This window comes from Lissotriton helveticus, chromosome 3_2 (assembly GCF_964261635.1).
Source record: "Lissotriton helveticus chromosome 3_2, aLisHel1.1, whole genome shotgun sequence".
Taxonomy (NCBI): Eukaryota; Metazoa; Chordata; class Amphibia; order Caudata; family Salamandridae; genus Lissotriton; species Lissotriton helveticus.
Window position 1 is genome coordinate 299,075,146 of NC_136062.1, and position 288,358 is coordinate 299,363,503.

The following is a 288,358-nucleotide window of genomic DNA, read 5'->3' on the forward strand; positions in this document are numbered from 1 at the left end:
AAAGGACTATAAGGCCTAACCACCCTACCATTGGTAAGAAGAAGCTTTATATAATAGAAGATCTCTGGGCTTTGTCAGCAGACTCCATACCTTAGTGCCTAGCTGGCATATCTACATCATAGGAACCACATGGCTCTTCCCCCTGGAAAGCTCCACCATTCCAAGTGTGTGTTACCTAAACATGCATCCCCATAAATTAAAGCACAAGTTTCTAGCAGCAGCTGTGTTAGCATGTTTTGTCTACTCTAGGTGCTAGGGACTGACCAGAACAGAATAACAAGGGGCATTGTTTATTGACCTTGCTTACAGTGTTCAGACTAAACTCCAGGAACAGGCAGAGAATGAACCAAGGAGATGGTTCTCATGTGAAAGGCATAAACTGAGTCTTGCAAAAAAAAGCCATGTAGTAACGTACGTAAAAGCAGCATCATGGTTGCTGGGCTCATGCTAACTTAGCGATATCGATAATGTCCCTATTGGCCAAGTGACAATCCTTTTGTGTCTAATGTCATGAAAAGTTTCAGGTGTCGGTGGGGGATCCCAATTCCTTCGAGTATGGCTGAAAGTTTTATCAGGGCTCTTGGACCATCAAGCCAATCAGAAATAACTGGGTAGCTCGGAACAGCCATTCTGCTTTGCGCTAATGATGGCATTTCCTTCTCACTTCAGCAGATAGTGTTTATTAATGTCACAACATGCTGATGCCAGATTGGCATGCAGAACACTTAATACAGACCCGTTAGCCATCTCTTTTTGTCCTGAATATCCTAATGTGAAGCTAACTGAACTTTATGCCGTTTGTTGAGCTTTATCAGGCTGATAATTCCATTCGTTTCTGTATATAGTCTTGTGTGGGACTTTAATAGAGTAATTATGTTTTTAATTACTAGCTGGACAATTATGACATATTGCTCAAGGAATTGTTAGGTATGCTCCCTATATATTGTTGCTTGATATTGTATAAACTATTTTCTAATATATTAAGGCTTTGGATTGTTTAGCCAGCCCTTGTCACTGGAGGGTGTTTCTTTTGTGTTTATTAGAAGGACTCTGTATTACCCTGTCCTACCAGGCTAGTGCTAGGTTATATGTGGTGGGATGCCTTATAATGTTGAGGAGGGTTTTAGGATTAGATGAATTGCTGACTACTAATAGGGTACCACACAGACCCATTTCCTTTCAGATTTTGGGGCTGACTCTCAAAGAGGGGCAATTACCTCCTATGAGTTTCTGCCTGGAGGTAGATTGGAAAATTTAAAAGCCCAACATTGATCAGTGGATAAAGCTTTATTTAAAAAAAGTTTTCCAGATGGCTAATTTGCTGCTTGCGAAGCTTTGAACAAGGATTATATTTGTCAGTGTCTTGACATAAATTCCTGATTTTCTACAACAACTAATGGAAAGACTGAGATTCCATTAAAGATAATGGGAAGAGTATTAACTCATTTGATGTGTGACAACAGGTGTGGAGGCGAGGTGGTATTCTTCAATTGGTGCTTTGAAGAGTGTGAGAAAAAGGGGTTTTGAATGAGTGGGGTATTATCCCATCTCAAGCAACGGCCACAATCCCTGTCAGGGTGAACCACTAAATTCACAAATTTTACCTGTACGAAGCCCTCGGGTAGAATGACACAAAACTAGTCAGGAATAACTTAGAGACAATGTCTAAAGTATGCAGCACCCATTCAGCAATAACGTGAAAACAACACACAAGAAAAATCCCATACCAATTTGGAAAAAATAGAGTACATTTTAATAAATTATTTGACATCAAAACAAAAACGTCCTATCAGTAGAGCCGGAGTTCTGAATTTTTAAAGTTTAAGGTAAAAACGAGTGCCTAATAGATCACAGTGCCAACTGTGGATATTTAGTAAAGCAAGACAGGGTTAGAGTAAAAAAATATGGTCGACCACGTTGGAAGTCGGACACAAAGAGTGGATTGGTCCCGGTCGGCGCCTACCTTCAGACTAGAAAAGAATTTCAACAGAAATGTTACTGAGGTAGAAGTTCATAAGGGCACAGCTGCAGGTGGTGTCTGAGGAGGAGGTGTCAATATCGACCAGCTGCTGGTGGAAGTCACGGTGATGATTTCCATGTTTCGGACTAAGTCTCTTTTTGGAAGATGAAACTCTCCATCTGGACCATTAGCGCTCCATGAAGCCGGATACCTCTTCTGCGAAGGAATGCAGAACAGTATTTGCTGCTGCGGAGAAGAACAAAGTAGGGGGCTGCTACAAAGTCAGGCCAACCTGCAATGCGCCTTGAGCTGATAAATGATCAGGTTCATACAGGCCTCTTCTTGGTTCTCAAAGAACTTGTTAGCCTGAATTTTTCTAAGTTCCACGTTTTAGATCTTGGCTATCTGGAACCTATAGCACCACTTCCAAAGGTTCAGGACTGGGGAGGCACCACTTGGAGGGTTAGAAGTCACTCAACCTTGGTTTAGGTGCAGGTTTAAGACGGTTGGAGCCTTTTCTGTCCCTGAGACTCTAATCAGGAGGATAGGCAGCTAGCCCTTGGAGTCAGACTGGTAGTCCTGGGTTCAAGAAGTGAAGCTGGACTCAAGCAGCAGGGCAGGCCTCTGAGGAGTCAAGGCAGGCTTCAGGCAGCAAAGCAGTCATTGTAAGTACAGCAAAGCAGTCCTCTGTAGTACATAGCAGGCCACAGCAGCAGGTAGTCCTCTGAGAGGAATTCTGCCGGTACATCAAATAAAAAGTGTGTCTGAGGCTCCTATTGTCGTACATTATGCCTTTTTAAAAATAGGAGTAGTTTCTAGAATTCCTTTTGAAGTGCTTGGAGTTTCCTGCCTCTCCTGACCTGGCGCCAGGCTGCCTGCATGAGCAATGCACTGGTCTTAAGTCCTTTGTTTGAAGGCAGGGCACATCCTATTGATTTTCAAGTGATGCCAGTGAAAGCCCACCTAATACTTTTATTGAGTGTCTGTCTGAGAAGAATAAACAAAGTCCAACTGCCAACTACAACCCAGTCAAGTGTCTCAGGAACAGGCTGCAGGTACCAAATATGGTAGGAAAATGACAACTTTCTGAAAGTGGCATTTTCTGAATTGAAATTTAAATTCTAATTTTGCCATGAAGGAGGATTTTAGATTAGAATTTTTCAGACACCATGCATTAGATCTTTACCTGTTCCCAACCAAACATTAGCACATATTAAATGTAATGAGGCAACCCAATGTTATCCTATAGGAAAAGTAGACCTCATAATAGTTGAAAACTAATTTGTGAGTTTTTACTACTGGGCAAACTAAAAAGTACATGTCCAATCTTTTAATTACAATGCACCCTGCACTTAGGACTACCTAGGGCCTACTTTAGAGGTGATGGTTATGTAAGAAATGGGGAGTTTAAGGTTGGCAAGGTGTTGTTTTTTTTACAAGTCTGATTGGCAGTTTAAAACTGCATTCAGTCTGCAATTGCAAACCTGGGACATGTTTTAAGGGGCTACATAAGATAGTGGCATAATAAGTTCTGCTGGCCCACTAGTAACATTTAATTTAAAAGACCTGGGTATATAGCATGCCACTTTACTAGGGACTCATAACTAAATGTCATATGCAAATCAGGTGTAGGCCAATTTAACCATGTTTTAGGGAGTGAGCACAAGCACTTTAGCACTGGTTAGCAGTGGTAAAGCGCAATAAGGCCAACAAAAGCTAATTCAGAATAAATAGTAGGCTGAAGACAAAAGGTTTAGGAGTGACCCTCCCGGTAGTGAGGACCAAGTCAGACAGAGTGGATACTGTTTTTTGGTTTTATCAGATAATGTGCTTTTTGTAGTTTATGTGAGCCCCATAGGGGTTTAGCAAAGTGTAGGTTACTGGGGCAGGCTGCGGGGCTAAATTGAATTGATGGCCACCAGAGTTTAAATAGTAATGGACTGGGCTTTTGGGCAGTCTGATAGTCTGGCATTGCCAGATGGGCGAGCTTAAAAGAGTCAGTGTGTTGGGCATTTTTTTGGTCCTGTGGACCGTGAGTGGACCAAAAAAACAGCACACATATTGGACATTTCAAGATGGCCTGGTTTTCAGTGCTGACTGCCATGCAGGTCAGTTTAACACCAGCTTCAAAAGGTTCTGTATCATTGGAAACTGAAGTGTGAATGATGTTTCCAGCACATTGGAGAGGATCTGCTGCAAAAGAGGAAGAGTTACATGTGAAAGTGATCGATAAGGGTTCTGCCGCTTAGTGATTGCCTGTACCGTCTAGTTTAGGTCTCGGTTTGGTTTACCTCAATCATTTGTAAGTTATGTAGACTTTTTAAAATGATTACTGCTATAGAAAGAGCCTTAAACATTGAGAAGCCTACTGCAAGCCTCTATATCCTAAAAAGAACTTCAACATTCAATTAAGTTAGAATCGAAACTGGTGATTACATTTTTGAATCTCTGACGGGTTAACTGTGGTGTGTTGGCAAGGGCATAGCTTGTTCGGTAGGATTGGGGGGGTGAACTTCAGATATTCCAACAATCACGCTGTCATGTAATATTATAATACTTTGTAGGTCAAGCAGGGTGTATGAGAGGGGCTAACGGGGCAGTGAAAAAGGAAGACAAATGTGTACTGGTAGGGGTACTAAGGTCAGAGAAAATATAATATTTTCTAAAATAAACATTTTTGAGGACCTTCAAAACAGAGGGAGAGAATGTGTGTGCGTTTATTGTCTGTATGTGTATAACAATTCCTGATTAAATCCAACAGACACCTCGCCATACCCCACTGAAAGCACCTGTACCCAACCACTTACCATAAAATACTTTTATTAGAGGGTTGTTATACCCCAAACATCGTCCCTAAGTGTTGGGTGGGATTTTCCAAAGTATAAGATGAGCCATGGTGTACACCGTAAACAGATAACATATTTGAGTAACAAACCAATGCCTTTGAAAAATATGACACATGAAAATAGAATATTTGATTTTGCTTAAATCATAACTATGTATTATTTGTTCTACAGATATAGGAAAATAACTATGAAGAGCACACCTCAATGGGACTACTATCAAGTTCAGCAAATGGTAAGGAGTCGGCTAGAGAGAGAATGGGAGCCGCCTGCAGCCCCATGTGTTACACCCATTATCGGGCTTTTGGAAAAACAAAATGGCATCCTTTCAACCTATTCTGAGAAATCATCCATTAGTGACGCGCCAAAAAAGTCTAAAGGAACTCAGCAGTTCAAGCTCTGTTATACTCACATTTGTCAACTGCCAGACATGGAACTATCAGAAACTGTTTCACAAACTAAGGTTACATTTTTCCCCAAATGGAATAAAATTTCAGGAAATTCCAGAAAGAAAACTATGCTTGTGCCCTTTGTTGGCCAAATGAATTTGCCAGAGTCCCAAGGAGTGTCAGTCATATTTCTGCATTATGATGGTCCCGAATATTGTCACAGAAGGATTCCAGCTGTTTTTCAGGAGGCCTCAACCTTGAAAGAACATACTAGGATTGGCATTAACCCAAACCTGATTCATGTTTTTGGGAAATCCACCTTCAACATAGAACTGCCAGAGCTCACCCTAAAGGTCGGAACATTGGCATCAGAGCAATACCTTCAGCATCACCTGCAAAAGAAAAGGGATATGTTTCCTGTTTGGAAGCCTTAAGACAATTGTGCTGTAGGTAGTTATATAGTAGGTACACTGTGAAATGTCATAGTTTGACATGTCAAACATTTTGGAAATGGGAGACGATAATTTTTGTAATTCTTGATATGCAAGAAAGCTAAAGCTAGAAAAGGCTCTATCTAACAATTAGAGAGGTTTTATTTAAGTCACATAAATCTCCTTAGTTGACAAGGAAAGATATTCTGGAGACTCTGCCTGCTGGAAGAAATATACCTTGAGATGTTTAAGTTTCAAGAAAGCATGCCACATTGGCACCCATTAATACTTGACGACCTTATACCTACGGAAATGATGTATTTTTCAGAACAAACCCCATACTCCATTTCATTAAGAACATTTATATATTTAACACACCATTTCTCTTATGTAGAAATCTGTCCAGGCTAAATAAACAGTTTCCTTGTTTATCCTTTTTTTCTCTACCTCATAACAACCCCTAGTCTGGGTATGCTTACAATATGCTCATTCACTACCACCAATATCAGCTTGACCTGCTGACCACACTTGGGTACATCACTATAGAAGGAGAAGAAGCGGGGTTTAACAGCATCCCCGTAAACCTCCAAAAATAATTATTAACAACACACAAGTATGTCATCCCTATTTTTATCAACATGCGAAGGCATGAATATTGTTCCTTGTTTATTTTTGAACTCATGAGTAGGGAGACAACATTGGTGAAATGATGTAGCCTAACGTCTAGAGCAGTCAACCTCAAATCTAGGGAACCGGTTTCGAGTCTCTGAAGTGATGCTCAGCATCTGGTCATTCTGGGCAAATCACGTAATGTCCCCGTGCCTAACAAAAATGAATGTAACACAACTGGTGCTCATGTAAAGTGCTCTGATACCTTCGGCTCAAGTTTGCGCTATATAAAACTTCGGAAAAAAACGTTAATGATTTGTTTGGTCCTCCCTCACACATTTTGAAGCTTTTTTTCCTCGACTGACCACATTTCTGGTAGTACTTAGGCTATCTGACTAGACAAAACTACTGATAGCAATGAATGGATGATGCACAGATATCCTGTTCTAAATGGAGAGCCAGTGGATGAAGTAATCCCCAATATGTACCTGAGCACACCCTGTCTATTTTGCGCATATGTATGTCCAGTTTCCTCTCTGTAAAATGCTCTGCCAACTTGATTGATGTGGTCCCTGCTATTCATAACTTAATAAAACACCCTGTTTTTTTCTTAAAACAGTACTCCAAATTTTAAAACATACAGCCACATCAGTAAGAAGGTAGTGATATGTTCATGCAGAGGTGCAGACCTCAGAGTCTATGTTTCCTGATAGAGGGGAGTATTTACTCTACTGTACTCAAACGAAAACATTAGTCTAAAAGAGGTCCAGTACTGTACTCCATCATGATATCAGACCAAGCACAAAGCCAACAGCTTCTTCAGGGGGTGGAATTTAATATATAGAACTCCTATTGTGCTGTTTGTTAATTTAAATAACAGTCCAGTTTTCCCTATTCAGTGCATGAAGCATCTAGTTGTTATCTTCTCAAGGTTAATACCTAGGCATTATTAGCTGCATAATTGGCCTGTAGATTCAAAGCCTGCTGCATACCCATGGGAACCTGGTCGCACATTCGCATGTCATCCAGAAAATAATCAAGAAGAAATCTTCGGGAAGAAGAAATAACCTTTCTCAGTTCTGCATGCAGGGCAGGTAAGTGTATTTTAAAGAGAAAAGGAACAAGTACAAAGCCATCCTAGACCCCTCCTCCATGACATCCACTGTATGTTCTGGCCAGTATGCTTCATTTTTTTTTTACACAGTTCACTGTCAGAAATTGGGTTATTAATTTGGGTGGAAATATCCTAAACAATTTAATAGGCACAGCCTAATTTGGTCAGAACAGATTTCGAAGAGAATAAAAACTCACCCCCTGCTAGCAGTGGCGCAAGCAGTAGTCAATTCACGGAGAAGTGCCTGTTTGGGTCAAACAGTGGCAAACAATGGTAAAGTCAAGAAAACAACACACTAAAATTCAAAAAACAATTTATATAACCAAGACACGTTTAATGAGAAAAATTATCAAATTCCAACGAGTGCACCCTCATTGTGGAAAACATAGCACATTCACCAGATCCTCCAAAAGTGGAAAGTCATGGTGCTACAAAAAGCGCTCCTAGTCACTCATGCAGCCCTCAGGACCTCAAGGGAGGTGCCGGGCCTCTTGTAGGGTTCAGTTCTTATGGGTTAGTTGGGACTTCTTGAAGTCGTGAGTCCTGCTTTTTGTATCCTTCTAACAGACATTGTAGGGCAACAGCTTGCTTCTGGTGAGCAGTTATAGTCCCTGGGTACCAGCAAGAGTCAGAGATCCTTGGATCTTTCAACACCCAGGCAGAGGCTTCTTTCTTCAAGATATTTCTTTCCAGGATTAGGTATGTTCTGAGGAGGTGGTAATAAGGTGCCAGTATTATCCTGTGCATAAGCAGCACCGACACTGGAAAATAAACGGCAGAGAACCAGGAATTTTCAAGTTGATAGGGCTGTGCATCTGGGTTGGTTACTGGCTCCACTCCTAATTATGTTGTATATTAATGCTATGCCTGCTTTTCTCTCTGCAAATTAGCATGATGTTCCAAAGATGGGTAACGCCAGTATCACTACACTATTTTTTGCTAATGATGCGATGCAATAGCTATTATTGGAAATATTTAACTGAGGATACTAAACTGCTTTAAAGCAATTATGGAAGAGAAGGGCTGCATATAAGGATAGCCAAATCTAAACTCAGGAAGTTGCCCTGAAAAAACCCCCAATAAAATAAGAAGTATGTTTTGGATTACAGATGTATTAAGAAAGTGATTACCTCGGGATACGATTCACAAAATCACTCCTGTCCTAGGTGGCATTACAAGAAAAACAGAATAATGGGGACATTTTCAGCATACAAAATGCGTCTCCTTTGTGTTGAATCGTGGCCAAGTTGCCAGCAAAAGAATGATATGGGAATGAGATTTGAAGATATTCTCAAGGTAAAGAGATTTTGATAACAGAAAACGCATTTCTAGTATACGTCAAAAAGGTGAGAACTATTTGCTTTGCTATTGTTTGTTTTATTTTCTGTGTGGATTAGTCACGTGAGAACGTAACTTCTACACACCACAAATGAAACGTTAAAATGCTCATAAATATTTGGTACCAGAAAAATGTGAATGATATACGCTTTGCTCAGCCTGTAAACAATCCGCAAATACGTTTGAGAAGATTTACTGAAATGTTTATGACATATTGCACAAAGGCACTGCTTTAAATTCTTATCCTTGAAATACGGGTACCTTTGTAATAACAATACGTTTTTTTGCTGTTGAATTATTTTTCGTTTTTTTATTCGTGTGTATTAGAGAAAATAGTACAGTAAATTTTAAAGAGATAGAACATGAATTCTGGATTTTTTAAATTCCAGTCGCCTGCAGCGGATATAGAAATGCAGAAACTGATCGATAAAAAATATATATTTCTATGCTGGATGTTTTCATTGAATTCCCAAGTTAAGTTACCGTTCTTCAGTGATGTTATTAATAAAATATACCTCAAGGGATCTACTTGTACAGTGAGCAGCTCTGATGTTTGTACAAACTACAATTTGCATGAAAAATCTCTGTTCTTTTTTTTATGATGCAGTGCACGTACTGCCGGGGATGCACCTTAGTGCACACCGGGACTTTCTGCCCTTATATTTGTAGTGCACTCTTTTGACACAAACATATACCGTTCCATGATTTTAATAAAAAATAAATGTTTCCTTTAGCACAGAAGATTGTGAGCTTTGAACAGTTGATATTTGTTGATCATTTTTTTCTATAAATTGCATACATTTCAGTAGCACTACAGCTGGGGTCTGCCCTGTACCAGTGAATAAAGCCATGAATCTTGGCTTTATGTTCGATAAAGATCTGGCTTGGGCTGCTCATATCAATCAGGTATCATCTGCTTGCTTTTTTATGTTGAAACACCTGAGAAAGATCCTCCCGTTCATTCCTCTCTCCTTGTGGAAAACAGTTATAATTGCCACGATTCTCTCTAGAATTGATTATGGCAATGCTCTGTATCTAGGAGCGGGTGCTTCACAATTGGCAAAACTGCAATCAATTCAGAATGCGGCAGCCAGAGTGTTGCTTAAACTACCAAAATATCATCCTACATCAAACGCTTTAAAACAACTTCATTGGCTCCCTGACCGGCGGCGCGTTGTGTTTAAATATCTCTGCCTGGTTCATAAAGTCTTGTTCGGTGGAGGCATTACACAATAGGGTTGACCCAATGGTACTGGGACCTGGGTAGTCAATGTTGCAAACTTTAAGTATTAAAAAGCTTTATACAAAAGACTAGAAATACAACTTAAATGAGTGATGTTGTTTATTCACATCCTCATATCTCCACATTTTATATAATTAATACTTTAAACAGATCGATGTTGTGCCCAAGGTGAGGCGAAAGAAGAAAGGGAAGGGAGTTGGTAAGTGCTTGGTGAGGGATAAAGTAGTGTAAAGTAGATTCAAAGTTCAGATGTGGTCACATATAACCATTTGTTGTTGACATCACATGGGCATATTTTTTAGCCCCGCACATTTCTAACAATAGTTGAGTTCTATCCCATACAAAAACCACAGTAGTAAAGATCTAGTCAATTGTGGGTAGAAGGCGTAAAAAACGGAGAGTCGACGTTTTGACCCCTTGTCAGTGTAGGTTGAATTGGACCTTACTTTGGGGTCTTCATCAGGACTTGGGTGTGGTGTGGGGGAGGGGCACCAGAAAGCCACCTTCAATGAGTGGCAGCCTTTGTGGCTAGGGGTTGGGCCCGTGGGCTCCTAAATCAACAGAGAGCGTGCTTTGTCCTCGTAACTCACTCAGGGGACGCAAAATGCTGAAGATCCTAATTCGTTATTCAGTTTTCAAACATCCGTATTGCACCGTGCATCAATCGCGGTGATCAAAGATGTGGTTTCTATTGCGGACGTCCGCGATAGAGAGACACATCTTTGACACATCTTTGATCACCGCGATTGATGCACGTTTAAAGTATTATACAAAACCAAAAGCACAAAGCAGTAGACCAAGGTTCAGCACATCAACTTATTCTGTTTCTCAAATTTGTCCGGTGCAACAACTCTCACCATCCACTGCCAGGGATGTCCGTCATAAACAAAGTTATTATAAGAAGTTTAAGAGGTGCACACAATGAAGTCAGAGATACCAAAAAGTTCAAAGATTTTCAAAATCCTCTGTTTTTTCCTTAATGGATTCTTTATTTTCTCTTTCGAGATATGCAGGCACAGCCAACGCGTTTCATTCCCTATTACTGCCTTGGGAATTTCATCAGGGCATTGGAATGGATCATCCAAATCCGATGGTCCAGGGTGTATTCACACTCTCTTTATCAGTGCTGGAATGGTGTTTTGTCAATAATATTGACCCTCGTTTTTCGTTGATAAGCAGTCCTTATTGTAAAGGAGATTTGGTATGGAGATTGGATGGCCTCTGTTGGTAATGTCCGTCCTCCCTGCCAAGGTGAGACAATCTCAAGATTGGAACCATTAATAAAACGGTCCAGTTGGTAAACGAAATTCGGTGTAAGGAAGGGGATGGTCTGTATCGGTTATCAGCCAGCATACATCAGCGTTGCCGTAATAAACTCGGAATACGGAGCCTGTGATAAGGTCTCCGCAGTCTTCTGCTCCTCCACTCGGATTAGTTGAAGCCAACTGGACCATTTTATTTATTTATTTAGAGGATTTTGAAAATCTTTGAACTTTTTGGTATCTCTGACTTCATTGTGTGCACCTCTTAAACTTCTTATAATAATGTTTAAAGTATTAATTATATAAAATGTGGAGATATGAGGATGTGAATAAACAACATCATTCATTTAAGTTGTATTTCTAGTCTTTTGTTCAGTGGAGGGGCAGAGGATGTGCAGTCCCTGTTTTCCCGCTACCTACCAACGTGTGCTTTGAGGTCTGCCACTCTTGGGCTAGTCAAACTTCCCAAGATAAAAAGAGTAAGATGGGGAGGAAAACGCTTTCCCTTCCTGGCAGCTAAGCTATGGAATTCAATTCCCGTTCATTTGAGAATGATATCCAACCGACTGCTGTTCAGGAGGGCAATTAAAACCTGGCTTTTTACTCGGCGTTAGACTTGTATGCATGGTGTTTGTTTACTTCTCTTTAGCGCCAAGACGCCTCGGCAGTAGTGTGCTCTATAAATACTTTCAGTCAGTCAGTCACTCCTGAGAGCGCTGACAGTTTGGTCGGCCCTCTGGGGTCCGCCCAAACCAGTCATGCGCACTCTGCCCTTTCTCCATGTAGGCTGCAATGTAGTCTACATGGAGAAAATGGCTTGCCCATAAGAGCCTGGGTGGGCACCGTCCCGACCAATCACAGCGCTGCCATGGCAGCGTTATGATTGGCTTAGGGGAGGGGAGGGAGGCTGCCAGCTACCTTTTTCTGCCGGAGGCAGGACAGCAGGAGAGCAGGTCAGGAGCAGGGGCGACGTGGAACACGGGAAGGTAAGTTTCTTTTATTTTTTTAATTAACCACACCCCCGCTTGACCCCCATCCGCGAGTCATGCCGGCTGTGACTGTGTAACTTAGGAGAAGTGTATAAAATTAGGGAGGAGTATCTGATTTGTTATTTCAACTCGACACCCACTGACATTTGGGAAAATGTGTTATATTGAAAGGGTGTCAGATTTACCACTCTGTCGTCCAGTCTCACTAACATTCTGGAAAGTGCATAAAATTTGGGGTGGAATCAGATTTACTATTTTCATTGTACAACCACTAACATTGGACAATGTGTATAAAATTGGAGATAGATTGGCAATGCCTAGGGATTGAGACCATTTGGAACAAGATTGGTGATACCCTCTCTCGAGTCGTGGGGAAAAATCACCCTCTAATACAAGATTGCTACACTAGAATCCTGGAGGACCTTGGGGACAGTCAGGGGAAGAGGAGATTGGCGGGGATGTCCACCTTAGTGGATGGAGGGACATAACATGCACCTGGGATAACCCGTAACCCCCTATTCTGACAGCACGGCGATGGAGAGTAGACTGGTGTGCACAACAAGAAGAGCCCATCTATGTAGCCAGGGGATGCTTGCATAAACACTCCAGCGCATGGGGCAAATGGTGGGAGTATTATGGACTGAGTCTTTCAACTGCAAATGTTTGAGGATGTGTTAATGAACTATCCACAGGACTGAACTGATTGTCTTGTGCTGTGTAGCTGTTATACTATGTTTGTGATGACTGTACAAAACCCAATAAAATTGATTACTAAATAAAATTGGAGATAGATTTACTATTCTAATCCAACACTTAGCAACATTGGGGAAGGTGTATAAAATTGGGGGAGGGTAGTCAGATTAACTATTTTAACTTTAGTCTCATTAACATGTAACATGCATGTAATTGGGGGTGCGGTACCCGATTTACTACTCTATTTCCAGTCACTCTAACACTATGTAACACTTGTGGCAAGCACATTAAATTGGGGAGACAATCCGATTTAATACTCTAACTAAATCTTCACTAACATTGAGAAAAGTGCATAAAAATGAAGGAAAGGCAAACATTTACTATTGAAAATATCCAGTTTCATTAACATTGGAGATGGCGCATACAATTGGGGAGGGGAAGATTTACTATTCTAGCTTCACAAAAATATTGGGGAAGTGTATAAAAATGGGGGGAGGATTCCTATTTACTATTCAGACTCCAGTTCTACTGACATTAGTTCACACTCATATAATAGGGGAGGTCAGATTTACTATTTCAACTCCACTCTCAATAACATTAGGGAATGTGAATACTATTAAAGGGATTAGATTTACTATTCTAACTCCTGTCCTACATGTATTTTTTTCTAATGCATGTATTTAAGGAATTAATGTATGACTGATGTAATTCCAACCCTACTAATGTTAGGGAATGTGTAATTATTTGTGGATACAATTGAATTACTTTTAAAACATTTTTTTAACATTTAAGTTGAATAATCTATTTCCAAATGGAATTTCCTACTTTGAAAATATTTTAGCCGTTATATATTTTTTCAACATTACATATTGGTTTTTTTCAGTAGTTTATAAATGAAAGTGTTTAATGTTTGTTTTACAATTTTTATACTAATATTAACTGTAAGTTTTTTATTACTTTGATATCTGTCTATCTATCAATCTATCTACACCATAATTATATGTAACAATAAGAATAATTAAAACAAGTAAATATATTTTTTTGTTTAAATGAAATATCATAAACAATTAAAGATATTTTCTCTGAAATACTACCCACCTTGTTCTCTCAATAACTCCTACAACTCTGGGAAACAATGTAATTCCATTAAACAATAATTAAATAATGAAAAATGTACTCAAATAAAGTTAAAACTAAAAATTATTTAGATTAAACCACTATCTACCCAATACCCAAATGAAACACATTTCACAATTGTCAATGTAAAAAAATCATAATTAATAATAATATGATGTTAACAAAATAAAACAGTAATAATCACACACAAATTGTTAATTTCTACAATATTAGAGTAATCACCATTTTTTATTTCAATATTATTGTAATAAAATGATATGCTTGCCCTCGATATTCCTTTCCTCAATATTTTGGTAGCCATGATATTTTAACCTTGATATTAAGGTCATACAGTATTCTGATGTCAATATTCAGGATCTGTACCTAAGGGAGTAGTTTGAGGGAGAGTGGTTAGCTGCCTGTTCAGCTTCCTCAGGTTAAAAAGGCTCAAGGCTACCCATCTCTGGTCTCTCCCCACTATCTTCCTTGTTTTATTCCATTATGGAAGTGGCTTTAGGGTGTTATGATAGAAATGTCCGGATTAAGAAGGACTGGAAAATCTGGAAATTGTTGATAAAAGGGAAGAATGTGTCTTAGATTTGGGACGACAGGCTAGCATTTCAAGGAAGGTAGTCCTGGAAGCGTGACCTTTACAACCAGGTCGTAATGTGTATATCAACATAAGACAGCATATAAAGCAGTCAAACCTTTCCTGATAATTGTGTGTTTGCCTAAGGTGTTTTGCACTACGGCTACACTTCTCTGCACAGCTTTCCCTTCCTACACGTATGTTTTGTTCTCCAGTTCCCTGCCTTCTGTTTATACCTACTCAGTTAGGCATGTTCTTGCTGTTACTACTGTTTGCTTCCTCCCGGTACAGTTATTGGTTTCCATATCTTTGACTTTTGACTGTATGTTAGCATCACAGATGGAAGTGAAGGTAAGAGGGACGCCAACTGTGAATTATTATGAATTTTACAATTATGTGGAGATTCTATTGATGTACTATTTCCCAGAAATTACGGTGTTGTTGCACCAGTATGCACTGCTAATTTTGATATGAGTCTGCATAAGGGAGGTCTTTGAGCACCTTGATAAGTCCTTACCTGATGAACAAACTGTACAGAGAAAGTGAGGTCTCTGTATACCATCCTCAGAAAAGACATAACAGCAGCTGTATTGTTTTCTTTCTCGCCCCCTCCTCATTCTCCCACTTACTGTCCACAGTCTTTTGTTGTTTATCTGCACCATTTAGGATGGCAAATGAGAGGGTCGGATCACATTTGATTCAGAGTTATCTTGTCCTTAAGACAGTGGGCTTCCTACGGTCCTGCAGGTTCCATCTGGAGGGTAAGCCTTACCGGCGCACCTGATTCTCTCGCCTGTGGCAGACAAAGTCTGGAATTTAATTTCAGATCCCATGTTTTCCATCATCTGATTTCTTTAAAAACATTGAATTCCCAAAATTTTAGTTTTGAAATATTTCAGTTGAAGCAGATGAACTAACACATCTGATACAAATATACCAGAAATGTGTTGTCTGAGAGGCATACAAAACAATGGACACCATATTTAAATGGCACAAAAGCACAGTTCAATTATAACCATCCAAGATGGTTTACATTTCCTGGGTGTGCAAAACAGTGCTACTACATTTATGGGACTTTAGAGACTTACTCCGACTAGGAGAACATTGGAGAATATTACGCCTACAAAGTATTTCACTCATTATGGAATGTAGAGCTCTGAGGTCCTCATTCAGAATTGAATTTAATAATTTTGGAATTCAATGAATTTGATAAATCTAAGCTTTTATTAATGCTGCTACTGGTGCAGGTGTCCAGTTCTTTTTAGGAAAATTCTATTGCAAAAATTATTCTTATTGTTTTTTTCAGCAAATAATTTTTAAAAATAATAATCTATAGTAGAAACACCATTTTTTCACCCCAAAATCAATTATTACATACTTGGTGTTTTGAAATTTAAAAGCAATGCTAATTCCAAGAACGCCCAAGAACCCCCACAACCTCCCTCTTTCTTCCAATGACATTTTATGTGCACATTTCCATAAAATGTAATTGTAAGAAATAGGGAATATTCGTCGAGGAGATTGAGCACCCACCTAAAGTAATAACAACAATCCTTGTTAGGGTCAATCCCTAAAGTCACTAAACTAAGAGTTCAACTCTCTGGTGGCTACGGCACAGAGCAGAAAGGCTTAACTTAGAGCAAACGCATAAAGTTTCTAACCAAAACAATAATAAAGTCAAAACACAACCCACGAAAAATCCCAAAGCAATTTAGAAAATTGTACGGCCTTATTATGACTTTGACGGTGTGGGAGCAGGGCCACCTAGATTCTGCCCGCTCCCACACCGCCAAAGCCAAAACACACCACCTGTCAGATTCCAACTCTTTAAGTCTCTGTCGGGCAGTCCTTTGCCGCTCACACAGCACTGCTTTTAAAATAGGCACCGCAATGGGAATGTCAGAGCATGTTCCGGCACAGGCTGAAATGTTCTGTGCAGGAACATGGGGGTGCATGCACGCCATCGCGCAAAGGTATCTGGGGCCCCTGTAGGGCCCACTTTGTTTCCTCACTGCCACACTTTTCATGGCAGTCCCACCACCATGGAAAAGTGTGGCAGTGAGGAAACTCATAATATGCTTGGTGCAGCAACCCCGCCAAGCATATTGTGGCCTCAAGCCCACTGTGCCTGGCGGTTGTGGTGGCCCCAGGGCAGCCCGACTGCCCTGGTCATAATAGGGCGGTAGGAAGACTACCACTGCCGTGCCCCGCAAGTGTGGCGGTCCGTGGACCGCCAGACTCGTAATAACCCCAATATAAATTTTTACATGAATACAATTACACCAAAATGATTTGGAAAAAATATTTTATTTCTTTGAAATCCTCAAAAAATATATTGTCCTCCTGACAAGTTGTCACAGTTCCAGCTTTCTATAAGGAGTCATATGCCAAAGCATTATCACACAAGTAATGTATTAATACTTGAGTGTTAGTTAGAACAAATGCATTTGCACTTTAAAACCATTTTTCTCTCATCTGAGAAAATATTTTCCCATGGATAAATACCTTACCTTGCTTCCCCTCCAATTTTTTGTCTGTTCCTTCTCAATTCTTACCCTAGGTACATATTTATTCAAACACTAAAGAAGCGTACATTTCTCACTCGCTCCTGGATGGAACTAATGGCCACATGCATCATTGTTGCCGTTTGCGATTTCTTAATTGCGAAAATTAAGGAATCGCAATTAAGAAATCGCAAAAGGCTATGCATTAAGAAATTGCAATTTTTTTTGCGATTTCTTAAAATTCCTTAATTGCGATTCACAATGTGCGAATCGCAAATAAGGAATCCCTTCCCATTCATTCCTATGGGCCTAGAGGCCCATAGGAATGAATGGGAAGTCATTTTCAATTTGCGATTAGCAATTTGCGAATCGCAAATTGAAAATGCAATTTCAAGGGTGCAGGGGGGTCCAAAGGACCCCCCTGCACCCCTGAAATATAACTTTAAGTGCATTTTTCACACACACATGCCCCAAGGGCATGTGTGTGTGTAAAATGAAACTTTCAAAAATGCACTTTTGTGCATTTTTGAAAGTTTTCGCAAATTACCATGAAGGTTGACTTCGTGGTAATTTACCTCTCCCTATTTGCGAATTCGCAAATTTAAAATGTTCATGCATTGCATTTAAGAAATCGCAAATTACGATTTCTTAAATGCAATCGCAATTTTAGAAATCGCAACATGATTGCGATTTTTAAATTTGCAAAAAACATGATGCATCCCAATTTTGTCAATTGCATTCGCAAACGGCCGAAAATTGCGATTCGCACCGTTTGCGAATGCAATTGACAATGATGCATGTGCCCGTTAGACTTATAAGGAGTCTCATAAACTTTCATGTTTATTGGTGGTTTTCCATACAAGATGTATCGCCTAGACCTTCAACTTCTCTGCCTCTGTGAGGAGATTGTCACATACATGAAAATAGCGATAAATGGTGTAAATGTAGGTAAATCGAGTTACAGGTGTAATTTCGATTTTGTGATTTCAAATTGATACTGGTAAAGCAGAACATTTGTGCCACCAAGTTAAACTCTTGTGTCAAATGGTTTTTTAGAATCGGGCCAAAGGGAGCAAATTGAGTTTGCTCCATTGTGCGTGTGTCGCCAACTTATATCCAATTTCATATTTGTAATTGTATCAGATCTAGATTGCTAACTCCCTGGTTGTACTAGTTCCCAAAATAGTGGATAATCGCTCTTTTACCTGATGCAAAATTCTAAGAATATTGTTCAGTTTAAATTATCTGCTGTGCAAGCACCGGAAATGGTATAAAGCGGCTTTGCTTCATTCTATGAAAACCTTATAATCCTAATGAATTTTGCCGGAATCCTTATTTTACTTTAGTCAGAAAAGTGTTCTCTAGGCAAACCACTTCACTCTGAACCATGTTCCAGAAGCCGGCATAGGATGTTTACAGAAATGTTTCTGGCTTCTTATTTTGATGTCTGCCATTGCCAAGACCTTTTGACTTTACTAAAATATCTGTATAATATACTTACTTAAAGAGACTTTTAGCCAGCTCTCTTCATCCATTGGTCTGTTGTTGTGTTATTCACATTTTTCTTTCACCTAGTACAGCATACTGCTTGGGGCAATGGGACTGCCTACTTGAGTCACTGGTAAACTTCACGTTTAGTGGATGCATTTTACTCTTTCACCATGAGCACATCCGCACATGAAAGTGACAGTGCTCCCTTAAGTGCCACTGTTTTGGTTTTTATGTATAATTACTTAGTGTTGCCTTTGTGTTTCCAGACTGAGGTGAAAGCAGGACCATCCTACCAGATGTTAGCACAGGTCACAATCCAAGCTTTATCAGTTCCTGTCTCCTAAAAATGCTGTTGTAAATTATTTTTGAAGTGTCCTATGTTTACCTGACTGCTGGTATTTAGCAGCAAAACAGACTGAAACTATTGAAACTGTTCTGCGTTAGGTTTTCCTTTTTTTACCAAGGCATGCAATACACAAACCAAAAGCTTCAATATTATACATGTCAATTCTTCAGAACACATTAACTCAGGACTCAATTTCAACGTATGGGTCTGTAATAATCTTTGTACAGGAAGAAAAACAGCCCTTATTATGTTCAATTTACACCGCTTGTCAAACTTTTCTTTATTTCCTTAGTTTTATTCCTCTTTTTTTCTTTTCTTGCTTTCTTTCACCCTTGCCTTTGTTCTTTCCTTCCTTATTTTTTATCTTCTTTCTTTTTCCTTCCTTTCTTGCTTTCTTTCGTTTATCCTTCCTTCTTTCCTTCTCTTTCTATTGTTTATTTCTTCCATTTCTTTTTCCTTCTCTCTCTTTCTTTCTTTCTTTCTCTCTCTCTTTCTTTCTTTCTTTCTTCCTTTCTTTCTTTTTTCTTTCCTTCTTTCATTCATTCTGTCTTTCCTACCTTCTTTCCATCTGTCTTCCTTTTTTGCCTTCTATCTTTCTTTCTGTTATTCCTTTCTTTTTACCTTCTTTCTTGCTTTTCTTTACTACGTTCTTTCCACCTTTCTGTCTTTCCTTCTTTCTTTCTTTCCTTTCTTCTTTCCTTTTTTCTTTCTTTCTTATTCTTTCTTTCCTCCCTTCTTCCATCTGTTCTTTTATCTTTCTGTATTGGTCTTAAGTTTAACTGAGTCCAAAAGTCCTCTAGCTTTAGACTATTGGTCTCAGTTAAACTTAAGACCAAAATTTAAGTTTAACTCAGACAAGAGTCTAACTTGCTACTCATAAATTCCCTTTGTGAATACCGAAAGTCGTAAAGTTAGACTTTTGTCTCAGTTTACCTTTGTGAAGTGGACCCAGAGTGCTTTAGACAGTTTAATTGATGCTGCATCAAGGAATTCATTTAACATTGGATGTGGTGGACACACACATAACTGATACACATCAAGGCCCCAGAACCTGCTTGGAATGAAGTGTAGATGTAGGTTTCGGGGTGAGAGGCTGTGATGAGGACATGAACAAGGTGAGTGGTGTGGCTACATAGAGTCAAATGAGGTTGGAGCTAGGCTGAGATGAGTGCTGTTGCAAACTGGCAATGTGAATTATATGACAAGATAACAATAGACTATGAGATAATGGATGATAGTGGAGTGGGGAGTTAGATAATTGATTGTACAATTGCTAAGAAAACCAGGCAGAAATCAAAGCCAGTGAGTGCATGCACTTGTACTATTGAAAAGAAGTTTACACTCAAATGGCAAGGTCTTGTGGTGTTGCAGAAAAGGTATGATGCTATTCCACAGGGGAGCATTTGTTAAAGGTCTCCTGGCATAATGTTGTTATGGAGAAGTCTCAATGTTGCAAACACTTTAAAGATGCAATGTCACTGCATGGGTTTTCCCAGTAGTTTGATTGCGACTACCATGTCCTCTAAATGACGAGGGAAAATTAACAGAATGCAGAATGGAATATCCACTTTTCATGGAAATGCCATTACTGCCTCTCTCTAAGCCAGGCATTTTGCCTTTTATTAACAATTAAGAAAACGGGACAGTTAAAAGGAGGACATGAGCAAAAACACATTCTGGGTTAAATCGATCAAATAAACGCTGTTATAGTGTTTATGTGATAAAGGGGTATAATAAAGATAACATTGGGTCCCAATGTTAAAGTTATCTTATGGAGAATGGTTCTGGCACTGTTTGCTAACTTCAGGAACTTTTAGGTCTCAATTATTTTACAATGGACTGTTCTAACAAATCTCAGTCAGTAGTCTGTGATTCCAGACAGACTGCCACACCGTTAAACACTTGCTATGAGGCATGAGCCTTTTGCCCTAGATTCTCAGACCTAGGTAAATGAAGTGAGTTTGAAGGCGATGTATGGGTCACAACTTCTCTGTTCCTTTTCCTTCAGCTAGTAAGTTGATTCATAACTTGTTTGGTCGAAGCCCAAGAAGAATCTACCAGGATATATTCGAAAAACCTTTTTAAAACATAGTGGAATGTCTGAAAAATAAACAATCAATAATAATAATGAAAAATAGGTATCTCAATAAATGTACACTCTTTGAATAGCTACCTCAAGCTTTAGCACAATACGCTCTCTTACGGAAAATGAGTTATAGCTTCTACTTGACATTTGTGGAACTGCAAAATAATAAGTACCATTAACATCCTGTTTTTCCCCACTATTAGCAGTTGCATGTTCACCCTAGAACTCTAATACTTTGTGCATGACATTCAGATATACATATGCAATAAAGTTCACTTCAAGTCCTTCATGTTACTTCAGAGGCAATCCAATCAGAATACAGAACTCCAGTCTTTAAGGGTTCAGGTAAACGACCAAAGTTCATTATCATCAACATACCTCTTTCAGGATACATCTCTGCAGTCCAAATGTTCACCAAAACAATCATTTAGGAAGCAACAAAGGAAGTCTGATATCCATGTAGAAAGGCCCTGGCTGCAGCAACATTGTAAAATTATTGCGTAGGAAAGGACACTGTAAACCACAATAAAATTAATCTTGAGAAACCATGTTTGAAGCTATCTCTCAAGAACATGTGTGAATTTGTGGCATGCTTCGAATTATAGTTCATTGATAGTATACTGCCTTTCAGTGCACCCCCTGCACGCACATACTGTGCTGCACTCTGTGACGACTGTCAGACTTTCCTTCACTCAAAGGAACCCAGGGCAAACGGGTTTGAAGTAATGCTTTCTCGTACAGGAACCACAATACGTGGTAAGCAGCACCTCATGTTCTGCTTCTTGGCATCCAGTCATTTCATGGATCATTGCTGGATAAGCTGCAGGATGCTGTTCTCAAGCTTGCGGGGGCAGAATAGCTATATATTTGGATATATATCTAGGTTCTTTTTACCCAAATGGACTTTGTACATGATGCCGAGAGTTTTACATTTGATTTTGAATGCCACTGGGTGTTTTCAGAGCTGGGTTAATGTGATCAGATTAATTTAAGTACAAGCACATTATGACTCATTGATTCTGCACTTTATTGGTCTGGGGATGATACCTTTATAGAGACAACTGCACATCATGATAGAATAGAACAAATAAGTCAAATCTAGTCGATTGTTAGTCGGGAGGAATGTAGGAATTTTGAATGTGAATATGTTGGCATCATTTACAAGGGGATTTATTTACAAGATGACGGAAATATTTGAATCGAAGAATATTCCTAGTTTTCTTGCTTGTTGTGTGGGTGATGGAGGAGAGCAGTTAGTAGGTAGCACATCAGGATTGCTCTCGCATCCCATTAGTTAGATACCTAAATCCATTTAAACAGAGGAATATTTGTTCATCCAATGGTGGATGAGGTTGTAGCAGTGGGTAATGAAAACCACTTTCTTTACGGTATTCTTCAGACTGATTTGATCCGGTAATCATTAGCATACCTTTGAAAATACATTTGATGCTGTAAGACTCTATTAGTCACAGAAAGCTTGCAAACGTTAAACAAGCATATGCAATGCAATCAGTCTCATCTTTGGGACCTTATATGTATTTAGCTATGCAGCACAGTAGCTTGAGGGCTGAAACATCTACTGTTCTTTTACATGAAAAGAAATTGTAAGCACCAAACTGCGTGTCACGCCAGGTATGGGAACACATGGAGAGAAATATTGCCTTTTAGTAGTAAATGGTATAGTCCAAAGCTCTATTTTTAATATAAAATTAGGGCCTTCGGTGGCCATATCACAGAAAATACAAGATTTAAAAAAAATATTATTGTCTACGGGTGCTCGTGATAGACAATTTCTATGGACCGGAATCTAGAGAATGCTAAAGTGATTCTGGTATTTTACTGACCTCTGCTGGTTATTTCCTATCAAGAAAGATAAATGGAGGCAGTTGCCAGAAAAATTAAAAAAAGAAAGTCCCTCAGCAGAAAGCAATTCTGGTATTTTACTGACCTCTACTGGTCGTTTTCTATCAAGACAGATAAACAGAGGCAGTTGACAGAAAAAAAAGTCCTTAAGCGGAAGCAGACAAGTCCTAGGGCTGATCTCCAGAGCCCACAAAGTACGGACACATATAAGTATATACTAAAGTATATGTAAGAGGTCTCGAATGTTTCACCTAAAAACAAGTGTGGGGAAGGGAGTCCCAGTGGTAGTTCATACTGCCGCTTGCTACAGATTTTTTGATTCTTATTATTTGGCTTTGATTGTAATGGTTGGTTCAACTGTAGGGCTAGTCAATTACTCTTCATAGTTCTTAATCGTATTTAGTGTGATGGTTTTGTAACACATATCTTATACTGATTACAGGCGAAGGAAAATCTATGCTAGTGGGTCGTAACCTCAATTGAGTTGATTCATGTTCGATTAATAAAAATCATTACATGCCTAGAAAGATAAAAAGAAACAAATATCCGTTGCAGTTACACATAACAAACAATGGGACAGTTTGTAGTGCGATCGTTTAGACAATAATGAAATATAAAAAAGCACTGGCAATAATGTTTCTTAAATTAGATCATATCACAGTGTGAGTGCAGATTAAAACTAAGGGCCTTATTGCGAGTTCCAACGTTCCTGGAGCAGGCAGCACGCTACCGCCCCACTCCAGGACCACCAAAACTCACTGCCGTCCGCAGAGTTGCAAGTCATTTTGTGCGCTGGTGGAGTGGCCGTGCAGTTTAAAGAACCTTAAACAGCACCACAGCGAGACCGCTAGTGCACGTTACTCCACAGGACGGAATACACCATGCCGTGTATTCCTTCCCGTGCAGGAACTGGGGGTGCATAATTCCAGGTCTGCACAACACGTGCCCCTCCTGTATGCACCCCCATGCACAGAGGCACAAGGGGGCTCTATGTTGCCTCATTGTCACCATTTTCATGGCGGTGCGACCGGCTTGTAAAGGGTGGCTGGGAGGCAACTCAAAATATGCTTGGCAGTGCAGCTGAAGTACTGCCAGCATATTTTGGCCTCACAACACTGCCAGACTGCTGCAGAATCCTTGATCCATGGCAGTAACTGCGGTTTAGTGGCGGTCCGACCTCCACACTTATAATACTGCGGGTGGTCTTGCAGTGTGGCGGTGGTCGGACCGCCCTCACAATTATGTCAGTCCCATAGTCTTATTAAGGCCCTTAGTCTTGGTTCTTAACCTGCGGGGCTGGTCTCCTGGGGATCCATGATGTCTGCCCAGGGGATCTGTGACTTCTTATAAAATAAAATAAAATAAGCAAACCGATAAAGTATATTTACATAAAAAAACAAAATGTAACATTTTAAAACATTCTGTTAATGTGTAGGATTTTGAAATTGGAGGCTAATAAGTAAATTGGTATGATTAACTTCTTTCATGGGAGTAGCACAAGTACAACAAAGTAATATAGATACACAGATACCAAGGCACACAAAGAGCAGTCCATAAAGTATGTAGGCCAATGACCATAGCAGTAATCAAAAGTAGTCCATTCCAAGTTTTCCTTTCTTTTTATTTTCTGATTTTCTTCTTATCTGTGTGATACAGCAAGCTGGCAGCCGACACGTGTTCTGTCCTATGGACTCTTTCAAGGTGAAAAAGAACGGAAGAATAACCAACGAGCCAGAAAATCATAGGCAGGAAGTCCTATCAAGTACTGGGCTCCATGTGTTAATGCTTACAGCAAATCTTGTGATAGAGATGTCTGTAACTGCATATGTTCCCAAAGTAAGCACCATATAATAACAAACCATGTGGAAGCCCTCACTATATATACGTCATGGGCAAACGTTTACCCGATAAAGATACACCGGGAAACAATCAGTAGACGGTCTATCAACCTGTGTTGCTCCTGCAATTGGCCGGACTCCTCCCAGCAGATTCTGGCTGGCAAATAAATGAAATTGTACAACTATACTACGTGAAAGTATGCTCGAGGGGGGAAAGGACAAAATGTCCAATGTCAATGCAATAGCAGCAGTCTATCCATGAACAGTTAATGGGGCGCAACCAACACAGTGGCCCTGATTAGCCTGAGTGTAGTTGTGGCGGAGCCAAAAAGTCCTTCTGTGGATTATGCTGATGGCTCACCAACAGAAAAAAATTGGAGGAATTCTGGGACACCTAACCCTCCCCTCTCCCCCTGGCACTACTTAACCAGCTCTTACCCAGCATTCCGCCTGAACTACCAAGCCACCAACAGGATGACCAGGTCGTCAGGGAGGGAGGGGCATAATGAATGGGACGAGGACAACGGGTCCAGGAGTAATGAAGATTACCGACAAGTATTAGGGCATTACCCCTATGTCCCATGATTTCTAGCGCCATTCATTACTTATGGAGCTTACCAATGCCAGATTCCTGGCCTTCTGAACCCCCAAAGAACACCCAGGACACCACACCAAAAAGCAGCGTCTCAAGTGAAGCAAATGGGAGAACCACAGGAAAAAACAGGCGGGAGCACAAAGCCCGCAACACTCCTAACCAACCCAAAGGGGGGCACCACCCAGCACAAGCAGCAGATGACCAAGGGGAATAAAAAACAGCAAGCTGACCGTACCATTACACAGAGCACAGCCAAACAAACACCGGCATCGCCCCCCAACCAACAACAGAGGAGGAGCACCCACCAAGGAATCACCGGAGACCGCCTGCAACATAAGGAAAACAAGGAGGCCACAGGTGGAAGAAAACCTAAAGCGTCCAGACGCACCAGCAAAGCCTGGGACAGAACAACAGGGACACAACCAAGGGTGGAAGAACCAGGACCCTGGAAAGGAGAAGGCACCTACGGCACCAAGGAGGCAGCCAACCACAGACAAAGGACAAGCAGGGCACCCAGGCTCCACCGACCCCAACCCCCAAAACCACAGAGTGCAAGGGAGCCAGCTACAAAGGCGACAAGTTAAGGACTAACAAAACCAAGCCCGGAAATGAGGCATACTACAGAAACTCCAAGGCCAAAGGCCATGCCCCAGAATGGAAATGGGGGCCGAAGCAACCACACCACCAGTAACAACTGGCAAAAGGAGGACAAGAACAGATACAGCACCCCACAGGGCACAAAAAGCCGGAAGGGCACCCACCCGGCCACAAGGCCGCCTCGACCAGCACCACCAAGCTGCTCCAAAGACCCATCAGAAGAACCGACAGAGTGCATGCCCAAGCAAACAATGGAAGGAACGCCCAACAATGCCGAAAAGACACAAAACCAAACCCAACAGAGAGCCGAGCGGAAGCAAGGGAAGACCCAAAAGCCCCCACCCCAACCAGGAAATGAAGAGTGACAGGGCCAACAACAGGACAAACCCTTACACCACTGGGGAGTGCCACAGCAGATCAGCTCAAAAAAGAGAAGAAGGCCAGCCAAGAGGCCCAATGCACAGACTCAGAGGACCAACCAAAGGCACGGCCACACATACCAAACCAGTAAGGGTGGAAGCACCGACCAAGAGCAACCACCACCAACCTGAATAACCCGGCCACCAGAGAGCCCAGAGACACCTCCATGTAAAACCCCCAGAGGAGAACCAGAACCCAGGGCAGGAATGTTAACCCCTTCCGTGCGGGGCTGTTTCCCCCGCTGTGCTGGGAGGCGGGGGGCACGTACAGCGCCGCGGTGCTCATGATGAGGTCAGCTCGTCGTGAGCTACGGCGCTCCGGTGCTCATGATGAGCTGAGCTCGTCATGACCACGCCCGTTCCAATGTAATGCTCAGCACAGCAGGGGAATCAGCCCAGCATGCGAGCGTTCCATGTAACGGGCGCGGTCATGACGATCTCAGCTCGTCATGAGCACCTGAGCGCCGTAGCTCATGATGAGCTGACCTCGTCATGATCACTCAAGGAGTTAAGCAGCAACCACCAGTGTCGACACAGTGCAACCGCCAAAGCACCCATCCCAGGAGAAGGAGTCGGAACTGGGGCACAGGGACAGACCAACAGGCCAAAACTGAGGCACCCACAAAGAACGCAGGAGACACTGAGACACAACCCCTAGAACCCAGCCCAACAAAGGCACCGCCACAGCCAGACGCGCACCCGAACACCAGCTACCCTTAGACCAACCAGTAGGACTAGGCAGCCAGATACACACACCCCACCTCGACAATAAAGGCTGGGTGAGACCCAGAGGCCAGAACCCAGCGATGACACATTACCCCACCAGGAACATGGCCAACAACAGGGCCCCACCCAAGGAAAACATAGGGGCGGACCCACCAGAACCCGAACTGGACCGTACTCTACCAGGGCACAGCAACCAGAGAGAAACCAAGAACGGGGCGAGGCAAACCCCCAAGGTCACCAAGACCTGGGAACCCAAAGACAAAACAGGCACAACAGGGTAGATCCCACCCCAAACAACATACACCAATGACGACACCCCAACCACAATATTGGGATGACCGAAGCTTGAAAAAAACAGCTCCGGAGAAGATCAAACCACTGGTCACCGGAGAGGAGCCATACACCAAACAACACAAACAAGGAGCAGCCACTGCATACCCCAGAACCAACAGATGAGATAAGGGCTACTTGACACTGAGGCACCCAGAAAACCACGAGGGAGGAAACCCCCAATCAAACAACCAGCCGACCAACTAGCCTGGAGGACAAAGGGCAACACCAAGGAACCACCCCAAGCGAGTTCCAACCCCAGTCGTAGAAGGGCAAAGAGAAAACCCCATGACTGCCCCAGAGCAGCTGGCATGCAGACAGCCACTGGCCCAGAGCACCAGGTAAAATATGACAGGAAAACAAGAACCATGCCAGGACCACAAGAACAGGAGAGAAAAACATGGCGGCCCACAGCCCAATCCCGCTGACGTTCCCACAGGCACCCGAGAAGACAGCCAACTGTACCACAGACCCGGCAGAAGAGACATGAGGCCACCAACCCGGCACCCTCACAGGCCCAGAAAGAGGGGCACATAGCCAGACAGCCACAATCAAGAAACCCTCCAATCAACGAGGGCAGAGAGAAAGCCACCAGAACCAGCCACAACGAGGCCCCAGAGGCAATAAAAAGTAGCCGGGTTGCCAGGACGGAAGCCATTCAGTCTGCATTAGATTGTCAACGTCATGGCCCATCCCGCCCTTTGGGATGGCATGGGCAGAATAGAGGCCAAAGGAAAGGTCAGGGTGGCCGGCCCGGTCCAAAACCATCCCAGGCACAAAACCACTCCACCACCTGGGGGCCCCGGAAGACCCACACCCAAGCAAGGCACCAAGAACAGAAAGAGAGGCCAGAAAGGTCCACAGGCAGACACCAAAAATGTGACTTCAAAGGCCCCAAAGCCAGTGCCGGACATCACCCGGAGGCAAGCTACCCCGAGCCAGGAAGCCACCTAACCAGGAGACATGGGCAGAGAACACACCGCCAACCCAACTGGCACAGGCCAGCTAGGGTCCAAAAGATGAACAGAGAGGCCACAAAAAACAAAGGCAGAAGCAAAGGCCCACACCAGACTGTAAGACCCGGAGCACCAACCACAACCCAAGTTAGAAGGAGCCCGGAGGATACACAGCCGCACAACTCACAAGAAGCAGAGGCCAGAAGAGGGACAGGCCAGAAACCGTATCCAGGCAGACACAGAAACAGCAGGGCAACCAAAAGCCCATGAAGAATAGGGACCAGAGACACCAGAGGCCCAAAACCCTGCCCCGGAGCCAAAACACTCTGCATGGGGAAACCAGCAGGAAAGTGGGCAGGAACCCCAATGGACCATGCCCTAACAGGAAGACAAGGCCCGAGGTGGAATGCGCCATGACCCAACCACCACCGCAGGGATACAAACCCGACCACAAGGACACCAGTGATACAGCAGGCGAAGACCATGCCTCTGAAAACAGAGGACCGAGCAATGGAAGCCAGGGACTCCATGTCACATCACACACCACATGCCTGGTCCCAAAAGCAGCACACTGGAAAAAAGAATGGTGAAGAAGACCGCCACGTGGTACACACTCGGGCCGGCAGTCTCCTGACTACAGTCCAGCAGCCCGCCCACACATGTTCCAATGCCAGAGCACCAGTACAACAGCCAAAATTGGCCTACCGGCAACTGCCACAAAAGGAGTACCCCAGCACAGCTGCCGAGCCGCCACCCACCCAAGGGCAGTCGCAATGCAAGGCCAGATAATAGGCCCATCTTGGTGAATGGGAAAATATAGGTCCCACAAGCATGTAGGAGACACACGAAAAGCAGAGGAAAATTGCTAAGCAGCACTCACCGTCAGGGCCAGCAGATGCCTAACCACACTGTCTGACACATCAGCACCCCCACCCCCCAGCTATCCCAGCCATGCACCAGTAGCCATAGCGCCTGGGCAGCAGGCAAATGACCACACCTGCAGCCAGGCACTCTAGGGGCAGAACCAGCACAACTCCGAGCCGCCATCCAGGGTCCACAGCATGTCTTCCACCCGGCCCTGCCACCCAAGGGCAGCAGCCACGCAAGGCCAGAGTGGAGGCACAGCATGGTGAAGGAATATACAGGGCCGACATATGCCATAAAAGCAATGACAAAAGTATAGGAAAACCCACTAGGCGGTACTCACCTCGGTGCCGGCAGACTCCTGATCATACTGTCTGCCCCAACAACACCTCAACCAGCCAGTCCAGCTGCACCCCACAAGTCACAGCGCCTGGGCAGCATGCAATCCATCTCACCGGCCACTAGGCACAACAGGGGCACCACCAGCACAGCCCCTGAGTCGCCATCCAACCTCCGCAGCGCGTCTTCCACCTGGCCTTGCCACTAGGAAGATGGGCCCAGCAACCGGTAACTGTTCGGGAAGACCGGTGCACCAGTTGCGAAGGGCCGGCCGGCAACATCTGCGCCGCCCGTCAAGCCCAGCAGGCAGGGAGGCACACAAGACCAACCCCATCCAACACAGCCCTGCATGCAGGCAGGGACAGCCGAAGACTGCAACACACTACCAGCGGGAGCAGCACCTCATCCCATACCTGTCGACAGACAAAAAAACAGAACAGACTGAATGCTGGGTAAGTAATGGTTAAGTACTCCCAGGGGAAGGGGGAGAGTTAGGGGTCCCACTATTCCTCTGTTTTTTTTTCTGTCGTGGAGATGGTTATTTCCATAAGTGATGAATGGGACGAGGACTGGGGGGACCTGGGGGTGATGCAAACCGAGCAAAAGGAAAGCCGGGTTATGAAAGACAGGATAATCTAGGCAGTTCCTTGTATTCAAGGAACTGCTGTTATACAGCTTGGACATCAGGGTGCCCGTGTAACAGAAGCCACGTTCTTGGTTGCCTCATGGGCTGATAATAATCCAGTCTATAAAAATGGAAGGTATGCTCATACAGGGAGATTTGGAAGCCAGATGAATCAACAGCTGGTTAATCAACAACTGGTATCAAATATGCTTTTTTAAACAGTGAACATAATTGGGTGCATATCATTTGAGATGAGAGTCAGCAAACAGTGTCAGATGTTGTCCTAAAAATAAGCCTCGGATCTTTGTTTGATTGCTCTTCATCATGCATTGTTTTTGGTCACATTTTATACCGTCCCTGTTCTAAATGTCAAAGAACACAGTGTCATTGAACTGCAGACACAATAATCCAGGTTTTAAGGCACGGAGATAACCGCAGACTCAAAATGAGCCCATTAAACTAAGATGTGCTGGCCATGGCAACTCCTACAATATTTGTTATGTCTTCAGAACAATTTCGTGTTCGATGAATGTTACGCGCCCATTTTTTTGGCACTTGATATTAAAATGTTTACACATTTCAAATTCAAATTCAACCTCAAATTAAATTAAGGATTGATGAATGTATGGCTATCTGGCAGAATGCTGATGGGAAAGAAAGAGAAAACAGTTAGTATTGATAAATCGCACAAGCAGTCGAAAAATTATAATACATGTATCAAAACCTTGGTTGTCTTTGGAAATGTTCTGACTATTTCCTATCAGTTTCTCCGCAATGATGCCTTCGGGTGACTGTTTATAAAGCTTTTCATTCATTCATTTATCCAAAATACATTTTACGCAGTTTAGGGCGGAAATAGTTCCATGTGTGCAATGACGCCTGTGCCAATTTATTTCTGGTTTCAGTCCTGAAAGGAAGATTACAATAGTAATCTTTTCAGTGTGTCTAACATACTAGGCATCTTCGCTGCTGTAAGTAGGAGAATAGCTAATGATGCAAGAATTTATTTTATTTTATTTTAAAGTTTTCTTGAGAAACTCATCAACATATTGATGTGCAATAAAAACATAACAATATCTCAATTAAGATAACATTGAATTCAAATATAGATCCTGATACCTAACATAAAAAGATAGGTGATACATTTCTAGATCTCTCTACGAAAGAAGTATCTAACAGCCAGATTCATCAATGTCCCGATTTGCGAGTCCTTAATAGCGATTATTAAGGAATCGCTATTAAAGACTCGCAAAACGGGATTCATGTAGAAATCGCAATATTATTTGCGATTTCTACAGCATCCTTATTTGCGATTAGTGATTTGCGATTCGAAAATAAGGAAGCGAATTCAAGGGTGCCAGGGATGTCCAAAGGACACCCTGTAGCACCCCTGAAATGTAAATGTAGACTGATGTTGCGCACACACATGTCCAAAGGACATGTGTGTGTGTAACATACAACTTAGAAAAATGCACTAAAGTGCATTTTTCTAAGTTTTCGCTATTTACCACGAAGTCAGACTTCGCGGTAAATAGCGGCCGAAAATAGCGATTTCGCAATTCAAAAATGGTTCATGAATTGCATTTAAGGAATCTCCAATAGAGATTCCTTAAATGCAATTCCTCGCAATTTAGCGATTTCGCAATTTGCAATTTTTGCATTTGGGGTGATGAATCCCAAATGCAAAAATTGCGCTCGCAAAGGGCCAGATTCTCAGAATCTGGCCCTTTGCGAGCCGATTTTCCGTTGATGAATTTGGCAGATAGTGCTTCCTCCACTGTGGTGGAGCCCGTCCTGGTTATTTGTAGACCAGGATGACACCCACTTATGCCACTGATGCGGTGAGTGAGGATTCTTTTCAAAACAAAAAGTGTGAGTTTGACCTTGTCATCTGTCAACACTCCACACCCAGGCCCAGATTTATCAAAAAATGGGGTTGTCCCAGCGTCACGTAGGGTGACTCAAAGACAACGCAATCCTTAAGTCAGATTTACCAAGCCACACAAGGCCACCTTTTGTGGCCCTGCATGGTTTTGTAAATCTGGAGTAAAAAGCAAGGCAGTGCAAGTCGTGGACTGACTAGCATTACTCTGCACCGGAAAGGCTTCAAATGGGTGGAAAGTGGGTGTTCCCATGCATTCACCCATATATTTAGCTGCATTCCCAGATTTACCAAGACAAATAACCTGGGAATGCATCAAAATTGTATGTCTTCTTGATAGAGGTACAACGTGGAGAAATATCTTCATTTCTTCTTGTTGTTTCCTCTTTGTAAGTGTGCGTCAGTGCTTTATTTAAGCTGGTGGTTGCCGGTGGTGTCCAGCAGCACTTATTTTTATGGCTGGTGCGGCCAACAGCATCTATTTTTCCTTATCAAACATCCCCTAGAGCAACAGAGGGGAAACCCCAGAAACAGGAGAGTAGAAGGAAGAGAATTTGGAAAAAGGTCAACAAAGGAGAAAGCTGGAGCCTGCAAGAGTGAGATAAAAGGACAGGGAGTGTCTGTAAATGGATTAAAGAGGCCTGAGATGGATTGTGGACTACATAGCTTTGGTATAAGGCCCGTGGACATTTAATAGCACCTGCTGCTGTCTTTTGAGTAGTGCTTTGCACACCTGCTCTCAATTATGTTGCAAATGATACACTGATTGTGCTTCATTCTGTAGCACATTTAGAAATAGGACAACACCACTAAGGGTTGTTGTTGTGCATAAAGGTGTCCCTTCCTGCACAAAATCAATTCTGCCTGCTACACAGGCACCCTTGCAGCATGGCGCGAGGGTGCCTGCGTTGGCGGTCCGCAGCACATAGTACACCAGACAGTGAGAAAGCAGGAATGTGCCATATCTAGGTAAATATGGCACATTCCTGCCCTCTCCATTTGACGCAGCACTACTGATTGTCTTGCTGTGTTGCGCTGCTTCAAACATTGATAAATCTGGTCTCAAGTCTGTACAGAATAGGTTTGGGATACCTTTGTGTTGTGTAAGTTAGCTGGGAGGTTGTCCACTGACAACTATGATCCCCCATCAAAGAAAGCCATACCATATTTCCAGGAAAGAGGCAATTTCCAAATAAAGCTGTCATCTTTCTGTATTAGGATCAAATAAATCACACAAACTTATAAATGTAATTTTACATGATACTGCTTTAACCTGCTCCATCCAAGAATTTAGGAGGAAACTGAATTTCACTGCTAAGTTGCCACTTGTCTGGAACATGCTCAGGACCCAATGCCTTAAAAGTGGCTTTGCTTCGACACATTCAATCTGAGATCATAATATCAATATCATATCAAGTTCCCCCTGCAGTGCTACTGTTTAACTGTTCTTTGTCCAAACCAACACTCCCATGCGAAGATGGAGTGTGAACAAAACATTCTGTTTGACTCAGATAGGCCTTTCTCGCTCCAAATCAATGCAGCCATTGCCCCAAATTAATATAGTCACCAACAGTGCTTTCCACCCGTCGGAGGTAAAATAGCATTTTCCACCTATTGACTGCTCACAAGTTTGCTTTGGTTCTATCAAAGGTTATCTACCTTTGACACGAGTTCTATGCCAATACAATGGTCTCGCAGCAAAGTCGTTTAGCAAACCTCAAATGGACCAGAACCATGTATTGTATGTATTTTTCAGACTTAAAAAGACTGATATCACCACCCTCATCTTTAAGTCTGTACAAAGGCTTTTCAATGAGTGAAATAGTGGAATTTTTTGTTGTTCACAAAGCCCTGGCCTCTATATCACCATAGTCCCAACTACCTAGGCAAGATTGTCTTACCCTGTCAGCCAAATTGATGCATAACATTGGCTTCTCACAACCTGCTTCTTCTTTGTTAAGTATAAAAGGGTTGGCAGAAGCTGGCGCAATATACTAAGCACAGCCCTCTTGCATCTCTTTTCCTTCTATTGTTGACTTCATCAACTTCTGGTGTCTGCTGGTACACTCCAGCCCATTCTGCAGCCGCTCAGTCGAACACTTCCTTTCAACCTTTCATTTCTTCACTTATTTCTGTTCTCTTTATTCTTTGCTTCGCTGCTTCGAAGCTCTTGCAAGTGAGTGTGGAGATGTCCAAAGGCCATATTAAATATTGAAAGTAAATAAATAGGTAATGTTGATCAATACTAATACTATACCATAAATAACCAGAAAAGAAAAATATTTTAGTTAACTCCAAATGGACATAAGCTGTTTACTCCATTTGAAGTGAAACTGGAAGGGAATTCTAACTTGTTGCAGTCGTTGTTAAGGATTTTTGAGTTTTTTCCTCTGATATTTTCAGGTTTTTGACAGATAAATAGAGGATTGCTTATGTATGATTGTAAGTTGAAAATTATTCCGTTGACATGAACATTATTCCGTTGACATGAACATTATTCCGTTGACATGAACATCTCATACCAACTTAGCTATCAAGCAGGCTTTATATTAAAGCACCAAATTTAGAAAAGGAAGCAAAATATTAGGTAGGCCAACCAACGCCGCATTTACAGAATCCATTGAAGATAACACCATGGCCCTCACCACTGCACAGGTTCCAGCCACAGCAACGGTTGACAGCAACCAGCAGAAACAGCTGTAAATGTACTGCCTTGACAGTGGCTTTCATGTGTGAATAAAACATTTTTATGTTATTTTGGGGTATTTTATAGACCTAGCTCTCCACTGTACAGGCAGTGGAGACCTGTGCAGAGTACTCTTATTGCAGCAGAAACATTTCATATGTTTTAAGGTCTATAAACTCAGATAACAAACCACACATTTGCCCAGTTCCTGACGGAGTTGACTTAATAGTCGTACTCCCACAAACAATGTCTTCCAACCACAGATGGTTTGAATAAATAACACTTTTGTTATGTTATGTTATGTTATATGTTATTTGGATTTATAACGTGCACAGCTACTCATGAGTGTTCCAGCGCAATGTCTTAAGGGGAGCAAGGTGACTAGCAGACAAAAAAAACATTTTAAGATTTTTCTTAAATGCTGACAGGTCTTCAATAAATATAAATATGCTGGATGAAGTTGTCCAACAATTACACTAGAGCCCTAGAGACTCTAAGGTCATTTTACTGATAGAGCGCTTCATTCCTTGCAGCGTTGTCGAGCACCCAAACATCTTATATGTGGCCCTAAGTGTTTGCACCAATTTTAAGACTAGCTATTTTTGGTCTTAAAAAACTGCCTCTATCTGGACTTAGAGGTAGTTTTTTCAGTTTTGCACCATACAAGGAATTCCTTGTAAATATTGATAAGTTTAGTTAGCAGCAGTTTTTTCACAGGAACGCCTACCTTGCATCTCATTTTCGTTAAGTTCAGCTAACAGAAGTGACAATCTTAAAAATTCACATTTACGCTGGAAAAGTGCCGCAGTTGGCGGCAACTTGTAAGTAAGGTGATAAAACAAAATGCTGCCATAACGTGACAAAATTGATGCTACAGTGGCGTTAAGCTTCTTGTAAATATGCCCCTGGGTCTCACGGAGTTCTAGAAGTGCTAAAGCTGTCTGTAGTGTATGGAAGAGGTGTGGCGCAGCGGGCAGGGTGCCTGACTCCGGACCACAGGGTTCACGGTTCGATCGCCGGCGGCAGGTCAGCCCAGCACCATCTGACTCTGGGCAATAGCTCGCTTAATCTTCCCGAGGGCCCCCAGTACCAGGAAACCACTTCGGAGGTAGCCGTGCGGTTTACAAATTCAAAGTTATTATTATTATTTGCTATATGTTGGTACATTACAATTTCACAATGTTGGGAGGATTCTCAGTTTGTGGGAATGTGGCAGCTGGAGCGGGGAAATGCACAGAGGTGGATGGATTTCCGTTTCTCTCCCTTGCATTGGCTGTTCATCTTTAATAAAGGAATATCTACACATTCTCCATCCAAGCTGTCATTGCAATTTGGCGATGCTTGTTTCCGGTCCATGGAAGACATGGCTTGGCAGTTCGGGCTGGACTGTTCCCATGAGGCACAGGGTCAGACTGATTTGCATATAGCCATGTCTGAAATGGGGTGGCTGAGTGGGCTAAAGAATGGTGATGGATTAAACCCAGATCAGTTGACTGGGGGTGAGTATTTGATTTGCTCAAACGCTCCGTCCATCATCCCCTTTTGTATCGCTTTGTTCGCCCTAAGTGTGGCAGGGTATGCTCAGACGTGAGTCCCTTGCTCACTTGGCCACTGGATTCAAAATAGCCTGGCTGATGAGGATTATGAATCCGAAACCGGTCCCAGGATGCTTGTTTCCGGTCCATGGAAGACATGGCTTGGCAGTTCGGGCTGGACTGTTCCCATGAGGCACAGGGTCAGACTGATTTGCATATAGCCATGTCTGAAATGGGGTGGCTGAGTGGGCTAAAGAATGGTGATGGATTAAACCCAGATCAGTTGACTGGGGGTGAGTGGTTGATTTGCTCAAACGCTCCATCCATCATCCCCTTTTGTATCGCTCTGTTCGCCCTAAGTGTGGCAGCGTATGCTCAGACCTGAGTCCCTTGCTCACTTGGCCACTGGATTCAAGATAGCCTGGCTGATGAGGATTATAAATCCGAAACCGACCCCAGGATGCTTGTTTCCGGTCCATGGAAGACATGGCTTAGTAGTTCGGGCTGGACTGTTCCCATGAGGCACAGGGTCAGACTGATTTGCATATAGCCATGTCTGAAATGGGGTGGCTGAGTGGGCTAAAGAATGGTGATGGATTAAACCCAGATCAGTTGACTGGGGGTGAGTATTTGATTTGCTCAAACGCTCCGTCCATCATCCCCTTTTGTATCGCTTTGTTCGCCCTAAGTGTGGCAGGGTATGCTCAGACGTGAGTCCCTTGCTCACTTGGCCACTGGATTCAAGATAGCCTGGCTGATGAGGATTATGAATCCGAAACCGGTCCCAGGATGCTTGTTTCCGGTCCATGGAAGACATGGCTTGGCAGTTCGGGCTGGACTGTTCCCATGAGGCACAGGGTCAGACTGATTTGCATATAGCCATGTCTGAAATGGGGTGGCTGAGTGGGCTAAAGAATGGTGATGGATTAAACCTAGATCAGTTGACTAGGGGTGAGTGTTTGATTTGCTCAAACGCTCCGTCCATCATCCCCTTTTGTATCGCTTTGTTCGCCCTAAGTGTGGCAGGGTATGCTCAGACGTGAGTCCCTTGCTCACTTGGCCACTGGATTCAAGATAGCCTGGCTGATGAGGATTATGAATCCGAAACCGGTCCCAGGATGCTTGTTTCCGGTCCATGGAAGACATGGCTTGGCAGTTCGGGCAGGACTGTTCCCATGAGGCACAGGGTCAGACTGATTTGCATATAGCCATGTCTGAAATGGGGTGGCTGAGTGGGCTAAAGAATGGTGATGGATTAAACCCAGATCAGTTGACTGGGGGTGAGTGTTTGATTTGCTCAAATGCTCCGTCCATCATCCCCTTTTGTATCAATTTGGCGATGGGCTCCTTCGAACAGCCAATATGACTGAACCCACAACATGCTTTTTTCATTCTTGGCTTTACCAGGTATGCACCAGGCACAGTGTGAGGCAAAGAGAATCAATGCAGCACAGAGAAAAGCTTCATTTTGTTATGTAGAATTTTGCAATTAACTTTCTACTTTACCTACTTCAACATACGGTCCTCCTCAATGCTCGCTCAATGACTTCCAGATGGCGCTCTTAGATTCCCATAGGATCCATCCTCACCTTTCCCTGCAGCGTGCCACTCCTTGGCAGCGCCTCTTGCCCCTCTGCTCAGCCGGGTGCACACCGCAGTGAGGTTTCAGGGTGGAGTGGGATTTTCGCTGGTGATTTCTATCTCCCCTGGTTTGGCAGTGTGAAGTGAAAACAGATCTACTAGAGAATGATTCGAGTGGGAGTGTAGCTTGACGACCAGTTAAACCAGCCCTAGTGCAAATTAGAAAGCATTGTCGTCTACTGTCTATCCTTGTTGTGTTGCTGGAGGCACAGGAGGGAGATGATGACCCGTAATAACTGAGAAATATAACTAGATCTCCTTTTAGAAGATGATTATTAGTTACAATTGTTCAAATTTCTACATATAATTCTGAAGAAAGCAACCCACAATAAATTGCAACTTTTTAAAAACATCTCTCCGTTTATTTCTGCTCAGATAGGTTCTTCAAAATTTTCCAATCAAATTAAAACCTATCCAAGATGTGTGGACCTGTAAACATCTCTGATTCATGTGACTGTTGGATGCAAAGCTCAGGCTGCTTTCTTTTTTTAGTTCAAAATGATTTTATTGACATTTTTTTCAGAGAAAAGACACAAAAAGACAAAACAGAAAAATATATGCCATATCAGTAATAGTACTAATAAGGAATCAGGAATTGTTACAAACAATAGTCATGAAAAAGATTCAATACAATATTTATTTATTTATTTATTTATTTATTTTAACACTTATAAAGCGCACTAATACCAACCAGTGTCCTGGCGCTGAAATAAGCAATAAGCAATCAAAGGAAAAAACTAAAATCAAGGGAGGAAAGAGGGAGGGGGAGGGAAGGGAGTAGAATATATCATAGCATAATGGATTTAAAACAAATTAGAGTTACCAGTAACATAGTAGAAATAATTATAGTAATACATAAGTGAACTTTATAACAATCAATAACATGAATCATAACAGTAAATATGAATCAATAGGTGACCAAAAAGATTGATAAGAAAAAGAATTATGATGAACTCCTTGCAACGACAATTGAGCACCTCTTCTTGTAAAGATGATCCATGACCACCAAGCATCAACTGAAAGAGAAGAAGCATCCTTCCAACAAAAGGTAATTGATTTTAACGCAGCTGAAACCAAAAAATAAAATAACTTTTCCTTCGCATCTTCAAGCGGGTAGGCTAAAACAATTGATTTGCAAATTAGTAATTTATAAGAAAGCATATCATTAATAGGTAAAATTTTCAATATTACATGCCAAACTTCGGACCAAAAGTTCTTAATAACAGGACAATCAAATAACATGTGACGCAAAGATCCAGGACTCAATTTACAATGCCAACAAAGATCAGATGGTAATAAACGAGCATGAAATAAACGTAATGGAGTCCATAGGGAGTTAAACAAAATGTATGCATTAGTTTGATAAAGTGGAACTGGTAACCAACCAGAAATACTATTGGTCCAGATTAATGACCAAGAGTCATCAGAAAGGGAAATGGAAAGTTCAGCATTGCAAAAAGTGGAAAGTACATTAATGTTGGAGCCCATGGACGAGGAAAGTGTTTTATAAAATACATAAACTGCTTTAGTAGACGCAGAAACAGTATTAAGGTAAATTATAAAATCAGCTGAAAAAGTAGAGGGAATACCATCTGGGAAGGAATCTAAAATAGAGTTACACAAATATTGGTATTTAAGCAAATCAGACTTTGGCAAGCTGAAGTGCAATTGGAGTCGACTAAAGGGAACAAAAGCGCCATCAGAAAAAACATCTTTGAGATAGAGAATACCTTTGGCAATCCACGAAGACCAAAAAGTGACATTTCTATTTAATTTTATTAGAGCACTGTGCCATAGTGATAAATGTACCGTAGAAAGTAAGGGCGAGGCAAAATTAGAATCCAAATCATTAAAAATTAATCGTGATGATTTGATTATGGACGAGTAATGAACAACCTTAGAGGAATTAAACATGGTTAACAGGGAGGGTAATGGAAAAGGTTTAACAAGTGATTGTTCAATAGCAAACCAGATAGGAGGCTCGATAAGAGGAGAGGTATTAAACCATAACGAACTTTGTTCTAAAATAAAGGCCTTATGGTACAAATAAAAATTAGGTAAGGCCAATCCTGCATGGCATTTAGGCAGTTTTAATTTTTTATAAGCAATACGAGGAGGCTTAATATTGAGTTGGAATCATAGCAAGAGAATAAAATATTTTGGGGGCAAGATTCATTTTAATAGATTCCATTCTCCCCCACCAGGAGAGATGAAGGGGAGACCATTTAGAAGTTTTCTGTTTGACATATTGATGTATAAAATCATAATTCAATTTTAATGTATCATGTAGGGAGGAGGAAAACAAAATGCCAAGGTACTTCAATTTGCTTTTTTGCCAAATAATATCAGGTGACGGTAACATATCGGGAGTACAAAGCACATTCAAAGGGAAAAATTCAGTTTTGGTAACATTTAATTTATACCCAGAGACAATTGAATATTTCGCAATAATATCAAGTAAAACAGGAACAGAAGAGATAGGATTATTGATAAATAGTAACACATCATCAGCATATGCTAACGTTTTAACAGTAACATCTTTTTTTTTTTTGCTGAGTTTTATATAGCGCGAACTAGAACCGAACCGAATCAGTTATCAGAGCGCTTTACATAGCACCAGTTACATTACATGAGGACACACTTTCATTTTTTAGGCACGGGGAGATTAAGCGATTTGCCCAGAATCACAGGGGGTTTTTGGTGTCGTTACCGAGACTCGAACCCAGATCCCCAGGTCCGAGGTCGAGCGTCTTAGCCGTTAGGCCAACCCCTCTCCCCTTTTACCATCTTTGATGGTAATCCCCTGAATATCGTCACACCTGCGTATGTAATTAAGAAAAGGCTCTATTCCTAATAAAAATAAAAGAGGGGAAAGTGGACATCCCTGTCGTGTGCCTCTAAAAATGGAAAATTGAGGAGAAATTTGACCATTAATAAACAATCGGGCAGTGGGAGCAAAATATAAAGCCGAAACCATACGAATAAAAGAGGGACCAAAATTGAAAGATAATAAAGTTTTAAATAAAAACTGCCAATGGATTTGATCAAAGGCCTTCTCTGCATCTAAAGCCATAACACCAGCAGGAACAAGGAGTGTAGACTCTGTTCAATAACATATAATAATGTTCTAGTGTTGTTAGCGGAGTATCTATTCATCATAAAACCAGATTGATCTGGGTGAATAATGGAATGGAGGATAGGAGCTAATCTAGAAGCAAGAATTTTGGCATACAGTTTGCAGTCTTGATTAATTAGAGAAATGGGACGGTAATTAGAGACCAGGGTGGGGTCTTTATCAGGTTTAGGGAGGACAATAATTAAGGTGTCCAAAAAAGAGCCTGAGACGGTGCCTGAGGAACCAAAATGTGAAAAAAGTTGGAATAAATGAGGTAACAAATGAGGTTGGAATTCTTTGTAAAATTCAGCAGGGATGCCATCAGGATCCGGAGATTTATTCTTTGGGAGCAATTTGATGGCATTCAGAATTTCATCTGTAGTAATAGGGGACTCTAACCCGAGTCTATCAGAAGGAGAGATGTGAGGTAAATGACATGTAGTTAAAAAAGAATCAAATAAGGAGGTATCACAAAAATCTGGTTTGCTATATAGGTTGGAATAAAAGTCTAAAAATTCCTGAACAATATCATTATGGTAGAGTGCAACTTTACCCTGAGGGCTCTGAATGGAAGTAATTTGTGTTTTATTTCTTTTAAAAGTTAAATAATTTGCGAGAAGTTTCCCAGACCTATTGGAATTAAAGCGGAACTTGGCATTGGATTTAGAGAGTTGTATCCCGGCCCTAGTACTAAGGATAGTGTTAAATTCATATCTAAGTTTTTGTAATTTAATTTTATATTGAGGGTCGTTGGAAGTGATAAATAAACGTTCAAATTTTGCTATTTGTTTCTCTAAAAGTGTAATGTTGGAGTTAAATTGTTTATTTTCATGAGCCATAATTGAAATGGTAGCGCCTCTAATGTAAGATTTAAACGCGTCCCATCTATTTACTGGGATGTAGAATCTTCAGGGTTGAACAAAAAGTAATCTTGAATCGCCTGTAATAATTTAGGTTTATGAGTATCATTAAGAACAATACCAGTATTCATACGCCATCTAGTTTGCTTGCTAAAGGTGGACGAGACATTCAAACCAAAAGAAATCATGGCATGGTCTGAAATGTCAATAGTACCAATAACAGGATTAATCGCAGATTGAATGAGAGAAGGGGAAAGCAAAAAATAATCAATTCTGCAATGGGAATTATGAGGGTTGGAGAAAAAAGAAAAATATTTATCAGTGGGAAAGTGTAATCTCCAAAGATCAGCTAATTTGGTGGTTTGAAGAAAAGCTTTAAAAGCATGGAAAACCCTGGATGGACGAAATCGGGAGGTAGATAGCCTATCTAACAATGGGTCAACAATAACATTAAAATCCCCTCCAACAATCAAGGGAACTTTCCCTAACTTCAAAACTTCGGTAGTAATAGTAGCCCAAAATACGGGATCATCAGCTGTAGGGCCGTAAATATTAAACAAACAGAAAATAGAGTCATGAATTTTGATTTTGACTATAAGATATCTCCCTTTAGAATCTGAAAATTTACTGAGAATTTGGCAATGTAGTTTCTTAGCAAAGAAAATAGCGACCCCATTCCTTTTACCTTTGGCAGGAGAGGAAACAATAGCATCTACCCATTTTTTATTCATGTACTGTAGAATCTTATCCTCAACATGAGTTTCTTGAATAAAACAAATATCAGCTTTAGAACTACCTAGATAATCTAGCATTTTCGTACGTTTTATTGGGTGTCTCAAACCCTTAACATTAAGAGAAACAATTTTAATATTATGAATATTAGCCATCAGGACTTAGAAGAAAGGAGAAAAAGGAATCAAGACAAGAAGATGGAAGAAATAGCCATGTGAAAAAAGTAACTCTATATAAAGGAGAAGAAAGGGGAGAACAGAAAAGAAGGAGAAAGGAACAAACAAGGAACATAAATAAGGACAAGGAAACGCACACCCGTTCCACAAGTATGGCCAGGAACCGTTGAAGCCCGTGAGCAAAAGAATATGCAAAGATGTGACAGGAAAGTCAGGCTAGTCGAACTCAGGTATTAGGATCATGAGTATCCATAGATGGAGGAGCTTGCTGATCAAGAAACAGTCGAAGGTCTTCAGGACGTTGAAAAGATTTGGAGATATTGTCTTTCCATACACGCATCGTTGAAGGATCAAAAAGACCATATTTAAATCCAAGGCTTCTCAGCTGCGGACGATAGGTAGAGAACTCTTTACGAATAGCAACAGTTTCTTTGGCAAAGTCCTGGTGAATAAAAATGTTGGTCCCATTCACCAATAATGAAGGAATTTCTCTCGCAGCCTTTCGAATGAGAACCAAATGATGATGACGCAGAACCTTGAATATCATTTGCCTGGGTTTAGTATGTCTAGGATTCCGATGGGAAGGGACTCTGTGGGCTTTATCGATCTCAAATTTTTCGGTGAATTTAATATTCAAAAGGCCCGGTAGAAGAGATTCAAGATATAAGCGACAGTTTGTCCCCTCAACTTCTTCAGGCAAATTAAAAATACGTAGGTTGTATTGCCTATTACGATTTTCCATGTCCAACAATTGAGTATGCATTGGAACTATTTTGGCCAATAAAGGCGTGAAAGTGTCAAGTTTATTTTTATTATCCTGAATTTTAATGGCATTGTCAGAAATTTTCATTGACATAGAGGCCATATCTTTGCGGATATTTTTGACTTCTGAAGCAATTGTGTCTGTATTTAAGCGCAATGCTTTAATTTCCTCCAAAATTAGAGCAAGAGAAGGGTCTGAAGACTCTACCATCTTAGACTTGGCTGGAGGAGGAGAAACCTGCTGCTTTCTTTTATTAGTAGTGCAATTCTTAGAATCCATTTTGAGGTGAAATAAAGTCTCAACAATATGTGAAGATTGATAAAGACAAGAAAACAGCCTCAATATGTGAGAAAAATGACGTAATTATCGAAGAAAACACCAACAAACTCTGTAAAACAGCAGGTGCAGCAGCTAAATTAGACTGTAGGCGTGGCTAGGCCCAAGCCAGGCTCTGTTATAAAAATTGCTCCGCCCCCAAGCACTTAGTCCCGGTGATACCTGCAGGAAAGACTGGAGTCCAGAACCATGGAGCCACAAATCACACTTCCGCCGAATTAATTCGACCCAAAATCACTCCATAGCTCGAAAACGACATAAGCAGGTAAGTGCCGGCATTTCCGCTGACTTTTTGACACAAAAATCGGCGTTTTTAAGAAAGTCGGGCTGAGGGGATTACGGAGCTCCGGTGGCGGCGGCCATTTGATTGACGCGCTCGCGTGTCTCCGCTCAGGCTGCTTTCTATCAGAAGATTATCAATTCTCTTCGACTTTTGGATACAAAATTGAGTGCAGTCATCTTTGTTAACTTCTGGCCTCGCCATGCCCCCAGAAGATAAATTCTGTTTGTTATGCTGTGCTGTATAGTTCAAGATAGCTTAATGTCTGAAACTATTCCCCTTGGGACTCTAGAGGTGTTTTCGCTATTATTATGTGTTTCAATAATGATTTAAGTCCTGTTCTAACCCGATAGTTCAATATACAACATGAGGCTTCACTTGTAAAGGTTTTAATTACCTACACAATTACTTTTTACTTACTTACAGTGACATCCTTCATACCACAATTGGAAGAGTAAGCTGATTAAAGGAATTAAGTATGAATTGGGAAGGAGTGTAACGAGGCAGAGGGTGGTCAGGACTGCAGAGCTGGGTTTTAGGTTACATTGGTCCTCAATTAGACAATACTTTGCTTCTTAATAGGTGGACATAGCGTTATAGATGCATGTATTGGTGATATTTCCTACTTTTTTAAATTGAAAAGTTTTAGATGGAATGGGGTAATAATCTTTGAACTTTGTTTGAATTCTGGTGCGGTGTAAGTCACATATTAGAATGTTTAAAGTTGGGGAATGGAAGCTTTGGAATAGATTGTGGAAGTTCGCACTATTTGGTAGCTGTGAAATGCCAGCTCGGAGTCCATATGTAAGAGAACCAAAAATGGCAGAGTGACTGCAGAGATACTGAGTTCTGAAAATCAGTGAATACTGTGAAACGTATGCAAGTGATAGCTTACTTGAGGTGCAGCGCAAAACTCCCCACTCTTTGCGCGTCACTATAACAGTAACGAGAATGATGTCTGACACACGAACCGAATGTGCACCATGTACTAGAATCTTATGTGACACAATGATTTTTGCAAACAGTTCCTCTGACAACTCTATTGTAGAGTGCTTTTACGAAAGAAATGTACCTAATATTTAACTTGGGAACCGTTCTAAATAAACATGCATCTGATATAACTGACCTAGAAAGAATCATTTGGTGTTGATTAATAAAGTGACTGATATGTAATAACCAAACATATAAGAATTCAGTAACTATCTTCATGTTATTAGGCTTTATTGCAACTAAAAGAACTCATGACTTATAAACGTGTGCTACATTGCAAGAATAAATGCCGGCAACTTGTAGACTTACTTTGAGACATCCTTTCCATGTTATTGTGCTTCACTACTGATACCTGATTCATGATCCCTAAGTGAGTGTTATATTGTTTGTGTAAGTTTGAGTGACATAGGGCCTGATTACTATATTGGCGGACATGGTTACTTTGACACAAATGTGGCGGATATCCCATCCACCATATTGCAAGTTCCATACGATATTATGGAATTGTAATTTGGTGTACGGGATTTCGGTCGCGTTTTTGATGCAGTAATCCAGTCCGCCAAGATCATTCATAATAAGGTCCATAGATATTAGCTCACAACCATCCTTATACGTGCAGAATATTATTATAGGGTAGACAATAGAAATCATGGAATGTATGCATTAATGTCACATGTAGGTACTTTTAAATGTAGTTTTTAGACATACTTACTGTTGAGAAAGTTGATTATTCATCGATGCTTATGCTAACAATATGAAGGAAATGATACTTGTTTATGTTTAAGTTGCGCACACGCGTATTAAATGTGCACCCTTGATTTAATACTGTCAGTTGACATTCACTCTAAAGGCCTGTATTTTACCATGCTGCTTTTAATAAAATCACTGTCTATTGTTTCTGCTAGTTCAACATTTGTTGCAGGTGTGCTCATGTGTTGCTGGTTTAGAACAAATACATTTCTTTTATTAGCAAAAGATACATAACCTAAGAAGAAGACCTTGGTGAAAGAGATGTGGTTTGAATGTCCAGTTTGGGATACTTCACCAATTTTGAAGTAGTCAACATGAGAAAGGGAACCAAACAATGGATATTTGATGACGAGGTGACCAAGTGGATGTCACCGTTGACTTATAACCTACCATTTGGCGGGCTTACTTCAGAAGAAACTGCCCAGAGACATCTTTGCAGATCTTTATTCAGAATTCTTGCAGACTTCTTTGCTGAGCCCCCGTTCTGCAGCCCCTGTGGAGAATTACCATTGGATCCCTTGCAGATGCCTACAATATTTCGCCACTACCTTTGAATGGACTTTGAGAGGTTTAGATCTCAATGATACCCTTGGACTTTACCTTAGGTGTAGCTTAGGTTGACACTTATTTCTGACCCCCTGAAGCCTCTTTACCGAGCTTCTGATATGCTAGTGCTTGTTCTTATATTTGGAGTGCCTTGCCCTTGAATCCTTTATAGGAGCTCTTTGATTTCTGAGACTTTTTAAATGACTGAATCATGCTTTCCTTGTGGACTGTGCTTGGGATATTGAGGTTACTAATGTACAGGCGAGACTACTGAAGATTGTTTTCGGAGCATCAGCTGAAACTGAGGTACTTGTCTTTTTAATTCTTATCTGCTTAATCTTCTTTAGGAGAATTGGTCTCCCTGTTATGATACTGTATGTCTGTAGCATGTTATTAAGTGACCTACTTGAATTTGACTGCTAATTTGTAATAAACCTTTTTAAACTTGGCTACCAATTTCAAATGGTTGCACTGTCTAATAGAGAGGTTCACTGCTAACTTCCATTACCCTTAGTGCACACAAGAGAGATTCATCCGAAGACCAAGAGTAAGTAAAGTGTGGGTCCAGAAAATGCTGAATCAAACCTGGTAGTACATTGGATGCTGTATCCACTGACGTGGGGATCTAGAGTGCCCTATTAAGAAATTGGCCAAGGGGCGTGGCTACGGCACCGAGGAATATGGCCGCAGATCCGGTGAGCTCCGTCGGACCGTGATGTGACGGGAGACGCTCCGGGTCTCTTGGGGAGTGTTCGGTCCTCACATCCGCAGATTCAGAAGGCGGAACATTAACGGCTTTGGGAAATCCCTTTCTGGAGCCGCAGAGTGAGCCACGCACGCGGTGCTGCTTCATTTTTTACTTTGGCGGATCACGTCTGAGGCGCGTCCGCCATTTTGAAGCCTGTGAACCTTCTGCTGCCTTCTTATATTATGCGCTTTCCTCCCCACGTCAAAATGCTTTAAAAATGTAGGTGCATTTCAGCATAGATATTTTAACCGACTTGGCAAGCTGTATAAGGAGTATTTGTGGCACTGCAGGTTGAAGGAACACCTGCATTAGATTTCTGAGGTAAATGCCATTTTCGAATCACCTCAGCTCTGTGTCATCACGCCGCTTTTCTTCTTCTTTTAAAGCAACGCCTTGCTCTGACAGATAATGTATGAGAAAAGGTCACTTTTTTTCTGGAATGTTTTGCTACTCTCAAACTTCATGCTTCTTTCTATGCCTGCCATAGTATGGAATAGCATATTTTTTTTCCACAAATGCTTTCAATATTGGCAGCGTGTTTTCTTTAACAATTTGAGGAAGAAGACTTTTCTCCATTTCTGTAGCCTTTCAATATTATATAACTGAAACATTATCTTTCTGGAGTATTCCACACACTAGTGACGTTCTGTTTTCTTCTCATCTCTTTATGATACTTTGATAGTCAGAACTTTTCAACGTCTCAATAAATTATTGCTGAGCCTTGTCGAGCTGTCCTCTTCAGTTTATCAAATTGCATCATTTCCTTCTGCTTTTCCAATCTCTCTATGGCGTCGTCACGCACTAACCGGACTGCCTCTCTGCAACGAACAGGAACCAACTTGCCTTTGGAAGACGTTAACCCTTTTAGTGTTCTACAGGACACCATGGATGATGCATCAAGTGCCGTGCCTAATGCAAAATGTACCTTCCCTCATTCTTCTCATTCAGCCTCAAAGCCCTCTTTCAAAGCACCATCTTCTTCTGTTCTTACACCAGGAAAGAGGGTCAAAACAAATTTTCCTTCTCCTACCAACAAGTCACCCTTCATTTCTATGGAATTGTTATTGGAGGAAATTCGCGCTCTTAAACCTTACATGACTAAAACAAACTCCTGTCTCCAGAACCTTGAAGTCAACTGGTCTAACACTGAGCAAAGGGTTGATACTCTTGAAAGAAAATTTGCTTCAGCTCAAACAGTCATAGATCAAGTTCCCTGTGTTCATAGAGAGATTGAAAACCTTAAACAGCAAGTTGAAAATTTGGGAAATCGAAATAGGCGTAATAATCTATGCATTTATGGACTTGCGGAAGGCCTTGAGGGATCGAATCCCATCTCTTTTTTTCAATCATTCCTGCCTACCCTTCTTGGTCTTCCTACATCACCTCCTTTAAACATTCAACAAGCACATCGTCTAGGCTCTATCTCTCGCTCATCTGCCTCATCATCTTCTTCAATAAAACCTAGAGTAGTTATCATGTACTTTTTGGAATACACAGATCTCCTTAACGTCCTTCATGCTGCCAAGCAGAAAGGGACAATCACCTGGAATGGTTCTAACCTTTTCTTTGCTCAAGATTACGCCAAAACCATTTCAGACTGCCGCAAGAAGTTTTTAGAGATGAGACCTGCTCTACGTTCCTTGAATGCTCGATATGGCTTGTTCCATCCTTGCCTCTTCAAAGTCACTTACAACAACAAGACAGCGAATTATGAAGATCCGGCGTTACTTCAACAATTTTTGGATTCTTCCAGACAAGATTCCATGGACATCCCTTCTTTATAAATAATGGGCGTTACTGTTCTACATATTAAAACGCTGTTCTATTAAGATGATTGTTTGTTCCTTTATCTTCCCTGTTGTACTATGTATTTCGTGCCTTGTTTTTGTTGTATCTTATGTTGTCAATAGTCTCTCTTTTTGAATTCTTTTTAGATGCGGTTTTGTGAGCCCTTGATTTTATGTGTCCTTTATGTTCTACCCGGAAGTCTGTATCCCTTCACCGCATTCTCATGGAGTCTCCGATCCGGTGTGCTGCCTTCCTTATGTGGAACCACCAACCCCAGTCTTATTGTTGGTTTGTGGTATGTCTTTTTGACATCTTTTTGTATTATCAATTGTTAGCTTTGTATTTTTTTTTCTTGTTTCTTGTCTCTTTCTTTCTCAACTATTTCCTCTCCCCTCTCTATTCCTCACGTTTCTCTCTTTTCCTTTCCTGTCTCTTTCCCCTCTCATTTTCTTTATCTATTCTCTCAATTTTTCTATATTTCACTGTACCTTTCTTTTTCTTCTTTTTTTCATCTTTCCACTCCTGAATTTCTCACATAAACTTTAATTCTCTATTTTCCTTTCATCATATATAAGGTTCCTGAATTTTTATACTGTTTGTATAACAATAGTTCTTCTTTTACTTGATAGATGCTTACTTTACTGTTTTTATAACAATTGCGTATGTTTGTTTTTATTGGTTCACCTTTAGAGTTGTAACCTGGGACGTTAAAGGAGTTAACATTCCTATAAAAAGACAATGCGTGTTAACCCATTTAGCTAGATTAAATACTGATATTGCTTTTCTTCAAGAAAGTCATCTATCAGAAACTGAGGCAGCCAAATTGAAAAGAGGTTGGGTCGGTCATGTTTTTTCTTCCCCTGCTTTACGAAAGAAAAATGGCTCCTCTATACTGTGCCATAAAAAACATCAGCCTTCACTAATACATCAGGAATACGACCCTGAAGGTCGTTGGGTAATTACTAAACTGCTTATTGATCATATTCCCTTAGTATTATTCAACGTTTATGCACCAGTTAATGTTGCTAATAAGTTTTGGTCTCAGATTTCTGACAACCTTCTTATGTTTGATGAAGAGTATGTTATTTTTGGAGGTGATTGTAATCAGATTCTGGTCCCTATTTTAGATCGACGTTCCTCTGTGAAATTCTCCAATACCAAGATGCACTCACAATTTACCTCTGCCATACGACGCAAAGCTTTAATTGACATTGGGAGGCTTTGTAACCCAGATCTACAGGACTATACCTTTTACTCTCCCCCCCATAACTCTCAATCCAGAATAGACTATGTTTTTCTCAGTAAGCCCTTTTCTCAACTTGTCTCGCCCGCTGAAATTGGTTCCATCCTCATATCAGATCATGCTCCAGTTTTTGTTGATTTTGATTTGCTACCTTTCTCACCCAATGCTGGTAGATGGCGTTTTAATAATAATCTACTATCAGATCCCAATTTCACAGGCCAATTCACCTCTTTTGCTTCTGAATTATTTTCTATTAATTCCACTCCAGAATCTTCCCCAGTAATGATTTGGGACTCTTTTAAGGCGGCAGCTAGGGGATTTATCATCAATTTTGTTTCACGAAAGAAGTTTTTTTAAGCCAAACATGCTCAGTTATTGGCTAAAATTAAAAAACTTGAATATGATTATTATCGCTCAACTTCTGAAACATCCTGATAGAGGCAAAAAAGTCATTTAACAAATCCTCTACAGAAGCTGCATCCTCTTACCTTTTAAAAAGCAGTGCCCGTTATTACGGAGGCCAGTATAAGATGGGCAAACTACTTGCAAATTACTTAAAAATTTGTCGGGAACAAACTAAAATTGAGTCCATTCGCAATAATGCTGGAGATTTGCTATTTAAGGATAACGATATTTTAAATAAATGTGTTTCTTTCTATAAAAATGTATACACGCCGGAGCAACAACAATCCTCTGTTGAACTCTCCTCTTTCTTGCAATCAATACATTCTCCTCCTACTCATGACACTGATTTTGCCCCACTAGGATTGGATATTACTTTGTCCGAAATTAAACATGCAGTGTCGGTTCTGAAAAGAGGCAAAGCACCTGGTCCGGATGGTTTTACCATTGAATTTTAATCTCATTTCGCGTCTCTACTACTTCCCTATCTCTTATTACTTTATAAATTTTTTATTACAGAAGGATCTTCCTCAGAATCTTTTCAAGATGCTGTAATCTGTTTGTTTCCCAAAGTGAATAAAGATCCTTCTTTTTGTAAAAATTACCATCCTATCTCCTGAGTTAATTTAGACTATAAGATTTTTGCAAAGATTCAAGCTCTTCGTATTGACCCCATTTTACCCAATATTATTGGCCCGGAACAATCGGGATTTGTCAAAGGTCGCTTATCTTCAGACAATGCCAGAGTTTTTTTTAATATCTTAAGTAAGGCTTCTTCCCTCGATTATCCCATAGCTGCGATAGATTTGGATGCTGAGAAAGCTTTTGACAGGATTGGGTGGGATTTTATGGTTCAGGCGCTTAAATGGATTGGGTTCCCTGCTAAATTAATTTCTCTTATTTCACTATTATATTCCGCTCCTAATGCCTCTATTTTTGTTAACGGGAAAACATCTGATTAATTTCCTCTTTTCAGAAGAGTCCATCAAGGCTGTCCCTTATGTCCTCTTTTATTTATTAATGCTTTAAAACCCTTTTTAACGAAAATTAGATTAGATGACAGGATTACTGGTTTTAAAATCGATACAACCCATGTTAAAATGTCTGTTTACGCTGATGACATCCTTCTATATTGTTCCAATCCCTCTATCTCTCTCCCAGCTTTTCTTTCTCAAGTTGCTACCTTCTCTCAATTATCTGGATATCATCTTAATTCGGATAAATGTGAAATTCTCCCTTTACATGTTCTTTGTTTGAAACAAGATTTTATCTCTACTGGTTTCTCTTGGAAATCCTCTAAGATTAAATATTTAGGATTATGGTTTTCCCCCACTATTCCAGAAACCTTAAAAGAAAACTTCGATGTTCTTTCCAAAACTCTCTCTGCATCTATTGACCGCTGGCATCCACTTTTCCTCTCCTGATGGGGTCCCCTAGATTCTATTAAAATGATGCTCTCCCCGCTCATTCTTTATCTCTTGTCTATGATCCGGGTGCATATTCGGGTTTTTATTTTTAAAAAAATGGATTCATATTAAACAAATTCTTTTGGAAGAATAAATCTCCTCGAATAGCTCTTAATGCCCTTAAAGCAGACAAAATCTCTGGTGGCCCCAAATTTTCTGATTTCAAATCGTATCATTATGCTTTTTCTCTGAGACAGTCCTCTCGATGGCTTTCTCCAGATCAATATGTTCACCCTCCTCTTTGGTTGAATATTGAAATACACTTTATAGCTCCATTTCATTTTAATGAAGTTCTTGCCTTTACTAATAATATCTCTTCTTTCCGTCCTCTAGTCCTTCTTCTATCTCGTTAGATCAACAACCTATCTGGCATAATCACTTACTACGCATCAAAGGTCGGACTATCTATTGGAAATCTTGGAGACTCAAGGGTTTACTCTGGATTTCACAACTGGTATTTAATAATACACCTTTACCCTTCTCAGATCTTCAACTAAAATTCTCTTTACCCTCTTCCTGTAAATCTCAGTATGACTCACTCCTTCCTCCTCTTTCTCAATATCTTCTTTCCTTATCACCTGAACCCAATATTCCTACCAGATGTTCTACTCTTTTCCCTTTATTATCTATTACTACATCTGCTTCTTCTCTTTATAGATCCTCGTTTTCTCCTCTGACAGGGTCAAGGTAAAGTCTGAATTGGCCTGGGAAAAGGATCTTTCTGAATGTTGGCCCACTCTTTTTGGGACAAATTGTGGTTAAAAATTCATAAAACGTCAAGAGCAGCTAATACTTCTCAGACTCTTAATTTTATTTACAAACGCCTCCTTTTCACCCCAAGGAAATTAGCCTCTTTTTCTACTGACTTTTCCTCTGCCTGCTGGTCCTGTAAAAGATCCCTCCGCTGATCTAAAACACATGCTTTTTGATTGCCCCTCTCTTTCTCTTTTTTGGCTATTAGTTTGGTCCCAAATTAATAAACTTTTTAACACCTAAATTCCTTTCTCCATTTCCAACATCTTTTTAGGCTTCCTATCACCTTCCTGGCCACACCCAACTCCTAACCCCTCATTAATTGACTTGTTGCTTGCAATTGCCCTTCATTTAATAACCTCAAATTGGAAACAAGCTGATAAAGTTACTTTCAAAGCTTGGTGGAATGCTGTTTGTTTCCATCATAGATTAGACACAAACAATGTTCCTCCTATATCTTTATCCATTAAAAGGGATCTTTTATGGCTCCCCTTATCTTCCTACCTAACAACTATTGCTTCGTCTTCGGCCATTTTACCTAATACCTCGGATGAAGTTTGAAAACCTACATAAACTCTTTGTTGTCTTTACATTTTTTATTTCCAGATTTTTTCCTTGTTCTTACTCCTTTTATCTTTTTAATTATTGCAATTTTGGAATTTATGCTTTACAGTTTGCTTACTATGGTTTCTTGTTGATATATTAAGGTTTGTGATTCAGGTACATTTCTTACCTGTTCTGTTTTATTAAGATATTCCCTCCCTCCCTTCTCCCTCTCTCGTCCCTCCCCCTTTAGTAATAATCAGATTGTATTTTTGTTCTTTAATGTAAATTATTATTCTTCATATGTAAGAAATTGGTCAAGCTCTGTCCAAACCCAATGGTTCAGTAGAAGAATTGATGGGATATCGCTGGTGTGGCGATGACTTGTAGCAGCAGAAGAGTGAGTAATATTATGGATATGCGTTGCAATTGCTTATGCTCAGATTGTGGTGTTTTGCAATGGCTGTGTGATGTCATGCGGATATGACTTAAGTTGATGCTTGAATGTGGCGTTTAATGCAGAGAAGATAAAGTGGTTATCAGGTCCGTCATAGCCCAAAATCTTAGGATAAAGAGATAAAAGACATAAAATCAATCAAGTTACAGTGTAGAAGACACTGGGTTTAGTTGTCTACTGTGTCATGGTGCATGTCGTGATACGTCGTTGACAGCATCTTTTGAGATAGGGATTTTACTTTGTGTGATTGTGAGCTTTGGTTGGTATAGTTGATCTCAGTGCATAGGGAATAAGGTATAATTCTGAGTGAAACCCTGCTGTTTGAGATTTTACTTGGAAAGAATGTTAGAATAGATCAGAAAGTATTTTTCCGAAATTACCTCTTGCATGAAAGCCATCTACACATTGTCCAGATCCTAAATGGGATGCAAAGCTTGGAGGACTGATATGATGGTGAGAGCTAGACTATATCCTGCATTGACCAGTGAAGCAGAAGGGAAGGGTAAATGTGAGCAAAAGAAAAAGGATAAAGAAACAGAAGAGACAGACGATAGAATTGAGGAAAGTAACAGCAAGCCAGATGAGCATTTTGTAACCAAATTATTACTGAACCGTCCACCTTCGTATAATGAGACGCGGACAGGTGGTTCGAGTAGTGCACAAATTGGTGGGACTTCTGATGTGCCTTCAGTACCATTCAATATGAATTCAAATTTAGTCTGTGAAAATGTGGTAATGACAGTTCCTTCTTCTTCGCCTGCTCTATATACCCCAGATGCATAGACAGTTCTGGTCACCATTTGTACAGTTGTGCCTTTGTGTCAGCCTGGATCAGGAGGAAAGGCTAAACATACTTTGTCTGTTACTACTGGGACAAATGCTGCAGCTTATAATTTAACAGGCTCAGTTGCAAAACAGATTTCTCCGACTCATACAGTTCCCGGGCAAGCGAATACTTCAGGTCTTTCAAGTGATAACACTACTGTGAATCAGACTAGGATTGACTGACACAGAAGGTTTCCTCAGAGACCGTCACCCTTTTTTCATGACCAACTTAACTGCACTACCTATAATGAGCTACAGTACCCTTAGGGCAGAAGTGCCTATGGGAACTCCAACCTCTGGCATGTCCCTTTTGCACTCTCCACCTGGTTTAAGTAGTGGTATTCATAGTAAAAAAAATAATTCTGAATACTCCAGCAGAACAACCAGGTCTTACTGCCTAAGAATTTGATGATTGGATCCAAGGCATAGACACCCCCGACAAATAGTGGGAATTGTTGAGCAAGTGGAGGAGCGACTGCTCAAGCTCCTGAAAGAGAAATGGTCATAGATGCGGGCAAATTGAAAATAGAATTGATAATTGGCACTCTTCGTCCATCTCAATTAGAGGCTTAACAGGATGATGAACTATTATTCCTGTTTTAATGAATATTATTCTGTTATAGTGTAAGGACAGTACTAGACGTGCAGGACAGGCACATGATAGACTTTCCGAATTATCTCAGGAACATGGGATTGATCTCCAGAAATCCAAAGCTCTAATGAGAAGCTACAGATTGAGCTTTAGCAACCAAGACATTTCAAGCATGTGCCGTACTGGAATGAAATTGTAAATTAGAGTTTTAATCCCATATGTATGGAAATGGAGTGAGCTGGATAAGTGGGAAGGTAGATGATGAAAGAAAAAAGAACCAAAGAAGGTTAGGTTACAAATGTCTCCATCTGGAACAGAGGAGGATGATGAAATGTACACATGCTTCCTATAAGAGAGGTGCCTGGTCAAGGGTATGTACTTATACTATGGAGCAGATCGGATCTTTTGTCTTTCACAAATGATATCCCTAAATTGAGAGAGAATCCAGTGGAATGGTACAGACAGGTTGAGGGAATTGTGAAAATATCTAAAGTTTATGGAAGGATCTAGATACTTTATTTCAAACTGTGATTCCAGGTGGTTTGTGGGTTGAATGCAAGGTTCCTGTGGATTTGCCCGAAGTGGAGCCGATGAGACATCCTGAATCACATGCTCAGTCCCCACTAGTGATGAAGAAATATAATCAGGTTATTACCTGTTCTCCTAAAGAGATTGATTGGGTCTAAATTGAAAGAAGGACCTAAGACTCCCAAGATCCAATACATGCTTACTATGAAAGATTGTTGCAGGCATTCAAACAGTTTAATGTGACAGAGACTATTGCATCACAGAAGATGGGGCCATTTTGTTTACAGATTCATGAATGCATTGAGATCTGAGGTTAGTTCTATGATTCAACAGCATTTCATTTGTTGGCAGAGTAAGCCCATTGACTCCCTGGCTCCCAGGCCTTGGAATTCACTCCCACTATCAGTCAGGAACTGTGACAGTCTATTAGGCTTCAGAAAGGCCTTGAAAACTTGGCTCTTTGGGCAGTCTTGCTAAATGGTCTTTCGCAGCAACTCTCGTATGATTAGCGCCATGAAACCTCTGGTGACCGTGCGCTTGATAAATTTATGTTAACATAACATAACATAACATAACATTGATGAAATGTTGAGATATGTATGGTAGCGATTAGTTGGAAATGAAGCACAAAAAGTGAAAAGAAATGTTGATGATTGCACGAATAAACGCTGCCCAAAGAGGTCAGTATAAACCTTTTATTGATAATACCGGTCCCGTGCAGGGATGATATCAGAAAATCCGAGTGATGCAAGATGTTAATGGGTTTCAACTGCAAGGGTTTCAGCTGCAGGGTAGACGATGAGGTGTTCTGATTGATCCTAGGATGGGTGTTGATGTACCGACTTGGAAAAAAGCGAACCCCTGCCACCTTTGTGGCAGGTTGGGGCATTGGAAACTTGAATGTTCATTTAATGTTGACAACACGGTCAATGTAAATCATGTTTAGAATGATGGATTTGTGCAGGTCTAAGGAAATAATATGGTTCAGACCCAACAGGTTCTGAACCCCAAGCCCATGTGATGCAAGTGCCACAAGCCCTGATGCCACAACAAGATACGAATGTCGCAAGTGTTCAGAGTTGTGAATCAGGCTCCCAATGTAAACCCTAATCCCTTTGTGGACCAGAATATGTCCCAATAATATTCCATGATCCAAACAGATAATTTCAGCTCAGTCCTATTGCAATGACAGGGCTTGATAGAGGAGGAGGTTTGTGTACTTGGCGAAACATTTGAGATAAACCAGAGCTGTCCATACGTGTATGGTGAGATAATTGCGAATCCTGCCTTATTTCTCATTGACACTGGTGCTACCCACTCTAGTGTAAGAACAGCAGAGGTTCCTAACCTACCCCTCTCGTGACAAAGAAGGCAAGTTGTAGGAGTTGCAAATAAACAAATGACTAGCCCGGTTTCAGAAGCGGTACATGTCAAAGTAGGGTCCTTTGAGGATCATCACCGATTTGTGGTGTGTAATTCCAGTCCTGTCAATTTGCTCGGACAAGACCTTTTATGTAAGCTGAATTATTCCATTTACTGTACCCCAAACGGTATTGAGTTTCATACTTATGATGAAGACATCATGCTTAAACTAGTCAGACAGAGATCAGACAATGCAATGTACCCTTTGCTAACCAAAGATGATTTGAACCTGGAATTGAGAGACACAGTGTTACCTGAAGTCTGGGGCTTCCCATGTAAAGACATAAGACTTATGAAAGGTGTTGAACCAGTCTGCATCACTGTGAAGCCAAATGCTGAGTTCCTGAGATTCCTACAATATAATTTAACCCCTAAAACCATTGCTGGGTTTACTCCTGTGATTGACTTAATGATTGAGCAAGGCATTCTGAAAGAGATTATGGGGAGTCCATGTAACTCACCCATCATGTATTTCTAGAAACCCAATTGCATTTACTGCATAGTTCAAGATTTGAGACTGGTAAACTCTGTTTTTGTCCCTTGTTAACCTGCAGTACTGAATCCAGCTGTAATTCTGTTTCAGATTCCATGTGAGACCAAGTGGTTCTTTTTCATTGACTTATGCCAAGCCTTCTTCTCTATGCAATTGCATGAGGATAGCCAGTTTCTCTTTGCATCCTATTTCTGCAGGCATCTTGGCATTGTGCTGAGTCCCACAAGGGTATATGGAGAGCCCTTCGATCTTTAACCAGATACTCAAGAAGAATCTGAAGTTCTTAGTGATGCCCAATCAATCTCTTCTAGTCCGGAACATAAGTGACCTGTTGGTGACGTCGATTACGCAGGAGGCTTGCAAACATGATACTATTGCATTGCTGAATCATTTAGCTGAGAATGCACATAATGTCACCCCAACCAAATTTCAGTTCTATAAGAAATAATTTCTGTATCTAGGACATCACATTGAGAAAGGATCAAGTAAGGTGTCTCAAGAAAGAATTTTCACAATTCTGAAAATGAATCTGCCAATGACACAGAAAAGTAGTCCGAATGTTATTGGGAATGGTGGGCTACTGTCAACAGTGGATTCCCAACTTTTCCCTGATGGCCAAGCCTCTCTTGAGGTTAGCACACAAAGATGTGTCAGATCCGGTACCTTGGGATTATAGGTGCATGCGTGTCTTCTCAGAGCTGTGAGAATGTCTCTCCCGTGTCCCAGCCTTGGGAATGCCTGATTACAATAAATGTTTTGTTTTGTTTTGCAGTGAGTGAGAGGGCTGCACTCATTCATTGCTTATTCAGATTCATTGCAATGCTCGCAGACTCGGGGATTATTTTTCTGCCACACTCAACCCTGTAGCTGCTGCACTACCTGATTGTCTTAAAGCTGTTGCCTCCACTAATGTGAGTCTTAAGCAGTGTGAGAAGATTGTTATGGGTCACCTCCTAACCGTTTTTGTACCCCACTCTGTTGAGGTGTTGCTAACAAGTATTCAGACACAACATCTTACCATTCGTCAGCTTACCAAGTAGGAGCAAGTCATCCTGGGTGCCAAGAATGTGTTACCCTCAGGCGGTGTACTGTCCTAAACCTCGCCACCTAGCTTCCTCTTGCTGGAAACGAGAGTGTGAGGAAGCAGACCATGACTGCTTTGGATGTTACTGAACTATGCAGAAAGCTGAGACTTAACATACAAGATGTTACGCCCGAAACAGATCATGTGCTGTTTGTTGATGGCTTCTGCTTACAAGATCATGATGGAAACCTGAAAGCTGCTTATGCAGTATGTACAGTCTCAGGTGTTGGTGAAGCCTCCTAGTTTCAAGGAGTCTTTTCAGCACTAGTGTCTGAATTGATTGCTCTCACTAGAGCATGCTGCATCTCAGACCAGCTGAAAGTGACAATTTTCACTGATAGTCATTATGGCTCTGGTGTCATTCATGACTTTGGGCAGTTATAGTAGGAATGCTGATTCCTCAGTCCCTACAATGGCCTGCCCAAATTGCAGTGGTGAAGTGTGCCGCTCAGAGACAGGGCACAGACTATGTGACAGTGGGCTACAGATATGCAAACAAGACTGCCCTGTATTGTGCCCTGAATTCTTATACCTTTAATTGGGAATATGCCAATGAATGTTCAGATATCACAGATTGCAATCTGTTGTTGTCTGCTGTTGATACTTGGGAGGAAGTTGAGAGATTGCAGGAAGATGTGCCAGAAGCAGAACAGCAAGGTTAAATCAGAGCAGGTTGTGTTAAAAGAGATGAGAATGAAGTTTAAGTTTCCACTGATGGAAGACCTGTTTGTTACCACCTATGACAAGACACTACCATGTTCCCGCACATGTGCGGAGAGACACAATGGTGCGCCTTTTCACTCAAACCTGGTATAATCCCAGATTCTTATTAATGGTTGAAAATTTGTGTCACAGATGTGTGGTGTGCTAACAGCAGGATACAGGCAGAAGAACACCTGTGACAATGAGTCATATAGGGAGAGCAGGAGGTCCTTTTAACAGGATGCAAATAGAATTTATAGAGATGCCTGTTTGCAACGGATTGAGATATGTCCTAGTGATAGTGTATATCTTTTCAAGGTGGGTTGAATCTTTCCTGACTAGGAGAAATTTTAGTCGCACTGTAGCCAAACTGTTGTTGTGGGAGTTAATACTGCATTTCGGTTTTCCAACTTCTGTGGAGTCAGGCTGAGTAACTCATTTTAACAATGAGGTCCTGAAGATGTTATGTGCAGCGCTAAAAGTAGACCAGAGACTACATTGCAGTTACCATCTGGCGGCTTCCAGTATTGTGGAGCAAGTTAATGGTACTATGAAATTTAGATTGGCTTAAGTGTGTTCCTTTACATCTCTGAAGTGGCCTGATGCATTGCCTCTTGCATTGATGAGTATGCGACGTACTCCAGATAGCAGGACAGGATTTTCGACCAATGAGATCATTATAGGGATCGCCATGAGACAGCCAGCTGTGCCTGCAAATGCGCTTGTAAACATTACGAATGACATGATTCTTGATTATTGCAAAGGACTGGCTGATGTGGTACATTCTGTGTCTTACCAGGTTGGAGAGGCTACAGCCTTGTCCCAACAGGAGCAGTACCATAACCTCAGTCCCGGAGACTGGGTTATGGTGAAGAAGTACAGGAGCAGATCATGCCTGGATCCTCAGTGGCGACAGCCATACCAGGTAATACTGGTTACCACAACTGTTGTAAAGTGTGGAGGTCTCCCTAATTGCGTACACGCTGCACATACTCACAGAGTCCTGTGTCCTCTTGATGATATAACTGCACTTGTTCCTGACGTGCTAGTGGTTACAATGAGATAGAGCGGCTAGGATATTCAAGCTGTTGAGGATTAGCAAGCAGCTAGGACAACACTTGTTTGGCCGGAGGGAGGTCTGAGAGAGTCAACTGTTGTTGGTACAGAAGGGTCCCACCAAGTAGCACTAACTATGCAAGATTCAGACCCTGGCGAAGGACCTAGTGCAATAGTAATGTAAGTTGTACCTTTAGACTGATGGCTCAGAAGACAAGAGAGAGGAAGACGCTTTCTGACTAAAGTGCATGTACCACATACCATCCAGAGGGTCCCTTTGAATCTGGCCTGAGTGACAGTGCAGAAGAATAGCCAAAAGTGAGGAGGTCAAAGAGAACAAGAGTACCCTGCCAGAGGTACTCCTTACATGAATGTACTTACTTGGCAATGATTGGGAGTGACCTTTTTACAATTTCCATCCACCTGTACTTCCTTGAATTAAACTTTATAGTTGAACTGAGTTTTGAAAATTGCATTGCCACTACACAGACTGATTCCACTTGTTCTCAAAGTGATTATCAGTGAATTTTAACACATTTAATAGGAGCTGAACTTCACAGCGTTAAAGAAGACATTTTAACTTTGCTGCCTGTGCAAGTGGAAACTAGCTGCAAATACCTGTGCTGCAATCTTCAAACAGCTAAACGGTCCGTCACTAGAGAATTCATGGAGCCTAATTCAGACACTCTTCGATGCAAACGCATATGTGCAGGAGTATTTGCTATTGAAACCATAGTGCTAGTTGCTTTGCCTATAATACTGGAGTGGAGTGGTGTGGCTCACTGGTTAGAGGCGGCAGACCCATAAGCAGAGAACGGCCCGGGACCAGGGTTCAATTCCCGACGTGGCAGGGTCGTGGACCAGGGTCAAAACAGACTCGATAATTCTCGCCTCGGTGCCTACTCTAACCAGGGAACACACTCGGCAACTCTGGGCATTAAGCTTGCCTCATCTCTACAACAGCCCCCCACAGACGCCGGGGATGCCTGGTTTCACCTTGGAGATACCCAGAAAGGGACCATCTCACAGGGAAAACCAGGACGGGTTCCCCAGTGGTCTTCAGCGCCAGGATACTCCATGGAGTCGCAGTGCGCTTTACAAATACACCCACACACACACACACATACTGAATTTGCCGCAACATTTTTATGATGAAGAGCTTAAGCATGGCCCTCAATGGCCCATTTCTACTAGTAATTGTTTACATGCATTAGATGAGAAAGACTTCTGTGTAGATGCTTCTAGAAGAGATTACTCATTGAATTTATATTCAAAGCTGCTTTATGAATATGTTAACACTATGAATGCTAGGGATTGCTACGTTTGTATGTAATTACCTGCATCAGTTGCTGAGGAAATTACATATCACAATCTTCTGTTGACATATGCAGCTTGTTGTAGCTTGCTGCTAAGCTTGTTTTGTGGGAAAGGTCCTTTCCAATATAATTACTCAAATCAAGACTTAGGGCCTGATTTAGATCTTGACAGACGGGTTGCTCTGTCACAACAATGATGGATATTACATCTGCTGAAATATAAATCCGTTTATATCCTATGGATTTTATATTTCAGCAGACAGACTTTCTGTCTCTGTTGTGACGGAGTAACCCATCGGCCAAGATCTAAATCAGGCCCTTGGTCTTTTCAGAAGTGCCTTTGCCTGAATAGACAAACTGATGCCACGAATTCCGAGATAGTGGGACATTTCTCTAGACCCACCATGACATTAGATACCACTTATGTGCATAGACATTATTTAACCTGTTTCTTGACATTTGTCAAAAAGAAATTCATTGATTCGGTAAAAGGCAGAAGAAGAGACATTTTAGCTAAAGCAACAAATCACACAAAAGTACCTCCCTTAGTGAAAACGGAAAGGGAAAATAGAAAAGTGGGAAACATGGCAGCATTATCTATATATCGGCAACATAAAGGGAGATTATGCATTTTCATTAGAAAATCAACCCTGACATAAATTTTGTAGTAACAACCAAATGTGACCATACATTTGAAATTCTTCCAAATCTGGGTTTATATGTGGGTGGAGGAGATCCTGTGTTCCCTGGTGTTTACTACATTTGTGGTAAACATGCATTTTACAGTTTAATTAAGGGATGGTATGGAACTTGTTGTCTAGGTGTGGGTTTTCCAACGATTTATCATGTGGGACAAATTGATGATTCGACAAAGGAACATAATGTTAGAACAAAGAGAGGAGCAAATGCCAGTGAAACAGTAGGTGACAATTTTGGTGTCTGTAGGAGATAACACAAAATAGGGAATCTTTTCTACTGTAGTTGACAAGTTGACTACTAGTACAGCTGGAGAATTTTTTGTTATAGATACAGAAATGGTTGCCATTAGATCAATGGTTTTGCAGAATCTACTTGCTTTATACGTCCATCTTGCAAAGGAGGGCGGAGTTTACTGGATGTTAAAAGTTCAACAATGTTGCACTCACATTACATTCGAGAGCAAAGACCTGAAGAAATACCTTAGCACCACTAATGGCCTAAAGAAATATTTGAAAGGATTAACAGCAGCAGGTGCTTGGGAAGCACTAGGGAAAGTATATTCTGCTATGGTTTTGGAAACTTAAGGAGTGGAATCGTCGGAAGCATCTTGAGACCTTTAGTGATAATTGCTCTTTGTGGATTGTTAATGTTTGTGATCATTAAGGTATACAGATTTGCACAAGTGAAAAGGGGAGTGAAGAGAAAGAGAGTAGATATGGAACTTGAGGATAGACAGAGTAAACTTTATGATGACATGAAGATTCTGGAGGATTCCAGGAGAAAAATGATAAAGATAACAAGATTGTAATCTTAACATCTGATAAGACATTGATGTGATGGCTTGATTTGCCATCAGAGGGAGGATTGCTGCAGTACAAAACTGCCCACTCTTTACATGTCGCTATATCTATAACAAGAATGATATCTGACACACGAAATGAACATGCACCTTGCAAAAGAATCTTATGTGTCAAAATGATTTTTGCAAACAGTTCCTCTGACAACTCTATTACAGAGTGCTTTTACTAAACAGTGTTTCTGATGGTGGAACCATTCTTACTAAATAGACATGCATCTACTATAACTGACCTAGAAAGAATCATTTGATGTTGATTAGTGGCTGACATGTAATATCCAAATGTATTGGAATCCAGTAACTATCTTCATGCTATTAGGCTTCATTGCAACTAAAATAACTCATGACTTATAAATATGTGCCACATTGCAAAGAATAAATGCCAATGTAGACTTACTCTGAAACATCCTTTCCACATCATTGTGCTTCACTACTGATACCTGATTAATGATCCCTAAGTGAGTGTTATATTTTCTGTGTAACTTTGAGTGACATAGTTATTAGCTCCAAACCACCCTTATATGTGCAGAATTTTATTATAGGTTAAACAATAGAAATCCTCCAATGTATGCATTAATGTCACATGTAGGTACGTTTAAATGTAGTTTTCAGTCATACTTGCCATTGAGAAACTTGATTATTCATTGTATGCTTATGCATTTTGAACTAAAGGTACTAAGGAAATTTTATTTGTTTATATTTAAGTTGTGCACACACATATTAAATGTGCACCCATGATATAATACTTTAAGTTCACATTCACTCTAAAGGCCTGTATTTCATCCTGCTGTTTTTCATAAAATCACTGTCTACTGTTTCTGCTAACTCAACATTTCTTGTAGGTATTCTCATGCATTGCTAGTTTAGAATAGATACATTTCTTGAATTAGAAAAAGATACATAACATGAGAAGAAGTTCTTGGCGGCAAGAACACAAGAACTGAATTGTTAATGGAAGGACGATTCATCCCTAACCTGGGTGTGTGAAAGAGATGTCATTCCCATGTCCAGTGTGGGATACTTCACCAATGTTGCAGTAAGCAACGTTAGAAAGGGAACCAAGCAATGGACACTTGATGATGCGGCGACCAAGTGGGTGTCACCTATGGACCTATGAATTATAACCTACTGTTTGCCCTGGGTGACTTCAGAAGGAACGGATTTCAGAACTGCCCCTGAGACACCTTTGCAGATCTCTCTGCAGAACTCTTGCAGACTTCTTTCCTGAACCCCCTTTCTGCAGCCCCTATGCGGAATTCCCCTTGGATCCCTTACAAATCCCTTCCATGATTCCCCACTACCTCTGAATGGACTTTGAGAGGTTTAGACCTCTATGATTCACTTGGCATTTACCTTAAGTGAGGCTTAGGCTGACACTTATTTCCGGTCCCTTGAAGACTCTAGCCCGAGCTTCTGAGATGCTAATGCTTGTTCTTCGATATTTGTTGTGCCGTGCCCTTGCTTCCTAACTCTTTGATTTCTGAGACTTTTTAAATAACTGAACTATGGTTCCCTTGTGGACTGTGCTTGGGATATTTAGATTACTAATGTATAGACATGACAACTTATGGTTGTTTTCGGAGCATCAGGTACTAGTGCTGTTGTTCTGTATAGCTGCCACTTAGCTACTCGTCGGTTGAATTCTGATCCACCTAAACTTCTTTAGGAGACTTGGTCTCCCTGTTGTAATACTGTATCTCTATGGCATAGTATTAAGAGTGATCTACTTGAATTTGATTACTAATTTGTATTAAATCTTGTCCTCATTGTGTAGCCAAATGGTTGCACTGTCTAATGAAGAGGTTCACTGCTAACTTCCTCTCCACTCAGTGTGCACAAGAAAGATTCATCGAAGGAACAAGAGAAAGTAAAGTGTGGCCCAGAAAACATTGAGTCACCTGCAATGTGATACTGAAAGTATGAAAGATTTTGAATTGAAAGAGTACATGTACCATCTCACTAGTGAACAATGCCTGAACACTAAAACAGATTGGATAGGAAATACTGCAACTCCCAGATTCCACAAAAAGTGATGGATAGATCGGTAGATATTGAGATTTCTGGATTGATCAAGAGATGGATGCTGGATAGTGAGAAGGATAAATAGAAAGAACAATTAATCGACGAAGAGAAGAAATAGGGTGATGTTGTGTTGTAGGAAGTGTAAAAAATGAAAATGCTGTAGAAGACATAAAATGTGAAAATATAGCACAACTTCAATCCAAAGAAGAAACCACACAGGTGTTTGTGGTTAAAAAACAGTTTAGGCCCAAAACCTGCACTGACAGGAACAAGGTGAAAAGTTCACTTAAGTATGTCATGGAATAGGAAACTTAAAAGGGTTTTCAGTTAGAGACCAACTCATGCTTAATAGACTTGAAGCATTCCAACATCGACACACTGGTCTACAAGCACGCAACCCTTGCCTCCACACAGATTGTGGCCTGATTAGAAAATAGGTTCATATAGTTGAGTTAGCCCAAAAAACCCAGGTGCTTGATTAAACAATGGGTGCAGGGATGTAATTAGGTTCTGAGCACAAGAAGGTTTTAGGCGCACAATGCTTCCAGCACACACTTCACATAAATTGCATTTAACAGTACACACAATCGCATCCATAGGCATAAGAATGCTCGGTCATTAATCTTTGTTGGGAGTACAATGAAGAATGTATAATGGATTAGTTCAGGAATTCAGGGTTATGAGGTCAAGTGTCTTTGAGTATGTCAACTATTATTTACTATGTGTAATAAAACATTGTGTTACTGTGTATAAAAAGGCCGGTCTGCACGCAAGCATGAGAGAAAAGCAGAAGAGACAGCCTGAGCAGGGCTCAGGTGTAGTCCATGTTGAATGCGGAAGAATTTTCTCCCTGTCGCACCACTTAGTAAATATTGTCATTGAATTGCCAAGAAGAGTCTGTGTGTTTATTCTGCTATTGGGAGTTTTTGTCACCCTGCAACAGCTGGCGAGCCAGATAGGAGATCCCTTTTTGCTCCTCATGACTGCTGGCACCAGAAGACCACTTATCCCCTGCTGTAGAGAGACCAGTGCACAACTTTTTTTACGAGGTAAGCAGATGCCGATTTTAAGCTGAAGTTCTGCCTATGCATGGGGTTGTGAACGATCCGGGGACTGCAGTCGTTTTAAGGTGAGGATCGATTGGACAACGATCCTTGTTTATGTATTGGCATATTCTTCTTGGCAATATTAAACAGATGTAATGTAAATATGATGTAAATATAAGATTTAAGGTAATAAGAGACATAAAGGTAACGCATGTTATTTATTGTATTGGTGGGTTGTTTATATGTGTTGCTCAATCAGCAAGGCGCCTACATAACTAGTTAACCTCTGATTCCCAACGATGAGTTGGAAGTGGCCTATGTGGGTAGTTTGAGATCGGAAGGTGCCAATATGTGTTCATTTGACACCGAGGGACACCTGAAAGACTGGTGTCACTAAACTTTACATCCAGTTAAAATCTGAACACACAAATTCCCAATCCTGGACCTATGATCCGGCAGTCACTCTGTGGTTTACAAAATGCAGAGCTTAAAAGGAATCTCTGCTGTGGCATGGAGGAAGGTAGCTAGGGTTGCTAGTTGTATTTGCCAGAAAGTTCAGTAGAGATGTGATCATGGCCCTAAAATAGAACTATGTTTTGTATTTTTCATGTGACTGAAGGTGAGCGCGTGCATAATTGAAGGAAATGTGGCCCCAGTATGATGGTATTGTGTAATAAAGGATAATGTGCAAACTGATGTTTCCAGTATACATTGCATGAAACAAAGAGTTTACATTATTATGTGCCCCAAATAATCGATGAAACAAAGTTTAAAAGTTGAATGTATATTGTAAAATGATGTTAGAAAAAAATAAGCACATTTTCCCACTGTATGATTTGTGCAAGTCTACTTTAAAATGTAAGTACTATTTGATCAGGATGGAAAAAAGGCTAAAGTTAAAATATTAAATACCTCTAATCATGGAGACCCCCTTATAGCATATGCAGAAGGTATTTCCCAGTGACAAGCAGCAACTACAAAAGTCTAGCCTGGAATGGTTAAAGTATCAGTATCCTTGGTTAAAAGAAGGTGTATTAAACAATAGGATAATTGAGCATGTTGTTACCTACCACAGAACTAAATATGCAGGAGGCAAATTAAAGAAAATGGAAGCCGCTATAGCGTTATGGAGAATATTTTGTGAAAAATCAAAAGACTCCTCGCAAGGAGATACCCCTAGTACTCAGGCTATTCCCCTGCCCTCATATGACCCTATGAGCTTTGCACCCACAGTACCTACTATCTTCACACTAGTGCAGCTACAAGAAGCCACAGTGGGGTTTGAGAATCCTGAAATTGGAGCCCCTCCACACTCCCCGACAACCACCCCCAAGGTCACCCCATGACTACCAAAGCCAAAAAAGGGAAATACTACTAGCAGCAACCAAGGTAGGGGAGCCCCAATTTGCAGGGCAATTAAAGGCGCAGTTTGCACTGCAACTAGATTCAGCCTTTCCCCAGCAGGATAAGAGCAAAGAACAGTGTTCAGAAGATAGTGATGACCAGTCACATATATCATCAGCAACGTTGCAGTTGCTACAGAAAAGGGGTACCATAGGAAGGGTAATTAGAAAACAAGTATCCACCCCACAGCAAAGGGACGTAGGGAATGCAGGCTAGAGTGACTTTGTACATATGACTGTATGTATGACATGACAGCCAACATCTCAAGCAAAACTACCCATAATGCCTTAGGATATAATAGGGCATGGCAGTCTAGAGGCCAACAACTCTAGTGTGCACGGCTGAGTGACTGGGGTAATTTTAACTCCTTCCATGCTCACGTCATAAGGCACGGTGCTCCGGTGCTCATGACGAGCGCAGCTCGTCATGAGCCGTGGAATGCTAACACGCGGGGATAATTCCCCTGCTGTGCTGAGCGTTCCACGGGAACGGGTGCAGCTTTGACGAGCTCAGCTCGTCATGAGCACCGGTGCCCGTGCCTCATGATGAGCTGAGCTCGTCATGAGCATGGGACCGCTGTGTGCGCCCCCCGCCCCCAGCACAGCGGGGGAAATACCCCCGCAGCAAAGGGGTTAAAAGCAGCCTTGACTTGCAGCAAAAGTAAGTTGACTGGAAACTCGACTTTGGTGGTAGGAGAACTTAAAACGTGAGAATCATCAATATGCTTGCATGTTCACCTAGGTGTCCCAGGGGTTGGTGGCCATGTAATCATGAGCCGGGTTCTTATTGTTTTATATGCCCTGGGGACAGAAAAATTGCACATTTCACCTCCCCCATTTTAGTAAAGTCGACTTTTGTGCTAGGAATACTGTGGAGTTAGGATCTGCACTATTTTTGCATATTCAGAATGCACAAGGTCCCCTTGGAGTCCCTGGGGTGGGTGGTCATGCATTATATAGGAAGCGCCCACATAAAAGATATTTCATATGCCCTGAAGATGGAGAAATTGCACATTTCAGTTCCCCATTGTAGGGGCCTAGCCCGTAGGATAACATTGCAGTAGTTTATGACTATTGCTAGGATTTAAAGAAAATATCATTCAAAGACTTAGGAGAATGCTATTGATAAATCTAACAATATGCTATGGTTTAGTTTATCCTAACATGCACTGAAAAGACGTTATAAGCCAAAATTCCACCTTCCTGCAGCCGTCCATGATTTGTCAGAGTTAATAGGATTAGCCAGGCAACTATGATGAAGTGATAAGTGGAACAATAGGGGATGGACACGCACAACCTGTAGATCCAAATATAAAAAGTTGTTATTTTGTCGTGTGCTACCGGGGTTTAGCTGTCTGTGCCAAACAGCTTGAGGATGAATGATAAAGATGCAACCCCTAAATAGGGGTAGTCCCCCAATGCACAGCGCAGGTGAGCCAATAAGGCTTGTTCAAATTTATCAAAGGTGCAAAATCAAGAAACGTGCTCCAATGAGTTTTCAGTGATTTTTCGTAATCATTTATCTTCAATGATCATTCATTTTTCAAAAAAGTTCATCATAAGTATCACATGATCGTATCTAATGGATTATTCAGTAATCCCAATGCATATGGAGAAGTGTGGCTCACCGATTAGAGCGGCAGACCCTGAGGCAGAGGTCTGACCAGGATTCAATTCCCGACGCGGCAGGGTCTTGGGCTCAATGTCCACGGACTTGTTAATTCTCGCCTAGGTGCCTACTCTAATCATGGGTCCCACTCTGCAACTCTGGGCAATAGCTTGCTTAATCTCCACAATGGCCCCAAAAGCGCTAGGATGCCTGGCCTCACCTTGGAGGTGCCCAGTAAGGGGCATCTTACAGGGAAAGCCAGGAAGGGTTCCACAGCGGTATACAGCACCAAGATACCTTCCAGGTGATAGTTGCGCTTTACAAATATACACACATTTACATTTACATTTACATTTACATTTCGGGCACTGTCTGTGCCCTTCGTCAGGGGACGTTCTATAAACAAAAGATAAAACATGGTCTTAGTATTGGAAGACTCTCGTTAGTCTAAAAAGCTATATTAAACATCATCCAGGTGTTCATAAGGACAATGAGGTGTGATTATAAAACAAACTGTGCCTTGATGTGGAACTAGTAGCATGCCGAGTGTTATCTAAATAATCATGGGTGTAATTGGTAGAAAGTCGTGAGGTGAATAGAAAAGGTGACCACAGGTAGAAATGAACACCGTGAACACACGTTAATAGTAGAGGATGTGCCAGTGAACAGACCAAATTAAAGTGAATAAAATACGGGTTAGGCTGCAGGCGGGTGAAACATGCTGTGGACAAACGTGTGTGTGCAATGCAAATCCTAAAAAAGTCTCACTTGATCAACACGATCATGTCAATGTAGCGGTTTCTGTAAAAAACGTGCTGACGTTAGGTTCAAGGACGTGTTGCCAAAATCAATAACTACGTCCAAACGAAAATGGTACTTACTAAGTGATCTGTAATGAGAGATGTGTATCGCCAGGCTCTGAAACGCCAAGTCCGAGCGGGTGATCGACGGGTTAGTGAATGCGCTGAAGTAACCGACGTGGATGTGGCAATAGAAAGAGGACTGCGTAGTGCATTGTGTACGGGCGCCATATTGCAATGGAGTCACTAGGTGCAGTGAGATTGAAGAGTGAAGCATGCGGCTGAAGTGTCAATGAGTGGAAACAATAAAGTGTTTACAATAGTTCAACAAGCTGCACATGCTGCATAGAGTGAACAAAAACATGAACATTCACGGTACACGATGTGCAAAAGCAAATAAACAGTATCAAAGGTAACATAGAAATTCCATGCGATCATTGAGCCCATTGGGCTTCATAGTGCACAAATAACGAATCCAATGATTCTCTCTTTGTAAAAGTCTGTTTTTGTTGTGAATGCCTGCTTTAAGTTTGACAACCTCTAAAATGAGGAATTTCAATTGTGAAACATTGTGTCTTTTCCCTGCAAAGTGTGCGGCCACAGTAGATCTCAGATTGTTTGTGCGAACATTACTTTTGTGTTCCACAATGCATGTGCGTATTTTCCTTTCTGTGTGTCCCACATAACATGCCCCACCTGGGCACTTTAACATATATATAATGTTCGCAGTGTTGCATGTAGCATTGACCTTCAATTTGATGGGTGTTCCTTTCATTGAATGGTTCATGACATTGCCTGGGATGATGTTATGACAACTGCTGCAATTGTAGCAAGGTACCAATCCTTTATATTGAGTAGGTTGAGAATCCTCTATTGGTTTATGCAGCAAGTCTTTCAAGTTCTGACCTCTGGTGTACGCAAAAATAGGTGTATTATCAAATAGTTCCTTAAAATCCGGTTCATTGGTCAATAGTGGCCAATGTTTCAATAACATGTTCCTGAATTTGTTACTGGCAGTAGAATATTTAGACACTACGACCATCCGGTCATGAGATTCTTTGTGCATGTGTTTCAATAGGTCTTGTCTTTTTAAAGTTTGACATCTGTTTTTAGCAATTTTCAAGATCCGATCAGGATAGCCTCGGTGTCTGAATCTGGTTAACATCGTCTGAATTTGTGCTGTACATTCAGAATCAGATGAAACAATGCGTTTCACACGTAAGAGTTGGGAAAATGGTAAGTTGTTTTTTAGTCCTGGTCTATGAAAACTGTTGTAGTGAAGGATGCTATTTCGATCAGTAGGTTTACGGAACAAATTGGTGGAAAATTTGCCCTCTGTGATTTGAATTTAAACATCCAAAAAGTGGATTGTCTGTTGGTTATATTCCCAGGTGAATTGTATCCGTTCGTCAATGTCATTTATTTGATGTAGGAAATGCTTGAGGGTGTCCTCATTGCCGGACCAAACAATGAAAATATCATCAATAAATCGGAGAAATACTCTTCCGTGTTGCAACCATAGTCGGTGATTTACAATGTGTTGTTCCTCGAAATATCACATGAACAGATTTGCGTAGGCAGGAGCCGCACAATTTCCCATAGAAGTCCCGCAAAGTTGCATATACCAATCATTGTTCTAGTTGAAATAACTATGGTACAGAGAAAACATCATCAATTTCAAAAGGAAGACTTGTAAGTCAAGGTCCAAAGATGAATTGAGTAGAACGTGCTCGATGGCTTCTATACCCAAACAATGAGGAATCGATGTGTACAGTGATGTGACGTCAACTGTACTCAACCAGAGTTCCTCGTCTGAGTGTAGTTGCACGGAGTTGATCTTGAGAAGAAAATCTGTGGTATCACGAATGTACGAAGTTGTGGTAATCACAAAAGGTTGTAAATGTGTATCTATATATTTACCAACTGGTACATGGATGCTTCCTCTTGTAGAGACTATGGGTCTGAAGGGTGGGTGCATGAGGTTTTTGTGGATTTTTGGCAGCATATAAAGGGATGATGGCCTGGGATTGTCTGGAGTTAAAAACCTTTTGACTCTCTCTGTGATGGTACCATCATCAAATGCTTTTTGAATAATCTCCAATAAGATGGTTGTGAATTCCTGAGTGGGATAATGATGTAAAAGAGCATAGGTGTTGGTGTCGGATACATGTAACCGAACTTGTTCATTGTAGTAAGTTTTATCCATGATGACTAAGGCGCCGCCTTTATCTGCGTTCTGGCAGATGATGGTTTGATTCTCAGCAAGTTGTTTCAGAATACTTCTGTCTTTGATAGTCAGATTTGAATGTTTTGAGGATTGTTGAAATTTCCAAGTAGATAAGTCGTGTTTCACAAGGTTCTCAAATGTGTCGATGATTTTATGGCTCACTGAAGCCAGGAAGGTACTCCTGGGTCTGAGTCCCATCAACATGTCTTCTTGTTGAGTTTTGGTCTGTACTACATTTTCAAAGTAGTGCCTCAGTCTGATGTTGCGCATCAGTTTAAAGAAACTGACTACTAATCCCAAGGTGTTGGTGTTGGTTGTTGGAACAAATGTTTGTCCTTTTTCCAAAGTTTGTATCTCTTGTTGTGTGAGATCATAAGAAGAAATGTTAATTACTAAGTTGTTGAAATCTGTTATCTTCTCCTGTTGCTTTTCTGATTCTTGAAGTGATAAGTGGCTCACCCATGGAGAGGCTATCTGCAGGAGAGAGCTCTGCTACATAGGAATACCAGAGCAGGGGAGAGGGGTCCTAAAGCATGAAGCTTCAAAGGAGGAACAAGACAGGCGGAGAACGCCAGGTCCATCTACCCCATCTCCTCTGATCCAGTCAGATGGGAGGCTTAAGAAAGGAAACTGCAGACGTTAGGGGTGGAGAACTATGTCTATGAGCCATACTGAGAGTTGATTTAGTTAGCTCTTCATTCTCCGCTGAGATTTCAGCCATGTTGAATTTTGGAGGAATAGTGCTTTCTAGGAGAAGATTATGCCACACTTTGGAGGAAGTGGTCATGCTCTGGGGTGTTGCCTCTACTGCTTGACTCCAGAGAACAATAAATAAATGTGTGAGAGGTGCAGAGCCTCTAGTTCTCCTGCTTGAAAAAGACAAAATTAACTTAGATATTCTTTCTTGTTTTGAATAATGGGTATGGTGAGAAGCATAGAAGAGTACCATATTGATTAAAACAATATCTACCTGAATCTGTACACAAAACTATTCCTAAAATAAGTTAGTAATGTGTTATTGTGAATGAGCTAGGTATTGACATTGCCTACTAACTGTGGGAAATAACATCTGATAATCATGTACCCACTCAACATTATAGATATCAAGATGAAAGAATGCTACTATCACCTGTGAATAAAATAGGAACCTTCTGTAACCAGGGGGTTAGACCTTAATGGGTTTGAATTAGTGTAAACTACAGCTGGATTATGCTTACCATCTTTTGATATGTTTAGATGTATCCATGAAAGAGAATGCCTATAATTACCCCACCTCACTATTAATAACAACTATGATATGTGGCATAAAAAATGTTTAACCACAATAGTAATAGTTGGATATAGGGTATACATGTTATTGTATGTGGTATTTGTGAACAAATTATTACTGTTAGTACAACCATATATAATTCTGAAATCTACCAGAATTGTTGTTCTAATATGAAAATTCCAAAATGTTTATATTTGTTGTTCAAAGATATTGCATAAATACCACATCCAGTAAATTTAGAGGATATATGGGATTATTTTGACCTGTGTATAAGAATCAAAGTGAGTGACAAAATCATATTAGCTTATTTATCTCTTGTGGGATGCAAACTGAAAACTGAACTGGTCCCAGCTTGGAGGTAATTTTCCATGTGAAAGAATGTGCAGGGATAATCATAACACAATAGAAGCAAAATCCCTTTTCCAGCATTATTCACCTTTACGTAAGACCAAATTCATAATCAAGTACTGTGAAAAACTAGGTTGCTGGTGAAGGGGGAAGAGGAGGTCTAGTGTGAGCTCTTCTCAAACAACATCTCAATCCTTGTCAGGGTGAAACACAAAAAGTCACTAAATTAACCTGTGCTGACTCACAGCACACAAACAGTAATAAAGCAAAAATACATCACAAGAAAAATCCAATTTTTAAAAAATATAATAAATCTTTATTGTGTGATTAATTAAAATCATTGCAATCAAACATCTTCACATTACGCAATATCCAAAAACTGTACCACAAGTAGCATTTCAAAATGTAAAGTACAATCATAATTATGTCACAAGACCAGACTAATTTACCTTACATTGTGCATTTAAAAATATAATATAAAATCAGTCAAACATAGGCATAATCATGCATAGCATTGATAGCACATATAAAAATACATCAACAAATAATATAGCAAGATATTGCCCATATAGCAGTTAAAGTGCCAACGTGTAATAATTACTAAATACAACATATAAAGACAAGGATAAAATGCAATAATGATACATCATTGTTACTATAACAGAATGTTGCACATATTGCATTTTAAAGTGCCAATGTGCCATAATTAATAATTCCATTATATAGAAACAATAATAAAGTGCATCAATAATTACTGTAACAGGTCATATATTGTTACAAATCTAATTTATTCCCTAGCAGAAAACGAAAAATATCTATAAAAAGCTCATTAGTTTAAGGGAAATAAATACGGTGCATCTCAGACTTGTTATATCAAATATTTTTTGGCTGCATTTAAATTTTTTATCAGTTGGCACACCAACGAGATCGATTCACCAGATAGTGACCTGATTAGTGCCTGGCGAGCTGATCTAACCCCGATCCTCAGAAATAGTAGTTTCAAAAAGATTCATCGAGTGTTAATCAACTTAGGGCACACACACACTATATGTACCAATGTCTCTTGTGGCCAACCGCATAGTCTACAATTAGAGTCTGTCCACTGCTGAATCCACCACTGCGTGCCCTCTTTTGTAGGATTTATTCCCATTCATAATTTTCAGAAAGTATTTTTTATTTTTGCTGAAAAATAAGCAGTCAAATATCATTGGGTGCCAAAACATTGCTATGAATTTATCACATACCATGCATAATGTTTCCCTGCTAATGCAATTTTATCCATTTTGAGGGATACAGCTTTGATCAGTATTCCCAAAATTAACTTATAGTTGCGCATTTTCAAGTCTTGGAAATCTACTTGCAGACCAATGTCCCTTAGGGAGGTTAAAATAGGGGATCTCCATTTGACAGCATAAGTAGACTTATCTATTTCTATGTGTTTCCTTAGGATGCAGGGGCTGATGAGAACATAGAGTAGATACATTTAAAAAATGCTCCTTCTGATACCAGGCAGTGTCTCTGAAGACCAAGCTCTAATCTTCGTCCTGCTTGGCCTACTGATGTGGGAATCCTAAAGGTTGCTTTGAATGTGTTGACTACCAATACATCTAGAAGCTTTGCATCTTTCCCTCTGGTAATAGGTGAGCCATATTGGAGGGTTGGCTGTAACTTAGCTTTCATGACTTTAAAGAATATAGTCATATGATTGACGATTCAATGATTTTTTTAAGCATCTAAAAGCATGAATTAAAATCACAGTTTTTGCCCATAGATCTTTAAAATGGTATTAGAAATAAACTCTGTCATCAAACACCACCCCGTAGTATCTATAAGTTTTAACAACTTCAATCGGGGCTGCTCTGGCCCTCCATATATTGAACTTCTGCTTTACAGATCCAATTTTCATAATTTTTGTTTTTTTAACAATCAGTTCAAGGCCGTTTATTTGAGTGTAAGCCTAAAAGGCATTTATAAGTCTTTATGGGCCAATAGGAGTGTGGCTCAGGGGGATAGTATCATCAGCATATTGAAGATAGCTGATTTGCACTCTTCCCAGCCTTGGGGCATGAGCATAAATAGAATCAAGATGCTGAGAAAGATCTGACAAAATTAATTAAAAAGGCATGGGGCAAGAACACAACCTTGCTTTAGGCCATTATATGTTCTGATTTTCCTTGACAAGGAACTCCCATCACCCAACCTAACTTGAACCTAGGGATCCGTATACAAACGAATATTAGCCTCCAATAGTTTCCCTGGGATGCCCCAACCAAGCAATTTTCCCATAGCAAATTTCGAGGCGCTCAATAAAGGCAATATATACATTTTGCTTTTTCAAGACAGCCCTCTCAGCAAGTAAAGTGAGTGAAGCAGGTTGGTGGTGGTGGACTGGCCCTTTCGAAAGCCAGTTTGGTTAAATGGAATAATACTCTCATGCGTTGCCCACTTTTCAAATTCTTTCAACAGAATGGAGGCATCCACAGCAGTCAATGATATCAGACGATAATTAGCAGGATTATCTACCGGACCACTTTTATACAGATCGGCTGCAATATACTACCTTGCCATGATGCTGGCACACTTTTCAATGTCAATACTTCGTTGAACAATTTACACAAAATTCCAGCATACATATCAATGTTGGCACAGAACAAGGCATTTGGCAGCCCATTAGATCCAGGAGCACCATTTGCGCGAAGCCCACGTAACAGAGTCAATATTTGATTATAACTTATACATTCTAAATTAAAATTCAAGACCAGAATCGTTAGCATTTGCTATGGTATTCATCCCATGGCTATCACCACTCCCCGTATTAATTGTTGATAGACAATTTTCCCCATAACCAAAGCACATATTTTGTTGATCTGCTGTACCATACAAATTGATAATAAAACTTGACCAACTAGATTCCGATATATTTAAACGAAATGACCTACAGCCACCCCTTTCAAGCTTGTTAATTACTGCCCAGAATCGTTTTGCTTTGTTTTGTTTGGAAGCAGATAGTAGACTATTCCAAAGCCCTATTGATAGTTAGATTTAGCCTTCCAGATTTCTTGTTTATAAACTTTTTGAAGTTCGTTCATATTTTCTTTATAAACAGAATAGGACTGATGGAATTGACGAGCATACGCCTCTCGATTAGCTCTATTAAGTGATTTCGTCAGCTTGAACAACTTTGAAGTAAACCATGAGTCTGAAGATTTTAACAACTTACTTATTCTTCTAACCTGCTGGACTGCAAATGTCCTCACCAGAGACGTTGTAATAAATTCCATGTATTAATCATATTGACATCCCTCTGCTCACACTGGTCACATTCCATTATTAATATTTTAGCTAGTTCTATGATTTCCTCTTCTTTAGCAATATGCCAAACTAACCTCTTCAGATTTTATGATGAATTGGCAATGTTGTGAAGTTTGTTCAGTCTGGGGCAGCACATCGCTAAAAAGTTAAATGTAGCAATCTGGGGGTTATGATCACTTTCGAGCCGAGGGATTACTGTATATTCAGACAGTTTTTACCTTAAATTATCCGAAATAAACATATAGTCAATAATTGATAATTGTTTGGAATTTTTAAACGTGGGGATGAACTTAGATTTTTCTTTTAGCTGACCGAGCCCAGCCTCGCACATATCACAACACTCTTTTGCAATTTCGTTAATCTTACCATTTACTTTGGAAAGCGGGATAAAATGTAAATTAAAATCTCCTGAGACTACTGGACTACAGGATTTATATCAGCTGCAATATAGCACGAGAGTCCACACTTTGCACGGCCAGGTTTATTAGTTTGGACTGCCAGGAGACTGGATTCATTAAACCCAAGCAAGGGAGTCATTTGTTCACTCCATGTTTCTTGAAGTCATAAAATTGCAAGAGAGTTTAAAAATAATATTGTATCGGGTCAGGCAATAGGTGGTTCAGCCCATGAACATTCCAGGAGCATAGTAATATCAAATCCCATTTATAATAAATCCCATATTAATTTAGAATAAAAGAGTAAATGTAATAAATTAATTCACACCAAAATAACAAAAATTCAATCAGTAAAAGCAAAAATATGCAATTTCAAAAAATTTAAGGTACGTATAGTACCTAAAACACAAAGCGCCACTTGCTGCAATCTGACTGTGTGAGAACAGGTGGAGGTCAGAAGTTCAGGCCAACCACGATGGAGCATGGGCTGGATGCAGGGACCCGGATCTGCCTGCTGAAAAAGTTATCTTCTAAAGTCCAGTGCAGTTGTGGAGGCCGCGAGGGGCAGGGTGAGTGTTGTGGGTGGTTGTTGTTGAAGCATGAAAATCAGGCAGAATGTCACAGAGGATCATCACTGGAGCACAAAGATCCTGCCAGCAATTGCAGATGGTCATTGTTGTAGATTTGCATTGGTGGTCCCACTCGGCTGTCAATGCTGTAGCTCGAAGTGTAGAATTTGTGTTGCTGGTCAGTGCTGGTGGTCGCTGTAGCTCGAAGAGTCGGGTTCTCCGGAGTTTTGTATTGGCAGTTGGTGCAGACAGCAAGATCCTGACAAACAAGAAGAGCCCAAAACTGTAGACGTTCTCCTTCTTGAGTGTACTCAGATGCCAGCCAAGGGCTCAGGACCTGGGTAGGCACCTTTTGGGGACCATTGGCTCATTCTTGCAGAGGCCAGCAAGGCTCAGCCAGTTCCAATTGCAGGTCCAGACAGCAGATCAGCTAGGCAAATTCTGGGTAGCCTCTGGAGCTTGTTATGTCCCTGTAGCTCAGATCCGGAGGTCAGTCAGCTGACCCTTGGAGTCACTCATTCTGGGAGCAGGTCCAGTCTTCTTAAACAGCAGGACAGCATGGCAGCAAGGTGTCCTTCTTCTATAGTGTCCACAGGTCCAGATGTGAACTGCAGAGTGGGTCTGATGATCTTTTTTTACTTGGTGCCCACTTTGAAGTGAAAGAAACGTCTGACATTTTCCCCTACAAAAGTGTCTGGAAATTCCTGCCTCCCTAACCTGGTCTTAGTCTGTCTGGGGGCACAATAGGCTAGTGTGAAGTCCTTAGTGTGCGAACGGGGCCAGTGCCTTTGAAGTGCAAGTGTGGCAGGTGACAGCTCCAACCCCTCATCATACCATCCTGCCAACACACATAACCTATTGTGATGCTGTGTGGGAGGAATACATTAAGGTCAACTGCTAACTACACCTAGTAATGTGACCCAGGAATAGGCTGAGGGCACCAAATGATTGGGACAAGAAAATGGTAAAGCATAAAAAGTGGCTTTTTCAGAACTGTGACTTAAAATCCAACTTTACCATTAAAGAGTGTTTTAGATTACAATTCAACAGACACCAAACATGATATTCCAACCTGCTCCCACATAAAGGTTATCACTTAATAAATGTAATAGGATAATCCAATGTTATCCAATGGGAGGGGTAGGCCTCACATTAATGAAAAAATAATGTAGGAGTTTTTCACTACCAGGACATGTGATGCTTAAAAGTACATGTCTAACCTTTTAAATGCACTTCTCCCTGTCCCATGCCCATGCCCTGGGAACATGTAGTACAACTTTACTATGGACTTACTTGTAAACTAAATGTGCCAATTGGGTGTGAGCTAATTTCACCTTGTTTTAATGGAGGGAGCACAGCACTTTAGCACTTGTGAGCAGCAGTAAAGTGCACAAAAGAAGCCTGACAAAAACTGGTTCATAAAACAGGAGGGGTGGTAGCAAAATGTGTGGGGGTGACCCTGAAGTGTTTTTATACCAATTCTTACCTCATGCGTCTAAAATGTCATTTTAAAATTAAAAGTTTCACATCAACACAGAGAAGAACCAGTAATCCCACTTCCTAATGGATACATCTAAACGCAAGGTGTTAACACCTGCCTGCATGAAAAATACTGAGAGCAAAGGCCTCACTCACAAACAGCAACATGCTGATAGCAGCAAATACCAGAAATCTATTTAGCAGTTATTTATTCATTGGTTTCTATCCAGAAATCAATTTACCACTGCTGCTTGCTTGTAATGCTTTTCTGTTGCCAGAAGTATATAGAAAGTTTGTTGGCATATTTATGTGTTCTTTATATTTGCTCTGTAATGTGTTTTTTGTTATTCTTCCCTATTGTCAGCGTTGTCATTAGGGTACAGATGTAGTTTGTAGATTGACATCCTTTTCATTATATGGCTATCCAGGGAGCTACCAATTTGTCTGTGTCATCCACTCTAATTTATTAAGGATGTTAGCACTTTCCTGGCATCTCAGTGATTTCCTCTGTTCTGCCAGGAAAGCAGTCCCACGCTTAAATTCAGTCCATAGGCAGAACTACAAAGAAATAATACTGTCCACTACGATTATACAGAAACACAAAACTCCCCTAACAATTGATTAGCATAAAGAGTGCTTTAATCCAGAGGGGCTCCTCCTCTGAAGGGCCCCAGAATGTGCACATAGAAGTCGAGAAAGGCAGCTTAGCAAAAGCATCACATACAATTAACTGTACTGTATAGTATGTATTGTATAGTATGTCCATGATACATATGGCTATGAGGATGAGACTGCAGGCTGTCTTTCTTTCCCCTTTAACTTCAAGTTACCAAGAATTGAATTACGGGGTACCTCAAGGCTCAGTCCTTAGCCAGACTCTATTTAATATCTATTTGGCTCGGTTACCTAAAGTAATTGAGCACAGGACTTTTAACTTAGTGCCTTATGCAGATGACATTAATTAATGTTTTCATTCGAGCAGATTGATGTTTCCCTGAATGACAGCTTTCATGTTTTCTGATCTGTCTAACTGGATGAAAGATACTTGAAAACTTAATTTCAGCAAATCAGAGATCCTTTTATGATCTTTTTGACCTTTTGAGATGATGGCCGATGGATCTGGATAACCTGTAGGCACCCTCCGAAGTGGCAAGAAATCTAGTTGTGAAGTTTGACTGGAATTTGGACAAAATATCGAGATGTAAATATCGGGAGACAGAAATATCGGAACAAAAATATGTTAATAAAAAAAGTAGTTAAGAATTGTGTTGTTATTATTGTATTCAATAATATAGTTGTAAAAAATATTGTTTCTTAATTATTTTAATGTGTTTGAGTTCATATATTAATTTTATGTTTCACTATTATTTGTATAATTATTACTAATCTTTTCAAATATAGTTTGTAATTTTAAGTGATTTAGAATTATTAATTTAATTGCCACTAATCATTTATAGTGTTACAGCGAGTTGTTGCATTTGTAGTGGGAAAGGGTGAGAAGTTAATTGAGTGATAATACATGATTAATTAATCATTTTTAAGTAAGTATGTGATTGGATTTAGTTAATCATATATTTATTAATTAACAATTAATGTTTAATTTATTATTAATTATTTAATTATTGATTATGTAAATTGTGTAATAATCATATATTTTAGTTATATTGAGGTGCAGGCTGCTGGGTTTGTAGGGGTATAGGATGCAAGTTAATAAGGTAATAATTAATTACCAATTAGTTGTTAATTGTTAAATTGGTTCTTAATTATTTACATGATGTAATTCTGATTTATTTTAGTTATATTTTAGTTGCATTTTAGGTTTGGAAGGGTGTAGGGTGAGGTTAAATAAATATTATTGAAAAATAATACTTATAAATGTATAATTAAATATTTAATTGATACATAATTATGCAAATTGTGGAATAAATATATGTTTTAGCTATATTTCAGGTGTGGGCTGCTGGTTTTGTAGGATATGAAGGTATTAAAGTACAAATGAATTAACAATTAAATATTAATTAGTAATTAATTATGTAATTGATTTTATTTATGTAAATTGGTTTATACTTATTTTTCTGTTGCATTTTAGGTGTGGGCTGCTAAGTTTGTAGGGGTATAGGGTGGTAAGCTAATTAATTAATAATTAAATAAGCATTATTTTTTAATTTAAAATGAATTACTATATTGTTGATGAATTTTGTAAATTGGTTGTTTTTTATTTTTTAAATCTATATATTTTATGTTAATTAATATTGTTTATATTCAGAGTTTTATATTATTTCTAAATTAATAGGGTTATTCAAATATGTAATGTGTTTGAAGTGAAGTAGTTTACTTACTTAGACTGGAGTGGGAATAGTAAATCTTACCCCCCAAAGTCCAAACTTTTTCCCACTTTTGCAGAGTTGGGAGTGGGAATAGTAAATGTAACCCCTCCGAAGTCCAATGTTTTCCATACTGTTGCACACCCCGGAGTGGGAATAGTAAATGTAACCCTCCGAAATCCAATGCTTTCCCTACTGTTGCACAGACTTGAGTGGGAATAGTAAATCTTACACTTCCGAAGTCCAGTGCTTTCCCTACTGTTGTACAGACTGGAGTGGGATTAGTAAATCTTACCCCTCCGAAGTCCAACACTTTCCCTACTTTTTCGCAAACTCAAGAGAGAAAATAATAAATGTATCCCCTGCGATGTCCAATGCTTTCCCTACTGTTCCACAGAATGGAGCGGGAATAGTAAATCTTACCCCTCTGAAGTCCACGCTTTTCCTACTGTGGAATAAACTGGAGTGGGAATAGTAAATCTATTATGCCCAGACTCCAATATATTTCCTGATATTTGTTAAATATATTTATCATTAATATTTGTTTATAATTTTAATTTTATTGTATTTGTTTTAAATTTAATATATTATTTTTTGAAAACGTCTTTTCTTGTTTTTGTTTAATTTTTTGGCAATTTATTTAATATTTTAGAATTGTATTGGTAATAAATTGTATGTGTATATATATATATATATTTATTTATATATATATATATATATATATTTATATAGTTATAAATATAATATGCTTTTATAGTAGTACATTTAATAAATTAATGAATAAAAAAATTAATATAATATAACAAACATCTATTTTCATTATTGTATTACAGATATAGCTATATACACACACGTATTATATATATATATATATATATATATATATATATATATATATATATATATATATATATATATATATATATATATGTCTTTATATAAGGGTATATTTATATAAAGTATTAAATATTAGTGTGATTTAATTAACATTATATTAACCGTATATATTAAAATGTGTGAGTTACCATTTTAAACTATATTTATATTAAAAAACAATCTTTTTGTATGTTTTTTAACAATATCAGTAAAAAAGGATATTTCTTTTCACTATTTTTGAACTTACCATTATAGGGATATGGACACATTATTTTTGTAAACAATATTTTCAACACGATATTTGTATTGCAGGATATTGTTGGTTTCGATATTCTGTCACTGTTCCCAATGCCAACAACTCCCTCTACATAGGAGCTCCTTATCTAATCAAGAAATTGCAGCTGGTCCAAAATGCAGTGGCAAGGTCAATGTTAATTGGTCCAAGTTCACGATCAACAAACTAATAAGATTTAAAGCTTTCCTAATCATATTTCGGGCGACCCAGAAAAAAGTCCTGCATATGTTAGAAGTAGATTCCAGTAGTATCAATTTACAAGATTCCTTCGTTCTGCAAATCATGGGTTTTTCCTAATAACAAGATTCCATTATGCTGGGTCAGTGAGAACCCTTCTTTGCACTAGTAGGTGCCAAGGTGTGAAGTGAGCTACCTGCCGATCTTAGGATGCTCAAATCTGTGGCACTGTTCAAAAAGAGATCAAAGACCTTCCTATTTGCTGATAAATAAGACTCCTCGAATCTCCTTGCAGGCCAGCGCCGGAAGCTTCCGTGCTGAAGCTGCTGTTGTGCTACACAAATGGGATGCAATTCTTGCACATGTATTGCCTAAAGTTACTCCTATTTGAGGGCTATCCCACATCGTAAAAAATAAGTGGAAAATATTTAAAATATGTTAAGCTACATGTACTATGGAGAATCTATCACACCTGTGGGAAAATGCTAGATAATTACTGCATATAGCATTATCAATATAAAAAGCACAAATGTCTTACACGATGAAAATATAATTAATTTGTTTCTGGGATGCAAATACATGAACAAATTGGTACAGTATACATTTTGGTGTCATGGCTTTTTAGAGGCAAAGGGTGATCTTGCAGCTCTTTTCCTGCCACCCAAGTGTGTGTCTTACAGAGCAGAAAATATCACGGCAACAGCTCAGACACGGGATTTGTATCTAAAGTAAACTGTGTGCCAGTCCTTTTGTTGGCGTGTGAACATGTGTTGAACTACATTCAACAGAATCTGAGATCAGAATCCCAACAGGTAATATTAATCCTGCTACTCTCAATGCATGTAAGACTCTCTGCCATAGTAATTACCAGTGCCTTGCAGTTCCATGTCATTGACTGAGATGATAACGGTATGGTTTACCGCATATTATATCATTGTCCAAACACTGAATTAACTGTAAAATAGTGGTATTTGGATTCTACCTGGAAGCGGTGGAAGTGTTAGTGCAGGGGAACATTGCCTGTGTCTTAGTCTAAAATTCTAATCGTGGTCCTATGTTTTTAACTACTCCATCGAGTTGTATTGGCTTGTATTTACTCAAATAATGATCATATGGTAACCCCTCGGAATGGAAGATGGATCTGTGAACTGGTCCACCAAAGACATATTTTTCTGCCAAATATGAAATTGTTAAGTGACACATTGAAGCCTTCATTCTGAGATTGGAGGATGTCCCGGAGTTTCCAGGTGAGTTGGGATACCAACTCCGACAGATAAACTGCATTCCAGGGTTGCCCCATCCCCTCCTCATTCTGAGACATTTCTCCAGGTAAAAGCTGGTAAAATGTCCTGGGACCCCATTGTGGAAACGGTGCCCAGCCCTGATTTGCACTCTGATGCACCTTTAGCACGGTGTGCCAGGTGCAGACCATGGCAGAGTGCCCTATTACAATCAATGAGCTGTCTGCACGGCAACTGCCAACTTGCAGCTGCCCTGGGGGCAGCACACAAGTGAAAGGCAGAGTGGCTGTTTGTAGCAGCTGCTGTGCCTATCACAGGGCAGATGGCACCCGATCTGCACTTCAAGAGAGGGACTGAGATCACCCTGCAGGTGGGTGAGTGACTGACTGCACCCATATGCAGGGTGATGTATGGGGTTTTGTAGGGCCTCCTTTTGTCCCTTTCATAGAGTCCCCTTGGGGCTCTTGCTGACTATGTGCAACCTCTTTGTGATGCACATATGTGTGCACCTCCTGATGCCCTGTTTGCACCTGCACCAGCATCCATAAATGGTGTATGCATAGAGGCAAAATGTTTTCCCCGCACTCCCATGCAACTGAAGGAATGTCCCTTTAAGGTCAAGCAGGCCTGTATGTGCACCAGTGCAATCTGTATTACAGAAGGGGCGTCAAAGTGTTGGAAAATACACATAGTATAAAATCGATTTTAGTAATACAGTACTAAAAAGTAGGTACTTTGAAAACAATTATTTTTATGGGTTATTTTATTATGTAAATATCATAGAAATGTATTTTCATATGCATCAAAACATAGAAATGGAAATTTGAAGATTACCTAACTACATTTGTATACTAGTATGTTATCATATAATTGTTTAATCTACTGAGCGTCAAGGCTTTTTTGGAGTCAAAGACATCACCAAGAAATTGAATAGATTAAAGCTAATTGTAACAAATTACTTTTTTGAATCGTTCCGTTTTTCCCTGTAGATTACTACATATAAAAGTGATCCGTTTCACAATAAATAATGTCTATTATTTTAAGGAGAAACTCGATGGGTCCTCGAGGATGAGGCAATTTACAGATGTCCATGGTTGTCCTTTATTGCATTGGACTAAAAGTGCAATAGTTGGGTCCTAGGCCTCGGACGGTGCAGTCAGTGTGGTCTGTGTCACAGGCTCCACAGTGGCAATCGGTGGCCACTGGATAGGAGTGGTAAGACTCGGCGGTGCCTGCACCACAGCTCGGTATCCTCACTGTTTTGTATACAATGTCCTTGAAGGTGCATGAGCTTTGCACAAAGGGCACAAGTGGATCCTTGATCACTGGATCCTAAAAGAAAGTAAAAAAGATCTGCCTTAAATGACAATTTCCAAAAATTCCAAACAGAAAGCATAGTAGTAAATGCAGGGCTACTTCATAGAGTAATTGTTAGCCCATCCCTTTCTTAAAGCAATACTTTGTCTTTGCCTTTAAAATGTCTGACATGTATAATTAACAGTTGAGTGAAAGATTGATCTGTGTCCATAAATTATTTTTTTGTATCTCTATAAAACATGTCAACAACCATTGTCTTGCATCTAAAGGAAGAATAAAACTTATGTTGTACATATCTTTGTAAATATATAGAAGACTGGCACATGTACTGTACTTACTATCAAGTCTGAGCAGTATCAATAAGCAGCCTTTTCGACCTAGCCCAGATAATTGGAGTTTGAACAAATAACAATTACACATTGAGGACATAACATTGGACCTTTAATTCTTATTTGTTTGCTATTTAATTTTTTTATTTACATTTCTAAGTATTTTGTCTGGTGCAAACCTAGCCACAAGTTATTGGAAATGTTTACACTGACACAGATAATACTGAACGGAAGGAACACAGAAAGGAGAAAATCAACAGTGACAGTAGTGAAGGAAAGAAGAGCGTAAAACGTGTGTTTTAGGTCCATTCTGAGTGCAAGGAGAGTCAGTCTTATGTGAACTTGAATCAGATGATTCCACCATCTGAAGCTAGGCATTTTACTTTTGTATCTTTTGTAATTTTCAGAAACGTCAGATGAAAGGCCAGTGTGGAACACCTATGTGTGTTGCACATACCCCCCTTCTAGCATCCAGAGATAGCCAGATAGCCAGTCGGGATGTTCTAAGATGCGGATGATATGATTTGGTTTTTAGCTCTTGTGACAAAACAGACAGCAGCATGAGGGATGGATGCATGTCACCACAAGAACAGACGTTCTGCCAGGACTGCATTGGTTTCAGCGAGATGGCTGAGTACAAGCACCTGTACAGATCCTCATGTATCTTCTATGTGGTACATAGGTGTGTGTTTCTATCTATCTATCTATCTATCTATCTATCTATCTATCTATCTATCTATCTATCTATCTATCTATCGATCTATCGATCTATCGATCTATCGATCTATCTATCTATCTATCTATCGATCTATCGATCTATCTATCTATCTATCTATCGATCTATCTGTATATATTTATATACAAACACAGAACACACACATATTACTTTTTGGGTCCTTTAATGCACAAAATGCAGAGGTACAAAAAAGCTCATATTTCACAGGGAACTCTATTCTATAGAAAACTGTTCATGATTCCGTGTGACATACATGCTTCTTCTTCATATTGACATCCCCAAAGCATTTTGCAGAGTTTTACCATTGTCAGTGCTACTAAGTTTGTGTGGCAAGGTCATCTAAATGATGTGACAAGTTATATAAATTATGCAGCAAAAGTTCAAATGTACTAGGAGGAGAGCACATTTTAGCATATACTTGTATTTTTTTTACAAAGTTGCTTTCCAATTAAAATGTCTATAGTAATAATTGACATTGTTCCATGAAACTAAATTTAAAATATTAGTACATTATCTAAGCCCCCCAAAAAACACATTTCTCAAGCAGTGACTGACATACCTGTAATATCGGGCAAACAACGAACATTAAAATGAAACTGAGGATAACGCTTAAATGCGCCAAATCTTTCTAAAGATTACTACTATTAAAAAAGAAATCATATGTTATAACAAATACATAACAAGTAAGTAACACATTTAATATGGTCCTACTTTGCCATCACGGGGTTCAGGCAACATCTATAAACCAGTTGTCCTTTAACCTCTTGGCTTTGACATCACCACAACCTCTTGATGTCAATATAGGAGTATTTTACAACATTTTCGTACATACGGGCCTATCTTGGAAGCAATAGCCCAAAGATGGTTATGATCACCACTGGAATTCTAGTTCTTTACCATCTTGGTGGTCCCTCTGCTCCCAGCATGATGCTCCTATCTGGAAGGGTGCCTTGTCCCCCCTTCAACTTAAGACAAGGAAATGCTAAGGTGGAATGATGGCACCGCTGCCATTTGTGCAGACGTTCTGTTACTGCCTTCCTCTAATTCAGTTTGTATGCAACATCACACTTTAAAAATGTGTTTTAAGAAAGATGATACTTTTAATTTGTTGTATCTCTGATGATTATCAGCCTTTTTCCTCTTTGTTCATTTTTATTTATTTAGGTCTATTGTTGTCATTTGTGAAAAATTTACACAACGTGGGTTTTGGCTCCTCCTGGAGAAGTATAACTCTTTCTCCAAATGCCATTTGCTATTTCTTATATTATTCTACTCTTTTAGAAGTGTTTCCATTTAAATATACGAGGGGCTATTTTACATCAGGAAAGGGCACTCAAACATCACACGGTTGGCCATATTTAATTATGTATTTCCTAAATACATTCTGTACATAAAGCATTCCTTTTGTACTACTTTTTTCTTCAGCTCCGGCCAATAGATCTGATATTAATGTGCTAACAACATTTGTGCATTCAACAGACACAAACTTTAGTGCACGTCTGTATTTGCAGCATTAGCATTTTCAAGACAGAGGTATTGGCTTTGCCAGCGGTTGTTGACTTCAGTTTCATCTCCATCTCCTCAGAGCCTCACCTGTGTGTTGCAGTACCCCGAGCACCAGGTGGTATTGACCTCGAAGCACAGCCCACACTCCTCTTTCTCCAGCACTATGGTGATGTTCGACAGTCTGCACATACTGCAGCAGGTGACGAAGCAACCGAGAAGTACCACGCAGTGATTAACAGCCGTCATGCTGGTGAAGAAAGAGACAGAGTTTAGCTTCCTAGAAACCCCTAGTTTGAAGAACTGTAGCTTACACCTTATAGATGCAGAATCTTAGGCTGTTATCAAGTATCGCACATTAAATTATAATGCATGCATGGGCATCCGCAGGGGGGCAAGAGGGGGCACTTGCCCACCCCTGGATTGCCAGTGCGTCCGGTGTGGGCCCAGTCAGGGCAGGCCCTAATCCATCATGCTTTTCAAATTGTGCCATTATTCCAGGTGGCAGCCCCCTCCATTGGGTGGGAAGGGTGCCAGGGGGTGGCCGAGAAAGGTGCAAGGCAGAGGGGAGAAGGGTGCAAGGCAGAGAGGAGAAGGGTCCAAGGCGGAGGGGAGAAGAGTGCAAGGTAGAGAAGGGTGCAAGTCGGAGGGGGAGAAGGGTGCAAGGCGGAGCGGGAGAAGGGTGCAAGGCAGAGGGGAGAAGGGTGCAAGGCGGAGGGGAAGAAGGGTGCAAGGCAGAGTGGAGAAGGGTGCAAGGCAGAGGGGAGAAGGGTACAAGGCAGAGGGGAGAAGGGTGCAAGGCAGAGAGGAGAACGGCATAAGGTAGAGAAGGGTGCAAGGCGGAGGGGAGAAGGCTGCAAGGCAGAGGGGAGAAGGGTGCAAGGCAGAGGGGAGAAGGGTGCAAGGGGAGGGGAGAAGGGTGCAAGGCAGAGGGGAGAATGGTGCAAAGGGAGGGGTAGAAGGGTGCAAGGCAGAGGGGAGAAGGGTGCAAGGCAGAGGGGAGAAGGGTGCAAGGCAGAGGGGAGAAGGGTGCAAGGCAGAGGGGAAAATGGTGCAAGGTAGAAAAGGGTGCAAGGTGGAGGTGGAGAAGGGTACAAGGGGAGGGGTAGAAGGGTGCAAGGGGGACGGCGAGAAAGGTGCAAAGCAGAGGGGAGAAGGGGGCAAGGGGTAAGGGGAGAAGGGTGCAAGGCAGAGGGGAAAAGGGTGCAAGGTAGAGAAGTGTGCCAGGCAGAGGGGGAGAAGGGTGCAAGGCAGAGGGGAGAAGGATGCAAGGCAAAGGGGGATATGGGTTCAAGGTGGAGAAGGGCACAAGGGAGAGGGGGAGAAGGGTACAAGGAGGAAGGTAAGAAGGGTGCAAGGCAGAGGGGAGAAGGGTGCAAGGCGGAGGGGAGAGGGCGCAAGGTAGAGAAGGGTGTAAGGCGGAGGGGGAGAAGGGTGCAAGGCAGAGGGGAGAAGGGTGCAAGGCAGAGGGGGATATGGGTTCAAGGTGGAGAAGGGTGCAAGGCGGAGGGGGAGAAGGGTGCCAGGGAGAGGGGGAGAAGGGTGCAAGGCAGAGGGGAGAAGGGTGCAAGGCAGAGGGGAGAAGGGTGCAAGGCAGAGGGGATATGGGTTCAAGGTGGAGAAGGGTGCAAGGCAGAGGGGAGAAGGGTGCAAGGTAGAGAAGGGTACCAGGCAGAGGGGAGAAGGGTGCAAGGTAGAGAAGGGTGCAAGGCGGAGGGGGAGAAGGGTGCAAGGCAGAGGGGAGAAGGGTGCAAGGCAGAGGGGGATATGGGTTCAAGGTGGAGAAGGGTGCAAGGCGGAGGGGGTGAAGGGTGCCAGGCAGAGGTGGAGAAGGGTGCAAGGCAGAGGGGAGAAGGGTGCAAGGCAGAGGGGGATATGGGTTCAAGGTGGAGAAGGGTGCAAGGCAGAGGGGAGAAGGATGCAAGGCAGAGGGGAGAATGGTGCAAGGCAGAGGGGAGAATGGTGCAAGGCAGAGGGGGAATGGTGCAAGGTAGAAAAGGGTGCAAGGCGGAGGGGGAGTAGGGTACAAGGGGGACGGGGAAGGATGCAAGGCTGAAAGGAGAATGGTGCAAGGCAGAGGGGAGAAGGGTGCAAGGCAGAGGGGAGAAGGTGCATGGCAGAGGAGAGAATGGTGCACGGCAGAGGGGAGAAGGGAGCAAGGCAGAGGGGAGAAGGGTGCAAGGCAGAGGGGAGAAGGGTGCAAGGCAGAGGGGAGAATGGTGCAAGGCAGAGGGGAGAAGGGTGCAAGACAGAGGGGAGAAGGGTGCAAGGCAGAGGGGGAAGGGTGCAAGGGAGAGGGGAGAGTGGTGCAAGGCAGAAAAGGGTGCAAGGCGGAGGTGGAGTAGGGTACAATGGGGAGGGGGAGAAGGGTGCAAGGGTGAAGGGGGAGAAGGGTGCAAGGGGGAGGGGGTAAAGGGCACAAGGGGGGAGGGTCAGAAGGGTGCAAGGCAGAGGGGAAAAGGGTGCAAGGGGGATGGTGATGTAGTTAAATATTTGCCCCCTCTTGGAAAGATTTCTGCGGATGCCCATGAATGCCTGTAGGTGGAACACACATTTGCATTCTTTTTCAGCAATTTCTCATCCATTTGTCAAAGTAATGTAAACATTGGTAATCATTAATGATTGGATTTGTTTTAATTTATAAGTGATTTGGTAGATGCTGTTTTCTCTTGCATTTCACCTCAGCGCGCTAAGCGGGTACAAACACACGGCTGCTTTCACTGCTTATTAAGTCATCTTTCAGTTTCTGTGGTAAAACCATGGGAGCGGGGAGTGGAGGTTGACTCCATCAAGATGGCGACCACTGAGACAGTTGGCTGCAGTGGTCCAGCTGACGGGAGCTCGCACGTTTTTATCCTGGTGCCTGGGGATTCTCGGAGGTCTGACAGAAGAGCGTGGGTGGCTCTTCCCTAGTCTCATCAGGGTTTCATCAGGATCACCGGAGCCAGTAGAGGGGCGTGAGGGCAGTCTGGATGGGTGGCAGGCCTGGCTCCAGGATTCACGGTCTGGGAGGGACTTTAACAAGCATGGGAGGGCACGGAGATGAATGGAGTTTTGTAGCATTTTCCAGGTGTCTGAGAGCTGGGTCTGGGCATGCTGGATGGCCTTGCCACGGCTCCCTCGCTCTCTCTTCACCTCGCCATCCTCTCACTGTGCCGCCTCTTCTCTCTCATCCTTTTGTCTCCTGTTCTTCCTTCTTTCTCGCCTTACCATTCCCTCTCTTCTGTGCCTTTCTCACTCTCTTCCTCGCTCACCTCTTCTTTCTCTCCACCTCACTGCCCGCACTCTCTCTTCCTCACTATCCTTCCTTCTCCCCCAAACTCGCACTTATCCCACTCTCCTCCCTGCTTTACCATCTCCTTTATTACCTCAACCTCCTCTCCCTTCACCTCAATCTTGACTCTCTCCACCTTACCCTCTTCTGTCTGCCTTACCTTGACTGCTGCTCGCTATCAGATAATGATTTTCTGTATCTAATGGAAGCTTAAAATGCTTTTATGTGAGTCTTTGTGCTTATGTGGGTGTGTGTAATTAGACTCTGCAATCCTGTTGTGTTCTACCTGTTCTTCACTGACAGCTCGCCACATTTTGAACAGTAGCCGCACCAAGGCCTTTTTTTTTATAAAGAGTGTGCTCATCAGCAAACAGAAGATCTTAAAGATTTAGGAACCATGCACATTTTAAATAGATATTAAAGCGCTATACAACAGTTTGTAGTTATGGATAATAACTACTGCTGTCCATTTAGTTCAAGAAGGTGCAATGACAATAAAAAAGCAATCCAAGTTGGCAAGTGGTTAGACATCGAAGGTGAGCCCATTGCCCCCTGTGGCAAGAGTACAGCTTCTGAGGTTGAGGATTGCACTTGGCAATGTAGTGGCTAATTTTTCAACCAATATTCATTTGTCATTCCTTTGAGTAGAATATATTTTAAGAGGCACAGAGTGGAAATGTGCAGCTACTGTGAGTGCCTCAAAACTGAATAATGGGATGTTTTATGAATATGTTTTATTTATTTTGGAAGAATGCACTTGTTATGATCGAAGTGACCGAAAATATAGTTATGATTAAAAAAAGAATGATCTCTTCTAAATTGTGACTGGCATGTCCCCTCTTCTTTATTGTTCTCTTGCTTTCTCCCAGTAGTTTTTCCTGTGCCCATCACCCTCTGTCTCAATCCCCCTGCACATCCATCACTCTTTTGTTTTACTACTCTCCTCTTAATACGACTTCTCTGCCCAACCACATTTTATCATTTGTCCATCACCCTTCTCTCTGATAAACTTCCTTTCTCATCATACCAACCCTTTATCAACCTCATTTTCCACCTGCACCCTTCCCTACTCCTCTTACTCTACTCATCTCCAATCCCTTTCTCGGTACAGAACTACCAATTATCCTATTCCCGTCACCCACTTTGCTCATCCTTTATCTACCTCTAACACCGTCTTCATCTTCTCTACTTTTTGGCACAGATCACTCTCCTCTCCGATCATCTCACTCTATCATATTTATTCTCTTCCATTCTACTTACTACTTTACTCTTATTTCCTCCACCTCTTTCCTTACCAATCTTTTCTTTTATCCAAGCTTTCTTTTCCCTTTCATCATGTTTTCTGTCCTTGTACTGTCCTCTAGTCACCCCCCTTTCTCATCTCTGTAGAGCCATTGTTGTGAAAATCGTGGAGCTGAATTTGCCAGGACTTGTGACCAAAGGACACCACCCTTCCACAGCTGCAAGTAATTGTAGCTAATAACATTAGAGGACTATGCGGTCTACTCTGCTAAAACATCACAATTATTTGAAGCTCTAATAAGTATTGTTTTCTCCAGATCAGGGATACCTAGCAGCTCAGAATTTTTATATTAATGGTAGGACATACAGGTATTTTTCCGGTGCTTGCTGTCCCACTCTTGAGTCGGAAATGAAAGGTTGAGTGGAAGTATTTGAACTCATGAAGCCCCAGATTGTAGGAACATCTTGACAGCTACTGCCCACTATATAATCGTATGGGTTTAGATCCCAAGGCGGTTACAGGAGTGCTATTTTTCCTTTCTATCTGCCCATGTGGCATAAAGAGAAAATTTGTTAGGAGAGATTAAGTGCACTGTCACCGGTGCCCAGAAGTGTTGTGTCCGACCCTTAACTTCCTTCTAATTATTTTTACAAGGCTCAGAGCTGTCAGTACAGGTTTTACAACCCTGTATAATGGGAACTTGCACTGCTCCTGCCCATGCGGCATCTGTGTTTTGTTAGTGAACTTTGGCAAAAGTCTTTTCACTTCAGAGAAGTCAAAATGTTTGGTAGTGGGAGTCAGTTTCATATAATGTCTCACATTTAGAAAAGTGTCACATAAGGAAATAAAATAAAGCAAACCAATACTAAGACATAAAATGATTCTATTTACATTTTCAATAACTTTTCTTGGGATGTCACAATCCCATCAGATTGTTTCTGTAATTTGCAGGGCCATTGGGAATTATGCGGCAGAGGAGGAACAAATCATGAAGCCGGTTTCACTAAATTACGCAACAAGTAAAGGCAAATCATGCAATTTGTGGCACATATAAAGTCACATTACTTTTGTTGTGTCATTTATGTAGTAGATGAAGGATTATTTTTTCATTAGGCTAAATCCACAATTATGCAGAAAACTCATTGGTTGCTGAATCGTATAATTCCAGTGGACCTGCCAGTATGTCATCTCTTCAGTACTGTGTAATGGGTCTTATGCACCTCTTTGGATAAAATGGGAATGTCAGAGGCACCCCTGATTTTCACATGTGCATGACAACAGCCACCACCACCCCCGGACTTCCAGCCTCTCCCAGGGCGTTTCAAGAAGCCCAAGGCATTGATTTTTCCATGAAAGTTAATCAATTAGGCTCAGAAAAAATGCTGCAATCCTACATCAATTGTTAAAGATAAAGAACAGAAAATGTTCTGCCGGGCCTGATGGGTGGGCAGGGATTTGTAACAAATGAAGTAGATAGAGGTGGGGGAGCCACTAAAGTCCCCAGCCTACTTAGAGCCAAGTAGCTCGCTGTGACTCGTCCTCCAGGACTCTCGGGCCAAAAACGAGCCGAGCTTTGGTGAAACTCCCTGCCTCCCGCCCCTCCATACACGTTCTTATGTTAGTGCAAGTTCCTGAGTGCAGCAGAGGTGGGGCAGGTCAGCCCTGCGGGCTACCAGCATTGTGATGACCCATTTTCAAAATGGGGAAAGCCCTGCAGCCGCTCCTCTAGGCACAAGTGAGGCCGCAGCGCCGGCGGGCGTTCTGCAGGTTGATAGTGAGGATAATGAAAACACAAGAGCTCTAGGCACTGGCCAGTGTTCTGCTGCTTCCAGCGGGCTCCCTCCAGCATAGCTGTTTGAAACCCGGATGGCCCTGTTTCCAGGGACGGAAGGAGAAGCGGCAAAGAAAAAGAAACTGGGCGATGAAAGTAGGGGAAAGAAGCACACAGTACCGAGTAACACAACCGGCTAAAGAATTAATGAAGGCAAAGGAAGCAGCTAGCATTGCATGACCCTGCCAGGGAACAGGGGAAAAGGGAGTACGAGGTAAGAGGAGAGAGAAGGAAAGTGAAAGCAAAAAAGAGAGAGCTGGTGCGGCTAAGTCAGAGGTGGCGATGGGAAAGAGAAAATGAGACAAAAAGAGGTAAAGAGCAACAAATAGAACGTGTGCTACAGAGAGAAATAGAAGTGAATGAATGTGAGCAAAAGGGTGAAAAGTGGCACCCTTATGGCATTATTAGTGATCGACTGCGCACACGGTGTAAAAAACCGTTTTTTGGTGAAGGCTCGGCTCAGGTTTGACTGGCTCGGCTCTGGCTGAGCTCTCCCCACAAACGGTCAGGCTCGCCCATCTCTAAAAAGCAGTCTGACAACGTCAGGGCCAACGCTCTCTCGGCTGCCAAGGCGAGTTACAAAGCTGGGAATCTTCGAGTTTAAAAGCCATTCGTGGTTTACCCTGCAACAATGCCTGAGATTGTATACTGTCTATAAAAATATGAATAATTAAAAATTTTTTTTTTTAAAAAGAAGACCTAGAACTAAAGGTCATCCTGTCCGGCTCAAGAGTGCTTGGCAGTGAGGTCAGATGAGAGTTTTACACCTAGCCTGTAAACTGCTTAGCAGCTGTGGAAGAGACTAACACAGGTGGATGCATTCTTGATATTTCTGGGATAGACCCATGCAGTGCTGAGTAAGCAAGGTCAAAAAGGGGGACACTACATAAAGTCTGTGGGGTTATACATGGCCATAGAGAAGGGAAGAAGTACCTGTCATTCAATGCCGTGTTACTTACTTACTTTCATCCCAACTACTTCGTAGCACTAACACACCTTTCAACAAAATAAATCTGTTGTAATAAAGCGAGTTTGCTGTTTGTCTCGAACAACAGTGCTTCAATGGCAGCCTATCATCTTTTAATCCGTGCACCTTTCCTGCATTTGTTACCAGACCCACAATACATTCATTTTGGCATTGGTGTAGTAATGGTATAAAATGACAATCCCTAAGTAGAGTGGGTTGCAGGGAAACAGCCTTTACAACGCGACAATTACCACACAGTGCCATTAAAACGCACCTGTTACTACGCATGCATTTACCACGCATGCATTTTGGGGATTTGTGTACCTCCCGTACCATTACCACGAAGGATAAGACTATTTAAGGTAAGTAACTTTACAAACCCAATATCCTTATTCACCCCTAAACCCTAAAACACCCTTAATAAAGCCCAACACCCTTACCCACTCCTAAACCCTAAAGACACCCTTACACTCTAATACCCTTACCCATCCCTAAATCCTAAAAACACCCTTCCAATCCAAAACCCATTACCATCCCTAAACCCTACAAATACCCTACCCATTACCCTTACACTGCCCTCAACCCTAAAAATACCCTTACCATCCCATTCCCCTACCCACCACTACACCATCAAATGTGTATAAGTGTGTGAATATGTATGTGTATATGTGTGTATAGTTATATATATGTGTGTGCGCGTATATGTATACATATATATATTCACACACATATATACATAACTATACATACATATACACATACATATTTGCACACGCTCACGCATTTGATGGTGTAGGGGAATAGGGTGGTAAGGGTATTTTTAGGGTTTAGAGCAGGGTAATGGTATTGGGTGGTAAGGATATTTTTAGGTTTTAGGGATGGGTAAGGGTAAGGGTATTGGATTGTAAGGTGTTTTTAGGGTTTAGGGGTGGGTAGGGATATACAGTGGTAAAGGTATTTTAGGGTTCAGGGGTGGGTTGGGTATAGAGTGGTAAGGGTATTTTTAGGGGTTAGGGGTAAGCAAGGGCATCAGGGGTTAAGGGTTTTTTTAGGGTTGAGGGGCGGGTAAGGATATTGGTTTGTACCATTTTTTTAGGGTTTAGGGGTGGGTAAAGGTATAGGGTGTAAATGTATTTTAGGGTTAAGGGGTGGTTAAGGGTATTGAGGTAAGAGTATTTTGGGGTTTTATGGATGGATAGGGGCCCAAGGCAGTAAGGGTATTTTAGGGTTTAAAGGTGGGTAGGGGTATAGGGTGGTAAAGGTGTGTTAGGGTTTAAGGGTCGGTAGGGGTACAGGGTAGTAAGGGTATTTTGGGGGTTTATGGGGTGGTAAGGGGTATTGAGTGGTACGGGTATTTTGGGGCTTTAGGGGTGGGTAGGGGTACAGGGTGGTAAGGGGATTTGGGTTTTTTGGGTTGAGTCAGGGCATAGGGTGGTAAGGGTAATTAATAAAGGGGGGTTCTGAGTTTTCCCCTTGATAAAAATTAAATTAATGTATTTTTAACAATGGGGGATTGGGAGTTCTACCCTCCCTTAAAAAAAGATAAAATATTTATAAATATATTTTTTCCCACTTACCTTATTTATGCTTACCTGCGAAGTAAAGTTATGCGTGATGAAGGCAGATGCAAGGTAAATGCATCCGTTGTAAAAAAAATGCGTGGTAAAGGCATGCGTAGTAAGTAAAATGCATGCGCTGTCACGGCGTATAACTGTCTTAAGGACCCCAAAATCTTATATAAAGCATATATTTCTTTGAATTAAACATACTATGGTTTGTTCCTGAAAATAAAGGGAAAGGAACTTCCAGCCTACTTGTTATAAAAAAAAAAGCACCTAATCTTTTAATCAGTAACAGAAGCAGACAACAATCACACATCCAAGATGCGTATGCTAATATCTACCCTTACGCTTTGCAGGTGGGCGCTATGTTAGAAAGAGCAGATCTCTGTCGAATGACCATACCTGTGCTTGCGTTGTGTTGCTGGCTGGAGATGGCGTGTGCACTGCCTCAGGAGGCAGACGCGCCTTTTATACTGAATCACCTGTTCTGTAACCTACACCCCGGGGATTTGCAGGGTATTAAGCAGCTCCCAATGCCAGCTTGCCACTCAAGCTCGACTAGACACAGTGGAATTAAACCTTCCATTAGAAAGATCTTGACATTTAGTGGAATGGATTTTGTATCATTTACCTACTTTCTCTTGTTTATTTAGTCTTGTTCGCTTTTTTAACAGAGTTCCAAATTCAGAATTGAGGTCATAACTATTCTGTAAACTCTAATATTTGATTGGGTGACACACAACCGTCCTATGTAGACGCCACTCTGAGGAAATCATTAATCAGGCAGGAGTGGAAGATACAATACATGAGCTGCCACAACACCCAGACCTGTGTATGAACGTACAGAGGCAGAGCAGGTGGCTACCCCCTCCCCCCCTCTGGTATCCAGGCCAAGGTCAAAGCTCGCTGATGCTTGTGGTAAATAAGGATTCATCCCAGAACCAGTGTGGACTGGTCTCCGCTGCTTTTTGACGGATGTCTGGCACCCACCAAACTGTACGTCAAGTCACTAATGTCCAGACAAATGGAATAGAAAAATAAAAGCATTAACTAGCTGAAAACATTAACATATTGAGGCTCAGAAAACCACAACTATACACTATTACAGAGAAAATTAACCTGAAAAGGGGCTTCTAGTTTAGGGAAAAGGGCAGTTACATTGTTAGTCTTGATTCTCTAACAGTCACCAACATTTAACATTTCATAGTGTTTCTTGATCTGATGATGGGTGCATGGGCACTGAAATTGATAGTGACATCGTTTAGTCATTGCGCAGTGGCGTAACATAACATGACGCACCCCACTCCCCAGCTGAATGGGAGATTCCTATATCTCACCTTGATGTTCGTTGACCTTGGGCTGCATGGGGCCACATTGGAGGGTTGGGAGGGGCCTGGAGGGTTGCCCCCCCCCCGCACTACAGGGGGTGCAAGGGACTGCATTACACCTCTGTCATAAGAATGAGGCACTCCCGTGAACGGAGGGTGTGCTTTTATGGCCACTTCAAGTTTGTTATTGTGAGCTAGCGCTGATGAAAATGTGGACATGAACAAGATCTGCAGGACACCACAATGGCATGTGTCAGAGGTTGCACTTGCTGCTAAAATATATAATATTAAGCAAAGTTCTTTCATAACATGCCGTGTGTTTGTAAAGCACTCGTTCACCCCTTGGGTCACTCTGGTGCTGAATGACATGCTTATTTCCGCTCTCAAATTGTTGCAATATGTCATTGGCCAGTGAGTGGTGCTGGAAGCATGACCGTTTTTAAACATAGGGCTGTACACGATGTTGGTTGTTGGTGGCCTCAGCTATGTTATGGTGCAATGTTTTCGAGTTCGTAGGCCTCAGAGGGCTGATGGAACTCAAAAATTTGCAGAGGAGGTGGTGGTAGGACATGCCTCATTTAAAATTCCTTTGTCCAAGGTGTAGCCTGTGTCTGCTTTGGCAGTGCTACAACCATTGTCTTGAAGCAGAATAGGATAACGCGATATGCGAAACCACTGTCTGCAAAGAAGACACGCCGCTTCATGCAAAGGGACCCTACACATGCGTTAGAACCTGAGGTCATACTGTTTGCTCCTCTGCAGAGTGGAGGCTCACAATCCTACAGCGTGTGCATGTGGCAGTTGCGGCATCCAACATATAGAGTGTGCTCACCGCCTTATGTAGGCTTTTCTGGGAAGCTTAATACTAGCTCTGTGGTAGTGAGGCATAGTTCTGAAATCAGATAATATATCCTTTCTAGAAGGTGGCAGACACTTTCTGTCACCCAAAAGCCCCACTAAAGTACACCTATGGTTGTCTTTGATACTGGGTGAATGGCTGCATTGGGTGGAAGCCAGGACATCGCACATGCCAGAAAGAAGCCATTCCTACACAAACTTAAGTACACAGAAAAGGTAAGTATCTTCATATGGGTCACACACTCAGGCACCAATGTACACTCATCTAAGAGTTACCACATATGCACGCTACAGCACATCGAAGTGAAACCCTGTTGGAGTAGTCACTGTAATACTTCAACAATATTGATACATTTCTTGTGCAACTAGCCTAAAAAGTAAATTCGCTCTACTGTTGTATGGTTATTTATACAACACGTGTATTACTCCTTAGAAGGCCTAATTTGATTATGATTTATGTGGTTTGTTTTTTATGCTGTAGGTAAGGAGATTGGGAGGCCATTTCACCTTGCAGACATCTATGAGGAACACATTGAACACCCATTCCCAGCGCTGAAGGCAACCAGAACAGCCAAGATTTCCAAATCTTTTTGGGACATTCCCATTGCCAGCATGAACTGCATTCAGCCAGCTCTGGTAGAAGAGGGAGTGAGACCATGAAGTCCCACTTCTTGTGAATCCCTCTAGGGCTGTCAGCACTTCATAGGTAATCAGCTGTACTGCAAAGGTAACCTAGGTCCTGAGTTGGTCAAGCTGACACTGCTTGCAAGACCATCTACAGCCCTCATGGCTGTCTTGGAGCCTTGGCAGATCATCTGTAAGGTGACAGCAAAACACAGCGTTTTACTACCCAGGACATATTCCTGAAAATGTGAAGTTAGTTTGGGAAAAGGGTGTTCCCCTAAAACAGCGTGGAGAATTCGGTGCTATCACACAGTGAAGTGAAGATGAGAGTGGGTCAACCAGTGGAGTAGAATGGGTAGACAGCCGGATTAAGGGTAGGGAGTCAGGTATTAAAGGGATCTTAAATATTATAATCCTCAGGTAAGTTCACAAGAGGGTTCTACTTTAGTAAAGGCTTAAGATGTAGGCCCTCTTTGCTCCCGCCACTTCCTCTCATGTAATGGTCAGCGGTATGTCCAAGCAGTACATTAGCATAATGAGGCTACACACTGGCTGTAACCATCTAACACGTGAAGCTGACAGTCACATGAGAGCTGCATAAACTGTGTTGAAAGAGCAGAGAGCAGGGCTGCCCTTAATTGCAGAAGCTACTCGAGAGGCACAAAAGGAAAGGTGATCTCCAGGAAGGAGAAACATCAATGAGTTGCTCGAGGTAGTTGTTGATGGTAGTGGCTGAAAGGTTACATTAGGTTGGCTATGGCCTGTCACACCATTAACTATAGTAGCTCATTTGCGACCCCTGGAGATCCCTGACCCCAAGGATTGCAATGGGGGAAGGCTGGGAAGATTGGCGGTGTAGCAATAGCTGTCCACTGTTCGTACTACCACCAGGCAGGCCTATACGATTGCTTTCTCACTGTGTGTGCTAGGTTAATGTTCTGACCATTTCATTTAGAAATCACAGTTATTTGGTGTGTGTGACTGGTTAATTGCAAACACACCAAGCACATTACAGTACATATAGAGAGGCAAGGAGTCTAGACATGGCATTCTATTGAAATAAAATCAACTGGCAGCCCCATGTTATGCTATGTTAGGTGTTCTTGTAAAGCATGCCATACACCACTGAAGTAATCTCTTGGACTATACTAAACTTTACACAGAAGAGATAGGATTTAAACCTGCATTTAACTTGCGTTAGTTGGTCAATTTCTTTTGGCAGGGTATGTCCAGACGTGGGTCCCTTGCTCATTTTACCACTGGATCAAGCCAGCCTGGCTGATGAGGGGTGTTACCCAGAAACCGGTCCCAGGATGCTTGTTTCTGGTTCAGGAGAGACCTTGCTTGGCAGTTCGGGCTGAACTATTCCCATGAGGCACAGGGTCAAGACTGATTTGCACATTGCTGAGTCTGAACTGAGGTAGCGAACAGAGCTAAAGAACGATGATGTATTCAACCCAGATCTGTGATGGGGGGTGAGTGTCTGAAAAGTTTAAGCACTCTGTTCATCATCTCCTTGTGTTTCCTTTGTTTGCCCTAAGTTGGCAGGGTGTGCCCAGACGTGGGTCCCTTGTTCACTTTGCCACTGGATTCAAGGTAGCCTGGCTGATGAGGGGTGTTGCCCTGAAACCGGTCCCAGATGCTTGTTTCCGGTTCAGGAAAGACCTGGCTGGGCAGTACAGGCTGGTCTGTTCCCATGAGGCACAGACTCAAGACTGTTTTGCATATAGCTGGGCCTAAACTGAGGTGGCGAAGTGAGCTAAAGAACAATAATTGGATTCCACCCAGATCTGTGACTGGGGGTAAGTGTCTGAAAAGTTTCAGCGGTCTGTTCATCATCTCCTTGTGTTTGCTCAATTTCTTTAAAAGTCATGATCAAAGTGTTCCACCTTTCTTTAAGGGCCACAGGACTGACCCTAACATCCTGCTTTTTAATGAGGAAACGTTAGTGATTTCTGGAGCACCGCATAGGTAACACCCATGGTGTTTTGCCATAGGTTGTACTGATCCTGGCTGAATGCAATGCTTTTGCAGTCTCCAGATTGGGACCCAAGTGACATGTGAGCAGATGGACGGAGGAATGGCATTAACTGTCACAAATAACCAAGTAAAAAAATTTGCTTATAAAAGCCGTCAACTCATAAAAGTCAAGCACTCCATAATGTTTTGAAACATTGCTGTGTGGGTTTTCTGAATTTATATCCAAGGGACAATAATGCATCCATACATCTTTAATCATTTTACCTAAGAAGCTACTAGACCATTTGCTTTCTTCCTTAACTTCTGTATACCAGCAAACATCCACATCATTCACGGAGCTTCTGATGACTTAATGGAGGATGCTGGCTCTAACAATCTATGCATCAAGGCCATTTTCATTAAGAGCATAATCCTGTCTTAATTTTCTAAAGTCCTTTTTGGCAGCTGCACCTTTTTTATTTCTTTTGCAAAGCCCAAGGGAAGGGCTTGCCTCTTCCCCATAATGTGCCCAGCATAAATTATACAATTTTGGAATTGCATCACTTATTATGGATTTTCTTTTGACTCTGTGTCTTCTAGCTATATCCTTTTTATGGCTTTTCTCAGAATTATGTCCCGGCTGTTTTACAGTAGCTCTGAAACTTCAATTGGAAAATTGACTCATTGTCTGTAGTAGGCATATGCGCTTGAATGGGAATCGATACAAGACTGGTTTGTAGTTTACTTTAAATATAGTGGCTCCACTCAGTGTTTTTGGCTCTGGTTCCAGCCTTATCTCAGCACAGGATGTCCCACGCAAATATGGTTGGAGTAATAGTGCTGTCTGTTGTTTCAGTTTCATTGTGTGATGGAGAGCAGCTGTACCTGCCCAGCCTATATAAAGGATGAAGCCATCGTTGTTCATCTCTGATAAAAAAGCTATTTTTCAGAAATGCATCACAGGCATATTAGCATTTGCCTTGTTTATCCCCAACCAACTCTACCCAGCTATAAGACTTTCAATGCATGTATTTAGCAGTATTTCTTTTTGTATGGGAATGCTGTTAATGGATGCATATACAGTCCGAAGCTAACATACTGGCGAGGCTGCTGACTGGTGGTAATGCCTGGATTACTTACCTTTAATCTTCATTTCTCTGAGTCATAGTTTTCCTCATCCCAGTCCTCACAAAAATGAGCTATGGGTTTTTTAGGATTTCCTCACAGCAATAAAATCCATTTTGCAAGCCTCTCTTTTTCTCAGAGTCACAGGACTTCCTGTAATATGGTCGAAAGGCAGGTACATGCATCAAATGCTCTCTGGTATACCAATCTCTCCAAATGATTTTTTTTTCTTCGCTTCTCATAAAACTAATTTTCTTCTTCTGGAGGGAGGAAAAAAGATAGGACTGTGACAAGGAAGAACATGACTCGGATTATTGAAGATTACCATTAAGGAATCCAGGCATTACTGTCCTCGCCCATCTTCCTCATGTAGTCCTAACCAGTGGCGGCTGGCATGTACCAAGGGTGAGGAGCGGGGGCCTAAAAAAATAAAATAAAAATAAAATAAACTTTCCTTTTTCCTTTCTTTCCAGGGCGATGTCCTCCTCCCTCCTCCCTCCGGCATCTTCTTCGGGTAGCCCCAGATTCCCGAAACTGTACTACCCAATCCTGGCGCTCCTATCACAGCATGAAATCAGCACCAACATTGAATAGAGCGGCTTCCCTCAGCACTCCTAAGAGCAATGGAAGCCTGCACTTTCTCTAACCCAGCTTGACAGCTGGGTTAGAGAACTTTAAAAGGCGCATGTCTGGATGGCCAACCAAGACGGTCGGCCAAAGAGACATGTGCATTTTAAAGCGCTTAGCTCTCTACTTCTGCCACTAGGTGGCGCAGCCCCCACCCGGTCCTGACACCAAGGGGCCCATTAGGATGTCTGGTGGATCGCCACTGCCATGCGGGCAGTGGCGATCCGCCAGACATCCTTGCCCGCCCGCCACCCATTTCCCCCTTCCATATTACTATGGCGGGGTGACCGCGGCGGACGGAAACAGGCATTACTGTCCTCGCCCATCTTCCTCATGTAGTCCTAACCAGTGGCGGCTGGCATGTACCAAGGGTGAGGAGCGGGGGCCTAAAAAAAAAAATAAAAAATAAAATAAACTTCCCTTTTTCCTTTCTTTCCAGGGCGATGTCCTCCTCCCTCCTCCCTCCGGCATCTTCTTCGGGTAGCCCCAGATTCCCGAAACTGTACTACCCAATCCTGGCGCTCCTATCACAGCATGAAATCAGCACCAACATTGAATAGAGCGGCTTCCCTCAGCACTCCTAAGAGCAATGGAAGCCTGCACTTTCTCTAACCCAGCTTGACAGCTGGGTTAGAGAACTTTAAAAGGCGCATGTCTGGATGGCCAACCAAGACGGTCGGCCAAAGAGACATGTGCATTTTAAAGCGCTTAGCTCTCTACTTCTGCCACTAGGTGGCGCAGCCCCCACCCGGTCCTGACACCAAGGGGCACATTAGGATGTCTGGTGGATCGCCACTGCCATGCGGGCAGTGGCGATCCGCCAGACATCCTTGCCCGCCCGCCACCCATTTCCCCCTTCCATATTACTATGGCGGGGTGACCGCGGCGGACGGAAACACCGTCCGCCGCTTTTCCGCCCCGGTCGTCTTGCGACCGGGGTGGAAAAGGTTTAATATGGTGGCGGTGTATATCAGACACCGCCATCGATATTAGTATGGGCTTTGGGAGATGCCTTTCCGTGGTGGCAATGCTGCCACGGAAAGGCAGGCAGTCTTCACTTTGGGGGCCCCCTGCGGGCCCCCATGGTGAAGGCGAGGTGGGGGTGCACATGGGGGGTACCTGTTGTACCCCCTGCATTTGCATACACAATGCGGCAGGCACCGCGCGGTGCCTGCCGCTTTGTGTATGCAAAGGGATTACATGTATTTTTAGCATTGTGGTGGGCGGTGCTGAGAGCACCGCCCTCCACAATGTTAAAAATGCAGGATGCGCCAGCCACTGTGGCGGGCACATCCTAATACCCCCCACGGGACCCCCGCCCTTATGGCGGGCGATCCCGTAGTCTGATAGGATGGTGGGCGGACTAAGTCTGCACGTCATCCTAATGACCCCCTTAGTTCAGGACGGGTTACTGAAAAATAAAAAGGTAATAAATAAACTTTATTACCGTTTTATTTTTCAGCTCTGGGGTTTGTGGAGCAGCTCAGGTCTTAACGAAAGTGAGCATATAACAAAGCTTTCTTTGAAGAAAATTACCATAGAAACTCATAGTACACTAGAACGTTGTGCCACCCAGATGTCAAATTTATCAAATTAAGTAACAAAAATAAATTACTGGCAATGCTGCTTGCCCAAAAGTAAAAAGTAATCTGTTCTCCTGTTTGTAATCTGTATTGGAAAAAGAAGGTGTGTGGGAAGGATGCCACAAAAAGGAAGGCTCCTTTAAATCCAGCCCGAGAAGAAGTCACTCCCCTTGTGGATTGACTCTAAATTATGAAAAGCAAAGAACATTTTGTCTTTTGATAAGCAAGGGAAATAGGCATCTTCACTCATCTGCTTAAAGTTGAGGTTGAAGGACGTCGACCCTTAATGGCTAGGCTAAATATGACTAATAAAAGATCAGTTTTTCAGGCAGAAGCTGTTTTTTGGAGGTAAGCAGAAAAGGCTTTTTGTAGAGACAAAAAATGCCACAAAATGGGGGCGCTTGGTGGCGCACGACCAAGATGGCTGCAAGAACGTGAGGCTCTGGACGCTTGGCGGCATAATCCCGCATTCATCCTTCTTCCTGCCAACTGATCCTGTTTTCCAGAGCCTGCCGCCTGTTCCTCTATGCATCCTCCTGCTCTGGTGTGAGCCTCGAGAACCGTTGCTCGCTGTGCGCATCTCCAGGTCAGGACTCTGCTGCCAGTGGGGGTGACCTGGAGCCTAATGCAGCTGCTGCTGAAAATTGAGCTCCGGGGCTCACAAGTGGCGCTGTGCCTCATCCCTGTTTGGGAGGAGACTGAGCGGCCCGCCAGCACTTTAACCGGTAGCGGCTGCTACCGGGCAGTAGTGGTGGAGCGTGGAGGGTTAAAAGACATAGGGTTAAAAAAAGAAAGACCATGCAGCAATGCACGTGCATTGTAACCTGTGTCACTAGTGCATGCATAACAAGTGAATGCATGTGAGCACCGAAAGATGGGACACTATACACATGTGAGGGCTTACATCACCCATGGCGTAATCCAGAGGTCAAAGTAGACGGGATCTAATGGGAACGACATTCCCAACATTTTAATTTGATAACAGTCCCCATACTTTTTTATACAAACTACTCTTCCTAGACTGCAACATTGACCTTGAGTTGCATTCAAGATCACAGTTCCCATACATTTTTAATGCTCTCCCGCCGCGTCTCATTGCAGATCACTTGAATATGTCTTGTGGCAAAGCAGCTTGGACATGTATATATGCATGGTAACAAAGGCGAGAGGTACCCTCAGCCCCCACGATGGTTAAAGTGACAGAGCTGAGGGAGCTATGTTCTTGTAGCGCCTCGTGATTGATGGCAAAGCGTGATCAGTTATTTTTGCAGCTGTGACTCTATTGGAGTGGCGCCCGTGTCTCCTCTATACTACACCGCTGTTTGCTTGCTGCTTCCAATGCAGCAGGGGCTGAGCGTCAGAATGTGCCCTGGGACAAGCAAGCAACCTTTGGACAAGAAACCCTGTTGCGGACCTATTTGTCTTCTAAAGCCACCAAATGGAAACCTATTTCACGCCAACCATGCTAACCTTTGACCAGTCGGGGCCGGCATTACGGGCGGCTGGGGGGGTGGTGGAAATGGGGTTGTCATGCCGTGGAGGGGTTGGGAGAGGCGCAATAAATAATAAAAGTAAAAAAAACATACCTTCCCGAGACTCCTGACTCCCACCTCCCGCTGTTGCTGCGTTTGAATACCTCTGGGCTCGTCGTCATCAGGAAGGCTGCAGGCAGCCTCCCTCCTCTCCAGCACAGCGTTTTTGATTGGTGAGGCTGCTGCTCCACCAGCGTCATTTTCTCTCTGCATGCTGCAGCATATAGAGACGCTTCCTGAGTGCAGCAGTGTAAGAAGCTATCGGCTTTCTGTCCCGGAGATTAATCCACTAATTGAAGCACACGGAATAGACTTCCAAATTCGAGCGGACATGTAACACGAGCGACCGTTAACCGGGAGACCCTGCGCCACTGTAAAGAGCGTCATTGTGTACCTGTCGAATGTCCTGCAGAAACACGCATGGCCATTGAGTGACTTTACAAGAAAAAGATTGGTCCTGATGAGAACCCCAGAATTGGGGGTTTGAAACGCGTCGACCTTTTTGACCTTCAATAGGAGTGACTGAACTCTTTTGTCATATGACTAAATTGTTTACAATAAGGTTTTGGTTTTCCTTAAAAAGAATTAATGTTCCAGACATTTAATTGAAAACATTTACTAAATACAAATAGGGATTATCATTTATTGTTCATTCCAATTGCTCTTTTTGACAAAAGGTGTTTTATTGTATGTGTGTATAGTTGGATGAATGTAGAATGAATGCTTTAGAGGATGTGTGCAAAGTGTAAAATTGTAAATATGTAATAAGATTTTTGTGTTGTTATGTCTAACGTTTGAAATGTTTATACATGCACAATTAACTTGTGAAATAATTTACTAATAGAAAGTTAAACTAAAGAAAATAATAAAAATTTGTACTTATGACGTAATTTGGACCGTTATGTTTTGTTCATAAGGTGACCACAATAATCCCCAGTTAAGGGTATCCACTACTGGCCTTTGTTTTGTTTTTTGGCAGCATATAGAGAGAACAGGGACAGTGGGCGGTGTTACTCGAGGGCAGGGGGGAGCGGCTTGTCCACTGTTGTTAATACTGTTTGTTTGGGCGGCCTTAGACTGCCCAAAGAGACAGTATTAACAACAGTGGGCAAGACACTCCCCCCTGCCCTCGAGTAACACCGCCCACTCCCAACAAGGAACTTCTGCTTTCTTGCTGTGCGAGAAGGCAGAAACAAATGGTAATTAAGGTAATAACTACCATTTGTTTCTGCCTTCTCGCACGGCGAGAAAGCAGGGGGGCGGCACCCAAACACCCCCATAGAGGAGCCGCGACTGACTTTAAACTGCTGCCTAATCTCCGCGTCTGGGGCATTGTCAACTGACACGTGAGTGTCCCGATTTCTGGAAATTATTGACGACTGAGCTGAGTGCTGCGCGGCTCTTTTGGCCTTCCTAACAGTCCACGCACTGAGGGCGCTACTTGGGGTGTTTGCTCTGCACCGCCGCTGGCGATTTACTGACCCCTGCGGCGTACATCCCATCATGTACCTGCTGCCTCTGGGGATTTCCCGGCCGCCGAGCTGCATTGTGCGGTGGCAGGAGCATCCTTGACTTCAAGTGAAGGGCTGAAACGCTACTCCATGGGCGCCCGCTGCCTCGGACTGCTTCCCTTTCTACTGTGGGCTTTTGAAGCGTGCAATTTTCTCACCCTACCTGCCTGTGTGGTGCTCTCCCCTGCATCTGTTCCTCTTCATGGGGGCTGCATCATCATCTTGGGCCTCCACCTCTTCTACTGTTAGAAACCTTCTTCCCATAATTATTCCTGGGCATACCTGATCTCCACCCCACGCCGCTGTGCGTTTACTGGCCCACTGCACCCGGGGCCGGCGATTACTGAGACTCATTGTCTTGGTGGTCTTTGATTGTTGCACGTTACGCCTACTCCGGCAGCGGTGACCCTCGAACATCAATTCTGCTACAGCACCGGGGCGCCATTGGGGTGCTGCATACTGTTGCCTTCCTTTCACCACCGACGGCGCTCTCCAGAGTCATCTCTCAGTGCAGTATAAAGCTGTTTCCTCATCCGTTGGATCCAACAACATTGGCATAGTGCGCCTTATTCCTAACTCACAGTCTGAAAGGCTTGCCAAGCAGTGTGCCTTCGTTCACACATCCTGTGCTACTTACCTGTTTGCTACTTCCTTTCATCCTTGCTCATTGCGAGACACTACTTGATACTTTGGTCGATTTGCCAAAGGGTGATATACCAAATTTCCAATTATCTCTACCCTCTTTAACATTGTGGGTTACTCTCCGCTCCTCACTAGCAGCGCATCGACCATCTACAGTCCTTGCTGCCAGAGAGCCCCTTCCGCTCTCACGGGACCACTTGCTGCTGGTGACCATTGATAGCTCCTCTTCCTGCATTCCCTGTGGCCATCTCTGAAGCGCTCTCCGCTGCTACAGGTGTCGCTTCACATATCAGCATAAATATGGGACCCCCTCTACAAATATTTTCTAGGTCAGGGAAAGAGGGGAAAACAACAACAAAATACAATATTTCCCTCACGACCTATTGCAATTTCAACCAGACACTTTTATATCCGCTTATTTACCATACACAAGGTGACTCCAAATATAACTATTTTTAATTTTTTTTATTTTATTTATTCATTTTTTGTCATTTCTGTAGATTATTTGTTCATTTCACAGAGACATAGATTTACAAAACAACATTTAAAATCTTTAGAACAATTCATCAATAGACATCGTACAAAACAAAAAGAAAAAGAAACCTAAATATTCATTTATAGTACATACATACACTCATTATCATTCATACAGCATTCATACTGCAATCTATGTTAGAGGGATCACGTATGGTTGTGTGATCTAATACGCAAGGTCGACGCGTTTCGGTGGGTTTGTGACCACCTTCCTCAGGACCTCTTGAAAGCACAATCGTTCACTCCGCAAAACATAAAACTTTCTGTATCGACATCTGCAATAATAAATAACATTCAGTACATGATATATATAATTTCTTCCATTGGTTTACATATTTACATCACCTTGTGCATCTATCATAACAGTTAGAACAATTATACTTTATTGCTTTTAAAGTTTCTATGAGATAGCTCCAAAACTGCAAAGAAGGCACCTTATTTTCACTTATTAAGAGGAAATGGGGAAAACAGGAGATTTGCAAAAGAAGAAAAATAGAAAGGCACAAAAGGCATAATTAAAAAGGATGCTCCAAAGTTTATCACTAGTCTCCCAGTGTACATCAGATCGACATAAAGAAAGAGAAATAATGAATACAATCCTCACCTATAGAAATACAGGAAAGTGGTTCCACTAGTCTGTTCTGGTTTTGACTTGAGCACCAAATGCAAGCCATCCACTAAAAAAAATTATAAATATACGACTCTGCGTGAGAAAAGATTATATATCTTATTAACCGAGATCTTATCATGGTTCTAATCGGCTAGGACAAGACTCTCTACTACATTTCTAGTTGTTTCCAGTAGTTAAATCTTGTTTGACAACTCGGTAGTAGTCAGTCATTACTAAACATTGGTCCACAAAAGATTGCAGATCTTACCTGCAAGTCAACAACTTGCTATTTGGATTTTATAAATTTCCATGGAAATGAGGAGTGTCCAGAGATGGGTGGATTCCCTGAAAACGATATAAATATATATCTATTCACAAAATGAATTCAATCCTGGATATGGTTCTACACCTATCTCTCAACATATCACCTCAGGGCAGCGATTACTAACCTTGCTTAACGCAATCTGTCTTTGCATGTATTTCAAGTAACCGCCAGGTATATCCGAGTCGGCTAAGTCGGCTTGTGGTTCCAGGCGTGTCTTTTTTTGTCCACAATAGGCTGGGGGTCGCGTAACTGGAAATGGGACAAGAAACTTAAGCAGTCATATCGCATGCGGCTTCCTACTTTGGATGATTATTACACCAAAGTTTAGAATCGCAAAAACTACCGGTAAGTTAATTCTAAGAACACTCATATTCTACCTAAGCGGTCCCAGAAATACCTCTTCGCAACAACCCGGCTCGGTATTACACGTGGTGCACCAAACACAACGGAGAAACCTAAGTAAGATTACGGCGTCTTAACCTAATGTACAAGTATCGCACTCACCTTCGTGAAAATAACGAGCCGCCTACAAGCGCCTCCTCACATGTGGATCCAACAGACGAAGCTACGGATCCATATCTTGCCTTTAAATAGAAAGTCGCAGCGCGCCAAATGTCAATAATTGACGTTCGCTTAATTGGCAAGTGGTGTGAGCTTAATGCGCGCCATGTTTGAATGGTAGAAACATAGTCTCGCCATTCCTAAGTGGTGTGCCTATGGTTAAAACACGTCGTAGCACGCTTGACATCAGTGATTAACATATCCCTGCTTGCCAGGTAGAATATGAATAATATACACCATTTTACCGTTATGGCGCCATTTGTAAGTCGTCTCTTTGAAACAAAAGTAAGACGTAGCGCACCTCATGTCAGTAATTGACATATCCCTGATTGGCGGATGAAGTTAGTAAAATAAGCGCCATTTTCGAATGGTGAATATACATTGTATCACCATTTTCAAGCGATGTGTCTGAAGTTACACCACAAGCGCCATTGTTAAATGGGAAACTGGTATTCATTACTCCATTACCAACCTGTATGCAGGCGGTTGAAAGAGTACGCCATTACTAAATGGGCGATGTTGCAAAGACGAGGTACAGCATAAATGCCCTAATCCTCCACAAAAAGATATATATATATTTTTTTTTTTTTTGTTTTTTTTTGTTTTTGTAGTTTACATTTAAACCACGGCGGACTCAGTTATTTGCTAGCCTATTCACAAAACCGAATATTATTAGATGGAGGGTTTACATCAGTTATTGAAGTTCTTTCAATACATCTGATTTTTTATTACTAGTATTTCGTGGGTTAGTGAGTATAACTACACTTTGCTGGTTATCACTTTACAAGGCCTATGCATCTATTGATGTTAGTATCCAGTATTATATGTCCTAGGCCTCATATGCTGGTCTATCCGGATCTATACTACAGTTAGGTTTTTAGAATCATTGTGAGGAACTCAACGCTCTCTATATATACAGTAAATTTATCCTGTTATGTACCAAGAAATGTTTTCGTTGAGGCCCACTCTCACTGTGTCCAAATGAAAAATCCAAAAACATTCCCGTTTTTTCCTTGTCCTTTCCATAGTTTCTCCATTTTTATGGAGGACTTTTTCCAAAATACACCATTGGAGATCAGATTCACTATGGTTTAAATCAAGACAATGTTGGCTCAGGGGTGCTGTCAGTTTACGAGTTCTTACAGCTGACTTGTGCTCACTGAATCTAAGACGGAACTCTCTCCCTGTCTCACCAATGTATGCAAGTCCACATGGGCAGGCAATATAATATATAACATTTTTACTCCTACAATTAGTAAATGATTTTAATGTTATATTAATATTGTTGTATCGAATGGTATCACTTGTTATAGCTGAATCACAGGCGTGACAATTGCCACATCTGTGATTGCCACGCAGTGTATCCAAGCCTGTCAAGGTGGTTTGAGATTCGCGTACCTTGCTTTTATTCCTTGTGTGGACCAGCCGGTCTTTCAGGTTCCTGTTGCGTCTATAGGCTATCAGTGGTCGTTCCCAAGCTCTCTCATTCTCGACCTCGAGAATTCTCCAGTTTTTATTGATTACATTTTTTATCTTATAGTTTAAGGTGGAGTGATTTATCACACATGTTATTTTGTCTTGTGATTTCCTGTTTCCACGGTTCAGTAAGGCATCCCTGTCATAGTATTTGGCTCTTTTTAGAGCTTGACGTACCAGACGGTGTGGATATCCTCTATTGACCAAACGTTTTTTCAGAGCTAAGCTGTGAGTATTATAGTCAGATAGGGAAGTACAATTGCGACGAATACGCAGAAATTCCCCAAAAGGGATAGAGTCTTTCTGGCAATGCGGATGAAAGCTATTAAATTCCAGAATTGTATTTTTGGCCGTTGGTTTACGGAAAAGACTCACAGTCAGCATGCCTTCTTTTCCCTCAATTACAATGTCCAGATATTCTACTCTGCTATGGCTATAGTTCGAAGTAAACTTCAGATTGCTGTCACTCGCATTGAGCCATAAAATATATTCGTCCAGTTGTGCTGTATCACCATGCCAAATGAAAAAAATATCATCAATAAATCGTCGCCACACAGAAACATTCTCAAAAAAAGGGGCAGCTGTATTATAAATATTCTTCCTCTCCCACTCTCCCATGTATGTATTGGCCACACTGGGGGCACAAGATGCTCCCATACTTGTGCCCTTGATCTGTTTATAGAGGGTCCCTTCGAATTCAAAATAATTGTTCAATAGAACTATCTCCAAACATTGAACGATAAATTGGTCTGGTCTGTTTTCTGGGTGTCTCTGTAGGAGTGCAGTGACTGCCTGTAACGCTTGACACTGAGGAATGTTGGTATACAACGCCTCAATGTCAAGCGTTACTAAGATGTCACTCCTCGAATCAAATGCCAAACCCTCAATCTTCCCAATCATGTCTCCTGTGTCTCGGACAAAGGACTCATACTTTTGTGTCAACGGGCACAGAAATGAGTCAACATACTTGGAGAGGGGTTCGGTACTAGAGCCTATGGTTGAAATAATCGGACGCATTGGGGGATCACTCTCGTTTTTGTGTGTTTTTGGTAAGCCATACATGGCTGGGGTGACCGGACATGACTTATTTAAAAATAAGTATTCTTCCTCACAAATGTATCCTTCTTCCAATGCAGTATGTGTCATCTCATTTATGGATGCTCCAAGTCTTTGTATTTCTCTCATATTGGCGGGTCTATAGTGCTCCAAATTACTTAGCATAATTTTCATTTTGTTATCATAATCCGATTTGTTAAAAACCGATACTCCCCCTCCTTTGTCACATGGTTTGATTACCAGCTGAGAGTTATTCTCAAGGTCAGTCAGAGCCAGATTCTCTTCTTTACTTAGATTGAAATTGTATTTTTGCGGTTTGGATAGCAGTTTGCCAACCTCTGATAGTATCTGGCGTTCAAAAATTTGGACTTCTGGTCCGACCATGTCCAGGGTCGGAGTGAACGTAGAAGGTGGCTTACATTTTGACAAATTATCGGTTTCGTCCCTTGTCTCTCTACCTTCAAAAAATTTCTTTAATCTAACCTTCCTGAAGAAGGCATGAAGGTCCGTATGAAGTTTAAATTTATCAATGGTTGTAAAAGGAACAAAGGACAGTCCCCTACTCAACACCGATGACTCTACAGATTTGAGTGTCATTGATGACAGATTGTAAATAGGGAGTTGATCTCTACATGGGTTGTCATTTTCTCCTGACTCTACCACCAATATTGCTGGTTTCTCGTTCTGACGTATTGCTGCTGAGGTTGAGGACTCGACGTCTGGGGGCCACCTCTGTTCGATTGCCAGTGAACCTGTTTGCCCCTGTAGGGGCCTCTCGGTAAAAAACCTCTCTGTTGGTAATTGTGTTGGCCCTGTCTTCCTCTGAATGATCCTGAGTTGAAGCGCCCTCCCCTTGGACCTTGATGTCCATAGTTGTCATTATCTGAGTCTGATGAACCAGTATCAGAGAAGTTGGTGTAATTTCTTCTCTGATTAGGATTAGAGATGTGATCTCCCTGATTTCCTGATTGATAGTAATTCGGATTTAAGTAGGGATAGATCTTCTCTTTCGAGAACCAACGAATGTCATTTTTCAGTTTCTCAGTTTTTTTGTTCATAAGGTAAGTTTCAAAGTCTTTCATGTCGGTCTGAATTTTATCCAATTTGTTCTTTGCTTCCTCAACAGCATTAGATGAGTTGAGTTTCTCTTCCAGCCTAGAGATCTCCTCATTGACTGAAATAAGGATGTCCCTGGCTGTCTCTATTATCAACAGCATCCAATCCCTGGAGCATCTATTGGATATTAGTGACCATCGCTCCAGGAATTTTCTAATCTCTATAAAGAGAGCCGGAGCATTTCTCACTCTAAGGCCGATGGGTATGACGCCAGCTATCAAGTACTCCCGCATATAGTGGGCGTGGGATTCAATACGTTTGGCCCTTTTCCTAAGGTTGAGTAAATTCTGCCATTCACCATTATCACCTGTCAGTGTGTCGGTGGTACTGTTTGTATCGACTACATGTCCTAGTAGTGAACTGAATTCTGCATCTGAAAAACCAAAGGTTTCCAATCTCTCCATAGTTTATATTGTGAATTATGCAAAAATGGATAATTTAATTTCTCGATATTGACTAAAAGAAAGGAAAGCACAGAAGGGAGAGAAAACAAAGAGTGAGAAAAGATAATACACACCCAATCACAAGATTTAATCACAAGATTCAGGAGAAGATAACCGCTTGTAAACCACACATTAACCCCAGATTGTGCCAAATTACTGAGAGGAGCTATTCACAAAAACTAATTCTCTTGATGTCAGTTGATCTGCCAACTGAATCCCACAGTTAAAAAACCGTGAATGTATTAGCATAAATATGGGACCCCCTCTACAAATATTTTCTAGGTCAGGGAAAGAGGGGAAAACAACAACAAAATACAATATTTCCCTCACGACCTATTGCAATTTCAACCAGACACTTTTATATCCGCTTATTTACCATACACAAGGTGACTCCAAATATAACTATTTTTAAATTTTTTTATTTTATTTATTCATTTTTTGTCATTTCTGTAGATTATTTGTTCATTTCACAGAGACATAGATTTACAAAACAACATTTAAAATCTTTAGAACAATTCATCAATAGACATCGTACAAAACAAAAAGAAAAAGAAACCTAAATATTCATTTATAGTACATACATACACTCATTATCATTCATACAGCATTCATACTGCAATCTATGTTAGAGGGATCACGTATGGTTGTGTGATCTAATACGCAAGGTCGACGCGTTTCGGTGGGTTTGTGACCACCTTCCTCAGGACCTCTTGAAAGCACAATCGTTCACTCCGCAAAACATAAAACTTTCTGTATCGACATCTGCAATAATAAATAACATTCAGTACATGATATATATAATTTCTTCCATTGGTTTACATATTTACATCACCTTGTGCATCTATCATAACAGTTAGAACAATTATACTTTATTGCTTTTAAAGTTTCTATGAGATAGCTCCAAAACTGCAAAGAAGGCACCTTATTTTCACTTATTAAGAGGAAATGGGGAAAACAGGAGATTTGCAAAAGAAGAAAAATAGAAAGGCACAAAAGGCATAATTAAAAAGGATGCTCCAAAGTTTATCACTAGTCTCCCAGTGTACATCAGATCGACATAAAGAAAGAGAAATAATGAATACAATCCTCACCTATAGAAATACAGGAAAGTGGTTCCACTAGTCTGTTCTGGTTTTGACTTGAGCACCAAATGCAAGCCATCCACTAAAAAAAATTATAAATATACGACTCTGCGTGAGAAAAGATTATATATCTTATTAACCGAGATCTTATCATGGTTCTAATCGGCTAGGACAAGACTCTCTACTACATTTCTAGTTGTTTCCAGTAGTTAAATCTTGTTTGACAACTCGGTAGTAGTCAGTCATTACTAAACATTGGTCCACAAAAGATTGCAGATCTTACCTGCAAGTCAACAACTTGCTATTTGGATTTTATAAATTTCCATGGAAATGAGGAGTGTCCAGAGATGGGTGGATTCCCTGAAAACGATATAAATATATATCTATTCACAAAATGAATTAAATCCTGGATATGGTTCTACACCTATCTCTCAACATATCACCTCAGGGCAGCGATTACTAACCTTGCTTAACGCAATCTGTCTTTGCATGTATTTCAAGTAACCGCCAGGTATATCCGAGTCGGCTAAGTCGGCTTGTGGTTCCAGGCGTGTCTTTTTTTGTCCACAATAGGCTGGGGGTCGCGTAACTGGAAATGGGACAAGAAACTTAAGCAGTCATATCGCATGCGGCTTCCTACTTTGGATGATTATTACACCAAAGTTTAGAATCGCAAAAACTACCGGTAAGTTAATTCTAAGAACACTCATATTCTACCTAAGCGGTCCCAGAAATACCTCTTCGCAACAACCCGGCTCGGTATTACACGTGGTGCACCAAACACAACGGAGAAACCTAAGTAAGATTACGGCGTCTTAACCTAATGTACAAGTATCGCACTCACCTTCGTGAAAATAACGAGCCGCCTACAAGCGCCTCCTCACATGTGGATCCAACAGACGAAGCTACGGATCCATATCTTGCCTTTAAATAGAAAGTCGCAGCGCGCCAAATGTCAATAATTGACGTTCGCTTAATTGGCAAGTGGTGTGAGCTTAATGCGCGCCATGTTTGAATGGTAGAAACATAGTCTCGCCATTCCTAAGTGGTGTGCCTATGGTTAAAACACGTCGTAGCACGCTTGACATCAGTGATTAACATATCCCTGCTTGCCAGGTAGAATATGAATAATATACACCATTTTACCGTTATTTAACTACTGGAAACAACTAGAAATGTAGTAGAGAGTCTTGTCCTAGCCGATTAGAACCATGATAAGATCTCGGTTAATAAGATATATAATCTTTTCTCACGCAGAGTCGTATATTTATAATTTTTTTTAGTGGATGGCTTGCATTTGGTGCTCAAGTCAAAACCAGAACAGACTAGTGGAACCACTTTCCTGTATTTCTATAGGTGAGGATTGTATTCATTATTTCTCTTTCTTTATGTCGATCTGATGTACACTGGGAGACTAGTGATAAACTTTGGAGCATCCTTTTTAATTATGCCTTTTGTGCCTTTCTATTTTTCTTCTTTTGCAAATCTCCTGTTTTCCCCATTTCCTCTTAATAAGTGAAAATAAGGTGCCTTCTTTGCAGTTTTGGAGCTATCTCATAGAAACTTTAAAAGCAATAAAGTATAATTGTTCTAACTGTTATGATAGATGCACAAGGTGATGTAAATATGTAAACCAATGGAAGAAATTATATATATCATGTACTGAATGTTATTTATTATTGCAGATGTCGATACAGAAAGTTTTATGTTTTGCGGAGTGAACGATTGTGCTTTCAAGAGGTCCTGAGGAAGGTGGTCACAAACCCACCGAAACGCGTCGACCTTGCGTATTAGATCACACAACCATACGTGATCCCTCTAACATAGATTGCAGTATGAATGCTGTATGAATGATAATGAGTGTATGTATGTACTATAAATGAATATTTAGGTTTCTTTTTCTTTTTGTTTTGTACGATGTCTATTGATGAATTGTTCTAAAGATTTTAAATGTTGTTTTGTAAATCTATGTCTCTGTGAAATGAACAAATAATCTACAGAAATGACAAAAAATGAATAAATAAAATAAAAAAATTTAAAAATAGTTATATTTGGAGTCACCTTGTGTATGGTAAATAAGCGGATATAAAAGTGTCTGGTTGAAATTGCAATAGGTCGTGAGGGAAATATTGTATTTTGTCGCTTCACATATCGCCTTCCTCTCCAGCCGCAATGGGGAAAAAAGACGCCCCCAACCTAAACTGTTTTTTGATGCCAAGAAGACGGTCACGCTCTCCAACTCAGAAGAATCCGTCCACACCAGTGAAGAGCCGCCTCAGATGCAATCTTCAACCCCTGGAGGTGAGGTCAAAACCTTGCTTCTTGCTATGCAGCACAGTTTTGCAGATCTCTCCGGAAAAATGGACACAATGAATAGTCGTTTGGACTTTTTAATCCAGAAGGTGGATAACCATGATGAGCAGATCAAGGAGGCAGAACGTCGCATATCTGACAATGAGGATACCACCTCACAGCTTCAGCTCCCGGTCTCGCAGATGGATAAGGTGCTCAAAGTCATCGCTGCGAAGAATGAGGACCTTGAAGCACACAACCGCCTCAATAATATTTGTATAATAGGATCCCAGAAAGTACTGCCACGGGCGTCTGGAGGAGTTTGTCAAGCGTCTCCTGAAGGGTGCTTGCCACGAGGAAGCCTTCTCTTCCCAGCTCATCATAGAACGGCACATCGATCCTTGGGTCCGTACCCGCCACCGGGAGTTGTTGCCCAGCCCATCATAGCCTGCCTTCTCAATTACCGAGATTGTGACTCTGCGCTAAAAATGGCCTGTGAGAATAAGCTGCTGGGGTATGATGCCATGGAATTCAGCATTTTCCCCGATTTCACTGTCAAGGTAAAAGAAGCGCGTTTTTTATATTGGATGTCAAGCAAAAGCTTCGGAAGGTGTGGGTTGAATACCACTTCTTTATCCGGCACGTTTGTGGGTCTACTATCAAGCAAACACTCCATCTTCTTCAACCCTCACCAGGTGGAAGGCTTCCTCAAGTCTATCAAACGCAGATCCCTGAGGGAAGCCTCCGGCACCAGTGCATCCAGATCTCCCTCCCCTACTACAGACTGATCCATCGGATTGACAATGCATACTTAAATGTCTCTTTCGTATCTCACATGCACTGCACTGGCTGAGAGTTGCATGGGTTTACCTACAGATTTGAACTTGATGCCTGGATCTGACATGAGGACCACTCCACTCTTCTCCAGGGAGATTTGTAGACATTCATCTCATCGGGATCAGATAAGTGTTACATCCCTTCTTACAAGCTTTACTCCCTGGACTGGAGGGCTCACTACATGGTATTGGTTTTTCTACTGGACTATGCCAAGCAACCTCTCTTCTCCTCCCCCTTCTTCCCCGTACCACTGGGCAACTGTTTCGCAGTTTTGGGAGAAGGGATGCTTTCGTGTTTCACAAGTGACCCCCTTTATGGGCTATCCCCCCCTTGTTACCTGTATTTTTGTTGGATTTATTTGGCCTGGACTGTAATGCCACTGTTTACCTGGGCTTTGGGTGGGCAGTACACTACCAGCACAATTGGGGTGCTGTTGTGGGTGGGGTTGGGATGGGGATTGTTGTTTTTTTAATATCCACCATGTGATTTACCAGCGAATAGTTATGCCAGCATATTTCGCAATAGTCACACATTGTCCTATCTTTCACAACATCTCTTGTCCTTTACCTCTCCCCGGGTAATGTCCTCTCTGCCTGAAATGCTTCGAATAAATCTGCTCACCTGAAATTTTAGGGGCCATGTCGACCCCCATAAATGTTGACAAATCCTTACTTACCTTGACAGGCATCAAATACACATTGCCATGCTCCAAGAGACACATGTAACCCCACGCCGCGCTTCATGCTTCAGAAGTACGTGGGCTTCTGTGCCAGTGTTCTCATCCTATTCTACATACTCACGGGACACTCTCATTTTAGTTAAAAAGAACACACCCTTTATTCCTGGCGGCACTTTCAATGACTCTTCTGGTAGGAGCTGTATGCTCTCGGGGACACCGGGCACGCATTCGGTCACACTTGCCTGCTGTTATGGGCCTAACACCGATGATCCAGACTACTTCACTACCATATGGGGGCAAATTCTTAAAGTAGGCTCTACCCATGTTATCTGGGGGGACTTTAATAGTGCCTTGTGCCCTTCAGCTGATAGGTCAAATCCTCTTCCTCACCATTACACCAAAACGTACAAGACACTAGAACGCATGTTTCCTGACCATGGGCTTATTGATGCATGGCGACATGTGCACCCTGATGGGAGGGTAGGTACTTATTACACGATGGCTCACGCTTGCTGGTCACGACTTGATTACTAGATTGTTTCCCATGGGTTGCTCCTTGGATACTCTCGGTAGAGCACATGGCCAGAACCCATTCAGATCATGCCCCAGTGTGCATGACAATTGCACCCCCTAACTCGATCGCCACTCCTCGAAGCTGGCGACTTGTACCTGGGGTGCTTTTGGATACCGTTTCTAGGACGGAGCTTGGGGAGGAGATTGCAGATTTCTTTACGAGGAATAAAGGCTCGGTCACACACATGAGCATTATCTGGGAGGCTTTTAAAGTAACGACACGCAGTTTCTATATTTCAAAAAGTTATGGAGTCCTCTGAGACCTTCGTCATAGCCTGCCCCAACTTGAAGGGGAGATGAAACAGCTCGAAAAAGATATGTGGCGGGATGTATTGGGAGCTCAGATGGTTACACTCCTAGACAAACTCACTGAATACACCACCAAAGCCGAGCGAGAAGCCTGCTTCCACGGCAAATACTTCATCGCTCGCAGGTATGGGGAGGGTGAGTAGCCCAGTAGGGTTCTAGCGACAGAAATTCTCTTGCCCCGTTTTTCAAATCACATTCTGGACATAATAGAAAGCGCAGGGGTGCGCCACAGGGATAGCATTGCAATATTACACACGTTCACTGAATTTTATGCAGATCCCTTTAGCACTCGAAGGTCTCAACCCCTTGATTTTTCTAATTTTCTCGAAGATATAGCATTGGGATTGTTAGGGGACAGCCAAAGGGAATTTTTAGCGGCACTGTTTGGAGATGATGAGCTTAGAGATGCCATCATGCCGATGAAAACCATGAAAGCCCTGGGATCCGTAGGACTTCCCATCGACTTTTATAAGGCGTATATTGATCAATTACTCCTGGTGCTGAAAGAAGTGTACATGGAGGCTCAGGAGTCACAGATCCTCCCTGGTTCGATGAGGGAGGCACTTATTACCTTCCTTCTGAAACCCGGCACAGATCACTGCAATTCTTATCGACACCTCTCTCTGATTAATACAGATGCGAACATTTTTGCAAAATTATTAGCAAATCGCCTCAGTCTATTGATGGAAAAATTAGTATTGCAAGATCAGGCGGGGTTTATCCCCGGTAGGGCGACCTCCCATGATCTTCGTTCTCATTTCTCCATTTTGCAAACTGTTGATCCACAACTGGCACTAGTGGCGGTCTTCTTAGACGCCATGAAGGCCGTTGACTCTGTGGAATTTGACTACCTTTTTACTATTCTTCAATGCATTGAGCTTCCTATAGGTTTTTAGCATGGATACGCCTCCTCTACACTTCTCCAATAGCAAAGGTGTTGATTGACGATCATGCCTCCCATTCCTTCCCTCTCACCGGGGGTACCCGGTAGGGCTGTCCACTGTCCCCCTCCTGTTCGCCCTTGCCATCGAGGCAGCACCATCAAGAAAAGGCCCTCCACTGTTTCATATTCCTTTATGCGGACGATGTGACCTTATATATTAAGGAGCCTATACAGAACCTCAACCTGCTCCTCCGCAAGTTCGTTCGATTCGGCGGTCTCTCTAGCATGCACATCAATTGGGCCAAATCTCAGCTTTTTCCACTTACTGCTTCAGTGACACCATTCCTCACTGAATTTCCCCTTGTTTGGTGCTCCACTGAGGTGAAGCATTTGGGGGTACACGTCACAATTGATCGCAAAGAATTGAGCAGTATTACAAGATGGAACGCTCGCCCTCTCACTATGGCAGGACGCAACTCCCTCATAAAAATGGTCGTCATCCCCAAGCTCTTATATTTGTTTCGAAATATTCCGTATTACCCAAGCAAGCATTTTTTCTCTATGCTTCGATCGGAGCTAGTCAGACTGGTTTGAGGCGGTAAGCAGCCACGCTTACAGTGGGACATACTTACACAGCCATACTCTCAAGGGGGATTTGATGTCCCCAACTTTGAATTGTATCATCTCTGTGCTCAAGCACATTATGCCCATTATTTGTTTCCTCCTCCCAGGTATACACCTCGTGTAGCAACTGATACTGGCATGCAGACCCTATACTGCTGGATGGGGTTATACTGTTTGTTCTTACACCTCACATGCTGTGCTCGACCTCTGTAGAATGCACGATTAAAGCTTGGCACTGCATTGCGCGCCACTTACAAACTCCCATGCTATACTCCCCACTACTCCCACTCTCATATCATCCGAAAAAGCCTGTTTCGCCCTTTACAACAGTTATTTCGTGACACACCGCCTTCACCCATGGACATTTTCCTGTATGTCTGCCTGCGACAAGGTCTTAGAGAGTATACTCCCTCATATCCTTGTGAGCCCCCTGCACTCGCCCCCCTACATCACACACTGCGAACTGACAGTGCTTCACACCATGTATCTACACTTTACCATAGCTTGTACACTGATATAGCTTACGTTCCCTGTGCTTCCCGGGATAAGTAGGCTGCAGAGCTAGGATATGCAATTACTGAATGACAGTGGGTGTTTTGTTGTAGGCAAACAGAGCAGGTCTCCTCTAGCAGTCGGCTACACATCACTCACTACAAGTTCCTACATTGCATCTATTATACCCCTGTCAAACTTCACAAATACAGTCTGCGTGACACGAACCAATGCGACAGGTGCAGTGCGGAGGCTGCTGACTTTCTGCACCTTGCTTGGGACTGTAGCTCAGTCCTTACTTATTGTCAGCAAGTGCTCACCGCCCTGGAACTGATGACCTCCTTCAAAATTCTGCTCTCTCCCCTTTGCGCACTCCTCGGATATGCAGAAGAGATACTAGTGACATACCGCAAATTTGTTTCATTTAGCATGCTACTAGCCAGATGACGGGTGGGCTGCATATGGGGCCGCGGCCGTTCCCCCAAGTTCAGGGAATGGATTGGTGATATGATACTCTGGCAAGACCAAGCGTACACTTATGCTGAACTTCTTCCCCTCTCATCACGCCCTTGTGATATTTGGGACCCATTTAAATTATATCTCCTGGAGCAACCCATAGAGACAGGTAATGGGTCATGATCCCCTCCCCTCCCTCAGTACTGAAATGTATGCCCTGATTAAGACTGGTCGACGGGTATTGACTCATAATTTGGTTTTATTAGCAACTGTCTTTTAGCTATACTGATCTGCTTTATCTGATATTTGCGGGCTTTTTGGGATGTTTTTTTCCTGTTATGAGATGTCTTTGCATTCCAGAGGCTGTGTCATGTTAATATTATGGTCAACTGCTGCTGTGCATGTACCTATCTATGTATTTCCGTTTGGTAGGAACCCCTGAGCAAAGAAGTACATAAACCTTCTTATGTTTTTTCACAATTCTTCAAAAAATAGTTCAACCAATAATAAATGTCCAGAAGTAAAGTATCCTTGATCTTTAATATTTCTTCTTTTCTTTTTCTTCACATGGACTCATGAGAAAGTATTCTTCACACAAATGTATCTTTTAGATCTCCACCTATCTATGTATTGTCATCATTATGCTGGTTTTCTTTTTTTCTCAGTTTACTGAGTTTCATGTGAAATTTAATAAGCAAATTTATTTAAAACATTTTTTTTTTATAAATGCCACAAAATATCCTGTTCGGAGTAGGGACATGGAAAAATACTGGAAGGACTAAGGGCCAGATGTAGGTATCCAAATACCGGTCAGTAACGGGTGAAAATACCGATTTTCGGCCATTACCGACCGGTATTTGGATACTGAGATGTAGGGCATTTCAAAATACAGATTTGGTCATTTTACCGAATCGGTAATTTTACCGAATCGGTAATTTTACTGAATCTGTATTTTGAAATGTAGGTAGCACTGTAAACAGTGCTACAGGGCTTTAAGGATTCGTTATTTACCACCAACCATTAGTTGGTGGTAAATAACGTATTCCTATGTAAATGCAAATATGTGCATTTACACCTGTGCCACAGTGCATGTATGTGTGCGACATGGCACACAAGCACTAATCAGGGGTGCAACAGGGTGACAAAGTGACGGCCTGCCACCCTTCGGTATTTACCAAATCGATCATTACCAATTTGGTAATTGACATTCATTCCTATGGGCCTCCAATCTTACCGATTTGGTATTTTTTACCTAATTTCTATCTACATTGCAATTACCGATTCGAAAATACCGTATCGGTAAAATTCGGTATTTTCGAATCGGTAATTGTAAATTACCTACATCTAGCCCTAAGTCTTTGGAAAGGTGACAAGAGGAAGGGAATTTAGCCACAAAAGGAAGGGAGAGGCCACAGAACCTTCTTGTCATTAAAACTAATCTAATGAATGGGTCATGAACCAGTCATAGGAGAGAAGAACACTGATTTCTCCCAGTCACTAAGAAAAAAAACCTCAAAGAGCTTGAAATGCAGGACCATGAACCACATTCAAGACTAGAGGCAGATCACAAGTGGAAACTGGGAACTGAGCTACTGGTATACAAATATGGAAACTTTAAAATAGACAAGTGCTTCAAAATATTTCTGAGAGGAGACGCTTGTCCCTTGATTTAGTAATCAGCCACTTTTCAAATTTGAGTAGCGGTCTACTGGCCTTCAGTCTAACTGTATTGAGAGTCACCCAATGCCTTATTCGTAAGTATCTATGTCTCCCACCCTCAGATACACAGAGTTCATATTGAATCGCTGAAAGGCCTTCAAGCCTTTATGGTCATAAAGATCACCTGTCCTTTTGCAGCCCGCATATTACCATGCGGCAAACTCAGCCTCTTTCAATGTGGGTGTAAAATCTGGACTGCCAATTATGGGGGCGAGGAGTGACCGGACTCTGGCAAGCAGTGGCGGCCGTCGCCTACCTAAAGTGGTAGGGCAGCCTCAGATGGAGACAGCAGCTGTTGAGGGAGGGGTGGAGAAATAAAATATAAATTCAAAAATAAAATAGACGTACCTATTGCTCTGCTCTGCTCTCACCTGCCTCGCTGCTCTTCTCAACGGCCAGAAGGCGATTGGCCATCAGGGCACAGGCTCCACATCCAATCCAGATGCCGCTCTCACGTGCCAGCAGCACCGGGATTTGTCTGAGCAGCCTCGTTTGCTACTTAGATGGTGCATTGGAGCCTGTGCCTTTTCTCCAACCCGCCTGTGTAACACAGCCGGGTTGGAGAAGCAGTACACATGTGCACATGGGCCTGCCAAACGCACATGAGCACTGTTAGAAGCAGGGTTTCTGGTTGGCTAGGGTATGCACCTAAGCCAGGCAGAACCCACGCTCTAGTCAGGCTAAGGGAGTTAAACACTCAAGATAACCCCTGCTCACCCCCTTGGTAGCTTGGCAGAGCAGTCAGGCTTATCCCAGAGGCAATGTGTAAAGCGTTTGTGCAACACACTCTCACACCAGTGACACACTAGGCATATATCACAAAAAGAGACTCCACACAAGGCTATATAAAAATGTCCTTTGTATTGTTCATAAAACACATTAGTTCACAATCATATAAATTACAGTGCCTCTAGGGACTTGTCATGACGTCACATAGATTCATAAATCATTTGGCCAATCAGGCCATTCGTCATAACATTGCAATTGAGTGCACGCAAGTAAACATTGGCAAGTTGCACGCATCACCAACATGTGATGAGAACATCGCCTACTAACATTAGGGCGTAACCAATGTGGAAATTGTTGGCAGAGCTAGAACAGAAAATTGGTTATTTACACAAAATGCCCTCAACCGTGAGTGGCAAATACCCCCAGACACGTGTTGCAGCCGTCAAGGCAACTGCAGCGGGGGCCCTTCCTGGGCTCACCCCGCACTAGCCACAAGCATAGAGCAATGCCCCAAAGTTATGCCAGAGGCTGTTGCCTGTGACCATAGTCAAACCAATTGTGAACTTGTTAGCGGAGAGACCTCACTTGGTCCCCAGTATCCACTAATGTAACAAACTGCAGCTGTACGCGAACCTTCGTGGAAGCTACTGCGAGGCCGGGTTGCTCGAATCCCAAGAAATACACCCACAACTACGGTTGACCTTACCTGACCCCCTGCTCCAAGGGATAAAGCAGGCAGCTACCCGCATCCACGTGGGGCTGCAGGGCACCAGACCGTAAGCAACAGCGGTGCCTCTGACCCGAGGCAGACGCTGTTGCTTATGGTCAATAATCGATCTATGCCTGAATTTGAAGCTGTCAGGAACTGTTGTTTTTAACGTACCTTTTGCATTTTGCTTTTAACTTTGCGCCGCATGCACACAAACTATTGCTCCTTCCTGCGCCGAAGGCGCGCCAAATGCAGGCCCGTCTGCGCCGTCTGCGCCTGACCGTCGCAGATGCCAGGACCCCTGCTTCTTTTATTTCGGTATTGTATTTCCTACCTTTCAATTTGAATTATCTGGAATTATGACCATATTTAGATATTCTAGTGAAGAAATTAAAAAGTTAAACACATCTTTGATTAAACCCACCGAAATTCTAGCTTTCGAAATAGCAAGTTGTCCCCAAATTTCTCTTGTCGCTACTCCCTCTGATCAGACGGAGTTCTCCTCCCTCTCTGGCCTCAACCCTTCCAGTACAGGCAGCCCAGATGGAAAGTTGAATGCCATATATTTTAACGCTCGCTCTATCCCTAAACATACACTGGAAATCTGGTCCCTGCTAGATTCAGCAGCCCCAGACATCTGCTTCATCGCTGAGACTTGGCTACACGAACATGCCGCCCCGATTTATATATCGCTTTCCCACCAGGGTATAAAATAACCCGACTCGACAGGAAAGAAACCAGAGGAGGGGGGTTATTGATTGCAACCAAAAAGAATGTGAATGTAGTTAGTTTGGAAAATTCTGTCTCCAACTACTTAGAAATTCCTATATTTCAGATTGAGGGAAAATCGAATAATATTTGGAAAGGAGCCTTAATATACCGCCCCCCTGGTGCCAAAGGAGATTTTGCTAACAAATTACTCGAAATTATTGCCCCTCATGTCCTCGCTTCTGAAAAATTTCTTTTAGTAGGTGATTTTAACCATCATGCAGAAATACTATCTAATTCAGACACTGGGAAGTTCATATCTAGTATGAATACTCTGGGACTTGATCAGAAGATCATAGGCCCCACACATCAAGCTGGCCATACAGTGGACCTTCTTTTTTCTAATTCCCCCGATCTGACAGTAGCCTTTCCCATTCCACTGCTTTGGACAGACCACTATTTATTAAAATTCTCTTTTCCGATGGCTAAAACAAAAACGACATTAGTAAACGGATCTACATTACAGAGATGCCTTAAAAAAATCACTTTACCATTGTTTCTAAAAGAAATTCAGCTAAACACACACATTTTTTCCTCAAGTGCCAGCACAGCGGCACTACAATTTGACATAGCTATAGAGACAGCATTGGATAAAATCGCTCCTCTGAGCAAAGTCAAGCACAAGATTAGATCTGCTCCCTGGTTCACGGAACAATTGAAAATCGCAAAATCGAAATGCAGAACCGTGGAGAAGAAATGGCGGAAAAGTAAAGATCAGATAGATTGGAAAACATATAAACTTTTGCACTCTAGCTATATGAGCGACATAAAATCGACAAAGAGAGCATTTCTTACGGAGCGGATAGACAGAGCCCAAAACTCCTCTAAGGAACTCTTTCAAATTATGAAGGAATTTACCAATCCAAACAATCCACCAGAAATCCCGAATTCCTTGGAGTGGACAAATGCTCTATCTCAATTTTTTGAGGATAAAATCACAACCATTCATCTCTCCTTTCCCTCCCATCCCAACCCAACTCAGTCAGAAGCCTTGGTTATATCACGATCGGATCCCCCACACATTATGAAGGAATTCGTCAAATGTGACTGCGATGCAACCCTGTCCGCTGGGCTGAAAATCAAGTCAGGGTCCCCCTCCGACCACATTTCCTCCAAACTCTTTCCCATACTTGCGCCGGCATTGGTGGAACATCTTACCAACCTCTTTAATAAATCATTTACAGATGCTGACTTCCCAACAATAAGGAAAGCAGCAAAAGTCAGGCCCATTCTGAAAAAGCACACGGCCGACCCAAACACTCTTTTGAATTACCGGCCCATTTCTCTGCTTCCATATTTTGGGAAAATGCTCGAATCCATCGCCAACAAGCAGCTTGTGAGCCATCTCGAAGATCATGGACTTCTGGATCCCTCACAATTGGGTTTTAGGGCACAACACAGCACGGAGACTGCATTGGTCGAGGTTGTTGATAATATCAGACTGGCGCTGGATAAGCACCAGTCAACTATCCTCGTCCTGCTTGATCTGTCTGGGGCCTTTAACACCATCTCCCACCGCATTCTAATTCAACGGCTGTGGGAGATTGGTGTCAGAGGAAATGCCCTAAAATGGTTTTCCAGTTACCTATCCAATCGTACAACAGTGGTCCAAATCGATAAAAACAGAGCAGGTGAAAGACCTGTTAAAATGGGCGTTCCGCAGGGCTCTATTTTGAGCCCGACGCTCTTCAATGTCTATATGACTCCTTTGGCCAAAGTGATCAGAGCTCATGGTTTTGATGTTCTGTCTTATGCCGATGATGCTCAGTTCCTAGTTACACTAGACCCTGATCCTAACGAAACCAAACAATGTTTCAAAAACTGCCTAATACATGTTGAGGAATGGATGACCACCAATCACCTCCAACTGAACGGCAGTAAGTCAGAAATTATGCTCTTCGGCAAAGCAGCAGAGCACTGGACAAATGACTGGTGGCCAACAAAATTGGGCCATTGCCCAGTACCCAAGGAATCAATCCGCAATCTGGGTTTCAAGATGGACAATAAACTGTCCATGAATAACCAAATTAACAACATCATTGGCACATGTTTCGGACTAATGCATAGTTTGCGGAAGATTTTTAAGTGGATCCCCGCTCAGGCCCGAAAACCCTTAGTACAGGGTCTAATAATAAATAGAATGGACTACGCAAATGCACTCCTAGCTTCCATAAATGAACATCATCTGAGCAGGCTCCAGGTTCTTCAGAACACCGCAGCTCGGTTGGTTCTTAACCTCCCGCGAAGAACCCCATCTGCTGCCTGTCTAAAAAGCCTTCATTGGTTGCCGGTAAAAAAGCGTATCCTCTTCAAAACTCTTTGCTTAGCCCATAGACATATGTAAGAAAAAGGCCCCAAGTATTGGTCTCAAAAACTACGATGGTACCGGCCTCAAAGAGAACTCAGATCCAGAAATGAACTCCTGCTTACGCCTTTAAGAATACGAACTTCTAGAAATGGTGGTCGTGCGTTTTCGTTTCTGGCTCCTGCTTCATGGAACAAAATGCCCATTCATCTCCGGAACATCCCTGAACACGGTTGCTTCCGTAAGAGGTTAAAGACCTGGCGTTTTGCAAACTAACAGCCCTATTTCCTTGTCAGAGACCGCTGCAAGCGCCATGAGACTCCCAGGATGTGATATGTGCGCTATACAAATGTCCCTGACTTGACTTGACTTGACTTTCTCTTTGACTGCCCTCAGGGAACTCGACCCGTCCTCGGCCTAATAAGCTTGTTGGCACCTTCTTGCCATTCCCTCCAACTGAGAGACAATTGTTAGCGGTGCTGGACAGACATGCTGGAAGGGTCTGGACCACTCGAAGGACTTCGTGAGGCATTGAGAAGGGTTGACAGGCATCGCTTGGCAGACCAACTGCTCGCGCTCAGCTGGACAGGTGCCGTTCTGGGTTTTCGGATCCTTGGAGGTCAGAGACCTTGCTACACTGCACGGCAGGCGGTGCCTCGATCGCTGCTCGCTGGAGATGAAGGGGTGGGGGAAGCACTGAGGATCCTCAGTCAGGAAAGCCCAGCAAGGTTTTCCACAGCCTGCGAAGGCCACCCCAGTCTCCAGACATGGGACATTAAAGTTACAGCACCAGCACATGGCCGTTTGACGTGAAGGCACCAAGATTGTGCAAAACGGAATACCAGAACCACAACTGGCAGAGATTGCAGTGCACCACATGCTGAAGACAAGACAGAGGGAAGCACTACCTCTTCCCTGAAAGACCACTGGGCCACCAAACAGAATTAAGCAGCAGGCCAGCACATCAGGGTCAGAGGTACTTGCAGTAAAGAGTGGCAGTCCTTCTTGTAGCCCCACAGACTACTGGTCAGCACAATAAGCAAGGGAGTCCTATGGCGGTTCTTCCTGGCAGCATAACAGTTCCTTCCGGTCAGGTGTAGTCTGTAGAACCAGCAGCGGCTGATTACAAGTCCCACACAATATATTCTCCTCTTCATGGGGTCTCAGCCCCTCTATTTATAGTGCAAATGTCTTTGATCTGGGGACACATCAAACACTGTATAGAAGTGGACAACACCCCCATTCACATTTCAAGCCCTGGCCCCAGACACACCACAGGGGGACAGAGACAGCAGTGTAGAAGGCAAGCACAGCCCTATTCAGGTACAGGTGCAACTCCTCTCACCACTCCAAATACAGACCAGGCCTATTCAGGTGCAAGGGAAACTCCTCCTGCTACTCTAAATGCAACCAAGGTCTATCCAGCCTAGTGCTGAGTCACCCAGGAAAGGCAGGACACACCTCAAATCCCCCTTTTGACTGTCTAGAGTGAATGTACACCCCCTCTCTCCTGTCAGTCAAAACCAGACAGTGAATACACATCCAGGCGGGGCACAAAGATACTTACCCACACAGAAATGCACACTTTTAAAAGTGGCATTCCTAAAATAGTAACAATAAATCTGCTTTCACCAATAAGCAGGATTTATCCCTTCTATTCCAAACATACCAAACATGGCCACGCTACCCCTCTCATATCAGAAATTACCATTGAAGCACATATCAGGGAATCCCCAATGCAAATCTATGAGAGGGCAGCCTCACAGCAGTGAGAAACCAAATAGGCTGTTTGTCACTACCAGGACATGCCACACAGTTAAGACACCTGTCCTACCTACACAGCACCCTGACCTTAGGGCTAGCTAGGGCCGACCTTGGGGGTGACTTATCTATACTACTATTATAAAGCGAGAACTGGGAACCTTTGAGGCGGGTAAACTCCAGAAGTACACCACCAATCACAACACCCAATACAGCGTTGGAAAGGGGAGGTCCAGCAGATGGACATAGGCTATAGATTTGTACAACATATACATTACAAAGGGCAGACAACATTCGGGATAAAGTAGTTCCTTGTGGGAGTTGTTCTGCTGTTAGGGAGTAGCATGGGCGTGTCAAACTAATGTGGGCGGTAACATTGGCAGAGGGGCATGTTCCAAAATGCATGACACTTCACTCGGTTACAGTGGCTGCGACCTGCAACCACACACAAAACACAGCCCCTTCAAACACACACAAAACACAGCGACTTCAGCAACAAAGGTGTCAGTGGAGAAATAAACACCGTTTTATACACAGCGACTTCAGGAACAAACCTTGAAGCATTTACACGGCTGCCAGTGGTGACCTAAACAGTGTTTTTGCAATGTTACTGAGGACCGTCTCTATGTGGAACTCAGCATGTCGGCGAATACATTGTGATAGGGGCATGCCTACAAACATTACAAGTTCGGTCTGTGGCATGGGCTGAGTACTCACTAACACATTCCGCAGAACATTCAGCAGTGTTCGGATCATAAACAAAGGGGCGCGGTTTCGTGAGCAAAAGGGGCGTGGATATAGGGGCGCGGTACCACAACTCACAGCCCAATTCACAACGCGATCACTGTCACTCAAGTCACACCACACGAAAGGGGCGCAACTTCAACAAACAACCAATCACGCTACATTAATGAAACAAGGGGCGCGCCTTACCCAAACAACCAATCACGCTACATTAAAGGAAACTACCACAGTCATTGACACGAAAACTATGCTAAACTTTAACACATTGGTCCAACACGCACGTGAGTAAAAAAAAAACCACAAGGATTGCTTAACGCACTCGGACCATTATTGCTGTCGGACGCACAAACGCGGGACAGGTACGGAGCACTACATTTGCTGCGCAACACTCGACACACTTTCTGAAAGCCCTTCTTGGAGGGCTCACTAAAATTCATGCAGCAAGGCAGACACAATTCCACACTTTGCGGTCCATTAAACGAGCGCACAGGGGGCGGGCAGGAAAACGAAAAAAAGCTGAATTCCAGAAGCCTCATTTACATTGCCGAAAGAGGCATGATCTATGGGAATTGACGGCGCTTTCCGTTGTCGCACAGTTAGTCACTAAAAGCACTATAATATTTTTTCACACATTACTTTTCTCCCCCGAACAACGTCGGGACGGGCTGCTAGTATGTAGTAAAAGGGGAGTTTGCAGATGTGGCAACGACTTTACATGCCCCGTCACTGTGGCAGTAAACTGTGTGCGTAGACCCTGCAGCGGCAGAGGCATTGGACAGGCTTGAAAGGCTACTCGGTGGGTGGCGCAAGCAGTGCTGCAAGCCCACTAGTAGCATTTACCTTACAGGCCCTGGGTATATGGGATACCACTGTACAAGGCACTTAAAGGTAAATTAAATTTGCCAAACAGGTGTGGACCAATTTTACCATGATTACAAGAGAGATCACATCACTTTAGCACTGATCAGCAGTGGTGAAGTGCCCAGAGTCAAAAACAGGTCAGAAAAAATACAGGAGGAAGGCAACAAGTTCTGGGATGACCCTGCAAAAGGGCCAAGTCTAACACACATTTAAGAGTACACTCTATTGCTCCTCTCTGACATGCCTGTCCCCACCCCACCCAAAAACGTATTTCAGGGCTCAGACAGACAGCATAAAAAAATGTATAATCACATTGTGTTATTATCATTTTATTTATGTCTGCTGCATGGGCTAAGGGGCTATGCTCCTCTGCCGTTACGGAGCAGCAGCTTCTGGTGGCAAGCCACGCCTTAATTACCACGATGTTCCAAGCTACCTGTGTAGCTCTCGTTACTGGTTATAAATACAGGCCACAAGTTCTATGACATCTATGCACCCAAGGAACTTTCCATGTATGCTTTCATATGATCGTCTGATCAATGAAGCATAAATATTTTTCACTTTTCATTTGTTACTATTCCACTATTATAGCATGAAGTCGAAGTGTAATAGCAATTAGTTATGTCTGGAAGCCCTGTGCCTACCTTCCCAATTAGCTGATAAATGGATTTTGATTTGCTACTAATCAAGGTCTCTTCACAGACCATACACATTTATTAACCATAATTTGCATTTTATGAAGGCTTCGTTTAGGCAGTTTTCAGCAGCAAGGCCTGTGTTTTAAATTAAACCATGGACAGTGCTGTCAACTGCCACTAGTCTTTAATGCCAGGATAGACTACCCTATATGCCAAAAATCTCCCCTCATCATTTTCATCAGGTTAGAGGAGTTTTCGTGTACCGTCTTGGCTAAGGTGGACAATAGTTTCACCCCAAGTTATTATATGGTGTCTTTCATCTGCTGGATAGTGAATATCTGTTTTATGTGTTCTTTTTGCTGGGCTTGTAGGCCTAGGTTATGTATCAATGACTTTTGTAGGTTCATTGTTAAGCCAGATGTCTGTCTGCATACTGGCAGGGCCTCTAAAACTGCCAGAATGGAGTGTTCTGGGTCTACCAAAGTCATCATCATGTATTCTGCATAAATGCTGGACTTATGTTTGGTATGATCAATGTTTAATCTGTCATTCTGTATAATCATTATGATATATATAATGCTTAGAGCAGTGGTAAAAGGGGGCAACACTGCCTCATTCCCATTTTCACATTGAATGGGACAAGTAAATTGCTATTGATTCTAAAGCTTGCCTCAATGTTTCTATAGTTACTGAATGTAGGAACGCCATTCCTTTTGCCCTGATCACCCCCATTTTTTGACTGATACTGGTGGTTAGTGACTCTGAGAGCGCCCTGGGCTCTGCTAGCCAGGTTCAGGGCCAGTGCTCTGTCCTCTAAAGTTATATGGTAAGTTGTATAATTTTAACTGGCAAAGGCAACCTTGTAGAGGTGGGCCTCAGCCAGGCCTACCAGTGCTAGGGGTTTGCCTTTCTCTGCACGCAGGTCGTCAGACAAGTAAATAGAAGTTGGCACGGAAACTGAAAGGTTAAAAGAAATGTTTATTAAACCTCATGAGGTGGAATTACATTCACACAGCACCCTTCAGTAGTGTATGAAGTAGCACAAGGAGTAGAAGAACTATGGGTCTTTTATACCCACACAAGAACTCAAAAGAGGGCGGTACAAGCACACATAGGAGAGTTACATACATAGATGGTCATACAGAAATGCACAGTCAACAGTAAAGGAGGAGCTAGCAGTTGCTGACTCCGGTAGAAGCAACCTGACAGTTACAGACTAAAATATATGTATGAACAGTTACAGATTCGCATGTGCAGAGTGGCAGAGTCTAAGTATAGCGAGTCCTCTAAGCAGAGCACACGGATAAATGACAGTGAAGAAGGAAAGAGCACATGGTGAGTGTTAGACCTGTCAGCCCTTTGGGTGGTCCCTCCTTATTTTTCTTCCCTTTTGCCTTCTATTTTTTTTTTAGTCCACTACATTTTTTGATGTTGACCTTAGGTCTCTGGGCGCTCCATTGTTACTAATTAACAATGAAGTGCAGGTGCTCCTCTAAAATGGAGGAAGAGTAAGAGATCCTCACAAAATGGTGGCCTGTCCAGATTACCTCACAGCTTGGGGCCATAGGGTTGTCATGAGGGGTTCCAGAACCTTCTGGTCCACTCTAGACACTCTGGGCCCAGGCTATATAGGATGGAATGTTGGGCAGCCATTTTGTTCAGTGAGGAGTGGGGTTAGTCAGGAGTTAAGGCTTCTAGGTGGAGAGGTTGGTGCACTGAGGGGGGGTTTGACTGTCTTTGGGCCTGCTACCCCTTTCTGCTGACGCTATCCTCTGCCTTATGATCTAGCCCTGCCATCATCCTTTTTCCCGGGGCCAGCTTCCTCTTTGGTACCCCCTCATAAGGGATCCCTGGTTAGCCCTGGTGAGCTGAAGATATTTGAGCCGGGAGTTGAAGGGTGCGAGTGGTTGCCACGACAAGGGCACCAGACCTTTGCCCTAATTCTCCTCATCCTGACTGCCGTCCAGAGCCCTGAAAGGACGGCCTTGAGACCGTACTCCTAAGCCTGCCATTGTATTGGGCATTGCAGAAGTTTTACTGTTACGGACCCTGGGGCTGCGCAGCGCTTCCTGCATCTGTTTGCACTCACCGCTGCTGGTCCGTTCCCCGCTGCTGAAGAGAGCACGCATTCTGGGCCTCCCTGCGCTGTGAGGCAACCGGCATCGGCGTGAAGCGAGAGAGCTCCTTCCGCGATGGTTGCCAGGTGACAGAGGCCTGGTGACGCTCTGCCCGATGAAGCCAGAGGAAGGCGCCGGAAGGTGAGGGGCGGGCTGGGAGGAGGCTGGGCCTAATCGGAGCTCTTCCCGGTGAAGTGAGCTGAGGGGAAGAGAGTCGCGGAAGGAGGCGGAAAGGCCAAATCCAACTCCTGACTGGTCTTTGGTGCGGGACCAGCCACCGGAGTCCTACTGTCACCGTTGAAAACCTTAACGGAAGTCTGAGGCTCGGTCGAGAACACCTTATGTTTGGCCGGTTTGTATGACAGACCTTCCATCACTAAAGTTAGCTGTGATTTTGAACTGGAGGGAGGGGAGACTCAGCACGCCGTAACCTTTGCTTGGCCCTAACTTTGGTCAGTCTCCCTGGCCCAGTGGAAATCGTGACTGAAGGGCCCTGAGAATCAATTCCAGCAGAACTACAACCCGGACAGGGGCTCCTAGTTTGGTAAAATTGCAGCAAGGGTTTGTACGGTCTATTTACAGCCATCCTAGATATAGCACCAAGCCAGTAACAGATCGAGAGCATGGTTGCTTGTTGGAAGGAATAGATAGCCATACTTGATTAGGAGTAGTAACCCTACAACAACGCTGGAATTGAGACCTGCCTACCTTAAGTGAAAGTGTTATACATACAAATTAAAGCCTGTTTGATTCAAAATATTGACCTGCCTTCCTAAAGTATATGTAGCACAAATTTAATGCTTATGTAATTTTCTTTTTTTAATAAAATCTTTTTATTGAAAATTAAAGAAACAAACAAGGCAATAAACCTTATACAGTAGGATATCCGTCCGAATGAGGAAGGAAAAAAGCAATACAAGTAGGCATACAATCAACACCAGGGGGGGGGGCAGGGGAGAGAAGAACTCCAGACAAATATATACAATACAATACAAGGAATGGTAGGTCAGGGGGAAAGTGGAACTTCAGGAATGTCTACAAGAGGAGGAGTGCAAAGGTCTCCACGGTAAATGTTCCAATAGCCCCTGATCTTACCCCATTTCCTGGGTCGCCCCCGTGCCACATAGATCGTCTTCTCCCTAAACATGCACCAATCCATGTTTTCCATCCATGCCTCGACCGTGGGTGGCCTCTGAGAACCCCACAACTGTGCAATATCTATCTTAGCTACCGTGTTTCCCAGGGTCGCGCATTGCATCTGCATTACATCATAGTCATTTGGTTCCCAGACATTCAGGAGACAACGTCTGGCCTCGGGCAGCAAGGCAACACCGGTAGCCTCCTCCATCTTATTGTGTATCCCAGTCCAGAAAGCAGCCACTACAGGACACTCCCAAATTATATGCAGAAACGTCCCAAGCAGCCCACAACCACGCTTGCACAGACCATCCTCCGAGTAACCCATTCTAACCAAACGGGGGCCAGTCACATAAATTCTATGCAGGATTTTGAGCTGAACCAAACGGAGACGGGCCGAAATCGCGACCTCTTTAGGAGAAGAGACAGCAGAATGCTTATGTAATTTATCGTATTGGCCTACCTTCGTCATTCAAGGCATTCAGCTGCATGATTCTGCTCAAAAGTGTAATTACTGCAGAGCTGCCTATGGAACCTTTACCTCTCTTGTTTGCAAAGCAAATGTGTCCTTGCCAGTGATGTAACTTTTACACCTACCTGTTTATGACTGTTATGATTAGGTAAGGTTCGCTAATGTAACTCGATTTTATGCTATGTCAGGAGTCTACAGGAGAATGTAATTTGATGGTAATGTCTAGAATGTAGATTTATCAAATTGTGAGGAAACTGAAAATCTACTTGAAAGGAAAGATAAAGCTTTTCTACCTTTTCTAAATACGGTGTGGTGTCATTTTTAAGTGGAGGTGCGCTGAGTTACTGTGGTGAGTGTGACGCAAGTACAACACAAATGCCCTGGAGTTAGGCCTTTCCACTTGGTACCAGGCTACCCTAGGTGCACCGGTGATCCCGGGTCCAACAGTGAGCACATGGCAGACAAAACGGCTGCCAAAAACAAGATGGCTTCAGCTAAATGCTAACACTGATCGCTGTCAATTTTCCACAGATAACCCTTTTAGCATTAGCTAAAGACATTTATGATCTAGGATAGTCCTTGTATACATCTTGTATATCAATTTGCATCAAATTATTAATTTCTTTATCTATTATTTTCTGGGCATTCATTTGTGCAACATTTCGTTTAGCAGGAGTACAGGCAGTAATACAAGCAGAGCAAAGCATTGGACCACATTGTATACATAAGCAACATGTCAGTAGCACAGAGAATAATATACATAAGATAGTAACTACTTTCCAACCCCAAGTTACAATTAACCCCCAAAACCAGCTTGCAAAAGTCCATGTGCCAGTATCGGGTTGGATTTCAGCAGCAATTTTATGTAATTTAGAAATTGCATCAAAAACTGAGGGGGTATTGTTGGGTATATAGACGCAGCAGCTACTTCTGATGACACGTCATGCACCACCTCGGTCAGCCAAGACTACATCTAGGACCATACGGTTTTGGAGCATCACAATCCTTGCAATTTGCAGTTCCTCTGTAATGTCCCAAGTGCCATAGCTGTCTGGTTGATCACAGCTCCACTACACGAGTCAAACGTCTGATCTTTCTACTGTTTAAGGTAGCACCTACAAAGAAGAACAGTCCCAGATTAAAATCAACATATTGCTGTAGTGCAGTGTCAGTCTGGTCCACCTCATCATTGCTTATTGTCCTCTTGTATCTGTTCTAAGTGATATCATTAAATAATCGATAGTCCTTATGATATGATGCAGGTGCCAGAAAAACAGGTGGTAACAAAAAGGACACGTAGCAGACTCTGGACCATCCAAAAGGTAAATGATAGTATCCCTTGTTACCACAGACAAAGTAGGTGTTATGTGAAGACATGAAACTACTATTATTGACACCTTCAATGGTCAAAAATAGCGTACATTCGCTTCTTCCTACTGGGATTCTCCCAACACTGCTTATACAGAAGTCTGCTCAGGCTCTAGTAACAGATATTACAAATGGTCCATTACCCTTGGTAGTTCGCATATTTGGGAAAACATAAGGCCTAGAAATATTTCCGGGTCGCTACTCCTCCCACTGCCATTTAGTTCCTTCAGCCTGTGGATTGCCATCTTCATCTGGGTAACACACTTTATTGAGATGGTAGTTTATTTCCCCTACAGCCATACTAGTAATATTAGCTCTTTCAGAACCGATGAGAAGTGCAAACCAGGCTTGACAGGACCCATTGTGGGAAAAGGGATGAGGAATCAAAGGTGTTCTTCCCTTTTTCTGGTGAGCAGGTATCAACCCACACACCCAGCAGTCAGCAGTGTTCGTAGCATTGTGAGAGCTTCTGCTCATGATATGGGAGAGTAAAATAGTGGTGCTCAATTGGTACTGGAGTAGTGGCAGTCAGCAATTGTCAAGCAGGAGCCACTTCCTCTACAACCCAAGTTATCACTGCCATAGCAACTACAGTTTCAACGAATCCAGTAATGCACATGTTTTTTCTATCACAAATACTCGCAGCAGTGGACATTTTCTCCTTCGGCATATCCATCCCGTTGGTTGAAGTTAAAAAAATAGTTGGAGCTCTAAAGTCCTGGGCAGCCGTTGGTTTCTTCGCTGAGGGTCAAGACGGGTGTCACGATGTAGAACCGATCCCCCCCCTTGCCACATCAGCTCCATTTCACTAACCCAGGGCGGTAGCTCAACCAGTCTTTTTCAACAATGAAGGATCTTTCCGGGGTCTCAGTTGATATTGGGATACACCAGGGATCGTGTGGTCCGGGAAGACTTCCGCAGGTTCTCCAGGTGATACAACTTGGCCTTTCTCCGTATCCAAATCTCTTGATGGCCGATCAGAGCAGCAGGGTAGACGGCACACGCTTACAATGCGTTGAGTGTATCCAGTTCTTTCTGTTCGTCACTTGAACTGCAGTTCTCATCGCGAGGAGCACCTGCGCCGGTCCTCGCCACCTGGGCTTTAAACTGCTCGACCTCTGGAAGGCTCTGACCATCATGTGGTCACCGGGCCGGAGTCCTTGGGCCTCACCTGTGGACCTGTCAAGAAGAACTTCTCGAACCTGTTGATGAATAGAAATCACACTGTCAGTCAACTGTAATAGGTAGTCACTCATCAATACACATGGCACATCATGTATGGGGCGTGGCTTAGGAATTTCACAAATATTCATAGGTCTTCCAAATACCACCTCAAATGGCGTAAGACCAGAGCATGAGTGTGGCACTGATCTGATGGACAACAATGCCGCAGGTAGTGCATCTGGCCATTTCAAGGATGCAGAAGCCTGTATTTTTGCTAGCTTCAATTTTAAAGTAGCATTATATCTCTCCACTAGCCCTGCTGATTGTGGATGAAAGACTGTATGAAACTTCTGCTTGATCCCTAATCCTTTCAGGACATATTCAACAACTTGCCCAACAAAATGGGGTCCGTTATCACTCCATAAAAGTTTGCAAATACCGAAAGTGGGGAAGAATTCTTTCAGAAGCACCTTTGCTGTGGTCAGAGCTGTATTATCTTTCATAGGGTATGCCTCTATCCACTTACTGAAGGCACATACCACTACTAAAACATATTTTAGATTATTGCAGCGTTCAAGCTGAATATAATTCATTTGCAAAACTTCAAAAGGTAAAGTTGGTATAGCAAACCCTGCTGTAGGAGTTCGTGTCCCTTTACCAGGATTACACTGGAGACAAATCAAGCAGGACTGTACTATCTTCTTAGCTGTGCCGGAAATCTCTGGATGCTCCCAAACTTGTGTGAGCAATTTCGTTATTGAGGAAGCTCCAACTTGTGCCGGCCCATGTGCCATATGAATCATAGACTGTAAATAGGCCGTGGGCAATCTCCACTTGGTCATCTCTTTATTCCTCCAGCAGCCTTCATCATCTAATGTTCCCTCTTTAGACCATTGCTCTAGTTCTTCAGTGGAAGCAGATCTCTGCATGTCTAGCACTTCCTGCCTAACATCATGCCATCGTTCGGGTTGTGACTTCACTACGTACATGGATGTAGTACTTTGCTGCATTGTAGTCTCATGAGCTGTGTGATCTGCAAAGGCATTTCCTTGTCCTATTTTATCAGTCACTTTCTTGTGTGCACTACATTTAACATTTGCTATTTTCTTTGGGTATGTCAAGGCAGTCAAAAGATTATGCACCAACTCTCCATGCATTATTTGCATCCTGTGGGATGTAAGAAAGCCTCTTTCCTTCCAGAGTAACCCAAAATCATGAGCCACTCCATAAGCATTGTTGTATAACTCCTATATATCCCTATATCGTGTTAAGTTAGCATAGGTACGTTTGAGATTTAAACGCCATTTTTCCTTTCTTGCAACTTCTGCACACGACCCTCATTTGTTGACTTAGCTTTCAACCTAGTAGTTTGGCGTGGTGAATGTGAGAATAATATGTTATTGCTCTGATATCTGCTTTGTTTAATAAAACATGTCTGCACGGAGAGTGCTGAAGTTTCAGGAGCAACACGATATGGAATTGTTATGAGGTCTGATCTCCACGCCTTCATAGTCATAACACAAGTGCAGCCTTTGCCAACTTGGGCTTGAGGCGGGATTGATATTGCTTTGCACGGGAATTGTTAACTCACTTGATGCGGTGCACATGCAGAGAGAGCTGGTGTATGCTGATGTGATTCCTTCATGCTAGGACACTAAGGTATGGGCCCGCCCTAAAACAACCCAAAGAGACCTTCTTAGATAATAATATAATATATGTGTTAGGGAGGGTGAGATATAAGTGTTGTTAACTCTTATTCATTACAGCATGTTAACATGCTGTCACCATTCGCTTTTTATGTCTTAGTAACTATGCTGATAATTTTGCTACTGATAATAAGTATACTTGTATTATCAAAGATACTGCGCCTGAGAAGACGGCATTAGTAAATAAACATTTCAAATGCACATGTGTCTTCTTTACTCCATGTTCTGGTTTGTAATGATAATATAACGAAAGAGTGTTCATGAGTCCCACGTACCCTGAGGTACTGTAAGTTCATGTTCTGGTTTGTCTAAACATTGGGTGTTTGATATGTCCAATGAGACACTGTAGCTAGCTCGGTAAGGGGTGAGTTGGTTGCTAAGGTAAGTTTTGGGACACCCTAATTTGCCGAGGTTCCACTCCTCTGTGCACAGTTCTGTGTGAGTACAGAAACCCTGCAACATGGCGCCCAACGGTTTCGGTGGTCTTATATCATGACACTCGAGTAGTTTATCATTCATGCCTTAACCCCTTCACATCCGTTTCCGGAAAACGGGGTGTTGGTGAAACCTACCTATTTTTTGAAATAGGTCTTTATTCAAGCTTGATTCTTACTTAAACGGTTTCTTTGAATTACTACCCAGTTGTGCTACAAAGTATTCTTTGTGTTTTCTTGTTTCCAATTCTGTAATGGCGGCAGCGGTGGCTATTGCGCAGCATAGTCGCGTAGCGGTACGCAACCATCTTCAGACGTACCAGGTCCCAGTAGATGGGATGGCTGTGATTTTCGTGGTAAGTGCAGATCCGGCGTTTCCTTACGAGTTGTTTTACTCTTGGGTTACGTTTCCGGCTGTGGACGCTAATTCTGGTTTGTTCCACTCCTACACCGCCTCGGATGTCCCGGCTGAATATACGCCATACAGGGCATTGGAAATACCTATTGATCATTGGCAGCATCGAGTTTGGTTCCCCCACTCTTTGTCCCGTGCGAGGTTAGGTCCACTCTCGATTCCAGGTACGAATTGGCCTGCATTGGGTGGCTTTACCCCGCACCCGAATCACGGGGCTTGTACCCTGGCAGAAATTCGCAGGCTTCATGTAGTTTCCATTTCCGTGATTCGTGCTTTAGTGCAATACATCGGTCGACATCTTCCTGGTGGTCCCCAGGGGGGTGCGGCCGCTCCCATGGAACGAGGCGGAATGCGTCTCAATCCAGTGATGGTAAATTCGGTTTTTGGTGCGCGTCCTGTTGACAACGATGACTTCCCATTCTGGCTAGCGGAGAAGTTTGATCAACTGGAGGCGGTTTTTCCGAATTCTACTCCTGCTGATAAACATAGAATGTTGACGATTACTCTACCGAAGGATATTACTCCTGAACTTGCTGACTGTGACAGCTGGGGAAAAACATTTGCGGCAGTTTATACAAGGTGCTTCGGCACCCCGTCTATGACTGCCCTGCCTGAAATCGTTCGACGTGTTCAGAATGATCACGGTCCAGAGGCAGCGGTTGAATTGGGTATGCGCCTGTGTGGTTCTTTTGAGATTGTAAGTGATCTCATTCTCTCCAATGTTAAAGGAGATGCAGTTAACTTTCAGGTGTCGAATGCTCTGGCTGCTCTGCCCGATGCCGACAAACCCCGCCAGTTAGCAAAGATTGTGGTGGCCGCTTATAAAACGATTGGCCGCACAAGTAGAGGTCTGAAATATTTTCCAGTGAAGGAGAAAAAACAACCACAGGGGCAATCTGCAGTGACAGATGCCCAGCCAAAGTCCAAGAAACAAAATTGGCCTAAAAAACAGACACAGGGGAAGCAGACAATGCAGACTCAGGGTTCTTTTCCTGCAATACAAGCTCCTGCGCCATCCGAAAAAGTTTATGATTTGCGCGACCGCGCGATGATTAAATCACCTGATCGTTTTCAGGGTTCTGATCAACGCTCTCCTCGTTCCTTTCAGGACACATCGGCCCAGAAAACCGGTGGAGGAGGAGGGGGTGGACGTGGACGTGGTGGCCAACAAGGACGTGGTCAGTCCCGCCAGACGGACGGCGCAGTGAAGCAGGAGGATTCTACGCCTCGGCGTCCGCAGTTTGCGAAAAAGAAAGTCGCAGCCTTAACAGCGCATCGATATGCCACAGATAGTGAGAACGCGGCTTCGGAATCTGACGTGGGCTCTGGCGTTGCTGGACAGCGCGGCGGAGATAACCATAGTCAGAGAGGCGCTGCGTCCACTACTGAGGGTGACAGCGACTGAAGTCTACGTTGTGTTAGAAACAGCGGATACGAGACTTGCTCCCCCTGAAAGACTATATGAAATTGTCCTGTTAATTGAAGGTGACATACAGCGTACCGTTAAAGGTGTATTTTGGGAGAATCTGTCTTCTACATATGATATTTTACTTTCGGAGGCTGACTGGCCCCCACCTTTTGTGCTCGCGGCGCCGCGAGGGGAGGAGGTAATCCTACCCAGTTTCGCGAACACTGTCTCGAAAGAGCATGCGCAGCATTTTGCAGAAGAGTGGGCTCGGGCTCTCGCGCCGGCTCTGTACCGTAACCAATGTGGTTGGGATAAATTGTCGCCTTGCCACGAAATTCCGTTGCGGTCTCAGCCGCAGCCTCAACCTCAATATCCCATTCGGCGTGAAGCAAAATCTTCCGTCGCGGAAATCCTTGAACAATTGGAATATCAGGGAGTTATTGAAACGTGTGTGTCACCGATGAATAATCCCCTTTTTACTGTGAATAAACCTGACGGATCATATCGTTTGGTTTTGGATTACCGGCATTTGAACTCGCATTGCCGTAACTGTGCAGTACAGAATACCCACGGCTCTGCCCTAGTGGATAGTCTCGTGCGTAAGCGTTTCAAGACAACGCTTGACATATCCAATGGTTTTTATGCCCACAGATTGGACAGCTTTAGCTCCCAATGGACCAGTTTTACAAGCGCTGGAGTCCTAAAGCAATTCCGGCGTCTTCCAATGGGCTACAAGAATAGTCCTGGTGTATTTACCGCTCGAATTGTCTCTATTCTGGAGGCACTCGACCCTGATGCTTTTTCGTATGTGGATGACATATATCTCACTGACGACGATATTTGGGAGCATCTGTGTCGTGTGAATTCTCTTGTTTGCAACTTCGCAGACATGGGTTACAAATTCAACTTTGCAAAATCGCACATTGCTGAACACACAGTGTTGTTTTTGGGCTATGAGCTCAACAATGAAGGTAGAGGTTTGGCTCCTCACTTCTTGGAGAAGTGCGCACAATTGCGCGCACCAACAACTCTGAAAAAATTACAATCCTTACTGGGCTTTTTGAATTTCGGCAGAACTTACATTCCGGAATATGCCCAGCGTATCAAGCCTTTGTATGCTTTGATACAACCAACTTTCTCAAAATCATGCTGGCTGCCTGAGCATTCAGCCATTTTGCAATCCTTGCAGGCTGATCTGCTCGCTTCTAAATATTTACTGACTCGTGATAACCACACCAACCTGGTCATAAGAATAATTCCTGGGACGGTGGGTTTCACGTACCTCACTTTTAATGAAGGTGACACTGTACCTATTGCTTACAAGTCACACTTGTACACCTCGGCTGAGATGCGGTTTCCCACCATAGAAAAGGTTTTAACTGCTGTACAGATGGCTATTCTAAAGGAACGAGCTCTGTCGCAGGGGAAGCGCATGCTAGTGGTAACACCCTGTCCTCATTTAGAGGCAGTCACGAAAGCCAGTGTACCAAATTCAAAGGCTTTGCACCCTCGGTGGATACAGTGGGCTGCGTCATTGTCATCCGCAGATGTCATGTTTATTTTTGACGCTTCCTTACGGTCGCAGGAGTACTTGCAGTATGAATTCGTTCATCCTGCTCCTCTGGCGATGCGACCTTTGGAAGACTTCCATTGCATCATTTACACTGATGGGTCGGCGCAGGTTGCGCATGGCTCTAAACATGCCTACGTTTCCGCATGCGCCATTGTGGTCGGTGCTATGCTGAATGATGAGTTCATTTCCAGGGAGGTACACACGTTGCCCCTGGGCGATTGCACCGCACAATTGGCAGAGCTTCGTGCTCTCTTACTAGCTTTGGAGTACGCAGATCCAAGTGTTACTACTCTAATTGTAAGTGATTCTTACTACTGTGTCCAGTCTTACAATGAAAACTTGTTCTTTTGGATTCAAAATGATTTTCATGATTCCAAGGGTAGCACAATAAAACATAAAATGATCTGGGTTCGAGTGGCAGAGCTTAAGGCTATGTTGCCACTCGTTTATGTGATTCATACTCTCGGTCATCAGCGCGTGGGAGTTCACGCTGTTGGCAACTCGCTTGCTGATGAAGCGGCGAAATCAGCAGTATCTACATACTTAGTTGCAGCAGTTACTAGGTCTAAAACCAAGATTGATAGCGACATCTTGGCAGCGATTGCTGCCTCTGAGAAGGGAAGTAAACATCCTCCGGGATTCCCTTCGAAGTATAAATACCACTTAAGTCCCGAAAAGGTTCCTTTTGTGACAATTCCTGATGTTGGGGAACGGCTGATTCCCAACTCGGATCGCAGAGCAGACTTGATTACAGCGGCTCATGAAGGTGTGGCGTCTGCGCATGCGGGCGTCTCGGCCACTGTAACTCAATTACAATTACGTTTCTGGTGGCGGGGACTGTACAAACAGACGCGTGATTATGTCCTTCTGTGTGACATATGCCAGCAGATTAAACCTTCAACTGCTACGCGTCCGCCTCAGACTCAGTTGTACATTTCTAATAAACCACTAGGCTGTGTTTATTTAGATCACTGCGGTCCATTTTCATCTGATACTGCGTATAAATACATCTTAGTAGCAGTTGACTCATGCACACGCTTTGTGTGGGTATGGCCACATCGCAGCGCTGATTCCCGGACTGTCATCAGAGATTTGCGTATCTTTATAGGGATTTTTGCCTGTGGTACCTTCCATTCGGATCAGGGTCCGGCTTTCGCCTCTAAGGCGTATAAGGATGCCATGACTTCGATGGGGGTCCAAGTCAAGTTTTCGTCACCCTACAGACCCGAGGGTAATAGTGTAGTTGAACGAATGAACCGTGATTTAAAGCAATCTTTGACAGCCCGAGTTATAGGCACTGGCAGAAACTGGCTGGCTCACCTCTATGGCGTGCAGCGTGCTCTTAATAATCTCCCTAGAAGGTCTCTGGGTGGGCGGACCCCATACGAAATGCTCTTTGGCATCAAGATGTTCGTCCCTGACCTTGACGGTCTAGACTCGGTGGTTCGCGCCACTTCCTTTGACGCAGATGAACATTGCAATGTTTTACAGAATCTACAAAAGACGAGAGACACTCTTGCAAAGGAACATTTGCCCTCCACATCGGATGATGCGTTGCAGATCCCGGTAGTTGGCTGGCTACCCCATGTTGGAGAACTGGTTCGAGAGAAGATCGACAACAAGAAAGAGTTTGGTCCCTCCTATCGAGCTCCGGTCCCAGTCCTTGGAGTGAAGGGAACAAGAACAGTCATTTTACCACCACTTCCAGGTCGTAAGGAAAACAGGTTTATTTCTATTGACAATGTCAAGATACACAGAGTGGCCGATTCTTCTTAGCATGACACCGGCTGTTTCCTGTCCTTCCATTGTGAGAAATTCAATTATGCCCTCTGCTTCTAATAATGAACCTGAGGTGGCCATCGCATTACCTGCTGTTTCCAGTCCATTATTGAATAATTTACCAGGAACTAACCTTGATGAGACAGACTATACATACCCCACTGATTTGTCCATGCCTGACATGCAAGCTCGTTTAGCCACGGAATCCAGATTTTCATTTGACTCTGCTTCCCTTGCCTCGAAAAAACCCTCTAAAATTGCAGTATATGCTAGCCTGTTTAAAAAACATTTTTTGATACCTCCTTGGATATACATTTGGCTGGTCCTTTTTTCAGTTTACCTTTTTATGTCAATTGGTTTTGTGTTTTATTTTTTTCGCATTATGAATGGACACTATGTCGAGGAGAGAACTTGCATTACTCATTTGAATGGAACTTTGGCCCCACTTTCCTCTTCACATTCTACACACAGATTAAAAAGAGACTTGACTTTGGTTAACATCACAGCGTGGCCTGTTCTGGATGGAATCGCGTGGGATGCAGTTCGTTTTCAGATACATGGTCCAACGGAAGTCGTTAATGTCCCTAATGTACTAAGAGTTAATATGGGGGATGTGGTGAAACAAAACATTCGTTCTGATGATTGGGATGTTAATGCTGTGGAAAGTTTGTTTTCTGATTTGAAATATTATGCTGCTTTTGATGCTGAGGATTTATATTTAGAATCTGCTAATTATGGTGAATTGTTCTGTTACCAACATTATGGCAATCACTTCTTACACAAGACATCTTCCCGAAGGGATGCGGTTAATTTTACTCAGTGGGAACATTGCCCAGCACCAACACAAGGGAGTTCAGAAACGTTTCTTAAAAAGTATACTTATTTCACTGACTTTAATCAGTCCAATCCCGAGTCCTTTTATTTTAAATTTCACAAACAACCACTGTCCAAGGTTCGACTTACAAATACAAAATTGTTATATTCAAAGGCCTTCCTGGATCAATTAGTTACTGGAGGGTATGAGTTATGGAAGGATACCATAGACCTTAAATCAGTTTGGGGCTCAAGGGCCTGGCAGGTACAAGGCACTGAGGCTTTGCACCGTGCATGTCTCATCCCAAATCATATGTGGTTTTTAAATGAAACCATTTCCCAGACCACGTGCTTTGGATTGGCTACATCTAAAAGGTTAAACACCCCGTCTTTCCCGGAGTTGGAGGAATATGAGAATTGGAGTAATTTTACTAAATTGTCCATTAGAGATATACAGGCTCTGCTTCTGAATTCCTCCTTTAACATTTCCAGTATGAATCCCAAGGGTTGGCTGCTTTGGCACCGTGGTGCTGATTCTTGCCAAAAGAGATTTTTAAATATAACTGACGGTTTTAAGACTGTTAGATCTGATCCCCGTTTTGATTTGAGTCATACTGTCACCTCTTACTCAGTTGGCAAGTTGTGTCAAGCTTGGTTGAAACATTCAACTTTACCTGCGGTTAAGTATCACCTTTCCAAACTGAATGCAGACGTGGATTTGAATGATTTCATTAAGGGCCCAGCTAGTGGCAGGTCTAAAAGGTGGTTATATGGTGTTTACAATGAAATTTGGAAACTCTCACAGATTGAGGCTGCTTCACGCCTTAGGGCTATTGATCAGGCAAATCTTGAGAAAGTGCTTGCAGTGGTTGACAATAGCATTAATGTGCTTTCCTCTAGAATTTACACATTAGATAATATTGTGTCGTCTGTTGTTGATATTGTGCATGATGAAGTGTCTGTATTATACCATGGTCAAAATCAATTACGTTCAATCATGCAGTTTGCATGGACACTACAGACTCTAAAAATGGGTAAAGTTCCCTGGGGATACATGAACGTTTCCTCTTTATTTGCACCGTTTAATTTGACAGACAAACAACGCTTGCTTTCAATGCGTGATGCTTCCTTTTCTATGCTCCATATTGAAAGATTGGAATCTTTACCTTTTTCTGTGGCAGAGACCACTGCTGCTACGTGGCTTATCCACGGTTTAATAACGCTGCCGTTTGCTTTATATAAGTTTTCAAATTGTATGAAATATGTGCCAATAGGTCGTTTTGAACCCTTAGGTAGCGGTTTTCTTCATGAGGTCTGGTCACTCCCATACACATACAGATGTTTCAAGGATGAACAAGAGGTTTATCTAACAGGGGATGAGTGTACTGAGACGCCAGATCATTCTTTAATGTGTAGACACATACAGTTACACGGTTCATGTAACAGGGACAGACCGAATATGGCTTGCGTTTTACAGGGCACGCCAGTTCCTGCTATCATCCCCACGTTTAAATTGTTAGAGAATGGTAGTTATTTAATGCTCAATAATGAAAACTGCTGTGGTTTAATTAAAGGTATAGCTTTCATAGTAACGGTTAGTGAGCGAGTTATTTGCTGCAGAAATGTTCTTTATCCTCCCACACGTGAACATAGGGAGTCTTCCATTTGGCCACAGATACCGACCTTGGGAGCAGAATTCAGCGGCATGGCTAGAATAAGAGCTCTATTGTCCCAGAAAGAGGTGGCCTTGAGCTCGGCCCGTGAAACTTTCGTGCTTCACATTGCTAACACCCGCACGGAGGTTCAGGCTCTTTTAAACACTGATTTGCCCTTGCATTTCGGAGCCATGGTCCGTTCTATCTTTAACGCATCCTCCACAACGGGCCTAGCACATTTTTTTAAAGTTGTTAGCGGTGGTCTCGTGACTTCCTTTGAGAAGATATTTGGAGTCATCCCTGCATTCTTCCATTCTATTTTTTCATCCTTATTTGGAGGGTTCCCGTTTTTGCTTGCATTAGCGGCTGGCGCATTGGTGGTTTTCTGCCTTTTTAAATATGGATGCCCTTCCTGTGCAAGACCACGCACGGCTACTACTGACGCGGTTTCGCAACCGCATGCTTGATTACTATGGCACACTGCCGTTAGCGACTCTAAGCACGGCGTTTGGATTATCTTTTCGGTTCTCCTATTTCACCTGTGTCCAGCCTGTATTTCGCTGTCTGACCTGTGATTTCCTTTGGGCCATTGATTTGTGTCTCTGCGGACCAGCATCTTCTGACGTCGATTTTGATCAACTGATGAGTCCTATCATTGCTCACGAGTTGGTTTGTTCTGACGAAAGGGTTATGGCCTTGGCGGTGGCACATGGACTAATGGGTCCCTGGGATGTGTTGTCGGCAGCGCAGAATTTCTTGGAACTAAGTTTTCTTGAGAACCCACCGAGCTGTCCTCTGATGGTTATAGAGGATCCGGTGCTGGAAGATCACGTATGTTCCTTTCATCTTTTAAATTGGATGGCTGAACTGTTTTCTGATGAGGACAGTGACTTCCTCCTGGAGGCTGTTGCAGCTTACTTTTCATATACGGTCTTATCATAGACACTGCCTCAAATTGACATGCTGATTGATAGCATTTCCTTGATTTTATTGACTTTTGGTCAAGACATTTTATTTTTTGCTTGCCTATTGGCTTGAGCCACAGTATATTTGTGGGCTATTTTTTTAGCATTAATTTTTATATTTGAATCTTTATTCATGCTCGTTTATAAATGGATTCTGCTCTCATGTGATGGCACTTCTGTTACCTTATTTAGTCCGTTCTCGGATCATGGGGGGGTGTTGTATAACTCCTATATATCCCTATATCGTGTTAAGTTAGCATAGGTACGTTTGAGATTTAAACGCCATTTTTCCTTTCTTGCAACTTCTGCACACGACCCTCATTTGTTGACTTAGCTTTCAACCTAGTAGTTTGGCGTGGTGAATGTGAGAATAATATGTTATTGCTCTGATATCTGCTTTGTTTAATAAAACATGTCTGCACGGAGAGTGCTGAAGTTTCAGGAGCAACACGATATGGAATTGTTATGAGGTCTGATCTCCACGCCTTCATAGTCATAACACAAGTGCAGCCTTTGCCAACTTGGGCTTGAGGCGGGATTGATATTGCTTTGCACGGGAATTGTTAACTCACTTGATGCGGTGCACATGCAGAGAGAGCTGGTGTATGCTGATGTGATTCCTTCATGCTAGGACACTAAGGTATGGGCCCGCCCTAAAACAACCCAAAGAGACCTTCTTAGATAATAATATAATATATGTGTTAGGGAGGGTGAGATATAAGTGTTGTTAACTCTTATTCATTACAGCATGTTAACATGCTGTCACCATTCGCTTTTTATGTCTTAGTAACTATGCTGATAATTTTGCTACTGATAATAAGTATACTTGTATTATCAAAGATACTGCGCCTGAGAAGACGGCATTAGTAAATAAACATTTCAAATGCACATGTGTCTTCTTTACTCCATGTTCTGGTTTGTAATGATAATATAACGAAAGAGTGTTCATGAGTCCCACGTACCCTGAGGTACTGTAAGTTCATGTTCTGGTTTGTCTAAACATTGGGTGTTTGATATGTCCAATGAGACACTGTAGCTAGCTCGGTAAGGGGTGAGTTGGTTGCTAAGGTAAGTTTTGGGACACCCTAATTTGCCGAGGTTCCACTCCTCTGTGCACAGTTCTGTGTGAGTACAGAAACCCTGCAACAGCATAGCAGCTTTCTGTATGAATGTTCACAGACAAGTCAGTACTAAGTTCACACGCTCGTGTCAAAGCTATTAGCTCAGCTGCCTGAGCTGACTTCTGTGGGATACGAGCTGTCTCAACTACCGTCTAAAGTGTTGTAATCGCATATGCAGCTGATGTCGTGCCATCTGATAACTTCAAACAAGACTCATCAACCCACAATTCCCCATCAACATTTGAGAGGGACGTGTCTTGCAAATCGACATGACCCTTTGTCTGTTCCTCAGTAAGGAATATACAATCATGAGACTCCTATGACTGAGGCTGAGTCGCTGGGTATGGCAACAAAGTAGCTGAATTCAGGGTTGAACATCTTATCAAGGTGATATGAGGAGCCAAAAGTGTTAATTCATATCCTGTCAAACAAGCACTAGTTAAGTGCGGCGTTTTGGTTTGGTGCAGAAGGGCATCAACTGAATGGGGTACTAACACCAATAATCTGTGTGACAAAAGTATCCCTTCACTCTTACATATACACACAGCTGCCACTACAACAGAGCAGAAGCACCCAGGCAATGCACGGGCAACTGGATCAAGAGCAGCTGAAAAATATGCACAAGGACGTTGCTTGTCACCGTGTGTCTGTACTAAAACTGACAATGCACACCCATCTCTCACGTGTACATGGGGAATAACGTTTACAACACAACTTTTACAACGCACTTCCATTACAATAAAACTTTTACAACGCAACATCCATTACAACGCATGACACTACAACGCATACCATTACAACGCATACCATTACAACGCATACCATTACAATGCATACCATTACAACGCATACCATTACAACGCATGGTACCCCTGCACTATCCAACACTTACCCTACTGTTGCACCCCATGGAGTTAGAATAGTAATTTGTACCCCTACACTATCCAACACCTACCCTACTGTTGCACCCCTGGAGTTAGAATAGTAATTTTTATCCCTACACTATCCAACACCTACCCTACTGTTGCACCCCCTGGAGTTAGAATAGTCATTTTTACCCCTATACTATCCAATACTTACCAATTATGCGTTGTAATGGTATGCGTTGTAAAGGCAGTATGCGTTGTAATGGAATGCGTTGTAATGGTAGTTTATGGATATGCGTTGTAATGGCATGTGTTGTAATGGAATGCGTTGTAATGGATGTTGCGTTGTAAAAAATGCATTGTAATGGCATGCATTGTAAAAGTATGCGTTGTAATGACATACAACCGTGTAAATAGAGTGTAAAAGTCTTAGTGTATCTGGAGTGCCTAATACTGGTGCAGAACAAAGAGCTTGACGCAACTGATGGAAAGCATTCTGGCATTCAGTCATCCATGGAAGAGGCATTGGAGTGTCTTTAGTCCGAAGAGCCAACAAAGGTTTAACAATATGTGAGAAGCCTAAAATCCATTGCCTGCAAAAAGAAGTAAGACCAATGATTGCACGGACATCTTTCTGAGTACGGGGCACTGGTGTGTCTAAAAAAGCTTGAATGCAATCTGGTTTAAGAGCATGTCCCTCCTTAAACAGAAGGTGACCCAAATAAGTCACCTTCGGTCTACAATACTGCAATTTCTTCCGTGAAACGTTGAGATGGTGTGATGCAAGGATGAAAGCAAAGACAGTGTACTTTCTTCACACTGTTCGGGCGTATCAGCTGCCAACAAAATGTCATTGACATATTGTATGAGAGCCACCCCTGTGGGTAAAGGGAAAGAATCAAGCTGTCTTTTCAATGCTTGGCTGTAAATACTAGGACTCTCTGTATACCCCTGAGGAACTCTACAGAATCTATAGGATCGATTACTCAAAGTAAAGCCGAATAAATATCGGCTGTAAGGATGAATAGGAATTGAAAAGAAAGCGTTCTCCAAATTAATCACGATGAAGGTAGTAGCCGTCGGAGGAACCAAAGTAAAAAGTGTTGTAATATCTGAAACCACTGGGTATTGTGGTACACGTAACTTCTCGTAAATCAATGATAAATCTGTAGATTTTAGTATCAGTGTCTTTCTTTAAAATAGGCAAATAGGGCTATTGCAGACATTATAGGGGACTTCTTCCACAACCCCCACTTCAATCAGATCATGAACAATACGTGCAAGTGCCTCTTCACCTTCTCGAGAAATTTTGTATAGAGGCAATTGTGGCAATGAAGCTCCCTCCTTGACACTAATATGCACTGGTGGAATAAATATTTGCCCTACATCCGTGTCCGAAGTGGCCCACAAAGTACTAGGGAGTGAAGCCAATGGAATATCTTCCCTAATGAGACAGGACTTCTCAACCACTGGATAGTTATCATTCAAAATAACATGTACACCTTCTGGGGAACAACGTATCGTAGCCCTGAAATACTTGAGCATATCAAGACCCACACTATTGTCCGGTGTGTGAAGGGAAAGCAGAAATGGACATGGCGCAGTAAATATCAACATTCAATGCAAGTGGTTGTGACAGTGGGCTAAGGGAAGGTGTCCCATCGAAACCTATCGATGTAATGATTAAGCCAGACAGGGGAGCTCTTGGAACCAATTGTTTAGACAAGGCGCTATGAGTAGCTCCTGTATCAACCAGAAACCGATCAGTAGAACGCAAAACACGTGTTTGGACATAGGGACCCGTCTGATCGACTGGATCTTCAACTGATTCCTTACCCCATCCTAGCCATTCCTATGCATAAGCAGAGTCCGTCCAATCCGAAGTCAAATAGTCAGATATTTGATATTGATTATGCCTATTAAATGTATTCGAAGAATTCGGAGGATGCCCCACAGTTTCAAATCTAGCACGATCATACATACCTCCCCTATGCCCTGGGGTCCCTGGGCAACCACTCATTTGTCCCCGACCACGCTGGTACTGTGGAGGGCGCGAACGAGGACATTCAAAAGCCCAATGTCCGATCTCCCTGCAGTAAGCGCAATGATCAACAGACAAAGTAACTCAGGAAAAAGAGGGCGCACCAGAACGATATATTGCATGTCTGCCTCGACCACTACCTTCCGTAAGAGGGGCCATAAACCTGAGCTATCATAACCTTAGTTTTCAACTCCTTATTTTTCTTATCCTCGTTTCCCTTAGCGTCTAATTCCTGTTGTTCAAAATTCTGAGCCATAGTCAAAAGAGAGACTGGGGAAGATGTAGTCCATGAACTCTCGCTCGCCTTTAGGCGACTAGCTATTCCTGGCAACATGTTCGCGACAAATTTATCGACAAACAGAAGCCTGCCTGTGTCATCTGTCAATGAATGGCCACTAAAGTCGTGGAATGCTTCCCCAAAACGTGTAAAGAAATCAGAGACCGATTCATCTGCCTTTTGCTTGCAGGATGCTAATATAGTCCAATCTATCTTTTTTAGGAGGAATGAGTGTTTTTAATTGAACTAAAATGGCTTTTGGAAGATCTAAAATCACTTGGTGCGGTTTCTGCACAGGTTCCCTTTCCACATCAATGCTTTCCAGCTCCTTCCAAACATCCCCAAAGGTTGTATGGTCATCGACTCTACGAATAGTACTCCACATATCAGGGGGTAAAATAAACCCAAAAAACAAGTCAATATCAGATAAGGTCATGGTACAAGAACTAATAGCTCCTTCAACTTCCTCATAAAAAGCAGCCGGAATTTTGCGCGGGTCAGGCAAAGCAGCTTTAAGAGCCATGACATCTGCTCGACTCCATGGAGTATAAACCCAATTATAAATAAAATAACCCTTCGCATCAGTAAAATCTTTATCACTCGTCCCCGCACCCTTAGGAGGAACATACAAAGGAGCGGCTTCTCGCATGGGTTTCCCATGAACTACAACATTCTTATCTGTCTCTGAAGCATCGGCCTGCACCACGGAGGTATGAAGTGTTTGTGCAGCTGCAGCAGCCGCCTTTTCTCCTCTCGCAAATGGAATGCATCAGCTCGCAGTTTAACCACACATCTAATTAAATCAGCCACCTGGGAGGAGAAAAAGACTGTCATGCAATTGCTTATAATCCCTTCCTATATCAACAGGCTCTAACTCTGTGGAATGCTTCCTAAACCGTTCAATTATTTCTGTGGCAAATATTTCTGCAAAATATAACTGCTCTCTTTCCTGCCATTGTTGTACATCAGCTAAAAGATCAGAAGAAGAAATATCATAACGAGCAGCTTTACAAGCAGCGGATCTAAGGCCAGCCGCACGATCAGCGGTCAGCATAGAGCGAGTCTCTCGCAACTTATCCTGATCTGAAGGAGGATCACCATCATCAGAATCATGAGTAGGAGCAGAGGGAAAGGTATATGGAGGCGGAGAATGTTCTAGCAAAATGGAATCATCCTGTGGTTTAGTAAGGAGAGGGTAGAGGGGGCGCCGGATAGGGTATTGGCCATTTACCTGTAATCAATGCTCCACATCCTCTCTTATCTTTTATCTCCTTCATTTCTTTCTCTTTCAATTCCTGTGCTTTCGCATAGATACTTTTGCGCTGTTCCTTATCTAGTAAAGCTTGCTCTCTTCTCATTCGTTCACGCACTTCTTTCTCCCACATTTGTACACAGTCAAACATGTCTTGTCGACTCTTACGCTTAAACATACATTGTTCCACATACTGAATCTTCTTAAGATCAAATGACACATGCATAGGCCAGCGCAACTCAGGATCATTGCTAGTATATTTATTCCATAACGTACTGTACATTATAGAAGAAATACAATTTTTAATATACATATCCCTATTAGGCGTCGCCTCGGGTGGAGACAACTGTTTCCTCTTAATACTGACATCAGTACAGCTACAGAAGCAACACATTCTACGAAGTGTGCTTAAAACAGACATGCCCAAGAATATTGTAAAATATACAATATTATACAGCAGTGACACTTAACACAAAGTGTGCTGTTACATATACTTCATAGATTAGAGAAAAATCTCCTCATTACCTGCCTATACAAATTGCAATTTATATATATCTACATTCCATATGTTGGCCAACTTCCATATTCCATAATTCCATTTTGTCGCATCAAACGACCTTACCATACATAGGTCTCCAGATTCCCACTGCCAAGTTCTGAATTGACCAAATGGTCTCTGCACGGTGAACACCAGAAGAGATCTCAGTCAAGAACGGGCACCACCTGGAGGGGCAGATCAGAAAGAGAGGAAAAACGCTGTGTGTCCAAGACGCGTGTCTCCTCGGGCATTAATCGTCCGCAGCGAGATTCCAATCCTTCGTTTCGGCCACTCCTTTGGGCGTCCGAGTTGCCAATGAGCCCCACTTTGGTTGGGCGCCAATCTGTAGAGGAGGGCCTCAGCCAGGCCTACCAGTGCTAGGGGTTCGTCCTTCTCTGCACGCAAGTCCTCAGACAAGTAAATAGAAGTTGGCACAGAAACTGAAAGGTTAAAAGAAATGTTTAATAAACCTCATGAGGTGGAACTACAATCACACAGCACCCTTCAGTAGTGTATGAAGTAGCACAAGGAGTAGAAGAACCATGGATCTTTTATACCCACACAGGAGCTCAAAAGAGGGCGGCACAAGCACACATAGGAGAGTTACATACATAGATGGTCATACAGAAATGCACAGTCAACAGTAAAGGAGGAGCTAGCAGTTGCTGACTCCGGTAGAAGCAACTTGACAGTTACAGACTAAAACATATGTATGAGTAGTTACCAATTCATCTGCACATGTGCAGAGTGGCAGAGTGTCTAAGTATAGCTAGGCCTCTAAGCAGAGCACAAGGGTAAACGACAGTGAAGAAGGAAAGAGCACATGGTGAGCACATGGCAGACAATATGGCTGCCGAAAACAAGATGGCTTCAGCTAAATGCTAACACTGATCGCTGTCAATTTTCCACAACCTACCTGTAAGTACTTATTATATGGTAGGGCATGTAGATTTCGAGGCCCCTGTGGACTTAATGCACTTAAGTGGACACTGCTGTGGTGTCTGGTGTCATATTAAAGCCAGACTTGCCTTGCAGTCTCTTTTTAAAACAAAACTTAGTACAAATTCGACTTTTGGAATTACAAGTACTTCCAAAGCCAAACCGACCTTTTTATTACTTATACGTCACACTTAAGGTCTGCCCTAGGGTAGGCTGCAATTCTGTTAAAAGCAGGTACAACATAAAAGATGTTATATATGCCCTGGTAAGGAAAAACAACCAAAGTCGTTTTTTATCATTGTAGTCCTTTTAGCCTCATGGGCTAACAAGGGAAGGCTTTATTAAACTTTATATAGTATAACCTTTGATTGGAGTTAGTTAGATATATCTTTCAAAGTATCACAATTATGGTTCTAATAAATCCAAAAACTTGTCAAGGTCGAATTTATTTTAACCATTACAGGAAAGTCATGTTAGAACTTAGGGGCTCGATGTGCTGTTGGTCCCACTGATATGTATAATCGTGGTCAGACTGCCACATTACGATGTGGTCGGTCCGACCGCATTGCCCCAGGGACCGACTGAGTGCTTTCAGATGGTCGGATTGCTTTCCCCACAATGGGGGCGGTGCCTTCTCAGGCACCTTCCGTGGGGATTACGCTCCCCCTTTCTGCCAGCCATTTGACGTTGGTTGTTCCGATGAGAAAAGGCTGTCGGAAGGCCTTTTTGGAGCCCATTGCAGGGCCCGTGGCCCCCTAGTCCTCCGCAATGGCCCCTGGGGGCACCTGTGGTGAACCCCTAAACATCCTTGTTTTGGGGATTGTGCTGTGCTCCTTTTCCGGCCCGCAGCACAATCCTCAATGCAAAGAGACATGTTTACGACTGCCTCCATGGCGGTTGGATCGTAATTTTGAGGGCAGGACCACTGACTACAGGTCGGGTGGTCCCGTTCCCGCAACGATGGCAGTTGGACGCTTGTCCGACCACCATCATAATCAGTCCCTTAATATCCTGAAGTTACCTAAAGCTGCCCTGTAGCAGCCACTTCTGATTGGTCAGCCTTTGAAAGCCTGAGCCATGCTGCTCCCTGAGTAGGACTGGGGCTGAAACAATACAGTCATTTGGTGGGAGGAGATTTGTTTCCTGGAGAAGCCAGGGAGAGGAACGGGGCTGGGGAGATTTTCTGGATTTCAAAGGCAGGAGACGAGATGTAATAGGACCCAGGCCAGCCCCCACTTCCTCGATCCCCAGCCAGATGGGAGCCCTCCTAATTAGATTAGAAGAGAGGCTGGAAGGGTAGTGTAGTGAATTGTTAGCCACACCTTTGGGTTGGGTTAAACTGACACACACGCCATGTAGAGATTTTCTCCATTTTGATTTTTGTGACAACAGTGCGTTCTGGGTCAAAAATATGCCACAGTTCACAGGCGGTGGTCATGGCAGAGTGAGGTAGTTTTACTTCTATTGATTGGGGTACCCCCTCTCTTACCAGCACAGAATGGAGGATAAATATGGGAGAGCTGCAGGAGCTCCTCAGATCACTGCGTGGAAAAGAAGAAGAGAAGAAGGTCTGCCCTTCTGGAAACCTGGAATGCTCTAAAGACAGGACTGTACTCTTAAATACTGCACCCACTGCATTCACAAGTCTCCACATAGAAAGGACTGTGCCTGACTATAAAAGGAAGGAGTGGACTCCTTGACCAGCAACAGGTACAAAAGAGCTGAAGAAGTCACCTGCAAAGTCAGAGAGACAACACCCCAGATAACCAGTTGTAACTGGGTTTGCCCTGGACTGGGCAAATGCATTGTGGTAGATTGAGTCCTAGCCCTCAGTTGGCAATCCAGAGCCTCTGAACCCTTGGTAGGTGCTAGAGGAAACATACCTCCTTAAAGGAACCAAGAACCACCTGGCAGCCTCATTGGAATCAACATGGACCAAAGCAAGATGACCCAAAGCTTTGCAAAGCCTCACGAACAGCTTCAATAGAACCAACACAATTCAACACAGAGCCTCGCCACACAGCATCTTCGGAACTGTTACAGCATATCGCGCCACAATGCAGGACCTTGCATCACAGCCCTTGCAGCTCCTCACAGCTGAAACGACTCAATGCCTTGCAGACTGCTCACCAAAGACATAAGGTACAGTACTCAGCAGGCCTAACTTGGTCCTGTGCCCAGCATGGGCACCATCGTGATCAGCCTGAACTTGTGACTTTGTCCTGGTCCAGCACGACCAGATGTTCCCAGTTGGCTCTATGCGCCGTTCTGGCGCTAATTTTACCTAAATCTTTAGCAAGTCATATCTCCGGTTCCTGACTTTGGACTTTTGTCATTTTGATGTTGTGTTTAAGATAAACCTATACTCTATTTTACAAATTTGTATTGGAATTTTATTGTGTTGTGTCTGGTACCTATTTACTGTTTGGCAGATTCAAATACTTTACACATACCTGTCTCCCAAGTTAAGCCTGACTGCTTGTTTGCTAAGGTACCAAGGGTTGAGCAAGGATTAACTTATTGAGACTTGACTGGACCTATTAGTGATTGTAGTATTATTATCAGTTGAAGATTAATACCACTACTTGCTAATAACCCACCTTCCTATACTAAATACTCAAGACATAAACCTGGGCCCAAAACCCATACATCTCAAGGTCTTCCTCAACCACAGCCAGTTGAATGCCTTTTTTGTAGTCATAATTGTCCTCCCCATATTATCAATATTATAATAGTTTTTTTTTGCATTATCGGAACAGTCTCTATCAGGAATTAATCCTGCTTGATCAGGGTTTACAAGGCTCTAATAATACTTGCCAGAATTCCTGTAATTACATTCACATGTACATTAAGTAGGGAAATTGTCTGATCCAACGTACACAAGTAAGTGTCTTTGCCCAGCTTGGGAATGACCATAAGGGGGTCCTACTGTGTAGATGATGTTATTATCCCTGACTCTCCGATCTCATTAAAAAGTGGTTTGAGAAAGGTTTCAGTTCCTTACAGAATATCTTATAGAACAGGGGGAGTATCCATCCAGGCCACGTGATTTCTGTGGTTTCACCCTGGTGATGGCTGCTATTATCTCTTCTATCATGATTGGCTGCTCTAATCTACCTGCCTGGGAATCCGTCAGTCTGGGCATGGGAACTGCTGTCAGATAATTCCCAATGATTTAGTTCTGTGTCCTCTCTGCTGTTTATAAGGATTAGTTAAATTTTCCAAAGGCTAATTTGATGTCTGTATCTGTGGTGGTCAGCGCCCTTGAGGCAGTTCTAATAACTGAAATATACACGATATTCGAACGGGCTGACCGCAGAACAGGCATATTAGATTCTATAACAGCCACGATTCACGCATGGCACAGTCTCTTACACATGCAAAATGGCGTGTTATTATACTCGCCGGAGATGCCAGTAGACTGGGCCAGATGGCTGCCCCCGCTAGAGGACAAGGGTATAATTGCTGCTTTGCATACATTGAACGTAAACACAGCGGGAGACCTATTCACTGATGGGGTGGCAAAAACTTGGGAGCAGGCCCTGGGAAATAGCAACACGCCCTCACTTCTTACACGTTTTCAGTACCACAGGGTGCGCCACGCTCTCGGGGACCTACTGGGCGAAGACATGGCAGAGCCCCCTGAGGTCCCTGAACTTACTTATGTACTCAAAACTGCTAACCCCCGGAAACTGTTGTCTATTTTATATAAACTACAACGGACGCATAAGCACCAAACATACTCAAAGGCGCGCTTAGCATGGCAGGCTGACTTAGACACTCTGATGGACGATGACACGTGGCGATATTGCTGTACTATTACTAAGAAAGTATCACTTAATGGCAGGCATAGACTGGTTAATTTCAAGTTCTTAAATAGGGTATAATACACCCCGGCTAGACTCTGCAGATATGGCCTGAGGGACTCGGCTCGATGCGAGAGGTGTGGAGCCCCAGATGCCGACTTCCTACATCTCGCATGGCAATGCCCAGGTACATGGGACTACTGAAAGAGAATATTTGCTGACATTAGCGGACTGACGGAGGTAGATATCACGGCTGACCCACTAATTGCCCTATTAGGGTACACCAAAAACCTGCCTAGAGCGATCAGACGCCTGGTGGACATGGGCTTGCTTGTAGCACGCCGGGTGCTAGCATGCTGCTGGATGAGAGGCCCATTGCCCACTCCCAAGCGCTGGGCGACCGACATGCTATATTGCTGCACGCAGTCGGAAAATTATAGCGAACTACAACCCCCCACTAGTAGACCTAAGAACTTCTGGGGCCTGTACCAAAACTACTTGACTAACAAGGAGGCGACCGAGGGGACAACAGAATGAAAAAGCACTGCATGCTTAGATGACGCATAATACAGGAGGGGAGAGTAAAGGGGCCATAGTGGCACTGGCGTTGCGCACTGGGCGGGGTGTCTCTACACAGGAGTATAAAGTCCAATTAAAGTGATCCGCCGCCTGCCCTGCTGAGGGTTGTTGGCTAAACGGCTGTGTATATACTGTTTGAAAAGAGGCAATGTCATCCAGCAATGCAGAGGGTCAGTAATGTCAGGTGGGGGGAGGGGGGACACAGAACTGTGTTGTCATTTTACTTGATGTTCTTGATGAAAACTCAATAAAGAAAGTTAAAAAAAAATAACAAAGAAATTACATATGTAAAATTAACATTTCATGTGTTAGAAATAAATAATTTCTTTCATGTTATAACGTGCAAGCTGAAAATGACAAAAGAAAATTAGGTGCTACACAGGTTTTAGTTAAAGTTGTTTCCATATAAACCTTTTATCATACATACTTATAATTATGTGTGCCTTAATAACATATATGCAAAGAAGATTTATCTGTACTTTTCCTGTACATGTGTAACAGTGGCATTCTCAAAAATGTTATGAGTTCCCTATACTTACATGAAACGATTATGATTTGATTGAAGTGTTTATCAATGCATTGATTTGTGAGATAAATATTAAATTCTATTCAACGCTAAAAAAAAACCTAAAAAAAATGATTTGCTGGTTAAGGGGGGTAAAACCCTACTCAAACAGGAACCACAAGCCTCGTAAGGGTGAAGTCACAAGCAGAGCCTAAATTAACCTATTCTCAAACCCCTAGTAGCTTAGCGCAGGGCAGTCAGGCTTCAAGCTCAGTTCCAGCGCTTTCACCCAAGACGATAGGTGGGAATCATTCTTCCAAGGTCCATTGTCAGGATATTCATGCCCATTTCATGAATTGAGTGGCTTCGTAATTGTCAGTTGACACCTTTAACAGAATCCATGAATACATATGGAATTGGCTGTCGCATCACCAATCCTTTTGTCCTGAAGAAGACCCACCATGATATTCCCTTAATTTCGCATTTGTCAGGGTTGAAACGTCGACGTGCGCCATATAAGTGCATATAACATAACATAACATATAGTTGTCCATATACTCTTAGGTCTCGTTGTCCTTCAATTATTAAGCAATCGTGCTTGGACCAGAGATACTTTAAGCATATATTGTTTGGACCTGAACAATGTCTTTTTCCCTGTAAAACTTTTTCCCTGCATTATTAACGTATGGTTTTGTCACTTCTACGTATATTACACTCAGTCACCTTGTATCACTTGGGCACTTTATTCACTGTAAATTCATGTCACTTGCGTCGTTCCATTTTATGAATTACTAGACAGCCTGTATTTTTAATTTATGATTGTTTGATGAAAAAGAAAAGTAAAAAGTTTTTGATACTGCCGAATTTTTGTACTGTTTATAAAAGATTCATTGATACAATACAAATGTTTTGAACTGTAAAGAAATGTTCTTACCCGACAGAACCAATTGTTACTTAACATATATATGTCCAGGTTCTGAGGGATACTAGGTTACCCCATTGCTCTCAATAAAGGCTTATTTTGCCAGGTGTAAATGGCAGTTTAAAACTGCACACAATGGCTGGCCTGAGACATGAGTAAAGCACTACTTAAATGAATAGAACAATACATGCTGCAGGCCCACTAGTAAAATACACAATATGATGGACGGATTGTTGCACAATGGCAAAACACTCACCCCAGTCACAGATCTGGGTTTAATCCATTGTTATTTTGCTAACCAAGCCATCCCAGTGCAGACATGGCCATATGCAAATCAGTCTTGACCCTGTGCCTCATGGGAACAGTCCAGACCGAACTGCCAAGCCATGTCTTCCCTGGAACGGAATCAAGCATCCTAGGACCGGTTTCTGGCTATTAGCCGTCTTCAGCCAGGATAGCTTGACTCTAGTGGCTTAGTGAGCACGGGACCCACGTCTGGGCATACCCTTCCCACATAGGGTGAACAGCAAAATACACAAGATGATGGACGGAATGTTGCACAATGGCAACACATTCACCCCCAGTGACAGATCTGGGTTTAATCCATCGTTATTTTGCTCACCAAGCCACCCCAGTTCAGACATGGCCATATGCAAATCAGTCTTGACCCTGTGCCTCATGGGAACAGTCCAGACCAAACTGTCAAGGCATGTCTTCCCTGGAACGGAACCAAGCATCCTAGTACTGGTTTCTGGCTTTCAGCCGTCTTCAGCCCGGATAGCTTGACTCCAGTGGCTTAGTGAGCACGGGACCCACGTCTGGGCATACCCTTGCCACATCGGGTGAACAGCCAAATACACGAGATGATGGCCGGAATGTTGCACAATGGCAAAACATTCACCCCCAGTCACAAATCTGGGTTTAATCCATCGTTATTTTGCTCACCAAGCCACCCCAGTTCAGACATGGCCATATGCAAATCAGTCTTGACCCTGTGCCTCATGGGAACAGTCCAGACCGAACTGCCAAGCAATGTCTTCCCTAGTAGCATTTAATTTACAAGCCCTGGGTATATGTAGTACCACCTTTCCACGGACTTATAAGTAAACAAAATACGCCAATTGTTGATAAGCCATTGTTACCATGTTTCAAGGAGTGAGAACATGCACTTTAGCACTGGTTAACAGCGGTAAAGTGTGCAGAGATCAGCAAAATAGGAGGGGGAAGCCAACAAGTTTGGGGGAAGACCACCGTAAGGCTGCCAGATCTAACAATAATGTGATATGTATTGTTTTTGACCAGATGCTTGGTTTGCTATGCGCTTCCTAGACCTTTGAGCCACCCTTTGCCCTCTACTGAAATCGGCCCATCTGCACCAGCTGATCTGTCTAACTTATTATGAATAACCAATTTCAAAACTTCCTTGAATTAATATATCTTTTTCTTGTGTTTTTCGGTGTCTGTAAGACATTTGGAATAGCTGATTTAAGATTTTTTTCTTGTCCTGCATTTTCTGCAAATACTGATGCTATTGTAAAAGCATGCTCCCTTCTCAGCGGCCTGACTACAAATACCGTCCATTTAACTTCTGTGACCTCCCGATTCACCTTGGTGCTAAAATGTCCCCCCTGCTTTTTTATGGAGGTCTGAGTAAAACAGCTGTCTTGTCACTCATTTGGATCACACTCTACTTCTCTACTTCTTGACTAGATGTTTCTCCTGCAGAAGGCATACATCCCATTGGGTTGCACCTTTGGAACTACTAATAGGGCCTTACATTTTGCTGGAGAGTTTAGGCCTCTAACCTTGAGGCTCAGTATCTTAAACTCACATATATGGTTGCCTTATAACATTGCATTGTGAACATGTCCCCATACTGCCTTCACTCTCTAACTACAAATATTAAAGTCTTATATCTATACATGGAAGCTGTTCAGTGGGCACCTTCGTCCCTTCCTTTAAACACCTCCCCTAACTGCAAGAAAACTCAGTAAAATAGTTCCCTCCTCCCACACGAGCACATCTGGGCATAAGAGCAAGAACCATCCCAGTAATGTTGTGGGACTCTTCTAACCTTTCCTGACATGTCAGTTCCCTCAGGCCCTCCCCTCTCCCGACATCCTCACCATACCTTCCCTCCTGTGACCACCCATCTTCTTTTCGTCTGTCTGCCTACCTCTATCTCGTTTGCATTTAGTCCTCCACAACTAAGCAGATAAGCAACTGGTCTATTGGGCCAGTCTTTAAGCGGTACAAGTGTTTGTTCTGTTATTGCCTCCGCTGGAGGATTCCAAGTCTGGGATGATCTTACGTTGTTCATATATGTTAGTCCTGTTGATGTTGTGTTCATCTCTGAGTTATCCCCGAGTCCCAGTATCTGACAAGTCTCCATCAGTGATCTTGTCTGCTAGAGCACTCCCTCTCATTTGAAGATAATATGAAATGGGTCCCCCATCTAACTTGATCGCTCTACTTATTAGGCAGTTCTTGACCACCCGAATCTCCAGACATTTCTACCACGTGATGGCTGACAGACCCTAGAAGATCGCTACTTAGTTGACTTCAAACACACTCTGACTCATATCTCTAGCTGCAGCCATAATGTCTTCTTTTTGCTTGAAGAAGTGGAGGCAGGTCAGATTGTCTGGGGGGGGGGGCAGCTCCCCACTCCTGCTTCCTGGCCACATGACATGTATGGTCCTAAACAATGTTCTTCTCCACCAGGCACGAAAGGTGTCTAAAGAATCTCTATGCAGACGCTTTTAAGTTGTTCCCCGGGGCATTCCTTAGTGTCTCTATATTTCTTATGTTCGGCATCCTTAAGCAGTATTTAATGTCTTCTAGGTGTGCCTGTAGGTCCATCCCTTATTCCTTCAGGGAGACTACTCCTTGTCTTAGTTCTTCGATTTCATCTTTCCTTGTATCTCCTGTGGTCTTGATGGAAGACACCCATATGCCCCAGGTCTGCTGTGGGTTGCTTAAGGCTGTGGATGCCTCTTGACCTCCTCCCGCATGGCTGTTAAGTCCTCTCCTGCATCTCCCAAAAGAGATCCTCCATGACTGAGCAAGTCAGTAGGGATTCTGTCAGTATATTCTCTTATAGCGATTGATCGTCTTTGGATGGTGACCTGGAGGATGGTTTAGCAGCTGCTTCTTATCTCTACACCCCAGTTCTAATCAACAACTGTCAATATGTTGCCGTTACATGGGGGAGGTATGACCTGTTGTCAGAATGTTATGACAAATCCTGTTTCAATGGATTTCTAAAATGAGTTGTGTTTAGGAGAATGTTGTGACAGAGGGAGGAAATGGTAAATAATGATTAAACTGTACCAGTAACAATTTGAGACAAATATCAGGTAGCATAATTGTGCAAATAAGTTGTCATTAGTGCAGGGATTTGTGTCAGGAAATAGGGGTGATAGTGTGGGGAGAAGATGAATGTATTTGTACCTGAGAGCTAATATTTGTACTTACCAGTCTCCACACCACTTGGAATTCCCACAATGCCTTCAATGTGGAATATGGAATACACATTCTTTTCCCAGGGCATAAGGTTAAGGGGACTTAGAGACTCACCACTAGTTACCAGGGTATCTTGGTCTGCCTTAAAAAGGAGAGAAAGGACTGTAATCCACATGTCTTCCACCACTGGCAGATGTCCTGATTGTAGCTTCTGATGTTGAAAAAACATCAATGTTAGCTCATTTTCTGAAAATGTGAGTTGAAATTCTTTCAGTCATTGTTATAATTGGGTATCGAGAAGCTCTACTGCTTGTTGCAAGTGCATGTTTTGAGGAGTATATTTTGCAATCAGAGCTGCAGGCATGGTTGATGAGGTGAGAACAGGTGTGTGTTTACATACTTATCCATCAATGTTAACAGACAGATGTGCCTACCATCAGAAACCCTGTCCGGCATTGCTTTCCTCTGTGATGAGGGTCCCTCCGTCCTATTTTGACAGGGGACAAGTCTATATATGGCAGAGTGTTAGACCTGGAATCATTGGCGTGGGTTTCCCCTGTATTTGTGCCTTTACCTCCTGTGTTTTTGCTGTGTGTTGGACTTCGTTTTTGCTGGTCTAGATTCTTTGGGCACTTTGCCACTGCTGTTCAGTGCCAAAGTGCAAGTGCTCCCTGTAAATTGTTGTAATGGAGTGGTGATTCCATGATTGGCATATTTGATTTACTAGTCACTCCCTAGCACAGTGTACTATGTGTGCCCAGGGCCTGTAAATCAAATGCTGCTAATGGGCCTGCAGTGCTGATTGTGCCACCTCCATAAGCAGCCTGTAAATGGAACTCAGACCTGCCACTGCGGTGTCAGTATGCAGTCTAGAACTGCCATGTCGACTTGGCAAGTACACCCACTTGCCAGGCCCTAACCTTCCCTTTTCTTACATGTGAGTCACTGCTGGGGTAGACGCAAGGTCCTCCTGTGGGCAGGGTGCAGTGTATGTGAAAGGTAGGACATGCCCTGCTGTTTGTGGCATGTCCTGATGGTAAACAGTCTAAATATCGACTTTTTTTTATTTCGACAGACAATAATATTGAGTTCAAAATTTCAGATGGGCAGAATATCGAAATCAAGAATATCGACAACCAGAATATTGACCTGAAGGTAAGAAATATCATTTTTATTAATATCGAAGTTAGTAATATCGATAGCAAAACATATTGATGTTACTAATATCAATATTAATATTAGTGTTATGTGTTTTATTATGTATTTTATATGTTTGTTTTGATAATTTTTCTTAATTATTGTACTAGTTTTAAAATATATGTATTACATTTTTCGAAGTTAGTAATCATTTATTTAAGTAAATTATGCATTTTAGTACCGTAGCATGTTGTGGATTTATAGGGGAAGAGGGTGGGAAGTAATTTAATTATAGTAAATTAATTAAATATTTTTTAGGAATTATTAAATATTTTAAAATACATTTTGCGTTTTAGTTCCGTAGCGGGTTGTGGGTTTATAGGGGAATAGGGTGGGAAGTATTTTAATTGTAATTAAGTAAATATTTAATGTTTATTTATTGGTATTGATAACAATTTTTATGTTAATTAATTATTAATTGGTAATTAATGTTTATTAATTGGTAATTAATTTTTATTAATTGAATAATTGGTAATTATATTAAGTGTATTAATTTACTATTGTGTGTTGTGAGTTTATAGAGTAATAGGATGGGAAGTAATTTAGTTGTAATTAACTAATTAAATTATTGTTAGTCAATTATTAATTGGTAACACATTTTTAATAAGTATTCTTTTTTAAATAATTGTTCATTAATTATTAATTGGTAATTAAAAACGATTCTTCATAATTTATTGATATTTATCAATAATGTATTGTTAATTATTAGCAATTGCTAAATGTTTTTTTATTAATTATTGTTTTTTGTATTGATTTTTTTATTTTGTGTTTTGTTTTTATTTGTTAATAAATGTTTAATAATTATTATTTAACTGTATTTATTTTAATTGTTAAATAATTATTCATTAGTAATTATTTTTAAATAATTATGTATTGGTATTGATAATTAATTTGTGGTAATTTAATAATGAAATTGTTATTTTTTACCAAAAAATAATATTGTAATTATTAGTAACTTATTTTGACCCCTATGCTATCCAAAACTTTCCCTACTGTTGCACCTTCTGGAGTTGGAATAGTAACTCTAACCCCTACGCTATCCTACACTTTCCCTACTGTTGCACCCTCTGGAGTTGGAATAGTAATTTTAACCCCTACGCTATCCATCACTTTCCCTACTGTTGCACCCTCTGGAGTTGGAATAGTAGTTTTAACTCTTACGCTATCCATCACTTTCCCTACTGTTGCACCCTCTGGAGTTGGAATAGTAGTTTTAACTCTTACGCTATCCAACACTTTCCCTACTGTTGCACCCTCTGGAGTTGGAATAGTCATTTTAACCCCTACGCTATCCAACACTTTCCCTACTGTTGCACTCTATGGAGTTGCAATAGTAATTTTAACCCCTACGCTATCCAACACTTTCCCTACTGTTTCACTCTCTGGAGTTGGAACAGTAATTATTACCCCTACATTTTCCAATATTTACTGTTTTAGTTAATGTAGTGTCTAATTTTTTTTAATTACTTTTTTTAATTTGTTATATATAGTTTTGATATTTGTATTTATATTATTGTTGTATGCGTATGTATGTATTTATAATTTATTGGTATTTATCAATGTCTTGCTAATTAATTATCAATTGCTAAAGGTTTTTTAATAATTATTGTTTTTTGGTATTTAATTTTTTTATTTTGTGTTTTATTTTTATTTGTTGATAAATGTTTAATAATGATTATTTAACTATATTTATTTTAATTGTTAAATAATTATTCATTGGTAATTATTTTTAAATATTTATTTATTGGTATTGTTAATTAATTTGTGGTAATTTAATAATTAAATTGTTATTTTTTACAAAAAAATATTATTTTAATTATTAGTAACTTATTTTGACCCCTATGGTATCCAAAACTTTCCCTACTGTTGCACCCTCTGGAGTTGGAATAGTAATTGTAACCCCTATGCTATCCAACACTTTCCCTACTGTTGCACCCTCTGGAGTTGGAATAGTCATTTTAACCCCTACCCTATCCAACACTTTACCTACTTTTGCACCCTCTGGAGTTGGAATAGTAATTTTAACCCCTACGCTAACCAACACTTTTCCTACTGTTGCACCCTCTGGAGTTGGAATAGTAATTCTTACCCCTATGATACCCAACACTTTACCTACTGTTGCACCCTCTGGAGTTGGAATAGTAATTTTAACCCCTACGCTACCCAACACTTTACCTACTGTTGCACGCTCTGGAGTTGGAATAGTAATTTTAACCCCTACACTACCCAACACTTTACTTACCGTTGCACCCTCTGGAGTTGGAATAGTTATTTTAACCCCTACGCTATCCAACACTTTCTCTACTGTTCCACTCTCTGGAGTTGGAATAGTAATTTTAGCCCCTACGCTATCCAACACTTTCCCTACTGTTCCACTCTCTGTAGTTGAAACAATAATTTTTACCCCTACATTATCCACTATTTACTGTTTCAGTTAATGTAGTATCTAATTCTTTTAAAATATTTTTTTTTAAATTTGATATATATAGTTTTGATATTTTTATTTATATTATTGATGTATGTGTATGTATGTATTTATAATTTATAAAATGTTTTTTTACCAATTTATAAGTTATTAGAGTAATTAATTGTAAATATTATTAATTAAGTATATGTATTATATTTTATAAGTATATCTTTATTTTTTTTACATTATGGGGTCGATTCCGATTCGGGAAACTAATCCGTACGACGATTCAAATTCGTAGCCCTTTCCGTACGAATCGTACAAATCCATCAGAATGGCGTAATACGATCCGTAGGAAAAAAATACATCCGAATCTTTGCGAACCGTACAAAAAGCAAGGGAAAATCCGTACGATACGGACCCTCACGGTGAACCGTACGAATCGTAAACATGCTGTACGACCCGACAAGTGGAACGAGAACGCGATTCGTACGAAAACGTTGTATGAGCAATTTGTACGGAGAGCCACACAATCACATACGCACCGTACCCCTGAAATCATGGGGGTACACACCGTACCCCTATGCACCGTACCCCTATGCACCGTACACCTCTGCAACATACCCCTATGCACCGTACCCCTACGCACTGTACACCTATGCACTGTACCCCTACGCACCGTACCCCTAAGCACCGAACCCTACGCACCATACCCCTGCAATCATGGGGTGTACTCGCGTACCTGGGGGGTCTGTTTCGTACACGGTTTGAGTCGAAATCTGCTTTTACGGACGTTTTGAGCTCCTGTAGAAAAAGAGTCGTACGGAGTGTTTTTGTGACGAATCGTACTTGCTGGGTCGGAAAAAGCTGCTTCAATCCTTACGGACGTCGCGTACTGCGTGTTCCGAATGCGATTCATACAGATTTTTAAGTCGTATGCTCTTTCGTATGATTTTTACGGAGATCTGCTTTGGGTTCGGATCGTACTTCATCGTACGTACGGGGACGTTTAAGGTGTACGATTCGTACGGGAAGTATGCTCCGTACGGCTATTCGTAGGGGATTTTACCGAATCGGAATCGGCCCCTATATGTTTATTTTAATTAATTGTATTATTTACTTAATTTTATATTATTTTTAAACATTAAAAAACAATATTATTTACAACAATATTTTCTTTCTCGATATTTTTGTACTTACCTTAATGTAGATAGGACTTCGATATTTTTGACGTCAATAATTTCGACGTCGACATTCTGTCAGTGATTCATCCTGATAGTGAAATACTGCCAATTTTGTTTTTCACTATTGTAAGGCTATCTGTCCCATAGGATACAATGGCACGTTAACTTATGACATCTTATAAGTATAACGGCCCATGGGAACAAGATAGGAAAATAAAGTTTGGTGTGCCTACACTCAAAATGTAAAGATGCATATTTTAGTGAGGACGATTTTTACATTCTGTGTTTGAAAATACCACTTTTAGAAAGTGGGAATTTTTTTGCTTAGCTATTCTGTGCTAGGTTTGTGAATTGACTGTCTGGTTATGGAATGACAGGGGCTAGGGATGTGCATTCTGTTCAGACAGCCACTTGGAGAGGTGAGGTGTGTCCTGCCTTCCCAGGGTGAGTCAGGACTGGGCTGAATAGACCTGGTCTGCATTTAGAGTAAGGAAAGGAGATTCCTTTCATACCTAAATGGGCTGGTCTGCTTTGGACAATGCTATCTCCACCTCTGCCGGGTAGCTGCACCAGAGAGGACAGAATTGGTATTGGCTGGGCACGGGGCTTCTTTGCCACAAGAGAACAAAGGATTTTGCTGTATAAATATTGGTGACTAGACCCCGGAACTTTAGACTACTTCTGGAAATCAAGAGGAACCTCTTCCAAGGAGAAGAGCTGGAAGAAACTGGTGGAGGAGTACTGCCCCCTTACTGTGTGCTGTCTAGGGTTGGTCTGCAGTGAATGTTTCTGCCAAGGAGAGGAACTGTGTGTGTGTTCTGCTTGCAAAGTGTCTCCAAGGGCTTGTAGTGGAGCTTGCCCCCCTGTTCAAGAGGTCTCAGGAACAGCAAAGACCTCACCATCCTTCTGGGCACCGTCTCTGGAACCGATGGTTTCAGTCGCCGCAGAAGAAAAGGGCAACCGACTCTGTCACTGAGTCTGTCGCATGATTCCGTGTCTTGAAATTCCCGCAGACGGCACCGCCGCACTTCGCACTGCACCCTTGGTCTCACCAACATTGTCTTGATGATTGTCACCGAGCTAATGCTTACACCGCAACCTGAAGGCACCGCCTCGCTTCACCCTGCCTGGACGTCACCGATTCCGTCGATGCCCGCATGGTATATCAACCAGCTCCGTCACCTGCACCGCAGCTGCCAGCACCGCACCGAGCACCACCTCACCCTGCACCTTAAGCCTTGGCCACACTGACACCACCTGAACGATTGTCAGCAAGCCGCTGCCTGCACTGCATCGAGAGGGCACCGTCCCCTGCACCGCTTCCATTTTACAACACAACAGCGAAGTTTGCCCTGACCAGCTTGTACCATTGTGTCGACAGCAACAAGAAAAGTACTGTCTTCGAGTTTGTCTTAGCTTTAGCTGACCCGCACCCACGCAGTTGACTGGAACTGTTAGACTCTGTCATTTTCAGCAACGCGGTAGCCCAGGAAGGAGCCACCGACCCGGATGAACTCTGTTTTTCAGCTATCTCTGCAATTTAAAGGTTATCTTGCAAAGTAACTATTTTCACAGTATTGTAGTGTAGATTTTTGTCGTTTTTGGTCTTGTTCACTTCAGATAAAGATTTGCTTATTTTTCTAAACTGGTGTGGTGTCCATCTGTAGTGTTTTCACTGTATTACTGTATGCATGCACAAATGCTTTACACACTGCCTCTGAGATAAGCCTGTCTGCTTGTGCAAATTTACCAAGGGGGTGAGCAGGGGTTATTTTAGAAGTTTATACCCCTTACCCTGACTAGGAAGCATGGTCCCTGTTTTGACACAGGTGTAAACCATTGCCCCCCATTTATAACACAGAACCCCCATTTATAACACAGAACAATGTATGCCATACCAATATTAATGGATGACAGAGCATGAGGAACCAATGAATGAGTACTGAAGGCAGCAACGGTCCGTGCAGGTAAGCGCGGTGGGGTGGGGGGATGTCGACAAAATGGGATTTATTTATTTTTCCATATACTGTCCTCTGTCAACTTGCCCCCCCTCCCACCCAGCCCAGCCATGATTATCTGCACGGACTGCCGCTGACTGAAGGACAGCTGACGGCCCTTCCTCGTTCATGATGGATGCCAGTGCATCAACCCAAATCCTAAATAAGGGGGATGGTTAACCACCAGCCTGATGAACGGATCAGTTCTGCCATGATGGAGCAAGATGGTGCATCCTCCAATCCTTGATCTGGCCCAGAGATTTTTTGCAAAAACATAGACACCACAGAAAAGCCTGCCACAATTTTGCAGTAACATAAATAGCACCCTAAAAAAATTTCAACTTGTATTATATTGCTAAATCCAGCCAAACTTTCTTTCCATTTATACTGGGAGTGGTTTTATTTACTATTCTAACTCCATCCTTTGAATATTTGCGGGTAAATGGCTGATTGTGGGATGTGGTGCAAGGCACATTTTTTGCAGGGATTGCTTAACTTAAGCTGACAACTTGGTAGCCTTTGCTTACAGTTTGTCCTTACACAAAACATATTTTGGAAAAATAATGTTTTCACTTTAAAGCAAGGCATACAACTACATACATGTTTTGGTAATGTCAACCAGAGCAGTAGCTTTAAAACAGGACTCATGTTATGGAACCACTATGCCGCTGCCACCAGTATCACACTCATTTGCTGCACAGCCTCTATCAGAATAAGAGTTTTGAGGAAGTTCACCGAGGATGAATTCTTGAAATCCATCTAGGAAATGATCATGTCTTGTACTGCAATATGGTGATCAGACAGAACCGAAGTCATCTGCGGCGTCCCGCAAGGATCTTCACTCAGCCCCACCCTCTTCAACATCTACATGAAACCTCTTGCAGCCATCGCACGCCAGCACAACCTCAACATCATCTCTTACGCCGACGACACCCAGCTGATCCTCTCCCTCACCAGTGACCCCGACACCGCCAGAACCTGCCTACACGAAGGGATGAAAGACGTTGCCGAGTGGATGAAGGACAGCCGCCTGAAACTGAACTCGGACAAGACGGAAGTCCTCATCCTGGGATCTTCGCCCTCCGCCTGGGACGACTCCTGGTGGCCCCCAGCCCTGGGCACCGCACCCAAGCCAACCGACCACGCACGCAACCTGGGCTTCATCCTGGACCCCTCCCTCTCGATGACCAGACAAGTCAACGCCGTCTCCTCATCGTGCTTCAACACCCTGCGTATGCTTCGCAAGATCTTCCGCTGGATCCCGACCGAGACCAGGAAGACTGTCACCCAGGCACTCGTCACCAGCCGACTGGACTACTGAAACGCCCTCTACGCCGGAACCACAGCCAAGCTACAGAAAAGACTCCAGCGCATCCAGAACGCCTCCACCCGACTCATCCTGGATGTCCCCCGACGCAGCCACATCTCCAGCCACCTGAGGAACCTGCACTGGCTCCCCGTCGACAAGAGGATCACGTTCCGGCTCCTCACCCACGCACTCAAGTCTCTCCACGACCTGGGCCCCAAGTACCTCAACAACCGCCTGACCTTCTACACGCCCACCCGCCAGCTACGGTCCACCAGCCTCGCCCTCGCAGCCGTACCACGCATCCGAAGAGCCACCGCCGGAGGAAGATCCTTCTCTTACCTGGCTGCCAAGACTTGGAACTCCCTCCCCATCCACCTTCGGCTGACCCAGGACCATCTCGCCTTCAGGAAACAACTCAAGACCTGGCTGTTCGAGCAGTAGCATACCCCTCCCCCCAAGCGCCTTGAGACCCTCCCGGGTGAGTAGTGCGCTATACAAATGGCATGATTGATTGATTGATTGATTGATTGAGACAGAGGGATACTTAAGTTTTCTCACTGATGGAATAGAATGACTATAAAGCTTTACAGAAATGGTCAATTGTGGAGCATGATTTTGAAATGAGGACAGGAACCTAAATATTTACCAGAAATATGAAGAAGGATATCTTTAATGGCCAGATGTTCTTCCACAAATCAATCAGCACATTAGAAAGATGATCTGAAATAAAAAAAAACTTCCTCCGTATTTCATTATGTTGATGCTTGTGCCGCTCTCCCTACGGGGCTTACTTGCAGTGCATCATCCTTAAACTTTCCTTCTTGGCTGTCATAGAATTGCTGCCAAAATAGATCTTTGGTGGAATAAAAGGTTGGCCTGCATTTTCATTTTGAGAATCAAATATTATTGTTTCAGAGTAAGTCAGACAACAAAGTAAACTAAGACATGTTTTTGCTTCCCAATCAGGCCTCGATATTCCACCCGACCCAGGTCTCCAAGAGTTACACAGACATTGGTTTACCTGTGGGTGTACTGTCTTGTGTTGAGGACAAACCACCATTTACCCCAAAACTCAATACATTTCTGAGGACAGCCTCTTGTGATGTAAATTGGTTCTTTTTGTTTAGCGCACCAATCCATACTGGATCTCCGTAGTGTCAGAATAGATGGTTGTGATGACTTTCAATTTCTTGCAGTCTCTTTTGGCTACCAACTTTGTCTGTTGGTGGCCCATCACAGCAGAAAAATTGTACTAGTGAGTTCTGGGATATGGAGAGGGATGGGTCTGCCATAAAGGTAATGCATCACCCCATCCAAGCTGAGACGAGCCAGTTCCAGCTGGTAGGCCGGGTCGTGCCAACTCCTGGTCAACCAATCATTGATGACCAAGAGCTGGGATGACCAGTAATAAATATGGATACAACCGCTCCCATGTGACTATCATAGATAGAGCAGTGACATTTGGCATGAGCGATGCTTGGGAAAGAACGGAGACTTGATGCAAACTCAGTAAACCAAGTGTTAGGTACATGAAGCGGAATGTTCTGCAGAGTGCATAAGAAGCGCAGGAGTATTTTAAAAATAGGGGCCCCTGCTTACAAGGTAAACTTGCCAACCACAGGGAATATATAACACAGATAAGAAAGAGCCTAGGCAAGTGTCAATGGTTACATTTGCGCAGGCAAATAAAAATTACACCATACAGATTTGATTGCAGTGCATAAAAATATCATACGTAACTGTTTTGCTGTTCACAAATCAGACAATAGTAAATAGTTTACAATAGAAAAGCCGACAATATAATTTTATACATTAGGTACTTGAAGCTAAGATGGCAGATCAGGATGTCGATTGCCAGCTAACCATGGTGTTATCTCCTCACAGAGGAACTAGGAGTAATTTACCTTGGTTTATCCGGAGCCCCAAGGCATCTTTGAAGAGGCACAGGATTTTGAGCATGTGGGGCCCTGAAGTCAAATGGTCAGCAAGGAAAAGAAAGACATCATCGGCATAGATGGCGATTCTATCTTCCATCGACTCACTCCACCTCCATCCCCGCAGCCGAGCCTCACATCGTGCTATGTGAGCTAGGGGTTCTATTGCAAGCACGAAGAGGAGAGGGGAGAGAGGACATCTCTGTCTGGTCCCGTGCCTAACCAGAAATTTGTAGGATAACACGCTGTTTATGAGGACCTGTGCCAAAGGTCATGAGTAGAGGAAGCCAACCAGTTGACGGAACCTGCCACCAAAACCCATATTCTGCAGCAAACCACTGAGGAAGCCACCGTCTACAGTATTGAATGCTTTTGAAAAGTCTATGAGTATCAGGGCCATCACCTCCTCAACACTGCGGACGTTGGCCAGGGCAGCATGGACTTGCGGAATGCAGTGTCTCATTCTACAGCTGGGCATAAAGCCACACCGATCCGTATGGACCAAGTGATGAGTACCTGCTGCAGCCTGTTCGCTGTGATCTTAGCATAAATCTTAAAATCTGTACTGACTAGGGAAATAGGAAGACTGGAGGTGCATCCAGTTGTCAGAGGATCCGGCTTGGGTATGACGACAATGGTGGCAAGGTCATCTCCGTAGGAAAGAAGCCCGTTGCTCCGGCCTCATTATACTGTCGGAGTAGATGTGAGGCGAAAATGTCATGGAGCTTGGAGTAATTTTCAAGGGGAAAATCATCAGGGCCCGGATTCTTACCAGGCTTAGGTCCCTAATTGTGGTGAGGACTTCACCCTCAGTAATGGGTGAGTCCAACATCGTCCTTTGGACTTGTGTGAGATGAGTGAGAGGGACATCCGGCAGGAGAGGATGTGCAAGCTCCCAGGGTGGCCTCAGATGCTGGGCATAGAGCTGTTCACACTAGTCTGCAAATACATTTGCAATTGTCCCATGGGCACTGATCGAAGACTCAAATGAATTATCAATGGAAGGAATAAACCGGAGGCCAGTATCTCTAGTTGCGAGTCTATAGAGGAGTGCACTGCTTTTCTGTCCGTGTTCATAAACATGTTGAATTGACTCACACCAGCATTGATGGGCCTCAGGAAAGGCAAACTGATGTAGGGAAGCGTGGTCTATTCCAGTAGGCGGCTTAGATGTCACATCCATTTCTAGATGTAGTATGTGGGATTCATGGTCTGCTATATGGCTATATGTTGATATTGTTCCTTATCTGGTTGTTCGAGGTATGTTTTGGTGACCCCTCAGAGAGGGGCCTTACTTGCTGGACTGTACCAATGTTAAGGTCAAAGAAGTGCAGCCATTCCGACAGGCGGTCAAGAAAACTGTTATCTGTGAGGAACCAGTCATTAAGGCACCACATTGTTCTTCGACGCTGCTCAGGTATGCCAAATCAGAGCAACAAGGGAGAGAAGTCTGAAATATCCCCGGGTAGTATATTGGTAGCCAAGAGGAGGGTTTGTGGAGGGAAGGAGTATGTGTTCAATTCATGTCATGCTTGTGGAGAAGCAGAAGTTTGAGTATATGTCAGTTTCTGAGGATACCATGTTTGCCAAATGTCACATAGGCCCAGGGAGTCCATACAAGAGACTAAGGGCCCCATTAGGATAGTGGGCGGAAAATTACCCCTACCGCCATGGAGGCGGAAAACAACCGTCTGCTGGGACCGCGGATAAACCGGCGGTCAAATTAGGATCAACCACCCAAAAAGACCGACCACGGCGGTAACGGGCTAACAAAAAACGCCCGACGCGGGCGGTGAGGTCCAAAAACCGACCGGTGCGATCGGAAACGCAGCGGAAAAGCTACACCCGCCGCAAGCAAAGCGGAGACACGGCACGGGAAATTAGGATTTCCACGTTGGTCCCGCGGTACGAACCGCTGTTTCTGACCGCCGCGGTTGCACACTGCAGTGAATGGGAGAGCCAGCCTAAGAGCTGCAGCATAGCCACCGCAGCGGACGGTACATGAAAAAAATGGCGGATGAAGCTAAAACACCGCAACAATGCTTAACTGAGCACAAATCAAAGTCGCCATGCCCCACAAATACACAAAACACATACCAATGATAAAAGAAATGCAAAATAATTAAATACAATTCCCAGGACAACACCCACAATACACCTCACAGCAAAAGCCCATTTGGACACACCCACACAGCTGAGTATAAAAACAGCCCCTGTACTGACCACAATCCTTTGCAACACTCCAGAAGGGAAAACACCACATCTGACAGGAGAGGCAAAACAACACAACACACACCCCACCAACACCACCACCATCACTACCACCATCACACCAGCACCAACAATCCCCCAGCACACAACACACCTCATACCTCAACACCACACCCACCACACACACCCCTGCACCCACAAACACTGCAAACACCAACCACCATGGCAGCACAGAAAATGCCAAAATTCACAGAGGGTGAGTTGACAGTCATGGTCAATTAGATAGTGAGAGTGGAACCACAACTGTTTGGTAGCCTGGTCCAACAGACACCATTAGCCACAAGGACACAAATGTGGGAAAGGATAGTCCAAAGGGTCAATGCAGTAGGTACCACCCCGCGATCCAAGAAGGAGATCATGAAGCGGTGGCATGATCTCAAAAGGGTTGTCAAGGAGAAGAGGAGCAAGACTGGAAGCTGGTGAACTGGACTGACAGTGGCCCACCCATCCCACAGAAAACATTCACACCATGGGTGGAGAAGATGCTTGCCATACTGCATCCTGAGAGTCTCACAGGAGTAGCCGGGGGAACGGAGGCTGGTAAGTACAAAAAAATGGCAACCAACACACTGATAAGTACTTCCTTGCACATCTCAAACACCATTGCACTGTTCACCCTCACCTAACAGGTAGGCAGCCATCTTCCCTGGGAGTCTTGTTTGGGGGTGGGAGGCCTGCACCATCACTCCCACCATGCCCCCTATCCCACACCGGAGCAGCATGGAGGCCTCCCCCACCCAGGAGCATGTGTCAGCCATTGCACTGTTCACCCTCACCTAACAGGTAGGTAGCCATCTTCACTGGGAGGCCTGTTTGGGGGAGGGAGGCCTGCACTACGACTCCCACCATGCACCCTGTTCCACACTCCAGCAGCATGGATGTTTCCCCCACCCGGGAGCATGTGTCAGCCATTGCACTGTTCCCCCTCACCTAACAGGTAGGTAGCCATCGTCACAGGTCTGGCTGTTTGTGGTTGTGAGACCTGCAACACTACACACGGCACCAATTGCATGCAATGCATCGATAGAGGACATGTATGATTATTTGATGTTTCCCAGCACCATGTAATAACAGCCAGTATTGCATTTAACAATAATACTAAAGTTGTGCCAATTGTGTAGTGTACAGACAGCAGATGACATGCAGCTAACAGAATACTTGTACATTGCACAACACTGACCATTCCCCATCTAATCCACAGGTGATGAAGATCTTGCTGCTGAGGACAACAATGACCAGCAGAACCAGTCTCCACCCCCGGTACATGGACTCTCGGATGTTGACTCCCAGGACAGTTTGGCCGGCCCATCTGGTGTGCCAAGGCCCAACTGGTCCCAAGACCCCATCCTCCCCACCACCACGTCTGCTGCACCAACAACTGCACAGCAGACCCCTGCAGTCATGGCCTGTGCCTCCACTGTGCCACCTCGGCCACCACCACCACCACCACCCTCCCTGTCCCAGGGGACGACCAGGACACACCACCAACTGTGGAGGGCAGGGAGAGTGTGCGAGGATGCACCGTGGCGAGGCAACAGGTCCGTGGCAGCAGGGCAGGTGGGAGGGCCAGTGTCCCCCCCAGGCCTCAGGAGGTTGGCACACCATCCCTGGACCACTTCACCAGAGTCATCGGTGAATATGAACAGGTCCAGCGACAAAGTGTCCGGTCGGACAAACTATTACGTGAGCTCATCCTGCTGATGAGGTCCATCGACACACGCATTGGTCAAATGGTGGACCTCATGGCCCAGCAAGTGACGTTGCTGAGGGACAGGCCTGCATCACAACCAACACCTTCGCCCTCTTCTGTTGAGCTGTAGGATGACAGTGCACCATCCTCCCCTGCGCCAACAGAGAGGGGTGAGTCCTCAGACGCCGCTGGCCATTCAGCAGGCCCCCCCGCCCAAAAAGATCAAGGGGGCATCCAAAGAAGAGCCTGAGAGTCTCCGGAGGCAAAGCACCAGCCACACGCCAGTCACAGAGCCAGCCCTGATGGCAACCCTCGTCCCCACTGCATTGACTGTTTGGACTGTCCTTCCCCACACTTCCTTGGCAATGGCACTTGTCTGTTGGACTGGGTCACCACATCCATGTGGTGTCTACTCTTGCATCTCATCTACCATGACTGTCAACTAACTGCTCCTTCACCACCTTCATGTAAATATTCCCGCACCCCTCACATGTCCACTTTGCAAATAAAATACGTGACGCACCAGATTTTGGACTTTATTGTTTTTATGATGTACAGTATGTAGGGCTGGATTATTTTGAAGCACCCAGGGAGACACAACAGAACAACAGTCACTGGTGACATTGTGGCATCACAGACATAAAACTACACAAAACATACACATCAGTCTACAGGCATACAAGACAATGTGCAGCAGGTGTCAACCAATAGAGTCCTGCATACGTCCACATATGCAATGTCAATACCACCTTTCCTACACACAGGTGACTTAACATGTGTCTGTCTGTACCATCCGCCCATAGCCCTTCACAACAACAACAACAACCACAACAGACAATGTACAAGTCGTACATCTTCACACACCTTCAAGTGAAGTAGCGGTTGATGAGCTTTTGACGTATGTCAACTCCTTCCTCCTCTCCACTGTCCTCATCACTGGACTCAGGTCCTTGGGCAGGCGGGGGCCTTGGTTCCTCTCTGTCATCCAGGAGCAGGGGAATCCCCTTGTAAATGGTCATGTTGTGCAGCATACAGCATGCCACAACGATCTTGCACACCTTCCCAGGCGAGTATGCCAGTGCACCTCCAGTACTGTCAAGGCAGCGGAATCTTGACTTGAGTAGGCCAAAAGTCCGCTCAATGACACGTCCGGTTCTGCCATGGGCCTCATTGTACCTGACGTCAGCCGGGATCCTGGGATTCCTTAGTGGGCTCAGCAGCCATGGACGACTGGGATATGCAGAGTCACCTAGGAATGACAAACACACATTGCAGTGTTGCACAGGCAGAGGGCAGCAGGTCACAAACACACATCACGCCATATCACTAGGCATACTCACCCACAATCTAAGCACGATCGGGATGCAGGTTAGTCATCATCCGGGGCACCATGCTGTTCCTCATGACATATGAATCATGGGCTGAGCCGGGGAATCTTGCACACACATGTGAAATGGTCATGTCCGCAAGGCACACCACCTGCATATTTATTGAATGATAATGTTTGTGATTCCTAAAAATGTACTCAGTGGCGGCACCAGACCACATGGGTGCCATCGATGGCACCAACAACATGGGGGATGTGCCCAAGGGCATATAAGTCACCCTTCACACCGGACAATTCTGCTCCCCTGGGGAAATGTATGTATTGATCCTTATATCTCAGCATGGCTGCAAGAACATCCCTCAGCACCATGCTGAACATGGGTTGCGACATCCCTGCAGCGCCGGCCATGGTCTCCTGGAAGGAACCAGTTGCAAAAAAGTGGAGGGCTGCCATCACTTTGTATGTGGGTGTGAAGGCTGTTGGGTAGTGGCGACGAGGCTGCAGGTGGGGCTCCAACAGATCACAAAGGATCTTCATGGTCGCTCTGTGGAGGTGGAATTTTCGGATGATCGCTATATCCTCCATGTCCCCCAGCACTGTCAGGTGACGTATGAGATTTGGCCTTCTCCTAGTTGAGATGCACATGGACACATGTCAATGACAACCATCATGAGGTGGACTCAGCACATACCGTTAAGCATGTCACGCAAACCCTTAAAATTCCATGAGAGATGCGTGGCACACAAGGTCACATGTGTTTAAATTTGAGACACACAGAGGACACACCAATCCATTTACAATACACAGGTGCTGCAAACAAAACAGAATGTAAATGGAAATGTACAGTTTCTCAACACCACATTCCACATGTGTACGCCTCATACCGTACCATCAAGAAAAATGTGTAAGATGCCCTTGAATGCCTCACACACATCTGCTGTACCTGTCACACCTCAAGGCATCATGAGAAGCTGTCACACATCAAGAGCCCAATGATCACAGTAGATGGTAAACTTGTGTGCATGGGTTGACATGGTAGCACAAGTATGAAACAGCACCATACAGTGAGACAAGCCTTGCCAAGGTCAGCACTGACCCAGGACACATCGATTTGTCACACATCATTGACAACACCTTAACACTGTCAAGCATCATCAACCATCAAATGCATCAGTGACATTGCAGGGTCAACAGACCAATGTGCGTCACACATATCGTGCGACCACCTGTGCATTAAATCAATTAATGGCATTGTGTGCACAATGATGTGCCATTAAACATGTTGCTGCTGTGTACTGATGCAGAGTTCACGATGGAATTTGGCATTGCATGTGACCACCCCCTACACAAGTGTGGTAGACATTGGCATGGTTTGCTGGTGGTGGGCATGCTGCACCACACAAATGGCAGTTCCTACCGCCTGTCCTCGGCAGTGTGATACAAGCACCGCCCCCTACACAAGTGCGGTAGACATTGGCATGGTTTGCCGGCGGTAGGCATGCTGCGCCACACAAATGGCGGTTGCTACCGCCTGTCCACGGCGGTGTGACACATGCACCACCCCCTACACAAGTGTGGTAGACATTGGCATGGTTTGCTGGCGGTGGGCATGCTGCCTCACACAAATGGCGGTTGCTACCCCCTGTCCACGGCGGTGTGACACAAGCACCACCCCCTACACAAGTGCGGTAGACATTGGCATGGTTTGCTGGTGGTGGGCATGCTCTGCCACAAAAATGGCGGTTGCTACCTCCTGTCCACAGCGGTGTGACACAAGCACCACCCCCTACACAAGTGTGGTAGATATTGGCATGGAGGCATGGTTTGACGGTGGTGGGCATGCTGCGCCACACAAATGGCCGTTGATACCGCCTGTCCACGGCGGTCTGACACAAGCACCACCCCTACACAAGTTTGGTAGACATTGGCATGGTTTGCTGGCGGCGGGAATGCTGCGCCACACAAATGGCGGTTGCTACCGCCTGTCCACGGTGGTGTGACACTAGCACCACCCCCTACACAAGTGTGGTAGCAATTGGCATGGTTTGCTGGTGGTGGGCATGCTGCGCCACACAAATGGCGTTGCTACCACCTGTCCCCTGCGGTGCGACACCGCCATGGAGCATTGCCTACAGCCAATGGGAGCGATGTTTGCGATGGCATGATGCAGGTTTGAAAATCGCGTAAGGTGTGCTCCCCCACCGCAGAGCCGGTCATTGGATGCTTTTGAACGATGCACCATCGCGGTAGCGCACCCCGGGCCCCTGCAGTGCGACACCGCCATGGAGCATTGCCTACAGCCAATGGGAGCGATGTTTCCGGTGGCATGATACAGGTTTGAAAATCGCGGAAGGCGTGCTCCGCCACTGCGGAGCCGGTCATTGGATGCTTTTGAATGAGGCAGTCCTGCACAACCAATTACTGCAGCTTTGCACCTCACAAACGAGCCCAGGGGGCTATATATCTGTGGGAGTGAGCCCCACATTTCCACTGCTCACAGAGACTGCTGCCTGGGACCCTCTCCTGCTCATGCCTGAAGTGTCTGCTGCCTGGGGCCCTCTCCTGCTGCTGCCTAAAGTGCCTGCTGCTTGGGACCCTCTCCTGCTGCTGCCTGGGACCCTCTCCTGCAGCTGCCTGGGACCCTCTCCTGCTGCTGCCTGAAGTGCCTGCTGCCTGGGACCCTCTCATTCTACTGCCTGAAGTGCCTGCTGCCTGGGACTCCTCACCACCCACTTCAACCACAGGTGTTACATGTCCACAGGGATGGCAAGAACTGAGAGGATCTGTGCCAGTCCATTCACAAGTGAGGAGCTGAAGGTGCTAGTGGACGAGGTGCTGGCACAGTACCCGAGGCTGTATGGTTGCCCCAATGTAGTGGTAAGTTAACATTGAGGGTGCTGTTGGGCAGGGGGGGTGTCACACATGCATGGGACTGGTGATGTGTGTGACCCACTCAGGAGGTTCAGAGCAGTCATCCTGCATGTGTGTGTGTGATTAGCATGTAGCCTCTACGCCCTCATGTATGCATGCTATGATATCAATTTGGGCCATGCAGAATGCCCTTGTGAGGTGTCCCACAGTTTGGGAATTAGGGGGATTACAATTGGTCCTGAGTCTGTGTATAGCTACTGTTGTGATAGATGTTGGTACATGACACTGTGTAACTGGTCATTTACCCTACTTTCCTCCCATACCTGCAGCTCAAGGTACACCAGCGTAAGGCCGTGTGGAGGGCCATTGCTGCAAAGGTACGAGCCATGGGGATATCCAACAGACGACGCACCCACTGCCACAAGAGGTGGGACGACATCAGCCGGCTGGCAAAGAACGTTACCGAGATGGCCTTGGGGCTGCAACCGCGCACTGAGCGTTGGCACGGCGCAACTTAACACCACTGATGGTCCGCATATTGGCAGTGACTAATCCGGAGTTGGATGCACATCTGAAGGAGCATGGACAGCAAGGCAGGGGTGAGTATTTAGGGAGGGTGACTTTGCCTGGGAGCGGATGCATGTGTACCGAGCCTGTGGCAGCAGTGAGCCATGTGATGTTCGTGGTGTGGTGCTGTGATGGGTCATGTGAGTGGCTGCAGGGATGTGTGCTAGTGTCAGGCATTGTGCCAAACAGCCCTTACAAGGCTGATCATCCCTGCTGTGCTTTATCATAGCCAGGTGTGTTTGGATCCACATGGTCATTCTGCATTGGGATGGTGTTGGAAATCTATTAGGGGTGAACAGAAGGGTCCACTATCTGAGTGTGAGTTCATGTATTCCTACTTTGCATGCACCATGATTGTTGAGGGTCACACGTCTGACAACAAGGTGCCTCAGAGTACCACATGGTGCTTTTGGTATGGCCTACTTGGCATTGTGGACTGTCATTTCCTAACAGGTGTGTGTGTTCTCCCCTCAGGTTCCCTGAAGGCCTGTCAGTGGCAATGAGTGTTGGGACATGATAGGTGTGGACATGGCAAGTTGTGTGTGGTACACTTCATCCACGGGCAAGGTGTAGAGCTGTGTGGCCTCAACATGGCTCTGTCATGGCAGCTATTCAGTGTTGCAGGCACTGTTGTGCTGTATGTAGTGTGTTGCTGCAATGTTTATGCAGGGTGTGGTGGTCAGCATGTTGATTTGGGCATCCCCTGTATGCATTGTTTGTTTTGCTTTGTCCTGATGATATCATTTATACAACCATGCATCTCTCTCCCATGCAGAATCGCCAGTGGGCACGGAGGAACGGGAGCCGGAAACCAGTGGTGGCGAGAGTAGCACTACAGCTGCACCGGAGGCCAGTGACACAGAGCTCACCAGTGCATCTGAAAGGGATAGGAGTATGTAGGAGGAATCCGTGGCTGAGACACAGAGTACTACATCATCTGATGCGAGTGGTGATGCATCCATGTTGTCAGGCACAGGGGATGGGGAGTCTGCTACATCATCTACCACTCAATGGCCAGTGCCCAGCCTCCCATCCACTTCCTCTGGTGCTGCCCGTGTCCGTATCAGTAAGAGGGGATGAGTTACAGTCACACCTGGCACCGCTGACCCTGCACCTGTCCCCCCTGCTGCACTCAGTGCTGAGTCTGTAGAGCTCCTGCGCCAGCTTTGTGTGGGCCAGACCTCCCTGCTCAATGCCTTCAGTGACCATGACAAGAAATTAGGGCAGTTGATTGCCTACATGGAGGGCATACACTCTGATGTGGGTGAGCTCCACCGTACAGTCCAAGCTTTGTCATCCGCAGTAACGTCTGCCCTTCAACAGGCACATGCTCCCATTCCTGCTCAGGTGCCTTTGTCTACCCCCCAGTCAGTGGCCACATCAGAGGACAGTGACCACGGTTCACATGCGTCACAGACACGATACAGCACAAGGAGCACAAAGCAGACACAACCCAAGCGGTCCTGCCCACAGACTCCATCCCCACAGAAGAGCAGAGCCAGCCCAGAATGCAAAGACAAGAGCCTGTCAGGGAAGAGCAAGGCCGAAAAAGCAATGAGGCTGACATCAGCCTCACAAACCTCTGAGGCATCACCAGCAAAGGGCTCTCCTGTCCCTAAAACTTCACGCAGAGCTAGGCGTGCAGTGTCTGTGCCCACTGAGGAGGTGTTGTATAGCAGGGGTACACCTAGGAAGGGCACAGGCCCACATCCACCCACCACATCAACTCCAACTCCAAGCCCAGTGAAGCAGGTGGAGGAGGGCACTGTAGGGGCCACCCCAGGTAAAGTGGCAAAGGAGGGCACTGTAGGTTGGACACCTGGCAAAGAAACAAAGGAGTGCACTGTAGGGGTCACCCCTGGCAAAGAGGCAAAGGAGGGCACCTGGCAAGCAGAGGAAGGTGGTCCAAAAAGTGGAAGGGCACCCCTCCAACCTCTCCCACCCACACTGTGTCAGAGGTCTGCATGACTCCACCTCCACGTGCCACTATACCACCTGGTCCAAACAGCCCTCCAGCTTGCCAAACCTCTTATAGCCCTACATCACCGGCTTCTCTGTCTCCCCAGTCAAGTGTTCATGCTGACCCCGACACACAGCCAGCTCCATGTCCACCTGACAGCCAAATGTGAGTGGCAGTCCCCCTCATGCGCAGGTCTCCCATACAGGTGTGCTAGTCCTGACCATTGTTTGCCACCTGGGTGTGTTGCTGGCCATGGAAGGTTATAGTCAAACACACTCACTGTGCAGCTTCTCATGTCCTGACTCTGCACTTCTCCCTGGCCACTGGCCTTGTCGTTCACTGCTGCCCTCCCCTTGCCTGTGCAGGTTCTCATGTCCTGACTCTGCACTTCTCCCTGGCCACTGGCCTTGTCGTTCACTGCTGCTCTCCCCTTGCCTGTGCAGCTTCTCATGTCCTGACTTTGCACTTCTCCCTGGCCACTGGCCTTGTCGTTCACTGCTGCTCTCCCCTGGCCTGTGCAGCTTCTCATGTCCTGACTCTGCACTTCTCCCTGGCCACTGGCCTTGTCGTTCACTGCTGCTCTCCCCTGGCCTGTGCAGCTTCTCATGTCCTAACTCTGCACTTCTCCCTGGCCACTTGCCTTGTCATTCACTTCTGCTCTCCCCTTGCCTGTGCAGCTTCTCATGTCCTGACTCTGCACTTTGCCATGCCCACTGGCCCTGTTGCTCTGCTGTGTTTGAGTCTCCCCTGTGCCATGGACACTGACCCTGTTGCTCTGCTGTGTTGTACTCTCAACTGTACCATGGACACTGGCCCTGTTGCTCTGCTGTGTTGTACTCTCCCCTGTGCCATGCCTACTGGCCCTGTTGCTCTGCTGTGTTGTACTCTCAACTGTGCCATGGACACTGGCCCTGTTGCTCTGCTGTGTTGTACTCTCAACTGTACCATGGGCACTGGCCCTGTTGCTCTGCTGTGTTGGAGTCTACCCTGTACCATGGACACTGGCCCTGTTACTCTGCTGTGTTAGAGTCTCTCCTGTGTTATGGACACTGGCATTCCTGTTTGTAGTTTGCTTTTGCAGGATATCTTGCATTTGATCAGCATTTTGTACATTACTCTTGTGTACAGTTGTTCTACTGTCACATCTGCGCAATATGTGACTAAAGACAGTTACTCCTGTTGTGTGTTTTGTCAGTGTCCTTGCTGATTAAAGTTCTTTTTGTGTGTGCATTTGGTTGCCTGTGCCCCATGCTCTATGTGTCACTTCAACATTGCCAAGCTCTTTGGCCGCATCACATTTTTAAACAGGGGTGACAGGGTCTTCAGTCCATTCAGACACTGATACTTGTGTTTTCTGCTTTGTCTCTTTTACCTGTCATGCAGTTCTATTTGTAGTGGTTTCCTATTGTTGGCTACGTTGTTGCCATGTCAGGTTGGGGTACACTGCCAGCACAGGGTGTGATGCTGTGCACAGGTTTGCATGCAGGCTGGGCGCTGTCATGATGTATGTGTGTTATTCCTGTATATGTGCCCAGCTGTGTATGTGTATGGTCATCCTGTGTTGGCCCTTGGTCCTGGTCCCCTGGGCTACATGAGATGTGTGCTCTTGGGTGGTGTGGAGGTGTGCAGTGTGAAGGGTGTGACTTAGTAATGGATGTGGATGTGTGTGTGCCCCTGGATTGTGATAGCCACACATGTGTCAGCCAGGAGTTGTTTGCCTGTTGTTTGGATTGTCCTGCCCTGTGTAAAGGATTGTATGCACTTGTGTGAGTTGTCTGTTGTGCACTGTGCAGTGTGTTGGTGTGTCCATGCAGGTCTGTGTGACTCCTCATTGTTGTTTTGGTCACTTATGAGTGTGCAAAGTGTGTGACTTGCACATCAGTGTTGTGTTTGTTTGATCATCAATGTGTGTTGTCTGTGTTTGTGTGGACTGTGTGGCCCTGCTGCTCCTCACTGGCATTGTGTGTGACTTTCTCTTGCACTGCAGGTACATGGTGCCTTTTCTCCTCCTGTATGGCATGGAGTGTGGTGTGATGCCATCCCCTATGTGTGCCACTTGTGCCTAGCCATTGTGCAAAACCAGCAATTGATGGACAGAATGCAGAACAATGTCATACATTCACCCCGTACAGAGATCTGGGCTTAAATCCATCGTTTTTTTACACTCCACACCACCCCAATTCAGACATGTCCGTATGCAAATCAGCCTTGACCCTGTGCCTCATGGGAACAGTCCAGCCCGAACTGCCAAGCCATGTCTTCCCTTGACCGGAATCAAGCATCCTAGGACCGGTTTCTGGCTATCAGCCGTCTTCAGCCAGGATAGCTTGACTCCAGTGGTGTGGAGAGCACGGGCCTCACGTCTGAGCATACCCGTCCCACTCGGGGTGACAAATGCAAAAACAACAATTGATGGACAGAATGCAGAACAATGTCATACATTCACCCCAGTACAGAGATCTGGGCCTAAATTATCGTTTTTTGCACTCCACACCAACCCAGTTCAGACATGGCCATATGCAAATCAGCCTTGACCCTGTGCCTCATGGGAACAGTCCAGCCCGAACTGCCAAGCCATGTCTCCCCTGGACCGGAATCAAGCATCCTAGGACCGGTTTCTGGCTATCAGCCGTCTTCAGCCAGGATAGCTTGACTCCAGTGGTGTGGAGAGCACGGGACTCACGTCTGAGCATACCCGTCCCACTCGGGGTGACAAATGCAAAAACAACAATTGATGGACAGAATGCAGAACAATGTCATACATTTACCCCAGTACAGAGATCTGGGCCTAAATCCATCGTTTTTTTGCACTCCACACCACCCCAGTTCAGACATGGCCATATGCAAATCAGCCTTGACCCTGTGCCTCATGGGAACAGTCCAGCCCAAACTGCCAAACCATGTCTTCCCTGGACCGGAATCAAGCATCCTAAGACCGGTTTCTGGCTATCAGCCATCTTCAGCCTGTATAGCTTGACTCCAGTGGTGTGGAGAGCACGGGACTCACGTCTGAGCATACCCGTCCCACTTGGGGTGAAAAATGCAAAAACAACAATTGATGGACAGAATGCAGAACAATGTCATACATTCACCCCAGTACAGAGATCTGGGCCTAAATCCATCGTTTTTGTGCACTCCACACCACCCCAGTTAAGACATGGCCATATGCAAATCAGCCTTAACCCTGTGGGTCTGCATTCTCTCTATTTGTGTTTGGTACACACCTCACATGTCTACTATTGAAATGCAAGTCAGTTGATTTTGATGTCAGCTGTCCCCTTTATTTACATGTGTATGTGCCTCCCCAACCCTTCATTTGTGAGACTGTGCCTTGTGGTGCAGTTTTTGGGCCAAGAGTGCTGTTCCACTCTGGACATGGCCACATTGGTTTTTGTGTGATGTTCTTGTGCTATTCATCATAAGGTTTGCCCTTGTGCACTTGAGCTGTGTGTGCTGTCCAGTGCTCTGGTGTAGCTGGTTGTGCTCTTGTATCCCAGAGTGGTGCATCCTGTTGTTGTTGCGTTGCATGCCTGTGGGTTGGCTGTGGTGTAGCATCACTTCCTGGGCGTGCTGATGCTTTTGTGCTGTGCTGATTTGTTCTGTGTGTGTTGAGGTTGTGTCAGTCATGTCTGTGTGTAGATGTTGTGCTTTATGTGGGATTGGCATTGCCTGATGTGCATCCCCTGATGTCCTGTGCTGTTTGTTGATTTGTGCTTTCATGTGCATGTGTGGTTTGTTTAATTTGGCAGTGTAGTTCTGTGCAGGTGCAATTATGTGTGATTTGTGTTATGTTGTGTGTGTGTTTAGTTTGTGAGTGATGATGTTGTGCACTCATGTTGTGTTTGTACTCACATTGCCTTTCCAGTTTGGTTGGCAGGGTATGCCTGCTTCTGTTGGGGGGGGGGGTGTTCCTGTGGTGTTTGTGTGTAGTTTCGGTCAGGCATCTGTTCAGGCTTCCCTGTGTGTGTGTGTGTTCTGTTTGTGGATACACCCAGGGTGTGTGTATGTGCTGGGAAGTATTATCAGCCTTGAGTGTGTGTGGCACTGGTGTTGTGTGTTCCTTGTCAGCCACTCATGCAGTGGCTGTATCTCTAGTTATCTGTTGTATTGGGCCGGGTGTGCATTGTGCTTGCTTGTTGCTGTGCTTGTTTCTGTGCATGGGGGTGCACAGGATGGGCGCCTGGACTGTGACTTGCTGGTGTGTGTTGATGTGTGGTTGGGGGTGGTGTGTCCCTTTGGTCTTTGTGCCCTGTGGTCTGAATACACAAGGTTCTCCTAGCTGAAATATTTCTTTCAGGGAGACCTCGCCCCTATCAAGTACATGAGGCACAGTTTTGCTCCAAATTAACCATACTACGTGACATAGCGATCGTATGTATAAACATGCATGCTTTTATTAGTTGCAGCATTTTGGTTCATTTGAATGTATTAATTACTTATTTCCACATTTAGGATTTTTAGGAGTGGCACACACATTGCTGGTCCTTGTGTGGTCCTAACGAAGAGCTAGGGGTAGGCTCGAAACATGTTGATCTTACACTGAATTACTAGCCCATTAATAGTTAATCCTTTTGTGTAACATCCCAATTTAATATGCCAACCTAGGAGCTATAAGCCATATCTTCCCTGGACCGGAATCAAGCATCCTAGGACCGGTTTCTGACTATCAGCCGTCTTCAGCCAGGAAAGCTTGACTCCAGTGATGTGGAGAGCACGGGACTCACGTCTGAGGATACCCGTCCCACTCGGGGTGACAAATGCAAAAACAACAATTGATGGACAGAATGCAGAACAATGTCATACATTCACCCCAGTACAGAGATCTGGGCCTAAATCCATCGTTTTTTTGCACTCCACACCACCCCAGTTTAGACATGGCCATATGCAAATCCGCCTTGACCCTATGCCTCATGGGAACAGTCCAGCCCGAACTGCCCAGCCATGTCTTCCCTGGACCGGAATCAAGCATCCTAGGACCGGTTTCTGGCTATCAGCCGTCTTCAGCCAGGATAGCTTGACTCCAGTGGTGTGGAGAGCACGGGACTCACGTCTGAGCATACCCGTCCCACTCGGGGTGACAAATGCAAAAACAACAATTGATGGACAGAATGCAGAACAATGTCATACATTCACCCCAGTACAGAGATCTGGGCCTAAATCCATCTTTTTTTGCACTCCACACCACCCCAGTTCAGACATGGCCATATGCAAATCAGGCTTGACCCTGTGGGTCTGCATTCTCTCTATTTGTGTTTGGTGCACACCTCACATGTCTACTACTGAAATGCAAGTCAGTTGATTTTGATGTCAGCTGTCCCCTTTATTTACATGTGTATGTGCCTCCCCAACCCTTCGTTTGTGAGACTGTGCCTTGTGGTGCAGTTTTTGGGGCAAGAGTGCTGTTCCACTCTGGATGGACATGGCCACATTGGTTTTTGTGTGATGTTCTTGTGCTATTCATCAGTGTGGATTGCCCTTGTGCACTTGAGCTGTGTGTGCTGTCCAGTGCTCTGGTGTAGCTGGTTGTGCTCTTGTATCCCAGAGTGGTGCATCCTGTTGTTGTTGCGTTGCATGTCTGTGTGTTGGCTGTGGTGTAGCATCACTTCCTGGGTGTGCTGTTGCTTTTGTGCTGTGCTGATTTGTGGTGTGTGTGTTGAGGTTGTGTCAGTCATGTCTGTGTGTAGCTGTTGTGCTTTATGTGGGATTGGCATTGCCTGATGTGCATCCCCTGATGTCCTGTGCTGTTTGTTGATTTGTGCTTTCATGTGCATGTGTGGTTTGTTTGATGTGGCAGTGTAGTTCTGTGCAGGTGCAATTATGTGTGATTTGTGTTATGTTGTGTGTGTGTTTAGTTTGTGAGTGATGATGTTGTGCACTCATGTTGTGTTTGTACTCACATTGCCTTTCCAGTTTGGTTGGCAGGGTATGTCTGCTTCTGTTGGGGGGGGGGGGTTCCTGTGGTGTTTGTGTGTAGTTTTGGTCAGGCATCTGTTCAGGCTTCCCTGTGTGTGTGTGTGTTCTGTTTGTGGATACACCCAGGGTGTGTTTATGTGCTGGGAAGGATTATCAGCCTTGAGTGTGTGTGGCACGGGTGTTGTGTGTTCCTTGTCAGCCACTCATGCAGTGGCTGTATCTCTGGTTGTCTGTTGTATTGGGCCAGGTGTGTATTGTGCTTGCTTGTTGCTGTGCTTGTTGCTGTGCATGGGGGTGCACAGGATGGGCACCTTGACTGTTACTTGCTGGTATGTGTTGATGTATGGTTGGGGGTGGTGTGTCCCTTTGGTCTCTGTGCCCTGTGGGCTGAATACACAAGGTTCTCCTAGCTGAAATATTTATTTCAGGGAGACCTCGCCCCTATCAAGTACATGAGACACAGTTTTGCTCAAAATTAACCATACTACGTGACATAGCGATCGTATGTATAAACATGCATGCTTTTATTAGTTGTAGCATTTTGGTTCATTTGAATTTATTAATTACTCATTTCTACATTTACGATTTTTAGGAGTGGCACACACATGGCTGGTCCCTGTGTGGTCATAACGAAGAGCTAGGGGTAGGCTCGAACTTGTTGATCTTACACTGAATTACTAGCCCATTAATAGTTAATCCTTTTGTGTAACACCCCAATTTAATATGCCAACCTAGGAGCTATAAGCCATATCTTCCCTGGACCGGAATCAAGCATCCTAGTATCGGTTTCTGACTATCAGCCGTCTTCAGCCAGGAAAGCTTGACTCCAGTGATGTGGAGAGCACGGGACTCACGTCTGAGCATACCCGTCCCACTCGGGGTGACAAATGCAAAAACAACAATTGATGGACAGAATGCAGAACAATGTCATACATTCACCCCAGTACAGAGATCTGGGCCTAAATCCATCGTTTTTTTGCACTCCACACCACCCCAGTTCAGACATGGCCATATGCAAATCAGCCTTGACCCTGTGCCTCATGGGAACAGTCCAGCCCGAACTGCCAAGCCATGTCTTCCCTGGACTGGAATCAAGCATCCTAGGACCAGTTTCTGGCTATCAGCCGTCTTCAGCCAGGATAGCTTGACTCCAGTGGTGTGGAGAGCACGGGACTCACGTCTTAGCATACCCGTCCCACTCGGGGTGACAAATGCAAAAACAACAATTGATGGACAGAATGCAGAACAATGTCATACATTCACCCCAGTACAGAGATCTGGGCCTAAATCCATCGTTTTTTTGCACTCCACACCACCCCAGTTCAGACATGGCCATATGCAAATCAGCCTTGCCCCTATGCCTCAGGGGAACAGTCTTGCCCGAACTGCCAAGCCATGTCTTCCCTGGACCGGAATCAAGAATCCTAGGACCGGTTTCTGGCTATCAGCCGTCTTCAGCCAGTATAGCTTGACTCCAGTGGTGTGGAGAGCACGGGACTCACGTCTTAGCATACCCGTCCCACTCGGGGTGACAAATGCAAAAACAGCAATTGATGGACAGAATGCAGAACAATGTCATACATTCACCCCAGTACAGAGATCTGGGCCTAAATCCATCGTTTTTTTGCACTCCACACAAACCCAGTTCAGACATGGCCATATGCAAATCAGCCTTGACCCTGTGCCTCATGGGAACAGTCCAGCCCGAACTGCCAAGCCATGTCTTCCCTGGACCGGAATCAAGCATCCTAGGACCGGTTTCTGACTCTCAGCCATCTTCAGCCAGGAAAGCTTGACTCCAGTGATGTGGAGAGCACGTGACTCACGTCTGAGCATACCCGTCCCACTCGGGGTGACAAATGCAAAAACAACAATTGATGGACAGAATGCAGAACAATGTCATAAATTCACCCCAGTACAGAGATCTGGGCCTAAATCCATCGTTTTTTTGCACTCCACACCACCCCAGTTCACACATGGTCATATGCAAATCAGCCTTGACCCTGTGCCTCATGGGAACAGTCTAGCCCGAACTGCCAAGCCATGTCTTCCCTGGACCGGAATCAAGCATCCTAGGACCGGTTTCTGGCTATCAGCCGTCTTCAGCCAGGATAGCTTGACTCCAGTGGTGTGGAGAGCACGGGACTCACGTCTGAGCATACCCGTCCCACTCGGGGTGAAAAATGCAAAAACAATAATTGATGGACAGGATGCAGAACAATGTCATACATTCACCCCAGTACAGAGATCTGGGCCTAAATCCATCGTTGTTTTGCACTCCACACCACCCTAGTTCAGACATGGCCATATGCAAATCAGCCTTGACCCTGTGGGTCTGCATTCTCTCTATTTGTGTATGGTACACACCTCACATGTCTACTACTGACATGCAAGTCAGTTGAATTTGATGTCAGCTGTCACCTTTATTTACATGTGTATGTGCCTCCCCAACCCTTCATTTGTGAGACTGTGCCTTGTGGTGCAGTTTTTGGGCCAAGAGTGCTGTTCCACTCTGGACATGGCCACATTGGTTTTTGTGTGATGTTCTTGTTCTATTCATCAGTGTGGATTGCCCTTGTGCACTTGAGCTGTGTGTGCTGTCCAGTGCTCTGGTGTAGCTGGTTGTGCTCTTGTATCCCGGAGTTGTGCATCCTGTTGTTGTTGCGTTGCATGTCTGTGTGTTGGCTGTGGTGTAGCATTACTTCCTGGGTGTGCTGTTGCTTTTGTGCTGTGCTGAATTGTGGTGTGTGTGTTGAGGTTGTGTCAGTCATGTCTGTGTGTAGCTGTTGGGCTTGTTGTGCACACACTGCTTGTTGTACATACAGTGCTGTGGGTATGTGGGCTTGACATTGCCTGATGTGCATCCCCTGATGTCCTGTGCTGTTTGTTGATTTGTGCTTTCATGTGCATACGTGGTTTGTTTGATGTGGCCGTGTAGTTCTCTGCAGGTGCAATTTTGTGTGATTTGTGTTATGTTGTGTGTGTGTTTAGTTTGTGAGTGATGATGTTGTGCACTCATGTTGTGTTTGTACTCACATTGCCTTTCCAGTTTGGTTGGCACGGTATGTCTGCTTCTGTTGGGGGGGAGGGAGGGTGTTCCTGTGGTGTTTGTGTGTAGTTTTGGTCAGGCATCTGTTCAGGCTACCCTGTGTGTGTGTTTTCTGTTTGTGGATATACCCAGGGTGTGTGTATGTGCTGGGAAGTATTATCAGCCTTGAGTGTGTGTGGCACTGGTGTTGTGTGTTCCTTGTCAGCCACTCATGCAGTGGCTGTATCTCTGGTTGTCTGTTGTGTTGGGCCGGGTGTGTATTGTGCTTGCTTGTTGCTGTGCTTGTTGCTGTGCATTGGGGTGCACTGGATGGGCACCTGGCCTGTGACTTGCTGGTGTGTGTTGATGTGTGGTTGGGGGTGGTGTGTCCCTTTGGTCTCTGTGCCCTGTGGTCTGAATACATAAGGTTCTCCTAGCTGAAATATTTCTTTCAGGGAGACCTCACCCCTATCAAGTACATGAGGCACAGTTTTGCTCAAAATTAACCATACTACGTGACATAGCGATCGTATGTATAAACATGCGTGCTTTTATTAGTTGCAGCATTTTGGTTCATTTGAATTTATTAATTACTTATTTCCACATTTAGGATTTTTAGGAGTGGCACACACATGGCTGGTCCCTGTGTGGTCCTGACGAAGAGCAAAGGGTAGGCTCGAAACATGTTGATCTTACACTGAATTACTAGCCCATTAATAGTTACTCTTTTTGTGTAACACCCCAATTTAATATACCAACCTAGGAGCTATAATAAAATATTTCAGCCCGCTAGTAAGGTATTTTTAATCACTTATTCCATTCCACCACACAGTGCACTACACATAGTCTTCCTAAAAGTGCTCCTACGTAGTTTCCGCAAGTCGCAGCACGCGCCAGTTCATAGAGAACTGGGATGGCCCCTATGATGAAGCATGTCATCGTGGGGAAACCCTGCTGAGTGAGGGTACTCAAGAAAGAAATGTTTCTTTCCTGAAGGCAATCTTTGATCGAATTGATCAGATTCCAAACCCATAACCCTGTCTAGGTCCTCAAACCCGACAAGTTGGGTTGTTTGGAAATATTAACCGTGGAGGATAGACCTAGATGTACCTAGATGTACACCTCTACCTCCCCCCTATTTGTGAATTAGATCCATGGATAACCTTTAGCTGCATTGGGAAGAGCAACCTATATTGGATAGACACTGCCTGAAGCTGCCTGAAGCTTCTGCTTGATGGCATTGAATGATTGACATTGTTGCTGGGTTTTTAGTGTAGTCTGGAAAGATCATAATATGAGTAGATTAAAAGTGAATTTTGTCCTGAGCACGAGCCTGCCACAGGATGATGTCGCAGTCTCGAAAGTTCAGCACTTTTGCAATCGTAGGTCGTGATAGTGCCCTGGGAGGGGGCTTCTTAGCCACGGCCGGGTGCATGCAGTCAATCACGAACCAGGGCGATAGAGTGCCCTCAGGAATTCAGCATTTGATCCACATTTTGATGAAGGTCTCCGAGTCTCAGGGAAACCCACCAGTTGCAAATTACTACATCAGGAGATATTCTCAGTGTCTTCTGTTCGGTTGACAAGGGTGCGTACAGTGGATGGTAGCTTGTTAACCTTTGCGTTTTGGTTCGTCAAGTCATTCTCACGGGTGGACGCTACGTCCTCCACCTCAGTGACCCTCCCAGCCACATTGCCGAGGTCCTTAGAGAGGAGTACAAGGTCAGAACCAGCTTCACAGATATTGGAATCAAGAGCTTTTCCAGAGGACTGGATTGACTGTGGTATTTGGGTCATGTCTGTGACAATTGGGGTGTGGGGTGGGTGGGGCTTGGCTATCAGCCACCTGTTGTTTGGTTGCATCAGTGGTATAGGTCATATTTGCCAATTTTTCATGGTGTTACCACCATTGGGGCCCTGTCTTTCCCCATAGCTGTCTTATGTGAGACTGTCTGATACAAGAGTAGGGAAAGGAGGCATGCACGCAGTTGTTGATCAAGGGAGGGGGAGTAGGTGGCCCACTCCCAGATGAGTAGCCGGGCTGTTCGCAGTCTTGGAGGAGACCCCCAACTCGCGTCCGGCCTGCCCAGAAAACCAACAGGAGCAGCAAGAGCAGGCGGGGTGTAGGGCAGCCACTAAGGAGGGGGATTTCAGGGAAAATGAGGTGGGCGCGCCACCCCTTCAGAGTATCCACAAGAGCAGTCGCACTAATTCAGAAGGCCCCAGACGGTCAAATTAATGGGTCAACAGAAGTATGGCCCCTGGCCTGCTTATCTCGCAGATCTACAAAGTGATAGCATGAGCAGCTGGAAGAAAATCGGCGCAGATGTTTACACAGCAAGAAGTCTGCACAGAGCATCAGTGCCATACGGGGCTGGAGGGGGGTGGTCATGCTCTCCCAGGGTATTTCAGCTGGTATGTAACATTTGCCTGACGTTGAAGCCTGGAGGGCAGTGTGCATTCCAACAGTCTTTAAGGCAGTTAGCCCATGCCAGGCCGCAATAGAAAAGGTCAGGCCTGAAGGAAAACTGAGAAGAAGAAGAAGAAACTTTATTGTATAGTTAATTAAAACCATTACAAAAATACAGATATGATAATATACTAAAAACACACTCATGTGAGAATAATACAATTTAAAATTGGTAGTAAAAACAAGTGTCTTTCTGGGGTAAAGAATAACAATTTCCATGTTCAAGATTTTGCCTATGATCTTTGTTTTTTCTCAAAATGTTCGATACATTTGATTGATCTACAAATGAATTGGGGGTCTGTGGTGCATAATGTTTTTATAATCGCAGACCTACAGGTACGTGTTCCAAACTGCTTGAACTTGGCTTTCAACCACTTCCGGGGTTCCTCTATGAGAGCCGGGCAGATGCAAATTAGGTGGATAAAGTCTTGCCTTGCTGCACCGCATAGCCCGCACCCTTCACTGTCTTGGGGCTTCCACTTAGGACGCTCGGCGTTGGTTGGCAAACTACCCAGCCTTATATTAAGATATTTATGTTTGATATAAGGCGAGAAGGTCAGGTCCAGGTAGTGCGCCGGCACTAGTTTTTTGTATGATTGGATAGTCATCCAGGCATGTGACCTGAGACTGAAAGCTATTTTGTCATCCAACAATGAGTGTTTGATGGCTGCCTTCCTGACCACCTGTTTGAATAAAGGTACTTGGAGCTTGGTTTCCCAGAGTTCAATCAGGTTTGTTGTTTCCAATGAAATTTTGAGGTACTTGGCGTAATTTGAGTTTGGACATTTGATGATGGTTTCCCACATAGCACAATAGATCATGATCTCTTGGTGCATCCAGACATTATACCAGAATTTTATGGTCTCATACTTCCTCAGTAGCACTTGAGATTTCAGGCCCAGTTCCAGTCTTACCTGGGCCGGGGATGCTTCACTTGGTAGCGCAAAGATGCGCTTGTAAATTCTCATTTGCACCTTATCCAAAAGTTGTGCACTCTTGCCGTGGTGCAGTATGCTCCCGTATGCTATCGTGGGAATAAGTTTGGCTTTCATTATTGTTAGCAGTGACGAGACCAAAGGACCCTTGAGTTCAGTAGCTAAGCTCGTGAAGGCGTGCGTTAGGGCCATGCCCTTCTTTTCCATGCTGGTGAACTGTGCCTGGAAGTTAAGACGCTTATCCAGCAGTATCCCGAGATACTTGTAACTTCCCACCGATTGAAGTTTGACATTGTCTATGGTAAATGTTTGTGGCGGTTTATGGCGTCGGGTTATGACCATGGTTTTTGTTTTCGCGCAATTTATTTCTATCATATTCTGTTTTGTGTAGCGGGTCAGCTCCTGTAGTAGCCGATGCAGGCCTATTCGAGTCTGGCTTAATAGGACCACATCATCGGCGTAAGATAGGTGGGTTATACGAAGCGTGCCCAGCCGAGGCGGATGGGCATTGACCAAATCGAGCCTTGATGTTAAAACGGCCATGAATAAATTGAAGAGGTGGGGAGCCAGCACACAACCTTGCTTCAACCCATCAAAGGTGTGTATCTTCCTGGTTGGCCTTTGCCCATTGTTGATTTTTACCTGCATCCAGGTGTTGCTATACAGGTCGATGATCGGCATTAGGATTGACTCCGGCAGGCCCTGCTTTTTCAGTTTGGCCCATAGCAAATTCCTATTGACACGGTCGAATGCCGCTTTAAAGTCGACAAAACAGGTATACAGTTCCCGATGGTTAAGTAGACTGCTTTCGCCAATCATGCACAGCGCCATTGCATTAGCCATTGTACCAGTTCCGCGACGAAACCCGGTCTGATTTAACGGAACCTTGCTATTCATATCAGACCACTGTACCAGATCGGCTAGCACCAGGGATGCATATTATTTTGCCTCTGCATCAATCAGGGCAATTAAGCGGTAATTTGATGGTTTTTTCCGATCTCCGCCTTTATAGATGGGGTTGATGATGGCACCCCTCCAACTTTCAGGCACCCGACCAGAGTTGCTAATGGACTGGAATAGAAGATTAAATTTGCGCGCCCAGAATTCAGGGTCCTCTTTGTATATCGCCTGCGGGATGCCATTTGGCCCCGGTGCGCTCTCTTGTCTGCCTTTCTTTATTATAGAACATATTTGTTGATCGTCAATTGACAAGATTGATTGGTCCAAGCCCTCCTTGCCATTAGATGTGGCTCTGGGACTGGAAAAGGATTTGCTTTCCTTGACCCTAGTTCTTGTAATTTCAGGTGTTGTTGTAGTCATCATGGCCTGGTGCTCCAATGGTTTTACCGCGAATGTATCCACTATGTGTTGGACCCAAAGGTTTTCAGGGACGCATGTCATGCTTGTGGGTTGTACTGCTCTGTTGATTGCATTGATTTGCATCCAGAACGCTCTGGAATCTGCTTTTTTAATGTTATGCATCAATTTGGCCCAAAAGTCATTGTATTTGTTCTTTTTTTCCCTCCATACTAACTTTTTGTATTCTTTCCTAATCAACCGAACTTCTTGCCACGTGCTTTGCTTTGTCCTTGAACCTTGTACCCGTCTTGTGAGCTTTTGAAGACGGGTCTTCATAACTAGGGTGGTTGTTGAAAATTTGATTTTGGTCGTGGGACTGCTATGCCTCCTGGGCTTGCTGCTTGATTTTGGCAATCTTTCTAGAAAGTTGGTCCAGGTTTCAGAACAAAGATCATTCTCTGCCATGACCATTTGTAATAGGTTCTTGGCATCCAGCGCTATTTGGAATAGTGTTTTGCTTGTCCACTTAAGCCGCTTCAGGTTGAAGGTTGATAATTGACCTGATATTTTTGTAGCCATTGTATACCTAGGGGAGCTTAGTTTCATTTCAATGTGTTGCATGGAATGATCACTGTCTAGAGTACCAATTATTTGAAATTTTTTGACCAAGCTCATTAGGGGCAATATTATTAATGTGTAGTCCAGAGTTGAGTTTGTATTATGACCTATGTATGTAGCAGCTGGCGGTTTGTCGTGCTTCGATCTTCCATTTAATACCCGTATATCGAGTCGTTCCAGGTCTCAAACCAGTTGCCTACCCAGTTGGTCTGATCTCACGGGCGATATAATCTCCTTAGATTCGACATTCCAGATTTCGTTTGCCACTGAGATATTGTCCTCTTCCTCCGATTGATGCAAAAGATTGGAGTTAAAGTCGCCCGTAGCAATTATGTCCCAACTTGGGTGATCTAAGCGGATGGAAGTTACAACATTAACTACACGTTGGAACAGATCTTTTTTTTGCTGTTTTTTCGGGTGGGCGTATATATTGATTAGGACAATTGTCCTTGGCACTCGTTTGATTGTGCTCTCCAGCTTGATGATTTGCATATCCATTGCTGAAGCCGGCATTTGCGAGACATTGATTTTTAATGAGGTGGACACGTAAATAGATAGACCTCCACTTGCGCGGCCGTAGCGCTGACAGCGTGTCGCCTTTTCATGGAAACATAATCTTCCCGGTACATCAATTGGCTCAGTTGACCAAGTTTCCTGCAGCGCTATGATATCGTATTGATCCCAGGTAGCTGTTTTCCTGCTTTGATTTAGGATATTTTTTGCTCCTGCGATGTTCCATGAGAGCAGTTTTATAACATTTTCTTCAGTTTTACCGGCCTCGTAATTGATTCAATTGTCATTAATGGCTTGCATTTATCTCTGGTAACTATTAATTGATGTTTCTGCCCCCCTGGCACCGTGTAGAATTGAATGAGTGGTCGGGATTATGTAGTCTTCTCTTTTCCTAGATCTTTTTAGCAATGGTGACGGGTAGCCCTTTTTTGATTGTTCTTTCAGAGATATTCCCCACTCTTCAAATTTATTTACTTCTGCAAGAATGCTTTTTGTCACTTCTAAGCTCCTCCAGGTGGTAAGTGTGCCTTCCCTAGAGGCATTCTCTCCTAACGTGATGAATTCGATTGATGATAAGTCAGCCGATGTTAGGTGGGTTAGGCTGGGAATGGAGGATGTGAGGTGGAGAATATTCCCTCGGTTTAGGTAGTCTAGGGTGCCTTGGGGCTCGTAGCCGGGGATGAACAATATCTTCCCCGCTGTGTCTGGCTGCTTCTCAGGGGGTGCTTTGCTGCTAATCTGAGCTGTTTCATTAGTGGCAGATTTCTGATCGTTGTAAGCCTCTGCATTAAGGTGAAGGTATTGCCCTATTTGATTGCACGTCTCTTTCTGAGTTAGTGCTAGTGGCCTATTTGTCGTGGTTTGTGCCTCGTGAGCTAATCTGTTGGGTCCCGCCTGTTCTCTGTGGTGCCCACTAGATGTGATCACTGGTCCAGGACATTGACCTATTCTTTCCACATTTGCAGTCTCATGGAGTGCTTGAGTACCGTTAGTGCCAATGTGTATTGTAAGTTTTGGTTGGTCATCCTTATGACTATCAGCCTTTATTCTTATTTGCCTAAGACACTTTTGGTCACTTTTCCCCGGAGTTTGGTGGTCAGGCGGAATGATGATACTTTTCCCTGTGGTTCCGTTAGTGCTTGGAAATGTGACCCGAATGGGGGGGATATATTTTTGATTTTTGTTCGTGTCTTTAAGTGCAGCCCAGTGAGGTTTCTTGTTACGTAGATCATATCTATTCATTTGCTCCGCCTTGTTTGAGGGATTCTTATTGTCATCAGGAGTGGTGCACCATGTTTGTTTGAGAACGGACTCCGTTTTTCGGGATTCGTCCTGAAGATTATCTTGAGTTTTGTTTAGATGGGTAGCTGCTCCTGACCCTCGATCCATGCTATTATCAGTGATATTTGCAGCGGTTGTTGCACTCCAAGGTTCCGCATTACTAGCATTCCCTGCTTCTAAGTTTTTAACCGGTCCCACTCCCTCGATTTGTGGCGACTTTTTTTTTGTTGTAGCTTGAAATAATTTGGCCACCACAAGTATGGAAGGGTATGCTCAGACATGAGTCCCTTGCTCACTGCACCATCAGGATTCAAGCAAGCCGGGCCGAACACGGCTGTAATGCCAGAAACCGGTCCCCGGAAGCTTGTTTCCTTTCCAGTGAAGAATTGGCTTGGTAGTTTGGTCTGCCCTGTTCCCATGATGCACTGGGCCAGGGACAGACTAATTTGCATATAGCCAGGTTCTGAACTGGGATGGTGCAGTGAGCTAAAAAACGGTGATGGATCAAGCCCTGATCTGTTGACTGGGTAGGAGTGTTCTGATTAACTCAGATACTCTGTCCATCACCACCCCCTTTTTGAAATAATTTGGCCACCACAAGTGTGGAAGGGTATGCTCAGACATGAGTCCCTTGCTCACTGCACCATCAGGATTCAAGCAAGCCGGGCCGAAGACGGCTGTAATGCCAGAAACCGGTCCCCGGAAGCTTGTTTCCTTTCCAGTGAAGAATTGGCTTGGTAGTTTGGTCTGCCCTGTTCCCATGATGCACTGGGCCAGGGACAGACTAATTTGCATATAGCCAGGTTCTGAACTGGGATGGTGCAGTGAGCTAAAAAACGGTGATGGATCAAGCCCTGATCTGTTGACTGGGTAGGAGTGTTCTGATTAACTCAGATACTCTGTCCATCACCACCCCCTTTTTGAAATAATTTGGCCACCACAAGTGTGGAAGGGTATGCTCAGACATGAGTCCCTTGCTCACTGCACCATCAGGATTCAAGCAAGCCGGGCCGAAGACGGCTGTAATGCCAGAAACCGGTCCCCGGAAGCTTGTTTCCTTTCCAGTGAAGAATTGGCTTGGTAGTTTGGTCTGCCCTGTTCCCATGATGCACTGGGCCAGGGACAGACTAATTTGCATATAGCCAGGTTCTGAACTGGGATGGTGCAGTGAGCTAAAAAACGGTGATGGATCAAGCCCTGATCTGTTGACTGGGTAGGAGTGTTCTGATTAACTCAGATACTCTGTCCATCACCACCCCCTTTTTGAAATAATTTGGCCACCACAAGTGTGGAAGGGTATGCTCAGACATGAGTCCCTTGCTCACTGCACCATCAGGATTCAAGCAAGCCGGGTCGAAGACGGCTTGAGATGTGGCCTTGGGACTTGTCCACGGTCGTATTTGACTATCCTCGTTGTCTTTATAGTTTGTATGTCCTGTCTGTGTTTTAAGTGATGGATTGTGTTTCCTCACTATGGCGCCCGGTTCCAGCTTTAGTTTGGGTTTTGCCTGATTAAAGATAGGGAATGTTTTCAATGTTTGTTTATTGGTTGGTGGGCAGTTTGACAGTTGATTTCTGATCTTCCTTGCCGTTTTCTTTTGCCTCTTGGTTAGGCATTTCTGATCATTTTGATTCGACCCATCTCGGATTAGTGATTGTGGTCCTAGTTGTTTGTGGTCATTGTTTTGTACGATAAGGGATGTTGCGCTGATTGCTTCTGGTTCCTCTGTTATGTCGACAGGTTTCAATTGCAGCTTATGCAGTGCGTTTTTTTCAGTTGGTATTTGCTTTACTGAATCTTTTGATTGGTCCACATGTTCGTTTTGTAGAATCTTGAAATTTTCAAAGGAGATGAGGTCACATTCAATTGGAGTGTTATTGTCACCGCGATTTGCGTGTTTGCATTCCTGAAGTATATCTGTGAGTATTGATGGCAAATTCTTTAATTTTTCCAATATTGGATGGCAAGTGCAGGTTTGAGATTGTACCCATGGTCGGGTCTGGTCCTTAATGGTCGCGAAAACGCTGGCCATATCATCTAGTTTTTTATTTATGATAGCTATGTATTCCGCCATTGTGCTCATTAGGTGTATTTGAATATCCAGTTTATCAGATTGCATATTAAGGGTTTTGATTGAAGTTTCCAATATGCACCCTAGTGCACTATGTAATGTGATTATGGATTCCAGGTTTTCGCCAATGTCATAACCTCTTTTTTGAAAAAGAGGTGGATCTGCACACCTAAATGTAATCAATATAATCAAACTTATAACTGAAGTTATCAAAGTGTATGCGTGCGAAGCATTGGGAGGGGGTACCACCCTTCCTAGGTATAATGTGTAAATAGAGTACTTGAAGACAAGGACTATGCTACGCACAGCTATCAGGCAAGCATGCCTCAAAAAATTATAAGTACATCATTTCAACCAGCATTCATGGATGTTGAACATATTCATTATACACATTTATTAGAAAAAAATTTCACATGATTAATCTGAAGCAAAATGTAAATCCATTCATAAATATTCAGAATACGACTCTGTGATTCATGAAAGTAAAAGAATAATAATCAAATCAAAAACAACCCAATGCATTTCGGGTTCTACTGAGCCCTTTTTCAAGGGTTAATTTTAAACTTTTTCTGTTCTGATTCTCCGGGCTGGTTCAGATGCCGAATCTACAACAAAAATGCACAATATACACATTTCAAAAATATTGCATGCGTGTCACATGTTTAGTAATCTATTCAACTATAACCTTAGGGTTTTGCATTCACCTGTAGTACCATAGTCTCCGTGAAAAAAGAAATGAAAAAAGTCCAACGAACCCAAGCAGGTATCTATATGAATCCATGCATGTCATAATTGGAACATGTTGTGCCAATGAAAGGTGAAACAGAGCAAAGGCATAGCCCACCGTGAGTAATTCAAAAAGAACCTAGGTATATTAAATATGTATTCACCATTAGGTTCAATGTATCACATACAGGCTCGTGTTATTCCTGATTTGGACCATTTATTCTTCGAGCTAGTGCAGCAGAGGCACTCAGGTATTCATTAGTTAAGCACACAATAACTGATTCTTTGAGCACGATAATGGTTACATTTTACACGTGTTATTTATATTGGATTCTTTTGAAACACCTTTTTGAATTACTCACGGTGGGCTATGCCTTTGCTCTGTTTCACCTTTCATTGGCACAACATGTTCCAATTATGACATGCATGGATTCATATAGATACCTGCTTGGGTTCGTTGGACTTTTTTCATTTCTTTTTTCACGGAGACTATGGTACTACAGGTGAATGCAAAACCCTAAGGTTATAGTTGAATAGATTACTAAACATGTGACACGCATGCAATATTTTTGAAATGTGTATATTGTGCATTTTTGTTGTAGATTCGGCATCTGAACCAGCCCGGAGAATCAGAACAGAAAAAGTTTAAAATTAACCCTTGAAAAAGGGCTCAGTAGAACCCGAAATGCATTGGGTTGTTTTTGATTTGATTATTATTCTTTTACTTTCATGAATCACAGAGTCGTATTCTGAATATTTATGAATGGATTTACATTTTGCTTCAGATTAATCATGTGAAATTTTTTTCTAATAAATGTGTATAATGAATATGTTCAACATCCATGAATGCTGGTTGAAATGATGTACTTATAATTTTTTGAGGCATGCTTGCCTGATAGCTGTGCGTAGCATAGTCATAACCTCTTTTTTGCCATGGTCGTTCTTCAACGTAGCTGCCAGGTGAAAGTCCATGTGAAACTTGCTTTGAAGGTGTTAAATCATTGTACTGCTCTTTAGTTATATGCCTTGTTTCACGGCGTATTTCAGGAGATTTAGTTGTTGCTGCGTTGAGGGCAGCTGAAACACTTGAGATTTCTATGATTGAGGAGTCTGCCTGTGCGTCACTGTGAGTCACGTGCTATGAGTCTGTTAGTGGAATGATATCCACCTCTTGGTTTGTTCCGCTGGATATATCACTATGATTTTGCTTGGCGGCTCCTGTAATGAGGGGTTTTTAGTACCCCAACCGCTTACTGTTGCTCCTTGGTTTGTCCTTCCGGTATGGGTTCCTTTGCTGGGGGTTTTTTGTCCCTCAAGTTTGCTTCCAGTTATTTCTTGTGTCTCAATTCCAGGGGCGATTGATTTACTGCAGGTTTTCAGCCCTTCTTGGGTACTTTCAGTTGTTAGGCTGTCGGGGCAGGTTCCATGTGTCTTAGTACTTCCTTTGTTATGGATCGGTGGTCGAGTTGGCCAGCAGAGGTTTAAGTCCTTTATCTTTATCGTCTTTATGGATTTAGTCAATACTGGGCTCGTACCTTGGTCCGGTCTAGGGGTTGAATGACTGTGTGGAGACACCTTTTGTGCCAATTCATACATGCTTGTGTCTGAATTGTGGCAGGCTTCGTTGTTGAATTGGTCTAGGTGGCATTCCGTTATTGATTGCTCATGGGATATAGCATAGTTTGATGTTAATGATGTTGATGGCATTAGTGGTGTTAATAAAGCTTGGTCGTATTTATTCTCATTTTTTTTTTCCTGCGGAGAGCTTGTTTTATTTCCATCGTGCTGGCCACCTGAGATGTTAGGTGATCCTGTGTGGGTTATTGGTGACTTGTCCTGTGCTTGCCCTTGGGTTGTATTATACATTTTGTTAACCTTTTTATTCTCCTTGTGTATCTGGGCTTGAAATTGGAAGATGTTTTTCACAAGACTGGCATTCGTGCGCTTATGCGTCTCTTCTATTACGTTGGCCTTATCGGTATTCATGATTTGGGCATTCTGTGGAGTCCTTGGTGCTGTTTGTGTTGTTGGTCCAGCTGGCCTTATTTCAGTTGGTGACATTGGTTTTTGCAAGCCTGTTGGGGTATTTGGTAGTGCGTAAAATGCTGTTGCAGAATCTTTCAGAAAGGCAAATCTGCCAGTGTGGTTCATATTCACATTGCTGAAGATCGATATACGGGCGGAATTAGCTGTGCTTATGTGTTTCCATCCGCTGAGCCAGCGGGAGATTTGGTTTTGGCCTTGGCTTTTCTCCTTGGATTCTTGGGAGGGTTTGTGCGTGTTTTCCCCGACCTCATTCCCTTTTGTTTGTTTTGTTTTATGTGTTCCCTCCCCTGCCGTGCCCGCTCCGCTTCCTGTACCACCTCCCAAGCCCGTCTGAATCCTTGGGTGGAACAGCTGCCGTCAGGGGGTTGGCGCAGTAAGTGCTATTGTGGTGTTCGCGAAAGACACGCAACAGGTTGAACCGGTTGAACAGCTGCCCTCATGGGCAGCACTGCAGTGGGGCAGATTGAATTATATATGAACCCACAGATCTGCGGGGTGTGTTGACCAGTGTCCCAATCCCGATTTAATCCAAGTCGATTTCCAAGTCTATTACTGATCTAATCGTTAACTCTCATTAACTCTCCTGAACTCTCCTGGCGGCTAGGGGCTATGGGCAATGGGTTATGAGGATGGTAGTTTTCCGCCTTGTTCCACCGACCCACCGTCCCCAAGCTCAGAAATCAATAAAGTATATATGAGCAAACAAGCCCCCTACCTCTTCAAGTGCGGTTTGATTGCCCACTCCGCGGTCCGCAGTCCACCGTTCACAGTCCACGGACCACCGTCTGTTCTTAGGGGTGGCCAAGAGGCTAGAATGAGGCGAGAATGACAACCCCCCCTCCCTTGCTTGGCGGTGTTGTTTTCGCAGCGCTTAGACAGTGCTCACACCACCAGCGGGCGGCACTTTGCAGCAACTTGGCTCCTTAGACCTCAGACCTCGGGGTCTTGTTCCTCTCTTATCGTATGGCTTCCAGTTTGCTGGGCTTAGAGTGGAGCAGGCTCGCAGTGGCAGTGGGGTGCTGTTGTCACAGCGCTCAGCCCTCGGCCTCGGCCCCTGGTCAAACAGCGCTCGCACCTACCCACACTGCACGCCGCAGCCGCTCCTCCAATCCGGCGTGGTCAAGCTGTCAAGCAGAGCCGTTAGCAGGTCTGGAAGAGTAAGCGCGGTAAGCGCAGTATCCCCGGTTTTGCTCTGTGTAGGAAGGAAGACTGCGCACAAGACAAGTAGGCCCCTCATGGTCTGGTGGCCACCGCCAATGAGGCTCGGGACTCCTGGCTCACCCGCACTTCACGCGAGAGGAGAGGCAAAGGTGGGAGCGATGAAGGGTGAGTTCAGGCCCTGCTGAGAGTTCAGCGTGCAGGCCACAGGTGACGACCGTACCCAGCGGATCACTCAGCAAAGAAGGCTGGGCCTAATGTGGCGCGAGGCCCCACAGGGAGCTTCTTAGTACCTGCTGATTTCCTCCGAGCCTTCTCACCTTCAAGCCCTGTTGTGGCAGAAAGGGTCATGAGCAGGAGATACCTCAGCCGTCTCGGCAGCACACCAGCCTCTCTCCCTGCTCACAGGCAGGCACCATTTTGTCACTGCCACAGCAAGGACCGCTTTGGGTTTTGCCTGTCGGGCTGCTGCAATATTGGGGGAGGCAAATCCCTCAGCAGCAACTTTGTGTCTGGAGCAGGAATTAGGCTATGTCAGTGTATAGAGGGACCTAGGCACCAGATGAGGATGGATGGTGGAGGTGGTCTGCGGAGCGTCTCTAAGATCCGTCTACCATCTTGGTTACTTCAGACAAGTCCCTGCATTTTTTACATTGTTTCTAAATGAGGTTCTTCCTGACTTGAGATGCCTAAAACAACAGCTGGATGTGATCTGGTTGATGGTTCACCAATGAGAAATTAAAAGAAGCAAGAAGCTCGATGGCAGCAAACTGACAGTTCTGAGTTTGACAAATGGTTGATATCTGCCTGGTGGAAAGTCCTCCTGCTCTCCATCTGCTCAGTTAAGGACCAAGGGAAAATGTAACTAAAGCGACTCACCTGCCCCCATGTCACATGAATTGCATATATAAATATATAAAAGACCACCATAGAAATAGTTGTAGAATGTTCGACATAATATAAAGATAGAGACCTGAAAATGCTGGGAAACACTCCTTGCATATTAAGGAGACCATAGACATAAACACACAGGCACTGACCCAGTATCCCCACTTTGGTGGTATATTTCCACTGTAGAGTTGGGCAATTTAGAATTTTCTCTGGAGTTTTCTAATGCAATTGGCTCTTCTGGTGGCATGTTCTGCACTTTGAGGGACATCCATCTGACATCCTACGAGGAAACTTAAAATATGGCATATTTTCCTCTGCTGTCTTAGTATAAGATGCATTTTTAGTTAAGATTTTTAATACATGTGTCTGTAGGCGGCTAAAGCTGTCTCTGGTCAGATCTAAAAAGAGTAGCACATCAACACTGATGGAAATCGAAGTCAGCAAAGTAGGTGGATTGAGAGAAAACGTTGGGGAAAACCAAGCCAACGATGTTAGGTCCAACAACCACCATCAAGGAAACTGAAAGGAGAGGTGTGCCAATCCACACAGGTATTTATTGCAAAACCAAGATGTAACAGCAGCTGATACATTTTCTAGGACCACTATCAACACCTCCACCCGGAACACTATCCTCAAAACATTTTTTTCACCATCAGACATTTAATGAACAAGTTGCGGTTTTTACCTATATTTTATTGAGAAAGGCGAAACTGTTGAGGTGAAACTCGAGCACTTGTAAGCAGCAAGGGTGGATTTGTATGCTTATTTAAAGAATCAGGTCTCTCTTCTCACTCCAAATAAACTGAATAGAGTATTTTTGGTTTAATCGCCTATCAGTGTGGTGGAGTTCTGTTTCATCAACAATAATTAATCTGCATTATAGGAGGAAAGTCAAGATTGTTTTTAAACGCACCCCTTTCCCCCTGACGTAATTATGTATTGCTCTTAAAAAAGCATGAAGGTAAAATTGAAAATACAATTGCTGGCAACGATGTTTTACTGTTGGCATTAACTTTCCGTAATTTAACGGTATGGATTTTTAACTGCATACATCCATATGAAGTCTTTGGTCAAAGCTTTCATAAAACTATGTAAAAACATTTGAACTCAAGTCAGAGGAATTGACATTGATTTTTCACTGAAGACCTTCATAGGAAGGATTTGATTACACTTTTCATTACAAAATAGAACACTAGTCAGAGGAATGTTAGGTTCATGGCGTGGTGTGGCTCACTGGTAAGAGGCGGCAGACCCAGAAGCAGAGGACAGCCCGGGACCAGGGTTCTATCCCCGACGCGGCAGGGTCGTGGACCAGGGTCAGCGGACTCGATAATTCTCGCTTCGGTGCCTACTCTAACCAGGGATCACACTCGGCAACTCTGGGCATTAGCTTGCCTCATCTCCACAACGGCCCCCCACATACGCCGGGGATGCCTGGTTTCACCTTGGAGATACCCAGTAGGGAACATCTCACAGGGAAAGCCAGGACGGGTTCCCCAGTGGTCTACAGTGCAGAGATACTCCTTCGGGAGTCGATTCTAGCGCTTTAGAAACCCACAATTAATTAATTAATTAATTAATGGCAGACGGTACTGGAATTATGTAAAATGTCCAGTCTCCATAAGGGGCTCGCCAGTACCTATGAAATCCTGATTCTGGTGCAAACAGTAATTTGCACCTTTATAAGCAGGGCCACTGGAATTATGCAGCAGGAGAGGGCCAATTTATGTGGCATGGTTGACTAAATTATGCAGCAAGAAAAGTCAATTATGCGGCAAACTGCAACACAATTTCTGATAGTATTACTTCATTATTTTGTCATTTTGTACACTTGTTAACTCTGTCTTGGCATAGGCAGCACCTCAGCTTAACACAGAAACAGAGCAATAAGCAACAACAATTTGAGAAGTCAACCTTTGCAAGGGACCTTTCGCTGTCCAGCACCACGTGTCACTGCAATTTTATTAACTTTTGAACCATTTGAGCTAGAAACAATATTGTTGTTGTTAAAATCTGCAGATTATACAGCAGATGATGGATTATGTGGCACATGTGGCAGGTCCATAGCTGCATAACACATACAAACACCATGGCCGCACAATTGCATTATTCCAATGGACCTACATATAATCAGTTTAAGATGTGTGCGAATTACCAATTTTTGGCACATAAAACCTTGCAGAATTTGCATGAGTTAGAAAAGAACCATTAAAATATTGTACTTCGTACCTGTGAAAAGATATGCAGTACTATCAGGTTGTTCTCCAATCAGAGTTGAGTTCAGAACTATATTGAAAATACTGCAACTGATAAATACTGCACCACACATATTTGACTTTTACTATTAGGGGTCTTGTGGCACTACAATCATGGACCTATTTTGATGATGGCCTTATTTTCTTATACCCTGGGCAGACTCTGCTAATCTCGTATCGTTGTACAGAGATTCTGGCTTAAAAAGCAAAATGCTTGTTATTGGCATTGCAACCTCAACTATTTGTACAAGCAGCACAACTTTTGGTGGCTTCAATCTCCCAGTTGATGTATTCAACAAGACTGGAAGATTCCTGTTCAACCTTCTGACCAGGACCAGCATCACTGAGCTCATGACTTTTTCTACCTACATCAAGGGCAGCATCCTTGACCTCAATTGTATCTCCATGAACCAACCTTACCATCTACCATTCATTCTTGTACATAGGCATAGACTGGAATGACATAATACCCATTGACGCTGTACGAGCATTTACCATCTTCACGGCCAGCCAAGGTCACCAATGATGATGGCAATATCTGTCAAGCACTTTCTGGCAGATTTTCGCCTGAAAGGCCCTTATATCCCTGGCAGCCATGTTTAACCTCACAACTAATCTTGAGACCTAATTACAGGACTTCAACCCTGCCATCCTGATGGAGGCAGATGTCAGTGGCCCACTTCAGCTCCACTCCTTGAAGGCAGTACTACACACTATGGTATGCAGCCAAGACATAATCAACAGTCAAAGAGCTATGAAGTGTCAAAGTAGAAGTAGAAGTAGAAGTGAATACAGATCCAAATAGACTTGACAGACCTAAATGCTATTCACAGGCAGCTCATCACAAATGCATAGGTTGGGCTATTGCAAGACAACCACATCTATGGTCAGCAACAATGCAGAGAGCTCAGCAACCTGATCAATCACTGTGTGAAGTATGTGCTTGTTTCTCCTCTTGAACACTTCAAAAAGGAGTAGTCACTGTCACAGAACTTGAAATAAAATACCTGCGAGAATGTTTCACCCAATCTAGCATGGAAATGTAAAAAGCAATATGAATTTTACATAGAAATGGGGAATGAGAAGAGAGTAGCTGCCACCGAACAAGCTGGCGTCTTAAACAGTACCCTGCTCTGGCTCAAGGCTAGACTAGGAAAAAAAAACACTTAGGGCCTGTTTTGCAGCTTGGCAGACGGTACTCGGTCACAAACATGGCGGATGTCCCATCCGCTTTATTAATAGTGCAATATGTCCTAATGCACTTGAAATGAGGCAGACGGGATATCCATCACATTTCTGACAGAGTATCCATCTGACAATCAGGCCCTTGTTATCTTTATTAGACATCTGTTATAAAATATCTTAGTAACCTGTGTCAGTGATTAACGTATTTGAAAACATTGTGCTTTAAGCTACAGTCTCTCTGATTGCTTGATATGCCTCTTGTAAACAAGAATAATAACCTCAATATTCTCACTTAAGAAAAGGCATACCACAAATGTTAACAGTTAATTTCTTACTCACCTCAAACCAAAAGGAATGTAATAGAAAAGTTAAAACATAATATTCTTGAGTTATTGCAAGTCAAATTTGTGCTGCCTCACACCTCTAAGAGCTTGTGGACACTGGAAGCCTCATTTACAAGCCCCTGCTGCACCACCAAAGCATCCCCTTTTGCGATGCTCTGATGGCACTGTGTCCTGCTCCATTCTTGCAAGGCAGTGCTAAGCCACTTTGCATGGCTTAATGCATCCTTGTAAATATTGCTCCCTTTGACACAATTTTCTGCATTAAAGGGTCGTGCAATGGGTGTTGCTCTGAGCATTCCCCGCAACACCCATAGCTTTCTGACACTGCATCAGATTTACAGGGAATCGTAAATCTGAGGTAGCACTAAAAAGGTTTGCCTTATTTCTCCTCATTCTTTTCTCTTTCTTGCAGCACACATAGTAGGAACACAATGCAATTAATGATTGTGTGTATGAAGGTGTCCCTTCCTGCACAAAACCAATCACCAATACAATGCAGGCATTCTTGTACCATGGTGCAAGGGTGCCTGCGTTGGCACATAGCAGCCCATAATGCCCCAGTGCAGGGGAAAAGGGCAGGAATGCATCGTATCTCATAGATATGGTGCATTCCTGCTCTTTTCTTCTGATGCAGGGCAGCATACAAGGTTCCTTGTAGTTGGCGCTGCCCTGCGCCAAAACCTCGTAAATGAGGCCCTGGGTTCTTTCATGCAGTGTTTAAACATTACACCAAACATTTTGAAGAGAAAAGTTCTGTGCACAGTCTATGTTGAATTCCAATAGGAACTTAATTGCAAAGCAATTGTTGCCTTTAGATCCATAATGATTCCAATAACCTGTTGAAATACTCATGAGTTTCCTCAAGAACTCATACAATCTTTTGGAAGCTTCACCAACTCACTCTGGCAAAAAAAAATATTCCAGGAAAAGCAATTACGGGCCAGATAAACAAAAAGTAGGAATTATGATTTCCAAATTGCAATTCTTACAGAATTACAATTAGGAAATCGCAATTCCCTATATTAGAAAACATACAGCTTCTAATTAGCCATTCCCAGTGGTTGGTAAATCGACTTACCTCATGAAATTTCAGGGCCACATGTAAGATGTGCCCTTTGCAATTTCCGAGTCGCAAAAACTGATGTATAAGTGTCTCAGACACTTTTGCATTTCCCAAATAGGTCGCAAGGGACCTGCCTCATTAATATTCATGAGGTAGACCACAATTTGCGACCCATTAGGAATTTGACAGCCACATCAAAGATGGTACATGAATTTACATTGATTGCGAGGCAAGAACACCAAGTGTCTTGTACAAATTCGTTTCAGTTTACAAGCTTTTCACCTGGAGATGACATCCTGCCATCTCGGGAGCCCCTTGTGATTTCATTTTTGGTATACTGTGCATTATTCATATCGAGAAGGCTGTTTAACTGTAGGAAAAAAGGAATTTCTAACATAAGGTTTCTGTGTTAAACATTATATATACCCTCATTAATTCCTTATACCGATTACCATCGCTGTGAATGGAGTGCACAGCACCAATAAACATAGAATTGACAAGATCTGACAGCACAGAAACAATTCATACAGATCAACGTGGCATCAGTGACACCATTCTGCAGATAACCTAAGTGAAAAATCTTCAATTCACTTTTCACTGAGGTTGTCAACACGACTGAACAGGATTTGCTGCTGCGAAGAAAAATGTCATGTGAGAAGCCATAAATTCAATTCGATCAGCGTTGCACCTCGGGCGGATAGGCAAGCAGGTTGGTCCTGGCCTCTTAGCTCTTTAAGCAGTTTTTGGCTAAAAAAATATTTCTTAGTTTTCCATTTTGAAATTTGGCCATCTGGGCACATTTAGCATCACAACCAAGGGTCCCGGACTGGTGGGCCATCACTTGTGGATTCAGGACGCACTCAGACCTGGTCCAGGTGTGTGTTGAAACTGGTGGGAGGCTTTTGTGTTCCTGTGGCTCTGAACAGGAGGACAGCAGACTAGCCTTTGAAATCACTCTGGTAGTCCTGAGTTCAGGTGAAGCTACAGGGCTGGCATCTGATGGTTCAAGGCAGGCTCCAGGTGCATAGCAGTCCTTTCAGATACAGCAAAGCAGTCTTGCAGAGTGCAGAGTGCACAGCAGGTCACAGCATCAAGCAGTCCTCTGAGAGTCCTTCCCAAGTCCATGAGTGAACTTAAGAGTTGGGTTGAAGTGGGTCTGAAGGTGCTATTTTTATACCCTGGTGCCATTCTCTGGAAGGTGGGAGAGCTTCTAGAAAGGTTCTTTGAAGTTCATGGAATTTGCTGACTCCCCTGCCTTGGCTCCAAGTTTGCCAAAGTAACAAGTTGATAGGTCCATCGTGTGAAGTCAGAGAACACCCCATTCAGTTGCAATTGGGGCTGTGCTCAGCTCCACCTCCCATTCTGCCAGCAGATGTCCTATTCAGGCCCACCTAATCCTTCTATTGTGTGACTGTCTAGGAACAAATCACAAATGACCTGTCAGCTATACCCAGTCATGTGACCCAAGACAGGCAGCAGGCACAAGAGGGCTAAGAGCAAGAAAATGCCAGCCTTCTAAAAGTGGTCTTTTCAAAATTATAATTACAAATCTGACCTCATCAACAAAGAGGATTTCTCATTACAATTACATAGATACCAAATAAGATCTGAATACTGGGTCCCAATTAAAAGTTAGCACATATTAATGTAATAAGGCAACCTAATGTTATCCAATGGAATAGATAGGCCTCACAGTAGTGAAAAACAAATGTAGGTGTTTTACTTGATTATACTGCTATATACACACCACTACACATACTTCTACAGAAACGGAAACGTATTTACTCTCTTAAACAATCAATTATAAAAACACATACTCACTAACCCACCCATACACACAATCATCCACCCATACAGTCTTGCACACATGCTGTCTTCAAAATACATACAAATAGTGAGTCACTCATTCATGCATCTGTGCTCTAAGTAATATCCCCCACCGAACCATACAGACACTGATACTGATACTCAAATAAACAACTAATAACCCATATACACACTCATGTAGCTACTCACCAACCCATGCAGCCACTTATACACAAAGTGAGACACAGATACAGATATTTAAACATTACTCGCTAATATATGTATTCACTAAGATACATTTAATAAGTTAGTTAACCAATCAATTTTACACAAAAAAACATCCATTTAGACATTTATTTACCCATTTATTCTTCCATCAACCTTTAGATATACATATATAAAAAATATTTATTTTTCAGTAAGATAACACATTCACTGGATGATGTCATCAGTGATGTCATTTGAGATGTCATCAGTGATGTCATGAGTGATGTCACTGACCATGTCATGAATGATGTAATATGTGATGTCATCAGCAGTGCATTGCACGCGCAAGTTATAGTGAGTCCAACTAACTATAACGTGGGAATTTCAATGGTTTTATGCGAGTAAAATTTCCACCTAACTATAACTGGTGTGAAACCTATGGTTTTTTTCAGTGAATTTAATAGGTTTTTTAAATGCTAATTCCTAACTATAACTGGTGTGAAACCTATGGTTTTTTCAGTGTATATATATATCCCTTCTGTGGGCAACCAGGATTCCTGTGCTAGCCACCGTAAAATATTCCGGGAGTTGAGGTAACAGCGTGAAAAGAAGGGGGACTCGAGGTGGCGCCTAATTGACTGCTTGCCCCACCTCCCAGTGTACTGCCAATGCTGTGTTTCCCACGGACACCTACTCCGAGAATATCACCCCGAGCAGCAATTCCGATCCCATGAGGCGCAACACAAAGGCATCATGGGACCTGTAGTTCCACAACGTGGGGCTACAAAGGAGTGCCGGTCGTCACCAAGGGGGCGGAGCAAGACTTTGCATACAGCAGCGTGGCGGATCTACAAACACCGCAGCACTGGTAGCAGTTGGAGAGGGGCGCTGAAGAAGGCTGGTATTGCCGAAATGCATTTGCCTGGGACATTCAACCAATAAAGTGCTGCTTTGTTTCTCCCTTTGGGTCACAGCTTCTTTCTTTGGGAGGAGGAGTATCTACAGACATTACTTGCTACAAGCCAGTACGCAATTCTGTGTACCCCTGCCGTACAAGAGGTCCGGACTTTCTGGCAGGCTCCGTCGGGAGCATTCTTTCTTTGGACTGCGGTAGCAGTCGAGTCCAGCACCCACCCTGGCACCTGGCTGATATTGCGGGCAGGGGATATTCATATCCCTTCTGTGGGCAACCAGGATTCCTGTGCTAGCCACCGTAAAATATTCCGGGAGTTGAGGTAACGGCGTGAAAAGAAGGGGGACTCGAGGTGGCGCCTAATTGACTGCTTGCCCCACCTCCCAGTGTACTGCCAATGCTGTGTTTCCCACGGACACCTACTCCGAGAATATCACCCCGAGCAGCAATTCCGATCCCATGAGGCGCAACACAAAGGCATCATGGGACCTGTAGTTCCACAACGCGGGGCTACAAAGGTGTGCCGGTCGTCACCAAGGGGGCGGAGCAAGACTTTGCATACAGCAGCGTGGCGGATCTACAAACACCGCAGCACTGGTAGCAGTTGGAGAGGGGCGCTGAAGAAGGCTGGTATTGCCGAAATGCATTCGCCTGGGACATTCAACCAATAAAGTGCTGCTTTGTTTCTCCCTTTGGGTCACAGCTTCTTTCTTTGGGAGGAGGAGTATCTACAGATATATATATATATATATATATATATATATATAAAATTTCTATGGCAAAATGAAACCCCTCATTTTGTTCCTTTTCAAATTAAATGTATTAAGTGTTACCACTTTATTCCAATCAAGATGACTTCAGGTGTGCCATACTTTTGTCATAAGTAAGACTGTTAGCGTTCTAGTTGTTCTTTAGAACACTCTGGGACATTCTGTCATTGGGCTATAGTTGGGCTACATCTGGCTGATATTTGGGCTACATTTGGGCTCTTTTGTCTCTGGTGGCCATCTTGGGAGACTGCATATCAGAATTATTTTAATGAAATATAAGAGGATTTGAGAAGTCACTCAAAATGTGCCCTAATTTTTCTTTCTTCAGCACTAATCATAATTTCTATGGCAAAATGAACCCCCTCATTTTGTTCCTTTGCAAATTAAATGTTTTAAGTGTTAACACTTTATTCCAATCAAGATGACTTCAGGTGTGCCATACTTTTGTCATAAGTGAGACTGTTAGCGCTCTAGTTGTTCTTTAGAACACTCTGGGACATTCTGTAATTGGGCTATAGTTGGGCTACATCTGGCTGATATTTGGGCTACATTTGTTTTTTTATCTCTGGTTGCCATCTTTGGGCTACATTGGGCTACATTGGGCTACATTGGGCTACATTTGGGCTCTAACATATATATAGCCTAACGTTTTTCAAAGTTAATTTTCGTAAAAACCACTGGAGCATATATCTTGAGACATAGCAAAGGCACATCGGGGTACCAGTCCCTACAATTTTGCCAAGTTTGGTGGAAATCCATTCAGCCGTTCGGACTAAAAGTGAGTCCAACCGCCCTATGGAAAATAACATGGGGAAAACACGTTTTGGGACCCCCCTTTTATCTCGGCCCCCGCTTGACGGATCCCCCCGAAACTTTCAGGGAAGGAGCGGAGTACAGCGAGGCAAAGTTAAAGAAAATTACAGGCAGATCCCTCATTCGGCCCTAAAGTTATTCCCAATAGAATGTTGCGGATTTCCTATGAAAATGATCCTAACTATAACTACCCACTGGCGACCGGCAGTAGGTAATATATATATATATATATATATATATATATATATATATATATATATATATATAAAAATATATATATATATTGTTTTGATATATATATATAATTTAGACTGATCTAAAAATAGGTTACATACGATTTTGAAATAAACATCTTTTGTTTCTTTGTTCTTTACGATTGTCTTTTAGTTTTAGTTGGAGTGTAGGCCATTGTAATTAAAGAAATAGTTATATTTTGTGCTGATGCTTTTCATAGGTTTCTTTGGTATGTTTGAATATTTAGGCTTAATTTGAGTAATAATTGTTCTATTCTACATTTTTGGTAGCCTTGCTATTTTTTAGGATACCTAGGAGTTTACAAAGAATATGGTGGGTTCCGCGGAGTGTAGCTTGGAAGGCATTGTGCCATCTTTCACTGAGTTGTTTGTTTTAGCTTGTTGAGCCATTGTTCTGTAATATACGTTCCACCATAATATTTGATAATTGGGTTGGAGCCTGTAGTGAGAACGGTACAGTCTGCCAACCCAAGTATGTTCAATACAGTCCATCAAGTGACTTAGTTTGTGCTTGTGGGTTTGGTCGTAGGATGACTCTATGAGAAGGGTGTGGTGGTTAGCTACTGCTGTGACTGATATATGTGCTAGCGCTTGTACTTTTTAAAAATCATGTTGACAAACTGGACAATTGGTGTATATTCTACACTCTGTGTAGATTTTTGGAAGTGTCTCCAAAGGCTTTTATGAACAGATAAAAATATCCTTTTATGGATGTGCGTGGCTAGATTTTTAATATTGTGTGTATTGTTGCTTGTTCAAAGCCAATGGCAATTTGTTGGAGGTAGAAGATGCTAATTTTAGCTTTACTTTGGGTCAGTGGTTCATGGTATGTAGCATTTTGCTTGTTAGGAAGCAGTGCATGCCTAAACTTATATTTTTATTATGAAATTCACCATTCATGGTGTATATCTGTGTGAACAGTGGGGGCATAGCACTGCTGTATCAGTCATACATGCAGTGGCCCCGGGACTAAGGAAGTACAGCAGTACTAATACCCAACATGGTATGAATTACTATTTAACTATCAATCTAATGCAAACGTCGTATTATCAGTTCTGAAAAAAAATCATTTCACTTTTAAATACAACTTTTTCAATTTTGGAAAAATACCTAAATCAATAAAAAAAAAGCTTTCCATTTACTAGGATGGTCTGCATATAGAGGAGCTACTCACAAGTAGCTGGAGAGTTACCAGTAGATTCTAAACTACTCGTTTGAGAATCCTGATATATAATATGTCACTTAAAGAAATCCTCGCAACATCCAACGATTAATATAAGGATTCTAATGGCACATTTACACAAGAAAACAGAGGGAGGGTCTCCTTTGGGTATTGTTCTAACTCAACACAACTATTTTAATCTGGTCAATGCTGTTAGACTTAGGACAATCTAGAGTAACAAATGACCCAAACTACAAAGCAACGCTGGTCACAGATCTAACGTTCAAAACTGAAGTAAAATCAAGCAAAGGAGGCCACAAAGCATCTACATTCAGCTCCTACACTAGAGGAAGACGCTCCCAATATTCATATGCGACCATAAACCAACTCTTGCCACTTCTCAAGGCGGTTTGATAGGGGTGTCATCAAAGGAAATTAAAAAACAAAAACTGATAAGTGTTCCAAATAGGGGGTGAGAAATGTATTTTGGGTATATGGAGCATAGTTCTGAAAATCCAACTCTATGGACGTTTAATTAGCCCCCCATACAGCAGGGAATGACCCTTTAACTGCTCTCAATCATCGAAAAGACCTACTGTTTTCAGGTAGCTATTCATTCCTTTCTCACTTGTGCCTTCTAATCTATCACACCTAAATTAATAATCTGATGAGCACTACCTTGTAACTGTAACCTTTTTTCTGATTTGATCTTGCAATCCCTCTTAGGCCCACATTGAGAGCACTGTTCTAAACTAGGGTTAACAATATAGGGGCGTATCATCAACAACCGGCGATAATTATCGCTAAGCGCACTTAGTGCTAGGATCATTATCGCGACTATCGCTTGTTTTTATCGCGGAGATAGTACGCTATCAGCGAAGCTCATCTCCAGCTCGATAATACCTGAGTTAGCTGCCAAATGTGCAATTATCGCTGGGATTCCAGTGATAATCGCACAGCGTTTGGCGCTACGTTGTTGTTAGGGCAGGGCAGACTTAACCATGATATTCAACTTCCATTGGCTATCATGGCTAAGTCAAATTAAAAGCAGGTGTAAGGAAAGTAGCGATAACCGCGGTTTGCACTACTTTTCTTATCGCTATGCTTGTTAGTGTACCCATTGATAATTGGAGAAATGTCGGTTAGCGACATTTCTCCAGTTATTTTGGGGAGGAACGCCCACTTTGCATCTCATTAGAGATACAAAGGGAGGCGTAGGGAAAAAGGGTGCTAACATGCGATTATGCATGTTAGCACCCTCTTGTTAATAGGGCGATAGTTTTATCTCTGCTTTTTTGGCTTTTAAAGCCAAAAAGCTGAGATAAAGCCCTTGCTGATATGCCCCAAAGTGTTTATTTGAATTCAGGTGGAGCGGATTTACCTCATGGAATTCCACTTTGCCTGATTCAAAGTGGTTGATTTTTTCACACCGTTTTCTTCTGGCTGTGGGAAATCCGATATTCCAGTATGTTAATTCTGCATGGTAAAATCCCATGAAGATTTGGCTGCAGCAACATACAAGCCCCAGTTCCTGATTTATTTTCCTGACAAGAGGAAGCATACACTACTGTCAAAATTGACCCCTCCCCCTTCCATCCCTACTCTGCACTCCCTATCTCATCCTCCAGCCTACGAATAGGTTTCCATATAAATGTACCAACTGCTCAGAGCAGGCAGTAAATATTTGTGCTAAACCCAATTGTATTGGGAATTCCTTGAGCGTACGGCCAGATACATTTGTGGCATACTATAATTCCCCATTTCAGGGAATTAAACTTGAAAATACAAAGAACTGAGACAGATTTATCATAGTAACATCTCCTGTGATTTTACAGTGCCCCCAGTACAGTGCAACTCAGAATGAGAGGCTATGTGGACATAATACTACTTTAACCAGGGTAAGTGTTTGCGGTCCATGAATGTTTATACCTTGGGTTAGCAACATCACGACACGTTTTCTGTATGTATGTGCTAGAACTACCACCTTCATTAAACTACTTTTTAATCTGTCACTGTATACCCACGAAGTATTGCATCGATAATGTTACGGCGGGATTTCTGATCTATTTCTATAGGTCTAGATCCCAACTCAGGTCGACTGAACCGTTGATACCTGTCATAGAGTAAAAGGCAATCCACTACTAGGTCAATCAGTTAAGGACTTACACCACTCTAAAGAACCACTTACTACGAATAAGTTTCAAAAGTTTATTATAAAGCCAAAGTTAACTGGAGATACAAACATCTCAAAATAAGGTTCAAAAGATATACTGGTATCAATACAAACATAAATTTTCTAAATGCTCTTAGTCGGCAGAAGAATATCACCAAAACCAATTCGAAAATCATCAGAGTTGCAAGAATAGACACAAGCTGTAACTTGTGAGTCATTTACAGAAAGGAAGAAAATCCAGATTAGACTGTCCCTACACTAGACTAAGTGACATCCCTACTTAGTAGAATCTTAACCTAAAAAGGTGTCAGCAGTGGTGACTTCCAAAGAAGATCACTCACTTCCCTTAGTCTTCGTTGTAAATCGGTGTCTCGCAGTTAACCTATCTGCCTACCCATCCGCTCTCTTAGGTTCCTCAGACCATCTGCCCTAACTCCACCCAGGGGTGCTGTCCCTAATACAAAAATCACATTTACAATAGAAACGCCCTTTAGAGACGCCCCTCACGTGGTGTTGGTTCTGGCATTTTCCATGCTGATACTCCTCTGGGCCCATCGTTAGCGTTGACCTTGCTTCTCAGACTCTTCTCCGGCAGGACGGTACACCCCAGGAAATTCCTGAAGCCTCCTCCAGGCCTGTGCCTGGCTCTCTGAACAAAACCCTATTCATCACTCTCTTGATTGGAACCTCCTCGCACCTGCAAACAGACACTTGTGCAGTGGGCCCCAAATTCCGGCCTCCACCATATCTTCTAAGTCGTAAACCATCGAGCAGGCTCTGCAATTTAAGCTTAACATGACATTTCTCTAACTAACACATGCAGATCAAAAGAAATGAACTTATCTATTCAGGCCTATTTGAATTACATGAAACGGGCCTGTGCACTCTGTAAACCTTTAATTTCTTAGTCTAAACAGTATTCTAACTCATTACACACAATGGTTATATGAAACACTTCTATAAAACATATATTTCAGTTCTATGATCAATAATACTTTGAATTATAACAACATTAAAATCCATATCAGGTGAAAGTGTAACAACACCTTCCACTCTCTGTGAACTGCCATGTGGCCTACACATTTCTACGTTTATCAGTATTACATTCTCCTCTACAACAGCCACATAACATGGGATTTCAACATCATTCTAACATCTCTACACACTTCTATATTAGCTTTTCACACAGATATATGCATTCTATTTTAATTAAACACTCTTATGTATTTTCACTCTATAAATTCGACACTCTTATGTAATCTTTACTAAACTAATGCAACGTGCTTGTAAATACGGTGCACTTCTAATTTTTTTCTCGATTTGCGCTTTCTTAGTTCCCCCCTTTGATGATTTTTAGTAGTCATCACCATCACAACACCATCCCTGAGGTATGAACTAAATCAAACTGCACTCGTTGTAGTACTCTCTCGTTTCATCATCTCTAGAGCCCTCAGACTCCTGTACTGATTATCCTGCATCGCAGCTAATCTCCTTTCCTGCTCTCTCATGGATCTCTACAATCTGTTTGATCTATACCATTGGTACAGCCGCACCAATCCCCACAGGGTGATTATACAAACCACTATTATGATGATAGGTTTCAGTATGTACCAAATGAAACCCTTTCCTAGGTTGGCAAACCAACCTCCAACTTTACCCATTCCATGACCTACTTTTTCCCACACATTTACCTGTGTCAAATCCTCAATCTCATGATGAATTTCAGTGATGTTCCGTATATACTTTTCTAGAGGTTTTGAATTGTCTGGAATGTAAGTACAACATTCCTGAACCTTCAAAGCCTTACAGACTCCTCCCTCTTTGGCTAACAGAACGTCTAGAGCAAGTCAGTTCTGAAGAACCATTGCCCTTATCGATTGCATCTCTCCCTCCACCAACATTAATGATCTAGCAGTACTGGCGGACAACCTATCTACAACTGTTGCCAATCTTCTGATCTTGACATCATTCAGTACTATCCCTAAAAGAGGAAACATAGCACCAAATACGTCTCCAACTACCTCCTCATCGCTTACATCCCTTCTTCCTCTAGCTTGAGTTCTTCCCTCTATAATTTCCAAATCCTTAGCATGGTATATTTTGGGGAAGACAATTGCTAAGTAACATGATCCATACCAATTATCCGGTAGTTTCACGTATGCATTTCTTCCACAAACAAAATATACATTCGGGATCACCTGCATTCCCTTCAAGAAATCTTTTGTATAATACTCTAATTGGAAAGCATGTTCACAATTTACTTCTCCCACAAACACATTCTCATCATAGGTTTTACCCCTATATATACACAGTTTCCCTTTCTTCTCTCGATCTAAAGCTATTGGACCATTACTACCCTTTCTTTGGTGTGACCTTTCTTCCTCTGTCCAATCTGTTTTCCATTGGCCTGAAGCTTTTAGGATCTTCTGTCTCCTGTACCGATCATCCACCTGCCCTATAAACCTTTTCTCAATTTCTGACACTTTACAAGTCAAATTATTTCTTCGGGCATGTGAAGTATCTAACGTTTTCCAAGGAATGAAACATTTCTTTAGTCTATCTTCACTCTTATAATAATCCCACTTGTTCATGTGCTTGTAATTTGGAACTTCTGGTAAAACAGCATCAAAGTTTGAAAAATAATATTCAAAACCATCACGTTCATAGAATATACTAAGCAACAAACTACATGTGATTCCATAAGTCAATGGAAGATGATGATATCTAATACCTTCGTCTACAGAGGCTGGCAATTGCATGCAGACATAGCAATCTTTCGCCTCCATAGCATCAATATATTCATAAAGCAATTTAGCACATGCATTTGATTTGAAATTTCCCTGCGATTCATCCACATGCAACCTACGAGTCTCTGCTGCTAGTAAAGCTTTATCTTTCTCTGTATTGTCCCCCTTTTGACCAGCAGTATTAGGTTTCTGTATCGATACAATTTTTGCTTCCTTTGTAGCCTTTTCTTCATTTTCATGTCCCACTACATATGATATAGTAACTACTAAAACTATAAGAAAAATTACTCCCACTAAAAGTGTGCCTACTATGCATTTTGTCCTGCGGTTTGGATTGCCGGCCTCCATGATCTCAAGACAGCGTAGTTCTGATTTTCTTTCACAACACAAAGTCTCTTTTCTTTGCTTATTCAGTCTTTCTGAACCACATCTGGAAGCTGATAATCCCTTCAGCAAGATCAGTCTTTGAATTCTAAAGCAAAAGACAACCCTAGCCCTTCTCCGTCCACTAAATGGGAAGCCCCTAAATTTCTTCTTCTTCCACTTGGCGCTAGGTCATCTTTCAATCCGTTTATTTACAAAGTCTTTAACAATTTGGAATCAGACGTGTTCCAGCGGCTCTAATCACGTATTCTAATATTTCCAAACGAAGAGTGATCTCCTCATGCGTTGGCCTCGTTGAACAAAAAGTCGGAAATTCTATTCTGTTTAAAACCATGTCTCTTATCCCGCTCAGATAAGGAGGATTGGGGATAGTGAGTGTCAGCAACCCTTCGACCTCCACTCCGGGTATCACCAACACTATTTCCACTGTTATGATTGGGTCAGTACTGGTCAATGTCACTTCCCTCAACCTCCCAGATCTCCGTGCACTGGACATCTGCAGCTAGGTAGGTCCACTCAGGGGTAGCGTATCTTCTGCAGGGCACTCGCACCCTCCTCGACCTTCTCGGACCTTCCTGTTCCTGTCTTTGTGCACCTTCGTCCGGATCCGAGTCTTCAGATATAGGAGCAAGAGTTCTCTCTGGAGTTGGCTTCAAGCTCGGCCTCTTCGTTCTTTCAGGCCAACTAGCTCTTGTCTTGATCTGTGTCTGAGCCGTATTCACAACAACTTTCTCCTTCGGTGGCAACTTCAGTTTCACTGTCGTCCAGTCTTTCCTCTTCTGGATCTGTAGCACTCCCAACTTCTTCCGACACCCCCACAGCTTGACTGATCCCCTCTAGTGGTTCGCCGTCCACAGTTGGATTTTCATCTGTGAGAGGAGCTGTTTCTTCTAAGGGTGCTGGAACTCTTCGAGTATGGGAAGCATGAATCCAGTTTGGCAGCCCTCCACACTTTACAGCAGTATTCGTTGTCAAGATTATTTGGTAGGGCCCCTTCCAACGCACATCTAGGCAGTCCTTCCGGACGTGCTTTTTAGTAAGCACCCAGTCTCCAGGGCACAAGTCGTGACACAGGTCTCTTGAAGATGGAACTTCAGCAGCCTGCACCTGAAGAGACACAGAATGAATGACATCAGAAAGTCCCTTGCAATAATCCAAGATCAGGTCATCTGTAATATTCAACAAAGCTGTAGTTGGAACAGACGGAAGTCTTATTGCCCTCCCCATTAAAACCTCATGTGGAGAGAGACCTGTCCTCCTGTCTGGTGTGCTACGCATACTCATGAGTACCAAGGGCAGAGCATCAGGCCAGCTTAAGGACGTCGATGAACATACTTTAGCTATTCGGGTTTTAGAGTTCCGTTTATCTGCTTCACGATACCTGAAGCCTCTGGTCGATAGCTACAGTGCAACTTCTGATCAATGTTCAATGCAGAGCAAAGCATCTTCACAACTTCACTGTTGAAATGAGTTCCTCTGTCTGATTCCAAAGAGGTCGGCACCCCAAAGCGCGGGATCAACTCTCTAAGCAACAGCTTTGCTACTGTGAGTGTGTCGCACCTGCGTGTAGGGTATGCTTCGACCCATCTGGAAAATATACATACAACCACCAGAACATACCTGAGGCGGTTGCTTTTTGGCATCTCAATAAAGTCTAATTGCATTCTGTTGAAAGGCCCCCCAGACCTCCCAATGTGACTCATTGTAACTGGTGTTCTTTTCCCTACGTTCAATTGCTGGCAGGTGACACATCTCCGACACACTGCTTCTGCTGCAATCCTAAACCTAGGATTATACCAAGTCTGCCTAAATAACCTCAGCATGGCATCTCTTCCTAAGTGTACTGGACCATGTATCTGTCGTGCCATTGGACTCACTAGTTCATCTGGTAATACTGCCCTTCCATCTGCTGAAACCCACAAATCCATTTCACCCTTCACACAACCTGCTGTTTCCCATGCCTTTTTCTCAGAATCAGGTGCTTTCTCTTGCATGTCTTTTAAATCATCCCAAGTATCAACTGTTTCTAGCATCATGTTTAACTCTGTCTTTTCCTGAGTCCCACCTACTTCCACTTCCGTGAAAGAATATCCTTGCTCCGCACAGTAGCGGGCAACTTCGTCTGCATATCGATTTCCTTGCGACACAAAATCTGTATTTTTGGTGTGGGCTACACATTTAACGACCGCAATTGCTGCTGGACCTTGTAGTGCTTCTAACAACAGTCGCACAAATTCCCCATTTCGAATAGGCGAACCAGAGGAGGTCATGTAACCTCTCTGAGACCACAATTGCCCATAATCATGAACTACACTGAAACCATATTGGCTATCGGTATAAATGGTGACTCTAATATTCCTACCTGCTAAACAGGCACGTGTCAATGCAATGATTTCGGCTACCTGAGCAGAGTGTACTCCTTCCAGGCAAGCGGCTTCCACAACTCCAGTAATGGTGCAAACAGCATAAGGTGCTCTCAACCGACCAGTATCGTCTCTTAAACATGAGCCATCAACAAAGAAAATGTCATCAGGGTCAGTCAACGGCTCATCCACAATATCTGGTCTTGGCTTGGTGCATAGTTCAGTCACATCAAGGCAATCGTGATCTTCACATTCTTCGCCTTCTATATCATTAGGAAGTGGCATCAATGTAGCAGGATTCAAAACAGAGCACCTCTTAATGGTCACGTTCTCCGCAGCAAGAATAACATGCTCGTAGCGCGTGAGCCTATTATTGGTTAAGTGCTGTGTCTTGGTCCTGGTCATTAACAGTTCTACAGAATGAGGTACATACACCACTAGTTGGTGTCCCATAACGATATTTTCACACCGTTCAATGCTGACACCTGTTGCAGCAACGGATTTGAGACATCCGGGCAACGCTGCGGCTACCGGATCTAAAGTAGCCGAAAAGTATGCAACTGGTCTACGGGCATTTCCATGAGTTTGTACTAAAACTGACAAAGCACAACCCTCTCTTTCGCAGCAGTAAAGTGAAAATGTTTTTTCGTAACCAGGCATCCCCAAAGCTGGAGCACGGCACAAGTCCTCTCTCAGCTGTAGGAACGACATCAAACAATCCTTGTCCCATGGTACCGGATCACTCACCTCCTTGTGCGTCAGTTTTTGTAAGGGCTTTGCTTTCAGGGAAAAGTTAGCTATCCACTGTCGGCAATAACCCACCATTCCTAGGAACATCCTGACTTCTCTCTGTGTCGTAGGCGCGTTCATCTTCATTATCGCCTCTATCCTATCTGGTGACACCTTGCGCTTCCATTTTTCTATCCGGTGACCCAAGTACTGTACTTCTGTCAGACAGTACTGCAATTTGCTCGGAGATACTTTATGCCCATTTTCAGCTAAATGGTTCAGCAAGGCGATGGTATCAATCTTACAAGCTTCTTCCGTTCCTGACGCAACAAGTAGGTTGTCTATGTACTGGACCAGAACCGAGTTCTGTGGCAGTACTAGACTTTCAAGGTTTTTCTTCAATAGCTGGTTGAAAATTGATGGGCTTTCTGTATACCCTTGTGGGATACGACATGATGTTAGGACACGATTTTCCATCTTAAAAGCGAAAAGATACTGGCTCTCCTCATCCAATGGGATTGAAAAGAAAGCCTGACAAAGATCTATCACTGTGAACCACTCAGCTTGGAATGGTATCTGGAACAATATCACTGATGGATTCGGTACCACTGGACAACATGAAACAACTATGTTATTAATCTTTCGAAGATCTTGCACTATTCTAAATTTCCCACTAGGTTTCTGCAAACCCATAATCGGGGAGTTGCATGGACTACCCACGATTTCCTTCAGTATTCCCTGTTGAATCATAGAGTCGATTACGGGTTTTATTCCTGCAATCGTCTCCGGGGTCAATTTGTATTGAGGCATTCTTGGATATTCAACATTTGGTTTTACCATGATCTTCACTGGTTCTACTCCTTTGATCAATCCTATCTCTTCTCCAGTAAAATCCCATACCTCTGATGACACTGTATCTCGCAAGTCCCGAGGAAGGTCCCCCACAGTCAGGGTAGGATACAGTTCTACGCATACTCTCGAATTTGCAACTTTAAAGGTAGCATCATCGTCTGTAGTCTGTACCTCTACTCCCTGAGGTGTGCAGTATATTATGCAGTTCAGTTTGCACAATAAGTCCCTTCCTAACAGACACACAGGACTAGAATCACATACTACAAACTGATGTTCATAGTTGTGGTTTCCTATTCGCACTAGCACTGGTTCCGTCAAAGGGTTGGTCATTCTCCTATTTGCGACTCCTACCACTTGAATAGTTTCCCCCGACATTGGTAGATCTGGAACCACTGCCGATCTCAAAGTTGATCGAGTAGCTCCGGTACCTACTAAGAATGTTGTAGGACACCCTGCCACTTAAGCCTCAACAAACGGTCCTCTTTGATCCACCTCTAGAACTGCCCCGAGGGTACAGTCCTCCTCTCTACTTACACGTCGTCCCGTCAATGGATCAACGTAGTAACACTCTTCTTCGTCTATAAAAAGAGGCATTTGTCTATAGATCTTTCCCCCTGTCGTAATCTTTGGTGGCTGCGGGAACTGGGCTCGCGGAGCCGAAGTCCCCCCTTTGGCCACCTTACTCTTTGGCACTGTCACCCCTTGAACTGGAACTTCTAGTACTTCCTCCTCCTCTACTTCTAGCTCTCCGTTTTCAGTGTTATAGGGACACTCGCGTTTCCAATGTCCCACCTGGTGACACTGGTGACACTTTGTCGTTTTTTTCAATGTAGCAATGTCTATTCTAAGTCTCGAGTTTTCCTCGCTGTCCTTATTCTGACTATTTGGCTTCCGTCTCATCGTCCCTGTTCCCTGTTGCAGCTGTCCACCCTTTCCAGCCGACTGCATCTGCACCATCATCAGTTTCTCCTTTAGTTTCTTTGCTTTGGAATCTATTTCATCACTGCAATACCTTGCGTATCTCAAAATTTCATCCAATGGTTTGTTTTGCCAACAAATTAAATGTTGCTGAATCATCAAACAAATATCAGGTCTCAACCCCAAAACGAACTTCGATACAAACTGTCCTATATCCTTGGGATCCATTACATCTAACCCACTGTATTGTTTGAACGTTTTCAGCAATCTCTCATAAAACTCATGAACTGTCTCCTTGGGTTCCTGTTCCTGTTCCTGTTCGGTCTATTTTTACCCAATCTATATCTTGTGGTGGCACCTTCTCCTTCAGCCATGTCATCACCCTATCATATTTTAACATTACTGTTTCTGACGGTCCATTAGTACGAGCATCCCGTTCTGGTTCTGCAGTTGGCCATTCGACACTAACTTTGCATGCTATCCACAAGTCTCCTGGGACTACAATGTCAAATAAGGTGTTCAAATCAATCCACAATACTTTTGAAATCTTGACAAACCTCTCTACCTGCTTGTACCACTCTACGGGATTTTCCCTTAACTTCGGAAATGAGTTGGTGAACTCCCATTCGCTATCTCTCGCAAAGGGAATGCCTCCATCTGCAGTAGCCTTCCCTCCGGAGACATCACATTTGCGCTCCGCCTAACAGTTCCCTTTTTGGACCACCTCTCTTCCCATTTGTCCAGATCTCTCCATGCTCTTATTCCTGTGATCAGTTCCCTTATGTGTGTTTTTAATCCAGTTGTCCTCCTCTCATCTAAGTCCTGATCTGAATAATGCAACCTATGGTTACCCTGCAATGCCTTTGTTCTGGACAAATCTACCATATACTTGTCTGCCAGTTCAGACAGTTTCTCATGAGTTGCTCTTGCCTTTCGAGTAACATCCTTTGCTATAAACAGCAGCTCATCTTGTTCGTACATGTCAATCCTTTCTAAAGGCAACACACCATCTATTATCTCGTCCAGGTCAGATTTTAAGCTGGTCACATCGAGTCTTTTGGCTTTTATCACAGCTTTCAGTATGCTATCTCTAGAGAGTCCATTTACATCTCTCCCATCACAGCTCTGAGTCCTACGTCTGGGCCCAGGCGTGTTATGGGGAGTCCTCCCATGCTCCCATCGCTCCAGGTCCCATGCAGTTCCCTCCTCTCTGGGTGTATAGTGAAACACTTCTCTATTTCCCATAGTCCCACATTTCCCACTCTGCCTGGTTTCTCTAGGTGCATGGTAAGACACTCCATTATTCCCCATGCTTTCGCAATTTGTCTGTGATCTCTGATCACACGACGCATGGCAAGATCCTTCGCGGTTTCCCATGTTCCCACGATTCCAGTACTGTACGTTATCATCAGGTGCGTGGGGAGTGCACTTAAACCTATCCCTGTACTCTTGTGTCCTTTGGTCTCCCTCACTTTGAATGAGACGAGACGTCTCTCCACACTCCGCACTGCTACCTTTTTGCTCCTGCACATTTCCACCGTCAATATGACGTATAACTCCTCTATTCTCCTGACTTTTACCGTCCCACTCCTGACTGCTTTCGCTAGCCCCGCAGTGAGATAATGTCCCGTTGTCTCGACTTCCCCATCCTGCTTCTGCTCTCGACCTGTTGCTCGGTGCTTCTGTGGACCTATCCCATTCCTTCAAGTCAGCCCTCAACTCTTTATAGGATTTCGGCCGTGGTCCCCTCAGGTCCATCGGTCCTCTCTGACCCCCCTGCTCTGCTACGGGATCCACTGCTGAATCCAATGGGGTGCTCCACGTTATCGGTCCTGGCAATTTCCTCCAGGCATTTGTCGTGTTATTCCTACTTTCCATCTCAACTCTTTCTCTGTCTAGCCGTACCTGTTCTCCCTCTCTCCCTTTCTCTGGGTGATAAACCGACACTATAGGACCTATGGTAACGGGTACTTGAAGAGCATCTGGCAATCCATAAGACTCAACCCTCTCTGTTGCTGGCATCTTCTGCACCACAACCCTTCCGACTACTCTCTGTACCGGACTATGTTGAGGTGTCTCCTCACCTTTGGTAGGTACCCAATTCGTTATAGAGAGTGGCCTGTTCTCTTCTATGTCAACCCTATCTTCCCTTGGGAGTTCAGTACCTTCTATCTCCCTATTGTCCGGAGGCGGTCTATCTATCAACAACCTATTTATTAGGCCATCCTCCGACTCGCTCTCGTCATCCTCTTCTATGGGTCTCTTTTCTCCTGTAACCTCTCTCACTGGGTAAACGTATCCACTTCAATCGTCTGTACCCTCCATTTCTTGGCTTCCGCATCCCATTTGGCATCTTGCACTGCCCTTACTGATCGCCTTACCCTTTCCTGGCGTCTGTTCTGATTCCTGTCGTGCGCCGCCCTAATCCACGCATTAAGGGCCTCAAACTGTGTTGGTCTAGGCAAAGGTCTCAATGAGGACATAACTGCTTTCAGCTGATGCAACACTTCTAGTCTAAACGTTCCGTATTTCGGAAAAGTCAGCTCCTCATTCCCCTCTGTAACCTTGCTCCAAGTATCAAGCCACAGTATAGTATGCAACCCAACATTCGTTGCCATCTAGTGAGCTGGTGTACCCTCTGGCGGTGCCTCTTCCCCGTAATAAGATTCTCTTCTTTTTCTCTTAAAGATCGCTCTCAAACATTTAAAACACTTCATGTTCAAAATCTACAAAATTTCAGTTTTCTCCGCGTTCGTTTACTTCCTGATGACAATCCACCAATCCCAGCGCGGTTCTCGCTAACTGGCCTATCACAGCGCGGTTTTTCGCTGACGTCACACCAACCAGCCTATCACAGCGCGGCTTCACACCAACCGGCCTATCACAGCGCGGCTCTCGCTGACGTCACTCCAACCCGCCTATCACAGCGCGGCTTCACACCAACCGGCCTATCACAGCGCGGCTCTCGCTGACGTCTCTCGTCCCCCTTCGCAGCAGTTCCCCTCCTTTGTGTGCTCGTCTCCCGGTCATGCATGCGTCCCATTCATACTCTGAAAAATTATTACTTCCGACCAAGCGATCACTTTCCTTGACTGTACGCCCACAGTCTAACTGTAATTGTCACCTTAACTGACGAAATGTCTTTCCGTGTACGTCCAGACAATCGCCTTAACTGATAGGTTACTTACACACGGTAACTTTCCACCTGCGTCCGTTACCCACACACTCACTCTTGCGTTCCCCCTATCTCGGTCCTGCGGGCGATCAATGGTACCTCATGACCCCCTTCTCTGGTCGACAACTACTCTGGATGTTCGATACACCCGAACCACTTAAGCTCTTCCCCGAACTTAAGATTTTCCCCAGCCAGGTTGCGCGCGCTCACAACCCTCTCTCACTCACACTACAGGCATTCAACTCCGCATGGCATTACAATACAGATACAACACAAAACACCGCAATCTGTCAACGCATGACCCTTGTTATACTCACTCTCGTCCGACCCTGCTGCTTTTCTCTCGCACCGTCAGCACCTTCTTCGGCAGGCGATTCTTCCGCTGCTCATCTCTCGATCTCTAGGGACCTTGGGGTAATCTTAACGTAGTCTAGATCACCTTCCTCTAGAAGGTAACCATCCTTGTCTGCTACCAACTGTTACGGCGGGATTTCTGATCTATTTCTATAGGTCTAGATCCCAACTCAGGTCGACTGAACCGTTGATACCTGTCATAGAGTAAAAGGCAATCCACTACTAGGTCAATCAGTTAAGGACTTACACCACTCTAAAGAACCACTTACTACAAATAAGTTTCAAAAGTTTATTATAAAGCCAAAGTTAACTGGAGATACAAACATCTCAAAATAAGGTTCAAAAGATATACTGGTATCAATACAAACATACATTTTCTAAATGCTCTTAGTCGGCAGAAGAATATCACCAAAACCAATTCGAAAATCATCAGAGTTGCAAGAATAGACACAAGCTGTAACTTGTGAGTCATTTACAGAAAGGAAGAAAATCCAGATTAGACTGTCCCTACACTAGACTAAGTGACATCCCTACTTAGTAGAATCTTAACCTAAAAAGGTGTCAGCAGTGGTGACTTCCAAAGAAGATCACTCACTTCCCTTAGTCTTCGTTGTAAATCGGTGTCTCGCAGTTAACCTATCTGCCTACCCATCCGCTCTCTTAGGTTCCTCAGACCATCTGCCCTAACTCCACCCAGGGGTGCTGTCCCTAATACAAAAATCACATTTACAATAGAAACGCCCTTTAGAGACGCCCCTCACGTGGTGTTGGTTCTGGCATTTTCCATGCTGATACTCCTCTGGGCCCATCGTTAGCATTGACCTTGCTTCTCAGACTCTTCTCCGGCAGGACGGTACCCCCCAGGAAATTCCTGAAGCCTCCTCCAGGCCTGTGCCTGGCTCTCTGAACAAAACCCTATTCATCACTCTCTTGATTGGAACCTCCTCGCACCTGCAAACAGACACTTGTGCAGTGGGCCCCAAATTCCGGCCTCCACCATATCTTCTAAGTCGTAAACCATCGAGCAGGCTCTGCAATTTAAGCTTAACATGACATTTCTCTAACTAACACATGCAGATCAAAAGAAATGAACTTATCTATTCAGGCCTATTTGAATTACATGAAACGTGCCTGTGCACTCTGTAAACCTTTAATTTCTTAGTCTAAACAGTATTCTAACTCATTACACACAATGGTTATATGAAACACTTCTATAAAACATATATTTCAGTTCTATGATCAATAATACTTTGAATTATAACAACATTAAAATCCATATCAGGTGAAAGTGTAACAACACCTTCCATTCTCTGTGAACTGCCATGTGGCCTACACATTTCTACGTTTATCAGTATTACATTCTCCTCTACAACAGCCACATAACATGGGATTTCAACATCATTCTAACATCTCTACACACTTCTATATTAGCTTTTCACACAGATATATGCATTCTATTTTAATTAAACACTCTTATGTATTTTCACTCTATAAATTCGACACTCTTATGTAATCTTTACTAAACTAATGCAACGTGCTTGTAAATATGGTGCACTTCTAATTTTTTTCTCGATTTGCGCTCTCTCAATAACAACTAGCAAAACATTAGGAACATGTTGCCATGGGATTGACAGCACTTATTCTGTTCTGTGTCTTACATTACAGGTATCAAACTTGCCTTTACTTTTGTTTTTTTTAATAATTGTGATTTTATGAGTAGTATTTATGAAGATTTTAAGTGTTTAAGGACCACTTAGTCCAAATAAACTTTACTTTTGAACTGAACTGAACTGCCTTTACTTTTGTGTTACGTAAACATTGCTCATGTTATTGGCTAGGCTGAATGTCATATGCAAGACTATGTGACGTTTTCTGCATTCCTTAGATGAAACTTTTTTGTTGGTGAACCTCCTACCTTAGTTAATACAGGAGTTTTTTTTTATTTAGTAGCCTACTGACTAGTATACATGTTACGATCTATGCACTAAGTAAATTATACCTCAATTCCATCTGCTGGATTCCACACAGATTATTCACAGTAAAAAAATCTTCTATACTATTGCATGCTGCCTTCTCCCATAAATTCCTTTCATTTTAGTTAGCTTATCTCGGTATGAATATTTCTCACTATAATAGCAACTAAGGTGAGGACTGGCTTAAAAATGGTAGTCATTTCTACATTTGGGTCCTATATACAAAGGTGACTTCAATTGGGAACGAACATATGTTGATGACTGAATTTACCTTACCCATGCCTGCCAGGAATTCATGTAGGGATTCCTGGCACTCGTAAATCCCACTCAATCAGTGGGAAAGAGGAAATTCCTGGGTATTCCAAAGCAATGGACGTCAAGTCACACAAATGCTAGGGTTGGCGGAAGTGACAGCATGTGGCCTATAATTCTCTGTGACATCACAGGAGTCGACATCACTTATGATCCTGACACCATGGAAGTGACATCGCCACACCTTTGACCCTGATCTTACCAGCTTTACATGAAGTTGTGAGATGCTCATTTTCACCGATTCCCAAACCGCTGCGGAATAAAAAAACAAATTGCCTTAAAGTATCACATCTTAGCAGGGCCACTGGAATTGTGTGATTCTGTTGCTGCTCCGTTATCGGATCATTATGGATTTACTGCACTTGCCACATATCGACCATCTGCTGCATACATCCTTTGCTGATTTTCACAAAAAATAGTTTCGAGTTCTAACGGATCAAAAGTTGACAAAAAGGCTCCAGATGCGGTGCCATGCAGCTACAAACATTTTTCCAACTAATTAATTGGGCCCTTTCACCTGTAGATTGTTGTATTCAGGAGTCAAACCGGTATCAAAGTATCAAAGAGTGTAAACATTTGCCTAGACAGTACTGACTTATTGAAATGTCAAAATAGAGTACCAATACTACTTTGGATTGGGCCATATTGTGAAGCATAACTTGCCTTTTCTTTCCACATAATTTACCCAACCACGTAGCATAATTTGATCCCCCATTGCCTCATAATGCTGCTTGCTTGAGCTTTCAGCAGCACAGCTTGCAGGTCCACAATTACAGCTAGGGTCCAGCAGAAGTGAAAAATCGGACAAGTCTGCTGGAGATACAAGCCCTTCTAATTCCTTTTCTACTAGGCCATACTCCTCTCCAGCTGTCGGTCCAGCTTTCCTAATAGAGTTCATAGTAGTACACAGGGCTTTAAGTGGGAAAAAAACTGGTGGTGCTCTAAAAAGGGGCGTGGCAACTTTCTTAAAGGGGTGTGGCCTATCCGAGTAGGGTCGTGGTCTAAATCAGGATAACTAGCATTGTGTGCCTCAGTGGTGCGTTAATCCGCACAGAGCGCGAGGGACTCGATCCTGGAGCAGATCACGCTTGAGGCAGAGCAGGCCTCACGACCTTACGCCCCAGCTGTGTGCCGATGAACACACAGAGACAGATTTCACAGGGGGCAGCTTCACAAAGGCACTGCGCAGAGACCCACACAGCAGCTGGAATGGTGGGTACTGGAGAACTTTTGTATCCCTGAGTTCCCAGCTCTTCTCGGGCCCTTGAAGATAGGCAGGCTTCAGAAGGGGGCAAAGCACACAGCACAGCTTCTCTTCAAGTTAGGGGGACACAGCACACAGCAGACAGTCCCTTTGTCCCCTTCCTCAGCAATCACAGCAACTGTAGGTCAGCTCCCAGACACTCAGCATGGATTCCTTCTTGATCACAAAGTTTCCTAATCTATTTTTACTGGGGCTCCAGTCATACTTTTATACCCCAAAAGTCTTTGTTCTTCATGTGTGAGGGATCCTGGATCCAATCTAAACCAGTTTTGGGTGCACTCTGCCAGTGCACCTCTTCTTCCTTTGTGAGTGTCGGCCAGGACCATCAGACGCACTACAGGAGGTGGAGCGAGCATTGTGGCAGGCAGGCACAGCCCTATTGAGACCCAGGTGCTACTCCTCCCACCACTCTACATGCAGATAGGTCTATTCAGTCTTGTGATGACTCAGCCCGCCTCCTGGAGCCGCCCCCAGCCCCTGTCACTCACAAACCAAACAGTCAATACACAACCAGGCAGAGGCACACAGAAAGGTTAAACAGGAAAATATCCACTTTCTGAAAGTTCTATTTCCAAGCATAGAATTTAAAAACCATCTTCACTAAAGGATGTGTTTTTAAATTCTGAGTTCAGGGATACCAAATTCCATTTGTCTATCTTGCTGTTATGGGAAGATATGCAGGTAAACATGTTACACAGCATTCCCCATGTTATCCTATGGGCAAGATAGCCTTTCAATTGTGAAAAACTAAATTGGCAATATTTCACTTTTAAGACATGTTACCCACACTAGTAACATCAAACAAAAACCGGGACGTCTGGTCACCCTACCTTTGACCTTTGAGGCCCGAAAAAAGAGCCCCGAGAGCCCCTTTTCGAGGCCCCCCCAAAAAACTGGAGGGGCTCAGACACCCCCTTTAAAGTCCTTGTAGTACACAATATCGGCCTATCAGCCCCATCCCCCTCAGGGCAACCTGTGCTGAATTCTCACTGGTTCTGAGTGGGCATGCTAGAGTGCGGAGTGCGCAGCAGAGAGCAAGGAGGAGACGCTCGAGCTTGCAGTCCGCAGCCCTCAGACCTTACCCCTGTCCTCCCTTGTCTCCCTTATCCCTTGCAGCCGAGGCCAAGGCTGTAGATTAGAGCTCAAGGTCTGAATTAGAGCCACGGCCGCCCGCCTGCTCTGTTTGCCTTCCCTGCCCTGCTCTGTCGCGGCCGTTCTTGCTCTGTGTTGTGCTGCTGTGCTGCTTGATACCAAGGCAGCTGCAGTTCCGGGAGGCGGCGGACGACAGTGAAGGAAAAAATGCAGGGTAACCACGATCTTGCCAAGGCTTTCCAAGGCCACAGGTGACGGGAGACACGAGAGCTAAGGCTGAGCTAAGGCTGAGGGAAAGCTCAGCAGAGCTGGGCTGTGCTGAGGCACTGTCTCTGAAGCTGAAGCTGTGTGGAGCAGAAGTTGCAGGTGAGTGGCGGAGGATGGGGGTGTTGGAGCGTGGTCACCCCTATTAGTGGCTGCTAAGCGAAGAGCCCAGGTAAGCGTGCGGAAAGCGAACCAGCAAGGTTGGGTCAGCTTGCGGCTTCTAGTGCGCCCAGTTCTCCACCCACTCTCTCTCTGTCTCCCTCTCTTCTTCTTCCATCCATCTCTCCAACCTGCCTCCACCCCCCCTCCTCTACTAGATTGACTAGCCTAGTTTTGGCTGTCACTGCGCTACTGCGCTACTGCCTACTGCCCACGGACCCCACCAAAAGAGACAACAACGCATTCACCAAAGCTTCCGCCAGCCCAGGGACACCTCCCGCTGCCTCACTTCCTCAGGAGTGGAGAACAGACCCACCGGACCGAATACAGGTCTATCGGAAGCTAGGAAGCGGTAGTGGAAAATCAGCTGACAAGCCTGTGATCACCATCAAACTGCTCATTACTGCATACTCTCACTGCTTGCTCGCTTTTGACAGCAGATACCTCTACCGGCGACAAATTACTAAGTACTTACCAACGTTCACCAGGGATCTTTACTGCACCACCACTGTACCAGCTACAAGCAACTCTAATTTGCTCCAAGCAGCTCCAGCTCACTCCTAGCGGCTCCAACACTCACTCCCACTCCCACCCATCGCACCTCTAAGCCTGGGCAAAACTGGTAACTTGTAACTGACGCCACAGAACAGTCTGGAAAAAGGGGGTAGGAGGAAAGGAGGAAAAGAGGCAAAGGACGAGGACGAGCAAGGGCCGAAAGAGAGAGAGAGCATAAAGAGACGATTAGGAGGATCAAGAAGGATTAAGAAGGCCAAGGCCAACTAAGGAAAGAAGCAATGAGGTCGGGAAAGTCAAAGGACCAACAACCCCCTGCTAATCCTATCAAAAGAACAAGGAGAATAAATAAGAAACTTAAAAAAGACCTTATGAAGGTCAATGAGTATGACTTGAGGTGGTAAGGGGAGGAGGAGAAGGAAGAAACACCCTTGATCTCTTTGACCCCACGGACCCCTCTACTCACAAGTCCACAGCCTTCACCAAACAGCAAAGTGAGAGGAGCAGCAAGTGTACCTAATCCGCCCAAGCCTGGCTACCAACCGAAAATTTATACGAAGTTCTCATTTATCAAAGATGTTGGCTCAGTCATATGTCTGAACAGCCGCAACGTAAGCAGCCTGTCAACTCCGTTGGAACCAAGCAAGGCCCTTCCCCCAAAGCAGCAAAGGTATCTGTGGATGGAGTCGGATGCTAAAAAAGAATCAGCTGAAGTTGGAGGAGAGGGGAGCAATATGGAAGGGGCAGCCCACACAAGCATAGCAGAGCCTAATAGGGGATTAGAAAATGTTGTTCTCACAAGCCCAAAAATGCAGGATCAAGAGCAGGATCGTCAGGATGCAAAGCCAATGGCCAATGGGAGTGGAAGCAGAAATAAGTATGAAAGCGAGTGCCAAGAACTCCCCACAAGACCCGGCTCAGAAAAGAAAAAACACCAGATGATGAGCCCCCCTGGCCTAGCATGTTGTGGGGTAGCTGAACTGCTAGACGACGACGAGAGACAGCTGGACAATACTGAAGGGCATGGAGAACTAGCCGTCAACATGCCCTGGAATCGTAATACGCCAAATGAGGGTGATATAAAAACCAAAGGATATGGTGATCCGATACCTCAAGCCGGGTCAGGGCACGACAAGCATATATTCTCAATGCTTGACTGCATGGTGACACGGCAATAGAACATTAAGGGAAAGAAATATCTAGATCTCATTATATCAGCTGACACGCCAGAGAGAAGGCCTCCTCATATATCAATTCCACCACAATCTACAGTGCAAGAACAGCCTGCACCTCTTTCAATTGACCATCAATTCAACCAACAACTCGAAGAACTCAAGAGAAGCTACGCCAATATTGATGGTAAGTTAGCAGAGCTCAATAAATTGGTAAGAAGGGCGCAAGCTGAGACACAACTAATACAAACCAACTGCTCATGCATAACAATCATAGACAAACTGGCTACACTCCCAATGGCAATGGGTAATCTCCTCTCAGACATCAGGGAGGCTACAAAAAAATACCCCACCAAAGGGTCTGGACCAGCTAAGAAACAAAGCATGGCCGATACAGAGCACAGAGTCCTGGGCACCAAGTCTGGCGACTACAAAGCCGACCCAAGAAGCACAGCAGGAGGGGAAGCCGCAGACTTAACAAAGCTAGGACCAGACAGGAATTTAAGGGACAGTGGATGTCAACGGCTATCACCTATTAACATAATGCTTCTGGGCGAAACCCAACATAATAAAGAATCACCGGAACACCTTCAATCTACAAAACAGGGGAGAAAGCAGAGAAGGAAGGGCCGCAACCAAAAGAAAAAAATCCCCGCAATATTTAGAGACAAAAATAACAGTACGGGGGTGTGTCATCAGAAGCAGTAAGAGATATGTCACCCGAGAATTGCAATGAAATAGATACGGATCACGACTTAAGAGAAAACCCGACTCAAGAAGAGAGGCAAAAGACCAAAAAGAATAACACATTTAACTGAAAAACGGCCACTAGCGTCACTGACAAAAAAGAAGCAGGACATGCTCAGAGGAGCAATGAAAAAGATTTGGTCCATGATCTCAGGGAAAGTTCGAAGCAGGAAGAGCCGCAAAAGGTGACAAGTTGACCGACACAGAACTTTATACCTATCTGAAAAGATTCAATATCATTGCATTGCAAGAAACGTGGTCCGATCATCCGCCGGCACTTCCCGGTTATAATCTGCACTTCATTCCTCCCAGACAAAATGCACGGTTTGGCCATATAAAGGGCGGCCTTGCCATATATAGTTATACAGGGAGCATTTATGCAGGAGTGCCCCTCGCACATAAACAAACCCCGCCAAATGCAATGCAAGTGTTAAGAATTTCTTGTAGGGGGACGTCCAAAATGGAAGAACTGATTTTAATAAACCTCTATTTACATCCTAGAGAAAAAAACAGTGGAGCATAGCAGTTGAAGGAAGAGCTCACAAAACTAATAAATGTTGAGGAGACAAACAGTTGTATTATCAGTGGTGAGTTCAATCTAAATATGCTCTGCAACCCAACTATAGATATCACCTATAAGGAGGATCCATTCGCTTGGGAGCCAAACTCTGAAGATAACACCTCAGGAGGCAGAAGCTCGAAAACAGCACGGAGACTGCTTTCATCTCTGGAAGAACTGGGCTTCCGAGCACTTAATGGCAGATTCTCAGGCGACCGCCCTCAACCAGCAACCTTTCACAGTACAATAGCCAGTTCCACAATTGATTTTACAATCCTTTCAAGCAGTCTGTACCAAAGGGCAAGGGACTTCCACATTGGCTTAGAAGACTACAGTGACATCTGCCCCAGGAAATTATGATTGACGCCATCTCAATATTAAACCCACCAACAGCTAACGCACACAGCTTAGAATACACTGCGAACGAGAGGCGGGTAAAATGCAGAACGGATGACCTACAAAGTCTCCTATTCCATGCTTTACAGGTATTAGGCAAAGTGCAAACAGGAACAACAGACCTGATTGACAGCAGGGAGGTGTTTACAACAATATTACGAAATAAAACAGGAGCAAAAAAGGGCAATGACCATGTTGAAGGGACAGTCAAAGTTATGAGGCAGAAGAGTAATTTAAATTAAAATTTCAAAAATAACACTCATATAAAAAATCTTAAGACCTTGATCATCAAACACTTCGAAGACTGAGGATAGACCCTGCCGCTCAACAAGAACTGAGACGACTAAAGGGGGACCGCAGGAAGTTGAGTTGGTGACTTCAACAAGATGCAGAAGAAACTCTGTTGCCAAACTATTACATGATATCAAAACAGGCAACACTGCACAGTTTTGGCAGAAGATCAAAAAGCTGTCAAGCGAACGGAACCAGGGTATTGAATCTTATGCCACAGAAAAGCCTGGACAACTTTTCTTGGTTTACATTTTAACGAAACTCAAGAAACCAGGCAAGGGCCACACAATCCCTCACATGATTCCAAAGTTCGGCTACTACAATCCAATGAAATCCAGGCATTCGAACTAGACATTTTAATTAGGACTGTGTAGATCTGTAAAAGAATTTCAAAGGGAAGACAAGAGGGTGCACCAGGGCCAAATGGAATTCCCCCCATTTTGTTCAAACAAGACCCTGAATTCGGGGCTGCCGTTCTTAAACCAATGTTTGACAAGATCTTACAAACGTCATTAATCCCAACATCCTGGAGGGGGGCCACCATCTCCCCAATCTATAAAAAAGGAAATAGAAACGACCCGAGAAGTAACCAGCTAGTATCCTTACTGGACAACAAGGACAAATACTTTGCAGGCATACTACTCCAGGAATTAACATCATGGGGAACAGGAGTTACTGCAATTCCATACAATCAAACCGGCTTCTGCAAAAACACAGGGACGACTACCAATATTCTAGCTCTATCCCTCATGATTGACGCTGCTCTTGCAGCAAAACAACCCCTATACCTGTGCTACATCGATTACAGCTCCGCATTCGACCGGGTCAACAGAAACCTTGTGTGGCAAAAACTACGAAAGTTGAACATCCTGCCACTGCTCTTAAATTAACTAATTCTCCTGCATAGTGACACATAGGTGCAAATTAGAATAGGTAATGGTGAATATCTATCGAGGAAGATCCCAACAAGCACAGGGGTTAAACAAGGCTGTGTGCAAGCCCCAACACTTTCCAATCTATTTATGGGAGAGCTATCAACTTTGCTGAACAAAAGTAACTCGAACGCACCCAAGCTAGGGAGTGCCCAGTTGTCCAACCTTTTCTATGCAGATGACCTGGTACTCATTAGACGAACCCCTGTAGGCTTACAGTGGTTGTTGGACATAACATCAATCAATCCATCAATCAATCAGAGTACTTGTAAAGCGCGCTATTTACCCGTGAGGGTCTCAAGGCGCTGAGGGGGTAGGGGGTGCTGGTACTGCTCGAAGAGCCAGGTCTTGAGGAGTCTTCTGAAGGCGAATAGATCTTGGGTCTGCCGTATGTGAGTAGGGAGAGTGTTCCAGGTCTTTGCAGCGAGGTAGGAGAAGGATCTGCCGCTGGAGTTCATTCGCTGGATGCGGGGGTGTAGCAAATAATGTTCTTGAATCCAGTATGTAAAGTAAATATAATTTATTGTAGATTAATCCAAGTTAATTAATTAATAGATATAATGATAAAAATCCCACCAGGAGCAGTTCTTCTCTCGCTCAGCCTGTCTGCCATCAACTGCCTCTACCCAGAGCAGTCAGGTACTTAACATTCTAGTATGACATCAAACATTCTATTAGATGCAGTGGCTAAGCAATGGGGAAATCTAAGTAAGGGAAATGTAAAGCTTGAGCAAGATGTAACACATCCCCCTTTCTTATAAAACAACAATTAAAGATAATAGAATAAATTGCATTGTATTCATAAATATAACAATTGAAATATAAGATGGATTGCATTTTCATTTTAAAATATAATGACCAAAGGAACACATTATATTGCATTCTTAATTAGCAGTTGAAATACAAGAAGGATTTCATTTTCGTATTTAATGACCTTTTAAATCTAATGGCCCCATCCCCTTCCCTAAGAAAATTATCCACTAGAATGAAAAATATGGATTATTGGCATACTTAATAAAATCTACTAGAATGGAAAATATGGATTATATGCATAACTTAATAAAATCCACTAGAATGGAAAATATGGATATAATACACAATAACATCCATAAGAATAAAATGGATGGGTCAGATAAAATTTACATATAAGCCAGATAGAGTAACTTGCGGCTTTTAACAACATTGAACAATGGAACTCCTCAGAGTCCATAACAAGAAAATTGAGCAACTACGGCTCTTCCAAACATCAACAATTGAACCCCTCAGAGTCCATAATAAGAAAATTGAGCAACTTTTTGCTCTCCATAACAATAGAACAATTGAATTCCTCAGAGTTCATATCAAACAAATGGAGCACCTCAAAATGAGCACTAATGTGGCTCCTCAAACTAAGAAAATTGGAGCACCTCAAAATAAGCACTAATGTGGCTCCTCAAACTACATATTCAATAAATCCCAACTCCTCAGAGTTTATATCAAGAACTGGAGCGCCTCAAATTGAGCACAGATGTGGCTCCGTAAATTACATATTCATTAAATCCAACACTAGGACAACTAATCTTCTGAAAAGAACACCTGAAATGTTTTTTTTGAGCATATAGTGGTTCACAACAATAAAAGAAAATACATGACTCTACTCAGTAACACATGTGAACTCCTCTAATATTTTAGAGCACTATATAATCTGGTACATCAAAAGCAAGAATGAATAATATTGAACACCTCAATAGAAATTGAGCACCTAAATGGTGGTTCAAAACAGCATATAGATATCAAACATATCTGCAAATAATCGCGAGAAATAAGAAATTGAGCACCTCCAATAAAAGTTGAGCACATACGTGGCTCAATTCAATAAAAGTAAATCAACATAAATTTAGCACTACAATTAAAAGTTGAGCATAATAATGGTTCATTCTATAAATAACTAAAACCAGAAATCTGAATAAAATGATAGGGCACCTCAACCTACGTTGAGCATAACATGGCTCCCACATTCAAAATATATCATGTAAATTACACACATGCAACTAATATGAGAAGAAATACATTGCAAATAAAATTGAATTGCAGCCTAAAGTATACACATGCAACTAATATGAGAAGAAATACATTGCAAATAAAATTGATGTGCAGCCCTCTCAATAAAACTATGAATGAAACTTCCTTCTGAAAACAAGTTACAATTAAGATATTAATATCCAGAAAAGCACCGGTGAACGATTTATCACCCGAGGACTTTTCAGAATGGCTTCCTTTAAACAAATGGGAATATTTGCAGTACAAAGCAATACGTTGACATTTCTCCTTTGAAAACAGTTTAGAGGTTATGAATGAAACACCGGGAAATTTCCAGCTGAAAACCTCATATGTATCACCCACGTAACTTCCTCACAGGTGACTATAGTTTATTATGTTAAATTAAACTGCAAAAACGGCTCCAAAGCTGATGAAAATTTCTGCTTGCAAAACAGTAAATCGTCCGTTGAGTTTTAATGGATCAGAGTTTCTTTATGAAGTCTACCACACAGTAAAGATCAACAAAAAGCAAAAAAAAAAAACGTCATCCAAATACCTTCAGTCTTCTCAAATATCAAGTTATCGGAACAGGGAATATCTTCCGGTTTAAGGATAATGTGAAATAAAATTTCCGATGACACAATGACGCTGCGTTGCGTCGCGTACGTCTCATTGCGCACGCAACCTTGATGACATCAGTGGCTCCCATGGACGGAGAGAAGACGAACAAACTCAGCGTTGTCAAGGTGATGACCATGCTCAAAAATCGTTGTGAGCGCGCAGACCATTGTACGCGTAAGCTGTCGTTTTTCTTTGTTTTAAAAATCGCCTCAAAAGTTGAAAAGTAGAAAGCATGTAAAAAGGAGGCATCAAAACTGTACCAGAAAAGTTCGGCTTCGAAATACCACAACAGTCGCACTTTCGATGTTTCCGCAGATATCGCAGTCAGTGCTCTGTTTAACAATAACAGATTTTCTTTTCCAGGGGCCATGGTAAAACTAAATGTCATTTTCCGATTTCTTACACACTTAAAGCGTCGAATAAAATGAATGTTGCACAGCTGATGAAAACAGCATGTCTCTCTCCAAAGATGACAGATATCTTCATAAATAAATAGTTAGCAGTTAAACAGGTCCTTTTAAATCTAAAAGTATTCAGTGGGAGATTCTCTCTTTAAAATACAGAAGTTATAACGTGGTAGTTCACTCCAAGTTTTCTTCAGATTCAGATCAATTCATGCAGTTATAATTCTTTCAGTTTCAAGCCAAATCAAGCAGTTAGAATTCTTACACCCTAGGGGAATAGGCTGTCTAGATCACATAAGATACTGGTGGGGTTAAATAGGGTGCTCACATAAAATACCTTTTCTTCCTTGGCTTGAAAATAAAATATATCCAGTTGCAGTAATTCTAATAGTCTTTAAGTTCCTTAGTTGCAGTAGAAATACATTTAATCCGTCTTCTTTTCACGCATAAGTTCAGTTCTGTCCTTCGTCGCCAATTTGTAGCAAATAATGTTCTTGAATCCAGTATGTAAAGTAAATATAATTTATTGTAGATTAATTCAAGTTAATTAATTAATAGATATAATGATAAAAATCCCACCAGGAGCAGTTCTTCTCTCGCTCAGCCTGTCTGCCATCAACTGCCTCTACCCAGAGCAGTCAGGTACTTAACATTCTAGTATGACATCAAACATTCTATTAGATGCAGTGGCTAAGCAATGGGGAAATCTAAGTAAGGGAAATGTAAAGCTTGAGCAAAATGTAACAGGGGGACAGCAGCGAGGGCGAGGCTGGCGGAGCGGAGCTGGCGGGTGGGGGTGTAGAAGCTGAGTCTGCTGTTCAGGTAGGCTGGTCCAGCGTTGTGGAGTGCTTTGTGTGCGTGGGTGAGGAGCCTGAAGGTGATCCTCTTGTCGACGGGGAGCCAGTGTAGGTCTCTCAGGTGAGGGGTGATGTGGCTGCGGCGGGGGGCGTTGACGATCAGTCGGGCGGAGGCGTTTTGGATGCGTTGTAGTTGTTGTAGGTGTTTGGCTGGGATTCCTGCGTAGAGTGCGTTGCCGTAGTCCAGTCTGCTGCTGACGAGGGCCTGTGTCACCGTTCTTCTTGTTTTGGTCGGGATCCACTTGTAGATCCTTTGGAGCATGCGGAGGGTGTTGTAGCAGGAGGAGCAGACGGCGTTGACCTGTTTAGACATGGAGAGGGAGGAGTAGAGGATGAATCCTAGGTTGCGTGCATGGTCGGTGGGTGTTGGTGCTGTTCCCAGTGTGGTCGGCCACCAGGAGTCGTTCCAGGCTGAGGGGGTGGGTCCGAGGATGAGTACCTCTGTTTTGTCCGAGTTCAGCTTCAGACGGCTGCTCCTCATCCAGTCGGCGACGGCCTCCATTCCCTCGTGGAGGTTGGTTTTGGCGGTGTGTGGGTCCTTGGTGAGGGAGAGGATGAGCTGGGTGTCGTCGGCGTAGGAGATGATGTTGAGGTCGTGATGGCGGGCCACTTGTGCGAGGGGGGCCATGTAGATGTTGAACAGCGTCAGGCTGAGGGATGAGCCTTGGGGGACGCCGCTGATGATGTTGGTGGCTTCGGATCGGAAGGGTGGGAGGCGGACGCTCTGGGTTCTGCATCAAATATGCTTAGTATTAACCAAGAGAAATTCAAAGTCATGTGCATTAACATCCACAAAAAGAGAATAACAAACAACTGGCTCTTGGCATCAGTTAAGCTGGACATCGTTTGTGAATACAGATAATTGGGGGGTCATCATAGACGACAAGGGCAATTTCAAGCCACAATATGACCCCATGAAAAAAGAAAGGTCTAATGACTGCGGCAGCTTTAAGAAACTTAAAAAACAAGATCCCTGGTCCAAGCCTCCTTCCTCTTATTAAGGTGATCTAAGCAAAACTAATTCCAGCGATCACTTATGGCAGTGAGGCTATGAGAGGGGGGGATGCTGCTACAGTTGATGGCACCGTAGCAAGAGCACTGCGCATGATCTTCGGCTTGCCAAGTTACACATCTCCCGCACAGATGAGACTTGAATTCGGGCTTCAAAGAGAAGAGCTGCCACACAAAGGATCATATATAAAAAGCTGGCACAAAATAAGCAGGGGAGAATCTAAAACGCTAGATGCTCTCCTGTGGAAAGAACTACAAACCAAAGAAGCTTGCCCTGCAAGGCTTTATTTAGAGGCTGCCATCAACCAGCTGGGGCTGCGACAGCTTTGGGAACTCCCAGGGGCCCCAGCAGGCTTTAAAAAAGTAGTTAACAAGACTATCAGGAAAGAAACCCTCTTGCAGGATAAAGCGTCCCTAGTAGAGCGTGCACACGGCTGACTTACGATACAATCCTACATTAAACCCTTGCCTCAAGGATACCTCCAGACTGGCTGCTCAAAAGAAACAAAATGGAGATTTTTGAAATTGCGCCTAGGGCTGCTACCTTCGGCAAATCATCTACCCCCTTGGTTACGGGCCCAGACACCAGTAAAGTGTCGTCTTTGAGGCGAAGGTGAAGAAAACATAGTGCATCTGTTAACCATTTGCAGGGAACCACTACAAGATCGACGGGACCTCCTGAGACCGTTCTTTAACAGAAAACGGATTCGGTCTTGCAGGCAATCAGTGCTGGCATGCTTTAGCGGCGATGATGTTCAATTGAGCTGCCGGTTGGTAAAATTGTTAGCAGCTACTGAAGCTCGACTCAAAAAACAAACAGAACCTCATGGAGACAGGAGTAGGGATGCAGAGGAGAACACACTTGTACCAAAGGTTCTAATAACTAGCCAGGCGGAAAGGGAGATCGAACAAGCATCATTTATTCCGGGGGGGCTAACCCTAGCTCCGCTGCAACAACTGTCAATGACCTTTCTTGTAATAAGTCTTCCTCACTTCTTAGTCCTTTGCCAGGCCTATTCTGGCAAGGAGGTCTGTTTCTATAAATATCCGCAAGTTAAGTATTCTTTGCATTCTGAGCTAAGCCCCAAATGCCATTTTTTGAGTGCACTGCAGCCTCCTTTAAGGATAATTTGGGAATTAAGGACCCTCTATCTCTTAGCCCATGCAGGGCCGAGATTGTCAATACGACTAACCTCGGAAATATATGTAAATCAAGCATCTAAGCACAAACTTAAATCATGCCCTGGCTTTTTTTGTCTAATATATCTGCAAGGCAACCTCGCATATATAGATCTGGCTAAATGCTCTTAAGACCAAAACAGCCTAATATGGGCACTGAGTAATGAAATCGTTCCAACGGCCCCCAGGTCGCCTTATTAAGGCTCTTAATAATCCGTACGAATGGTACTCTATTCCCTTCCCAACATCTCCTGTAGTGGAAAGGGTTCTGATAGGGGAATTTCTGGGCTAGCCTTTACGTTTATTTGAGGCTTATAAATTATTAACCACATGTTTTATAGTTTTTATCTTGTATTCTGAACAAATAGCCTTTTAGTGTTGAACTATTATTGTAATTTGTTGTCCTCTTTTTTTGTTTTTTGTAGCTTGAAACTGTGTAAAAACGGAGATTGTTTGTAATGGTTTTAATTAACAGCACAAAAATTTTTACTTTACCTTACCATACCTTTTCCAATAGTAGAGACTGGTCAAGAAACAAATCAAAATCCCTGGCATGCATAAAAATGATGCAGGAATTAAATTTGGAAAAGGGAAAAAAATATATGACCAATCAAGGAGAATTTAAAAAAGAATTGATTTTGAGTCTGATTATTATCAGGGATTTTTAGTTTTGCACAGCTTACGGAGTGGCACTCCACAATACACAAGTACTGGGTTCCAAAACTGTACACCAATGTAAGAAATCAGTTATTAATTGAGAGGGATGAAAGCCACAATCAAATAACAAGCACAATCCTTGACAGGGTGAACCACAAAAGCTACTAAATAAACCTGTGTTTAACCTGATGTAAAGTCTGTGAGGTCTGGCTCCATCTTATGTAGGCCTCTATTCCATCTTAGTCCATGGAGGCTGCCACCTTCCTTAACTTAGACAATAGAAGACACCAAATTCTCTGATTTATGCAGAATCACTGTCATGTTTGCCTTTAGATGCAGATGTAGCTCGACCTTATCTACCTAGAAACTGTGGTAGCGTCAAGTTCTTTGATTAATGAAATAGATACAATATCTGCGTCTGATGTTTACTCCTTACCATTTCAAGGTTAAATTGCAACACACACAGACAAATAACCAAAATAATGTAGTCTGAATTGATGTACTTCCGCCTTACATGTTCATAAGGAAAAGTCTGGGGTGCATACCTTGATGCACATGATCTATGTCAGACATTCGTAAACTTAAGTCAGAAATTTCAATTTCTGATAAGATCTAGTATAAGGATCAGCACTTAAAAACTTGTCAGGAGAGGTCCTTTGTCTGATTATCACCTGAGATCGTGCCAGAGATGGTCTCATCTGCTGCCAGCACACTTCTTACTTCACATATGCTACATCTCTCCTTCAGCTGATAAAGCCAAGTCCCGGAGGAACTCTGACTGACTGACTGACTGACTGCTACTGCAGTGGGTGTTTGCTCTTAGCACGGGGAACACTGTCTACGCGCCTCCTCTGATAAAGACAGACTCTGCTGTCAACAAGGTATGCAGTGTGTGAAAATTCTAGACTGCAAATTGCTCAGCCTTCGTGCTTTCACAGTATAGCGCATAGAAGAAGATGTTAGGGTGTTAGTTTCTAAATTACATTTAAACAACGCTAGAAATGTTCATCTTATTCTCCTTATTTATACAGGTCTCGTTGCTGTTTTTATAATATTTTGTGTAGTCGTTTTAGATGTACTTAGAAACAGATTGTTCCTGTAGTAACAAATACTTTTAACGTAAAAGTGTTCATTATTCCTAGTACAGTGTGTGTGATACTGTGAATAAGGAAATAAGATTTGTTGGTGTTTCCACGGTGCCCATGATCCCTTTATGGGATTGTTAGCATCCCAAAAGCAATACTTCTATGTCCATTACAAAGTGAATAGTGGCTTGTGGGGCTACAATAACTTGTCTTCCACACAACCAACACTCTGGAAACGTGTTACAAAAGCAGTCACACTTAATTCAGAAGTAATGTATAACATATTTAGGGGGCCACTAGCTGCAATCTACAGTGCAGGAGCAGGTGGAGGAGAAGGAAGATGGTGAGGAGGAGGATGACATTTAGGGGTAGTGAGAGAAACATCTGACAATGGCACCAGTCTAGAGCGGAGGGCCCACAGGAATGAGACCCCCTGCCGAATCCAGAGCAGGACATAGTGTGTCTTCCCACAACCTGTTGCCTGTGGAGTTGGAGGACAGGAGGGTTGAGAGGGAATGCACACTGCAGCTGGCCAAATTGAAATTGGCTGAAGTGGAAAAAAAAGCAGCTGCAGAGGATAAAAAGGATGAGGCTAGAGGATCGAAAGCTTGCTCTGGAAGAAAATAAATTATTGCTGGCTCATGAGGTAAATCGAAAGGAGCTGGACCAAAAAGCCAAACAACTGTCAGAGTACAACAATAGTGAGTATTTAAGCTGTACAAAAACAACAATAAAACCCAAAAACTGATCAGCAATGAGGCAAAACAAATTACAAATGATAAAAATCACCAAGTAATGACTACACACCAATATTGGTCAATGGGCATGGGTGGAAAGGAGATAGATACTTTGCATTTAATATTCTTTGTAAATGTTATTTTGTACGTAATTTATTGCATTATGATTTATTGTATATATTTTTTTAATGTAATTTGTATTTTTTATTAAGATAATTTATTATGAAATTGTTGAAATTTGTGTTTTTAATTGTATTTATGAATTAAAATAATGGACTTTGAATTTCTTTTAGCAGCAGCATATTGGGTTTTTAGAGGATAAGGGTGGGGAGATTTGTAAGAAGTGAATATTTTAAAATACGTATAGGGGCCAAGTTTGATGTTGGGCGGAATCGTCCCGGGACCGACCAACACTCGGTCGGCGGTCCCGTCTTGCCCATTACACTAGGTGCCTGCAACGGGGTGCAGGGATCAACAGGAGGGTACCACAGGTGCCAGTACAAGGAGGCCCTGCTGGGGGCCCCAGCAAGCTTTCAGACATGGTTTCCATGTTTGACAGGCTGGCATAGAAACCATGCTGAAAACCATGCATCGTAATTTCAAAGCCTACCCTTGAGATTACTGGCCAGCTTCCAACTAGCTCCTCGAGCTCGCTGTAAGCCAGCTGTAATAACCAGCCAGTTTACTTTCCAACCGCCTAGTTCATAATTAGGTGGTCGGAAAGAAAAGTGAGTGGCCCATTACGATGAGACCCTAAAGGTTATGACCATTAGTCAGAGCCTCTACAGACCACATCGTAATCGGCCCCTTAATGTTAATTTTTTTAATGATATGCAAATTAATATTGTACAATGTATACAATAATTTTGTTGTAACAGTCCGTGCCATATGCAATATTATATAATTGATTAAATGCATATAATGCAATTAAAAACATATTATTTTATCAAAAATATTAAACTTCAAATGTTCATAATTCTTTTTAATGAAAAAATATCTAAAAATAAGTTTTATAAAGTAATATTTTTTCTAAATTTGTTAATATAACATGTACACTTTAAATTCTGAATTGAAAAAATTAAATTAAGATATGTTGTAATTTTTTTGTTGAAAATTGTAATGTAATTGGAAAGATATTTATTTTACATTTATATTTTCAAATGTGTTTTTATTTTTTATTTTTATGATTGTTGATTTTGAATTATGATTTTATTTTATATTTATGGTAATAAATGTAGAAATGCTAGTAAACAATTTAATAAATATTTATTTATCCTATAGTGTTCATTTTGTTTTTTTAATTTAATGATTAAATATGAATATATACGTTTGGAATTTTAGTTACTGTTTGTGATTTTTAGTTTGCCTTTAGTATTCTAAATTTGATGTGAGTATTGAGTAATGATTGTGCATATGAATTTCATGGTTTGTCGCACATTGCATAACTTGTTTTAGATTGTAGTGATAATACCTACCCAAAGTGGGTTAGATTGTAGTGGGAATAGTAAATGTCACCCCTTTAGTGCCCCAAACCTTCCCTAAATTGGTAGATATTGGAGTCTGAAGAGTAAGGGCCTTAATATGAGTTCGGTGAACCGTTCACCGAAGGACCGCGTCTGTGATTGCTAGGAGCCCATCGCGCCTGTGGCCTTCTGGCTGCCATATTTCAAGTTTCCCTAGGGGCCGGCGGTGTGACTGCAGCGGTCTTGCAGTGGTGGGGAATGTATTTACATATATATCAATGCCTGTGTTTATGTTCCGACTGCATATGTGTCAAATGCACACATATGCATGATATTTGTGGAAAAATACTACCTATGCATTGCCAGAGTCCAACCCATATGAGGGCAGTCCTGGCAATGGGTTCATAGTACCAAAGCACTTACCTGCATTTTGACCAAAGACAGGGTTCTATTCCTCGGGTTGAAGATGCTCCTGTGGAGGATGGACCTGGAGAAAGTGATCCACAATGAAATCTGCTGGGGAGAACAGTAGGGATGAGTATGCACTCCAAATCCTTCATTCCTGCTGACCTTTAGGCAACTTCTGACTGCCGCGGTCGGCTCACCGGGGAGTCAACTCATAATGCTCATGGCCTCTGTCCCACCTAACGGAAGCTGCCTAACTCCATCCGTAACCCCGGCAGTCAGCATTGTACTGGCGGTGTCGGCGGTCCAGCTGCGGTCTTTGCAAGGTCAAACTGCTCATCACAGTTGGACCGCCGCTGCCGGGACAGCAGTCCATGGACCTCCAAACTCGTAATAAGGCCGATAATGTCACCCCTTTCATGACCAACATCTTCTTCAAATTTGTATGGATTGGAGTGGGGATAGTAAATGTTACACTTTAATGTCCAACACCTGTATCACATTGGTATAGAATGGAGTGAGAATAGTAAATGGCATCCCTATGGTGTCCACCACCTTCTCACAACTGGGTAAATTAGAGGGGGCCTAGTAAATATCAACCCTATAATGTCCAACACCTACCTTAAATTGGTATAGATCAGAATGGTATAGTTAATGTCATCCCTTTAGTGTCCAGAACATTCCACAAATTGGTAAAGTTTTGAGTGGTAATTGTACATGTCATCCCTTTAGTGTCCAACACCTTCCACAAATTTGTATATATTGGAGTGGAAACAGTAAATGTCTCCTTTTTAGTGTCCAACACTTTCCCTAAATTGGTATAGATTGGAGTGGGGATAGTAAATGCTACCCTTTACTGTCCTACACCTTTATCACATTGGTATAGATTGGAGTGGGAATAGCAAATCGCACCCCTTTAGTGCCCAACATCTTCCTCAAATTGGTATAAATTACAGTGGGAATAGTAAATGTTATCCCTTTAGGACCCGTTTATGAGTTGGGCGGTGCGATGCCAGGTCTACCCGCCGCCCCATCGCCAACCACATGGTTTCGCCACCCGCCAGATTACAAGTTGAACTCATGCCTGGCGTTGCCTTTAAAAATAGGCCCCCAATGGTAACGCCAAAAACAGTTCCTTCATGGCATGGTCTGCAGAGTTTATGCTGTGCAGGAACTGGTGTGCATGTACACAGGGGGCACAAGTTGTGTCCCCCTGGGTGCGTACACAAGGTGTGTGGTACCTGGGAGCCCTGTAGGGCCTCCTTTATTTCCCTTTGCAATGATTTACATGGAGTAAGAACCTCCATGTAAACCTTGGCGCAGAAGAAACTAGTAATATGCTTGGCGAGACCACAGCGGTCCCGCCAAGCATATTGCGACCTCTGGACTGCCCGCCACTTCCAGGGAACTTTTGTTCTTTGGTGGCATCGGCAGTCCCATGGCGGTCCGACCGCCCAACTCAAAATCGGGCAGTCGGGAGACTGTCAACACGGCCCCCCCACCAGACTCGTAATGGACCCTGTAGTATCTCAAACCTTCCTCAAATTGCTATATAGTGGAGTGAGAAATGTGAATGTAACTCCTTTAGTGTCCAACAACTTCCTCAAATTGGTAGATTGGAGTGGTAATAATAAATATCAACCTTTTAGGGTCCAACGCCTTTACCAAATTGCCATAGATTGGAGTGGAAATAGTGAACGTCCGATCTTTAGTGTTTAAACTTTTTTAAATGGTTTATGTGAGAGTGTGGTTATTTAATTTTATAATTTTTGTGTTAAGTATGTAGCACATATAGATTCTGGTATTTAATTAGTATTGCTGGAGTTCGGAAATATAATAAAAATGTGTTATTGTTAGTTACATTTTTTAATACAAAGACAAGCAAAACATTTTTCTAAATTGAATTACTTTTTGAAAGTTTATTTTGTTCATATTTTTACATTTTTAAATATATTTGAAAATAAAATGTATATATAGACAATTTGTTTTATTATTACATAAAATGTTAATCATAGTTAAATTGTATTGAATGTTGTACATGTTCAACTTTTTTATCCATTTTTTGACTTTTTTATACTTTTCATATGTTGCTTTATATACATATATTCGACATGATTTTAACATACATTTTTAAGTATATATTAAATAATTGGCCACGGCCGCTCCCAGTTCCTCGTCCGACAAGGGGGCCTCCAGCTTGTCCCACTGCTCGTCCGACAGCGCCTTGGGTGGCAAATCTGTAATACATTTCTCGACTGTGGCTGCCGCCAACTATTCCCGAAGGGCATAGAGGTCCGCAAAATATGTAGCCGGATCCAATATTATAATAGGGCCTGGGTATGAAAAGTGCCCTGACACAGGCTGTGTAACATCTTACTTGACTTGTCCCCCCATTGGTACACCCTGCTGCGCGTTGCCAGCCAGACCAGAGGTGTCTCATCCATCAGCATAGCTGCACATTCCTGTTGGGCCAAGAGCAATTGCCTCACTCCCAGGTCATTCCCAGACTCATGGTTCTGCCGCTCAAGCATCTCTATGTTCCTCAGCGCAAGTCAGTTCCTCCCTATGCTGCCTGCAAGCCGCCGCGCACCAAGATATGTCCACCCCTCGCAGAGGGGGCTTCAACGCCTCCCACAAAGTGGCAGCACTGGACACGGATACCACATTTCCAGTCAGATACTGAGCGATAGATTCTCCCATATGGGCGGTATATTCCGCATTCTGAAGATTCCACACCGCTAGGCACCACCGAAATGGCTGCCTTCCCCTGCCCGTATCCAACTCTATGAACACGGGGGAGTGGTCCGAGAGACCCCGAGGCAGTATCTCCGCCGCCACCATCCTACTTGCCATTAACCGGGGAACAAATATATAATCCAGTCTAGAGAAGGATTTGTGGACTGCTGAAAGGTAGGTGTAGCCCGAGCCACGCCATGCGCCCGCCGCCACGTGTCGACCCAATCCATTTCCATCACCAGAGCATGCAGTTTAGTCTGTATATCACTCCTGGGACCGTCACCAACCCCCGTCCTGTCCTGAGCCACCTTCATAACATTGTTCCAGTCCCCGCCCACCACCAACATTACATCAGGCATATCGGCCCACAGGGATCGCAGCCGCTCGATTAAATTCCACTGCAAAGGGGGTGGGGCGTACACACTACCCAAAATCAGGGGTTCCTCCCCGACCCTACCCCGGACAAACAAGTAGCGCTCTGCATGTCGGTCCATTGCTGCTCAGGCGTGTACGGGACCCTGCGATGTATCAGTATAGCCACGCCCTGGGACCCCTTCAGAAAGCTGGCATGAAAACCCTGTTGGAATCCATCACGCTGCAGGCAAAGAGCCTTCGTGCCCATAAGGTGCATCACTTGTAACATAAGAATATCCGCCCTTGCACGCTTCGCATGTTGAAGTATGGCCCCCCGATTGGCCTTGTCTACAGCCCCTCAAACATTCCAGCTTAGGATACAAAGACCACCCTGCACCCCATGCCCACCCTCGGACGTTCTAGCCATTGGGGGTTTCATCGTTGTTCAACACAAATATTGAGCCTCGGTGGCATGTGTGTAGCCTGTATCGGACCTGTAATGGAAGTGCGCCCTGATAACTGAAACAACCCCTTCCCAACAAACCCCCACCCCATACCTCAATCCAAACACTGAAGTATCTGTCGCAGCAGGTCTGATCCCCAGTCCCCAACAGGGGGATGGGCATCGCCCCAACCAATGGATCCCCAACTCACAGCCCATAACCATCTGGCAGGGCTCCCGCCAGCTCACACCACTCCCAGTTCAGGACATCCCGGTAATCAACAATTAAAGTTCCGCCGCACAACACCGGCATCCTCTGATAAGGTTCCAATGTCTGATCTCCCTGGGCCGGCCCCCCCTGGGAGACAGTGCTGCAGGGCTGTGAGCGCCGCCCGGACCTTGACCGTTTGTTACCCCTGTGCCATTGACCACGGGGCCTACCTGAGCCGCGTCACTCATGGATGAGTCCGACTCCCTTCCCGGTGAGGTATGAGGCCTCACCCACACCGTTTCATCCGTCCATCGGAAGACCTCTTCTGGGCTATCAAAGAAATGGGTGCGGGAACGAAATACCACCCGAAGGCGGGCCTGAAAGAGCAGGGCATATGGAAGTTTGAGCTCTCTCAGCCATGCCTTGGTGGCCATGAATGACTGGCGCTGCTGTTGAACTTGCTGCGTATAGTCAGGGAATATCAGGATACGAGTGTTGTTGAAGAGCAAGGGTTCTTTGGCATGGACCTGCTTCAAGATAGTGTCCCTGTCCAGATAGTTCAATAATTTGGCGATGACAGACGGCGGGCGGGCCCCCACTGGAGGTTTCTGCATTAGTGCCCGATGGGCCCGCTCCACTACAAAGCATTTGGACAGACACTCGGGAGGAAGCCAGCCCTACAGCCAGGTCGTGAGGAAGCGTTCCATGTTTCCCTCTTCACAGCCCTCCATAAATCAAACGAATCGGAGATTATTGCGTCGGGCCCGTCCTTACGCATCTTCCGCTCTGAGAGTGAGGCCTTTTTGGGCGGTCTCCATTGCAGCCACCTTTCGTTTCAATTCCGTGACAACGTCCTCCACCCCAGAGATACTGGTCTCGCCTTCAGACATATGGGACACCGCGTTGCGTAAGTCCTGCCGCAGCAGCATACCGTCCGCTCCAACAGCCCCTATTTTTGCATCGAACATATCCCTGCATTGGGTGATAGCGGCCATGAGGGCCGCATTGTCTGGCACCGCTCCCGGCTGGCCCCCAGAGGCTCCAGTCCCCGCCCTGGGCTGGTCAACTTGTCAATCGGCCCCTGCTTGGTCAAGCCGCCACCTCCCTTGTCCCTGGTCATGGCTGTGCCTTAGACTTTCTAGACCGGCCCAACCCAGATCAAGTGATGCACCAACACAGGTTACAGCAGCTCCTCCCGCGGCCCGACCTGACCGCCGTGTGTACCCCAACTTGCACCGGGCCCCACAACACTGTCTCTCCAAACACCCCAGGGGCTCAGATCCACCTGGGCATGCGGACCCACGTGTATTGTTCAGCTAGCCCCCAAAGCGATGATTCCACTGACCAGCGGGCACAGCCCACACACCTGTGCTCCGCTCGCAGGCCTCGCGGGCACCCCCAGCAGCCAAGCCCTTACTCCTGCGGCCCGTACCACAGACCACCTGAAATAGCTGAGGGCCAGAGTAGTTCCTGGAGCGGGTGACGAGATGCAGGTAGGTGACCCGACCCTCAGGTCCCAGCCTCGCAGCCCGATAATGCCGCCGATCACCCCTTCCGCACCATTCTATAGGGCGATCTTGTGGGGCGCCATGTCCTTACTCCCATCACTGCTCTGAAGGCCCAATAGGCCCAGGGTAGTGCCACTGGGGTTGGCGCAGCCCAACAGAGCCGCTGGCCGTTCACCACGCGGTCCCACAGCTCCGGTACTCTCCCGCAATGTCGTTCAATGCAGATGGGAGAGGAGTGCTTTGAGTCTTTGCGCGGAGGCCCCAGAAGGGTCGATTTGTCCAAATGAGAGGGGCAGAGCTGCCAATCGCAGCTATGGCAGCCCCCCCACAAGGCCCGGCCAGGCCCCCGATCCCCGCTGTGTCACTGAAGAAGGTGGGCCCCAACCACCGCCCGCTGCACCAGGACTGCAAGGAGACTACCAAGAGTTACTGAGGGGAGAGGGGAGGCGAGGCAGCTAACTAATCCTCCGGTGGATCCCCGCATGGCCCTATAGTGCCGCCGGCACCTGCCACAGCGCCGAGGAAGGAGATCACTCCGAGGAGCAGGCCCACCTCCCCTATCACTGGCTGCCTGTGCTCTCGCGCACTTCAGCCCCCGCAGATCCCAGGATCGCACGCCACTTTCGCTGCAGGCACTCCGCCTTACCGCTGCGGTCTGGCCTGACCGCCGGGTCCTCCCGTCTCTCCACGGCAGCCATCGTCCGATTCTCTTGGCACTCGCTCAATTCCTCACAGCCGATCAGTTGGCGAGTCCCCCGCCGCAGCACCAGGCCTTACTCCGCTTACAGATGCGTCCGCCGGCCAGACCTAGCTCCGCACTCGGACCCGGATCTCCCTTCGCACCGCAGCTGAATCTCGGCTTCACAGCTGCTCCCAGCTCCCAGATCACGCCAGTCGACAGAGGAACCCGTGCTGCGCTGCAAACAAGCTGATTACAGTCTTAAACAGACCTGGATGTCAGGATTAATGTCGGATATATGGCGGGCTGGATGGAGCCAGCTCAGAGCACGTCCACCATGCTGGCTTACCAAGCCACGCCCCCACAATGGCTCAGTTTTTGTAAATTATTTGCTGTAGAGAATATTAGAAATCGTTTCTCATTGTTTAGAATGTCATATAAAAGGACAGGTTCCTCATTATGTGTAATTGTAAAATGGTCAAGAGCTTCTATGTGTTGGTATCTTCTAGGGGCAGGAGGAGTATCACTGAAAGCTTTTTTAGTTTGTGCAACTGAATATTTTAAAGTGGGTATAGATGGTAGTAGCCTGGTTGTGATCAATGTGCTTAAAACAGTTTGAGGAAGGCACAAACCTAGGAGGTTTCTTGCCCAGAGAAACAACCCCACCGGACGTAGGGACAGTCCCCTTACTTTGCTTTTCCTCAAATCAAGTTGGGTTTGTGATATCAGCGCAACTTGAGGTATGCTGACATCACAAATGGTCAAGGCAATGAGTGGAGGCCGAAGCAGAAGGGATTATGCCTCGCCCCTCCCTTCAAACGAAGGAAAGGAAACCTCTGGTGCAAGCACTGGATGTTCCTTAAAAGCTTTCTCTCCTTCTGCCAATGGCAGACATATGCACTGGGGAGGGTGTGCCGACATCTGAACCTAAAGATTTAACCTGTTCTTCACCCTCTGGTTGCTTGGCGCAAAAGCTGTCATGCTTAACTTAGAGGTAATGTGTAAAGTATTTTTGCAGCACTAAAAGAGTAATAAAGTGTCATCAAAACCCAAGAAAAATCCCACACCGATTTAGAAAAATAGAAAACATTTTGATACATAGAAAGAGCACAAAACAAATGAAATCAGTAGAAACAGAGTTATGAATTTTATATTTTTTCAGTAAATACTAGTGCTTAAAATATCTAAGCGCCAGTACTGGACATATAGTCATGCGAGACCGGTGTCAAAGTCTAAAGTTATTGCCGGCTTTAATAAGGTGCTTTTCCGATACATGAGATTATTTGGACCCAAGCTTGGAATTAAAAAAAAAAGTCTGAGAAGGTAAAGCTCACTGGGGGAAGGCAGCCGGCAGTGCCCGAGTAGGAGGCATTGTCGACAGGGATCTGCTGGACAAAGTTGTGGTGATGATTTCTAAGTTTGGGCTTTTTTGGAAGTCAAAAATCACCAGTTGGATGATGGGGGCTCCTCTACCCTGAATACCCTTCTGACAAGGAGCCACTGAACAGGATATTCTGTTGTGGAGAAGAATCTAGCGGGGATACTGCAAAGTCAGGCCGACGAGCGATGCACATTGAGAGGATCGACGAGCAGGTAGGTCCAGGTCTCTTCTCTGTTTTTAGAACACTTTATAGTCCCAAATATCGGTTGTTGGGGCACCTTTAGCACAACTCCAAGGGTCAGGGACTGAGTGGGCACCACTTGAGGGTAGACATTAGGCAGGGTGCATGTGCAGGGTTAAAGTTATTAGAACTTTTTGTGTCCTTTTAGCTTAGAAGAGCAGGTTAGCCAACAAGCCTTTGCAGTCACTCTGGTAGTCCTGTGATCAAGCAGCAACGCAGGTTTCAAGCAGCAGGGCAATCCTCTCAGGGTACAAGGCAGGCTTCAATCAGCAGGGCAGTCCTCTGCTAGCAGCAAGCCAGCCCTCTGAGGTCCTCTCAGATACAAAGCAGTCATCAAGTAGCAGAACAGCCCTCTGAAGTACAAGACAGTCATTCTGTGGGTACTCTGCAGGTCCAGTGGTAAACTGAAGCATTAGGGTCTTTTTATAAGTACGGCCATCCAGGGACTAGCAGACTTGCGATCCTACCACCACCACCCGTCAACCTTAGTATAAGTGTTGCGGTAGGACGGCCAATATGTCTACCTGGTGTCTGACTTTGAAGTGGGACAATTTTGTAAACCTCCCCCCACATTTGGCTCTGGAATTTTCCTTCTTCACCTAGCCAGGCTCCTATAGCTCTAGGGTAACAAAGTAAGGGTGACAAGTTATTTGTGAGTGAGCTGAGGCAACCCCTATCAAATATAAGTGGTCCAGGGAACAGCTCTACCCCTCCCATCCTGCTAGGAAGGCCCACGTTTCCAACATCTTGTCCTCCTTTGACTTACTGTCGGGGAGGAATACACAAAGGCCAACTGCCAGTCATTGACTGTCATGTGACTCAGGACACAGGCTGCAGGCACCAAATGGCTAGGACAAGAAAATGTAAACTTTCTAAAAGTGGCATTTTTTTAATTGGAACTAAAATCCGACTTGATCATTAAAAAGATTTTAGATTACAATTCTTTCGAGACTAAACATGATATTTGTACCTGTTACCAAAGAAAAGTTTATCACTTATTAAATTTAATAAGGTAACCCAATGTTATCTTAAGGCAGAAGTGGGCCTCTCAGTAGTGAAAAATTTAAATCTTCCTGCTGTTTTGACCACCTTAGCAGACTCAGTTCGGGTCTCAAGAGCCCCCTCCTGTCCATTCCTACAACTGACTCCAACTAAATCAAATACGGAACCTATCAACAATCCAGCTAACTTCCTTGAAGATCCGCTTGCAAGCTCAATTAAAACATCACATTTGCCATCACCCACTGTCTCAAGTCTAACTTCTTCAATGAGGCCCATAACTGCTGCGCCCTGTCTTTCAATTAGCTGTCAAATAGTAGAGAAACTTGACGGCGCCCCAGAGATCAAACAGAAGGAAGGTTTGTGTTCTATACAACAGTTCGCTTTCTAGGAAAGCAAAGAAAAAACTGAGGAAAGCCCAAATAAGGGCAAAAGCCAAAAATCAAGCGCCCTCCCTTTTTACTCGTACATATACAACTAAGTCAGACATTGGCCCCGTTAAGTTCTATCTAATTTTTTCAGTAAAGTCAACAGAAAAGAAAGACAAAGAAGTGTCACCAAATCACCTACAACTCTGCCAACAACCATCAATTAAGAGTTTAGCAGATGATTCTGCCCGAGGAGCAACTTTCTTCAATGCTCCCTCCTCTTCTTTTCTTGATAATAAGAAAAGGGAAGCTCATATAACATCAATTCAGTTTAAGACAACGGAAGGCCCAGATGTGAGGGTTAACCTGGTCCCTGGATCGATATTGCTGCCCACAACTTCAGGGTCACAGGCGGAGGCTGGTACGCAACCACTGTCCAGTGCTGCACACAGCACTAACATGCAGCATCAACAGGTGATAAAATCTCCTCCTGGACCAATGGTATAAAGAACCCTCCCAATATATCAACCAACACTCGTACTTGACAATCAAGTTATACCGGGAACCTCAACGAGCAGCAGCCGTTCAAAACCAGGAGTGGTGGAGGTCGTACTTACACCCAGATACCATGCCAAAGGCAATTATGATGTTTTGAACAGAGGCAACATCCTGCGCTTATTTACCCATATATCATCATTGGAGCACATAGGCTCGGCAGATGTTGCCTGGGTTAAATTCCAAAGCCTGTCAGGCAACTCCCACGATGAATCCACAGTGGTCGGGCTATACCAACAGTCACACCTGACAGCAATGCTGTGTGAAGCCAGTCAATTGGCAGACTGGGGTATTGAGATTAGGCACTTACCTCAAGACAAATACCCTCACGTTTTAGTTAATAAATCCTTAAATACTTACTCCATCTTAAAATGTGCTGATGATATCCGTCCTGGTAACAATCTTACCAGCACTCTCTCCCAACATGAACCTCTGAGGATCACCTGCTCTACTAATCAGAAAAGAGTATTTTCTAGCAAATAGGACACTAACAACCAACTTAGACATCAGGCCGAATGTGGTTGTCATTCAGCCCGACGGCGCCTTTAAGTCCCTTAGAGGCAACACAGACCATACACTGAACGAGCAAAATATATCATATATCATCATTGGAGCACATAGGCTCGGCAGATGTTGCCTGGGTTAAATTCCAAAGCCTGTCAGGCAACTCCCACGATGAATCCACAGTGGTCGGGCTATACCAACAGTCACACCTGACAGCAATGCTGTGTGAAGCCAGTCAATTGGCAGACTGGGGTATTGAGATTAGGCACTTACCTCAAGACAGATACCCTCACGTTTTAGTTAATAAATCCTTAAATACTTACTCCATCTTAAAATGTGCTGATGATATCCGTCCTGGTAACAATCTTACCAGCACTCTCTCCCAACATGAACCTCTGAGGATCACCTGCTCTACTAATCAGAAAAGAGTATTTTCTAGCAAATAGGACACTAACAACCAACTTAGACATCAGGCCGAATGTGGTTGTCATTCAGCCCGACGGCGCCTTTAAGTCCCTTAGAGGCAACACAGACCATACACTGAACGAGCAAAATAATTTTGAAACGTGGCTGGCCTTCAGAAACTGATTAGAAATGACTCAGCCTTAGATTACCTTCAAAGCAGTGACATAATTTGCCTCCAGGAGACATGGGCAACATCTACTACAGGTCTTTTTCGGGTACTTCGAAATTCATGTCCCGGCTTCTAGACACAATATTTTTGGGTGGCCAATGGGCAGCCTCTCTGTTCATATGAAGCATTCCCGAAGGCTGGAAGTAATCACACTTACATCTCCCTTACCTGGAATCCAAGTATTACTTATCAATGGAATAAAAAATCATTACAAACCGTTTCGATTGCTGTTATTCAACTGCTACGTTATTCCAGTTTTGCATCAGAGAAACCGAGTACTCGATGATCAGGCAGCCACCATTGGAGATTTTCTCAACAGATATCCTTATCATAATCCACTTATAGTTGGGGACTAATAACAGATCACTTGATAAGACAGGAAATGAAAATAAACAACCTATAGAGGTCGCTGTACTACAAGCCTTATTTGACGCCTGTTCTATATCATCCGCTCATATTCTCACGAAAGCAAAGGATCAGACATGGTCCCCGCTTCCAACATATAGGAATATCTCTACAATTGATTATCTATTCATCGGTAGCACACTAGCTTTGCATCTGAGTGACTTTGACATTGAAAATCGAGCAGAGAGTGACCACAGGCCCCTTAGAGCATCTTTCAGTCTTTCCACTGCCGCATCTTGTAAGTTTATACCTGTAGGCGAATCCACGGGCGAAGAATGTGATCAAGTCCCGCGCAGGATAAAATGGACCATTAATCTCGGTACAAAATCGTCCGTATGGACAACTAAAAATGAACAATTAAAAACTGCCTTTGGTTCACAAGCCCTCTTACACTACTGGCCCATTCTCTTGATGGACCTGCATTGGGCGCTGGAGGCAACATTGGATGCTCAACAAAAACAGGAGCCAAACGATCTAAACCAGCACCCAAATAAGGAAATGCCAGAAAGCAAATTGAGTACAAAAGGGGGTGGTGATGGACGGAGCATCAGAACCAATCAAACACTCACACCCAGTCAAAAGATCTGGGTTTGATCCATTACCGTTCTTTAGCCCACTCTGCCACCCCAGTTCAGACATGGCTATATGCAAATCAGTCTGACCCTGTGCCTCATGGGAACAGTCCAGCCCGAACTGCCAAGCCATGCCTTCCCTGGACCGGAAACAAGCTTCCGAGGACCGGTTTCTGGCATTCCAGCCATCTTCAGCCCGGCTTGCTTAAATCCAGTGGCAAAGTAAGCAAGGGACTCACGTCTGAGCATACCCTGCCACACTTATGGCGGCCAAAAGCGGTACAAAAGGGGGTGGTGATGGACGGAGCATCAGAACCAATCAAACACTCACACCCAGTCAAAAGATCTGGGTTTGATCCATCACCGTTCTTTAGCCCACTCTGCCACCCCAGTTCAGACATGGCTATATGCAAATCAGTCTGACCCTGTGCCTCATGGGAACAGTCCAGCCCGAACTGCCAAGCCATGCCTTCCCTGGACCGGAAACAAGCTTCCGAGGACCGGTTTCTGGCATTCCAGCCGTCTTCAGCCCGGCTTGCTTGAATCCAGTGGCAAAGCGAGCAAGGGACTCACGTCTGAGCATACCCTGCCACACTTATGGCGGCCAAAAGCGGTACTCTAGTGTCATTCGAGAGAGATATTGCTCAGCTTCCCAAAAAATCACTCCTTACAGCTCTGGATGCCTCGTATATCAAGGGGAAACCTCAACCATATTTTAACTACTCTTTACAATCACAGACTCATAATAAAATTATTTATATGAGGCTGTTAGCCCTTCCAATTCATGACTTTAACCCGCTGTGGGCTCGGAGGAATAGTCAGCTAACTTGTAGGCTCTGCATTTATCCACATGAGTTCAAGTTACACCTGTTATGCTGTTGCCCTAATCTTGCCAATGATCGTCGACGTCTACTGGTCCCAGTCTATCGGGAAAAGTTACTGAGACATTGTAGGGAAGCATCTGATTTGTGCTTCAGTAATAATTCTGCCCAAGTTCTAGCAAGGGCTGGGAAGTTTGTTAACATTATTTTTACTGCACTGCATAATGCCCAGCACTAAGAAACTAAGGGGTCGATTACGATGGTGGTGAATCCGCATCCTTCGGGCCGGTGGAAGCCACTGCCGGCCCGGAGGATGCGGATTCCCCGCCGCGGTATTGAAAACACCCACCACCAGATTATGATGGCAGTGGGATCAGCGGCGGGCAGCAGGTCCGTCCGACGCTGATCCGCGGGGGTGTGGACCGCAATATGGTGGCGGTGTCTTGCCACATTAGGATGGGTGTGGAAACATGCTTTTCCGCGGCGGCTTTTCCGCCGTGGAAAAGCATGTGGACCTTTGCTTCTGGGGGCCCCTTGCGGGCCCACAGGGTGTTGGGGGGTGGGGGGTGCACATGGGGGGTACCTACGGTACCCCCCTGCTTTGGCATGCACAAGGTGGCAGGCACCACGCAGTGCCTGCCACGTTGTGCATGTCAAAGGAAAACTTGCATTTTTCACTTTGTGGTGAGTGCTGCTTAAAGCAGCACCCGCTATAATGTTACATATAGAGGATGTGACCGCCAGGGTGGCGGTCACATCCTAATTCCAATGGAGGAACCGCCGCTGTCCCTGCGGACGGTCCCTCCACCTCAGGGGTGGCGGACGGACGGACGCAGGTCCGTCCGCCATCATAATCGACCCCTAAGTTCTATTCTTATTGCACAAATGAACGGTGAAGAAAGTTTACCATCAGCAATAAGCATTGTGACACTTATTGCTATTGTCTTTTATACTATAAACTTCCCTTTTGGACTAAACGGCTAATTGTGATATATTGCCATCAACCTGAAATGCTGCTTTTGGAATTGACATTCAATTCGTATTGCCAGATTTTATAACTGTGTATACAATTTTTAATTTTTGTAATCCTTACATTTTATTAAGTATCAATATGATGTTTGCATGTTACGGTTTTAATTAACTGTATAATAAAAGGAGGAAATGACGTTTTTTTTGCTTCCAAGACATGTAAAACTTAAAATTACATGTCCAACTTTTTAAATACACTCTACCCTGCCTTATGGCTATTTAGGGAATTCCTCGGGGATACCTTATATGCATTTAAAGCTAAAGTTTAGGCCTGGCAAAAAGTTTATTTTGCATAGTCGAATTGTCATTTTAAACCTGCAGACACACTGCAATGGCATGTTTTAAAGGGCTACTTAAGTGGGTGACACAATAGGTGCTGCAGGCGCACAAGTGGCATTTATTTCACTAGCCCTGGGTGCATGTAGTACCACTTTACTAGCAACTTATAAGTAAATAAAATGTGCCTATTGGGTGAAGTCAATTTTACCATGTTTTAGGGAGTGAGCAAAACACTTTAGAAGAAGTGGAAAATTGCGCTGATTCTTGAAGCATTTGGAAGGAATCAGACAAAAAGTTTGGGGAAATATGGATCGCCGGCGCCGAAGGGAGGCCAAAGGCAAGCCCGTCTGCGCCCGTCCGCACCTGGCCGGGACCCGGGGCCACGACCCCTACTTTTTTAAACAGGGATATCATAAACTACTCTTCCAAACAGTTGCTGGACTATCGCATTAACCTAGAGTTTAATTGCACACAACATGACGCTATCTTTCTCACAGAGACATGGCTTAATATCCGCTCTGGACTAGATGTAGCCAGAGCCCTGCCACCTAACTATGTTATAGTTAGGAAAGATAGGGAAGATAAAAAAGGCGGAGGGATTGCTATAATTCATAACAATATATATAGCTGTAAGTTTGATGGCTTACTGATCACTGGCTGCGAAGCAGCAGTGTTTAAAATGACTTTAACCCCTCATTTTACTTTTTCAGGGATACTGGTGTATTGCCCCCCTGGGCCTTCTGGCCTTTGGGCTATAACCTTCCCAGACTTAGTTATTCCTTTCCTTCTTGACATCCTGCCTTTCCACCTACATTGAGGAGAACAATATCCTGGCCTCTCACCAGGCCGGTTTTCGTCCGGGCCACTCCACTGAGGGTGTGGTCCTCGCGGTCCTGGATGAACTTAAGGGGAAGGCCGACAACAACCTCCCCCAGGCCTTGGTCCTTTTGGATCTGTCCGCTGCGTTTGATACGGTCGATCATGCCATCCTTCTCGACCGGGTCAGCGCAGCGGGCATCCAAGGCACTGCCTTCTCCTGGATCGCGTCCTTTCTTCAAGGCAGATCACAGGCAGTTCACCTTTCTGACTTTTCTGCTCCCCCCCTCCCGGTCACTTGTGGTATACCTCAAGGCTCTTCCCTCTCTCCCCTTCTCTTCAATCTTTATATCCGTCCCCTCATCTCTTCCCTTCTCGAGCTGGGGGTCTCTGTGTATAACTACGCAGATGACCTCCAGCTCGTCTTTGATCTTTCCTCCCCAACTGACTCTCTTCCCAAGTTTTGCTCTACCCTTGTTTTCATTTCCCAGTGGATGAGCTTCAATCATTTGAAGCTCAATCCCGACAAGACAGAGCTCGTCCTCACTGGTGGCCCGTCCAATCCCTGGTCCTCCGCTCACTGGCCCCTTTCTTTTGGCCCTCCCTCCTCCCCAGCTTCCTCTGTCCGGACTTTGGGCATCAAGATCAGTAACGATCTATCTATGCATGCCCAAATTAGTTCCGTTGTCTCCTCCTGCTTCTTCTCCCTCCGCCTCATTCGCAAAATTTCCCGGTTTTTTTCTGTTGATGCTCTCAAAGCCATTATCACGGCCCTCATTACATCCCGCCTGGATTATGGAAACGGCTTGTACGTAGGCATTCCCGCCTACGAAACTCGCCGTCTCCAGGCCATCCAAAACCAGGCGGCCCGTCTTATCCTCCGTCTTCCCAAATCCTCCCACATCACTCCGGCCCTCAAAACCCTTCACTGGCTCCCCGTTCATTTTAGGTCCCAGTTTAAACTTGCCTGTTTGGCCTTCCGGGCGCACGCTCGTTCTGCCCCGTTTTTCATTAACTCTTTAATTTCTTCTCATGCCTCCAGTCGCTCTCTCCGCTCTTCTTCTCTTTCTCTTCTTCACGTCCCCCGCTTCCGTAAATCCCGCACCGGGGGCACCCGTTTCTCGGTGCGGGCCCCTCAGATTTGGAACAATCTCCCTCTCTCCATTCGCTCCATCCCTATCTTTTCCCACTTTCGTAAAGCCCTCAAAACTTTTCTTTTTCTTCAGGCTTTCCCTGGCTAATCCCCCTGGGCCCCTCTGAAGATACTGATGTGATCCTTAGCGCCAGGAAGCCGCTTGGCCGCAGTGCGCTCTAGAAATTTATTTTTCATTTCATTTCATTTCTTAGCTCGGCGAATTTCTCTATTTTGGGAGATTTTAACCTCCATTTGGAGGATCCCGTATGTACTATCAGTAACACCTTCACTTCAGACTTGTCAGCAATGTACATTCTGCTTCATAATGCTGGTCCTACCCATAAAGCTGGTCACCTACTAGACCCTATTTTCTCTAACTTACCCAATCTTGAATGCTCTACACATATTCCATTGTGCTGGACCGATCAATTCTTGGTTGGCTTTAGGCTAGTGGTTCCAGAAATTTCTCATGCGGCATGTGATTACGTCCAAAAACTAACTAGGAATTGGAAAAAGTTGGATATTGCTAATTTGAATAATTTTCTTTCTATTAACGCCTCTATTTTTAAAAATATGCTTGCTTTGGATCTAGTGGCATTTCAAAACTGGATCCAGACGGCCATAGACACTTGCCTTCCTATCTCTGTCAGGAAAACAACTCCATTGGCTTCCGGTGAGGAAGAGGATTAAGTTTAAAACCTTATGCCTGGTATATAAGGCTCTACACAACGCTGCCCCAGCGTTCTTCACTCAGAACCTTACCCTCTACTGCCCATCCAGAGCACTGCGCTCTTCCAGTTCCCTGGACTTGGTGATCCCCCGAACTAAATCTGTCAACTGGGGTGACAGAAGATTCCTTGTTGCTGCTCCAAAACTATGGAACACTCTGCCTCATTCGATTAAGTCCAGCACTTCCTTATGGTCTTTCCGAAAAAACCTCAAAACTTGGCTTTTTAATCAATGACCTTCTGACCCCCTTGTTGGCCAAACATTGCAGTTACTCAGCGCCGAGATGCCCATGGGCCTTCGTGTCGCGCTTTACAAATGTTAAAAATAAATAAATAAATAAAAATAAACAATCATCGTCCCCCTGCCCCCTGGTTCTCAGAAAAGCTAAAAATTGAGAAAACTAAATGTAAGAATATGGAAAGACAGTGGCGAAGGGTTTATGCGCCTGATGCTAAACCTGCCTATTTACGTACTAAAAGGGCGTATCCTTCTCTTTGTAGGACCGCACGTGCAAACTATGTCTCTTTGGCCATAACAGATGCTAAAATAATATTTAAGATGGTTAAGATGGTAAAAGAACTATCTGGTTCTGCAACCTTACCAGTTCCCCCCAGTCTGAATGAAAGGCAATGCGAGGACCTTGGCCAATTTTTTACAAACAAAGTGGACGTAATATATTCTGTTTTGGTTGGCAATAAATCATCCTCTCCTGACATGCCAATATCTACTCATGTTCAACCTGGCTCTCTGTTTGATTGCAGACATGCACATATTATTGACCCCATCAATAAATTGAAAAATTGGTCACCTTTAGACATTACTACCCTTAAACAGCATTTAGGTAGTATCAAATCTGGATCTCTTTGTAACCTTCTTCCTATCACAGTATTGCAGCAGCTTGAACTACCAGCACTATTAAATATCATGGAACTTCTTAATGCATCCTTAAAGGAGTCCTTCGTTCCTTCTGAATGGAAGCATGCAATGGTTGTTCTGCTGCAAAAAAAAGCTAACTCTCACCCTACGCTGTCCTTGAACTATCGGCCAATTTCTCTGCTTCCTGTATTCTCTAAGATTTTAGAGAGGCACATGAATGGCCAACTGTCCCAGTTTATAGAAACTCATAGGTTTCTTCATCCATCTCAATCTGGTTTCAGGACTGGCTATTCTACTGCGACCGCGCTTCTCGTTATCACAGAAATGCTTCACCAGAATCTGGATGCAGGCGATACGGTAGTTCTTGTTCCATTTGATTTAAGCGCGGCCTTTGACACGGTATCTCACGCCGTGTTGATAAAGGCCTTAGAATCCATAGGGGTCACTGGCCCTGCACTTAGCTGGCTATCTTCCTTCCTTACGAATCGTACCTTTCAGGTCTTTTCTTCCATAGCTGATTCTAAGACCTATTCTTGCCTTATGGGGTTCCCCAGGGGTCTATTCGTAGTCCCTTGCTATTTAACATTTATGTTAGACCACTGGCAATGATCGTTGAAGAGGCTGGGCGGTCGCTTTTTTCATATGCCGACAACAACCAGATTATTTTCCCTCTTTCTGCCGGAAAAACTTCAGAGCAATCAGCTCTTAGGACTGGGCTCAGCAAAGGGGCATCATGGATGCACGCTAATTTCCTCAAGTTGAATGGTGAAAAAACTGAGGTCCTGGTACTGGGTAAAGATAAAAATCTCTGGGGCCCGCAAAATTGGCCTACAGAAATGGGTGCATTTCCGCAACCATCCCATCATGTTCGTAACCTTGGCTTTATTATTGACGACTTACTATCTATGCGTCAACAAGCCATGAAGGTTACTGCAACATGTTTCACCATTTTGAAATGGCTGATGAAAATTGTTTGGATGTTGCCTAGCTCTACCCAGAGAACCGTAGTCCAGGCCCTTGTTACATCCAGACTGGTCTACAGTAACATCCTCTATACCTTATAAAGACGTGACACACAAGCTGCAGCAGGTGCACAACTCCGATGCCAGATTGCTCTGTCGTGTTCCTAGGACTGCCTCGATCTCCCGCTCTTTGAGGGACCTCCATTGGCTCACGGTCGAAAACCGGGTCAAGTTTAAAGCTCTGAGTTATATGTTCCGAATTAGGCATGACAGAGCCCCCCCTTACTTGCAAAAATTGGCTCACCACTACCTGCCTACACATACCCTTCGGTCTATTACCAAGGCCAAATTCCAGGTGCCAAAGGTCAGCCTATCCCGTACGGGTGGCCGTTCTTTCTCGTACTTAGGCCCTGTACTGTGGAATGCTCTTCCTTTGTCTCTTTGCACCCAGACTAACTTCACACTCTTTCGAAAGTCACTCAAAAGCTGGCTTTTTAATCAGTAGGATTCTTTCTCTATGTTCTGCTGTTCCTGACGGGCGCCGGGAAACTCTTTTTGGGTAGCTGTTGCGCTTATATATAAAGTTAAGCATAAATAAATAAATTGTAATCCCCATGGCTGTGTCTCACAAGGCATCGCCTCTATGGTTGGGAATGTATGTATATCTCCATTAAAACAGCCCAAGGTTGGGTTGCGGGGTGCCAGCGTGCACCAGATTGCGAGAGGTGCTTGTATTATGCATCTGCCTGTGTATTCCTGCATTCACAGGCAACACCTCTCAAACAATAAATTAAGAGGATGGCACACCATTTTTAGTAGTAGCCATATTATTTCATGACTGAGGCTAACTACGTGAGTGGGAACATCACTTACATCATTGGCCTCGTTACTAGTGGAACTAAAATATTACACCCTACTGTCACATATTTTATGAAATAAAATAAAATAAATTAGCAGTCCTTTTGTGTGACTCATTTACACCAAATAATTGTTACTATACCTAGAAATTCACAGTTAACTGGCAAGGTAAAGTTAGTTTAGGCGGTAATCTTTGACGATAATATACATTTCTGTAATAGATAATGTCTCAAAACTGCCACAGCATTCAGTCAGATACTTTCAAGTGGTTCATCGCAGCTCTGTATCTCCTGACTAAATGAAGGCTGCATTACCACCTGCACTTCCTGCCAACACCCATCCATCCTTAGGCCAAATTGCAACATATATCATTTTCAATGAATAAGCAAAGGGTAAAGTACATTATGGTTAGGTGAATATGTCAATGACAACATTGACATTTTTAACTATAAAAAACAGAAAATCAGCAGTTCTTGTCAGCAGAGGTAACTATAACGTGCTCCCGTGCACTGCTTATGACTTCACATATTACATCACTCATGACATGTTTTATGACAACATTTATGACATAACTGATGATATCGCAAATGACATCCCCATCCCTTGGGGCCAAAATTTAGATTACAGGGCTATCCAACTGGAGACATTTCTACTGGTTGATTAGTGAGTGCTACCTCATTGGGTGAATGTCTAGGGAATTCTCTACACTACAGCTGTGTAAATGACCACAAGGTAATGTCTCCAGTGACCTTGGGTACGTGTCATTTTGGCAATGTGATTGGTTGTCGAGCATCTTCATAAAGAAATCAGTGACAAAATAAATCCTTGTATAAAGAAGACGACAAGACTACAGACAAAGAGTTGAATCTCAAAAAAACAAGAGCACTTCCTATTAATTATATGAAGTGAAAGCTTCTTTGTTTGGTGGAGATATCCTCATATTCCTCTGCATCAAGAACGTGGCATCACAATTCGTGGGAAACACAGTCAGGTCCCTTTGGTAAGTTGAGCTGTCCATCAGCCTGGAAAATTGTGGGAACACCGTTGCATACTACTAACCTTGAAGGGGCGTGCCCAAATGGGAAGAGCTTGTAGGTTATTTGGTGCCTTTGCCTACTCAGCAGCTATCAAAAGAGAATCGTGGCCTCTGCTCTCAGAACAGCAGATGACAAGAAAGAACCCATTCTTCTTAGACAGTCACTACAGAAGAGATTGCGCTTCAATAAATAAACCGCATCTACCTTTTGATTGCGCTCCAATACATCAATGATGCATTCACCTCCATCAAGGATTCTAGATTGTTTTTCAACGTGAAATTGTAGAGAAGACACACTTGATTTGGCTTTTTTATAAGGGGAGTGGTGACACGCAATCTCCTCTCCGCAGCTCTTATGGCCCTGGTGGAACCCATTTCCCAGGGCTTACATTATTCAAAGTTGGATGCCCCGTGCCCACCCATTGGCACTGACTATACACACATTGGGGGCCACGGGAATAGCCCCAATGCCCCAACTAGCTGCCCATGTGGTGCAGCAGCGAGCATTGCCGTGATTCAATGGAGTTCTGCCACCAGGCGGAAAAAGGCACCTTGCACTGCTCGTGCAAATGACACCACACGGTGCACTAGAGGGCTCAAAGTTGATTTTGCTACCTCTTGAGTAGATTTTCTATTTGAATGGCAGACTTCTGACTGAGAATGATTGCGACAGCCCATGTTGGAAAGATCTCATTGGATGCCCTCCTAATGACCGAAAATCGCAGTAGGGAATGCCATATCGCGCTCGTCCACAGCAACTTACCGTTTTGGTAACTGCCTGCTCTTAAAACATATTATTCTTTCATGTTCCTATTCTCACTTACGAAAGGTATCAGTAAAATGTTAATATTTAGTGACTGGAATTCAGTTGCTGAACATTAATACATAGCATTGCGAATCAGTATCTTGAAGGGAAGAACTTAACATGCCCCTTCCAAATACCGATTGCGTGCTCCCCTTCCCCTTTTTGAACATATCGGCCGTAGGGGTGGGCTCCGCAGGGTCTATAATGACTCAGGGAGAGGTGGTGCATACCCCCTCCCCTTATGAATGCAGCCCTCGGGTTGGGCTCCCAAGGGCCATTGAAGGTTCAGATTGGGTGGAAGCGCAGCCCACCTCCCCTTAATTAAAGTAATACTCTTCAAGGGATGGGGCCAGTGCCTTTGAAAGCTCTGGGAAGAGGGGCCACATTGCCCCCACCCATTTTTGAAAACTTTGGCCCCAGGGATGGGCTCAGGGAGGGTTGGCCACACACCTCCTCCCCTTAATACAAGATTGGGCCACCTATTTAAAAAAAATTGCATAAATTGCACATTTTTTGTGTGTTTTGGCCATTGGGGGTACCTCTTGGTTCCTCCATGGGGCCAACAAAGCAAACACAAGGCTACTTATAAAAGAACTTTTTGTGCATAGAGGAAAACTAGAAAACTAAAAAATATATAATAAATTATTTTTACAGCCTCGAGGAAGTCCATGTTGGACAAAACGCGTTGGCTGGGCTGATGTACGCATATCACTTATGACTACAAATAAAGAAAAACTAAGAAAAGATACTGCCAGACTCCCTGCTCAATATTTTTGGATCTTATGGATTTGAGATACTGATTGTATTTGACAAAAGAGTTGTCTATAATTGTATGCTCCTTTTCATTGTGTGGTTTTGAAATTGATTATTATTGTGACTTCTATGCAGCAAGTCACGAAACGTTTGAGCATAATACAGTAAGATGCCACCCGAGAACTAATATACCTGTGCAGCCATCATTAGCGTACACTGCTGACAGTATACATTTATTTATCCCTGCATTAAAGTAGTCTACAGACACTGTATGGGGATTTTGCACTTTAGGACCCCATTGTTTCTTGTTCTCCTAGCAATAAAAAATCGCCAACTCTCAATCGCACTCGCCAACTTACCATTTTGGCGTGCACCCAAAAGAAATTCCCCCACAAAGCCATTAGCGGAATTTGGCCAGAACTCCGCATTGCAAGAGTAATGCGGAGTCACCAAAATTCCCCCAATTCCGTCGGCAGAACAGGATATTTGTCCCACCCCTAATTATATATATATTGCCATTGCCATTGCCTGCTCTTAAAAATATTTGTTTACATTCTCGTTTTCCCATTTGGGAATGGGTTATAAAATCTTTCAAAGTGCCAGTAAAATATTAATATTTTGCACCTTGTATTCGGTTGCAGAACATTATTGCTTACCACTGCGAATTGGTGTTTGGAAAGGGCGCCCAAACACACCCCTTCCAAATACCGATTCACAGAGCCATATAGCAATTCATTAATATGTTTCTGAATTGCAATTTGGCTTTTGTACATGCAAAAGGTCTGTGGATTCACATGGTGGAAGAATCAATGTCTAGCTCACCTTTCGAATATGGCACAGAAAGACTGGTCAAACGAGTAGCTCACAAGCCTTCCAAGAGAATTCTCAAATCACTTCTACAAGCGACTTAGCAGCCTGTCTGACTTGAACCTCCAGATAGTCCTAAGTATGCTGAAAATAGGATGCAGAATTAGCAAGAGTTTGAAATACTTATAAATAATGTCAGTATTGTTTTACCCATACTTTTTAACTCTGTTTTCCTTGTTTTAGATAATTTCCTTAATGCAAATCTGGATTTTCTGAAACTCTGTTATTTATTCTGCGCACATAAATAAATTTCCTTAATTACAGGGAGTTCAATGGACCTCCCGACTTGCGCTCTCTCTTTAAATGCATCACATTTTATTGCATTTAAAAAGGACAGGTAGTACATTCACACAACGTTGCATTTTGGAAGCACATTTTTGCTTTACGCTTGTGTGAGTGATGCTTTTTGAAAACCTATCCTATCACCATTCTGCATTATGTGATCACAGCTGAATCAAAAGTCTACTCAGCACCAAACAAGCCCTCACAGTAATTTGTTCTTTCGAATCTGCCCTGCCACTAGACACATTCATTTTCGAGTCAATCATAGCCTGCAAGGGCATCTTCCTACTTGCAAATCTTTTATAGTGAATATTATTCGCATTTATCTTTGTATGAGGTCAGATGAGGATAGTGTATCACAGTGCTGGTTACTGCTGCTTTCACAGCGAATGGATCCATTTTGTGTTCCACATGTACTGTTATGAGGACCATACAAGCAACTAAGCAAGCAGCTTACTTGCTGGAAATATTATTTCATCTGCATATGCACAATAATTTCAGTTCAATGGTAGGGCGAACATGTTAGAATGATGAGTAGGATGCAGAGATAAGAATTAAAATTGACTGAATGTCAACCTAACAGTCTTTTATTGCGGTAACCCTGGCAAGCTTAAAAAGGATATGGGTATACAAGTTCGCTAATTAATCCTTTGTCAACTAGTCTACAATAAGGCTGAGAAAGAATGGTGATGCAATTGCAGAAAGCCAATAATACCACTCAGGCCCCTCCAACTTGTTTAAATTCTACCCTATAGACATACAGGAGGGAAGATGTTCGAAACTCTAATATCCTTAGACGTGATTTAGCCCTGATGCAGTTACCACCCATCTTTGACAGCTTGCCACAGGGAAGGGATAAAAAGACTTTCTTTGTCAAGGTAACTTCATTATTGGCCATCAGCCTAAGGCCACCATTCACCCTCCATCGGAAAGAACCAATCGTGTCTCATAAGAAAGTGACCCTTGACGTGGCGCATCTGCAACTCATATCTAACGTGATACATCACACTAATACACTGATCTGTGCCTTATTTTATGTAGCAAGCAACAAAAATGGATACCTTTTTGTAACTAATCTGCAGGCAAATCAATGTTAAAGGTGCTCTCCGTGTTTTGTGGAGAAAAGCCACTATGTTTTCAAAACATATACTATTTGTGGTTTAGAAGAGAAAGCAAGTGCGCTCGTTATATATGGTGCACAATCTTAAAGAGAACTGAGCTGACCTCCGGGTATATTATCGTTAAGTCCTAATAAAAGTCTTTATTGTTAGACTTGACATCTTTGGCATGGTGTCCCCTGACTTTTTGACTCTACCTCCTGTATTTTTGATGCTGTGCTGGGTTTCGTCTTTGCTGGCGTAGATGCTTTGGGCTCTTTGACACTGATGATCAGTGTCATAGTACAAGTGCTCCCTGTGTAAAATGTGATTAAAATTGGTTCTCCCGAAATAGCATATTTGATTTAATGGTAAGCCCCAATTAAAGTGCACTGAGTTTGCCAGGGCCTGTAAATCAAATGCTACTAGAGGGCCTGCAGCACTGATTGTACCACTCGCATGAGTAGGGTTCACTGATAGAATATCGATGTAACAAACATCGATGTTCTAGATATAGAAAAAAAATATTCACTGCAAAAATATCGACCCGATACCTCAACAGGTAAGAACAAAAATGTTTATTAAAAAATATTGAGGTAAAAAATATAGAAGTAAAAAATATCGATCTAAAATATTTATATAATAAAATAATATATAGTAAACATATTAAATATTAATATTCTTTTTAACAAAATAAATTACATTTAATATACATTTTAATTATATATAACAAATAAACTTAATCTAAAAAAATAGAAACACATAAACATAAAAATTTATACATATACATATATTTACTTACACATTATTTATTAACTATTATCTTTATTTAAGATTTTAAACTTTAAAATTATAGAAAAATAAAAAATATTTATATCAATAATTTAAAACAAAAAAAGATTTTGTAATAAATACAAAAATTAAACTATTAAAACATTTTTTCTCGAGTAAATCCATCTTTAAACGGTAAACTCCTCGAGAGAGTCCCTTCTTTCGATTATCTCTGCATCACCATCACAGAGTCTATGGATTGGGGGGCACAAATCAAAAAATCAACCCTGAAATTGGCACAATCGTCAGGCGGGCTAATGAAGGTTTTTCGCAAGTCCAGCCACAAACCGGTGAGCCCTGCTATTGAAATATACAAGCTTCAAGCCAGGGGAGAGGCGTTATATGGTGCTGAACTATGGGGCCACCGTAGCTCTGATAGCCACACCCAGATAGAAAACAACTTTCTTAGGCAGCTGTTTAACCTGCCGCGGAGCACCCCTCTTACCCCGCTCCGACTAGATCTGGGAGTAAGGGCAATCGCTGATGAAACCAATCTCAGACCCCTTTTGTACTGGCCGCGCCTGTGGGTCACTCCAGAACTTGCAGTATACAGGGAAGAACTAAAAGAGGTGATGAACCTACAGGAGGCGGGCAAACTACCATGGTTAGCGTATATCCAACACATGGCAATTAGCTTGGGGCGGGGGGAACTCTGGGGTGATCCGGAGCTCGCTTGCGCTGCACTCTTGAGGAAATCTCTAAAGGATCACTATGTGGAGTTCAAATTAACCCAGCTCCATAGCAACCCCCTAGCAGGCAACTTGACCTCAGCCTTTCTAGAAATTAAAGACAGATATAGCCTTGAGCCGGCCCTGGATGATATCAAACCGGCAGCTGCAAGAAAGCTCTACCTACAATTAAGATATGGGGCCTTGCCCCTCCGCTCTTTTACACATAAGTGGGGGGGGGGTTCACAAGTTCTAATGTGCCCGGCATGTGTTTGCCCTGTAGAGTCAGTCCTTCATGTGTTCTTCAGCTTCCCTGGTTACCATAAGGCAAGAAACGATGGCTGGTACAGATCTGTAGAAATTTAGGAACTAGGCGCTGCTGCGAGGCCTACAGGATTCGAAAACATGACTGTAGCATTCCGATAGTATATTCAGTAGCAGGTTTCCTATTTTCTATGTGGTGCACCCGCAGAGTTACTTTTAAAAACATCTTAGAAAGTCGATTGTGACCCAGCATAAATGAAATGGGGTTCCTTCGAGGACCCCTCCATACTGTCATCTATTTGTAAATAGCACAAACCTATGGATCCCTTTTCACATCCAGGACCTATTGTCCAATAGCTTGCTACACCTGAGCTACGTATGTAGTATTTTGTAATTATGTTTTAGGAAAAACTGACTTTTTAATTATTTATTTACTATATATTATGCGTTTTTAAATGCCAGTACTGCCGCCTGTCTTGAGCATTTTATTGTTTTACTACATATGACTATCCTATGGTGCAATAACTTGAATTAAAGGCACCTCAGAGTTGTGGCAGGTAATACCCACATACAAATTTGTGTGCCAGGTAGTGCCTGCCATCATTCTAACTAAATGTTTCATATGCATTATGTATGACCATGTTTTAGGAAAAATCTGACTTTTAAATTATCTATTTATTGCACTATGCACTCTCAAATGCAAGTACTGCCTCCAGCCTTGACCAACCTATTGTCATATTTGATGTGGATATCTTTGATGAAGTTACTTGAATATAGGACATTTCAAACGTGCTGTAGGTAATCGCCATTTACAAATCTGTGTGTCAGGCTATGCCTCTTTTTATAGTTTATAGTATGCTTTAACACTATAATATCCACAACACACACCTACATTAAACTATTAATGAATACAACACAATTAAATATTATTTTTAAATGAAAAACTATTACTATTAACAACTAATAATTAAGTAATAAAACAATTATTTAATACCCACCTTTTACCCCTATGAAAGTAGAAACAACACATACAAAAATAAACAATTACACAAAATAAATATCAAATAATTAACATTATTTACAACTCTATATTAGTTAATTAAACACAAAATACTTACAAACCTTTACTCCTATAAATACCAAAACACACACCTAAAATTAAATACACAATTTCCATAATTAATTACTAATTCATTAATTAAACTTACATAACAACTAATTATTAATCCAGCAATTACAAATAAATGACTTCCCACCCTTCCCACCCTTGACACCTATTAACACCACAACACACACCTAAAATTAATTACACAATTACATATTAACTACCAACTAACTCATTAAAATTAATTAACAACCAATTATTATTTAACTAATAATAAATTACTTTACCCATTTAACACTATAACATCTCAATTAAACAAACAATAAATAGAAAAATATTCCATACATTTATTATAATTAAATTACTGCCCACTCTAATACCCTATAAACCCACACCCGCTACGGAACTAAAAATGTAAAATTCAAATAAAAAAATAGTAATAACTACAAAAAATGATCAATTAATTTCATATAACGAAATTACTTCCCACCCTATTCCCCTACAAACCCACAACCCGCTACGGAACTAAAAATGCAAAAATCAAATAAAAATAATGAATAACTACTAAAACATGTAACACATATATTAAAAATACAAACAAATCTTATACAGAAGCATACATTACATACATATAAAATATATAATAAAATACATAACATTAATAAAAAATCGATATTATTAACAACTATAATTTTTTTAATGATATTTTACACATCGATATTTTTAACATTGATTTTACTTATCTAAATGCGATATTCTTGACAATGAGAATTTGTCTGTCGATATTTCTGACCCACAATATTTTTTACTCAATATTTGTGTAAATCGATATTTTAGATTCGATATTCTGTCTCTGCACCCAAAAGGTATCTCAGACCTGCCACTGTAGTGTCTGTGTGCAGTTTGTTATCTGCCATGCCGGACTGACAGGTGCACCCACTTGCCAGGCCCTAACCTTCCATTTTCTTACATTTAAGATACCCCTATGGCAGGCCCCAGGTACCCCCCTCGGTAGGGTGCAGAGTATATGAAAGGTAGGACATGTATTGGTTTGTGTGGTATGTCCTGATCGTGAAGTACTGCAAATTTAGGCCCCCATTAGGATGGCAGGCGGACTTCAGCCCACCCGCCACCCTAGCGGTGCTGGGGCTGGCCGCCAGTAGTGCGGCGGTCCGGCACTGCCAATTAAGATGCGACCGCCACCCTGGCGGTCGCATCCTGCATATTCATCATTGTGGCAGGAGGTGCTGTAAGCAGCACCCGCCACAAAGGTGAAAATGCATGTTGTGTATTGGCATGCACAACGTGACAGTCACTGCCCTGTGCCTGCCACCTTGTGAATGCAAATGTAGGGGGCACCATGGATACCCCCCAGGTGCAGCCACCAACACACCAGGGGTCCGCAGCGGGCCCCCAAAGTAAGATCTGCATGCCTTTCCATGGTGGAGCCTCCGCCATGGTAATGGCATTCCATCGCCATCATCACAAAATGCAGGCACCGCCATCCATATTATGGGCCTTTTCCGCCCAGCAGGCAATCGTGACAATTGTCTACCGGCGTAAAAGTGGCAGGCGGTCTTTCCGACCGTCATGGTATCCCCCGCCATGCTAATGTGGCGGGGCAAATGGCCGTCCGGCGAGGTGTTTTGGCGGGGAGATCACCAATGCAGGTTGGGTGGTGGCGATACACCCGCCATGCTAATAGGCCCCTTAGTTTTTTAATATTGAAAGACTATCTGTCACATAGGATAGAATGGGAAATACTTTGTAACATCTTAAAAGGATAACGTCCCATTGGGACAAGCTAGAGAACTAAAGTTTAGGCTCTCTGAACTCAGAATTTAATAACGCATCTTTTAGTAAAGATAGTTTTTAAATTGTGTGTTTGAAAATGCCACTTTTAGAAAGTAGGTATTTTCTTATTTAACCATTCTGCCTGCCCCTGCCTGTTTGTGGATTGACTGTCTGATTTTGGAGTGACAGGAGCTGGGGATGTGCATTCACTGTAGACAGCCACTGGGGGCGTTGAGGTGTGCTTGGCCCTTCCTGGATGACTCAGAGCTGAGCTAAATAGACCTTAACTGAATTTAGAGTAGTGAGAGGAGATTTCCTTACACCTGAATAGGGCCTGTCTCATTAACACAATGCAGTCTCCACCCCCTGTAGTCCTACTGCACCAGGGAGGACAGAACTTGTTTGGACTGGGCTCAGAGACCCTTGCACAAAGAGAACAAAGAAACAATGGGGTATAAGTAGGAGACCTTTAACCCCAGAACTTTTAGATCACTTCTGGACTCAAGAGGAACCTTTGCTAAGGAGAAGAGATGAAGAGCTGTGAGGAAGAGTACTGCCTCTTTGCTGTGTGCTGTGTGGGGTTGGCCTGCAGTTGCTGTTTCTGCCAAGGAAAGGACAAAGACTGGAACTTTGATGTGCACCTGCTTGAGGAAGATCTCCTAGGGCCTGTGTGTGCTGGCCTCCTGTTCTGAGGTCTCAGGAACACAAAGACTTCAATCCCAGCTCCCCTGAACTCTGCTGCTGAGAGTTCTAACCTGCCAGGAGGTGCCTGTTCGAGTTTTGAGACTCTGGAGGTTGTTCCTGCTTTTGGGAGCTGGAAGAAACCTGAATAACCTGAAGCAATCGGAGCATCACCCTTTTTGCGCCTGTTTTTATGACGCAGCACCGCCGCGCGAGAAGCATCTCTACGCATTGCTGTGCCTCAACAGAAACAACCCCACGCCTGCAACTGCAAGAATCGACCCATCATGGGATTGACCCTGAAGGAACCAACGCATTGCTACTTGCCACCTCTGCATCGATTGTGACACAGCACGGATCTCCACGCATCGCACCTGTTTAGCAAGTTTTATTGACACATCACCTTAATTAACAATTATTGGACACACAGTTAAAACAACAATCCTGGAAATTATATTACATGAGGACATGCAAAATGTACAATGTTCAACAATGGATTGGCTGTCACGAGGTGGTGATCTTAGTAGTATCCTGAGTAGAAGAGAATGTAAATGGATACACTCTTTGGATACAGTCAACAAAGAGCTTAGGGCCCGATGTAGGTAATTCTTATTTACCACTTCTTAAATACCGAATTTTACCGATTCGGTATTTAAGAAGTGGTAAATATGAAGGGGGGAGATGTAGGTATTTCCAGATGTGTAAATACCGAATCTTTAAGATTCGGTATTTACCGAATCTGGAAATACCGAATCGGTATTTCCTATTGATTCCTATGGGCTGTGAAGCCCATAGGAATCAATGGGCAATACTAATTCTGTAATTACAGAATCGGTAAATACCGATTTTAGCAAGGGTGCAGGGGGTGTCACTTTGACACCCTCTGGCACCCCAAAAATAGGCATGTGCGCCATGTGGCACACAGACATGCCCTAAGGGCATGTCTGTCTGTCACATGGCTAGGTGTGCATGCACACATGTGCATGCACACCTGAATTCGGTATTTTAACACCCAATTGGATTGGGTGTTAAAATACCGAATTTGTAGGGCCTTTGGGACCCTGAAGAGTCCCACCTACATCTGAGATTTACCGAATCGGTAAAAATACCGAATCGGTATTTTACAGAATCGGTAAATTTACCGATTCTGTAAAATTGTGCTCCTATATGCCAAATCTGTAATACCGGTCGGTAACGGCCGAAAATACCGATTTTCGGCCGTTACCGACCGACCTACATCTGGCCCTTAATGAGTTGGAGGAGATCAATAGACAAGTGGCACTTTTAGGGATATGAAGGATTTCTTTTGTCATGCCTCTTTGTGTGAAGACATCTACTCATTAAGATTATGTGATATATTGTCCTTTATTGTTGAACATTGTACATTTTGCATGTCCTCATGTAATATAATGTCCAGGATTGTTGTTTTAACTGTGTGTCCAATAATTGTTAATTTTGTCACATCCAGTTCTGTATTAGACCGTAGAATATTGGGTCTGTATGTTTGTCTGGATATTTTCAATGTAATGTCCAAAGCTATTGGTTATATGCTGGTCACTACGTTAGGGCTTATTACTGACATGCACATTGTTCTTAGCTTTGTATAAAGGGTCTCAGTGGTGCCGTCGTAATCCAACATGGTGGTTGGGTGGAGTCCGTTTTTTGTTTTTGTGATTCCACCCAGGCTGTACAATCTCTACAACTAACGATTGTACGCCCTTACAATGTCGCCTAATATAACGTCATTACTCTCGGGCTCATTGCTATATTTATTCTACCACAGAGCCGTCCACTCACATTGCCTTGGTAACATATCTACGGCCAAATTTCTTGACATTTCGATAGTCCTTATAGTCTTTTTTCGACTTTCATTTGTCACTGGGTCATGTCTTATACGCCCGCACGCTCCAGTTCCGGTGTAAGCTGTGTTTGAAGCTACACGCTATTGGAAGAATACGCATAGAGCTAAAATGCTGAATTTGACAGCGGCAGGGTAAGTTTTTTTACCCACGGGTATACCTCGCCTTATGAACTTGCCCGTTTGTGAGTATATTTAATTTTAAGTTTATTTACTATTCCTACAGCCGCCTGATCTTGTGTGACAGAGGCTTGAATGATTAACGATTACAGCACACTCAATGTGTGACTAGAAGTTAAACTACAGTGACTGAGGCTTGCTGCTTTGGGCTACTATTCACCATCAGCTCGGACAAGGTAACGTGGTATGCCTGTTTCAACCATGCTACTTTTGATTAGTTCTTACGGTCTTAGAACCGGTTCACTGATGACACCTAATTATTTTACAGGTGTTAATATCTTAAACTGGGCACACAGAGAATATACTCCTCTCTGTTCTTCCATTGGGGTAAGCCTTTGGTTTTTGCTCCTCACAGTGATTTATTCCAGTCCCTAATCTATTGTAACAGCCTCAATTTCCCTCTTTCCTTCTTTTAGGGTTATCTACCACCCTTGGTTGTCCCTCCGTTTTAGTCCTGATGAAGACTCGCATGGCTCAGGTTCAACTAACCGACATGCCCTAAGACGAGTCAAAACGTCGACGCCCTTGTTGTTTCTCTACCTGGACCCTGTCCTGCCATATTGTTGGTGCAAAAACTCTGTGAACCAAGAGTACAGATTGTCGAATTTCTGTATAAACGTATACCTAATTTAACCTTTGTGGCCAGGTCAACAAGCACGGTGATTCTCTGAACCTTTCCTTTTGTATATAACTAATGTAAATATTTTATGTCACTATTATATGGAATTTCTTCTATCTTCACTCACTTCACTCATCCTAATCACTCACCCTTCTTTGCCCTCTTTCCTTGGGACAACCTACATGTCTACATTTGTATGAATTTATAACTGTTATTTATTACATTCTATCTAGATACAATGAATTAAATTGTCTCTAGTGCTTTTGAATCAGGTCTGTTGCATTATTTTTCTCTGTACAGTGCATTTATTAGCTAGAGCTTTACTGAGAGATATGCTCCTAAATGGTGTGTGATCAACTAACTATGTACTGATTGATTCTGTCAGATTGAATAATAGGTCACGGACCAATGTTTTTGATACCTCAATCTACCCAGGTCCACGACTTTTGGGTTACCCCATTTTCTTAATAGTGACATCTGTCAGACGTCAATGGGTGTCTGAAGAGCAGGTCATCCCCAATGTGCTTCACCCTGTAGTTGCTGTAGAAAACTCTGGGCACCTGTGTAATGTGGCACAGGTTCCCCTTGAGTGAGGGGAGGGGGTCTCAGATTCCTTGAATGTCATTGTAAGTCTGTTCATGCCTGTTGACTTTCTGCTTGGCAGTGACCTGGAAAGTTCCCCCTTGGAAGGAGATGGAGCACCAGGATCATATTGCTTAAGTGGGGCTGTGTGACCACTCGGTCAATGGCAGCCAGTAGGGATTCTGGAGAGGACCTGGAGCCTGAAACAGTGCCCTAAATGACTACCAGAAAGATAAGGGCATTGAAACCCTCCCGGGATAGGAGGCAAACCCTGAGGGGGATGCCCTGGAACCTACAGGGGAGCAAGTGGCTGAACTAGGAGACCTGTCTGAGCTG

The 288,358-nt window shown here is 43.5% G+C and overlaps 1 protein-coding gene across 1 annotated transcript; it reads right to left on the reverse strand.

The window, feature by feature from the left end:
- Window positions 1-85,914: 85,914 nt before the first annotated feature.
- On the reverse strand, window positions 85,915-88,947 carry FSHB (follicle stimulating hormone subunit beta). The gene is made up of 2 exons (XM_078684648.1): window positions 88,789-88,947; window positions 85,915-86,145 (listed from the first exon to the last, which is right to left on the reverse strand). Exons 1-2 carry the CDS (start codon window positions 88,945-88,947, stop codon window positions 85,915-85,917), a joined length of 390 nt encoding a protein of 129 aa, XP_078540774.1.
- Window positions 88,948-288,358: the final 199,411 nt, after the last annotated feature.

Coding starts and splice junctions, on each gene's coding strand:
- FSHB (XM_078684648.1), bottom strand. CDS start 88,947: ATGACGGCTGTTAATCACTGCGTGGTACTTCTCGGTTGCTTCGTCACC. Junction 86,146..88,788: donor CGGGGTACTGCAACACACAG/GTGAGGCTCTGA, acceptor ACTTTCTTTTAG/GATCCAGTGATCAAGGATCC.